The 240,655-nt window shown below is 39.7% G+C and overlaps 8 protein-coding genes across 17 annotated transcripts; 5 read left to right on the top strand and 3 right to left on the bottom strand.

The window, feature by feature from the left end:
• Nucleotides 1–350: 350 nt before the first annotated feature.
• On the top strand, nt 351–52,969 carry MCUB (mitochondrial calcium uniporter dominant negative subunit beta). 3 transcript variants are annotated; one of them, XM_054065640.1, is made up of 8 exons: nt 351–521; nt 40,950–41,025; nt 41,289–41,459; nt 48,672–48,776; nt 48,987–49,147; nt 49,970–50,173; nt 51,585–51,701; nt 52,674–52,969. In XM_054065640.1, exons 1-8 carry the CDS (start codon nt 456–458, stop codon nt 52,749–52,751), a joined length of 978 nt encoding a protein of 325 aa, XP_053921615.1. In that variant the 5' UTR covers nt 351–455; the 3' UTR covers nt 52,752–52,969. The 3 variants fall into 3 exon arrangements, with proteins under 3 accessions (XP_053921615.1, XP_053921617.1, XP_053921616.1); XM_054065642.1 differs by lacking the exon at nt 351–521 and adding an exon at nt 3,531–3,557 and having other exon boundaries at nt 52,674–52,959; XM_054065641.1 differs by lacking the exon at nt 351–521 and adding an exon at nt 33,568–33,612 and having other exon boundaries at nt 52,674–52,963.
• A 335-nt stretch (nt 52,970–53,304) lies between these two features.
• CASP6 (caspase 6) lies at nt 53,305–63,708 on the bottom strand. 2 transcript variants are annotated; one of them, XM_054065643.1, is made up of 8 exons: nt 63,599–63,708; nt 61,807–61,848; nt 61,015–61,057; nt 58,876–59,022; nt 58,360–58,436; nt 57,753–57,928; nt 55,488–55,644; nt 53,305–54,876 (listed from the first exon to the last, which is right to left on the bottom strand). In XM_054065643.1, the coding sequence occupies exons 1-8, from the start codon at nt 63,621–63,623 to the stop codon at nt 54,638–54,640; spliced, it is 906 nt and encodes a 301-aa protein (XP_053921618.1). In that variant the 5' UTR covers nt 63,624–63,708; the 3' UTR covers nt 53,305–54,637. The 2 variants fall into 2 exon arrangements, with proteins under 2 accessions (XP_053921618.1, XP_053921619.1); XM_054065644.1 differs by lacking the exon at nt 63,599–63,708 and having other exon boundaries at nt 58,876–58,997; nt 61,807–61,823.
• A 3,826-nt stretch (nt 63,709–67,534) lies between these two features.
• Nucleotides 67,535–72,589, bottom strand: PLA2G12A (phospholipase A2 group XIIA). The gene is made up of 4 exons (XM_054066346.1): nt 72,316–72,589; nt 71,410–71,486; nt 70,092–70,257; nt 67,535–69,051 (listed from the first exon to the last, which is right to left on the bottom strand). Exons 1-4 carry the CDS (start codon nt 72,521–72,523, stop codon nt 68,933–68,935), a joined length of 570 nt encoding a protein of 189 aa, XP_053922321.1. The 5' UTR covers nt 72,524–72,589; the 3' UTR covers nt 67,535–68,932.
• A 3,492-nt stretch (nt 72,590–76,081) lies between these two features.
• CFI (complement factor I) lies at nt 76,082–90,564 on the bottom strand. Its single transcript, XM_009564980.2, has 12 exons — nt 90,415–90,564; nt 88,507–88,825; nt 87,032–87,176; nt 85,522–85,700; nt 84,469–84,579; nt 82,846–82,962; nt 81,656–81,694; nt 81,056–81,159; nt 80,333–80,448; nt 79,308–79,582; nt 78,496–78,597; nt 76,082–76,553 (listed from the first exon to the last, which is right to left on the bottom strand). The coding sequence occupies exons 1-12, from the start codon at nt 90,472–90,474 to the stop codon at nt 76,336–76,338; spliced, it is 1,785 nt and encodes a 594-aa protein (XP_009563275.2). The 5' UTR covers nt 90,475–90,564; the 3' UTR covers nt 76,082–76,335.
• A 1,673-nt stretch (nt 90,565–92,237) lies between these two features.
• GAR1 (GAR1 ribonucleoprotein) lies at nt 92,238–97,356 on the top strand. Of its 4 annotated transcripts, none has more exons than XM_054065363.1 (7): nt 92,238–92,302; nt 92,967–93,160; nt 93,301–93,455; nt 94,846–94,905; nt 95,317–95,452; nt 96,411–96,518; nt 96,846–97,356. In XM_054065363.1, exons 2-7 carry the CDS (start codon nt 92,977–92,979, stop codon nt 96,857–96,859), a joined length of 657 nt encoding a protein of 218 aa, XP_053921338.1. In that variant the 5' UTR covers nt 92,238–92,302; nt 92,967–92,976; the 3' UTR covers nt 96,860–97,356. The 4 variants fall into 4 exon arrangements, with proteins under 4 accessions (XP_053921338.1, XP_053921339.1, XP_053921337.1 ...); XM_054065364.1 differs by having other exon boundaries at nt 92,297–92,321; XM_054065362.1 differs by lacking the exon at nt 92,238–92,302 and having other exon boundaries at nt 92,361–93,160.
• A 3,459-nt stretch (nt 97,357–100,815) lies between these two features.
• Nucleotides 100,816–116,958, top strand: RRH (retinal pigment epithelium-derived rhodopsin homolog). 2 transcript variants are annotated; one of them, XM_009564979.2, is made up of 7 exons: nt 100,816–103,517; nt 109,340–109,530; nt 110,600–110,699; nt 111,400–111,553; nt 111,917–112,085; nt 114,623–114,801; nt 115,720–115,857. In XM_009564979.2, the coding sequence occupies exons 1-7, from the start codon at nt 103,412–103,414 to the stop codon at nt 115,823–115,825; spliced, it is 1,005 nt and encodes a 334-aa protein (XP_009563274.1). In that variant the 5' UTR covers nt 100,816–103,411; the 3' UTR covers nt 115,826–115,857. The 2 variants fall into 2 exon arrangements, with proteins under 2 accessions (XP_009563274.1, XP_053921336.1); XM_054065361.1 differs by lacking the exon at nt 114,623–114,801 and adding an exon at nt 114,541–114,584 and having other exon boundaries at nt 101,010–103,517; nt 115,720–116,958.
• A 199-nt stretch (nt 116,959–117,157) lies between these two features.
• LRIT3 (leucine rich repeat, Ig-like and transmembrane domains 3) lies at nt 117,158–131,565 on the top strand. The gene is made up of 4 exons (XM_009565004.2): nt 117,158–117,421; nt 118,598–119,076; nt 127,008–127,313; nt 128,346–131,565. The coding sequence occupies exons 1-4, from the start codon at nt 117,306–117,308 to the stop codon at nt 129,407–129,409; spliced, it is 1,965 nt and encodes a 654-aa protein (XP_009563299.2). The 5' UTR covers nt 117,158–117,305; the 3' UTR covers nt 129,410–131,565.
• Nucleotides 131,566–148,186: 16,621 nt separating this feature from the next.
• EGF (epidermal growth factor) lies at nt 148,187–208,030 on the top strand. 3 transcript variants are annotated; one of them, XM_054066309.1, is made up of 24 exons: nt 148,187–148,806; nt 157,854–157,985; nt 161,308–161,507; nt 162,468–162,649; nt 165,592–165,822; nt 167,427–167,629; nt 171,829–171,954; nt 172,954–173,076; nt 175,628–175,750; nt 176,943–177,068; nt 178,058–178,194; nt 180,113–180,261; nt 181,877–181,981; nt 183,618–183,841; nt 187,425–187,592; nt 188,350–188,499; nt 188,929–189,063; nt 189,741–189,857; nt 190,874–191,005; nt 195,504–195,654; nt 197,852–198,016; nt 201,472–201,574; nt 205,011–205,113; nt 207,715–208,030. In XM_054066309.1, the coding sequence occupies exons 1-24, from the start codon at nt 148,680–148,682 to the stop codon at nt 207,936–207,938; spliced, it is 3,636 nt and encodes a 1,211-aa protein (XP_053922284.1). In that variant the 5' UTR covers nt 148,187–148,679; the 3' UTR covers nt 207,939–208,030. The 3 variants fall into 3 exon arrangements, with proteins under 3 accessions (XP_053922284.1, XP_053922285.1, XP_053922286.1); XM_054066310.1 differs by having other exon boundaries at nt 171,835–171,954; XM_054066311.1 differs by having other exon boundaries at nt 207,628–207,765.
• The last annotated feature ends 32,625 nt before the right edge of the window (nt 208,031–240,655 follow it).

Consider the following 240,655-nt stretch of genomic DNA (forward strand, 5'->3'; position numbering starts at 1 on the left):
CTCGCTGTCTAGGACTGCCTGAAAGGAGTTTGAAGAGAGGTGAGTGCTGGCCTCTCCTCCTAAGTGACAGGGGACAGGACAAGGGGGTATGGCCGCAAGTTGCACCAGGGGAGGTTCAGATTGGACACCAGGAAAAATTTCTTGACTGAAAGAGCTATCAAGCACTGGCACAGCTGCCCAGAGAGGCGATTGAATCCCCACCCCTGGAGTGGACGGGCAGATGAAGCGCTCAGGGATGAGGTTTAGTGGCAGACGGGAACGGTGGCACTCGATGATCTCAAAGCTCTTTTCCACCCAAGCGGCTCCACGAGGCTGCGCTGCTGCCCCGCCGGGCGGGACGGAGGGAGCTGCCAAGCCCTGCCCAGCCCCTCCCGGGGAGGAGAAGAGGAAAGCCGCCCCAAACCCCCGCGGCCGCCGGAGGAGCCGCCCCCGCCCGCAGGAGGAGGCGCGGGGCGATGCTGGGGCGGGCGGCGCGGGGCCGCTGGCTGCGGGGGGCGCTGCGGGATGGCTGCGCGCCGCAGGTAAGGGGGGCGGCGGGGCCACCCCCGGCGGGAGCGGGCGGCGGCGCGACACGGGCGGGGGGCGGCCCCGGCGCCGCGTTATCCCGGCTGGGGGGGGGGGGGCTGCAGGGGACCCGCGGGCATCGGGACCGGCGGCAGCTGCTGTTACAAAAATGTCTTTGACTTAAGCTAGAGTTAAGTTTCATCGAAGTCGTTGTGTTCTCTGAAAGTTGGGTAGAATGTCCCTCTGACAGCGTGTTTGCTTTCAGACAGTGGTTTCCGGCTACTGTCTATTCTCTGGAGATGATAACGTCCTGTGTTCAGTCTGATCTGCGCTGAACTGGTGTCTGTTCCCCTGCAATCCCCTCTGTCTGCAGCCTTTCCCCATCCCCAAGGCACGGTCAGGCAGAGCTGCAGCCAGCTCCGAATCAGCAGGGGTCTGACTGTTGTAAAGTTCATAATAACATTAAAATTAGACCTCGGAAAGTGACAGAATATGCATAAGATTTCTGGGAAAATTTATCCATATGCCTGTAAGTGCGACATACATAGACTCATAGGATAGTTTGGGTTGGAAGGGACCTTAAAGCTCATCCAGTTCCAACCCTCCTGCCATGGGCAGGGACACCTCCCACCAGCCCAGGCTGCCCAAGGCCCCATCCAACCTGGCCTTGAACACCTCCAGGGATGGGGCAGCTACAACCTCCCACCACTCTAATCATGAAGAAATTCTTCCTTATATCAAGCCTGAATCTGCCCCTCTCCAGTTTACACCCGTTCCCCCTTGTCCTATCACTACAAGCCTTTGTAAGCAGTCCCTCCCCAGCTTTCTTGTAGCCCCTTCAGGTACTGGAAGGTCACTGTAACATCTGTATATAAGATCGCTATATATCTATTATCTATATATCTAGTACATATTATGTATAAGATCTATATATCAGATAGCTATATATCTGTATATAAGACCTGTAACAGCTTTTGTCTCACTGCACACGATTGATGGAGATTACTCCTGGTGTTGCCCAGCCCTGATAAAGGATGCTTACTTTCCAAAGTGAGTCTTTAGAGAGTTTTATTTGCCGGCATTTTCGATGTCCTCATCCCACTGCCCCAGGGAGGGGGTCGGCAGTGGGAGGGTGGCCGGGGCAGCGGGACCAGACAGGCGCCTCCTCTTCCTTAGTCTTTTTTCAGGCGTTCTATGGCTTTTCCAACTCTGAACTGGTCAGATGGTGATAGGCTCATCACAGGCTGCGGTTGCGAAGTGCCAGAAATAACATGGGAGTGCAGAAAAAGAAGATCCTGCGGGTCTATCTTGTACTTAAGGGAATAATGAAGTGCATCTGCCTCTGAGCTGCTCTTGGCTTTAAGAAGTTCCAGAGATCCTATGTGTAGAAGGATGAAGGGAAGCAAGAAGGCACAATGACTTTAAAGATCTGCTGGGATGTAGGACAACTTGATTGCAGAGTCCTGAGTAACTGCTGGCAGAGGAGACAGTTTATTACTTTGCTACTGTTTTTAATAATAGAGATGCTGTATATGTTTGCAAGCATTGCTGAGGTGGAACACCACAGACCTCTATCCCTGTGTCCAGGGCCCATCCGTAGCGAGGAAGTCTCTGGGGCGTGTGGTGGCATCCACAGAAGGACACACAGGGCACTTGGGGGCCCCTTAGCAAGCAGCTGCCACAGCTGGAGCCTCAAAACCTCAAAACCTGTGCCGGCAGTTAGAGTTGAGGAGTTGCTCAGGATGAACTCTGTACTTTTTGCCAAGAATTTTTATGCAAACTGATCATAAGCCCTTTTACAAGAGTCCATGGTATTAATTTGCCCCACTGCTGTTAATGTGAATGGCCCTTTGCTTTGTCATCTGTGTACGTCATCACATTTAAGAAGGGAATTTAAGATAAATATTGACTCAGCCTCGTTAATCTTCTAAGGTTTAAACACAGTGCGCTGAAAGCATCTCACACCTCACTGAGAGCATTTACACTGCCATTCAGCACACCCTGATATTTCATATCCAGTTTGTCACCTCTAACTTCTCCAGGGTAATGCTTTGCAGACAAGTGTGGTGCTTTTCTGAGGCTCTAAAATGAGACTGAAAGCTGATAAAGCTTCAAGAAGAGACACCAAAAAGAAGAGGAGGAGGAGGAGAAGAAGGAAGAGGAGGAAAAGCTCTTGCTTTGGCAGTGCTGTCATTACAAGAAAAAGCAGAAAAATGATTGGCACTGTTACTTTGTGGAATACAACAGTGATGTGACTCAGGAATTAAATTCTTGCACCGAATAGTTTAAGGGAAGGAATATTGCAATGCTGAGGAACATTCTAATTAGTGAAAATATTTAATGCAAGATTTTGTTTATTTCTTAAGTAGAAATTTTTCGACTAAATTAATATAAAATATTTTTAATATACATAAACCATAGTTCTAGTTTATCTACAGAGTTGCTAGTGTGACAGGTAATGAAGTGTGTTTACTGGTTTCCCCCTTCCTGTTTTCATCTTTGTGTACCTTTCAATTTTTTGACTATGTGCCTGCAGAACAGTTCAGGCAGTTCAAATATTTATTCTCAAACATTAAATAAATGGCCTGTAGCTGTAATTTCAAGCTAGTGGAAATAAAAAACGTCCCAGTTGTTGTCGCGGTTGTTTAGCTCTATAGATTTCGATGTACATCTTGTCCAGTGGAAACCCTGTTGCGGTTATTTGATTTTTTTATCAGCAGTGGCTTTTTTAATTTAGGTTTTTTTCTTGTTCTTAGTGTTGCTGTTGTATGCTATAGTGTGCTAGCTCTGCTGCTTGCGGTTTGAATGAACAAATACTTTGCTTCTAGCTCTGGCAGGAAGGATTTTAGTCCTTTTGTGAGGCTGATGTTAGGCAGGGCTTGGTAGCTTGTTGCCTTTGTACTTGGTGTGATTTGGTGACATCGCAGGCCATGTTCTCCAGCTTGTTTGTTTGGAAAACTGGAGGTGATACTTCAGTGGCCGTGCAGGGCTGTAGTGTATGTCCTTAGTCATCACAAGCTGCAAGATCCATTCATGTATTGATGAGCAGATGTGTAAGTATGAGGCATATTTGCGTACAGTGTTTTAGACTAATGAATACACTGCTGTGGGGACAAACCATTTTGCTGTGGATAGTTAGCTGTAATGTCTCTGTAAAAGCTGGGATTGCTGTCCTGGAGAGCTCTACTCTTAATTGTTAGCTTTTCAGCTCTGCTTTTAGACAAAATCCACAACTCTTCTGACTGCTGTGGTTAGCTGCTTTGCCTTTGGAGCAGTGCTTATACAAATTTATCGTAATTTTGTAAAGTTGAGGGTTTTGTTTTGTGAAGTTTTTTGTATGTTTTGTTGGCCTTTTTTTAAGAAGTGGCTAGTACTTTCACAGGCAGTTTTTCAAACTAAGTGAAGCATGTTATACTGTGTTCTTTTGACAGGCTTTCTTATTACACAAAATTTTGTTCCCCAAAGGGTGCAGTTTGTTTTGCTAGTGTTGGATTTGTAATGGTGCAGTTATTTCACATGTGGTGAAACCTAAAAGTTGCCAGCTCTTTCGCTTCCTCTTCTCTTGCTCGTTTTAACTCCCACAGCACAGAGAAACGCCCTGCCTGTGCTGCTCTCCAGGAGGAAAAGCTCCCCTCACCATATTGCAATGGAGAACAGATGTGTTAAAACTGAAACAAATCTTAAGATTGCTGGGGTGTGTGCGTGTTCTGTATTTATAAACATTCTTAGCCAGGAAACATTGAAAGGGCTGGATTTAATATATTTGTTTTGAGATGATCCTAGTTAGTTTCTCTGTAGTGCTGAATCAGACTGATCTAAAATTGTGTTGCTTTTTATAGGCATTCATATACACGAGATTCCCGTGTTTCTTTGCATTCATGCAGCCTTGTTCTAGCTAAAACTGTTCCTATCTTGTATGAGGATGCTGGAGTGATGATGTTGTCTCCTGCAAAAGGCAAGGCTTGCTCTAAACACATATAAATGAAGGAACTTTGTTTTTTTCAAAATGGGAGTTTATTTAACATCATTAATTTAGTGTGCAAAGTTCTCTTAAAGTTTTGCCTCTAGAATACATTGATGAGAGGAAAGATTGTGTGTGAGCTGGCAAGATAAAATTGCAAAGGCTTCTGTGAAAAATGTTGAGAATTTGTTTTCTTCCTTGATTTGGATATTCCATATGCTTGTTGCTGAGGAGAATTTTCTTCCTACTTGCAAACTGCAGCCAGTAGGAGAGTCATTGGTTTTGTTTATCTGCTGAAAGCAGAACAGAGAGGAGTTTATTTTGGGTTGGGGTTTTTTTTGTCAGTTCCCAGTGTCATCCCTATCTGGCAAAAATGTTTCTTTTAATGCTTTCAGCTGATGTTGTTGTCTACCCATTTCCTCAGGACTGGCTTGAACTTTTTTTCCTGTCCTTCCTGTTGGTTTTTGTATTTATTTTCTTACTCCTGAATTACCGTAATGCTCTCAGCATTATACTGATCCAGTTTGTCCTCCAGTTTTATACAGTCATATAAGCGAGGATCTGTATGTGTCAAAATAACCACAGAATAATTTGACACATGGTTCTTTTTTTTTTACTATATGGATTTTTAATTTTGGCCCTTTCTGTTTTGTACATATTCTGCTCTTGGGATTCCTAAGATATTCTGTCACACCAGCAGCCCCAGGGCATCCTCGGCAGCTACAGAGAAGTGAATTATCATTGAGCATCTCGTGCAACTGAATATTCCACATAAATGTGGTTTAAGTCCCTGCTTTGTATTTTCAGCCTACTCAGGTCTTTTGGAAACTGTGATCTTACTGGAGCCAAGAACTGGGAGTAATTTGTGGCTGCTGGGCCTGTTTTCCTCTGCCTTGCCTTCCCTTTGAAAGCCTCTCAGAACAAAAGTTAGCTTGTTGATCCAAGTTTTGTTTTCTAAACAGAAACCTTGAGCTTATACTGTGTATGTCAACAAAAATATACCACCCGTTAAACTGTTTGTTTATGTAAGTACTGTTCACTCTTACAAATACTAATTTATATATGCTTTAAAAAGGTCGTTTAGAAGATCTCTGGCACAGGCTGTTGGAAATGTGCACATCTCAGCAAGTTTGTTTATTTGCCTTTGCTACTGTGTGTATGCCAGAGTAATAGAATGGCATTGGGAATTGCTGCTAGCCCTTTGCTCTTCTATTCTTATCTGGCACCTGTACCACAGCTATGTTTTAATCCGATAAATATACTTTTGGGGAGAGATGCGATATATAGCACAGAAATTCACCATCCGTTGTAGTTCTACACATACTCTCATATACTGCTTTTCTGCATCTTCTCTCTCTGGTATAGATTCTGTAGTAACTCAGTAGGTTGTGAGATAGTCCTGTATATGCATTCGAAATTACCTGGAATTTTCATTTCCTTGGAAGTGTAAGGAATTTCTAATAACCAGCTTCACTCAGTGTTTGAAACTGGCATCAACAGTGTGACTTTCCAAAACTGTTGGTGTTTTTTCCCAGCGGGGCAGATGACAGAAAAGTGACAAATTGGGATCTGTAGATCAAATCAGCTCTCTTTGCATAGAGTATTAGGATGCTTTTTGGCCTGTTCTGAGTAACTGTCATTAGATGCGTGTCTTTGTGTGAATATAGAAATTCCTAAGAAAGGAAATGAAAACCAGCTCCTGCAAAGCTGGAAAGAGTGCAGTCATGCTCTTCAGGATAACAGGCTTAAAGAAGTTGTAGCTTTTGTGTGCTAAGTAGAGGCTGTGTGGTACTGCAGAAGAGGTAAAGAAACCCTGAAACTGAAGCACTGGTCTAACATTACTATCTATGTGCTATTATACTATGTATAATATTTTGGCAAACTTTCCAAAGGGCTTTCTCATATGTCATATAGGAATAATAGGCTGTGCTTCCCAAGGCTTAGGAAGTAAATTACTCCAAATATATGCAACAGGCTTATTATAAAGGAAAATAAAAATTTATGTAACTCCCTGTTGATAACTGTGGCGACATTATTTATTTATTTTAGTTTAGAATGGGGATAGGACTAAGGCATACCGCAAAGTGGTAACTGTATTGTGTGCTCTATAGTTAATAAAGTAGATGGCAGAAAATGATGCTGTGATTTTATTTGAAGTGGATACTGTGGTCATACAAAGAGTGCTATAAGCTTGAGTGATTTTTCTTGTTGCTCATGGGGTGAGGAACATCTAAATCTGGCACTGTTCCTTCCTTCTAGTGCTCTGGGCAAGGCCCCACTCTTTTTTGCCTACGTGCAAAGAAACTAATGCTAAACTCCTAGAGAATATCTGAGAAAATTGCTTTACAAATGCCTTGGGTGTTCGGTTTGTTTACCGCAAATCACTAAACTGCTGAGTACTTAATGCTGTTTACAAACCTAGTGCACATTTTAGGAATGAGTCTCTTCTGATGATATGGCTTTTTTTTTCTTTTTTCAATAATGTTTTAAAGCTTGCAGGGCAAAAATGCAGACCCTATTCCAGAGCTTTTATTATCTTAATTTCTGAAGGGGTGGGATAAGAAGGAAAGGGTGTTACAAGGTTTTTTTTTTGTTTTGTAGATTTTGGGGTTTTTGGGCGGCAGGGGCTGGGGGTTTGGGGGTTTTTGTGTTGAGGACTTCACTTTCTGAGGTCCTCCTTACACAGCAAGGTTTTTGGTACCAGAAAGGAAGCAAACAGTACGCCTGTTCTGAACATGTAGTTAAGCATTGAATCTTGATTTCCTCCTTCACCTTGAGGGAAGCAAGCTAAAGGACTGTTCAGGGAATGTAACACCAGCACTTGCTCTGATTTGGTTTCTTTTCTCTTTTGCTCTTTCCAGAGAGACAAAATGGAGAGACAAGTTCTCTGTGTTGCTGCCTTGTCATCTGCCTTGCTGTCAAATATTGAGTAATAACTTGCTGATTAGGTTTGTGTGGGAAAGAGTTGGCATTTTATGAGGTCACTTCTGCCACTTTTATGACTCCTCACTCTGATATCCCAAGATAATCTGAGGACTTCAATGAACAATTAAATTAAGCTATTTGTTCTGTGAATTTACATGGGGAGGCGAGGAGGATGACAGTTTTCAGGCCTTTAAGTTATTTGCTGTGACTTTTTCCATCCCTATCTGACCCATGAGTCCTGGATCATCTTGAGATTGTGTTCAATGCATGTATTCTTATATAATGCTCCAAATATACTTTATGTTTGCCAGGCAGGCTGCTCTTTAATTCCTGTGATATGTGAAGAGTGGCTTGGTCTATGAAAGTACTGCTGTACACCCATTTGTAACTGATACAGCGTATGAGGAATCTGTGGCGTGATCGTGGCAAGGATAGATGGCTTACAGGGAATGCTTGACCCAAAATCTGTGATCCCCAAAAGGGAAGGTGCGTATCTAGACTCTGTAGGTCAGGTCAATCACTAGTGAAATAAATCCCTTGTGTTAGCGACTCTTTTAACTGTAACACAACAGCTGAAGAAGGATTCCCAAAAGGAGCATCAGGTGACTGCCTGCCTACTAAGGATGGTAACTTTGGTAGTCCATAAACCAGTTTTCCCTCATCCAAGGGGCACTGGCCAAGAGAAGGGGCCTCCTGCTCTGTCTGTGCCCAAGTGTCATGTGTCAGCAGCTGGTGCTTTGCACTTGTGTGAATGCGACTGACAAGCACAATCTCCCCTTGCTGGTGAGGAAACATTAACTGAAATGGAAAAGAGGTATTTACTGTACAAATGGGAAATTTATACCTTCTAAAAGGTGCATTTATCATGATAAGCACAGGCAGTGCGTCTTCAAAAGGACAGAAAAAATGAGTACATTATACATAGGCAAGATATAGTTTACTTTTTTACTTCAAATAAACAATTTTGAAGCAATTTTCTTCACATTTATTGTCTAGTCATTGGAACAAAATTATTTCAGTCTTCACACTGCAGTCAGATGGAGGGAAATAAATTGTCTTTTAAGAAATGTTTTGTTTATCTGCAAAGTGGACAGAGATTTCATCTTCTTCTTTGGTACTTAAAAGTATAGTAAGAGGCCATGAATTTGATTTAGAGATCACAAAAGCATCTTTAAATGTCTTGTGTGTTTGCCAGAGTGGAGGAAAAATGACATTGCTCTTCTTTCTGGCAAATCAAACGTAATATATAATGAGGACATCACTTTGGTCAGAGTGCCATGATGGGGGAAGAGATGAATGCTCTCCATTTACAGTGCAGTCACCTCTTTTACCTGAAGCACTTGTGCCATATTGTTCACAGAACAATGTTCCTGCAGTTTTGTTTGAGGTTTCTTTTTTTCTAGGGCCTGACCTGACCTTCTCTGTACCTTCTCATGCAAACTATTCATTATTTGATATTCTGTACTTGCTTTTTGAACCAGCCTCTCACTGTGACAGCAGAGCTTTGAACGTATTCCATGGTGCCATCTATGGAAGAATGACTTTTTTATATATAAAATATATCCCTCACCTTTAAATGTTTGTTGTAAACAGAAGTATAAAGGCGTCAATGCCCCTGAAACACAGCAGCATCTACACAACTAGGGACCTTTGTGGCCCCAGCTGCTCCAGGTCTGGCCTCTCAAGGCTGGAGTCCCTCCTGTGAAATGCAGCCACAACGGGGTTCCTGATCCAAGAAGCAAACCTAGCACAAACACAAGTTCGCACCTAGGGTGCCTCTGAGGGGTGTAGTGACAAGGGCAGAGGTGGGATTGGTGTAGCAGTGGGTACATTGCCAGGCTGGGTGCTGAAGTGATGGTTCAGCTGGGAGTAGGGCAGAGATTTTGGCTAGCCTAGGGTATGCAGTTGATTAAGTGTGTTGGCAAATAAAGTTTTAAGTTAATTGCAATAAATTAAGGTGAATTAAACTATCTCAATGTTTTTGAGGTGGTGGCAAACCCACTGCATAACCACAAAGTAGTTTGGCTTCCTTTTCTACATAATACTATCTCTCTCTGCCTTGCCCTAGACAAGGAAAGAAGTGTTTGCCAACAGTAAAATTAAAGCAATTACTGAAGTATAAGCCCAGTGGAAGAAATACATCTGTAATAACATAAATACTATGTGAGAAGTTGAATTTAATGGTCTTGATGTCCTGAGTGCTGTACCCGAAGATAGCAGTCCTGAATCATCTGACTGCTGGAAATCAAGGATCTTGATCAGTGTCTCAGGTAAATACTCCATGCTGTTAACTTAGTTAAAATAGATGAAACTTAAAGGCAGCTATCTTTCACAACTATATCATAAGAACTGTATATCTGATTTGTATATCTTACTTGTTTTAATTAGAACAGATACCTGTGAAATGCCCAAGTTAGGAGCTTATTTTAGCTTCTCAGTGGATCAGCGTCAATTTACTGACCCATCCTACCTCTCCATCCACCACCTGCAGTTTATCAGAATTTTAAAATTCAAGATAAAACTCCCAGTTAACAACTCACCAGCTTCTTAAAAGCCAGCAACAGCTTTTAAAATTTGCACTTAGTTCACAAATTGACAGAACCAAGGGAGATGAATTCCCCAACTCTGTAAATAATACTCTTTTTTTCACAGCACTAAATCCTTAACTAAAGACTGGAGGTCTCTTAAATTTGGAGAGAGGGGGAATGAAGACACAGTAATTAGTAATCTTCAACAATTTGTTTTCTTCTGCTGCAAGAGGCAAGAGCGTGGGTATGTCTCTTCTGCCTTCCACTGTTTTGATTTCAGTTCTGGGTGGCACAAACTATGTTTAAATAGGAAAACTGGATCAAGTCCTTAGAGTTCTTTTGTAAAGAGCTTTTGTGCTCAGTAACTGACTGCCATGAGTCAGCCCTACACTCTACTGTGTTAGATGGAACTTCGCCTTTAGTTTATGTGTTCCCTTTTAATTTTACATGCTGCTGGTGGTATTCTTATTGGCGCCTTCCCAAAGGCTGCTTTTAATTGAGTCCTGAACTATTCAGGCATCATGTTATTTGCATTTGTGGCACACTGCTTGACAGTTTGGCTGTTGGTTTGGACAAGTTTTTGAAGCTGTAGTATGTTCCTTGTAATATCTCAAAGAATAAGCCATGTTGTAGCTGCAGCACAAGGAGACTGTGAGGGTTCAGAATGGGGAGGTTCCTGGGGTTTTGCCCTTGGCTGACTTGGGAGATGACCTGCTGCAGGGTGAACAATTTAAACCAAGAGGTTTAAATAAAAATAATAATAATAAATAATAATAGAATAATAAAATAATAATAATAATAATAATAATAATAATAATAATAATAATAATATAATCTTGAGGCAAGATTCCTGTGAGAATGAGTTCCCAGGCATTGGCACCACAGCAGTATCTTTCATTTTGCAGTCAATTCTGACTGGTACAATTTCTCAGCTAGCTGCAATAGTTATCAATCAAAAGCTGTAAGGCAGGTAACACTGGTTTTTGCAGAGCTGGAGCTAGTCCTGATTTAAGTGCAGACACGGAAATTTTTGCACTGAGCTTTCTACCGCTTTTTTTTATGATTTTAATCTGTTTGTTGTGAGAGCATTTTCTAGTACTCCTTATTGTAGAAATTTTAAATAACGTTATTTATCTGCAGCCATATAGTTTGACATGCTGTAGGATATGAAACTATAGTCCAAAATTAGGTCTGTATGCTTTAGTTAGAAGCCAAAGATGTGTACTCAGTGTCTGTAGCCTTTCTAGTGTAATAAAATGAGGCATGCTGAGAAGACTGTAGGTTGAAGGTTGAAGTTTCAGGCTTGGTCTTGTAATGCCCTGTGACTGTAAGCATGCTGGAAATGTGACTGAGCTGGAGTAATTTAAAGAGACATCAAATAGCCCAAGCCCTAAAACTGAATTATAGCTCTTAAATTATGCATGCTTCTTGGAGGGCTGACCCCAAGCTGTTCTTGATGGCAGTGGAAGTATAAAGTGAGTATATTTTGCTATAGATCAGACCCTGATATGACTTTAATCTGGGCAGACCATCATAGTGGTTCTTCAGCATTTCATAATGCTGCACATACTGTAGCTTGTCTCCTTGTGAGTTAGTTACCTTTCCTTCTGCAATGGCTGCGTTGCTTTTCTCATAAACAGTTGGCTTTGGGGCCAGATAATGAAAACTGTGATCTCATTGGCATTCAAATATAAATACTATTTTGGGTTTTTTGGAAGTAAGATCTTATAACTGTGCTCTGCCACTAACAATTATAGCACATCTTGTCTTACTTGGCAGTGACTATGAGTAGTTAATAGTTTTCTTGACATATTATAAAAGCTTTTTTGCAAATTATGAATATTCATAACTGTAATGCAAGAAGTAGCTGCATAAAGTTACATAATAAGGTAGATGCTATCAGGAGTTATTCACAGGCTTAAACAAAAATGCTGATGTTGATTATTCAGGTGTTGATAATAATTTTGAATGTCATATAACATTCAGTACTCAAGCCCTCAGGTCCTGCTTTTGGCCTTTGTGGTGTCCTTAACAGTTTCTAGATTTTGGATGAGACTCTGTGATGGTGGGCTAAGCTGTTGTGTATTCCTATGATTTGAGCTTTAAGAAAAATACACAGCACCTCATGACAGCAGTCAGACCAGCGAGATCCACTAGAAGAAGCCAGCAGCAATGTGCTGGTTTACAGGTCAGTCCATGCTCCTGTGGCACAGGCTAATCTCATCTGTATGCATGCAAGAGAAGAATAATGTATTTCCATTACACGAATTTGAGATACTCTATATGCCCAAGCAATGCAAATTTCTGGGAGTGAAAAAATAGCCAGTAGCTATTCCTAGGCCTGCAGCTGGCTGGCCACCCATCTTCTCCACTGCCTTTTTATTTCATTTGTAGCCAAACTCAAAACTGGGATGGCAGGTGAGACATTGTATTCGAATCAAGTCCTTGGTTGTATCAGAAGGGCTCCCTTGCCTTGTTAGAAATGCACTGGCGTGTCATTTAAAATGAAAAGAAAAACCCAAACAGTTTATCTCTCCCAGTGGTGCTGACACCATACATAGCTCAGCCCAATGCAGTGGACTCTCGGTCTGTCTTTAGCTCCCGCTCAAGGTGTTAGGTCACTGTATGGTGCAGCCCAAAGCCCTGCAGAGAAGTGAGGGTCACACTGCCACCGTGCTGCTTTCTCAGCCAGTCCCGGGTCATGGTGTGGTTTTCAGCATTCTTGGGAGATCTGCTTCAGGGGGAAGCTGTAGTTGGAGGAACTTGTTTAGTTTTGTTCCCTGCTTTCATGCTTTGTCCCTGTCCTCCCGCATTGATGAAAGCAAAAAAAAATCTAATGTGTGAGTATAGGAAAGTAGAGCTGAACCCCAACAGCACGTATTTGGAAGGAGGGAAATGCTGAACAACAACGTTTATTGAAAGGCAAGGGTGAAAGAACAGAATTGATGGACTATGGTATTCACCCAAACTAGCAACGCTTAGCGCACAGTTTGTCTGTATTGTAACTAGTTTGTTGTAGCACACTCTGCCTGGTGCGCTCTGTGGTATTTGTATGCCCTCATCAATGCAGAACTATTCAGGCTACCCCTTTTCTTTTAAGTTATTGTTTGATACTGTTAATTAACTGTTATTGTTTGATACTGTTTGCATGTTCCTTCAGGGACCTCAGCTGCAACAGGTAAATATGGAGGATGGTAGTTTTTTAACTGAACTTCAATCATGTTATTCTGACAATGAAAACAATATAAAGATATGGAGAAAATTATCTACAGAAACTGATCAGTCTCTTTGTACTCGTTTAGCCACAAAACAATTGAGGAAAGAGATTTTCAGTACATTTATTGATCTGTATCAAACCTTACTCTTGGAACTGGCACACTGAAAAAAACATTGCAGCAAATTATGATGGTGTCAAAGAGACTGACACTGTGTTTTCCCTTGTACCTTTATTCCAGGATGGCACATTGCACACATGGCTATGAGTCTCTATTGCTTACTTGTTAATCAGATATCTTTTCTAATTTGCTAGACTTTTAATAAGCCTATACTGAGAAAATTCAGACACAATTTTGCACTCCAGGAAAGCTTTTCTTTGGACCTAAAGGTGTTTGTTATAAGCTACTGGCCCTTCTCTGCAGTGCAGATATAAGTTCCACAATGTGAGAAAGATTTACAAGAATTCGTTTACTGTTTATATGTGGGAAGCTCAGCTCAACTCCCACTGTCTTGCCTCTTTACAGTAAAGACTGTCTGAGAGCATGGCTGGTCCCATTTTCCCCATTTCAGTTAGGAGAATGATGAGTTGTTAGTCCTAGGTGTCTGCATTTCATATTGCAGATGGTCTTGGATGCAGATTTGGCTCTGTGGGCATGGTTATGCTTTTCACTGTGGCTCATTCTGAGTGGGCTGTTATATCCAGAGAACACTGTCCATATGGATACAGTAGCTGGGATCCTGGAAGCAGCATGTAGCTGCTCAGTGTGTTGGTGCACCTGGACCAGAAAGCCCTTCCTTATTGTGCACTGTTTATCTAGCATGCACCTTCTCACCAAGTCAGGAAGAGAGCAGTGGTACCTGAGCTTGTTTCAGGCTCTTACTTCAGGATTCAGCTTTTTGTCTGAGTGTCAAATTCACAAGGTACACAAAACAAAAAAAAATCCTTAACAGAAGTAGGTTATAAGGTACAGAAGCCTTTTTTTGCTCTGTATTTCTCCCGATGAATGTCCTCTGTGTCCACTTCAGTCACTTGACAGCAAGTAGTCCTTGAATACTTCATGTGTGTATGTTTTTTTTTTAATGTCATAATGTCTCGGAAACATTAAGCACTTATTTTCTAAAAAAAATATTATGGTTCTGTGTACTTGTCTTTCATTGGGATTTGAGCCTTTGAGGTGGATTTGAATACTTTTTTTTTTCAAGCTCTTTCATAGTCAAGAGAAGAATAAATTCTTTTATAAGAACAGATTCTTAGCCTGTAGACAAGCAATTATAGGAGATCTGAAAAAAAATAGCACAAAGATTTGGAGAGTGTGCATGTCTGTGAGTAGCTGGTGAATGTGTGTTGCTGTCTGGGATTGGACTGTTTTAATTAGGTTTTTTAACTTGGTCAGCAGTATTGACCTAAGTTAAAGATTGACTTGACTGACTGTGTAGGGTGTTGTTTCAGAAGGGAATGGCTTTCAACATCAAATTGATTTTCCAAATGAAGAAAGCATGATTCTTGCTTTGATAATTTTTCGGGTATTTTCTGTCGAAGTATTTTTTGGTCTCATTCGAAAACTAAAAATACTTTCAATTTTAGTGTTCAGCCTCTCCTACATGCTGAAAGAGTTGGCTAATCTGTACAGGCATGATTTAACACAAAGTAGCTTGGGCAAACCTTGTTTTGCTGGTGGAATTTACAAACTCTTCTCAAGTTAAGAAAAGTATACCTGTCAACACACTAGTTTTGCTGGTATAGGTCTATCTGCAGTAGGAATTCTGCTTTTTGACACCTCTTGTGAACAGGGATTTGTGCAGCCTAAGTCCTACCTTTAGTGAAAGCCAAGGACTGGTGTTAATCCTAGTTTAAGATCTTTGAATGAAAAAGAATCAGTGTAATTATTTACCTGTTCTCCCCCCTGAGATGTTTCTAACACTGAGAGGCTTTGTTGGTATTACTGTATTAAAAAAATCTTATTTGTAGACACTTTGACAAATGTGAGACAATATTATAAACACAGTTTGTGAGTTTAACTTATAGCAACTAGTAGTCAGCTATTTTCTGTTTACTTTGGAGGTTCTAAGCTTGCAATACTTAGAATAACAGGCTATCATAATATTAATATATTTACACATTTAATTTAGGGTAAGGTATTTAAAATAAGAAATATGAAAGAATATGAGGACTGATGCTCTGATAAACATACAGGGAAGTCTCAATATCTAGCTGTGTAATTTCCAGTAGATTTTGCTATTGATTGATCATTTTCTATATTGTGGCTGATAATAATGGGCAGAAAAGTTTTTTTTTTTATTATTAGATAATTCAGAGCCAGTAGTTGTACCTAAAGGACTCCTGTAATATATATCCTCTGTCTTGGTGTATCCTACAGTACCTAAAAGACTCCTGTAATATATATCCTCTGAGATGTTTCCTGATGGTAGCTATATCAATAAGCTCTTTCTAATGTTGACAATGCCTTAGCAAAGCTAATGTGATAACATTTAAGAAATATATAGCTCCATCTTTGAGCTCTTACTTACAGTGAGGCAAGAGTTAAATCCAGTGTTGAGTCAGCTGGACACTAATCATTTCTATCCAGTGATGCTGTGAATCAATGTGAGCAGCTTGTCAAAAATAACATGTCAAATTATCTTTTTTTTTGCTAAAGTAGAGGTTAAGCATGCTAATAGGTACTCGGTGGAAGCTGGAGGAACTGTCAGTCAAAGTCAAAGAAGTGAGATGCTGCCAGCCAGTTAGTTGATGATATCTTGCCTCTAAGTGAGGCAGCGACTCTCAATTCCGGTTCACGGTAGTACACTGTGGGAGTCAGGAGCTGAGGGCTGATGACTCTCAACACACTGGGATGCTGGCCCTGTGCCACCCTGCCAGCATGACCTTCAGCATTAGCTCTAGTGCATCTTTTTGCACGAGCACCATGAATCTCTTTGCAAAAAGATGGAGGCCAAAAGGGAAGCTGTTTTTTGTTGCCCGCTGCCAAATGCAACATAATCGTCTGTTTTGTCGCTACTAGTGCTGAAACTAACTCCTGCTAATAAATTGCCTGCAGAGCGAGTCCTCCATTCTTAGTGGAATACAGGAGTGACACAGCTCGTATAATAATGATATCCACTGCTTGCTATGATCTAAAAGTATATTTGGGAGTGCAGTCCTGGCATTACTTTTATAATGGTGCTGGTGACAGTTGAGCTGGAGTTGCAGAAATGATTGATATTCTAAATTCTCATTAAAAAAGCATTTCTTCTGGTGAAAATGGTCTAGCCTAGAGAGTTTTGCTGCAAATAAGAGATATGAATGAAAGCTGCTTTGCCCTGTCTTTGCAGAGGCACCTAAAAGACATGGAAAGAAATTGTAAGGTGTGGACAGCCGTGTCCAGAACTGCACTTCAGATTGGCCGTTTGGATTTGATGCCTTTGTAGCAGTGTCATCAATATGAATGTACTTGATTTTCTTAGCAAATAGATTTACAGATTGGGACCCTCTAACTCCAGCTCTTAGGATTTTTAGGCAGTGCCTGTGCTTTTTTTGTGTGCTGCTCCAGCAGTGATCCCCTTTCAGTTTTGAATGCTGATAGGAGGAGCAGAGCTTTGGAGGATTCAGTTGACTTTTTTTCCTAGGGAGATCCAAGTATACTGGATACTGTAAATATAATTTTAACAGGCTCAAAACATCAGGAAAGAGGAAAAGAAGAAGGAGAAATGATAGTAGTAACTCCATGTACTCCCTCCTACAGACTCTCCCGGGAAGGAGATGACTGGGAGCTGTAGTCCTTGCTGTGTAGAGCTGTGGACACTTGCTCTCTGTCTGGTACCTGCAGCTGCTGGGGCCTGGAATTGGCTGATTACTTTTTCCACATCCGCCCTTCCCTGCCCTGGTCTATACTCAGCTGGAGAACAGTTGATGCATAGCTGTGAAATGCCAACCTTCTGTCTCCTCCAAATAACTTTAGAGACTAAGGATCGTCCTTCCCCTCTGCTAATAGTGGAGAAAAGAGCAAGTTTGTCTAATTTGTAAAGCTAAAGCTCATAATGCAACAAGTGTAGAACTTGTGATTCCTCATCTGAACAGATCAGAGGAATGACTGAAGTTCATCTCAGATTAAACGTTTTATTATTCTATTAGTAGGATCACATCACAAAGGTGTAAGCTTATTCCTCTGCTAAATTGCTGAATATGATTCATTATCAGCTTCAGACCATAGGGGAAGATGAAAGCAAAATGCTGAAGTAAAATTAAGACAAATCAAGCTGAGAGTGTGTTGGCATGACTCTAGTAGTTAAATATTTACCAGAAGCAGACAGCTCTTAGAGTCTCACTATTCTTCAGCCATTGGCATAGTAAGGCAATAAACCACACAGAGATCATAGTTCTCTGTGGAAATGGCTGCAAAGTGTCCTATTTCTTGATCAAGGACAATTAATATCCAGATCCTCTCAAAAAAGAAACTAGAATAAATTGAGTATTTGTTGAGGGTCACTGGCAAACAAAGTTTCTGCTTGAGATGTTGAGTTAGTTTAGTGCAGTGTAAGGGAATATTTTGCCTCTGAGTTCACTTTCACAAGTATCAGGATGGGTTGCTGGCTGTAATAAGGTGACTATTAAAGTAAACATGAATTTAGTGGTTTGGTGGGGTCTGATTTTGCTGTTCACCAGCTGTGAGTTCAGTAGCCAATCTTATCTGTTTGGCCTGCTGTATTTAAAGGAAGGAGTTTTCAAGCCTGTGGTTCCGAAGTTAATTTGTGTTAGTGTTGTATCCAATGGGTGCAGCAATAACGCAAGGCCTCTCTCCTTATCATAAATCACTTTTGCAAGCATGGTCATGAGTTTGCCAGCTTGAGTTGCTCTTGTCCTCCTTAACAGCTCCCTCCTCCTTCTGGACTGAAATCCTTAATGTTCCTACAGAGGTCCAGGATCCATGTTAAGTGGAAGGGGAAGAGCAGTGGCTGTATGGCAATGCCTGCTGTGGCTTAACACAACTGCTAACATCACCTCGCAGCTGCTGCTACTGAATAGAGACTGTGCTTGTATGTGTGTACCTTGTGTTTCACACATGCAGAGTGCAAGATGAAGTTCTGAAGTGGCCAGTGATTTTTTCCCAGGCCTTGCTGTCTCACTGGCGCTGGAAAAATAGAGCCACATGATAAAAGAGATGGATAACTATAAATTCTTCTTCTGACCCAGGGAAATCCATGGCATAAATGTTGAGAGAGATTCTGAAAGGCATCTGAAGAACAAGAAAAGCGTGACAGACTTCAGGGGGAATCGACATAGTACTTATTTTTGTAACTTTTCCAGCTTGAAGTTGCTTGTTATTCTATTTTAGTAGGCTCTGTCTCTGTGCTAGAGAAAAATTGCTGAACAAAAGGAAAAGAGCAAATGTAATACCTTTGTCATGCTCCTCCCCAGCTCCTTGTGTTGAAACCCACTGAATTTTGGCACTCCTGAAGAAAGATTGTAATGATGAGGAAACCATGTGAATATGCTAGGGTGGTAGCAAGGATCAGTGTAATTTGGTGCTGCGTATGTGGGAGGAATCATTTCAGGGGACAAGAGAATAAAAGCACTGGTATAACAGTATCTGAAATATTATATTATGCTTCAGTGTTTCTATTACCATAAAGATATTGATCATTGAAGGGAATTCAGAAGCAGTGCAAATAGGTAGAAGCTGTAGATATTAATTTATGAGGAAAAATTTAAGAATTAAGTATGCATAACTTGCCTAAGCAGTGACTACAGGGGTTCATAAAGCTAACAAGCATGAGAGGTACAAGCATAGGAAGAAGAAATGAATTATGTGTTTACTTGGGCATAAGGCTGAAATAGAAAGTTTGAATATCCAACGTGTCACTTCCTGAGCGTGAAATGTTCTGAACAATTAAATACTATGCTTTGGGAAAGGATGGTGATTCATTGCTAGACATACACAGAACTATACTAGTCAGAAATCTAATAACTATGTAGTAAGAATAATCCTGTCCTTTTAGGGTGATTAGATGTATGTATTGAGTCTGGCTTCATCCTGTGACATCAGTCACGTTAGCTGTCAGCATTAGTTGAATCTAGCGTGAAGGACATGCCACACAACAAGAGTTAACCATGCTATCTTGGATCTTACAGGCAAATGCAGATTTATAGACTTGACAGACAAATCACTCTCTTGTCATCTTTGAACACCAGGTTGAGGGTAGGAGAGTGTCCACAGCCCATTTGGATCTCTCAAATTAACAGGACAACATACTCTGTAAATTAAACTTTATTTAATGAGCTCATTAAGAAAGGAAATTAACAAATACATCAAGCAAATCCAGTCCTCTTTGGGCAGACTAATCTAATGTGAATTCTCCTATTCATCCCTTAATTCATGAGGGTTCTAGTTCGAAGTTCCCTAACTTGTAACTTGTGCACTTGAGAGCAGAGCAGTTACCTTGCTGAGGGTGAGAGTGCTCATCTGTCCTCCTCCCACACAGAGCAGGCACCTGCTGTGTCACACTGCGAAGCAAGAAAGCCTCCACAGCCTGGTTGCTGCTGGATCTGCTTCAAAACGTTTTAGGGTAAACTGAGGAAGTTGTATCTACACCATATCCGTAGGTTAGTGGATTCTGAAAACAATGCCAGTCAAAGTGCAAAGATGATGGCTGCAGGAGAGAGCAAGCTGCAGGTGGCAACCGCCTTCCTGCCCATTGTGTCCCACTGATGCATTGCTTTTGCTTTGACCTAATGGCACTGCTGCAAAGATAGATCAGGGCTTGGGACAGGCAGCAGCTGTGTCAACAGGCACAGAGAGACTTTCTCAGACCAGCCGCTATCTGATGGTCAGGCTGAAGCTAAGCGGTAACAACTCCTCCTCCTTTGCCAAGGGCTCATTCTTAGACCTTTGCTGCTCTTCCTTTGAGATTCTCCTCTGAGAATGTACAAGTTTCATTATCTGCTACTTACAGTCACTGAAGTATGCAGGCATGACAGAAGTCTACCTGAAAGGGGCCAGTGTCTGCAGTATAGAGTTAGCCACTGTACAGCCACTGTTTGCTGCACCTGTTGCCTCCATTTGTTGCAGGTATTTTCTACGTTTAGCAAGATAGCTGAAGGCTATGAAATTGGATCTAAAACCAGGCTGCTGAATGTCTTTAATACAGGCAATCTTTGCAGTGATATTTGTGAGACAAAGCAGAATCGTATTGTGACATGGACATCAGGCTGCCATAGTTTGTGAAACCCACGTTAAATGCAGTTGTACTTTGCTCTTTCAAAGAGGAAACGTGATTGAAAGGGAATGAAAACATTCTTGCCCTGTTCTTATTCCCCCCTGGGCATTCCTAAGGGATCTGTCTACCCACAGTTAGGTGAGGGGGATATTGAACTAGATAGATGATTGTGTGGACCATGATGGTCATTTGGCCATTCACAGGGTCTGAGATCAGTCTTGGTTTCAGTGTGGTTCTTTATTCTTGACATCTGATCTGCTGTGCCCCCAAAATGCAGGCAACAGATGGGACAGCACCCCAGGAAACCCAATGTACTTTGATTAACTACATAGTTAAATAAAAAAAACCCCATGCACTTATTAAAAAAAAAAGTAGGATTTAGAAAGTATAAATTTAAAATTTAAAACCTGTAGGTGTATAGTTTACAATGTAATGTTTATCTTGGTAGGGGTTTTTCTGCTGAGTCCTAGAACGGAAAAGGACATGGTACTCCCATATGTGATGCAGAGACGATACTTGGATACACAGGTTTTGTTCTTTGCTCCACCATAAGCTTTGTGTGTTATCTTTGGCAACTCTCTTAAACGGTGCTGTTTTTTCAATTCAGAGAAAGAGGTAGTTATTTCCCTGCCTGCAGCAGTTGTCTGAGGATGAGAGACAGAGGCGCTCTATTACCATGTGAAGAAGAGATTTATAATCAAATTAGCTGTAAGTGCTCCAAAAGATAGGAACGTGTTTCCTGCCTCCAACCTTTCCCTCTCTTCCAAATAATTTTTATTCAAAGAAATCTTTTGGCAGTCTTTCTGCTTTGTTGGGCAGTGAATACTGACAGATGTTATGTTCTGGGACTAGGTGCTCTTTACTACTATCTGTGCCTGAACATCCAGTAGTTGAAAATAAAACACTGGAAGGATTAGGATGCTAAGTGTTCATACAGTTTTATATTTAGGATGTGCCAACTAGGATTACCACATACAATCAGGCTGTTGTAGTGGAGGGTTCCTTCAGAGAACATGAAGCAGGGAGCTGCGAAGACCTCTCTCAGGGCACCCCCTTCTCTTTTCTTGGTGGCTGTCAGTCAGCTCCTGTCATGGGCCGAAACTACAGGATCTATCAGAGCAGCTTCTTCTGTGGTGAGACAGGAGCATGACTTTCTGCGATAGGGGCTAAACAGCAAAGTGGACTGAAGCTAACAGTTTGGTGTAAAGAAGCAGCACTCCATGGAGACCTAGGTATCCTGCAGCCCTATACAAATTTTTGCTGTTGATGTCAGTTTAATTTTCAGAAAGCTCTTGTTCTTTGTTAATTTGAGCTGTTTTCTTATTGTTTAAATGCAGCTGTACCTTGAGTTGTCAAACTCCTGAAGCACACTGTTAATTTAGTCAGATAGTTAACAATTACTGTATTACCCAAATGAATTACACAGTGCAAAGTAGATGCAGATTTTGAGCACCTCAACTGTATTATTGACTACTCGAGCCTGGGTAAACCTTCACTCTCCAAGACAGTGGATATTGTCAGTAGTTTCAATCATCAGTGAAATATTCACGGATTTACAGTCAGCTAGAGAAGTGAAGCTGTCAAAACAACCTTCCTGGTAATGATAAAGTAATAGCTCTCAAAGAACTGGCAGGCAGCTTCTGGGCTGAAGTGTTTCACTTCAGAAATTTCAGTGCTATTTGCATTCTGTATAATTTCTGAGAAATGCAAAATAAAAATTCTTTCTCATTTCTGTTTTTTTAAGGATTTTGAAACACCCAAGCTTTTCATATGGCTGTTCATTTAATGAGTTTTGACTATTTTCCTTGCAAAGGAAGAAAGAAAGAGGAAATAGATGAATGACTTGCTGTAAAAAAGTACACAGTGGTGGATGAATTTATACAGCTTAGCTGCCTGACCACATTGTCTGCAAGCAAGACCGTGAAACATATTGTTTGAAAGTTTTCAAAGAGACTGTCATATTAATAGTAGTGTTGGTAAACTACCTACAAGTAGGAATGCAGCAGGTCTGCAGCAGATGAGCTATTTTCTATCTGCTTTCTTAAACATATGTCCACTTTTCAGATGAAGGAAATGGAAGGAAATCATGCTGTTGTGCTGATCTGCTCGGCTCGGTGTGGAAGGTCTTCCTTTCGCACTCTGAGTGTAATAGGAATGGAATGTGGAAATGGTCTCATCTGGGATGCAAGTGAGGGCGTGTTATGAATGCAAGTGCAGAATGAGAAAGAGGGCAACTTAGAGAAATATGCCAAAGCTGCAAGCAGAGTATCACCTTTCTGTGCTGGAGGGACGATGATATTGTGTCTTGCCTGCCACTATGCAGTGTCCCCCTCAAAAATAGCTGCTGACTGCTTTTCTTGTTTCATTGCAGTAGTTTTAATTTCCTTTGCATGCTCTTCCCATGCTATTCCTCTTTTCTGTAACTTCAAGGGAAAACCATAAAGATGAGAGAAGCAAGGGGCAGAGACACTAGGAAGAAAGCCCAGCTCCTGAGGAAGCAGGTGCGTCAGGTGAGAAAGCAACACGTGGTCAGCATTCCATGCAGCATGCAGATTTTGGTTGGCTTTGCTGCTCTGGGATATTGCTCAAGCTTCTGTATTTGTGTACATCCCAGCTCTCTAAATCCATGTCTGCAAATCTTCAGTTGGGTTGATCTGATATTTGTCTTGATGGTTTGGGAAACTAGTAGCTATTCAGCTGGTGACCTACCCAAGGTCACTAGGCAGGGCTGTTGTCATCGGGGACATCTTTTACATGGTATGTGCAGTTTGGTGGCAGAGGAAGATTTCAGGCAGGGAAGGATGAAGCAGAGCCTGGAGTACAAGCTCCGTGCCATGCTGTTCCCTGGCCTTCTTTCACTGTCTGCATGAGCTGTGTAGGCATCTCAGTCTCTTGTTAGGTTAGCTCCTGTTCCACATCTTTGCTGTTACACTCCTAATAACTGCTAAGCTGATCTATGCATCAGTACTTCAGATAAAAGTCAGTGCTTTCAATATATTTAGAATACAGCATGGTTATCACTGCAGCAAAATTCTTGTGAGAACAGCTGTCCTTTTAGCATTGTTTTCTCCATTAAGAGGACAACTGTCTTTCTACTTGATTTTGTTTGGTTCTTTGGTTTGTTTTGTTTTTAGTTTCTGATCTAGTTCAGGATATCCAGGTTCCTGTAGGTGAATTCTTCAAGATGAATTTAGGCTAAGACAGTCCTTCTCTAGTTTTTTTTTTTCCCTCCCTGTTTTTGTGTGCTCAGATTATAGAGTGAATCCACTTGAAACCTCTCCTCTCCCTACTCTATCCTTTCATTGTTTTTCCGCTCTTTCTCCCTCTCTGTTGGGTTTCAGTTGGCTAAGATTCCTGTTCTGGTTGATCAGCTGGTTGTAGTGATGAATCCGGGACAAGCCATTTTGCTGTGACCTGCACTTCATATCAACTTAAGATGATCATGAAATTGTCCTGGTGTTCCTGAATGCTCAGCCAAGGAAATATATTCATAAGCACCTCCAGGCTAGCTGAAGGAGTTGCAAGAGTGTTGAAGATTGAGAGCATTGTTGTCTCATTGACTCCTTTAAGCCTTGCCTTTCCTTCTGCCCTGCAGAGCTCCAGCAGAAAAGTTGTTTATCCTTACTATGGAGGGCCTGCCCACTCTGGATTGCTCTTAGTAGTCAAATGTTAAGTCTAGAAACACAGAAGCTAAATCCCTAATTTGCAGTTTATTTTTGTTGACATCTGAGGCACTCTTAGAGAAAACCTAGGCTGTATCTAGTACCTGTAAAACTGAGATGATAATAGCAAAATATAGGTGAGATCTTAGGGACGATTAAAATGCAAATTGAGAGTCAGAGGAAGGTATCATAAAAGGAATGGTGGCACTGGTGCAGGATGCAAGATTAAGGTATGTAAGGAGTTATGGAGAGAAAAGCAGCAAGTCTGTGGTGCTTCAGTTTGTTGTTTTGATGCCAATCACATCTGCCCCGCTGAGCTCCCCTCTGACAGAATTAAACAGTACAGAAAATTAAAACATCATTGGTGAAACAGTTTTACAGCTAATGTACTTTCATTCTGTACCTTTTGGCCTGCAACATGCTGTTAGAGCTTGAGCTGTCTTATAGTAACAGCAACCTCCTTCTTTCCTCTGTCTACTAAATTTTGTGGAATGTTTTGTTAAACCTACAAATGTTTTGGATTCATTCTTTGGAATATAAGGAAGATGGGTTTTCCTTATTTACACTAATATGGGAGAGGTTGTTGGTTATCACACTTTCTTTGAAATATCTGCTTTGTTTTGGGCTGAATAGCTCTGGAACACCAACATATGTGAGTATTGCCTTGTAGAAACTCTCTCTTCTTGTGTAAATTAGAGGTATGTGCAAAACTGATGCAGAGTTACAAATCCCATTAACAGCCTTTCTTTATTATAATCTAGTCTGTAGTGATGTGATTATAGGTTGCATAGTTAGATGGCTTGTAGACCTAATGAGCCTGTTTTTCTGCAGACGTGTGACAAATATTCCCCCAGTCATCCTTGTCCTTGCCCACAGGACTTGCATTTTTAGGCAGCAAGAGGGAAATGCCAGCAGGTGAGACTGGCTTGTAATGCAAGGGCTGTCTGTGTGCCTTCCTCTGGAAGTGGGTGAGCCATTGCCTTTTCCTCCCTGAGGGCATTAATTTGCATCTCTGTCTTCCATTTAGACTCCAGTTTTTCAATGCAACAAGTACATAACAACCTCGTGACCTCTACAGTCTCTCAAGATTGAGTTGAAATTCACTATAGGCTCAAGAGCTCTTTTGATAAGGAGTACAGGCAACTCTCTTACAGAAGCATTGCTTCCTTACAAAGCAGTGCTATGATCACATTGCATAGGTACCGTGCAATGAGTGGAAAAAGTGAATAATGTATCTTAAGAAATACTACTGGAGGGAGTTGACAGTCTGTGCTCTCAGGTGAGGATGGCGGGGGAGGGAGGAAGAGCAATGTCTCAGCATGTGTGCGTGCTTCAAATGCTCATTTCTGGCTAGGCACAGACAGTTCTGTGCTCTTAAAACCATGGGTTCGAGTTTATCTTCCAGTGTCTCTTTACATGAAAGTAAAATTGTGTTGTTGATTTTAGAGGAAAGTGTCATTAGCTGGAGGTTTTTTTGTTTGTTTTTAATCTCATAGGCAGTGAGGAGGATAATTTATCTTGTTCAGTGCAGCAGCATGCTGGAGAAACAGAATGGATGGCAAATGGAAATATTTGTATTTCTATGTTTGGATTATTTTTTCCTTTTGTCAACTTATTTATTAGTATTTTGACCACTTTGGTCAGGTGGATTTGGGTGAATGCTGGGATGCAAGATGGATCTCTTCCCACATGCAACTGTTCAGCATTCTGATAAGAGACTTCTTTTAATGAAAGCTTAATGAAAATATAGTTTCATATACAATTCATCAATGCCAAAGGAAAAGCTATATGGTTTGGGATGTTGTGGAAATGACACAGATGATAGGAAGGTGAGGGTCTTCTGTAGGTGTGACGACACTGGAAGACCACCTTGCAAACCTGGGGAGACTGCGTTGGAGGAGGGCTGCTTAACATCACTACCAAAACAGGTGTTTTGGTGATTAAAAACAAATCTCCAGACTCTTAAGTTCTAAGCTTGCTTACGAGTCCTCTCTTGATAGTACTCACTTTTATTCTCATGTAACAAACTCCCATTCAAAGCTATTGGACGTTCAGGAAGTCTTACTTGGGAGTCAGCTGCTCTTTCTGGCTGGTTAGGATAAACAGCCCTGTGTGGCCACCTGGCTGGCTCTGCCCTGGTTGCCTTGCTCTTAGCAGACCTGAGATAATACTTAAGGTTTTCTCCTTGCTGTGGGCTTCAGGATGCGATTCCAGATAAGGAGGATGGAATGCAAATTTTAATTTCTGCAAATGATGGGCACTGCTTTACAACAAAACAAAAATAGATCAAATTGGATCAACCCAAAATAATACTGCTGTTATTTTGTTACGAATTTTGAAATGAACTGGGGAGATCACTGACTACATCCACCTGATTTTCAGGCTTTTCCAATTTAGTTCAAGGGCACGAATGAGATATGTATGGAATAAGTAGTTGAAGGTCATGATGGTGCCCCCGCAGTCATTTTCCTATAGCTCAGGGCTTGGAACGCTTATCTTGGCTCTGGGAAGAATAGGAGTATGGGTCTCTACAGAGTGACCTACCATTTACATGTGCCAATTAAATGAAAGTCTGGCTAGTAAGTATTTCTTGATTTGTTTCTTTAATCTTCTAAGGTAATTCTTAGCTTATGATGTTACCTCACTTTCCTTCGGGGGAGGAAAAAAAAAAAAGAGCCTCTAAGTTCCTTAAAGAGAGTAAATGGTTTTCTTAGAAACTTCTGACTCTGTTTCACCTACATGTGAATGCTCTGCTCTTACTTGTTGGACATTAATTATGAAACGAAAGTGAGCAATTTTTTAAAATTATGATACTAGAGATTTTTACTGATTCCCTGGACATTGCCTGTGGCTGACAGCTTGGGAGTTCAAAACAGAAAGGAAAGGAATTCAGCTTGACAAAGGCTGGGCTCTGGCTGGTATGCAATTTTGTAAAGAAATAGGTAATCACAAATAATGTAACAGAGGTATGAGATGGCAGGTTAGCTTGACCATAAGGAGAAAAAATAGGCAGTTTCTTCTAATGCCAGGGAATACCTACACACTGATTATGCTTGTGCTGTATGAAACCTTTTGCTGTGTTTTATTTCATATTTAATTTATAATCTTGAAGCCAATTCTCCTTATAAAATGAAATTGAAAACTTGTCTTTCTCCTTTTTGTACAAGGAGTCTCTCTGGCACTGTAAAAGGTACAGTAATCCATTTTAACTGGTAAAGTTTGACAAACCAGAAGTGGGAACCAGTAAGACCTAACTGAGCTGCTAACATACCAATTAGCAATACCTACTAAAATGTACTTGTCTTTTAATTCATAAATACGATGTCAATAAAGTGAGAGGACAAAATGAACCCTGGATGCAATGATGCCACATTTTTGGAGTGGCTGTATAAGAGCTCTTACATGCTGCTATTTGAGTGTTATAAGCATCTAGGGCAAAATAAAACTACTGGTAAAATGTATAGATTTCCCAGACAATGTGGCTTACCAGTTGCTTGGCTGATTAATGAAGAGATCAGTGGTGGGGAGCTCTGTCTGATTCTTTTTATCCCTTATAACATGTAAAGGCTGGTAGAAATTGAATTAGGTGTCGTTATTTCTACTTTATATCCCTACTTCAAAATATGGGAAACTGAGATGCGGTAACACGTCTAGAGTTGTTCAGTAAGCTGGAGGGCATTGGAAACTTTATCTTAGGTATCTCGTGTTTGCCCAGTGGTGACATCAAAAACAGGGTGCTGCATCTGGAAACAAAGAGTGTAAATGACAGACTATCCTGTAAAGCAGTCATTCTGAAAGGGGCAGGGAGCTTGTGGTAGCTGGATTTGAATCTCATTTTGAGGCTGTAGTAAAAAGATATTTGGGCAGATGAGTATGGTGGGGGAACCGTGAGGTAAAAGCATTATTCTCCCATATAACTTCAGTGGGTCTGGAATTCTGAATTCTGGAAAACTGTAAAGTTTGAATTTCCTTAAAGAAGTTGCAAGAATTGTTTCCAGAGAGTAAAAATATTCTACAACAACAAAAAGAAAGACTTTTAGTCTAAGTAGCTTATAGAATCATATAATGTCCTGAGTTGGAAGAGACCCACAAGGATCATCGAGTCCAACTCCTGTCCCTGCATAGGATAACACCAACATTCACACCACGTGTCTGAGGGTGTTGTCCAAATGCTTCTTGAATATTGTCAGGCTTGGCACCATTACTACTTCCCTGGGGAGCCTGTTATTCACCTCTGTGTGAAGAACGGTTTCCTAATATCCAGTCTAAACCTCTCCTGGCTCATCTTCCTGTCATTCCCTTGGTGCCTATCGTTGGTCACCAGAGAGAAGAGATCAGTACCTGCTCCTCCTCCTCCCCTTGTGAGGAAGCAGTAAAATGCTATGAGGTCTCCCCTCAGTCTCCTCCGAGCTGAAAACACTTTAGCTGCTCCTCATACAATTTCCCTTCTGAACCCTTCACCAATTTTGTGGCCCTCCTCTGGACACTCTCCAATAGCTTGATATCCTTTTTATACTGTGGCACTCAAAACTGCATACAGTGCACAAGGCGAAGAGTGGAGCAGGACTATCACCTCCCTGGACTGTCTAGCAATGGAGTGCTTGATGTACCCCAGAGCACGGTTGGCCCTCTTGGCTGCCAGGGCACAGTGTTGGCTTGTGTTCAGCTTGCTGTCAACCAGAACCCCCAGATCCCTTTCTCCAGAGTTGCTTTCCAGCCTCTCACTCTCCAGTCTGTATGTCGTCTATGGGTACTTAGAGAGGAGAGACATTTCTGATGCTCGACAGCTGTTAATATAAGCAGGTTAAACTCTGCAGAGATTAACTCACTCAACACATTAAATAGAAACATAGTGCCTGGGGAATTTTTACTATGCTGGTTTATAATTGTCATCTCTGATTTACAGAGAATCTACAACATCCATATATTAAATCAAGGCAAAGATGTTTTCTGAAAAATGCGTTTCACCTTAGACTGAACTATAGCAATTGCTGTGCTGTATCATGCAGCACATCAGATGGGATCGATCTCACTGATCCATGCTCTGCTTAATATCTCTCAAAAACAAACTCAAAACCCAACAACAAAGCAAACCAAACAAGAAGCTCCAAAGGCTCTTACTCTTCTTGTTTCCATATGATGCAGTTACTAATATAAAGGTCTAATATACAGTGATATATGAAAATGCTCTCTATCAATTATTTACTGAGCTAAACAGAGCAAGAATTCAGGGAGTTTGTCTTCGACAGCCAGCACTAAGAAAACTTCTCCCTGGAATGTACTGTTTGCATGTCGAAGTGGATGTGCATTAACCTCTAGTGTTATAGGTTACAGTGAGTTATGGTTGGCTTCATGATCTGCTGAAAGTCTTACAGCTTTATTTCCACCGTAAACCTGAAGTTTAGAGAGTGAATAACCTAACACTTTATGCCTGTGGGTTTGGGGTGCTTAGTTGGAAGGCAGTTGTGAGTGAAGTTGAAGTCTGTGATAACTTTTAGGTGCCTGATGCCAGGCACCTAAGCCTGAAGCATGAAATACCTTGGGGTTGGTGCCCTATCTGAACACTTGGATGGGATTTACTGCCCTGTGAGTCAGAACCAGAATTACCAGCTGGTGTAACTTCCAGGTGACCTGCTTACATTGCCAGCAGGAAGAAAATTGCTGCACTGTAAAATGTCAGAGAATACTTTCAGGTTTATGGATGTTAAAATTGGTACTTTTAGTGCAATGAGAAAGTTTTGCTCCTGTAATAGATACCAGGAACAGTCTGTGCTGTCCCTGGCCGAGGGCAGATTGGACTGGGAAGAGCTTGCAATAGGACTGCAGGAAAATGACTGAAAAGTGCATCAGAGATGAAGAGGAAATACCTGCATATGCATTGAGCAGTTTATAAAGCCATTTTCCTACAAAGTAGTGATTTCTCAGAGTGGACTGCATGTAATTTCCATGTTTCTGAGAACATCTTTGTTATAACTGAATTGTTCCAAGAAAGAGGCACTGAATAATGTATCTTTAAATACAGTGCTCACAGTGCTCTTACTTTATCCGCATTCAGGCTTTGTGAGTGACTGCAGTCTCTGAACAGCAGTATTTGCAATGCTCCATTGTTCACTGTGGAGGTAAAGCTACTGATAACCTTTATGAAAGATAGCAGTCTTTCCACATTGCTAGAGATAAAGAGGCAGAAATTATTTTTTGGTTGATTTGGGATGCTTTTGGTCGTATGCACAAAGCAACATGTTAAAACTATTCTAAATACAAATTAATTGTTGTTAAAATGGTAATGTGTAAATATGCTTAATTGGAACCACTCACTCTTGCTCCTTCATGGCGTTACTCCTCTGTTTTGGTGTTTTGGTGGTACAGAGCAGGAAGCTTCCTGCTGAGAATAAGCAGATGTTAGATGTCAGTTTTTAGGAACCTCTCTGTAATCATATTTAATTTAAAATTAACACCTCTAATGTGCTGGTTTATGTACCCTAGTAGAGAGAATGTAGGTTGTTGGATCTTTGAGCACTTGTTAAGGGTTTCTGACTGTGAGTGGCTGGTAGCTGTGTAGTTAAATAATCTTAAATCATAGTGGATACTGACTTTGGTAGACAGACATACAGGACGAGTATGTATCTTGTTTCTATAGGAAACCACATTACCAAAGCAAAAGAAAAATCCAGATCATCCAGGACTCTGCACGATAGTCCTAACCTGAAGTGGGATGTTAATGATGGGGGTTTCCACCTCTTCTTCTGTTGCCACAGTTAATAAGGTTTTCAGTTGCTTGTGATAAACTGAGAAACTTCACCTGGAAAATATTAGGTTACTTGGAAACTCAAAAGTGATGATTAATGAGATATGTAATAAGGAACTGTCGTGTTAATCACTTTTACAAAGACAGAAATACAGTGAAGACACTTTAGATTCCTTCAGAGCATGGAGTTTTTTGCAGCTGCTGATATAAGTTGTACTCAACATCTTCCTTCGGATTAACATTCATAAAAGAGAGAAACAGGATCCATAATTTTTAAGCACTAACTGTAATTTTTAATTTAAATTTATATACTATGTTCACTTTACAATTTACAGCTTCCCAGTAAATAGTTTGGTTAGTGTACCAAAAATTTGGATTGCCCCTCTGTTTTCATGTTTTAAGGGTGACTTTCTTTGCTGTCATGAGGGAAAATTTGATGTTGGCTTCCCGCCCATCCCGAATTTTTTCATGCATAAATTACATATACATAATGCTTTACAAAGTAAGACAAACTTGTATTCTTTGATTAATAGTATCAAAACAATGGCAGAATATTCTTCTGGTAGTAAATCTCTTTGCATATGCACATTTACATAGCAGAGGGAGGGAATAACTTTAATTTCCTAGTTATCCTGTGTTAAAATTCCAAGATTAAGAGCTAAATGGTTTCCAGGTCCCTTGAATGTGAGAATTATATATATGCTCCACTGCTTGCTCTGAGTAGTAAAGCATTAATGATCAGTTTGTCAAACCTCTAATAGTTATAATAAATTGAAATTTGACTTTACATAAAATTCCTGTGCAAATTTGAGTGCACATTGTGAGTGGAGTGAAAACAGTGATCACAGACCATTCGATTTCTAGTTCAGTATTGTGGCTTGTTCTGGACTACAAGCTATAAACCCAGCAACCTGACACAGAGCAGTCTGCAGACTTATTTTCCTTATATTAGAGTTTTCTTCTTGTAGTGCTTTCCCTGAATGTTATGCTTCCATTCAATTAGGAGCACGTTAGAACAAAATGAAGCTTTTAACTGCAAACTTAACTTGATTAATTAACAAAGTGAGAGGATTTGTTGGAGATACCTTAGAGAAAACTTGCCCGCATAAAACAGACTTTTGTCTGTAGATTTTCCCTGAATTATACTGAGGCTAAACTAGACGCGGATGTAAGACTAAGTACCTGCTCTCTGTTACTGTCCTCTGTTGCCTTATATTTGATCATAGAATCATACAATGGTTTGGGTTGGAAGGCACCTTAAAGCTCATCCAATTCCAACCTCCCTGCCATGACACCTCCCACCAGATCAGGCTGTCCAAGGCCCCATCCAGCCTGGCCTTGGATGCCTCCAGGGATGGGGCATCCACAGCTTCCATGGGCAACCTGTGCCAGTGCCTCACTGCTCTCATTGTGAAACATTTCTTCCTAATGTCTGATCTAAATCTTTCCCCTTCAAATTTAAAGCCATCCTTCTTCGACCTATCACTCCATGACCTTGTAGAAAGTCCCTCCCCAGCTTTCTTGTAGGCCCCCTTCAGGTACTGGAAGGTCACTATAAGGTCTGCTCAGAGCCTTCTCTTCTGAACAATACCAACTCTGTCAGCCTGTCATAGCAGAGGTGCTCCAGTCCTCCGATCATCTTTGTGGCCCTCCTTTAGACCTGTTGCAACAGTTCCACATCCTTGTGTTGAGGATTCCAGAACTGGACACAATATTCCAAGTGAGGGTCTTACAAGAGTGGAGTAGAAGGGGAGAACCGCCTCCCTGGACCTGCTGGCTACGCTTCTTTTGCAGCCCAGGTTGGCCTTCTGGGCTGTGAGCACACAGTGCTGACTCATGTCAAGCTTCTCACCAGTCAGCACCCCCAAGTCCTTCTCCTCAGGGCTGCTTTCAATCACATTGTCCCCCCATCCTGTATTAAAACCACAAATTGCCTTGACCCTGGTGTAGGACCTAGCTCATGGCCTCATTGAACCTCATGAGGTTCACACAGGCCCACTTCTTCAGCTTGTCCAGGTCCCTCTGCATGACATCCTGTCCTTCTGGTGTGACAACTGTACCACTCAGCTTGGTGTCATCTGCGAACTTGCTGAGGGTGCACTCGATCTCACTGTCTACATCATCAGTGAAAATATTAAACAGCCCTGGTCCCTGTACTGACCCCTCAGGAACACCACTTGTCACGGATCTCCACCTGGACATCAAGCTGTTGACCACTACTCTTTGAATGTGACCATCCAACCAATTCCTTATCCGCTAAACAGTCCACCCATCAAATCCATGTCTCTCCAATTTAGAGAGAAGGATGTTGTGGGGGACCGTGTCAAAGGCTTTACAGAAGTCAAGATGGATCATACCCGTTGGTTTTTCTGTGTCCACTGAAGTGGTCACCCCATCATAGAAAGCCATTAAGTTCATGAGGACTGTCTTAAATCGCTTCCCTATCCTCCATATACTTTCACATAGCTTCTAGGAGGATCTTTTCCATGATCTTCCCATGATCTCTAGCATTTTCTGCCACTACAAATAGTAATTAATTCTTTAATTCAAGAGCCTGTTTGGTCAGTGTGGATGGGCAAATGGAGTGAATCCTCCATGTCTCGCTGGAGCCAAGCGCAGGATTCCTTGATTTGAGTTTTCATGTTGTGGGAGTGTTTGAGAGCAAATGAAAGGGGAAGGGCTCTGCCCACAATTCAGCTGGTGTCAAAGCCAGGCCCACATCACTCAGGTGGCTCTGGATATGCAGCTAACAGTCTGCATTGCCAAGAAGCGCTCTGCTTTGGGGATGATGGTGTTTGAGTAGCAGAAAATACTTCAAGAGGCAGCAAAATGTCACTACTGCTACACAACAACAGTGCAGTTAAGTTTTCAGTGAGGGTTGGGGGAAAAGTGGGGCAATGGAGCAGGGGAGGTGGTTGCTTTGATTTTTTGCAAGATGTGCGAGTTCCTTGTGATTTGTGATCTGACCATAGGGAGGTCTGAGGGGGGACGAGGTGGGAAATGGCTTCAGTGGGGAAGAGATGGAAATGATTTGTTGGAGAGATGGCTGAGTGGGGAGTGGAGCAGATGCTGTGGGGAAGAGCCAGCTTTCCCTGCCAGGCATGTTTCAGCAGCTGTGCAGTTCATTCCCTTTCCAAGGTCTGTTTGAGGGAGTGGATCTGCAGCATGTTACCTACTAAAAAACTAACTGAAAAGCCAGGTGAGAGACATCGCTGGATTTCAAATCACTGTTGATAATTCTGACTGACCTTTTTGTATGTATCTGTCAGATACTAATTCTAAGCCCTGAGTCAATCAGATTTCCCAAGCGCTCTTTTTATTAGCTAAGCTGTAAATGCCTTAAGGCATTTGAAATCTTCACAGCTGAGTAAAGCAAAGTATTGGAAAACAATACTCATAAAAATTAACCGAAATGCATCGCTGTAGATATATAAAAACTGGAGGGGGGGCTAAAGGTAGGAGTCTTGATATTGTAAATAGATGTGTCCATTCTAAATGAAAATGTTGACAAGCAGTTCTGTTTCCTGAGTTACATCATCTTTTTCCTGCATGCTACAACCTGCCCAGTGCTTTCAGTCTGTCCTCTGTAAGAAAAGGAAGAGTTGGCTGAAGCTTTGGTAAACTAAGTGCATTCATTTGACTTCGGATCCTTATCTGACTTCTGCTATCTCATTTCAGCTGAAATTTAAACAAGCTTTTTCTTGGCTGACAATTTGAAGAATCGGTGTTATTCCTAAAGATGCACTTGAGCAGGTTTTTTTGAGAGAGATATGAAAGCAGCTGTGTGCATTAAGATACATTCTTTCTGAAACCTTTGTAGGAAAAGATGCAGCAAGCCTATTTTCGTATCTAATAAGATATTCTATAAGCCTGTTTTTGAAAGCAAAGTCTAGTAATCCTTAAAGTAAAGTTTTGCAACATTTCCAAAGTCAGGATACCCGTCCAAGAAGGCACAGCACAAGAGAAAAGATTTGTTCTACGGGACAAGTTAAAAGTCCTGCCTGTGTTGACAAATTAATCTTCTGACCAAGACGAGTGTTGGGGAACGGATGGCACAGCATCATTGAATGTAGGCTTGCTTTTACTTTTGCTAAAGCACAAATACATTTTCATACTATAATCCTTCCCTCTCGAAGTCTTAACCTTTTTGATTTGCAAATTTCCTTTTAGGTGTTGCATCTCATTTTCTGTTCTGAAAATAAAGTAGGTTGGGGAAAACAGCAACTTTCAGACAACTAGACTTTAGTGAAACTGGGTAAAGATGTGAGATTTCCAATACTGTAAAACCTTAGACTTGGCTATTTTAGATCTGCTTCTCGTTATAGCAAGGGAAGAGGAAGGTTTGATAAAGCAATAAGACTTAATTCTTGGTGTTTCTCCTAACGATGCACTTGGCCTGCATAATTGTCTTGGGTTTTGGGCCTGTCCTTATGTTTGCTTGGAAGTCTGCTTCCTTTGAAAAGTGAGGATTATCTGTATCTTCCGAGTAGTGCCCAGAAGATGCTGCAGGCAGAAGTCAGCTGATGTTCGTATTTCTCATCTCCTCAGCATTTTCTGCAGTTGCTTCTTTGCAGTGAGGAGTCACTGTTACTGAAATTATGCTTTTGGATAGAGGAGGGCGAGGCTTTATTTCAACCTGCTTTAAATGTCAATGTTTTCAGCATCTGTTTTTATGGCTTCTAAAACTGATATGGATGCAAACCTAGGTGCTTCCCCAGGTACCCAGAGCTCTGCATCCTCGGCTGCCTGGTGGAGAGTCAGCTGACCTCAGTGACGTACAGTGTAAGAAGAGGAACTTTTCCCCCTGTGATCATCCATGACTTGCCAGGGGCTGCGTAACAGTTTCCTACCTGCACAAACCGAGTGGAGGGGAGAGTGTGCAGGGAGGGGGAGGAAGAGTTTCGGCACAGAGTGGCTGAGAGAATACAAAGGAATAGTGAGCAGAAGTCAAGTGGAGGGATGTGCATTTGCTCAGTAGAGGCTGGATGGAAGGTCTTCCTGGCAAAGCCCCCCTGTAGTGGTGGATTTGACCACCCTTCATAAAAGCTGTTATTGGTGGCTGGTCATCTCAATGCACTTCTCAGCACAGCTGTCACTTTTGTCGTTGGTAGTATTTGTCTAACTGCTTAAATAGTGCCAGCTGTTCCTGGAACCCATATAGGGGCAGGAAATGAAAGATCATCAGGTATGATAAATGCACAAAGAACAACGAGCATGTGAAACCGAAAAAAAAATATTTTTTTTCAGTGCTGTAAGACGAGTGAGTTTGGAAGGAAATCCAGATGAATGGTGTAAATGCTTTATTGTTCCTTCAACATCACTAGAACACGCATACTCATGTTGAAATTACTGATTGCAGCAAGAGACCTCTTGGTTATTTTTTTAAACTTTGATTTGTTCTGTTGAAGGGGTTAAAAGTACTGTTGATTTTTAATAAGCTGCAGGGGTTGCAATGTAAATGTTGCGGTGCTCTTCTTATAGTGCCTTGTGGAGCAGCTCAAAGAAGGTGTTCACTGCATGGTCCTTATTGAGATAGAAAAGTTGTGCCTGGGGAAATTAAAAAAAAAATCTGTCTTTTTTTTTTAATTTTTTTTTTTTTTTCTTTAGGAGAGAAAATATATCCTGAGTGCTCCTTGTGATTAATAATTTAGACCAAAGCAGGATTCCAATCAAAGTCCACAATTTATTAAGTAAAGGCAAGCAAACAGCGCTGGGTGCGCCGGGAGTCTATGCTCAACCAAGGCGCACACCCTACAATACAAGGCAGCTTCTTTTATAACTTAGCTTTAGTTACATAGTCATAATGGGCGTGTTTCCCCTACAAGTTCTCCACCCCTGGGTTGCGCAGGCGTAGTAGTTCATCTAGAAGCTTCTCCGGTGATCGAGAGATCTTCTATATAACAATCAAGCCCTTTACTACCCATGTGCAGTAGCAGTAATTTTGTTCAACACAAACAGTTTTAACAGAAAAACACAGCAGACCCCTTTTTTCCCAAAATAGGAACCATATACACACCATCCTGCTTTCCCCAAGTCTGCAGTTGTACAAGGACAAACAGAATGGCTAAAAATTACATGTCACCCTGTAATGTAATGTAATGTCCCAGCATTGCTCCGCGCTGACACGAATCAGGTGAAGACATCTCACACTCCTCAATGTCAGAAGTCTTCACTGTCTGAAACTGTTACTAGGTGTAGGGGTATCAAGGCAGAAGGAGTGATGTGTCTGTTGTGGGGATTTTTTTTCTTGTTTAATTTAAGCTGGACTTCCAAAAGATGTTGCTAAGTCTAAGCAATGTGCCTTGTTTGTATTGAGTCTGTTGTTGCATGATTATCTAAATTTTTATTGTAAGCAAAGAGAAATTACTGAAAATTTAATTAGAGGTATTTCTTTAGCTCAAGGGGGCACTTGGAAGATGATTGTGAGGGTTCCTGATGTCTTTATTTTCCTACTCATGTAGGAGTGCTTATAAAAACAGCACAGAGTTTTAAGAGCAGATGTCTCCAAACTGCCCTTGGTGACTCATTTTAAAAAGGAAATGCCTTATATGTAGTTATTGTAAACTTGGTCTGAATTCTGATTAATTTTTTGTAATCTTGATTGTTCAAGATCTGCAAAATTAGTAGACCCTGACGGCACCTGCTCTTTGTCCTTTTTCTTTAGTTTTAAACCTTTCTGAAATGTCTGTAGATAGTTTATTCTGAAATTGCAGGTTGTTACTCCATAATTAATTAATTTCTTAGTTTGTTTTCCTTGGAGAATCACGGGAGCTCACGTCATTCATATGCAGAGAAACTCTAGGTGTGTTTATTAGAGAGAGAAAAACACCTAAGTCAATATAAAAAATATAATATGTGCCTTCACTGAACAGTGGCTATCACATGCCTGCCCTTATTTTCCTCCTGCTCCAGGCAAGCAAATAGCATCTAGAGAGGTGACTTGTCCTCTCCTTCACAGGCACAATCAGCACATGGGGAGAATGATTCATCGAACGGGGATGTTGGCTCATACAGTGACACTTGGAAAGAGAGGCCCCAAACTTCATTTTTAGGCCCTGCAGCCACTAGCTCCCCCTTGCCCCCACCCATGGTTTTTCTCCTTTCTGTTCCCATCCCTGGTCTTTTTTCAGTAGCCATTTGAAGGAAGCTGCACCAGGTTTTGGATGAGGACTCCAGGAGATAACTCTCTCCTCTCCCACTGAGGGACTGAGGGAAAACCCATAACATTACTGTTGAAAAGTACACTGCAAGATATATTTTAATTAGAGTGTGTTTTGCTGCAGTGTAATTAAAATAAGTGTAAAAAGCTTCCGCTTAGTGGAGTAGTGTGTTTTGTTATTGTGCTTTTTTTAATTTCAGATTCTTATCATTGCCTTAGAGAGAAGGAAATGAAAACATGCTGGACCGTGGTGTTCATACTAACAGTCTGTGTTGGTGATTTTTTGTGAGGGCTGCTTATGAGTTTGGCTGGAGGCATTATCGACAACATCTAACACTAGAAGAATATAATACTTAAGTTATTTTATTGCATGGCATTTCAATAAGGGCACAGTTGGAGTTGAGCTGACACTGTGTTTTGGTTGTAATGAAAAGCTTTCCACTAATAAATGCAAATTAATGGCGACTTGAATATTGAAGGAGCGTTACATTATTTTTGCTGTTCCTCAAATCTTCTGAGATTTATACAAGCAAAGCGAAAGCATTTTTAAATATGTGATTGTTTGCTAGCTGTGATTTGATCCAGATATTTTACAACATTTTGGTATGGCAAGTCAAAATGAAGTAAATCAACTATGTGTCAAAGACAATAATTCTATGCTCTCAGAAAATCTAATAACATCTTTTTTTTTACAATTCCTTTTTCGAGGTCACTTTTTTTGTGAGAAAAATATTTTTACCTCTTGCCCTCTCCCTTTCCACCCACACTACAATTTTCCATGGATCAGAAGTTAGTGGTTCCTGATGAGGAATATTTGCATATGCAGTGCTGAGGAAGATCAGGGTTTTTCATGCCACTTTATATGCTGATGAGGTTACCAATACACATAACTGGTCGCACATAAATCTGGGCTTAAGTTTGTGGCAACAGTTGTTCAATGTGGTAAGAGAATTGCTTATTTGGGAGAGCTAACCCTGGAAAATGCAATGTAGGTAGGTTCAGTGGTTTGCCACTCTGAAAAGTGAAAAATACATTATTGCTCTTCCTGTGTCTCCCAGTTCCCATGTCTGACTGCTTAGTTTTCCAGCTCAGTTATGCTGCTACATTAGTCCCTAAAGCTGTGCTGTAAACCAGATGGTTGAAATTTCCCCTCTGACTTTAACAGTGGCAACTTGGCTGCTGTTAGAGACTGGAGTTACGCTAAGAGAAGAACTTCTTTAAACTGTATGTATATTTTCTGGTTTGCACCAAACAGCATTTTTTAACAGAATATATTGGATTATTTTTATCACAATTGTCACTCTGTACCTTAAATTCTCATGAGTCCATGCCTTGATCTGATCCAAGATATCTAGGTCACTGTGGCAGACAGCTGCTTCCAGGTGATTTGTGTGATCAAGCAAATACTAAGTCCGACACAAAAAACCCGAGACCGTGCCTATAACTCTTTTTATTTAACAAATTAAGAAAATCAGCTATGATCACCTTCGAAATAGTTCCCTTCTGAGTTGACACACAGCTGTATATGATGCTGCCAATGTTTAAAGCAATCCCACAGATCATTTTCTGAAAGGCTGTTGAGGATCTCTGTCGTTTTTGCTTTCACATCTTCTACCAAGAAAAAAGGGTTCCTTTGAACACCAAGTTGATCTTCGGGATCTCTTCACCACAAGGAAATAATGAAAAATTTCTATCATGGATTTCTTCAGTTTCATTTGAAACTTAATGTTAACTTGCTGTACACTCTTGCACACTGATATTTTCTGACCAAGGGTAAGAAGATGTCTATATTTGAGCACGCACCCACTCATTTAGCTGAGGGAGAAATGGTGTTTCACAGCTAAATGCTGTTCACGAGCCTTTGGACTGATTCCAGAACATAGTTGTGATTGCATTCGAAATGTTTTAGACAGATGTCCTGCTATGTGTATGTTTGATTTGCAGGAAGATGTAGAATAGCTTTCTTTAGCCTTTGTGTGGTTAGATGAATTAGCAAAGAGATATGTGTACTGGGATATAAAGGAGTTAGTAGTATGCTGTCCTTACAGTATCTCAAAGTCATGACTACTTTTGTGTCAGAGTAGTTGCATCTTCCACTGCATGGCTTGACTGCTTTAAGTATGTGGATCTAATTAGAACACTTTGTCTTCTCGGTTTTGACGTGGCTGTGTTGAAGCATCTTGATGTTTCTCAGCAATGTCCCTGAAAGGAACGGGCTGGAAGTGTGACCATGCAGGTTCAAAAACCTGCTCTAGGCACTGTCTGGGGGTATAGGGGGTACTCATTGCATCTGGGTGCACCTCCTTTGATGTGGTACCAGAGGCTGGTGGTGCAGTTAGTTGCAATTGCATCTCAGCTGGAATTGAAACATCTGATCAGATTGAAAAAAATAAAAAAAAATACCTTCCACACTTTGGCAAGCTGCATTGTTGTTATCTTTTAACACCGTGAATGTCAGTAGTTAACTTTTGGTATATCATACGTAATTACAGTGCAAAGGGGAGTGACCTCAGTCTGTTTATTTTATTTAAGATTACGAAGAGTTTTTATGATTCAGCAGTAAAAGACTTCACTGAAACTGTGCACTCTGTTTTAAGTTACACTGCAGACTTTGAACTGCTGCAGAATGCTTCTGCCATCAGGCACAACTGTGCAGGGATCTTTCAAGCGGCTGTTTTTGGGGTAGAGGAGACAACTTATTGTAAGAGTTGCATAAAGCGCTTCAGAAACCCTCCATTTTCCCCCCCTTTCTTTCGTTCCCCTTTCCCTTTTTCCTTGAGTTATTTATACCATGCTAGACAAAGAGCTACAGTATGGGCAATACCTTAATACCCTTGACAACGTTTATGCTTTCTCTGTAAGGGTGGTTCCATCTTTTAAATTGAAATTGGTAAGTGAAGGGTTTTTCCCCAGAAGGACACCTCTGTTGTAAGATCACACAGAAGCAGATTACTGTGACCGGGTGGGTTCTGCCTTAGAGCAGATAATTCTTGCAACCTAATCTTTCTAAAGCAATCTCCCTGTGTCTGTGCTGCAGGTGTGGCTGTGGAGGCATGCCGGAGCTTGGAGGTGCCAAGAAGGAGCACCCTACAGCACGCTGGTGCCATCTGACGGTAAGCTTGCCTGGCAGATTTCCCCCCTCCCAATCAATGCCGACAAGCTTTTTGTTTATTTTATGGAAGTAGGCTGAGATGATGTTAGTTGCATGTTTTATATATATATTTTTTTTTTTTTGAGAAATGGAAGTGCTATACTCATTAAAGAAATCTAGAATGTTTTATGTGATTTTCTTTATTCATCCTGTGTTTTAAAAACAACTTTTAAAATCAACTACAATATGTCTTTTTTCACTTAGTTTTCTTTTCCCTTCCCCCAGAAGTAACTATTAATTACAGACATGGTCTTCCTGTGATAACTCTGACGCTGCCCACAAGAAGTGAACGCTGTCGGTTCACTGTCAAACCAATGGTGACCACCGTAGGGGCATTCCTGCAGGACGTGCAGAGAGAAGATAGAGGAATTGAGAGAGCAGAAGTCTTTGCCACAGGTATCTTATATTTCTGTGATTCCTTAAAATGAATACACTCCTTTTCAAATGGACTGTGCTTCTGTCCTGAGGCACGAGTTCAGTCCTCCATCAGGTTTAGCATTGTTGCTGTTGGGGTAGTTCTTGAATGCTCTGAAGTGTATTTGTGTTTCAGATTTTATAGCTGAGTCCTCTTGGAAAAGTTGATTAAAAATGCAGAATTGGACATATTACTGTAACCTTCTGTACGTCCCAATAGTGTCCTCTATCTTTTTCAGGTAGCTTTTGTTTTTAATGATGTCTTTAAATAAGTTCCTCTGTTTTGATTTCCTTGATGTATCTTTCTTTCCTTCAAAATCATTCTTAAAGACAACCAGTTGGGCTTTTAAATGTGATGTCTGCCCGTTGTTCAGTGTTACCTGGAGCTGGAAGAATCCTTTTACCTCACTACAAACTTGAACTCACATGGAAAGCTTACTAACAGCCAAGCAAACAGATAACGTGTAATGGGCAGCTTTTTTGAGACTCTCAGGAGGTTTCGTTCATCAGCTGGAGTACAGTACTTCAGGGCCCTTGGGCTGAAAAGAAAAAGCTATTCTGATACATTAGCATTCACATGGTCTTTCCTCCTTGTATAATACTGTTTATCCCATTGTCCCAAGTCTTCAGGAAATTTTTTCAAGCTTTGCTCACTGTTTTCATGTGTTTTGTCTGTTTGGTCTGCCTGTTGATGAAAGCTAACATCCAGTTAGTTAAACTGGTTTGGTTTTGGGTTTTTTTTGTTCTGTTTCCAGGACACCTTGGTTTGTGTTTTGATAGTCCTCTGTAGCTTTACCACAGCAATTCTGAAAAATCTTGCAGCCGCTGTCTTGGTCCAAGAGAAGTACTCAGTCTCAAAAGTAGAACTGAAATGCGGCTTTCTTTTCTGAATCTGGCAGAATAGAATACTTCGATTTGGCTAACTAAGCACATCTGTTTCTTCCCTTCCCCTCTCACAGCCCTGAACTCATAGCATCATTTAGGTTGGAAAAGACCTTTAAGATCATTGAGTCCAACTGTTAAGCTAGCACTACCAAGCCTACGACTAAACCACATCCCCAAACACCATGTCTACGCATCTTTTGAATCCCTCCAGGACTTGTGAATCAACCATTTCTCTGGGCAGCCTGTTCCAATGCTTAACAACCCTTTTGATGAAGAAATTTTTCCTAATATCCAATCTAAACCTCCCCTGGCACAACTTGAGGCCATTTCCTCTTGTCTGTCACTTGTCGCTTGGGAGAAGAGACCAACACCACCTTGCTACAACCTCCTTTCAAGTAGTTGTACAGAGCAGCCAAAGTCTTCCCTCAGCCTCCTTTTCTCCAGGCTAAACAGTCCCAGTTCCCTCATCTGCTCCTCATAAGACTTGTGCTGCAAGCTTACTGAGGGTGCACTTTACTCCCTCATCCTCTATCCACTTGCAGCCAGTTTCTCCCAGGAGAATGCTGTGGGAAACTGTGTCAAAGGCTTTACTAAAGTCTAGGTAGACAATATCCATAGAGAGGAGAGGAGAGGGGAGGCGAGGCTCGGCTCGGTGAGGTGAGGTGAGGCAAGGCAAGGCTAAATCCCTGTGGAATTATTTCTTTTCAGTCAGGTAACACATAAAAGAAGAAAGGGTGGGGTTAAGGAAGGTTGGTACAAAGGTTCATAACTGTGTGCATTCGTGATATTCCCTTTCTTTGCAGGGACTTTTAAAGAAACTGAAAATAGATGCTCCTAGAAGATCAGGAATCCACAGGTCTAGGAGAAGCTAGTTTAGCTGCCTTTCAGAGCACATTTAGTAAAACAGGAAAATAGGCCACAAAGGAATGTATTTATATCCTTTAGAGCAATGGAGATGTGTGGATACCAGTGTGTGCACGAGTTTTGTGTACACAGGAAGTTTGAAGTGGTTGGTTTCGGTTTTTGTTTGTTTGGTTTTAGTACTATGTCTGCTAGGCAGATAAGGTAGAAAATTATCTTGAAAAAATATATTTTATATGCCACTATTTTGTCTTTAGAAGCCACTGTAACAAATGGTCATTGTCAACAGCTTACTTTTGCATTAACATGGAAGTTTTTTGTTAAAAAGGATTTCTTCCTGGGGGAAGGCAGGGCTAGCCACAAACAGGCTCCAGCAAACAGTTAACTTCTGAGTACTGCTATCTGTGGGGAGACATCCATGACAGAGGTATTTGTGATGCACTGCTGAATCCCGTTCTTCTGTGGTATGTCAGCAAGAACTAACTACTCATTCTGCTTCAGTGCAGATATCTGTTATTTGTGAAGCATAAGATAATTTCTGTAAGAAACCTACAAGTCTGCCATTTTTTTGCATGAAAGGGCAGCAGGTTCCAAAGTGGAAAGGAATTTGGGCTGTTTTCACCTCATTTGATCTGTTTGACACCACACCAGCCTCTCCCTCCTTTGAAAGAGAAACATTGTCAGCTTTGATTAAAACCATGACTGTGAAAGAGTTCTCTGCTCTGTATTTTTCCAGTGCTGGGGGTTGTAATGTTAGACAACAGCATAGATTTTTAATTTATGAGGAAACTGATACTGTAAACTGAAACTGTTGGTCAAGTACTGAGAGTTTAATTTAAACATCTATTATTAAAGAAAAATTATGAAGCCTTGATTTAGTGCAGACAATTCTTCTGTATCATTTAGCCATTAAACGAAACCCAACCTTAACTAAAAGCATTTGTGCTGTGCATGATGAATCACTTTCATTTTTTGTGGATTCGATTTTCGTCCTGCAAAACTGTCAACAAAAAATGGCCCTTGTGCTTAGATATTATTTGACTACTTGTGCTTAGGTATAGTAAGGAAAGTAGCCTTTTGCTGAAAGCCTGTGGGGTATTTTCTGAAATAAAACACCTCCCATCCCCCAGAAGTTTTTGCTTTTCAGTTAATGAAAGGTTGGACAGGTCAATAAATTGGTGTTGTATCACATCCAGAACAAAGAGCCTGCCTGGCACTTCTTTTGAAAAGCATTTTTTGCTTAAATGTCACTTTATAATGTCTCCTCAATAATTTATATGCAAATGAAATTTGATGTTCTATTCTGCTGTAAAAAAAAAAAAAAAGAGAGAGAGAGAAATGAGTGGAAAGGCATGTTAAAATTTCAGATTTTGGATTGAAAGTGACCAGTTTTGGTTTGCTACCCACACAGAGTGTCAGAGTGTTAGCTCGTGGTGTTCAGTAGTCTCAGCTCAGCAGATGGGGCCCAAGAAGAGAGTTCCAGTGAATAAATAATTGCAGGTGTGGGGTTATCTATGGTGCCTTCCTGTAACGGGCACGTGGCGGATAGATGGAGGATCTGGGGCAGTAGCAGTGTGACAAATATTTATGTACAAAAATCTTCGTATTTTGTAGCCTTATCATCTTGGGAGTAAAGCCGCTGGTTTCCACCTGCCCGTTGGCAGGGGAAAGCCAGGTCAAATAGCTACTGTGGAGCAGCTGCTTTGTGGCTTTTGAACCGCCCATACCACAGTGATGCGTCCAGCAGCAATGGTGTGTGGCTCAGGGGTTCTTGGACCATCTGAACCCTCTAGGGTACTGGTTTTAGTGGGTGGCTTGAGCCAGTGAGAGCTCCAGGGATCCATGATTACACGTTGCTGCAAATGTCTCTGCTTGCTCCTTTTTGGTGTCTTAATCTCCCTGTGGGACGTGATGTGTTCCTTTGCCTCGTAGCTGCAGTGAGGTGCAGTGGACAGTGAAACGAGGAGATATGAAAGCCATCAGGCAGAAAAACTAGTAATATACTGAAAAAAAAGAGATTATTTACAAACTTCATGCCCCTTTAAACAGGGAAACAAAAAGCAGACATGGGACATGGCATCACAGAGATATGGTGGGATGGAAGGATACAGGGTCTTTAGAAAGGACAGGTGGAGGAGACACAGAGGGGCTGTTGCCCTCTATGTCAATGGCCATCTGGAGTGCAAGGATCTTATGTGTCAGGATTAAAGCGAGGGCAAGGACAGGTGACATTACAGTGGGGGTCTGCTACACACCACCTGTCCAGGAAGAATGAGAAGCCCTCTCTAGACAGACAGGAGCAGTCTCATCTTTGCAAGCCCTTTTTCCCCATGAGGTCTTAGATGGCCCTGGTACCTGTTAGAAGGACAGCATACCAGGGCACAAGCAATCCAGGAGATTCCTGTAATGCATTGATGATAACTTCCTTCTCCAAGTGATAGAGGAGCCAACAATGAGAGGTGCTATGCTGGACCTTGTTCTCACCAGCAAGGAAAGGCTGGTGGGGAACGTGACGCTCAAAGGAAGCATTTGCTACAGTGACCACAAAATGGTGGAGCTCAAGACCTTTGGGCAGTGAGGAGCGTGCACAGCAAGCTGGGCTTGAGGTGAGCAAACTTTGGCCACTTCAGGGATTTGCTTGGTTGATCCTATGGGATAAAGCCCTGGAGGTAAGAGGGCCCCAAGAGAAGGCAAATCCAGAAGGCAAATCTGGAAGAACGAAGAACCACCCACAGTAGGAGATCAGGTTCAAAACCATCTAAGGAATCTGAAAGTGCACAAGTCCATAGGACCTGATGAGATGCATCCATGGGTTCTGATGGAGCTGGCAGATGAAGTTCCTAAGCTGCTATCCATGATGTTTGAGAAGTTGTGGCAGTCCAGTGAAGTTCACACTGACTGCAAAAGTGGAAATATAACCTCCGTTTTTAAAAAGGGAAAAAAGGAAGGCCCAGGGAACTAGAGGCCAGTTGAGTGGCCTCTGTGCCCAGCAAAATGATGGAGCAGATCCTCCTGGAAACTCTGGTAAGGCCCGTGGAAAATAAGGAGGTGATTGGTGACAGCCAACATGACTTTTCTAAGGGTAAATCGTGACTGAGAAATTTGGTGGTCTTCTATGACAGAGTTACAGCATTGGTGGGTAGGGGATCTAACATCATCTACCTGGACTTGTGCAAAGCATTTGACACTGTTCCACGCAACATCTTTGTGTCTAAATTGGAGAGACAGGGATTTGATGAATGGACCACCTGCTGGAGAAGGAATTGGCTGGATGGTCGCAGTCAAAGAGTTGTGGTCAATGGCTTGATGTCCAAGCAGAGACCAGTGACAAGCAGCATTCTTCAGGGGTTGGTATTGAGACCAGCGCTACTGAGCATCTTTGTCAACAACATGGACAGAGGGATTGAGTGCACCTTCAGCAAGTTTGCCAACACCACCAAGCTGTGTGGCATAGTCGGCATGCTGGAGGGAAGGGATGGCATCCAGACAGGCTGGGGCAGGCTTGAGAGGTGGGCCCATGTGAACCTCATGAAGTTCAACAAGGCCAAGTGCAAAGTTCTGCACCTGAGTGGGGGCGATCTCAAGCACAAATACATGCTGGGCAGAGGATGAGTTGAGAGCATCTCTGAGGAGAAGGACTTGGGGGTGCTGGCTGATGAGAAGCTAAACATGACCTAGCAATGTGTTCTTGCAGTCCAGAAAGCCAAACATGTCCTGGGCTGCATCCAAAGATGTGTGAGCAGCAGGTTGAAGGAGGTAATTCTCCCCCTCTATTCCACTCTCATGAGACCTCACCTGGAGTATTGCATTCAGCTCTGGTGCCCCCAACATAAGAAGGACAGAGTGTACTGTTGGAGTGAGTCCAGAGAAGGGCTACAAAGATGATCAGAGGGCTGGAGCCCCTCCCATATGAGGACAGGCTGAGAGAGTTCTTTCATCCTGGAGAAGAAAGGCTGCAGGAAGATGTTATAGAAGCCTTCTAGTACCTAAAAGGCACCTACAAGTTAGCTGGAAGGAGACTTTTTACAAGGGCGTGTAGTGATAGGGCAAGGGATAACAGTTTTAAGCTGAACAAGGGTAGAGTTAGATTAGATATTAGGTACAATTTTTTTCCTGTGAGAGTGGTGAGGCACTGGCACTGGTTGCCCAGAGAGGTAGTGGATGCCCCATCTCTTGAGGTGGTGAAGACCAGGTTGGATGAGGCTGTGAGCAACCTAGGTTGGATGAGGCTGGGAGATGTCCCTGCCGATGGCAGAGGTTTTGGAACTAGGTGATCTTTAAGGTCCCTTCCAACCCAAACCTGTCTATGATCCTATGACAAAACAGATCTTTTAAATTTCAGCAGAGGTTTTAGATTACATCTGCCTTTGTATATTGAATGTAAAATAAGAAGGGTTCAATTTCTTATTGGAATGCAGCTGGTTTTCATGTTCAAGAAAGCAGACATGTTGCCAGAGTGCTAATCTTGCAAGATCTGCTGTGTTGAGAATACTCTGGGAAAGACTGCAGTGAGTCTGTACCGTTGGATGAGAGTCTTTTCATATATTGAAGTTGTGGTCCATCTACTGGTGGCAAATCTTTTCTAAGTTCTAGACAGATACAAATACTGCCTTTTGGGTGAAAGAGCCTTTGGCAAAGAAAAATGGTATAGAGGGCATGAAAAGAAGGAACAAATATAAAATCAGGATAAAATCTTCAACAACCAGCTTTCCTGATTGAATGTCACAGTTGCCTCCTTGTCCCTGATTTTAAGTCATTGAAAGTAGATATGATTTTTTTTCCTCAGCCTGTTCACTATGTTGCTGATGGGATGGTATTAATGTAAATCTTTGCATGAAAAAGAGAAGTAGAAATAGGTTCTCCAGAGCTTTTTAAAGCTAATGCGTCTGTGGCTCCTCATCTGCCTTGTACTGGGCATTCTAGCTGTCAACTCCCAGTCACAAATGGTATTGAAACAATGATTTCAAGTATCAGTAATAAAAATCTGACCACTACTGACTTGAATTGCTCCTTTTGATCAGAAGAGGTTGTTTAAAGAAAGACATAAATCTTTAACTGAGATAAGGTCTTTGAAGCTCTTTTAATTTCCCAGAACCGTTTGTCCTGTGTGAATTTGTGGCAATTTGTTGCTGTCCATGCAAGATTTCTTTTTTCTTCTCCGCTCACCTTCTCAGTGGATCAGTTCTAGTCATAATCGTAACACAAGAAAATGCAAGTCTGCTCATAGTAGTGACGAGTCCAAATAAGATTGCTAGAGAAAGCACTCGGGCACACACTCTGCGTTGATGTGCTCCTTGCTGTTTAGTATCAGTTACCAGAGTTACTGTAAGCACCATTCCCTTCCAAACATTGTTAATAAAAAGCTCTAACACTTTTTCAGACGGATATCAGCTAATATTTAAGATTCTGTATGATAAATGATTTAGAACTTAAATCTTTCTTCTGCAGATGGTACCAAGGTCTCTGATGCAACCTTGATGGAGGTTTTATTGATGAATGACTTTAAACTCGTTATCAACAACATGACATACAGTGTGACACCCCCTGTAAAAGGTAAGAGCGATGCTTAATAACCTTGATTCTTTCATTTCATCTAGTGAAAGTCATAGGAAGTCTCAGAAAAATGGAACCTGTCTAGATAAAGGAATTTCTCTTCTTTTTTTTCATCATTGGATGGTCCTGTTTTGGGGGCTTGGAGGTGGGGAAAGAATGAAGAAGCGTGGGTTCTTGAAATGTTTTATATGACAATCATTTTCTTTTCAGATAAACTGAGTAGTGAGCATGCTACTGAAGTGGAAGATATCAAATCCTTGGTTCACAGACTGTTTGTGGCTCTACATTTAGAAGATCACCAGATCAGGAAAGAGAGAGAATTGCTACAGAAACTGGACCGTCTGAAAGAAGAGCTGCTGCCTCTTGAACAGGTTGGAAAGTGGGGTTACTTTTTTTTTTTTTTGAAATTCAAAAGCATTTCCTTTCATCAACAGTAAGTCTTGTGATAGAAAAAATATCAGTATGAGTGACTAGGGTGTGTCTGTCTTGTTTGTTACGCAAATGAGTTTCAATTCAAATATAATTCAAATTATTTTCAGTTCTTTTCACTCCTGTTATGCACATGCTCTGGGTAGAAATCGGTAGACAGCTGTCATGAACAAGCTTCAGCATTGCTGGTATTGGGATTGAAAGTCCACTTAGTCACCTGCTGATGTATGAGCTCTGAATAGCCATTACAGAAAAAGCAGAAGTGAGGTAGAAATAATCTGTGGCTTATGCTAGGGTTTTCTGTATCACCAAGGCAACAAGGCAGATCTTTCGGACTAGTGGTTGCCATAATCCAAGAGGGGAAGATATGAACGTTGCTCTAGGGCAGGCTAAGCTGACCCAGCATGGGGGGAGGAAGCCAGGAAGAGCCTGGACAAAACGGACAAACTTTTCCTTCAATTTAGACCTGCTTTGTGAGGACCACCCTCAACACTAACCAGAGCTGCCTTGAATGGTAAATGGAAATTCAGTAGACGTAAATACCTAGTAGTGGGAAAGGGAGATGATTTCTTGGGGCACTGCAGGCAGATCTGTTTGCCCTTGGATTTCAGTCCTTTTCTATCTCTGCAGGGTAAGTTGGTAAAAGGAGTTAGTAAAAGATCATGAAAAAGGATCTCACCCAGCAGGAGAAAACATGGTTGAGTAGATGCTCATCAGTTGCAGTCGTTTTCACTTGAACAGGTTTCTCTATTTCTTTTCCTTAGATGAGAGCCAGAATCATGGACAGTGCAGATGCGAAGACCTCCAGGCTTCTATGGGTTGGCTTAGCTCTGATGTCAACGCAAGGTGGAGCGTTGGCGTGGCTCACTTGGTGGGTCTATTCCTGGGACATCATGGAGCCGGTCACCTACTTCATCACTTATGGGAGTGCCATGGCTTTTTATGCCTACTTTGTTCTTACTAAACAGGTAAGTCCTTGTTTTGTAAATGTCTGCACTATTGTAAGGGAGGATAACTGACTCTGAAAAATCACAACATTTAGGTTCTGATAAAAATATAATTTGGTCAGTAGCCTTTGCATCAGACAGGGACTTGTTTGCCCGCTAAAGGGGCTGGATATGAACATTACATGATGCCACATCAAGCCAGGTACTGTTACACATGAACTTCAGACCAGCTGCTGTGCAGAACCATATCTGTAAGATCTCATAACCTAGGGAATGAAAAGCAAGGAAAAAAAGTCTCTCCTTTTATATTAAATTTTTGAAGATTACTTCAAATAATAAACAACAGCTCGCTCACTGCTGTAAAGGAAGAGCAGCTAGTAGTGCATTGCCAGTTTGTGAATGCTGCCTTACAGCAGACCAGGAAGCAAATCCCTGAACAGTAGCTTTTATTTACTGGAGTTTAGGTATAGAGTGCAGCGTGCCAAACTCTTTGGAAATCTGGCCATTGCATAATTGAAATATAGCTAATTTAGTGCCTGAAAAAAAACTTATTGCTTTGTTCTTTGTAATCTGACTGCTTTTCCTTGACTTTGAATGAATAGAAGTAAATCTAGGACATCTGAAATGGGCCAGGAAACAGGCATTGTTTAGAAGAAAAAGCTTTGCTGAGTAAAAGAAAAAAAAAAAGACCTTAACTGAACCACACAAGACAGACTTGTCCTGAAAATCCTGTAAGACTTTGTGGAATGTTTCTTTTTCCTGTTTTAGCTCGGCACTTTACTGCCAAAGTGGACATCCTGATGTCGAACTTTCTGTGATGCAAAACACTCTTTGTTAAGGAGATATGTGGAAGAGTAGCCAACACTTCCTTCCATAATACCAATGGATCTGTAGACGTCCTGAGACAGAAGGTTCCTTTAGCGGAAAGGGAAGACCTATCTTTTTTTATGAACAGCTGGCTCTGAATGCTAGATTTACTCCTTACTGATTTTTAAGAAGGGCTAAGGCATTCCTACTTTTTGCATATGAGTTTATAAAGAGATTACTACTTGGCTTTTTTGAACAGCTGCTGCTGCCATTGCTTGAGACTTTGAAATAAGTCTTTGAGAAATAGTAGCTGAACTTCCTCTGACTTCTTGGAAACAGTGGCCCTTGACTCCAGTGGCTCCAGTCATGGAGATCATACTATATCTTTATTATAATTGAAAATTCCTCTAAGTGCAATAAAAATTATTCCTAACATATATCTAAAAGGCCCTTATGAGGGCATAACTTCATATATAGCCTCTTAACAGAACATATGTGTGTGTTGAATTAGATAAAACTTCCTGAAACAGGCTGAATTTCTATTGAAAATTCATTTATACAGATAATCTTCTGTCTAACCAGTTTTATTACTAACCCAAATTATGTGCCCTGCTTTCATCACCAGGACTACATTTACCCTGATGCTAAAGACAGGCAGTTCCTCCACTACTTCTATCGGAAATCCAAAAAACATCATTTTAATGTGGAACGATATAACAAGCTCAAAGAAGACCTGGCTGAGGTATTTAAATACAGTTCTTAAATGACAAGGCAGCCTCTAGGTTAAGAATTGTCTAGTAAACTCTCACCTAACAGGAAACTGACCTCAGGGTTTTGCTACTTACTTTCAAAACAGTGTATTCTTATCAGCCAATTTAAGCTGTTCAAATAACCATACAGTGTTTGCCACTGACATATAAACTACTTCAGTAAGTCATCAGAAAGTGAGACTTTAAAAAATTTAATTTAAAACAAATAAGGCAATTTATCAGCCCTACCTATCTGGGTATTTTTTGTGTACTCTTAATACATGGCTTTTTTGGCCATGTTCATAGAATAGCCGCATTGCTTTTGGAGACATTTATGTTTACTGCACTGCTGTGGTAACACAATCTCCTCCCTTCCTTGGAAGGATACTGTCTTGCAGAGTTCAGCATTTGACATCTTAATCCTATTGCTTTGGTAAAAGGCTGAGATTTACAGAATATGGGTGACTGGACTGAAAAGGTGCTGTGTGCTTTAGCAGAAACTTTGTAGCTTTCATGAAAAAGCTGAGCAGATCTCTCACTCCTCTCTTCTTACTCCCCATTCCATCTCACCAGCCCAGTGCTCAGTGTCTTGTAAAAGAATATGGAAACTACCCAATTTTAGTTCAGGACTAGTGGTTCAAGGTATTGTTTTATGACCCACATTTGACGTAAGGCTAGAGTTTGATGCTTTCTCAGTAGCCTACTATTTTTATAACCATAATTTCAGGAAAATAATACTTTGGCGGTGGGTGGGTGAGTGGGTGGATGGGCAGGGCACATGCTTCTTCCTGGCTGAATGACCTGAGCGGGTCTGTAAATGTTCAGCGTCCCTTCATTCGATTAGCTCAGTTTCTTGTCTGAAAGACAAATGCCTTCTCAGAAAGGAAAGATACTGGATCTGTGAAAAGGAGGAGAAAACAGAGGGTTGCAAAAGAATGAACTCTCACTCTTTCTTGCACTGGCAGGCAGAAGAATCCCTGAGACGTCTGCGCCAACCTCTGCACCTGAGGCTTCCAATCCAGGAAATCAGTGCCAAGGACTAACTTTGGTTTTGTATATATTAGGATTGCCCTTTCAAAGCTGATATGAACATTTAGTTACTCTACAGAAACTGGGTATTTTTGACCACTATAGTTTTGAAAGTTGCAATAAATATCTATAAAAATTATCTGGTCACTTAACGGTTTGCTGTTTGTTTATTATTTTGTTTTGGTTTGTTTGTTTGGCTTTTTTTTAACCCTATAAAGAAGCTGCTGAAGCAAAGATCTTCAAGATATATGTAAGTCTCATTAGTGAAATGGAGGCATTCTGCCTGCCGGTAAAATGACAGGGATGTTTTATACAACAAGGGCTGTCTTTTTAGTACCATTTACACACAGTAAATGAATACAGCAGTAGCTCATAGAATAATTAACTTGAGTTATAAGGATTTTTTTTCATGAAATTATTGTTTCCTTTTCCTAAGCTCTGTGCATTGACTCTGGTGGTGTAACACCATACATAAGTGGAGGTTAGACTTGCATCACAAGTAAGCTTTTTTAATAAATATTCCTAGAAAAGTAAGATATATCAAACTCATTTACTGTAAAATTCATTTATTTTTCGCTGTTTTATTGAAAGAATTTATCAAAACATTCAAACATACATGATTTATACAGAGCTTAAAAAGTAGCCACAGTAGAATTTAACATAGTAAGATTTGGGCAGCCTGATCTAATGGGAGGTGTCCCTGCCCATGGCAGGGGGGTTGGAACTAGATCATCTTTAAGGCCCCTTCCAACCCAAACTATTCTATGATTCTATGAATTAACATCTATGACTTAGAATGGAGTATATGGAAAGGTTTAACTAAAGCAGAGCCAGTAAACCAATTATTTCATACTCAGAAAAGTGGATTAAGACACCTTTCTCAGCTTGACTTCTCCATTATCCCCCAGAGTTAAGCATGCGTACCAATAATGTAAAAAATAATAAAAAAGTCACTTCTAGTAAGTATCATTGAAATTGCTAATGCTGCAGTAGAAACAATCCTATGGTGAAACACAGGTGACAAATGCACTATCTCTCATATGTACACAATGACAGTGTATGGCTCATCTCTGCTGGGGCCAAGGGGCTGATCCAACACAAAGGCCTGAAGTATGAAGGTGTGCGTATGTTGTATTTTGCATAGCTACCTAAGATGTCCAGCAGTTGTAAGTCAGCCTAGAACCCTGAAATGATTTGTTTTAGCTTTAGAGATGTGTTACAAGGCGAGCTTACCCAAATCATGCTAAGCAAGCTGTATGTCATCTAATCTGCCAGCTTTTCTCCTGAGAATATAAAGCACCAGTGAGCTTAATTTGTGCCCAAAATGTAAATGATTTGCAAGCAAAAAGAAGCCCCTTTTCTATATTAATTCTACAAGTATACTTAAGGAATTAAGTTCCTTTTTAGTGTTGAGAGAAAATAAAAAGTCTAAAAAGCTCAATAAATTTATAAAAATTGGAAGCTGGATACCGCTGTGCATGGGTATGAAAAGATGACCCTATAAACACACACTCCTCGTAAACTATGCTCTTGGAGAAAATAAAACTAATCTAATGCAACATTTGAAATGTTTTGGAAATAGTAAAGTGTGCCATAGTTAGATGGAAATCAAGCAAAAACTTGTAAGAAAAAAGTAATCTAGAGTACTAATTTCAATAAAATCTGAGCACCACTTAATAGTTTTGCACCAGTCGACTTCCCAAATTCCCTGAGAGGAACAGACCTACGATACTAGTTTTAAAATTGCTTAAGGATTTTAGAAACTATTATCTATACAAACTATAACGTTTGATCCCAGTGTTTTTGGAAACAATCTTGTAGAATAATTATCTCCTGAACTCAGATGGTGAGCTTTTCACTTCTGAATATTAGTTAATGGTTGTCATTGCTAAGTAACAATCTACTTAGATTTTGGATGAAAATACAATTTTTTAGTTAACATTGAGGCAAAACAAGGAATCTGTTTTTTTCCTATAGCATTAATGTCTCTGCACATATCCACTTTGCGATGAGATACTTTCCTGTTAACGACAGTAAGAAGTTCAGTGAACTCCAAGGTAGAGCCGTGCTTCCTGAGTGCCTCACACAAATCTTGAATGTACCAGGAGCCATTTACAGTTTCACGATGAGAAAAGTAACCTATTGTAGAAAGGAAACAAAATAATATCCAAATACAAGTAGCGGTGCCACTTGAAAAATATTCATGACAGTGACTGCTTGCTAAGCCACATCTATAAGAGATTACTATTGAGTGTAAATCTTACTTTGCCAATTATCTAAGTTCACTGGAGATTGTATATGGGAGATCGCTTATAGTACAGAGCCAAGATAAGCTCGTGGTTCAGAGACACAGCTTACAGGATTGTATCTGCACTTTACAAGAGAGCAGATGGGAATGAAGACAAGATGCCCAGAAGACTGGAGAGGACAGCCATGTAGTGGAAGGAAATTTATAAGCTACCAGAATCCTACAATCTAGGAAAAGAGGGAAATGCTTTCTGTCAGCGGACAGCTCAGCGGCAAGATTATGATGAGAATGTTTCTGCTTCACAAATTAACTGCAACCTTATAGGTGTATTTTCACTTTTTTCCTTAACACATGACACTCTTTCCCAGGCAAGATGTCACTTACCAGACATGCAAGGCAGATGACCTGGAACTGTAGTCATTATTTTGACTTCAAAATGAAGAAGCATTAAGCTTGTTACGGTGAAATATCAGACATCATCATCTAAAATATTAGAACTTACCTTGTGCCACGGAGTAGCACATGATAAAGTCTGCACCAGCAGGCAAGGTATAGACACCAGCTGCATCCACTTCAGTCTCATTGACAATGGATTCATTACTACCATCTGTTGAATCCTGAACAATAACTGGATCATCATGTTTATCACCTCGACATGCCTGTTGGTGAGAAGTATTGTTATGCTTTCACCTCTGCCAAGCTCACCTATGTTAAGATGATACTCTGACACTAGCCAGAGGGGACTTCAGTTTGGTGTTCCACATTACCGTGAATGTGGATTCATAAAGACTCGTTACTTATCTATCGATTAAAATATTGGTGATAAAGTCCAGTGAAAGCTGAGATGATCACAGAATTGCTGAGACCGGAAGGCACCTCTTGGGATCACTTAGTCCAACCCGCCTGGCTCAAGCAGAGTTAGCTACAGCATGTTGTCTAGGACTATGTCCAGACAGCTTTTGAGTATCTTCATAGACAGAGGCTCCACAACGTGTCTGGGTGACCTCTTCCAGTGTTTGACCACTCTCACAGTAAAAAAAAAGTTTTCCTGTGTTGAGATGGAATTGATGTGTTTTAATTTGTGCCAGCTGCCTGGTGTCCTGTCACTGGGCACCACTCAAAAGAGTGTGGCTCCATCTTCATTATTCCCTCCTACAAGGTGTTTATAACATTGATAAGATTCCCAGCTCTCTCAGCCTCTCCTCACGTGAGAGATGCTTCAGTCCCCTAATTACCTTTGTGGCCGTTTGCAGGACTCATTCCAGTAAGGCTATACCTTTCTTGTACTAGGGAACCCAGAACTGGACACAGTACTTCAGATGCAGTCTCACCACCGCTGCCTAGAGAGGAAGAATCATCTCCCTCGGACCTGCTGGCAAAGCAGCGTTGAATAAATGCTCTGAAGCACAGCCCTCATTATATGCTGTTACACTTCTGCTCTTAGTTCAGTCTCAAACATGTTAGTTGTGAGAAGCCAGTAAGTAGCCCAGTATTGTCAATGCTGCAGAAAGGCTCAAAAGACACAAAGCAGGTAAGGTGCATTACTTAAGAACTATCACTAAAGAGAGAAACAGGAAAAATCTTTCATTTACAGAGATGAAGTTCCATCCTTGATGTTTCCTGATTTCCAAAAGTAAATGCTATGCCGATTGTGCTGTAAAAGAACTCAGTTGATTAACTAAACTAAATTAATTTCCCTTTCAATAAGTATACGTGTTTCCAAGTATTACTTAAAATTGAAATATGTAGATGTTTTTCCATCTTTGGCATCTGGTTAAAAAAATCAAAAATGAATGAGTCCTAATGAAAGATGAGTTAATAATGTGCTGATTCTTGCAGCAGCCTTGTGCCTATGGAAGCTTTCATTTGAAAACAAAGGTAATTCTTAGAATTAGTCTATAAGCTATTAGAATTACAGTCTGTTGAAGGCCGGGTTCTCATTTGAGTTTGCTAATTGTAATCTGGATAAAGCCCCATGTAACCTGATTGGACCCCATAACTGACTCAGCTTTGAACAGGAGGCTGGACTAGAGACCTCCTGAGGTCTCTTCCAATATGCATTACCCTGTGAACCAAGGAGTGACAGAGGAGGTTACATATGGGCTTTATTGGACCACTTAGCACAAGCAATATTTCTGAGACAATAAAACCTTAAATTGATTCTTAAAATTCTACAGAGATACTATGTATTGGTCATGGACAGAAAAGAAACAAAACAAAAAAATAAAGAAAAAGAGAAAAAACATTACCAGCACCAAATCCAAACATGGGGAAAAAAAAAACCCACAAAGAAACAAAACCCAAATTCTGTACAGATCAAGTAAAGGGACTTGCCTGGAAGGAAACAGTGAGGGTAAGGAGGTTTGATAAACTTCTTGATAACCAGCCTAGCCTAGTGCTGTGAGGTGTGAACAGCAGGAACTGAGCTGAGGCTGTACACAGGTTTCTCAAAAAAATGATACTGTCTTCTCTTCCATTAAATATACACTGAGAGTCAATCTGACATGGGCTTAATTTGGGTTGCTCTTCATAAAATTATTTCTTATTAAATACAGCTAGAATCATAATGTTTACATAAAGTTTTTTTTTAAAAAATAAAAGAATCCTTGTCTTAAATGCCTTTAAGGAACATTTTTCCCTACCTTTTTTTCCTAAAGATGCAAAAACTTTCCCTTGTGGAAAGACTGTATTAGGAAAATTGACTTCCATATTATAAGCCAACATAGGTCAATGTTAACTCCACTAAATTCAGCAACTGACGTCTTACCTGAATGATAAATATCTTCGGTTTTCCTACCAGGCTCTGACATTTGTCTCCTCTGAACATGTCTGTGATTGTCTCAATTTTGATTTGGGCATCGTATGCATAAACGTGATCACTCTCACCATGACTCAGGAACACACATACAAAGCAGTCAGCATTGCTGTGGTCATCCTTAGAAGCTGAAATTGGCAAGCGGTGGTCAGATAACTAAACAGTGATCTTCAGGTTTAGAAAACATTGTACATTTGTATCATATAATTTAATCCCCAATCAGTCCTTTTTCAAATTAACCCTGTTTTCAGATAGGGTAATGCGAAAGAGATTTGAAGGTTCAGTGATTCAATGTGGCTAAAGATAAAGGCCACTAGAAGTAAAAAGAAGGATGTTATTAACTTCTCCCAGCTGCAGGTACTTTCTTTCAGCTCTTAATGACTTCATCAGTCTCTTCCACAGAAGCTTCACTTACAGTGCAATAAAATGATCTGAAATGTAACCCTTAAACAACACTCTTGCGCACAAAACCTATTTTAATTTAGATGAACAGAGAATGGAAGAAAAGATATCTGGGAATTCTGCTACAAATAGACATAACCAATATATAGTCTCCTACCTTCATAAATTTTCTGCAGCACATCTTCTGCTTTCAGATCATCAAAATGTCTGACTTCAAATCCAAGGTCTGTCAAACTATTATTAAAACACATCAATATCAGTAAAAATCTTGCTCAAATTATATGTCAGTTGCTACCAACTCAGTTACTTTCCCCATGAGAGGATGAATATTCCTGTTTATGCGTTATTTATGAAAAAAAACTACTAAACTTGATTTTTAACTTGAGCTGGTGTCAAGTGCAGGTTTAATGCCTAAAGTTACTTTAAAGAGTTTGTTCTAAGAGAGGTGTGGACACACTGAAATCATAGGACTTATGCCAGCAGTTTCTGTGACTACAAGGACTGCACCTTGAAGCTTTCTTATTATGGCTTTCTTTGCCAAGGGGGCATAGATGCTGATGTCTGAAAATTCTTTTGTTCTATACATAAATGTAAGATTTAGAAAACTGATTATTTGACTATGATTTCTGAAGTTTAGCTTTTTAACTTGGAGAAGAGAAACCAAGTTTCTTACCTGCGCTTCAGATTGTTTCTGTCTGCAAGAGTCCCACGTCTGTCTGGCAGCCTCAAATGCCAAAAAAAGTGCTCGTGATTGAAGATTAATGCAACTCCTCTTCTTTGATGGTTCATTTTGTACTGCAATGCAGGATCAAGTGTTTGTCTGTAGCCAGAGACGGGAAAAACCTTTATAAATGAGTTAAAGGCTAATTGAATTCTCTTCCTGTATTCCTGCTAGCTGAGATTTTTTTAATTGACTAGAGACTTCAAGGATCCAATTTCAGGAGACAAGACCTCAAAATGTGAAATATTTTAGGAAAAGCCTAAATTGCTAGGTCTTTTTGAAAAGCTCAGGCCTGTTAAGCAATCCAGTAAAAACGTGTTGGGGTGTACTAGGCTCTATCAGGTAGGCTTTCTCTACAATGCATTTGCATTTTCTCTTGTCTGGAGGCTTTCTCATTAGTAACACAGTAAGGCACGTAACACTGCACTTTAGAGTTGGCTCCAATTCTCTCTGTTATATGTTTAACACAATTGGATAGTTCATATATACTTATTTGGAATTGTAGCTAAGATTTGCTTCAAATTCTTCTAACTAAACCAAGTGCTGCATCATAACCATCTAAACTGGTGATGAGGTTGTATACATACCGTGTCTTGCAAAAGGAGAAGAAATTTGTATTATTTACCCTAGTAAAATGAAACCTATGGCAATACAACTGTTCATCTAAGTTTTTAGCAACCAGCCAACAAAATCCTATAGCTGAAGGGCAGCATTGTGCTGAAGAACAGAATGAGTGATCAATCCAGCTCTTAAGTAGAGAACTTTGTCATGGCAACAAATGTATGGAGCACCTGTGTGTCTTGAGTACCATTCAGGAATTTTATTGTTTTATGATCAAAACACAACATAGAAGTCTGTGATAGCACACTACGGACTGTACACTTGGACCCGAAAAGATGTTTCCAAGCATTGGCATGGCTGTATTTTGAGAGACAAAGCAGGCAATCTTACTGCTTTTGTAGACAAAGGCATTGGTGCAGGGAATAGAAACTAAAATACTTTTGGCAATAGCCCTGGCAACAGACAATGCCAGTGCTATAGATGTACAGAATGACAGCCCACGTCATGCTGCCCTAAAACTGGCTGTTGTCAGAGCTGTCATTTTTGGCATGTAACTGTTTTTTTTCCTGCTAGGGAATATTCAGTTTGGGTGTAATTGGTGGAAGAAACTGCTTAGAATATTTGCCTGCAGATGTTACTTAAAGATTACAGTTTCATCAGCAAAATACTTTTGTTTCACAACAAAATGACTGAAGTTATCCATAAACTATTTCTGCTTCTCTACTTTATTATGAGCAGTCCCTTAACAAAACATCTTTTTGTAATGTCTACATAAGAATTCAAAGACGAGTTCTGAATGACTGTTCTAAGTCTGAGGGTTTCTACAGTGTTGGCTCGATAACCAACTAGAAAAGTTAAGTGGGGTGCTTTCTCACACTCTCACCAATTTTGAGTACTTAATATGATAAACCACAAAGACGATAAACTTTAATTATGTAATTATGTACCAGTATCAGAGTTTGTTTGGATTTTGGCAATTTATCTTCCTTAGGAATAGCCTAGATGTAGGGCTAGCAAGGATTTCGGACAGGTCCCTGGATTCCGTAAATGACCATTAAAAGATGGTTCCCTAATTAGTTCTTTCTCTGGTCAGTTGTATACACTGAGTGGGTGATGCAAAGGAAGTTATCAGACAGGTAGTTTACCTTTTTCAGAGCTAGATGATGTTATAATGTTGAGTAGGAAAAATTAATGGAATTAGGGTCCCATGGTGCTTTTACCTTCCTTCCAGAAGAACATATTCCTGTGCAATGCTCTGTCACTTAGTCTGCCCAATTGTTCCTTGGTTGTGATGGCATTTTTGCCACAGTCTGCATGTTGCTTATCATGAAAGGAGTCCACTCCTAAGAGTCCCTTCTGCATGCCTTCATGATAAGAAGGGTAGTTCTACATCTGGTATAGCTAAAACTAGAAACATGTTCTCTAAGTGGGAGGAGTTAAGTTGAATAATCCAGTCATATTCTTAGCAAAAAATCAGAAAACCCTGTACTGACCTCAATGGCCATTCCGTCATTGCCATCAGAACTTTACCTTATATCAAATGCATCTACTTCTGTGATGTTCTGATTTCCATCTGTTACAGAGATCAAGAAGCATTTTAGCCACTTATTCATTAAAAAGAAACATTTTGAACTTGTGCACCCAGCCTTAAAGTTTAGCTGATAAAGTGAACCAAAAGCTCAATCACACATCAGGTAGTAGGCATGCAGTCAAACAGCTTCATTAGCATTTGTCTGCTCCCACAGCTTTTGGAGGCTCTTCTTAAAGTTCTGAATCCAACAGTCTGAATTTCAGGTGGCCAAGATATGCATAGTTTATATTTGTCTGTATATCTATATCTATATAGACATATTCAGATATCATGACTTTATATAACTAACTATCTGGCTGTATTTATTTAAACAAGTCTCTAACTCAATAATTCTGATTTTACACAATCTAAAAATACACTGGTGTTTCTTTTATTTCAGTAATGCTGCCAATGCAAAGCTGAGCATTCTCTTTATAGCTGGATGCACTATAGGAGTCATAGCAGGTAGTGTAACAGTAAGTATAGCTAATGACAACTGAGAAGATGCAAGATTTATAACTTTTTTTTTAATAAGCTATATAGACATAAATATCAGCAGTAATAGAATGCACATAAAGGTAACACTGTGGGAATAAGAGAGAACATGCATGTCTTGGGAGCATGCAGAACTTCCAGGTGGTAAGGCAAAAATATTCATTCCTTTTGGTTAAACATCTCAATGGGCTATACAATCCAGCTCCTACCAGTGGAGACTTGCTACCACATGATGAAAACTATGTACTTTACTGTACCTGTGGTGTTTAATGTAGGTCTGCTATCCAACTGGACGTGGCCTGCCATTAGAAGAAAAGATGGGTCACATATACATATATTTTACAAACTTAACTGTATGTACAATACTACCTTTTCACTTCTGCTTTTCATATCTGATTAAAGCCTTTTGCAAAATGAACTAACACAGCTATGTATTGACAGAGGAGGCAAGTTCAAAAAGACACTACAATAAACTTGCAGAAATCTTGAATTGGCTTTAGAAGCTTTTGTGTTCAATACCATAGAGTACAGGAGGGGGTGGCTCAAAGTAGTGTAACTATTTACATGTAAACTTCTCACTAGCAAATACTGATCGTGGTTTCAGGTGTTGGCTGTTAAAATTATCACTAGTCACCTGAAGGCAGAAAAAAAAACCTATTTCAGTTTGCTTGAAACATAATGCATAGGTCAGACAGAAGTGCTGAAAAATGAGTGTGAATAGCACATAGCAACAGTACCTGTGCCTGTGGCTCTGTTGATAATATGAAGCCAGAGATCTTTAAGAGGGCATATGTATGTTTACATTTACACTACAATTTTGGTTGTGTACCTAAGAGCTGGCTGATGCTTTTGCCTCAGCTTAAGGGGGAGAGGGAGTAATCCACCCCTCAAAAAAACAACAGACCTTAAAAATGTTAAACTCATCAAACTTTTGGGAGGAAAATGGTGTCACATAGACACAGGAAGAACAGAATTCCTACGCCAAAGGAAACTCGGGAAAGATGGTTTTCGTGTTCTTTTAATCCTGTTTAGTCAGTCCCCAGTTTTTAGCCTTTCATTGGCACTGTCAAGTGGCAGCTTCATTCAAGTAAACACGACTTAAATTATGATGATTTATAATAAGCTTTCAGGTTGTCCTACACAGGCTTGCTCTAAAAACCAACTGCTCTCAGTGCCTGGAGAAGTCTCCAAGGGGATCTTATAGCAACCTTCCAGTACCTGAAGAGGGCCTACAAGAAAGCTGAGGAGGGACTTTTTAGAAAGGCTTGTATGGATAGGACATGGGGAAATGGGTATAAACTGGAGAGGGGAAGATTTAGACTAGATATAAGGAAGAATTTATTCACTATAAGAGTGGTGAGGCACTGGCACAGGTTGCCCAGGGAAGCTGTAGCTGCCCCATCCCTGGAGGTGTTCAAGGCCAGGTTGGATGGGGCCTTGGGCAGCCTGGGCTGGTGGGAGGTGTTCCTGCCTATGGCAGGGGGCGTGGAACTGGATGAGCTTTAAGGTCCCTTCCAACCCAAACCATTCTATGGTTTTATTTTTCTATGAAACACAAACGAGCACATACACACGCCCTTCCCCACATATGTAAGCCTAAGAGAGACACACACAGACAACACCACCACCACCACCCCCATCCGTGAGCCTCACAGCACCTTCGGGACCCAAATCCACCCAGTTTTACTGCTCCTCTATTCTCTTGTCCTCCTGTTACCCATCACTGCCCTTCTCGGGCACCCCAACCGCACTGTCCTCGGCTTTTCCCCCTCTTTTTTAACGATAATAGCCGTTTTCCTTCCGAAAAAGGAAGCCATCCCGTTCCCCCGCTCCCTTTCCCTCCCCGCAGCTGCCTGGACACGGCACACACGCTCCTTCCCCCTCTCCCCGCAGCGCGAATCCGCTTCCGCCTCCCTCCTTCCCCATTCCCCTCTCCTTTTCCTTCTCGGAAGGGGCGATCCTCACCGTGCCCACCCCCGTGCTGCAGCCCCTACCGCCGAACAACCCATCCCACCCGCACCCGCCGCCACCCACCGGCTCCCCCCTTACCCGCCCGCCGCTCCGAGCCCGACATGCCGGCGGGCAGAGGCTCCCGCTCCGCGCCTCGGCCTCCCCGGGGCTGTCCCGCCTCCTCGGCTCGGCCCCAGCATCCCCGCCCCGCAGCGCTTCTCCCGCCGCCTCTCCCGTCCCGTGGCTCACCGAGGCGGGTTCTGGAGGGGCTGCAGAACAAGTCTTACGAGGAGCGGCTGAGAGAGCTGGGGCTGTTTAGCCTGGAGGAGGCTGAGGGGAGACCTTATTGCTCTCTTCAACTACCTGAAAGGAGGTTGTGGAGAGGAGGGAGCTGGCCTCTTCTCCCAAGTGACAGGGGACAGGACAAGGGGGAATGGCCTCAAGCTGTGCCAGGAGAGGTTCAGGCAGGATATCAGGAAAAAAATTTTCACAGAAAGGGTCATCGGGCGCCGGCAGAGGCTGCCCAGGGAGGGGGTGGAGTCCCCATCCGTGGAGGTGGTTAAAAGACAGGTAGAGGTGCTCAAGGACATGGTTTAGTGGCAGACAGGAATGGTTGAACTCGCTGATTAAACCTGGTCTTTTCCAACCTGGTGATTCCATGATTCTATGAATGCCTATAAGAAAAATAGGGAAAAAACTTTTAGCACGGCCTGTAGCACTAGGATAAGGGGCAATGGTTTTAAACTAAAAGAAGAGAGGTTTAGACTACATATTAGGAAGACATTTTTTACAATGAAGGTGGTGAAACATTGGAGCAGGTTGCCCAGAGAGGTGGTAGATGCCCCATCCCTGGCAATATTCCAGGTTGGATTGGATGAGGCTCTGAGCAACCTGATCTAATTGAAGATGTCCCTGCTCACTGCAGGGTGGGTGGGATAGCTGTCCTTCATAGTCCCTTCCAACCCAAACCATTCTACATTCTATGAAAGCAGCATTTGTTAAGGTAGCCTGGCACACTCTTTAATACCTTGGTGCTCTCCTCACAGTTCTTAGATCATCAAAAAGAGCTGATGCAAGAATAGCGCAAAGTTGTGAAATTATGTGCATCCAAACCTCTCAAGAGTTTATCTATGGGTACCGGAATGGAAGTGCATTTTGAGGAACAGCAGTCTTACAGCCAAGGCCTTTAACTGGACTTCTCAAAGGTCTTTTACAAACAAGCAATTCTATGATTCTATGTTTCTAGCACAGGTTTGGAAAGTCTCAGTTCAGGAAGCACAGTGGCTTTGATACCAAAAATGCTGGCAAATAAAACTCTCTAAGACTCATTTTTGAGTTTTAGGAAGCAAGCATCCTTTATCAGGCCTGGGCAACACAAGGCAGTGATCTCCATCAATCATGTGCAGCGATACTACAGCTGGGACAGAATAGATTTCCCACTTAGAGGCATATGGTATAAACTCTCTCAGAAATCTTACGCACAATCTATTACTTTCCAAGGTCTAATTTTAATGTTATTATGAACTTCGCAACAGTAGAAACCCCTGCTGACTCGGAGCTGGCTGCAGCTCTGCCTGACTTTGCCTTGGAGATGGCGAAAGGCTGCAGACAGAGGGGATTGCAGGAGAGACACCAGTTCAGCACAGATCAGACTGAACACAGGACGTTATCATCTCCAAAGAATGGACAGGAAAACACTGAAAGAAAACTTGCGACCTCATCCAACCTGACGTTGAATATTGCCAGGGATGGGGCATCTACCACCTCTCTGAGCAACCTGCTCCAATGTTTCACCACCTTCATTGTAAAAAATTTCTTCTTAATATGTAGTCTAAACCTCGCCTCTTTTAGTTTAAAACCATTACCCCTTATCCTAGTGCTACAAGCCCTGCTAAAAAGTTTTTCCCCATTTTTCTTATAGGTCCCCTTTAAATATTAAGAGGCCACAATAAGGTCTCCTTGGAGTCTTCTCCAAGCTGAACAACTCCAACGCTTTCAGCTGTCTTCACAGGGTAGGTGTTCCAGGCCTTTGATCATTTTTATGGCCATCCTCTGGATCTGCTCCAACAAGTCCATGTGGTCTTCCCTGTGCTGAGGGCTCCAGAGCTGGACACAGTATTCCAGGTGTGATCTCACCAGAGCAGAGGGGCAGAATGCCCTCCCTCGACCTGCTGTCCACACTTCTTTTGATGCGTGGCACTTACGTTCACTGACTGACAGCAGTAAGTTTACTGACTGACAGTTTTTAAACCAAAGCAATGACAAAACAACCATCCTTCTGGATAAGAGCTTTGCAGATTTGTATCATGGATGCACCTGAATTTCCTATCTGGCCTATTTTTAGGTAAGCTGTAGGATAAACTCAGGTGTGAACACGCTCTGGGAGATTGTTGCTATAAGCACAAAAGGAGGTGGATTTCCACTGGGATTTTAGGTATTCTTACCCAGTCTACTTGGCCTGGTTTTACACAGGCTTCTTGCATGACTAAATCTTTTAGACAAGATGCCTCCCTTTAGGTTAAAGAAGCCATGGTATTTCTAATTACATGTTTGTTTTCCCCATGTTTGGACCTGTTTTCCTCAGACTGTCAGCAAGCAGCTAGATCAAGATTAAACTGTTTAAATTGTCTTTGTGTATTCTTTAGTTAGAACATGGTACTATTATAAAAGTTTACCGTCTTCCATTATGTAACACTTAGACTCTTATCCAGCAGATTCCTGTTTTGCAAACTGCAAATCCCAGATCTCTCAGTTCACACTAGAGCTGCCCTTAAATCCACTGACTGCAAAATTGTGTGTGAATCATCAGCTGTAGAACCGAAATCTAGGACTCTGTGACAGCATCCTGTTCTGCGGAGCTACAACTCATTATCAGCCATATTCTTCAGTCCAACAGTTAGCTTAGATCCTAGTGAGACAATCAAACATCTTTCCCACTTCGTTTTGCTGGAGGCTAAGAGCATACTTAAGACAGCCACTGGGTTCAGATGAGTCACCAGGTAATGTTTGACTATTCTGTATTTTCATCTTATTTTAATCTATGAAAGTTATTGTTATACATGCATGTACATGTTTTGAAATAGTTTCATGTTGTTGCAGTAGCTCCACCAGAAGTGGGTATTTATGTATCAGAACTGCAGTTCAAACAAAGGCATTTGATTGTGGACACATCATTGTTATTCCAGTCATCCAGAAGAGCAAAATAGCCTGAGGGAGTATTAAAACTTTAACCTGTAAAACCTAAATTCACTGCAATATTTAATGAGTATTACTGACTACATAAAAGCATGCAGTAATGAGTCAAATACCAAAAAGCTGCTATATAACACTAGTATTTTTTTTACATGTATAAAAAAAAAAATCTAAGTTGTTAAATGGTGCGATGGATCCTGGGGGTGATAACTAGCCTTCATTTTGATGCTGTGGCTTTCAAAATGTAATTCGTATAGTTTGCCGGTATCTGTAATCAAGGATTTCTGCCACAGGAAAAGCTTACGCAAAGCAAAGACTCCTTAAAAGAAATCAAATGCTTCCTCTTGTTTGCAAGCAGAACTATCAGCTTGTCACTTGTGCTACCTAGTGGCGTTAAAGAGCTTTGTACTGTTATATATGGTTTGAAGGAAACTCTGGAGGGCTTTCATCATACAATTGCAAGTAAATACAGCTCTTTCTAACAGTGAAAATTTTCTCTGCTCATTTAAGCATCTAGTTGAACCTTGTTTGTATGCAACTCTAACAGTCGTCTAGTTGAATTATAATGTTTTGGATTTGTTGTGGTACTTTTTTTATTTTAAACAAACAATACCACTACCATTCCCCTGCTTTGGTGCTAAAAGACGTCTAGGGTTCCAACCATGAAATTCCAGAGTAATTCGGAGGTGTTTCAATTCTATGACAGAAAATAAATTTCACCAAATTTAGAGTAACCATGAGTTCTTCAAACACAGTTCTGTAAAACTCTGCAGTAATACTTGTCCTGCAGTGCTACTTCAAATCCACAAATACGAAAATAAAGTACAAAGCATGCCCAAAGAACTTTAGCAGGAACTTTATTCTCTGAGGCACTTGCATTCAGTGTAATGTACAGTAAGCTCTAGTGAAAAACAAAACAAGAATACCACAAATAACTGGTAAAGGAAAAAACACATAAAAGTACTTCCAGAGGAGAAATCACATTATAGTTAGTCCACGAGTCTGGTAAATTTTAAATTTTAGGTTTCCACTCCCTGTTCACAGAAGCAACACTTAAAATTTAGTTTTATCCTCCTGTGGATTTCCAAAGCAGAACCAAGGCACCAAGAATACAAATCAAGATCTTTGACAGAGGAACCAATGCAAAAGTTAATTAAAATCTGACAATCAGAGATAAACAATGAAAGATCAGTACAGAGAACAAACCTCAAATAATTCAGACATCAGATGATATCAGCTAGAGAAGTCGGAGAATGAAGAGATGACAGAAGTACAGGTTCAAATACCTGCCAGCCTCACAGAGGGTATTTTAAATAAAAGGGTTCATTGGGCATACTAACCCCATCTGTGGAGCTTCCTTTTATTTTCATCAGAATGGACTAAATGAAAGCAAAGACAAATATTCTAACCAAGCTGTGGCACAAGACAAATACAAATCAACTTATTTGAACAATATATCCTTTCTATGCATACAATACACAACATAAAATGTTTTATTTGAAAAATAAACATTCAATCAATTTTTAAAATAATATAGCAACTACATTCCACCGTTTTGTCAAATCCAAAGTACATCCTTAGGTTGCAAACTTCATTTTAGTGGTCAAGCCTTGAATGGATCAACATATTTGATCTGAAGAGTGCTGCAGGTATGGTTGATAGAGAATCTGGTAAAAATATGTAGTGCAGATCTATACCTTTTTTCTTTTTTAAAAAAAAAAACATATCCACAAGACAGGATACATCATAGAGAACTGAAGGTAATTGCACCAAAAGCATGAAAGAACAGGCTATTTAAGATGCCATTTTAACACAGAGAGAACACTCTTTCCTGTTGGATCTACCTGGTGCATCAACTGCTAGTAAACCTGAAATTTGACCTATATTAAAAATCATCCGAGAATTCAATACAACTCTTCTGTGCCTCCAATTTCTCCATTATGGAGTTTCCTTCAAAACTTTAAAGTGGCACTAGTGTTTTACAATAGCATACCCTGAGAGGACATACACCAAAGGAAACCCATTTCAGTTTCCAAGCCTCTGGTGCAAAGGGGAAGAGAAGGAAGACTTGTTTATATTTTACATAAGGAAGAATATCATAGTGACTTTCAAACCAGTATATTCATGTCAATGTTTAACATACTGTTGTCCGAAAAGCATAAAGCTTTGAATCCAAACACTTGCTTCATTCTAGCTGAATCTTCGACTTTATGCTACACGATGAGATCTCAGTATCTTCTTTCAGAGATCTGTCTTATCTTCATACTGACACATACATGCAGCTCTCTGGCTATCCAGGTATGGTTTACATCCTAAATGTATAACTGCATCAAACAACAGCTGCACTGTTGATTCACAAGCTGCAAGCAAAGGGAAGTTCAGTTAAAAGTACTCTTTGAATGGAATATGAAACTAACAAAAATTACTCCGGCAGACTAAGAATAATTTTAAGAAAGAAGGAATCTTCCCTGGGAATAGCAAATAGACTGTCAAATTTAAGGCCGAGCCAGTGCAGAATCATTTAAGTTGCGAGTAAAGACTTTTCACGTGCCTACCAAAAGCAACAAGAAAATACATTGCATCAAGAATGTTCTCAGTGTTAGAAACATCACTTTGTCTTGGAAAGATGAAAGATGCCTTACTTTTTGCATCCTGATTTATTCAGCAGCTGGCAACTTTAACAGCAGCTCAACAGAATTGAGCAAATATTTACCACGCCAACACTAAACACTAACGTAAGGATTTCATTGCAGTTAAATGAATCTGAGAGGCTCAAACATAGGCTTGTTCTAAAAACTGTCTGCACTCAGTGGGACCATGTACTGTAAAAGTGACATTTTCTAAGTTAGAAAGTGTGGTTATGTCTTGTACTGATTAGATGCAGGCCAACAACCAGAAGGAGCATATGTCCTGTTACTGAAAAAAATAAAATCCATTCACTCAGGGATTAACTACTTTGGCTATAACAATGTATTATTCTAATATCCTACTTCATAAAAGGAAACATTACAGCATTTTCCTACAGTTCACAACCAGTCACACATGGTAGACATTTAGAACTCACTCAGCAGAACAATGAATATTCAGCTATGCTACAGTAAATACAAGAATTATACATGCATTTTGATCAAGCTGTATTCCCATACTTAGACCTTAAGTGAGAAGCATTATTTTTTCCCCTCAAGGTTAGTTTTAACCCTGATCATTTTTCTATGCTAAGTCATTGCTCTCCTGCAAAAGTGTGTTGCCTGCACCACAGAGGGACAGAACAAGGCATCTTTCAGCAACAGCGTAAGCTTATGAAAATGCAGCTTTACTGCACCACACAAAGACTGTTTGCCAAATAAGCTCGGTTAAAGTAAGGAAAAAAAAAAAAAAAGAAAGGCCTTTTCACACTTACCTTGAACACTCTCTGAGATTCCAAGTGTTTTCTGCACATCTCTGCAAATCTTGGAGAGACAGGACTGAAACTCCTCATCACAATCATTTTTTTCATTGCCACAAGTATCATAGCATCTGTCGTGGCGATTGCAGCACTTTGTCATCAAAGGGATACCAACGTCAAACTGTGAAACAAATCACCACCACACACTCCATTGGTATTCCAGTCAAGAAAGGTATAGCTGATGAGTACAATATGACAGTTAATAACTAATTACATTAGTTAAAACTACTGTAATCAATCCAGCTGTCATTCACTTCTCTCTGTATTTTCCTGTTCAACTGCAGTAAAAGCTGTGGTAGTTTGATTCCTGGCCAGCAGCCAAGCACCCACCAAACTGCTTGTTCATCCTGCGCCCCCCTCCATGTAATGGAGGACAGAATATAAAGAGCAACAGGAAGAAAACTTGTGGTTTGAAGCAAAACCAGTTTAACAGGTGGATGAAAGAGGAAAAACGCCCCAAAATAAGCAGTGCAAAAGCAATCATTCACCACATCCCCCCACAAGCAAATGCCCGGCCAGTGTCTGAGTAACAGTGACCTCAGAGGCCAAACACACCACTGTCACACTCCCTTCCCTTTCTCCCACTATGACAGTTATTATTGCTGAGCATGACTCTGTAAGAAGGAATATCCCCCTGGCCAACTCAGGTCACCTGCCCCAGCTCGGTCTCCTCCCAGTTTCTCACCCAACCCCAGCCTACAGTCTGGGGTGGCAGCTGGGCAGAGTGGCGAAAAAAAGAGAAAGTCCTAAAGCTGTGCCACCACTGCTCAGCAATAGCCAAGAGTTATATCCAAAAATCCCAAAAGTGCTTCCATGTAGCCTCCTATTAAGAAAGTTAAATCCATACCAGCCAGAGCCAGTCCATGGGCTAACCCCCATTTTCTCTCTAGCACTAAGGAAAATGGGTTAGCATTAGTAACGACAGCAAGAGTCAGAGCCAAATCTTCCGCTCTTACAGAGCTACACTTAGGGTCATTCAACGCTGTCAAGATCATGAGAACAAAACATGGTTAAAAAATTGGATGATCTTAATTACTGTGTTTTATCCCTATAAGATTTTACATCAAGGATGAAAGTGTTTATGCTATGTTGGATTATGATACTAACACTTCCATGTGTTATCACCAAAGCACGTGCTGGAGCTGGTAAAAGCAGGGACACTTGTACGTGGATGCTGTGTCATCCTTAGAATGGGCAAAGGGAAAAACTGCCCACATTGACAAAAGTTATTTATAAATGACACACCAAGAAGACCCAAGAAGAAAATACTGACCTGAACTCCAAACAGAGGGGATCCACAGCCATTTGGTGGTGAAGGTTTATACCCGTAGCGAGGAAAAGGCTTTGATCCTGGAAAAAGTAATTTGTCATGCCTCAAATAGATTTTTTGAATTTCCATATGGTCAAAATCACTACAGGCATTTGTTGTGCTTAAGGCACTATCCCTTCTATTTTTAACTTAAATGTATATTCAGGCACACGAATATCAACAATTCTTACTGAATCACAGCCCAGGCTAGTAAGCATTTTGTTAAAGAAGGGGGGAGAAGACACCTGAGCGAGTGTTAATGTTGGCTTCCCAAGTTAAGGACAAAAAGAGCTGGAGTTTATGAAATGGACGTGTCTGTTGGGTGTGCAGGTAGGGCTACAGCAAAGCACAGAGTACTTTAGAGCAAGGTCTTTAATACTTCTGTGCTTTATGTGCAGGCGACAGCAGCGTCTGATTTCTTTAGCTTAACCTTTGAAAGTGACTGGAACGAAACAGCTTTTTGTTACAATTGTAACATTACTAATATTTAAATTAGCGGAGTCTGCTGAAGTCCTGTCACCCTGAAGGTGCAGCCAGGCAGGGAGGGAATTCTTCTTCCCAAGGAAGGAAGGTTGTGGAGTTAATGTGGGAGATGACCCTTCACCTTGTTTCTGTATCGGAAACGACCTGAGGCCGCAATTTGAGGGAATGGAGAAGCCCAAACGCCTTCGTAAAGCCCATGTTGGGTCGGAGCTCGCTCGGCAGCAGCCCGAGCGCATCAGCCGAGGCAACGGGGAGGACCCAAACGACCCCCTCGTTCGCTGCGCCGGGCAAGCCCCCCCTTCCCGGGGCATGCCCCGAGGCTCCCGGTGCAGCTGCGCCCCGCCGTCCCGGGCAAGGGTCGCCGCCCGCCGCGCCGCCCAGCCTCACCGTCGCTGCACTTGTAGCGGCAGAGCCCGTCCTCGCCGCCCAGGAAGTCGAGGGCGGCATTGAGGTACGTGTCAATCTTGTGCACCCCATTGCGGATGGTCTTGAGCGTCATCCGCCAGTCCGGGGTGCGCGGAGCCTCCGGGCAGCGCGCCGGGCGCGGACCCAGCCGGGCGAAGCCCAACAGCAGCAGCAGCACCGCGGGGACCATCCCGAGCGGCGCCGCCGCGGGCACGCCCGACACACGCCCTAAGCCACGCCCCTCCAGCCCGACCCTCCGGCTTTGGCCACGTCCCTCCCTGGTTAGCCCCGCCCATCGCGCCTGGCACCGCCCCTTACTAGCCTGGTCACGCCCCTTCGTCACGTGACCACTCCCCCTCATCGCCTGGCCCTGGCCCTAACCCCAGCTCCCCACTGCCTGTCCCCGCCCACTCCCTACTTGGCCCCGCCTCTCCCCGCCCCATTCCCACCTGGCACCGCCCCTTCTCTCTTCGCCCCGCCCTTCCCTGCCCTGTCGAACAGAATCATAGAGTCATCCAGTGGTTTGGGCTGGAAGAGACCCTAAAGAACATCTAGTTCCAGGGACACCTCCCACTAAATCAGGCTGCCCAAGGCAGGGCTTTAGCTCTGTGGGGGCAAAGGGTTTTGCTCTGACAGACAGAACCTCAGCACACTCTACTAATCTAAATCTCGTTTAGGCTGGTGTGGGGCAGAGAGGGAACAATCGGAGTGACTCTGAGGGGGGGGGGGGGGGATGTCGGGCAAAGCTGTTCAACCCCGCCTGCAGGATGCATTGCCAAGTGCAGCGAGACGTTACAACATGGGCCGGTTCAAAGATGGGCCGCCAGTGGGACACAGTGTCCCTTGCTCCATGTGGGGACTTTTTCCAAACCTCCCTAGGTGCAGACTGGGAGAGCATTGGCTGCCAGAGTGCACTGCTTGGTGCCCTGGGAGGTACCTGTACTGGCCAACCGGAGGCACTGGATAATGTGAAACCCCAGGACTTTCATACTTGAAAAATCTTTATCTGATGACTGTGTTCAAAATGGGTGAAATTGGTGTTGCTAAAAGTGTAAGAGATAGCAACAACAATTCAGAGGAAAAAGAGAGAGGGTGATTTTCTAGCCAGCCATCCAGATGTTACACCAGAAGAATGGGATGTCATCCAGAGGGATCCGGACAAGCTCAAGAAGTGGGCCGGTGTGAATCCCACGAGGTTCAACAAGGCCAAGTGCAAGGTCCTACACCTGGGTCAGGGCAATCTGTGGTTTCAATACAGGATGGGGGATGATGTGATTGAGAGCAGCCCTGCAGAGAGGAACTTGGGGGTGCTGATTCAGGAGAAGCTTGACATGAGCTGGCAATATGTGCTTGCAGCCCAGAAAGCTGCAGCAAAAGAAGCATAGCCAGCAAGTCGAGGGAGGTGATTCTGCCCCTCCGTTCCACTCTTGTAAGATCCTACCTAGAGTATTGTGTCCAGTTGGAATCCTCAACATAAGAAGGATATGGAACTGTTGGAACAGGTCCAGAGGAGGGCCACAAAGGTGATTAGAGGGCTGGAACCCCTCTGCTATGAGGACAGGCTGAGAAAGTTGGGGTTCAACCTTGAGAAGACTCTGTGGAGAGCTTATAGTGGCCTTCTGGTACCAGAAAGGGCTACAAGAAAGCCTGGAAGGGACGTTTTACAAGGGCATGCACTGACAGGACAAGGAAGGATGGCTTTAGATTGGAGGGGGGGAAGATTTAGATTAGGCATTGGGAAGATATTCTTCATGTCGAGGGTGGTGAGACACAGCAACACTGTGTCTAAACCCACAAGCTGTGTTCCTTCTGTGCAGCCAGGGGAGAACTAGTATTAATACAGCAAGAAATACATGACCTTTTAGAAAGCAGGGTCATTTAGAAGGCAAAACCAATGCAGTAGGAAATGTGTACCTGAAGAGTTAAAGATTTAACCTATTTTTATGGTGAAATTAAATGTGAAGGAAGCTGATCCAGTGACCTTTACATGAGTCATTCAGTTTCAGGTGATATGTGCAAGACAGGGTTGTAAAAGAGAGCAGAATGAAAGTATATCTATTAAACATTAAAAGCCCTGTCTTGATTTGCTGAAAGGAAAACTCAGACCGAAGTTAACCCACTTGCTAACATAGTAACACTGGGCTTAGGAACAAAGGTAACTGTAAAAAAGAACAGGACATGGAAAGAAAACAGAGACTTCCCAATCAAGGGGCAAACCAGAAAGATACATACTAAATATTCTTTTTCTTTTCTGCATTAGCATTTAATAATATTTGTAGTTAATTGAAGAAATAAGTGGGGAAAAGTACAGAAGCTAATGAAGTCCAACAAAAGAGGGAGCTCTTCCTACACCTGTCCAGCTTTTCCCTATGATTACTTTGCAAAGACTCTGATTCAGCAAAACCAATTCCTTTGTAGGAATATAGTTTAGTGCTTTCCTAAATAACAAGCCTTGTCGGGGAGGGTTAAGAGAAGCAGTTGATACCCTTACTTTAGTTACTGTTGATTGACAGTGTCTTTACATGACACATTGATGCTGATGCAGGTTTTCTTACAAATCTGAAAGATGAAGAAAAGTCAATGAAAATGTAAAAATGATGCCTTAAGCAGACTATGGTAAAATATAGGAAAAAAAACCCACCACGACAACTGTCTTGTGTGAACATATGTCATTTATTCAACTGGAATATTAATTGAAAGCCATAAAGTAAAACAGTTTTTAAAAACATTTGTAAATTAGACAAATTGATGATCATGTGAGCAGAGCTTCCTCACAAGGACTGATGAAAGCAAAAGGATCTTCTGCTCAGTCATTCCAGTTATGTTGATGGCCCCATGTCTTTGTCCAGTTCTGGGTCAATTAGGGCAGTAGAAAAACTCCCTATGACTGCACATTGCACCATCAGGCCCTGGACATTCTTTCTTGGCATTACTGTTTCACACTTCTGTATATTGGTGTAGGAAGCTTGTGCTAATTTGAGAACCTGGGGAGGGGGGTGCATTTATGACCGAGAGTATGAATTTTTAACTTTAGATCTGTACCTTGGTTTTGTATAATTAAGTCTATATGTATAATACAGAAACTTTTTATTTTTATATATTTATATTGTTATATAAATTGTGTGTGTGTGTATAAAATATATATATACACACATGCATGCGGTAAAACCCTACTTGATGTTAAGAGTTTCTAAGACACCAGAAATATATATATACATACACAGACATCTTAAGATAGTAAAGATGCTTTTTATTTAAGTTGAAAAGTCATGTTTTAAAATTCCTTTGTTGTTTGTGACCAGCTGCAGTTAAAGTAATGAAACTTAGAGCTAAAAAAATTGCCCCAAGCTAGATGATCAGATGAGGTATATTGGCTAGGTAAAAATTGTCTGAGTTTGTAGCTGAAAAAATCTACCAGCAAACAGAGTTATTATTTGGGTAATTGTTGCATTACAACAGATCTCATGATCATAGATAGTCTGCAGTCTACTTTTGTAGTAAGCCTAAAATATTAACAACCAAGCAAAGCAGCATCCTGAGGGTTTCTAGTGACCTAGACCTTGAGATGGTGGAAGACCTTTAAAGTATTCTGGTTGCTGTCCTTTCTGTGAAGTTCATAAAATTGACTACACAGTCATTTTCCTACCACTGCTTTAAGTATGGGTGTCCATTTTAAATAAACAAACAATGACAATTGAAACACAATGTGAAATGGGGGAAAAAATAACAAAGTTACAACAAGAAAAAGAAATTTTAATTTCCCTGTTTTTATTGGAGAATTTTGCTGGACACTCACGTGACTGTAAAATTCTCTTCCTACAGGCTTCTGCAAAATTGTGGTGTTTGTAGAGTGTTAAGAATTTTAAAAATATATTCTTTAAAGATTTGTACTAATTGTCGCTAAGTTATATGGGTTCTGATTGTAAAAAAGGACTAGTGTTCATTTTTGCATGGGCGATGGGCCGTTTCACATGGTCAAGGAAGTATGTGATTTCCCAAGCTTCACACATTATATCGTGAAATGAGACTCCTTGTCACGTGGTGGCTAATCCAATCATAATAGCTGGCGATTTTTGTATACACACCAGGGTGACCAGCCTCCCCGCAGTTCTCACCCCAGCTCACAACACCCCACACATATGCCACATTTTCCGCATCAAAACAGACCAAGGGTCCTCCTGAATCACCTTTGCAACTGTCTATGGAGCCATCGTAAGTACCTGAAGCAAAAGAGGAAACAAAAAGCAAAAATAAGTTCATATACAAGCTAGCACATACAACAGAGCACAGGAGGTTTTCCAGGTCCATGTCATTTCTTGACAGATGTTTGCCTAATGTTCACCAATAAAGGGGATTCCTGACCTCTCTATTAATTCTCATTTCTTTTTAAGCACAGGGCCTTTCCTTACATTTGTGGCTGATCCAAATTCTCCTCCTTTGCTGTGATGTGTGACTGTTTAACCCTGTGGAATAGAGAATAATGCATCCATATTGCCTATTATGTCATTAGAAGTCACTAATGAAAAGTGAACAAAAGCACGAAGAAAAAGGTTAAAAGCTTTGTAGGCTGATTCCTATGGAAATGAAACCATCGTAATATGTGCGTGCCTACATGTCTGCCTTCAGTGTCCTCTCTAGCCAATAATTCATTGGCCAGTTTCACCTGTACAGAGCTGTACAGAGAGGCAGAAGCCTAAAAATAATTTTACCAGCTTTATGAAAATCACTAAGCAGGTACAAGAAGGGGAGGGTGTGGATGCTAGGATCAGGAGGAGAGCAACTGCCACTAAGTGCCCTCACTGCAAGGTCTCTGCCACAGTGTGGACCTTTTGCAACACCAGATAGCAGCCCCAAGGCACAAGTGTGCAAGATTCAGTGCTCTTTGTAAGTTGCAGTGCTTACGGAACTACATTGCAATTCAGAAAATACAGTGCTCAAGGAAAAATGAATTAACAGTGAAGGATGTGAGCTAGAATATGATTTATGCTTTGTCCTTCATACTCAGTAATAAATTCATTAATTTCTAATACCCTTACTACACTTTTCTGCTTGTCTGATTGACCTAGGAACTCATACTAAGTATGAGTCTCCAAGTTTTTTAAAAATGTAACCTCTTTCTTGAATCTCTGTGTTACTGAAAAAGAGTTCTATCAGCTTTTCAGAGTTAGAGTTCTAATCTGATAAAACAAGATTTTACTGCATTTACTCAGTTTAATATTTGCTTGTATAACCTATTCCCATGACTACTAGTCCTTAATTTCTAAGTTTCTATTTGCATCAGGAAGGGGAAGGTAAGCCCAGATACCACTTTTCTGATATCATTCCATGTGATACTTCCTTTGTTCTCTCTTGGTAAAGTATAATCACTTGAAATACACTGAAGGTCAAGGATATGAGTTATGGAACTTGCACAGTAGACAAACCCACCAACTTACAGATGTCATGCTGAATTTATCACAAATGTTTCGGGTTTTATATCTAGTTTTCATTTTTCTAGTTAACTAGTTTGTTCAAATATTGCCTTTGCTTATTGATTTAAAGAACAGTTGAAACCTATCTGCCCATTGACTACTGATTGCTCTTTACGTCGTGTGTTTGGTGATACCTTTCATTATACGAGAAATAAAAGATGTGTATTCAGAATTCTTATTTTATTACTACAAGAGACAACCAACCAGTTTCCTGGCCAGACTAATCTTAGGTTCCAAAGTTAAAAATATTTTTCCTGGGGTGTCGTATGGTGGTAGCAAATGTATAAGCAGATGAATAGGCATAGTCTAGACAACAGGACTTCTAATGGCCTCTAAGACAGGCATTTGCTTAAATATGTTGCTGAATCAGAATCAAATACAGTAAAGGTAGAAAGTTTAGTGGGCTGTAAAGGGTTTGTGTATTTAGAAAACATAACTCAAATTGCATGCTAAAATTTGCCCACATAATCATAGAAACTTAGCATACTGTAATCTTAATTCTGTTTATAAGTGAGTAGATATATAATGATGGATGCATCTAAGTTCCAATGTCTAGTAGTTTTCTAATGGTGATACTGTGGCAATCAGTTTATTGTCTTTCCCAAGTCTAAAAGATTCCCAGCCAGCACGTTTGTCCTTATTAACAGTAGATCTGATGGTACAGAATTATAGTAAGAAAATTGATGCTTGCCTGCACACGCCATTTGTTTAAAAAATCGTCCTGGATACAATTCAGAACAATTCTGAAATAAATTAACATTGCCCCACTTGAGGATATATTGTTTGGTATAACCTAGAAAAGAAAAAAATAAGCTTTTCTGAATTAAAAATGGTAAGTACTTACTAGACACTTAATATCATACACTGAAAGCTATATATTTGCTGATCAACAGAGCATAATCTTCAATATTGTAATCCTTAAACTGCTATTAAGACTTAGGCCATATGAAATGCAGTACATTGGTCATAAATGTAAAAACAAAAGCAGAGTGGCTTAATTGCAGTGTTAAATACACTGCTTCCATTTTGTGACATTTACATAATTTTCCTTTCCTTGTCTTCCTCAGTTTTTTTTTTTCCCCTATATTTTCCATATCAAGGTTTTCAGACACCGGTATATTGTTTTCTATGAAATGGAGATGCATCTCTGATCACCCTTTGTTACCTTTTTTTTCCAATTCAGTTCTGTCTTTTTGGGATGAGTAGATCACATATTGAAGATACAGGTGAACTATGTATTCACAGGGTTAAGGAGATTCTCTATTTCATTTTGTTCATTTGCTAGTAATTCCCAACTTTGCATTTGCTTTATGGACTGCTGCTGAGCATGGATGGGGGAAGCCTCACAACCAGTATGTGATAAATCCAACCCAGGCTGTAGTTACTGCGATACAAAACAAAATGCTTCTCAAATCTTTGAGACTGATTACATTTGGCTTATCTGTTTCTGTGCAAACAAGTGATACAAATAATACATTCTTGTAGTAAGCACTTATCAAATACCTTTCTCTAGTCCCCATCCAGAAACCTTGCATCTGTCACCAGTCTGGAACATATACTCTGACCAGGGAACACAGGCAGGCATGCTGTGTTTCAGGGAACATTTTCCATTCAGCACACTTTTCAGTTCCAGCAAAGCAATGTCATTTTCGTAAGTTGATGCATTATAATTTTCATGGATTATCAGTCGGTTTACTCTGAAAGTATCTGCCTCTTTGTCATACAGTATTGTATGCAACAGTCCAGTCCAGACACGGTACAGATGAACTCGATTTGCCCTGGGAAAACACAGTGAAATAAAATCTGTTTTGGTAATTAACACAAACACTGTACAGTTCAAATAGCTGTAGACTTTTGCACTTTATTAATAAAGTTTCTCTAGAATAAAAAATAATATTATATATGCATATTTCTTTCTGGATTTGATGTCCAGGTTTTTCTGAAGTGTGGCAAGTGCAAGGCAACTGGCACTTGTTGCTGAGTACTGCAAGTAATATAGAAATAAATATTAAAGGTCAGTCACTATGTTTAGTACTGTGACAAAGAGAAAGCAGGCATTTATGCCTTTCTGATTTCAAGAGAAAGAACAGTGAGCACAAGTGGATGAGATGCTGGAACTGGCAAATCTTCCATGTTTACTCTTGCTTGTTCTGGGCAATGTACAACCCCAAGGACATTCTCAGGGAAGAGATCCTGGAATCCATAAAGTAGAGATGGGGAAGAGAGGAGGTCCCTTGTGTCTACTTTACAGGCCAAGTGGTTACAGTGAACCTTTCCTGCCTGCCTGCTATCTGACAGAAGAATGCCGTGCGTCTTCAAACTCATTACATTTCATCTGTCTATTCGCTGCCAAAATATTTAACTATCCTTAAATCCTCCTCATTGTTAATATGGGTGAGTCAGTGTTTTAAATTGTTTTATTCAATACACAAATCAGAATTAGCAAACAGTTAGCTAAGAAGGTGAATAACATCCAAAGCAACCCTTCTACCTTGCAAAAAGAAAATTTCTCAGTTCATTGTTTTTACCTGACACAGTGTGCAGCAGTCAGAACCCAACAGCCACCAATATAAACCCCTCCACAGTGCACTGTAGCACCTTCATTGCCAGTTTCTTTAATTGCCACTTGCCAGGGGAATTCACCCTATTCAAACAACAAACACCCAAACAATATGAAAACATAATAACTGTACTATTTTTAGTGCATAAAGGGAAACACAGTTCTTGGTATTGCCTCATCTGATCATAAATTAAAAAATTGCTATCAAAAAATTATGAATGGGGCTCCATCTGATAGAAAGGATATATATTCTAAAATACAGTATTTTTGCTCAGACTTCTGACTTTGCGTGATGCCTCCTTCCCTCCAGCTTTCTGTCATTCAGCCCCTTGTAGCCATAGAAACAGATGGAGAGTATGGTCCAGTATAGATAACATTTCTGCCTGTATTCTGTTTCAAAGGTGCAAAGTTAAATACCATTTTATCAGAATTGTTATTTCTAGCTATAGTATTAAGTATTAATAATTTTCAATGTTTACTTGTACTGTAATGCTCGATTTTGCAACTTCATATTTTACTTTATAAATTGTGCTTCTCTTTACTGTCATTCAGTGCAATGTCACTACTGCTGCAAAACATGACATCAGTGTTGTAGCTGACTTTTTAACTTCCATACATTTTAACAGAAGGACAATAATACCTGTTTAAATTGATGCTGAATGAACTCATGTTTGGTAAGGAGATTTTTTACCTTTCTTGCAGTCTCTCCACCTATGATTCTTTTCCGTCGAGCTAATGTGTAATTTGTAAGACCACATTGTACTTGGGGAAGAAATGTCTTTATCAGTTTTCTTTCTTTAAGAAAAAGGAAAAAATTGTCTCAGAATTCAGGTATCCATTCTCTCTGTTTAGAGACAAGTTTATCTTTAGCTTGAAAATTTGAGTGCTGAGAACATGCCAGTAGCTGAAGTAGCAGGAAAGCAAAGGCCAAAATTTTGGCATCGTTTTTTGCTTTGAAAATTACTTGAGTCTTAGCACCACATTACTTCTCTTCATTTTTCACTGCTGCTTGCATTCAGCCAAATAATTTTAAAGCAATTCCCCTGGATTTGCTGAGACTTTACCTCCACAAGTTCCCAAAACATGCATGTGTGTGCCCTCAGCCCGGATAAATCATTATAGCATTATGGAAATTAGTGGAAAGTGACACAAATAGTAAGACCCAGTGTGTATATTCCTAAATCACAAAATTCAAATACTTGATTGTTCTGTATCTGGCCAGCTGGCTGGTAGCTAGAATGCTACTAATAAGAGGGTATGCTGTTGGCTTTGGAGGGTTTCTTACACTTACCTTCATCCATACTCTGGTTTTCAGCACCTTTGTCTTTGCCTGTAGTAGAATAACAAATACTAACACTGTTGGCAAACATTTGCTTTTATTCTATTACTAGAATACGTTTGTGTTTCTGTGACAAAATTGTGGCACATGTTTTAAATGCATAAGGGCACACCATTTCACACGTACAGCAATGTTCTTTCAGCCCAGTTCCTGCTGTTTCCATTCCTACTAGACACTCCGGCTGCCTCAGCCTACATATTACCTACATCCAGCAGATACTCATTCATAACTACACAACAACTACTCTGCCTTCCATGCCTAGAGAACCCTTCTGTAAAGAAACTCTGAGAAGTGGGCTTTTTTTTGGTTTTTTATCTCTAAGTGATATCCTGTTCTCCTCCAGCAGGGAACAACAGAAATTCCACCTCCTGCCTCATTAACCTTATGGAGCTTTCTAAAGGCCAAAGCAGTATTAGGTAACAGGTTGTTTTGTTGTTTATTCTTTTTCAATATAGATGAAGCTGTATGTACTATGTGCTTCTTTTCACAGGGTATGGAAGGGTATTCAACATGAAAGACAAATTAAATGCTTCCTGAATCTGGCTTGTCGGCTTTTATTCAAACAAAACACCCATTGAATTCAGTTCCTAAGTGGAGGTTGAGGACTGTTCTCAGCAATGTTTACCTTTAAAGTTCAGTTTACCTTTACCAATTATCATTTACCAATAGTGTTTACTTTCTGACTTTAGACTTTGTCTCTTATCAGAGCAAGAAAAAAAATTCTAATTTCAAAACAAAACAAAATCCTTTCAACAGTGAGGGGAACAGCACAGAAGAATTATTGTATTGACAAACCAGTTGAATTCTTCATCTTCGAGGAAAATATGCCTGCCCACCCTGTCTATGCTTTCTTCACAAATATGGGATGCCAGTTTGATAGATGGCCACATAAGTAAAAGACAATCTGCCATAAGCTTCCTGAGACATTATTTGTTTCTTCCTTCCTTTAGTTTTCTTGCTATTCTTTTCTACAAGGAAAGGGAATTAAATTACATAATATTTTAACATAAAGAAGACTAATTCTTGCATGCATTTTGTTTTTGCAAATCTGTTAAATGATTTAATAATATGCATTGTGTAGTATTTAAATGTAACTGAGCACAATAAAAAGAAAGAAACAAAAACATATTTCAGAAGGAAACCTGCACAGAGAACTTGAGCTTCATCCTCTCCCGTGAGGCAGTCGATTTCTTTGTTACAGACATTCTTATTTGGAATACAGATATTTGATCGACAGTGGAAACTGTTGCCTCTGCACTCTGTAACACAGGAGAATTACAAATGTAAATCACAGGATCATATAATTCAGCAACCTCAAATAGTTAGAGAGCTTTTCAAAATATAACACAATATAATATCCATGTTATGGGGGACTTGGCTGTTCATAAATAGATCACAAAAGCAGTGTAAAATTAAATGAATAATTTGCACTCCTCATTATGCAATCTCAAAGGTTAAGACCTAAAAAAATGTGGATCTCTGTTGCCAGTTCCATACTGTACTTCTAGACTTGGTATCACTTCTTACCAGTTTCATCCACAACACATACCCACAGTCAACCTCAGCCAAAAGATCTCCAGTTTTGCCAGCATTATTGATCATCTCAATTGAGGAATTTATGACACTTGGGTGAAATTTACTTCCCATAATCAAAGTTCAATCTGCCTTCTGGTTGAATCAGCTGAATGCCTAAATGCAGGCTTAGGAATCAAGAGTCGTATTTTGAAAAAAAAAAATGGATTTATTAACTTATTTCTTCTAAATTTCTTAATTATATGAAACGTTGCTATAAACCAGAGAACCCCCCTTCAATTCTTGTAATCACGTTCTATGTTATCAAAAGCAAAGCAGTGCTTGAATCTATGGCAGGGTTTTTTTAGATACTTTATAATCTTATGTCTCTAACAGAAAATATGGTAACTCTCTAAAAGTATTCAGATATCCCAATATGATCCAAACACCACCAAACTCAGTTGAAATACTTTGGATTCCAAGGCCCATAGAGCTGAGGCAGCATTATTTTGGTGCAGTGGAATCGGAATAAAAGTCCTCTACATCTATGAAGCCACAGGTATTTAGCATTTTTTTCTAAAATGCCTGTGACTGTTTCTGCAATTATCAGATTAAATTTACTAACAATTGTATAACTACAAAATTAAGGTTATTTATGAATAATGATGGGATTTGTAACTCATGTTACTGTTTGGCAGCTGAAACTCAACTTTTGAAAGTATTCTTCTAGGTCATACTAGATTCATTCCTTGTTTCTAATCAGAATTGTTAGGGCCGTAATTGCAGATGCTGTAAGAATGATTGCTCATGAACAAACAGTGTTACAGGAGCTGTTCACAGACATTCTATGGATAATCTTGCATTAGTAATAAATTTGAGATCTGACTCTGGTTTAAAGATAGCTCACTGGAAAAACAGTGTCTTTTTTTAATTACAATTGATTTTTCTTGACTAAAAATACATTTTCATTCTAACATGGTTAATTTTTTTTTAATCAATATTTAACAGCCTCCTAAATAATCTCATTGTATTTCATTGTTTTCCCAGGAAAGCTATATTCTCATAGATCTGCTTCAAAAAATTATATTATGCCGACTTTTTTTGCACTTGCATATACATAAACTATGGTTTGATTGCTTTAACGTAGTGACTTTTTGGAAAAGAGACTTTAGCTGTTACATCCCTCTAAAAATTCTCCAGAGGTGGTTTTCTGCTGAAATGATTTTGAAACTGCCAAGAAAGTAAATTATTACCTCTACAGCACAGCTCATCACTTAGGTCTCCACAGTCATTGATTCCATCACAGGTTTTCTTCAGAGGAATGCACTTCTCGTTGACACAATGAAATTCACCTTCTGAGCAAGCTGTGCAGCACAATGAAAATGAAGTTAGTGTGTCTGTAGGTTCACAACTCCCCACAGAAATATTCTGCTTGCGCATTTTATTCTGTCAGCAGTTTGGCCTATCAACAGTTGGCATTCTGGGACCTGGTAATGTAAATAGGAATCTTTTTAATTATTTTAATTGCCTTCTCACTAAGATTTGAATGTGACATCTTGTTTTTCTCCAACTTAGAGCAGCCTTGCAAAAAGGAACTTAATTTCTTCTGGAAAGACTAAATCAGAAGTGATCAGTTCAAACCCACTGTAAATGACTCAAGGGACTAAGATGATGTATGTTCTCTCTCTAGAAGGATGTCACCAAGAAAGATGACTCTTAGTTCTCCCAACCAGCAACTTCTCAGGCTGATGCTTATCAGTGCCAAAGAAAGCCCACTAAGAGAATAGAAGGCTGTTGGAAGCCTTATCTATGAGAAACTGAGGAGTCAGGAAACTTCCCAGAAGAGATGAGCAGTTCTGCTACAGTCAGTCTGGTCTAGTTACAGTGCTCCTAGTGTCATAATTGATCTCCCTCATCAACAAAGCAGCGAGTAGGCAGTTGCCACCCGTCTCCTCACCAGTTAATCTGGAAAAGACAAGACATGTAGGATACAATATACCTTGGTACCCTTAGAAGGGATTGGGGAAAGAACAGAAACATGGATGAAATATATTTACTTTTGGGAAATATCTGTAAAAATACATTAGGAGCAACAGTTATTTTCCAAACTCATAAACTCAAGACTGTCTTGACCCAAGACTGCCTCAATTGTCTTAAAGTCTGAAAGAGGATTATTTTTAAAAAATCAAAATGTTTCAGTGCAAATTTGCTGTGGCTGACAGTTCTGTAAACTAGGTCCTAATTATTTAAAATAAACTTAAAATGTAAGAACCCCAAACAGATACAAAACTAAGAAAACTACTAACCTCTGAGATTTTCATGGCACTGGAGGGTAACAAATCCCTCCTTACTATCTCTTGATTTTATCTCTATGTGACATTCAGCAAGACTTGTTTCTAGGCCCCTACAAGTTATTTGCAGACAGTGCAGTGAATTTAAGGCAGATTCTGTGATTCTGGAATTGGCCTGGTAATATTCAGCACCTCTGTGAAGATACAAATAATAATAATAATAATAATATATTATATAATTTCACAATGGATTGTTCACTGCTTTTATTTTTTTACAATTTATATGATTTTCCTCAGTGTTAAAGAATTTTGGTCATGGCTAAGAAAAACAGCAGACTTCCCGTGGAATTGTCTAGGGTAAGTGGGAGATGTTTACTTTGGAAGAAAAAGTAACATAAAGTGCTACTTTTTGCAGATTGCTGCACAGAACTGTCCCTAAATCCATATGTAACTCTGTGTCAGCCACTATGTATTATGATGGATAGAAAAGCCTCCTTATGTAGCAAAATTTGTTAGATCCTAACTCTGTGTGGACACAGGTGAGCCATAATTTGGAAACTATCCTACATGGCAAGTATTCTTGGTATCATCAAAAGACATTCCCATTGAGGAAGCTCAGGCCACTGCAAGGCTGGGCTCAATAAACTTTATCTCCCTTGTTTTTACCTGAGTGGCATCCCCCTAACAGTGTATGTGTCTCCTCCCTTAAATAAATACAGCTCAAGTAAATAAGTAACTCGGGACGTACTACTGGACACCAGGGCTGAATGCTCTGTTCCAGGACAAACCCTTCTCTGCTGCCTAAAGAGATACTGACCAAGACTAGGAAATATTTGCTTCTTACGTAGAGGGGGAAATTTAGGGCACTGCAATAGCATTTTTAGTCTCCAGATGGGGTCAGGGAGACAGACCTACCTGACTAAGTTAGATTAGTTGTATACGTGTAAAATTATTATGTACACGATACAGAGTTGACTTAGTAGCTGTCTGTGCAACTCAGGTCATTGGTGTGGTCGCACAAAAAAGAATAAGTTCTGCGTGGCTTCAGCTGTTTCTCGGGGACAAAGCAACCAATGGCAAAGGGGCAAGGGGTGAAGAATAAAAAATGTTCTGTTTACTGTTAGTCTGGCTGGTGCAAGTGGCAAAACAGAGCTGTACCCTTTTGTCAGCTAGTGTAGGAAATTCATCTCTGCCTACATGTTATTGCTCAGAGCTACTTGGGGATGGTCTATCTATGCACTTTCCCTCAACCAGATCTGAGAGAAAACCTCTGTCTTCGTCTTCAGCTTTAATTTAAAAGTAGAACAATTACAGTTTGTATAGTTGTAATTTGTAATAGAACACAGGAATCTGTGTTTCGGCTTTCACTCTCGGATATCAGTTTAAGAAGCTTTATTACAATATTGTAGCCAAAACATTGTTCATGAGTTTTCTCTTAACTGTTGGCAGACTGTGACTGACATGTAAGCAATGTGACTTCTTCAGATCCCTTGCAATTTTCCAGAGATAAATTACCCAAACTTACAATTCAAAGCCAAGGTGCTTGCAAGCCACGTTTGCTTCATTCATAGTCCACTCACTATCACATACAAAAAAGTCATTCTTTTGATTCACAGGTTTTACTCGAAGCAAACTTGAATCTCCATGGTCCACAGAAATTGCAAATGTTTCTAAAAAAAAAAAGGAGGGGGGGAGAAATAAAAAAAAAAAAAATCTGAAATAAAATCATATTATGTATGTGTATCTAGTGGAAAGACAGCACAGGAACAAAGCAGGACTAATTTTGTATTGGCAGCCAAAGTTCATATGGAAAGAACAGTAGATTGGGAATCAGAAGCTTTAAGTGTTATTCCTGAATTTTCTGAGGATTGGCTTTGTGGCTTTGAGCCTGCCTCTTTTTCGAAGTATACCAGTTTCAGGACAAATCAGGGTAATGGTTCCTACTGTGTAAGAGTACCTGGAGGTCTACTGAGGAAAGACTGCATCTCTCTATAGTGACTTTCTTTACAGTAATCAACCAATAACACTTCAAGTGACACGGCCAGATCCTGCTTCTATAACCCGTTTAGCAAAACTTCCACTGTTTACAGTGGAGCTAAGGTTCTCAAATTAATTTAGTGAAGCCATATCGAGACCACACCAGGAACATACAGAGGCTCTCCGGTCGTTTCCAGTGGAACAGGCAGAATTTACTTTTGCCACCCTGAGGGCGATGGGCTGAGCTGCTGCTCCTGTGGTGAAAGGGACTGATGGTCCTGGGACAGAGCCTGGGCAGGAGAGCTCTAGGCTCACCTTTCTGCTCCTGCTGTGGTGGAGATAGCTCTGGAGGCTGGGTGAGAACAGTAGCTGCTACTGCTAAGAGAAAGCTCACCTAATTAGCAGTAGCCATTTTTCCCTGCACTCAGATGGATGTTGAGCTGACAAAGCAGCTATGTGCAACCTGAAAAGCAGGTGAGAACAAACGGCTGCTCCTCAGTGCACACTGTCACTGCTTTGCAGGGCAGTAGCTTAGCTTTGATGAAATCCACAGCGTGAAGAAGATTGAGGCAAATATAGCTTACCTTATCCCTGAGCACCTTACCCCACACACACCTCAGCAGCTTGACGCCATTCCTCGGACTCTCGCTCCTGTGAGATTTGTCTCTCTCCAAAAGATGCCCTCTCTGCTAATGTTCTCAGGAGGCCCTCTACTGTTGTGCCTCCCACTGCAGCCAATACTGTGCTTGGAAAACTTTGGGCTTGTTCCTGTGTCTATTTTTTCCCTTTCTCCCTGATGGTATGAGCAACCTGCAAGCAGCAAGGTGACCTAGGCCTGTAAATCACTTTATTTTTATGAAAATTGACAGATATTGCCCATTTTCAATGATTTCTCATTTTCTGTTTCTTGTTATTTACAGTGCAAGGAAATTATCAGACTTTCTGAGCTATAAGTACTAAGTCACAAATCTCCTTAGTCACAAATCATTGACTAACACAATTTGGAAAAGGAAGTGTTAATACCGTCAGACTTGCATTTTCCCTTGTGCAGAAACTTTGCTTCAGGACGTTGACATTCATAGCTCTTTAGGTGACAGTAAGTGTGGAAGTACTTCCCGTTGGTAGAACAAACTGAAGAGCCGTTCTTTGGGCACTGGTAGGGAAGCTTACAAAGGCATTTTCCGTGCACACACCGTTCCCATGGGTGACAAAAAACTTTTTCACAGGATTTGTGTGTGTATTCATTGCTTAAGCATTCTCCTATGAGGTATGTGTCTTGCTCAGCTGGCTGGGCAGGCTCAGCCTGCTCAAACTGGTTTTTTACAGCATTAGGTATTGCATTCTGTAAGGCACAAAATAAAAAAAAAAAAAATAAAAGGAGTAAGACTAGGAATTGCACCAAAAGTTCTGCAGATCCCTTTACTGATCTCAACAAAGTGTTCATTCATAAGCCTTTTCTTATCTTATGAGCATAAATGTGCTAAATGTCATTTATAGTGTTTTTTTCCCTTGCCTTTGGCCACCTCATCCTTCTCAGTTCTTCTGGACATTTTTTCTTTTCAGGTCATTCACCTGCTGTGATCTTCACTCTTACTGGTCTCCCACAAACTTTACATTCTACTCTTCAAATATCAGCTGAAATGCACAGCAGATTATAAACATGTTTTTAAGCCAACAGTTTATAACACACCACAGCAATGGGATTGTCAGCAAATCAAAACATAAGGGGACTTAAACACCAGAAAAATAATAAAAATAGCAACTTGTTTTTTTCTGAGACTTTTTATTGGCTTGGTTGGCATTCGGTTTAAATATTATCTGTAAATATCTATGAACTACTCAGAAGCAAATAAATCTAAAATTAATGATTTGTTTCACCATGTGACTGCTGAATTAAGAAGTATCTTAAAAATATTTGAAAATTGTGCCCTCCCTTATCAGCTCTTTTCCTGTGTCTTGCACAGCAGTGGATTTGCAGTGTGGTTGCTGGTCATCACGGGGCTGCAAGTACAGATTCTGATGCTCCATTCAACTGCCTCCAGGTGAGTGCCTCTCTACCTGCATTCCTGCAGCTCTCTGGTGACCTCATTGCTGCCTGAGTGCTTATGTTCACTAAGAGCTACGAGTAGGAAGAATGTTGAAACATTAAAATTATATACGGATGGGCTTTGCATAAACATGAGAGAGAAAAGTTAGTTCTTAAATGTGATTTGTCAGCTTTGACTGTGTCCACTGAATCAATAGAGCTGAAGTTTAAAGTTCTCATAAAGAAATCCTGCCCACAGTAAAGTCAGTGGGGAAGCTGTTGGGGCAGAATTTAATACAACACAAACCCTTTTAATGGTTGTATATTCTTACTAATTCTCCCTGCTGCTCTCCAGTGAGTAGAATCCAAACTGTGAGCCAGATCCGGCTTGGCATAACTCCCATATTTTACTAGGTGTTTCTGCTGAATAGGAACAAAAGCTGCTGATTTTTATCTACAGGTTTCTTTAAAAGGCTCAGGGCATGCTGAATGCTCAGCCTAGAAGGGCTTTCTGGGGCACTACTGCCAGAAGAGATTGCATGGCAAGCTTGGCAGTACAATATACCATGTTGCCGTGGTTTTTTTTGTTTCTCAAAAAAGCAGGGCAGGGAAAATTGCAGCACCTTTCTGTGGTCAACCATGCTTTAAAATTTGATTTAGGATAGGACTATGATTAAAATCTTTTCCAGAAACTGATTAGCATCAATCTCAGATAGAATTAATACATCAAAGAGAAATAGCAAGTTTAAAATATTTGAGTTGGGCTAAAACAAATGCAATAAACACAAATACTATGAAAGGAAACTTAAAGAAATCAACTGGTTTTGCTTTTAAAATAATCAGCTGCTTTTAAAGCTGCTTTTTAAAAAACAAATTACTGCTACCACAACAAAATTAATACTTACCTCTGATCCACAAAAACAAAAGAGAGACAAGAAAACCAAGAAAACAGGGACCACTTGCATGATGAAAATTCCTCTTTGTAGACAAATTTGTCTGGCTGGTATTCTTTTGAATGTCAGTTGTTAGATTTGTGTTTAATTTTTAACCATTAGTAAAAGATTTTGAGGCGTGTTTAGAAATGAAGTGCAGGAACCTCAACTATTAACTGATAAATCTGATCTCTCCACAACGATACCACCTCAATTTAACTGGTTTTATTGTACATTCAAGACGAGGTAACAGACGTCAAGCCTTTAAAAAGAATAATGAGAAGGAAGCACTTTTTAAGGATAAACATTTCCTTTCTTTTGCCAGAGAAGACTGATCAAATCATCACAGTGGTTCTCCTGACTGTAGGTCAGATTCTTGTAAAAAATAATGTGGTTTTATATGACGTGTATATATATATATATAAAAAAGTATATATATATATGTCTTCATATATATGAAGAGAGGAGGAGAGAGAGGGAAATAAAGGGAAAGAGAGAAACTTCTACTGTGAGGGCAGTGAGGCACTGGCACAGGTTGCCCAGGGAAGCTGTAGCTGCCCCATCCCTGGAGGTGTTCAAGGCCAGGTTGGATGGGGCTTTGAGCAACCTGATCCAGTGGGAGGTGTCGCTGCCCATGGAAGGGGGTTTGGAACTGGATGGGCTTTAAGGTCCCTTCCTATCCAAACCATTGTATGATTCTGTGATTCTATATGCTTTACTATGTTAGAAGCTCATATTACACAATTTGTGTAGAGAGTTGTCAAGTAGTTGACAAACACTTGGAACATTCTTCTGGAAGTGGGTTTCCAGTAAAACTAAAAATTAGAGCCAGTAGACACGTCCTGAGCCCACCCAGAGTCCCCGTGCAGGCTGGGGGCAGCAGAGGGGCCCCACTTGGCTGGGGAGCAGGGCTAGCAGCACCTGTATGCTCAGAGTGATACAAGTAGTTACTATTACAAAAAGTGGAGTATCTTTGATGTAAGCTAGAGTTACGTTTTATCTAAGTAATGGTGTTCATAGAATCACAGAATTATAGAATGGTTTGAGTTCAAGAGACCTTAACAATCATCCAGTTCCAGCCCCCTTGCCATGGGCAGGGACATCTCCCACTGTATAAGGCTGCCCAAGGCCTCATCCAGCCTGGCCTTAAACACCTCCAGGGATGGAGCATCCACAGCTTCCCTGGGCAACCTCTGCCAGTGCCTCAGTATTCTCTGAAAGCCAGACAGAATACCCCTCTCACAGCAGTTTTCTTTCAGCGTTTCTCCAGGCAGTGTTCATTCTTTAGAGATTATAACATCCTGTGTCCAGTCTGATCTGTGCTGAACTGGTGTCTGTTCCCCTGCAATCCCCGCTGTTTGCAGCCTTTCCCCATCCCCAAGGCACGGTCAGGCAGAGCTGCAGCCAGCTCCGAATTAGTAACAGTTTTAACTGTCGTGAAGTTTCATAATAGCATTAAAATTAGACCTTGGGAAGTGACAGAATACGCATAAGATTTCTGGGAAAGTTTATCCAGGTGCCGGTAAGTGGGAAATATATCCTGTCCCAGCTCTTGTCTGGCTGCACACGATGGATGGTGATCACTGCTCGTGCTGCCCAGCCCTGATAAAGGGCGTTTGCTTTATAAAACTCCAAAACGAGTCTTAGTTGATTTGAATAATTTTCGGTACCACGAGCAGCCCCACGCCTCCACAGAACCAGCTCCGCTCAGCACACGTGGGCCCCCGAACGCGCTTCCGGTCCCTTTTGCGACAGTGCCGGGAGGCGGCGCCGTTTCCCTTACGGCAGGCTGTCTCGTTTTCCGGCGGTGGCGGCGCGCGCTGCTGACGCGGGAGGCGGCGGTGGCGGAGCGCACGTGGAGGTTGGGCTGGGGACCCTAGGTCACCCCGCATCCTCGCCCCCTTATCCCTCGCCCCCACACTCTTCGTTCCTCATTGTCATCCCTCGCCCGTCGCCTCTTGCCCCTCATCCTCCGCTTCTCGCTCCTCATCCCTCACCTGTCATCCCTTGTCCTTTATCCTCATCCCTCGCCCGTCATCTCTTGCCTGTCGCCCCTCATCCCTGGCCCCTCATCCGTGGGGCTTCGCAGCCCTGAGGGAGCAGGGGGCCGCGCTGGGCTGTGGGCCGGGGCTGGAGGGCAGGTGCTCTCTGCGGGGAACCTGTACTCGGGCTGCATGCTGTGCCCTGGGCCCTGCGAGGGGTGCACCCCCTGTGTCCTGCTCCTCCACGGGGCTGGAGGGTGGCACAGCCTTCTCCTGAGGCTGCAGGGTCACGTTCAGCCCTCAAGTGTGAGAGTGGAAAACGTACTATTGCTGTTAGTCACTTTTTGTAGGTAGACATTGCAGTGGATGAAGTTTCGGGTGTAAACTGGATATTTTTTTACATGCCTGCGTGATTGTAATGAAGCCCGAAACGGCTAAGCATTAAATTAACAAACAGGGCTGTCAGGAGACTTGAATTTGTAGAGCATATAAAATGTGAATTGCCTTTTATTCTTAAACACCTGATTTTTGTCCACTATTTAGGAGGTAGAGAATGTCTTTTCGTGGAAGAGGAGGTGGGGGAGGAAGAGGAGGTGGCTTCAATCGTGGAGGAGGTGGAGGTGACAGAGGCGGCTTTAATCGTGAAAGAGGTGGCTTTGGACGAGGAGGTGGACGAGGAGGACGAGGAGGCTTCAACAGAGGCGGATATGACCAGGGGCCTCCAGAAAGGGTAGTTTGTAAGTTACATGAAGAGATTCTATCTATATCTATATCTATATCTATATCTATATCTATATCTATATCTATATCTATATCTATATCTATCTAATTTAGAATGACTGCTCCAGACCAATAGCTTGTTTGCTTTTTATTTCAGTATTGGGAGAGTTTATGCATCCTTGTGAAGATGACATTGTTTGTAAATGTAAAACGGAAGAAAACAAGGTGCCTTATTTCAATGCCCCAGTGTACTTGGATAATAAGGAACAGATTGGCAAAGTGGATGAAATCTTCGGACAGCTGAGAGATTTTGTATCCTTCAAAAAAAAAGTCTGATATACCATATATATTTTTTAATGGCTGAATCATTGTTAAATGGAATTTCTTTAGTATTTTAAAATAGTTCAAGTCTTGGGTACCTGTTAGATGTGAACAGTCGCAAGTCTAGCTGCAACTCTTAGTGTCAGGAGGTGCTTCATTCACATTGAGCAACTGCTTTACAGCCTTTTCAGTATGAGTACCTTATGTCAGGCAAACGTTTTCAATCCATACAGTACTGGCAGATGTTTTTCTAGCTACCTGACCAAACTTCCTGCTGTAGGTTACTCATTTATAGCAGAGCTGGATCAAGGGTGCGAGATTTTTTTTGTGCATTAGGGGACCTTACTCATGCAGCAGCTTATTACTTAATTATAATGGTGAGTTTGTGCTAGGATGTCCTATTGCTTATTGTCTATCTTATTACTTAAACTGCCAGTTTAAGTAGGCTTGTGCTAGAACGTGCTCTTTCAAAAGCAGGCTTGTTGAGATGAGGCACTGGGTCCATTCTGTTGTCACTGCCAGATTGACAGAATCTGTGACAAAAGTGGGACAACTGGGGAAGTAACTCTGTAACATGGCAATAAGATTTAGCTTGTGTTGGTTGGCTGAGCATCCGTAACTAGCTGCATGCATTTCCTCTCCCACATGAAATGTGAAGTAAAATGTGCACATTTGAATCATTCTCACACTCTAAATGCAGATTTACTTTTTGTGTTAGTGTTGTTTGAATTTCAGAAACTTCTTTTCTTCCTACAATAACATGTTAAGGAAGTGTCTTACTGGATTTTGCGGCTCCTTGTTTCCCCATTTAATCTTGGGTTGTAATTAAGTAGAGTTGGCCAGCAGCTCTTTTTGATCTTAGGAACTGCGTACCAAACTCTTTGCATACTGGAAAGCCAGGGTGAAGGGTTGGTGCGAGACTGCAGATGAGACTGGACATGTGGTTGGTCCAGCAGTCCCTGCTGGCTTTTATCTTTCCATAGCCAGGCAGTTGTGCCACTCAGCAGCAGCAGCAGCACTAGCAGAGCCCCAGCAGCCTGTGAATTATTCCAGATAAGCCTTGAGGTCACCCTGGGGCTATAGAAATTTGTTTATTTACAGTTGTATTTTTAGGCATTCTCCACTGTTATGTTCTTCCTTATGCCTTAATACCTGGAAAAGAAAAAAATATTTTACCACTAAATACCCTATTTGTAACTGGAAAAAACCTTGAGAAAAATGTGAAACAGTTTCTCCTCATCTTTTAATTGTAATTTTTATTTCTGTAATGATATTTATAAAATACGAATTTAGAATATGTCTGAATGTGCCTTTCATATAATAATAAAAGCCACAATTTCTGATGTTTTATTCCTGCTATGTTCCTTAAAGAAACTAACAGTATTTTTCAGTGAAACTGTCTGAGAATATGAAAGCCTCTTCATTTAAAAAAATGCAAAAGGTTAGCCAAGCTTAATAACAGAATTCTACTGTATGTCATAAGTTGGATAAGTCTACTTTGTATCATCAGATAAAAAAAGTTTATTAAGTTTTTATTAACTTTAAAAGCTAGCTGTTCTTTTTAAGCAAGTATTAATTTCTGCTTCCTTTTCACTTATATATCTGCCATGTTCTTCCTTCTCCCTGCCTGGCAAAAAAAGAATGTAACAAATTAAACTCATGCAAATATAATCTATATTTTAGTAACTCTGTAGCACTATAATTTATTTCTTGCATGCTTTATTTGTCTATTTGCAGACGACGATATGACATGAAGGGTTAAGACCAAATTGTTGATATTTCTAGAGGGAGATAGTAATGTGCTCTTTTAGCCTTTGTGTTTTCAAAGCCTAATGGAACTCTGTTCATGCAGTTTTACATTGATCCAGCAAAGCTGCTACCCCTTCAGAGATTTTTGCCAAGGCCACCTGGAGAAAAAGGTGCTCCCAGAGGAGGTGGTAGAGGAGGACGTGGTGGAGGACGTGGAGGAGGAAGAGGTGGTGGTAGAGGTAAGATGCAGAATGTTGGGTTTTTTTGGTGGGGGTGGAGAGTTTGGGATTTTTTTGGTTTTTTTTGGCGTGTTTGTTTTGGGGTGTTCTTTGGTAAAGCTGCAATTCAGTACTTGAACATCAGTAGTTATATTGCAAAGAAAAATGTTATTTGTGTTTCTGTTCAACGACTCAATGGAAGAGACAGTGATGGTGGTTTAAACTAGATGATCTTGCAACCCAAACCATTCTATGATTCTATGATATCTTTCCAACGGCAATACCTAGGCTTCTGTGTCTAGCTAAATAGCAGCTCCAAAGCTTAGGGAGGTGAGTGTGCTGATTTATAACCAAGGCAGAAAGAGTCACTACTAAGAATACTTGTGGTAAAAGATTGTAGATAAAACACTCAAAACTGTCATTGAAAGCAGTATTTTTAGCATGCTCTAAAAATTCAGTTTGGCCAAAATATTTGAAATGCAGTGTTTAAGAGAGGGGTGAACGACCTGGTAGATCTCGACCTTCTTTTTGAACATCATCTGCAATGCACTTCTCAATTAAAGTTCATTTTTTCTTACATCGCAGTTTCTTGCCTGTTCTCCCTACTTTGCCCCTTTGCAGAGAGGCACATGTGTTTCAAAGGTTTTTTTGTTCTGTTTGTTTTAATGTTCTGTTGAGTTGTAATTGATCACTAAATTATTAATTAATATTTTTAATTCAGTTTTTGCTCTCATAAGAGAAGTTTATCATGTCTTTATTATTTTGGACATTGTAAATCAGATATGAAACAATACTTAAAATGCTGTGGAGGGTCCCTAGAAGAGACAAGGTGCTGATGATAGACCTAGTGTCCATCCAGCAATGGACAGCTTCTGTTTTTTCTGTTGTTGTTCTTTTCCTTTCAGAAGCTGTTAATGAAATAAGTTGTTATGCAAAAGAAAGGAAATAACTTTGAGGAGCATATATATTCTATGTTTAGGAGGATTTGGAGGAGGAAGAGGTGGAGGAAGAGGAGGATTCAGGGGAGGAAGAGGTGGCGGAGGAGGAGGATTCAGAGGAGGAAGAGGTGGTGGAGGAGGCTTTCGGGGTGAGTATGCATTTTTTACAGTTTAGTAATAAGAACGGCTCCTAATTTCTAAAGATTTAAAATATTAAACAATGTTTTATTTTTAATGTCCTATAGATGTTTATAGTTTTATGCAAACTGTTTCTATGCATCACTTTAGCTAGCTTAAACCAAAGCACAGTAGTCTGCATTTCTTGATGCTTGTGTAAGACTATGCTAATTTTTGCATTCAAAAGGAGTGTGAGAACAGATAATGATGAATTATTTTATTCTATCACCTAATTTATTTGCTTTAAATACATCTATGCTATGAATTGTTCATTGTATTTTTTTTCTCTCTTAAAATAGGAAGGGGATATTAAAAATGGAGCCGTGAATATCTCCCCACTGTCTTACCATATGATCTGTGGAAGTGAAGAATGAGGAAAAATTTTTGTAAAGGACCCTGAAAAAGTTCTTTTTATGAAGAACTTGAAGCTGTAAAATGACAATTATTTTTACACTTAGTGACTGTTGATCAACACAGTGAGGAAAGCGTAGCTCCAGATGAAGAACTGGACTGCTCAGAAAATACTTGAACTTTTTCAAATAAGCCAGGATTCAATGTTATTCTTAAACTGTTTCTGACAGGTGGCATAGTCTTTGCTTGACTTCATGTTGGAGTTTGGAGTAAACAATCAATTGAAATGTTTTTTGAGAAAACCCTATAGGATCTCCACCTGCACATTCATCAGCACGAACCCGTTGTCTATGTGTGACTGATCCCTGGTTCTCCTTTTTATATTGAGTCTTCCGGGTTGCTCTAAAGTGGGCATGCCTTTTAAACAACCTTTGTGAACCTTTTTTTGCAAACTAAACTTCAAAATTTTGTATTGATAGATTTTTTTGGTTTTGTATATAATAATATATAAAAAGGAAAGGAAGATAGCAAAGGATATCTTGTGTTTTTTTTCTGTATAAATCTCAATGAAAGCCAAAAGACATGTTCGTCTTTGAAGCTGCTATCTAATGAATAAGTAATCTTAATACTATTCTTAAATCAGCTACCTGTGTCTAATTACACTGATTTTAAAATTGCTAAGGGTTTTTAACTGTCCGTACCTCCCCCTTAGCCTATTTGTCTGAGGTTTTGATGTCTTGGCACCATACCTGTGTGGTGCTCTGAGTTTGCATAGAGTTAAGGTCATAGGGTTTCTCTGCACACAATGCTTTCAGTTAAGTATTGCTTAAAAAAGGCATGAGAAAACCTGCACTAATCTTTGATCTTTTTAATTGGATGCATTATGAAGATTGTTGAAAAGTTAGTAACTGTCTCTTGAGGATAGGGGAGAACAAGGTGCCTTTCTACTCTTTAACTTTGCAAAGAAAATAGAATAGAGAAGTAGAATGTTCCTGGATTTTGTAGAAAAAGAATGGTTTGGCTTGGAAGGGACAAGGAAGATCATTTAGTCTAACTCCCTTGTATTGAGCTGGAACGTTTCATCCAGAGTCAGGAGTCCATTCACAGACTGGACAATTACTAGTCATTTTAACACACGTGACTGAAAAATCTCTGGAACAAAGCTTGGAACCAGGTAGCAAAACAAATGTTCATGAATTTAAGTAAGTTTGTGTCACAGAGGCACCCACAAAACAGACAATGACTCACTGAAAATAATGAGAATTTACTTGGCACTCTGACGAGAATAAATCACAAGTTCAGGTGTCAGCAATTATTACTACATCACAGACTTAAGGATTCCCAAGTTTCACAAACAATGCTTTAGAAGGATGACCAAAATGTGCACACTCACTCACAAAAGGAAAACTCTCTCAAGGTTGCCCAGAATATAGAATCGCTCATCCACAAGGGTAAGGGCTCATTCAATGACTTATCCAGAAAAAATAATTGCTGAAAGAAGGACGAGAGCATTCAGTATCAGGAAGTTTACTTGGGTGGCATCCTGATCCAAGGGGATCAGTTCCTGGTCACGGCCTGCTGTGTGATGGAGAGCAACTCCAGCAGGACCCCATTTTATGGCTAGTTGATTGTAATCTGTGGTCATTCTGACTGGCTGGGGACCTGCTTCTTCCAGAGCTCTATGCCTGGTAACAGTTTTCTACCTCCGCAGTGGTGCCGTGGTCGGGGAATGGGGTTTCAACAACCAGAAAGCCCTGGTCTTAGCATTTTTGTCCAGCCTGGCATTTGTTGGGTCCTTGGTAGGCTGTGATCTTTATTGGGTCCCTGTCAAGGTGGTCGTACCTGCTACAGTCTGAGCAGTTGCTGCTTAGGATAGTAGATTAAAGTGTTCTTCATCTTAAAAAAAAGAAAAAACAAAATGCTGAAATTTCTGCCTTCTAGGTATGCTTTTGTGAGAAAAAAGTGAGTCTACTGTTCAACTGCAGCACAATCAGGAACTGAGTGATACTGATTATTTTCCTGGTATTGCTTCAACCTTAACTTTAACCAGGTCATTTAAATCTAGACCTCTGAAGATGTTTGGAGTTTTGTTGCTGTGTATTTGCTAGGCCTGAGTGACTAATGGCTCTGACTTGAGGCATCGTGGAATTGCCCTTTAGTATCTAGACAAAATACTATGCGAGTCAGTGCATCTCTGGCATGAGACATTGCAGCTGAACAATACCAACCTGCGCTGAAGCTGGAATTGTTATTAATTTCGTCATACTTGTAGTTACACCACCTACTATGCTGTAGTTTTTCACTGATGCTTTGGTAGCTAGTTGTGGAGAGCTGACTTGGATCTTCTTGCTCTGGCTTTGGAACACTAACATAGCAGTCTTCACTCTTATGCCCAAATTCATGGTCTGCTTTGCTATTCTTACTGCATGCTTTTGGGACATACTTATTCTCAGGATATCAGAAGACTGTTGCCATCACTTTTAAACCGCATGATGTGACAGCTGATGTTTCGGTTGCATGGTGCGCCATCTCATAACCTAGGACAAGAAGTGTATGCTTTGAGTCTCACCGCAGATGATGCAGTGAGTCAGCCTGCAGCTGCTGCAAGGTCAAAGCAGACTTCTACATCCCTTTGTGAAGGGGTTAAAAAGCAATGTCCGTGGCAGCTCTAGAAGGAAGGTTGGCCTCTTGATTATAGGGAACTGGACTGCAGTCCCAGCTGAGAAATGCATGAGGAGCGTTACGGCATGCTCCATGCATACAAACAATGCTGGATGGGGTTAACACAGCTATCCAGAGAAAATTTATAAGCTTAGAACTTTGTGGAGGTTGTGGGACATTCGGATGCTGATGGGAGAATGCCCCTAGTGTTTGTGTGTCCGAAATGAGCTGCCAAATGAGGAAGCAGTGTTCAAGTATGTGGTGATGCCTGCTTTTTAGTTCTTTTATTTCTTTTGTTCCCCCTTCACCATTTTGGGGGAGGGTTGCGTTTGGTTGTGGAAGGCACATCCAGTTCCTGTTCTGCCTTGTCTTCTGTGTGCCATAGCATGACCCTGCCCCCCTAATGCAAGTAGTAACTGTAATAGATGAAAATTCAGTGTCTTAAAAAAAGTAAGACGACATGTCTGCAGTGTAATGCTGCACTGAACTAAAATACAGCTTCTCTAATTTTATATGTCAGCATCCTTCCTGACTTGAACTTTTATTCAAATCCTATCTGTGTTTCTGTCACTGTGTTTCTGATCCTAGTAAGTGGAATGTTCAAGTTTAACATATATGCTTATAGATACCCTAGGCTCTTTCTGCAGAGAATAGGAAAGGTGGGTTCGCCAGCACCTTGACAGAAATGAGTGTGTTGGCAGAAATGGGAAGTTTCAAGGAGCTGTAGCATCTGAGGGAAAAATGTCATACAGAATAAGTCACACAGAATCTGACTTACAGTGATTTTGAAAATGACGGCTCAGATTGTTTAAAGATATTTAGAAGATCTTGAGCCTTTTGTCCTTGTCACACTAAAATTCTGGCTTTATATTTTTTCTATGTGGGATCTAAATCCTTGCTAAACACAAGGGGATTTATGGAAGTGTGTCGTAAAGCTTAAATTTTTACCCATTGAGAATGGCTTTAGCGTCCCTGCATCCCTCCTTGGAGGGGTGTGTTTTCAGTAGTCGCTGTGATAGGATGACTCAATATAGTTCATCGATTTGCTGTGTTACTTTGAGAGAGAAAGTTGATGAAGTGCAGAAGATAATTGCTATACTTTAATGCACGGCTGCAGCACTGGCTGTTGTAATACAAGGAAGGATTCTCTTTACCATTTGTCATGAAGTTAGGGACGTTTGCCTGAAGCAGTGCTGGAGAGTCACGTACATACTGGTGCAAAGTTATCTGCAGTTGTGCAAAGCATTGTCTTGGCAAGAAACAGGATGCATGTCTTTAAAGAAAAGTGTAGCTGCCGCGTGAAGAATGGCAATTGAAAAGCTTGGTAGAGTCATGTAGTTTTCAGGGAGTTTTCTTCAGTCAGCTGAAAAATCTCTTTAGAGTCAAACTTTTTCTAATCAACAGTTTACATCTAGTAAAAGCCTCTGTGAGGGAGGGAAGATAGTAACTTATTAATTTGTTTTCCTTTAGACTTGAACCATTTTATCAGTGTAAAGGAGAATAAAGGGAAGGCCTGCCTCACAGAGCCCTCTAGTGGTGATGTGCTTAATGAACATGGAAGGGTTTGGGCTTGATTTTTTTTATCTGCTTTACCACTGAAGATAAGAAAGAGGTTTTGTTTTTTTTTTGTTTTTTTTTTTAAATTTTTCATTTTTTTAATTCAAAATGTAAGCTTCTCTACTCTCATCACTTGTAAACGGAAATATACTTTACACATAATTGAAAACAACTTGCAAAACGCTGTAATGACTTTAGCATTGCCCCATATGTGCACAGATACCCACAAATCAAGGAATGCACTTAAATGGAAATTGCATTTTGTTGCTACTTATGTGGAACAAGTGGGAATGAAGGGCATTACCTGAGGTTATAAAGTGCTCCTCTGACACTAGTAATACTGTCTGCCGTTGAAGGATAAAAACAGCCTGAGGCTTCGGATTTTTTTTCTTATGCCAATATTAAAAAGCAACATGGTAAGCTGTGTTTTATTTTGCTTAGGAACTGTGATTCCAACTTTCTGAATTATTTGTATACTTCAATATTTAATTGCTTGCTTTATCTTTTTGGCTGTTTTGTGGACAGCATTGTTCTAGGAAAAAATACTGTAGGCTAATGGTGATTAATATCTGCCTTTCATTTTGACTTTTTTTTCTACACACCTGTTGTTGTAAAACTAACCAAATATAAGAGAAGAGGAAATGGAGACAATGTGATGATACACAGGATGGACAGCAGATATTAAAGATTTGCATTTTAACCAAGAAGTATGTATAAAATCTGTATAGTCTCATTAACTGCTAATTTAAATCTGGAATCCTATCAGAATAAAAATAGTAATGCTCTGCTTATCTGAGACATTCAGTACTGCGAGCTCTCCCTCCTGTGGAAGCTGCAAGATGTGAGATGTTTTTGAAAATCTTGCCAAAGTTTCAGGGGAGGAAAGGAAAGATATCAAATTATCACTATGCTTTTATCTTTCAAGGCAGTACTATCGGGCACTAATGAAGTGGCTTCATTGCCGAACAGATCATCTTTCCTTTCGGAACCCTCCCACTCTGTTCCTGCCTTAATCCTCTTCTGACAGGGAAAATAATGTGATAATACAAGTAACCTGAGAATTGTAAAAGTGAATGGAGGTCTGTGGCATTAAAGAAAATGCTTGCCGGTAGAACCATGACACATGATCTTATGTAGTAACGATGACTACAGGTTGTGACTGCACAGGTACCCTTGTTTCTGCTCTGAAGACACAGCTGAAGCCTGGGAGCCTGCTTGAGCTTCCTGTGAACCATATACAACTGAAGAACCACTAGCTGCTTATCCTTGTCACTTTTACACCCAGTATGAGTACAAAACTGGAAGCAAAAACCATATGGAGGGGAGCTACCTTCTTTTATTGCTTATACTAATGCTGCATATAAGCTCTTTGGGCAAGGATTTATTGCAGCCAATATTTATGCTGGATTTTGTAAAAGGTCTTTACTTTAGGATGTTGCTATCTCATCACTGAAGAGGAGAAAACATAAGTTTCTGCTGCTCAGAGCTTTGGAAAATGCATAATAATTTTCTGCCCAGTAGCATGCTTTGGAAAAATTGCCTGAGCAAGCTTATGTGTGTTTGTTTGGGACAGGGAGATTGTTCAGACTTGTAAGGCATATTCAACAACTGTTTTCTGTCAAGCAGGCTATTTTAGAAGTGTAAAAATTGAGATTTCTTTAAGTCATACTTCACTTCAGCACATACTGGACTGTATTCTGTATTCTTCTTGTGTCTTGTGTCTCTGTCAGCTCGAGAATTTAAATCAAACTAAGAATCTTGAAGGAGTAGGTCTTCAAAGATTTGAAGGGATGAACTTCTGAGTAAGCATATCCTCCTTTTGAAAGAAATTGACATTAGTGTCTTTATGTTGTGCAGTGTTTCTGTGTGTTCATTGTGGTGATGGGAATTAGTTCCAAGCCAGGCTGATGACCAACTGGCCTGAGCCAACTTTTGTTGAGGTTTGTGAAGCATTGCACAAGAGGTTTGAAGGGAAAAGTTTGGGGGCATGTGACAGTTAATCTCTTTAGCAGTAAGAATGAAGTTTAAGAATACTGTAGGAAATGTACTCAGTTCTGTGCCGCTCTTTGTTTTAATTAAAAATCTCCTGCATAGATTGGGAGTGTAAACTTCTTTAGTCCAATTAAATCATACTTGGAGGCTGTCAATGGTGGGGGAACTCTCTCCTACCCCTTTTTTTTCCACTTGTTCAGTGAGTCTGTTGAATAATGAAAGAATTTGCCTGACAGAGTTTTGTAGTGTTTCGTAGTCTTGATGAATTATTGCAGACAATAAACGACAGTCTCTTTTGTCCAAAATGCATTGGAATGATTCATCCAATTCCTCAGAAAGTGACAATGAAGCTCATTCAGCCTTTACACAGACCGAGCACAACATAGTTGCAGCTTACTTAATAACAGCAGGTATGGGCATTGGAAAATTATTTTATAACTTTTAAAAATAGAACTGTAGATCTGAATGCTCATTTTTTTTTCTAGTAACAGTGACGGTATTTAATTTTGTATTACACAAATGTTTGATGGCTTTTCTCCATAGTTTTTCTGACGAGTTAGCAGCCAGTGGGCTGACCGAAGTGTGCAGAAGCATCTGAAGTGTGCAGAAGCATCTAAGTTTTCTGCTCTATATTTGAAGGCAGTGTTGTATCTCGAAAAATATGTTTTGTTGATATGTAATTATAGAAGAGAGCAAGAATTAATTTCTGCCAGCTTGCAAAAGAGATAAAAATAGGGCATAGCTGTCACATCTTGCATTTTTCTGTGATGTACTTGAAGCTATCTTGAGATTTCTCTTGGGCCACATGTTTGGAGTAATATATGTGTAGTCTGAGCATGTGAGCGGGTGTCTGTTAGGGGGATGCAAGGGGAAGGGTTGGAATGTGACTAGAGGGAGGAAGCTGGTCATTAATCAGAGAAGAGCAGACTCCAGTTGCAGCTGTATTTTTCACCAATGACATATGTTAGAAAAAGCATGCTGGAAGGCTTGACATGGTGTTCATTCTTGTGACTGCAACGGCTTTTGGCTACACTTGAATGATTATGGAATTTTTTTTTTTACCCCTGAAAACATTCTCATCCACCACTGCTTCATTAATGTTTTTCTGAAGCAGTGTTATAGCAATGAAATATCAACTTGAGAAAAACCTGAAACCTGCTGTGTGTATAAATAGTCTTTTTATACCTATATTATGAAAAATTAAATCAGTTTAAGAATATTTTATTCATAGACTGTACCATTCATTCTCTATGTTATCATTAGCTTTTGAAATACTTTAAGATGTTAATGTACTTCAGGTTTATATGAAGTAGTATTGCTGACAGTTGCATTTTATTTAGCATATCTCTTTGAAGTGGTATCAGATTGCTGTTCCAGTAAAAGGGGTATTTTTGAATGCAAAGGCAGCAATTTCAGGGTTTTAGCAAATTGGTATAACAGCTACACAAGTCAGTAGAATTGTTAAGAAGCTGTAGAGATGGATAACACACTCTTTAGTACTACCACACTGTTTGCAGGTAACTGGATCTACTTGGTGCTGCAAACAAGTGTGATATTTGTTCTATTTCGATTAAAATTGATTACATTTTATTTAACAAGGTGGTCTTTTCAGATAGTTTGACCACCTGGTGTTAGAGATCAAAGGTATCATAGGTAACAAAGTGGGATTAGCCAGAATCTACCTAGTTCTTCTTTCTTAATCTTGCATGGATATAAAATGTCTTTACAAAATAAGTATTACTCGGTAGGATTTTTATTTTTTTTTCCTTTCTAACTATAATTAGGGCAGTCTAGTAAATCTTTCACCTGTAGCTTGGACTTTGTTTTTTTAATGAGGAATTGTTTTGACAGTAAGGTCTACAACATCTTTGAAAGTATGATTGATTGCTTAACAAATGCTATACAAAAGAAAATCTCACATCTGGAAAATTTAAGCTGTCTTCATAAGCAGATGTCTAAGAAGAAGAATGAAGTACAGGTACAGTGTTCATAATTATGCTGCTTTTTAAAAGGTTTTCATGCTTTACTCTTTTGCAAATAATTGCTTTGTTTTCTGAAAAAGAAGAAATTGCAGTCTACGGTAGTCAGTGCATTAATTTTAGTGATCACAACGGGCATACTCAGACTGCAGAAAAGCAGTACTGTCTCATGGATATCCTTCATCTTATAATGGCAAAATGCTCTGCTGTCACTTTAAAATGCTGGAAAAGGAAATTCTGTGTTATACACAGACTCAATCTTCATTGCTTTAATGCTGCTGCCCCTGCTTAGCTCTGTTAGGGCTTGTATTTGCGTTTGGTCTGCATTTAGTTTTTGCTGCTTCCCCGGGAAGAAGCAAAATAAGAAATTCTTCTGCTCTTGATCAGATCATGAGATTTTTATCTTCATCTTCACAAAACTACCAGGTTTCATTAAAAACATATGGTAATAGTTGTCTAACCCTAAGATGTTTCACAGGCCAGATGGCAGCATCCATGTGCCTTTTCTAAATCACATGGGTTCATCCCAGCTGACTATTGCAGCTTACTGAAAATCCTGGGCTTGGTCTGCAATCCCCACCGTCTAAGAAATCGTGGAATCATAGAATCACTTAGGTTGGAAAGGACCTTCAAGATCATTGAGTCCAATCATAAACCTAGCACTGCCAAGTACACCACTAATCCATGGCCCTAAATGCCACATCTACATGTCTTTTAAATACTTGCAGGAATGGTGACTCAAGCATAAGCCTTTCAGTGAAGAATTTTTTCCTAATATCTAGCCTAAATGTTCCGTGGCACAATCTGAGGGTCTTTCCTCTCATGCTGTTTTTTTTTTACTCGGGAGGAAAGACCAACACCACCTCACTACAACCTCCTTTCAGGTAATTGTAGGGACTGATAAGGTCTCCCCACAGCCTCCTTTTCACCAGACTAAAAACCCCAGTTCCCTCAGCTGCTCCTTATGAGACTTGTGGTCTAGACCCTTCACCAGCTTCGTTGCTGTTCTAATGGGCGCTGCTGAACTGCTGCCTGGAGAAACTTTGTTCTTCTATTTGACTCGATTCTCAGAAGCAGGGAAGAGAGCATTTCTTGAATCTACTTTTTTTTTCTTATTGTGTGCAAGATGGAATCTGTCTTCTTTCCCACATTTTGCTCTCCAGAACATTTTTGTTTTTTCTCTACAATTAATTTGTTTTTGTGGTACTTAAATTTTTAATGAATATAGGCTTAGAAATTTCAACTTTCTCTTCCCTAGTTTGGTTTGATGTCCCCCTGTGTCCATGTGTGTCCACCTTCCCAGCTTAATTTTAAGACTGGGCTCTGAAGCACTAAATTACTGAAGTGTGTCTAGCATGATGCATCCTTCACCCTGAGGGTACAAGTTTACCGTCCCATTGTATTTCTGATTTCATTCTTGGTAGCTGTAATATCTGTTAAAGCTGTTAGAGCTTATAAATTTATAATTACCTTTTGCTGCCTCTTTCCCCAGAGATGACAGAACTGGTACCGAGAGTGCTTTTCCTGTGGTGTTGATCTCCAGCTCCCTGTTTCTGTTAATTTTGAGAGGTCATGGCATCACAGCATCATTCCTGAAATGTATGAATACATGAATACAATAGCCACATAGATGCCATCAGCTATACACCTCCAACATAATCTTTAACGTAACTTTTAAGTACTAAGCAGGAGACTCACACCTGAAAGCAGACATGCTTGGTGGTTTGAAAAGGACAATGGAAAGAGACAGCCAAGGATTAATTATCATTTTGCCTCATTTGATTTTAAAATTACTGAATCTGTTAAGAGAGTTTCTGTAATGTAGGAGGTTGGTACTGATTAATAAAATGTTGCAATGAAACTCCTTATGTAAGTTTATGTATAATCAAAAAGTTACCAATTTATATAATTAAAATAGGGAAACTCCATTTAAAAGCTGAAGAATTGGTGTTGTCCTTTGTGTCCTTTATTCAAAGTTTCATCTTTGTTATATTTTTATGTATGTTATTATGATTGCATGGTTTTCCTTCTGCCCACTTTCTTATCTGTCATGGTATTATTATTAATGTAGCTCTTGCTGAATCATAGTGGTTCAGACGGTACTTCTGATCTGTTTTTAACTCTAGAAATGTCTGCCTCGGGTTGATGCACTGGGGTGTGTACTAGTGTTTATAATTCTATGGATCATGTTGCTGTGCGCTGCCAGTGATGGAGTCCATGGGACCTCTGTGATTTGAAGGGATTCCCATGCGATACCTGTTGAAGTCTTCAAAATTCAACCGTAGAGCTGAAGTGCTTGAAGTTGATTCTTGCCCTCAAGTTTTCTAATCCGTCTGATTCGAAATTATTCTTTGAACTGCAGTGTTTGTAGTCTGTAGTGTAGCATTGACAGTGTCGGAGGTGTAAGAACATTGTATAATTCTTAAAACCTTTATTACTTTTTCACAGAGGTGTGATTGCAAAAACTAAGTGGTGTGCATCAGGATTTTGGTGGAGCCAATAAAGCAGCAGAAATGCCACCAGTGAGGGTGATGGATTGCCAAGGGACTGGGGCAGGATGGGCAGTGACTGTGAAAGAAGATGGGTCTGCTTTTGGGTGTTCGTATTCAGTACAACAGCCATTCACTCAAGCTCCTTAAAGAATTATCCCTCAGATCTGTGGAAATGAAATGTACAATGTTTTCATTCATAGGTGAAACTTTCTAAATAAAATTTAAAAAAATAGAAAAAGTTCTAGGGGCCTTTTCGTGGATAATGTGTCGTTAGCTTTTACCAAAATAACACTCCACTATGCACTTATAATTTAAGGTGCCCAGGCTATAAGAATATTTGTAAGTTTAGGATTCGGTTCAGTGATACTGTAACAGCTGTGCTAGACTAGGGAATCTATGGACAACTTCAAAATTTCCATAATTATTTACAAGTTGCTTTTTTTTTAGTGGCTCCGTTTGCTTGAACATGCTGGAATTCTCCATTTTATTGATAAAGAACTGTGAGTCTTTCTCTGCTGAGATGTATGGGGGAGTTTTTAAACTTATTGAGTGCTTATTAATAGCTTGTACTAATAGTGGGTTAGTAAAATGCTGAAGGATGGGATTTTGCTCTGGATGTCTCTGCAACAGGCTACAGTCTGAAGATAATAAAACCACAACAAACAGCACCCTGTTTTGTGAGAGGGCCATATAACTTGCCTCACAGAGCCATGCAGTAGGAGTTGGCTATGAAGGAGGAAAAGGAGCATCTGGAGGTTTTAATACAGGTCATCAGCATCAGAAAAATCTTGCTGATGCACAACGCCCTGAAGAGTGTCCTGAACACCTTGGAGAACATTTTTAAGTCCAAAGCAAGTTCCAGAGGGACTGGATGTGAAGGGAAGAAGATGTACATTTTAGCTTTAGTACTGTATTTCATTATTAGAGCTCTGACTCCTGGCCATTTCTTATGTTGCTTAATAATAAACTTCAGACACAGTTTGAATCAAGCCGGACCAAAGAGGTTTAAAAGTACACAGGTTAGTGAGATAAGGGCAAGTTCAGTGCAGATCTGCACCTTCACCATGGCTGTGACACAGCCCTAGGACTTGCCAGGTGGAGGAAACAGCGCCACTGTGGCAGGCAGATCATCCAGACTACTTGTCAAGGCTTAAAAAATACAATTTGCAGCAATCTGAGCCAACTCTGACACTTGCAAAGAATTGAGACCTCACGAGCAGGGAAGGGAGTTAGTCTGCCTGGGATAGTGGTAGCCAAGCCAAAGCTTCTATATTCCTTTTGCCCAGGATTATTGTCTGAATGCACAGTGGAAACTTTCTGCTGAGAAAGGAAGCTGCCAGGCTGTGGCAGCGGCTTTCTGCTAGATCAGCTGAATCTTAGACCTTGCTTTTTTTTTTCCAATCACCAATTTGCATTCTTTTTTTTTTTTACCATGAAAAACAGCACTGTACTCAGTGGCTGGAGTGTTAGAATTGTAATCCTAGATGTTTTTGAATTTCTGCTATGCTTGCTGTCTTTGCATCAGAAATCCCAGGATCAGCAAAACACTCCACTGACCCTTACTGAATCCAAGTGTAAGTTATCTAACTGGAAAAGCTTTTTCCACCTTTTCAGGTACCTATCCTCTTGGCAAAATTGCGCTTGACTGAAGATAATACTTGTTTAGGACTCAGATATTAACAGAAGCTATGTTTTCTCCTGCATGTGTATTAGCAGCTGGTGTGCATCTTTTGTAAAGTTTCCCTTTTTCTGTTTCTACAGGAGTGATAAGCATTTTCAGTAACATTGTTGTATTAGGCATCTTTGTTAAGTACAAAGAGCTTCGGACAGCAACTAATGCAATTATTATCAACTTGGCTTTTACTGACATTGGTGTTAGTGGCATTGGTTATCCCATGTCTGCTGCCTCAGACCTGCACGGAAGCTGGAAATTTGGATATACTGGATGCCAGGTATTGCAATTCAGTCAGAGGGAAAATATCAATCGCTTAAAAGCAAAAGCAAACTGAGAAATAGGTAATAGCTCTATCTGATATTAGTCCTTTCAAGAGATAAGATGGAGATGCAAAATTTGACTCTAGACCTGAACCTAATGTTCTGTGATGTCAGCAATTTCTGGATATAGGGTTTTTTTTTTGTGTGAATTCCATTCCAAATTTATATTTATAATATTAGAAGATTAAAATGTAACCTTATATTTGTCAACTAGATATTTTAAAATAGCTTTAAGAAGGCTTAGGAAATTAAATCCCTAAATGAAAAAGGTTATAAGAGCACATGCACATTTGATCACTTATTAAAAGGCTTTTGAAGTGACTACTGTTTTGATGATGAGCTTGACAGATCTTAACGAGTTCGGCTTGGCAATACGCGTTATTTTAAATGGAACTATTAGGATATCCAAAATGAAGGCCTGCAAGGCTGTTGGTTTCCTTGAAAGATTTTGCCTCTTTTAATAGCTGTCTGTTTTTAAAAACAGACTGACTGAGAAATTATACTTCCATAGCAGAGGGATGGTACTCATTGATCACTGTGGGCCCAACAGAGAAAATCAGTGTACTGTATCGGTGATGTAAGTGTAGTTATACAGCACAAGAAATAGTGACAGTTCAGGACCTCACATTTGCTGAAGCCATAACTTTTTTTTTTGATTAATCCAATGCTCTTTATGTTTCCTTAACATATATTGAAAACATGAATTAAACCCCCTCAATCTCCAAAATATTTATCTCTGAGTCTCAAAATTTACTTATTCAGGTATAGTGGGTTTTTTTGCCTTTTAGACTACTGTCTTTGGGTTTCTTGATATGCACACAAGCAGATTGCTTTGGAAAGGTTTAATTTTAAAAGAGCTAACTCCAAATTCCCTGCACTGCGTTGCTTCAATACCTTACTTATGGAAGACAGCACTGGCTAAATGTAAACGTATCATAGTGCCTTCGATTCAGTTCTTGAATTTGTGCTTGTATCTTTGAAAGTTTTCTCAGAAAGTACTTTTTCATATGTTTGTTTTCATTTCAGATTTATGCTGCCTTAAATATCTTTTTTGGGATGGCGAGTATTGGTTTGCTCACTGTTGTTGCAGTTGACCGCTATCTGACAATCTGCAGGCCTGATATAGGTACTGTACGTTTGGTCAAAACCAATTTGCTGTTTGCCTTCTGTGAAAGAAGAATCTAATTGTATTGTTTCCTCATGAATGACTCCATAATTATAGTGCTGGGCATAATTGGAATTTAGGGCATGATCCTATGATACCTGGTTATCTGTTTGGCATGGATGTTAATGCTTGTGAAACTGAAAATTTCAGAATAAGTCTGTTATTCTGTTTATAAGTTGTTTTTTCACAACTGTTTCCGGTCTTTAGAGGGCCACAACCGTTTACAGAAGCAGATGTAAGGCTTTTAGCAGTGGGAGATTTTGACCATCATAAAGCTGGTGTGTGCCTCTAGTGTTGTGTTAACACTGTACTAGGTGTTTTCCTCTCTCTTTTACAGTTAATTCCTCCCTCTGCAATCATGAAAGATGTGCTTGAATCCACTGTTGCGTAACAAGCTTTTGGCGTGGGGTTAGGATCAGGTATTGCCTGTATGCTGTGAGTTGGAAGGGCTGATGGTATTTAAGTGGTGTTTAAGGCTGGAGAGCTTGAGATGTCAGTCAGCAGTATGAAACAGTTATACTACGGTGTTCAGGAGTGTAGGCCTTTGAAAGGATCATTATTAACCCGATATGGGCTTGCTGGAAGCCACTTGTTGTTCAAGTTCAATGCAACCAAGAAGCAAAGATGACAGTGGTTTGTGATTGTATGTGCTTGGCCACAGGAAGAAGAATGACTGCCCGTAGCTATGCCTCTCTAATCATTGCTGCTTGGACAAATGCAGTGTTTTGGGCTTCCATGCCTACTATAGGCTGGGCTAGCTACGCTCCGGATCCGACTGGAGCAACGTGCACAGTCAATTGGAGGAAAAATGATGTGTAAGATTCCCCTTCATCCTTCTTTTTAAATTTGCTATCTCACTAAGGCTAATATTATTTAATTCACAGCTATATGAGCATAACTACTTCTTTCTCAAGTGTGAAACCTAGTTTGTAAAAATAGTTTTAAAACAATGGAAATAATATAGAGCAAGTCCAGAAACAATACAGGAATTGAGCCATGCTTTAAAACTGCAAGACTTGCAGTTGCTAATAAAAAAAATTAAACCCAAAGAAAATTTTCCTAATCCCTTAAAAGCCTGTTTTATGATTTCATAATCAAATCAAAATATCAAATAATTTAGTAACATTTCCTTGATGGCTATTTGTAAGTTACTGTGTTTTGTTTTTCTGTCTTATCAGGTCCTTTGTTTCCTACACAATGAGTGTAATTGCTGTTAATTTTGTTGTACCCTTAACAGTCATGTTTTACTGTTATTACAATGTTTCCCGGACAATGAAACAATATGCCAGCAATAACTGCCTGGAGAGCATCAATGTGGATTGGTCTGACCAAGTAGATGTGACAAAGGTATGGCAAATGAGGACATGTTTTGTTTTAAACGTGTTCTTTTGTGTTAAATTCTTGGGGGCAAAGGAACAGTGCAGCCTTTTAAGCATTTCTGTTTCCAACAATCTCACTTCTAATTGCATAGTGAATTTTAACTGAAATTTAGCCTTGCTGAAAACACTTGTCATGACTTACAAGACTGGATTCTTTACTTTTAGCCTTACACTCTTTCCAGTTGAATAGCTACTTTGAAGGCTGGGAACAATGTGAATTTTTACTGCCTCTGCTCTCTGTCAATACAAGGAAATGTACCTCAGATATATCCTAGTAGGTCTTCTACTCCTTGTGCCTGCAGTCCTTAGGCTTTTTGTTAGGTTCATAGGTGCATCTAATCTGAAGTGGATTGATCAGTTCTGGATTGAACTCATGGCCTAGAAATGAAAGTGCACGTCCATGCTCCTGAGCTGTGTGACTCTGATCCCTTGTTCTTTTCAGTCTGTTGAGCTTATTGCTTTCTTACATAAACAGTAGGAAATGTGAGTTATGGCATGAAATTATATATCCTGCCTGTATGGTGGACGTTCTTTTAACATATAAAAGTCCTTGAGGATGCTTGAATCTCAGTAAGGCCTTTGGTTTTTTTGTGAAGATACGATTTTGGTTGGGCATGATAAAAAAAGTGGGAAGAAAAAAAAGTGCACAGGAGAGCGCATACTTATGCTTTTGAATTACTTATCAATGCAAACTTAATATTCCTTGGAAAACTTTCTCATTGCTAAATTTTTAAAAACGGAATTTTTGTCTAAAAATAATATTTTGAGCATTTTAATCTTCTGAACAGCTTTCAGAAGGATTGAAACTGAGGATTCAGTTACAAATTTACACTCAGTTGTGAAGAAAATGCCTTTTTCCTGTTTTGCAGTTGAAGACACATTTTTTAAATAAAGGAAAAAATATTGTAATCTTTGTAGTTAAGCGGTATCCTTCTTTAAAATTGGACTGCTTGCTTTTTCTCAAATTAGCATCTTCTAAACTTTCTCCACATCGGACAAACTTTAAAACAAAAGAGTTCTTTCTTTACATTATTATCAATAGGTATTACGTTTGTATTTAAATAGGAATAATCTGTAGAGTCACTGTTTGTTTATTAGTTATAGTTTACAATACAAAGTAGCTATTTATTTCTTGTTTCTCAATATATTCATCACTGAAAGACTGAATAAGAGTATAAGTAAACAACTCTAGGGGATTCTGTACATACAAAGAACCCTGAAGTTTTGTTTTGTCTTTTGATGATTTTTTTTTTCCTCATGATTGTTTTGTGATTAAATTCTAGTTCCCATTACTGATTCATGTCCCTAACAAAAGCCAGAAAATTCTGTCCTGGCTGATTCCTCTCCTGTTCTCCCACTATTACCAGTTTGTTCAGAATGCTCCACAGTTCAGTTCCAGCTGTGGAGCATTCTGGGGTGTGAACCCTACTGACAAGCAGGCAGAGAAGACAGATGACTGCTTAGATCTCTCCTCAGTGGGATGCTTGAGGATGCTTCATTAAATTAAGCAGATATTTCTTTTTTTCTTACGTATATAGACTTCCAGGGCACAGGGCACAAAGGTTCAGTCTATATACTTAAGGAAAAAAGAAGTATCTGCTTTGTTCAATGAAGCTTGATGCCATGTTTTATTTAACTGTACTGTAGTTAAGCCTTATGATTATTTTATTAGATTGGTTGTTTGGCTTAGATTTTTCCCTCTGTTCATACTTATTGTATGTAACATCATCCCAGAGTGACCTGGTTTTGCTGCATTCCTTCTAGTTGGGCTCTCTGGGATGGCAAAACCAGGTTACATTGAAAAGTCTTTTTCTTGCTGTGTGTCTCAAGACAGTTTTGAAAGGGAATCTGTCACTCTGATAGAGGATTCTGTCTTTGGGAAGTGATTTATGTTTTCTCTAGCAAGGTCAGAAAGCACATTTCAGGTTGTTTATAACTGAACAGAAAACAGAGAAAGTAGCTAGGAAGTGGTTAAACTAGATGATTTATGTAAAATTTGGTATCTTCTGTGGCTCAAAGGATGTTGATTACTTGTCATCCTCTGGTGGATATCAGAGTGAAGCTCTCCATAAATACATATATATATATATATATATATGATAATAAAGCTAATAACAAAGCTAAGGTAACTTGCAGTTTGAAGGAGGGGATTATTTACTGATATCTTGCAGTGCATTTCCAGCTCTGAGGTGGTGGTCATAATTTATGTGTGAAGTCCTCTCTGGCCATTTAGACATTTGATGGACAGATTTAACTTAATCAGTAGTGCTGACTGTGAAGACTGAACATAATGAAACAGTATGCCAAAATAAACGGCAGTGTAATGTGGTATTAAATCCCCAAAGTGAACTTTCATTGTAACCTGTCAAAATTTGTCAGGAGTGCTTGTTTATGCATTGTTATTTGGTTCTGTTTTCATACAGATGTATGCACTTTTGGGGTTAGGTTATGAAGCCTCCATCTTCAGGTAATTCTGGTTATGTGTCTGTTCCTCTTGTTTTACAGATGTCTGTTGTGATGATTATAATGTTCTTGGTGGCATGGTCACCGTATTCTATTGTGTGTTTATGGTCTTCCTTTGGAGACCCAAGGAAAATTTCTCCTGCAATGGCCATCATAGCACCTCTGTTTGCAAAATCTTCCACATTCTATAACCCCTGCATTTATGTAATTGCAAACAAAAAGTAAGTACTCCTAATTTACTACCAGTCTACTTTAGGATTTTTAGCATGTCTTTTAACTATAGAATGATCATCTGGAGCATACGGCAAACTGATTAGTGAAGAGATCAGAGCAAAAGCCACAGTTGATTTACAAAAAAATGACTTTTAGGACAGCAAGTCTAAAAAAAATTGTTTTGATCATCATCAGAACACACTGAATTGATAAAGATTTTTGAGAATACAGTAACGAAGCTTTTGTAATATGATTTTGAAACTTCCTTTGTGGTTTCTGAGAGTTTCATTATGGAATGTGGGTTCCATCAGCAGCAGGCTGGTTTTAATGACTGCACCCAAAATGTGTGTTGACCTAGTGACACGTAACTTTTGTGGATACCCTTGGTTGATTCGGAATGTGTCATATTTCAACTGATTAGGTTAGATTGACACTTGTTAAAGTAAATAAGCTAAGCCTATTCTTCTGTTTTGAGCAAGTATATCAAATGCTCTAACCGTGCCAATGTCTCTGACTGGGAACTGGGTTTTTCAGAGAGGTGTGTTTCCTTCCTCTACAACCAACCTAAAAGCAGAGTCTGTGATCTCTGTCTAGGTGACCCTATCTGATACTGCTGAGTCAATGAAAAACCATCTGTATTTTCCCCATTCTGTAAGTTCACCTTTGTTGTCTCTATACCCTGTCCTGGGATAAGTAACAGCTGCTATGACCCCTGTTACAGAGGAAACACTGGACTGAGTTATTCCTGTACATGCAAGTGAAAAAGACTCAAGTCCTTTTGAATTCAAAATACATCATTTTTTATTAAGTGAATTTTACTGGAATCGAAAACTGTTGTAATACTTCAGGCCAACTTACCCAGATTTTCTTTATACTTGACTTTCCAGCTAATGATCTTTCTGCTTTCCCTTTCTTGTCCTTTATAGGTTTCGGAGGGCAATCCTGGCCATGGTGCGTTGTCAGACAAGACAAGAAATAACTATAAACAATGCCTTGCCCATGAGTGTATCTCAAAGTGCATTGACGTCATAGAACTCATGTCATTTGCCCACAGAAGTTACTTGGAAAGGAATGAAATCTGGCTTGAAGTTAATTAATATTTTGGAAGATTCATATTTTGGAATAATAATCTGCCCAAGCCAGCCGGCTGTTTTCTGTTAATCACAGCAATCGTATAGATAGGTTAAAAAGAAAAAAAAAGAAAAAATCTGCTAAGATTTTTGCTTTGAGAGTGAGTTTTACCGGCCCCATATGTCCCAAACAGAAAAGGCTAGTGAAGTGTTCACTGTGACTATTATGGGGTTAGACAAGGTGACACAGGGACAGGGAGAGACTGAAGCAGGGAATGCTTAGGTTCAGTAACACAGATTTTGTACCTGTATGTTCTTTCATTAATTAATTTCACTCAACTTACCTTGAAAGTTTTCCGGACTTGAGATACTCTGGATTCTTCCTGTGTTAATATATTTCTATACAAAATGTCCATGTTGGAATAACTTGCAAAGATCTTTTTCTGTGAGTATGTTAAGATACAATATGTCTAGCCAGACCCTATAGAACCTGTTACAAACTTTTAGGATTTTGAAGGAGTTTCAAGATATGTAACGTATTTCTAAAGTTTTGGCACAAACAACCAAATAACTTTGAAGGAAAGACAGTATTTTTTAGTAGTAGTATGCTTCTAGTGATTGTGATTGCACAGCAAATCCTGAAAATGAGAAAAAAATGCACCCTAAATCTTGACTCTTGGCAGGTGTAAAAAACTGAGTAAATTTTTATGGCAATTTCTCATTATTCCTAAGTCAGTCTCGTGATTATATAGGTCTGTTGTGTAATTTTCAGAAGACTACTTGTGGTGTTGTGTGCAATGAATTTATTCAGAATGGAAGAGATGACTGCGTATAGATCTATTTAGGAATGGTAATATACGCACTCTTGATGATTCTCAGATTTTGAGAAGAAATATCTTCTATTACTATGTATGCATGCATCTAAAATTTGGCTTTGCAGCGTGTAACATTCTAAATATGTGTGGGGTTTTTTTTTTAGTAAAAACCTGTTTTATGTGATTTTTTTTTTAAAGCTGTGGAAACTAGATTTTCTATTAATTTGTATTTTTTAGTGTTAAAGAAAATGCCATGCAATATCCTTCTGCTGTACTAGATGTCATTCAGGAACCTTGGAATGCATTATGGAAAGTAACAAATGCATTGCCTCTTAGAAGAAGCAAAGAAGTATTTTTTATGTACTAACCCTAGAACCTACATATTAAAATAACCTTGGACATGCGATTTGGAATTTAGTGTTCTGCTGACAGAACAAAGAATGAGCTGGTATAACTGATCCCTTTCAGGATATATCTGAAGGTTAAGCAACTACAGATCTCAGCTAATCTGTTGTAATCTGCTGTTACTAAATGGATGTCTACATTCACATTCACGGTGCACTGCACATGAGTGCCTAGGAATAAAGTTTCCAATTTTTTTCATATCAGTTCTGCTGAGGGGAAGCCATGTATCTGTTTATTTACTTCTACATCCTTATGAGCTTTTTTGAAGAAATGAGTGCGTTTTGTCCTTCGCAATGCACTTGCGTTTACCACGGCAGAAGTGATGGCACTGGAACAAGGTATTTATTTTATTATTTCTTATACAAAGCAAATTATAAGGAAAATCATTGAAGAAATTGGAAATAACATTCTTGTACATTGCAAATTAGTTCTAGCATAACTGAAATAAAGACATATTTTACACTGGTGTTATATGCCTAGCAGCATTCCTGAATAGGAGCAGATGGTGATTATGGCTTTGTACTTAGCAAACAGCTACTCTAAATGTTCAGGTTTTGCAGAAGGCATTTTTTTTTCTACCCTGTGGTTTTCCTACTATTGTAACATCCTTTCTGTTTCTACAAACTGGCTGTCTACTATAAGATGAGTCTGATTTAAATAAATACAGTATTTTTGTCTTATTTTAATCTGCAGGAAAATCATAGTTTTTGATAATAAAGAGGTTAATTTGAAATTTGACAGTCTGGGTATTGCCATCTCAATTTTGGAAGGTACTCTTTGTCATTGCTACTTATTGTCACAATGTATCTAGTATAAAGCTGCAAAAGGAGAAAATAAAATGAATGAAGAATTTAGAGAAAAGGGGAGGAAATGAAAATTAGGCTTATTGAGGGGAAGGGAATTGGCACAGTAACGTGCAAACAAGGTACCACAAAAAAATAGAAAAACTGACTCTTGGGAATGCTGAGAAATCCCATTTCATTGGAATCAATAGGAGCAGAAAGCTCTTATCACCCCTGAAAAGCAGGTCACTTCTTCGTAGACACCAGAAACAGGGCTGGAAAGTTTCCTTTAAAGAAACATGCTAACATTTTCAAGTTTTGGTGTAGTCTGAAAGATAAATATATACAAATACTTGGAATCTCTATTGTGTGAAGAAAGTAGAAATTACTGATCCAATATTCTGAATTTTAGTAAAACAGATGTCATGCAGTTTCCACTTGGGATACATGCATGTATTATTTCCTATATGAGGGCTTCTGTTTTTCAGTTATCAGTAGAAACATGGACAGAAGATGGTGCTTACATGCTTTGGAATAAAGCAAATCTAGAGTTCACGTGAAAGTATCACTGCTACTTTCTATTTTTCTCTTTAGAAAATCCACATATATCTTTTCAATTTTTAAATGCAGGGGACTTTTCCTGTTTTAACATTCTTTATTCTGCTAGTAGCGTTGCAAAAAGTAATAGTATTTGCATTTAAATCTGAAATACAATTTTTTGTTTGATGCTAGGGCTGTGCTCTGTAACGATCCTGATATGTATGAGATTCCTGTGAATGTTCCTGTGGATACTGTAAAACTTCGTATAGAGAAAACCGTCATACGAAGAATCCCAACTGAAGCCTTTTACTACCTAGTAGATCTCAAATACCTGTGGGTGACTTATAACTGTGTAGCCAACATTGATATCAGCAGTTTCTATAACTTGAAACAACTGCATGAGCTACGTCTGGATGGTAATCTGCTCTCAACTTTCCCTTGGGAATCGCTGGCAGAGATGCCCAACCTACGGACTCTTGATTTACACAACAATAAAGTGACCAGCATTCCTGCTGATGCTGGCCGGTACCTGAAAAACCTCACCTACCTGGACATATCCAGCAATAAGCTAACGACCTTGCCATCAGATTTGATGGATATTTGGCCCCCCTTCTCAGGAGCTGCCCTGCCCAAGAACACAGACACTCTGGTGACCCAGCGAGTCATTTTGGGTATGTTGAACAACCTGTCTCATCCCTTATTAAAATGTACCTAAATGTTAAGCTGCAAGTGAAAGCAAGTAGGGGTCCAGCCTGGAATTCAGCAGAGAGGGTTTTATCCAGTTGTTCCTCTGGTTTGTTCTGTGATTATGTACTTATTTATTTTCAGTTGATGACATAAAACCACAGAGACTGCAATGCATGCATTGTCTCAAGGTTATAAAACTGAAGTAAAATCTACAAGATTCCAGTCTACAGCAATACTGGCCATATAGAGTATTCAGTACTCATACAAATGCAGGACTTCCAAGAATTGTGTTTCTGATAACATTTCCCTCATTTCGGTATGTGGTTGCAAGCAGGTCCATTTGCAACTGTGTTTTCCAGCAGCTCACGAGCCAAACAAATAGCTAGAGTGGATGCTTGTATGAAACCTGTCCTGAAACAGTGCTGCAGAAAGTGTTGGTGGCGCTTCCTCGCATTGCAGGTAACAGAATCACAGAATCACACAGGATCACAGAATGACCTGAGTTGGAAGGGATCTGCAAGGATTGAGTCCAGCTGCAATCCCCGCATAGGGAAAAACCCAGCTTCATGTCATGTGTCTGAGACCCTTTTCTGACACCATATGTCTGTAACCCTTTTCTCTTCTGCAATTTCAGAACATGGCTAAAACAGCCATGTGCTCTCTTCTGTTGCTGTTTAAGTAAATGTATTGATGGTTTTTCGCGTAGCGTAGCAAGCAGAAGGGAAGAAAATCAGCTCACTCTTCATAAACTAACTGCAGTAGTCTTATACCTACTGGTAAAGGTCTGCCCTGCATTGTACTGCCCAGTGTTTCCAATTTCTTGATCTAATCCCCCACTATTCAATGTTCATTTGTTCAGCTGCTTTGTTTCACAGCAGAAGCTGCAATTTGAAACTCTCATTCAGATGAGATTGTATATAAGTAATTTAATAGATGCAGGCAGGCTGAATGAATTCCTCACATGCATGGTAACTGTAGGTTTGCAGCATTAGTTGGATCTTTGTTTATTCAGGATAAAAAAAAAAGACAGAAAGACAAAGATGTGAAAGTAAGACTCGGCTCAGTACCCCTTTCGCTGTCCCCATGCTGAAGGCTATAGGAGGCAGTCAGCTCCTACTTTACTAATCTAATCCTCCTGATGATCTCATGTGGGAGTTCCAGAGGTTATTTGGTTTCCTTGCCTTACATAGACCTCACCACTTAAAAAAACATTCAAACAAACAAAAAACTCCCAAAAAGGAAACAAACAAAAACACAACACCAAAACACCCTAAAACCATGTATACTCTTCTCTCCTCCTCTTCGCGCGGGCAAACATCAGCAGGCTTTGTTGGTGCAGGCACTTGCCAACCTCCTCTAGATATGGAAATCCCTCTCATGCCAGCACTGAGTTCTCTAGAGACTGGTGATGTGACCTTCGGATTATTTTCATTTATGAACTACAACTGGGTTTGAACACAGGTAGCCAGAGGGAAACACACACCGGGTTCAAACAACACCTTGCTTTTCTTTTTTTTAACGTTAGATGCTGAGGGAGGCTCTATGTAGTTAGATTTGGATACATGAATGCAGGATGCCAGGTAGTACCTTCGTTGTGTTGTGTTGAGTAAATCTGCCTTGAGTAAGCTGCAAATAATTAGCTGAGTTTTCTTTCATTGACATAATAACTTTCTGATGAGTATATCCCAATGCAGACAGACGGTGCTTGCTATATAGGAAACCCTATAGGAAATAAAACCCCATCCCTTTCCTCTGGAGATTAGAAAGTGAAATAGTCTTTATGTCATGAGTTATTTTGATGAGCTTGCTTCGTCTCCAGTAAGTGTTAGTTTTATTATCTATATTATAAAGTTGTAGTTATGTCACTCACACTCACTGCCAGAAGCTCATCCTTGTGGCTGTTGATGGGCTGTTACAAAACAATTGTTTTTGAGGAGTAAATGGTTGATAGAACCTATCAGGCTAGAAAGACCTAGAAGTTTAGATGCCTCTATAAAGCTCCAACCAAAGGAATTGTTGGCTTATAACAACAGGAGCAGGACGTGCTCTCTAGCATTGCTTCCTCTCTGATACCCCTTCTGTCTCTACTGGGATTGATGGAGCCTGAGAGAGGAGAAATGTATCCCACACAAACTTTCCTACTCCTTTGAGGTGAAGGTAAGGATCATAGCGGTATGTGATCAGGAAATATTTTGAAAAGACCTTTTTCTTAGTAGTATGCAGATTCAGATGAACTGAACTGTTCAGGTTAAGCCCGTGCCGTTCTTAAAATTTGTGGCTGGACCATTCCAGAGCCTCCTCTGGTAACCTGTTCCAGTGCTTATCTATTGGGATAGCAAGAAAGTTTCTCTTAATATCTAACCTCAATCTCCCATACTGCAAACTAATCTGATTAACTCTTGTCCTACATGAGATGGAATACAGAAAAACTAATAGCCATCTCTTATAGTAACCTTTCGTACATGACCTTCCTTTCTTGCCACCTTAGCTAACTGCACCATTTCTTTCAACAGTTTCTTGTAGACTGTGAGGTGTTTTTAAATTTTCTGCTGTTGTTACTGGTTGCCTTTGGACTCCTTCAGTTTTTAAAAAAAATTTTTTTTCTTAAAATGTGATGCCCACAATTGCACGCAGTGCTTGCTTTGCTGTTCATGAGTGTCCTATGTTTTCCTGCTATTCCTTGTGGGAGCATTCAGCCTGACCTATATGCCTATATGGAATGGTATCTACAGCCAGAGCTTTGCCAGAAGCTGGAACCCAGAGCAAATAAATGCTGGTTTTGTCTGGTCAGAAAAACAGCAGTCAGATTGTACATAGTGTAAGCAATTATGGCTTGAGCTGACTTCTCTCCTAGTTCTGGCAAAAACAAGATTGTCACTTGTATTTAATTAACAAGATCAACATCAGCAAAGCACCAAACTCAAATGTTTGTGCATATGTATTTTTTTAACACCAGAAGGCAATTTTTATCTTCAATATCTTGACAGAGCATCAAGAAGTTTGCATGTTAGACAAAGTTCAGGTTCCCCATATTTACTTCAAGGACTCTTGGAAGAACCACGGACTGTGTTTGCCAGGTGACTGGCACTTTAGCATCTCCTTATTCTAATTCTTAATCTCTGTCCTTAGGGATTTGGTGTTCTTTATTACCTCCTGGAGTATGATGTTCCTCTGTGTGGATATTCTGCTAAATCAGAGAGGGTCAGGGAATGATTCCTGGATATCTGACCAAGTGGTTTGCTCTGGCTCTCAACCACACAGTTTAGGGCCAACTCTTTTTAAAGCCGACTGTTCCACACTTTGTAAGATTTAGCCCTTGTTTTTCTGTGGGTGATATGGGCTGCTGCTCTGACTCTAAAATATAGCTCTATGGGCAAGGGTGTTTTTTCTCCAGTTTTAACTGCCTTAAGTGATGTGACAATTGCTTTGCAACCCATAGAATTGTGCTTTTGTAATATGAAATAGCAAGGATAAGTTGTATGCCTGGTAGGCATGCAGGATAGTTTGGAGGTGCAAAACCTACTGTGCTCATGTCTGGGGGAAAGAACAGGATAGAGCGAGCTGTCCTGAATATGGTCTCCTCCAGAAGCCCTTAAGCCCTCAATCCAGAAGTCCGGTGCCCCTGGAGCTGTGTCTGACTTTGTCTTGGGGAATGCTCTTTTGAACAGTTCAAAATAAAACTATGGGGTGAGCTGACAATTAAGCAGCGGAAATGATTGAGGGACCAGTGTGTGAGTTCATCTAGCCCTCTCTTGGTTACCTCTGGAGCCTTAACTTAATACTTTGATCAAATCACAGCTAAGTTTCAGCATTTGCTGTTGTACAGAGATTGAAATTTCTGGCAGGAATTATGGCAGTAGAGTTTTTATGGGAAATTTAGATCTAGTGAGTCACTGAGAGGAACAGGGGAATACAGGATTTGATAGAGCGCAGTTAGATGAGATCTTGACTCTGTTGCATGTATAGGTGCCAGAAATTTGAAATGCTACAGATTCATCAGGCACCCAGCTCTTATGCTGGGCCGCTGAGTAGATGCTGTTTTTCCTGAGCTCCTCCCTAGCAATTACTGAGTCTAAGAAACACTGGGACACAGTATGGGCAGTGGCCTTTGCTGTTTAGAGCCATGGATAAAAATTTTGGAACTTCGGTTGGAAGAGAGCCTTGGAAGGATTGGTTTAAGCTGTGGTGAATATTTCCATTGGCCCAAAACTTGAATATTTCACATATCGACATTTTACAGCAACTTAAAACCAGTATATTATGCAAAGCGTGGTCTGAGACTGGTTACTGATTTATGAAGGAAATCCCGCTCTTAGCTATTTTGAATGCTAAAGTCCATATTGACACAGCATGGGGAAACCCTGCTTACTGAGAAGATTAAAAAATGTGCTTGCACCGACACATGTATATATATATTTGCCATTGTAGATACAAGCATACATATAAATGTGTGAGAGTAAATTTAAAACATGCTACTTCTGGAATAAATAGAGAATTTAGGAGCAATTTGTAATCCCTATTTAATGTTAAAATACACGGCATTGGTATATTGCCATGCATGGATATTTAATCTGCATTTGTTTTGCCTTGGTTAGTATTTCTTTTTCAGGTCAACCAGCTGCCTTGACATTTCTAGAAAAGAATTCAGGGTTTATAAAGACTTGTAGTTCCATCAGATACACATGCTATTGTTTTCTCTTCTTAGGAAAATATTGTGCTGAGGGGATTCCTTCTCATTCATGTATTAAAGTTCCCCATTTTTTATGATGTCTTCATTCCAACTTCCCCCCCCACTTTATTTTAACCTTTTCTTTATTCTTTCATGTGTTCTCACTTTTACCATCTTGTAAACACAAGATGTTAAATTTAAGAATGCTCTTCGTAGTTTGGAAACTAGACTTACATTCCTATTTCTGTTTTCTTCAACAGCTAACTGAAGTATAATCAAATTTAGTGTTTCATTCTTGCTTACACTTCCATAGTGCTTTCCTCTTTTTATTTTGGGGGTTCATATGACTTGATGACTTTCAATGGCTGTACAAGTCTACTAAAAATAATGTGAATACTGCCAGATATTGACAAGACTCAGATAAAGAAAAGTGATGAGCTGTGGAGGCAAGGAAGGAACTCCTGTAACTGTATTTATTATATATATGTCCTGCTTTTTTAGCCAGTTTCACTGGGAAGCATGGTGGATGGAGGAGATGAGGTGAATAAACGAAATAACTCTTTGCACTAAAGCACAGAAGTACAGGAGCTTCTGGGAGTACAGCTTTCTTCTGAAGCTGAAACCATGCCGTCAGAATCATCTGAGATGGTCAAATCTGTGTCCCAGGCTGGAGTAAACAGCCATCCGATCTAAGGTCCATCCACCTTTGCTTCACCATTCCCTCTATTTTGTCAGTTTCCGATACATACTGTAACAACGTAGGGTCTTCTTTGGGACACGGAGAGAATATGAAAGATGTGCTTATCTGTATTAGGAAATATTACTTCGCGCAAAGGATTATCAAGTATTGGAACAAGCGGCCCAGGGAAGTGGTTGCACCACCATCCCTGCAGGTATTTAAAAGACGGGTAGGAGTGGTGCTTAAGGACATTATTTAGTAGTGGACTTGACACTGTTATGTTTACAGTTGGACTCTGTGATCTTAAAGGTCTTTTCCAACCTAACCTAAATGATTCTAAGGTTCTATGATTTATGATTCTATTTGAAGGGCGTTTGAGCACTACTGGCAGTATTATAAACAGTAGTAAACCCCATTGTTTCCTAGAGTAAAGCTTGTAGGATGCAGAAAGGTCACAGAAGAAATATTTTCAGTAGTGTTCAATAGAAGGGACAATCTACATCCTGGCATATGGGATGGTAGCCCTACAGATGCTGCAGATCTGTCCTCATTAATGTTGTGGATCCAGAATTCCTGCTCTGCCACTTGCTTATGGGACAGCTGCCCCATGTTTCTGTGTTCTAGATAGCACAGAGGCTATGCTGAGAGTTCACGTGCCTTTGAGCAGCATTTATTACGGAGGAACTCCGGCAGTTGAGACTTTGATTCAGGGCGTCCTGTCTTTCCTCCTATATCTCAGAGGAATTTAATATTTAAATGCTCACATAGATTCTTTCTTAACACAGTGAGGAAAATTATCCCTTTATAAACAGTCAAGAATGAAAAAAGAGTTACAAGAATATCGTCTCTAAAACTAAAGCTTGCCTAATTTAGAAGATGAGCACAAATAGTTAAAAACATGTTTGATTGGGCAGAATTTTTATGAGCACAAACAGTTAATGTGCCCAGACACATAGGAAATACTTGCAGGTTATGTCTTTTGCTTGTGAATATATATTTGAAGTTCACAGGAAAAGAATTTATATTTTGGAGATTATTATTTTCTTTTTTTTTTTTTTTAAAGTAAAGTGGTTGCTGATACAGTTTTTCTTGATTTCTCCTTCTCCATTCCATCAGGCAATAAGTAGTGAATACATATAAAATCTCTAATGTCTGGAAGGAGTAAAATTGGATTGTGATGTCAAAGTCATGGAATCTCTTCAGGTCAAGTCTTGTTTTAAAGAGCGGGGATTAATTGGGGTTTACCACAGTTTTAACCAATCACTGCCCTTGTGCTTAAAATAACCTAATCTTGATCAGGTGATAAAAGGAAGCAGTAGTTAATTATTAATGTATTCTTTCATCTACGGTTTTCCTCCAGAATGAAGAGCAGAATTTTTCCATTAGCTGTTTTGATAATTCCTAAAAATAAACATTGAACAATATTAGGTGTTTCAGTTTTTTTCTTTTAATTTTGATTTAATTAATATGCCTTGTTACACTAAGTGGCACATTTAATAGTGAGGGGTTCTTGCATGCCATCCCTTATTTCGGACTGTAAGTTCTGTTTATTGTTAGTACTCAATACAAAAATAAAAAAAAAAGGTGTGCCCAAAAATATAAGTCAAATGAGAAAGTATTTGAACTCATGAGTGACACATAGTGTGGTGTTTTACCTGATGAAGCAGCTGTTGGTCTATGAAGCTCAGCATAAGGAAGTAATCAATACCCGCTGAGGATTTAGACTTGTATTCCCTAGGAATGGCTTCTCTCTTTCAGCATTACAAATTCACCGGGTGAGAAGCCTTTCATTCAAAATCTTTGGAATCAAGAAGCAAATGTTATGCCTACTAACAGAAGAGAAATAGCATTCTTGTTTAATCATAAAATATTGTAGTCTTGATAATTTATCAGGTTCCTTCCCATTTTCTACTCTTTTGCTATTCTTTTTGAATGTATTTCACAGGTTGTCCTAAATTGAAGCCAGATTATAGTATAGTTGGTATAGTTCAGAACTGGTATAGTTCAGAACCACATAAGAATTGTGTTGGCCTAAAACCTTTTCTCCTTAGCCTTTATCCTTTTTTTTCAAAGGGCAGAGTTATTGGTGTAGGCTTTAAACCCTTAAATCATCATGTTCCCTGCCAGCACTGAAAAAAGAGTCTGAGAAGATCAGCCTTCAAAGAGCCCAAAGAAACACCAAGAGCAGAAAAGAGTGACAGGAGCCCCGAGATAGTATCTTTACAGAAGGCTCTGGCATATGTCATCAGTTTTAAGACACCTTTTCAAAGCGTTTTTTCCTAGATAAATAACAAAGTATATTACTGTGCTCCTGCGAACTTCTGTGGAGAAAAAGTTTAGCTTAATAAACATTCATACTGTTCTCCCTCACCTCAACAAACACTCCCCCACCAATCCACCAAACCAAAAAGTCAACTTGAAAGAGACAATATTAACTGAGAATAGGTCCATGGTTCTCCTTGACTGTACTTGGTGGTGATAGTCGTGTCGTACTGTAATTACAATATCTATTTATTGCCTGACAGCATTGCTTTTTTTTCCTTTCTCATCTTCCCCTTCTGCTTCAGGTTTGCAGGACAACCCATGGTTTTGTGACTGTCGCATTTCAAAGCTAATTGAATTTTCCAAAATTGTGGACAACTCAGTTGTACTTCTTGATCCATTGGTTTCATGCAGTGGACCTGAGAGCCTAGCAGGAATCTTGTTCCAGAGAGCTGAGTTAGAACAGTGTCTTAAACCATCCGTGATGACGTCGGCAACAAAAATCACTTCCCCGCTGGGAAGCAACGTTCTGCTACGCTGTGATGCGACTGGCTACCCAACACCACAGCTTACTTGGACTAGGTCAGACAATATACCAGTGAACTATACAGGTATAGTTGCTCTTTTATAGGAAATGACAGAGCCTGAAATTGTTGGTTTCCTTGTGCTTTGAGATCTTATAACGTGTAACAATGGCTCAGGAACTGCACCAAGCTGGCCATTGTATCTGTGCAACAGCTGTTATGAAAATCTATGTCTAGGACGTGGTCTGAATAGGTCCAACAGACTGTTCGGATTCTGGGTATGGGCTGCAATAAGAGCAACGAGCATGGAGGGAGGAAATGGGTGAAGTGGGGGAAGGATAAAGGAAAATAGAGGTTGGGATAATTGGGCCCTGATTCAGAAGCTGAAAAGCAGAAAGGAGAATTCATTAATGGAATCCCTGTTTGGGTTCAAAATGTTCATGTTAAAAAATCTAGTGAGGCCATAACTGAGCTACTTAAAACTCAGCATTCTAAACATAGGATTTTCCAAAATAATGTTTTCTGTGTTATTTGCAAATGTTTATTATCTATTTGCAACACCCATCTTGACTGCTAAAGAGGCTGAGATTGTCAGGTATCATTCTAGCTGCTATGATAGATATTTATGCAGTAAATTAAATATAAAAAGTTTTTCTTGCTAATGCCAAGTAGTTAGCAGTAATCTTTAATAATGTCTGAAGAAAGTCATAGTCCAAAGTACTGAAATATCTGAAGACAAAGGTAATTTCCCAAAATGTTTTAACTGGTTATTGTGTTCAGTGTCTCTTGAAGACAGTGAGAATTGTATTTCCTAGTCACTTAGCAGCCCTAAGACATTTGTCTTCTCTTTATGAGGTTTTGTTTTACTTAGTTCCTCCAGACATTCAATTCCACTTTGACCCAAGCTGAGAACTTTTCTGCAATAATGTAACATGGAGTTCTATAGTTTGTGTGTGGAGTTTGGATTTTTTTTGTTGTTGTTTTTGGGGTTTTTTTGCAGAAGTTTAATACATTTTTGTGATTCCTTCTGACAGTAATAACTTAATGGAAGAAGTCTAATCATATTTACTTTCTCTTTAGCTCCCTTTATGATGTTTTACTCTTTGCATTTTCCTGTAGTAATTCAAGAAACACCTGGAGAGGGTGTCAGATGGTCCATAATAAGCTTGACAGGGATTTCATACAAGGATGCAGGAGAATACAGATGTAAAGCCAAGAATTTAGCAGGAATGTCAGAAGCTGCTGTTACCGTCACAGTGGTTGGTGTAGTTACTACAACTGTGTCACCACAGAAATATGGAAGGAAGCAAGAAGAAGAGAGGCAGAATACTACTCAGGAGGAATCCAAGCTTGAACCTGAGAGGACAACCACACCTCTTCCCACCACACCAACCACCACAACACTGGTTAGCACTGAAAGATCTACAAGCGTGAGATTTACCGACAAGAAGCAATCCAGGCTTGTGTTTGATGGAAAGAAAAATTCAAAGGCAGTGACAAATGGAAACAAAAAGCAGACTGGGGAGATAAGCAAGAAAGGTGAGGAGACTTCACTGAATACAGCAAGTGTGGCTGAACAAAATGTTACTGTAAGGAACCTAAGAGTGATTAGTGAAACTGATGAAAGAGTGACCTTAACTTGGAAAACAGTCAATGCCACAAGCAACTCTGCAGTGACTGTGTTATACTCAAAGTATGGTGAGAAAGATATGCTGCCTCTGAGCACTGATCCCAGCAAAAACAAAGTCACAATTGATGGTTTGCAACCTAGTACTCAATATATGGCATGTGTTTCACCCAAAGGAGTGCCACCTACAACAGACCAGTGCATTATTTTCTCCACTGATGGGTTAAATGATGAAAACAGCTCTCAGTTTTCTATTCTGGTATTGGCCAGCAGCGCAGCATGTGTAGTTGTTTTACCTTTGATATTTTTCTTATTCTACAAAGTTTTAAAACTTCATGTAAAACCAAGAACTGCAAAGGAAGCTGACCTTGCAAGAGAGACCTATGTGAAATTTGAAACATTGTCCCTGAAGCCTCGAACAGCGAATGCAGGAGAGCAGCTCTGGGCACGAAGGTACACGAATGAGTCGGAAAGACTTCTCCTTTGCTCTAGGTCAAGCATGGATTCTCAAATGACCTTCAAAAGCGAGGGCTCTAGGTCTGAGTATCTGTGTTGAATATGAGTGAGGGTGGACAAGATGGAACATGCAACAGGTAAACTTAATGCAAAATTATGATACTGCATCTGGAAGCAGGTTGGTGCCAGGTGGTGGCCAGGATATTTTATCTGATGTAATGCAGTCTGCTGGATAGGTAGGATGGTGGGTAGGAGGGAGAATAGGAGAAAAACATTGTCTGCTTACATTCTTTTTTAATGTTTGTGACTTTGGATGTAAAGGAATGATGCTCTTTAAAAGATAAGTACAGCATGAAATGGTTGCCAGGTTAAAGAACTTTTTTGTTTTCATTAAAACGTTATTCTGTTTTCTCTCATTTAACTGTATGGTGTGCTATTGCATGTATCAAATATTAATCACAACTTTCATAAAAACTGTGTGCTTAAAAATAATAGGAAAGCAGTTTAAACTACTGTTGAGATCAAAACTTTATTTGAAAATAAAAGTTTTCTTCTGACATCAGCTTGTGCTTTGAGATTACAGCTCTCTTAGTACAGTATCTCGAACTGGAAGTGTTGTCAGGCCAATCAAGAGCGAAGGTAGGTAGCCACAGCTAATGGCATCTTGAGAGGTACAATACACATCTTATCGTCATTTTGCAGATATTGTGGCAAAGGAGCTTCTTTAATATTCTGAAGCTCAAGTAAGATATCATTATGAGTAACTGTAAAAGATACTAGATGTTAATTAACATCATATGATATTATTACAAAGTCTCAGCCTTAGAATGTACTTGGATGCATATGCCTATATACCTCAATTTCAGAAACCTTTGTATGGAAAATTCTGTGATACTGTGTCATACAACACACAGTATTATACACCTATATATTACATAGGTACTGCAAAATATTATGTAGCCCACTATAGTAATATAATACATTTTGAGATACAGTGAGAGGAGATCTGTCCTCAGGTCATGTTGGATGTGTAATGAAGTTAAGTGAGTATAGTGAAAGTTAACTGTGAGCATGTTTTCCAATGTTTAATAAGTCAGATATTAATAGTAATGATGAATGCAGAATTGCCTATTAATTATAATAGCATATTGTCTATTCTGAAGCTGTTTTTTTATTGCTTGAAGTAAATAACAGAGCTTTTGTTGGTTTAGTTTCAGATGTTATGGTTAGGTTATAGTCTGTATAAGTTGAGAACCACAGTTCTGGTAACAGATGCAGATTTTTATACTGAAAATTGTTACTATTAATGATAGAATCATTATGAGATAGATTTTGCCACCTGTAATTGATTTGTATCATATCTTCTGAAATGTAATACTGAATTAATCAGCACTATGAACAGTTATGACTGTAATCTATACTTGCCTCATAAGAGAATTGGGAGAGGATCTAACCAAAGTTAATGTATCGCCTTTCATATATTTTGCACTTTGTTAGCTCAATTCATCTTGCGTTTCACCAAAAAATATTAGACCCCCTTTTATACACTTATGATGGGTGTGTGAAAATTGGGTTGTTAATGAAATAACTGAGCAATGTGAGATCAGTTCCAAATAAATCTCATTTTTACTTAAAGTTTCAGTGGGCCTCAGCACTTGTTAACCACAACCTTGGCTTCAATGTGCACTTACTAAACCAAACCTTAGACATCCATGAATCTATTTTAGTCCTTACCACTGCTTATAGTGGACTTTGTATTCCTAGCACTATCATCAGATTCTTATACTTTTCTCAGGTGCAGACTAAAACAGAAAACACTTTTGTGCGTACCATGACAACATCTGTAAGAGCAAAACCATTCAGACTTGGGCTACATCTAAGAGGCTGAACAAAGGATATTTTAAATTTTTGATGAAACAATCAAAATAGAAGTTGTTTTAATGTGAAAATAAAAGATTGTTTTTACACGTGACTGTGTGTTTGCCTGGCCCTTTCATCTTTGTTTATAGCTTTAGACAATATGTGATAAATGTAGCTGTGAGGACAAAAGTCTGAGAAAAAATTAGAGAAAATACAAAAAGAAGGCTGAGAACCAATGGAAGGGTTATAGCCTAAAGAACGCTGGGTCTGTGTGCCATAAAGTCTTTTGCTTGCAATTCTGCTGTGTACCTGGCAAAGGTGCTGGGTGTCGGCAGACAGATAAAAGGATGGATGGATGAATATAGTGACAGCTTATTGCAATGAGTGGAGATCTATACATGCCTGGTTTCAACAAAGTGGCAATAACTACATTATGGAGAAGATACTCTGACAAAAAAATACTTTTTTTTAAAATGCTACGAGCAATCTAATATTTTGGTACATCATTTTAAGAAGGAGCCAAAGGAGTTTGGTAGTGGTGGTTTTGGTTTTTTTTTATGGACTCAGAGAGGACCCAGTGAAATACTTCATGTCCAGAGAAGGCTAAAATGGAATGCGTTTTCTTCTTCTCTCTTAATACAATGGAAAGGAGCTTTACATAGGTGTGTATTGAGGGCAGGAATAGAGTATTCCAGTGTTGCCTCAGGCAGCGTTCAAGCAGTTCCTTCTTAGACCTCTGGTGCAGGCTGCTACAGGACTAGATGGAAAGTAAGAACAACACAAAATAACAATTACTTGTAGATTCAGTGCAACTATAATTTAAATTCAATGCATTGCTTGTTCAGTCAACTAAACAAGTGCTTTGTTGATATATTTTCAATCTTTTCATTCATTTAGAGGTACAGTTGTAGGAAACCTTTAGAGTCCTCAAACACCTGTTTCTGTAATACTTCAAAAAGTAAATTCCTAAACAAATCTCCAGATCATGTTCTTGCATAACTCTTTCTCACTTACTGTATCCAGTTCAATATTGTTTTGGAAAACAGGAACAAAACAATATATATAGTCTTCTTTGTAACATTTTCCAGAATCTAAAACAATTACACATTTGTTGAAGGAAAAGGAAATTAAGTCCAATATCCGTAAGTATCTTTTTTTGTAAGAATCTGATTTAATTAATGACGCTGGAGTTTAATGCTACGGACTGATCCGATTGACTTCTGTCATGTGTCTTGAATTTTATGCTGCCAAGATTTGGTCAAACATTTGAGCCTCCAAAAATAACTCATACCAACTATATTTTTGGTTTCATAGCCCGGTCCCTTGTATTAAAGATCATGTGGAAGTTAAATCACAGAGGGAGAAAGAGGATGATATGAAAGTATGGGAGGCAGCCATCTATAGAGCATGGCAAACTAAACTGGGAATAATGTTACTTTCCCTTTCAATCTTACTTTTCTGTTTTATTTGTTTTTAAATTTTATCCTTGCCCAACTTTGAGTAGAGTCATCTTCTATGATAGACTATCTCTGCACATTCTCAGGTCTTGCGGGCATGTGGTTTCTCACTGATTCATTTGAAAAATAAAAATACTTGGTATTTCTTGTTCTCTAGCGTAAAATGACATGATGGATTGAATTCCCTCCTGCTGATGCAGGAGTGTGAAAACAGGAATCATAACACTCCTGCTTGTTCTGGAACTCAAACTTCATAGCTGAGGTTCACTCATACCTTGCAGCTCTACTGTTTGCTGTCGTGTCTGCATTGCATCGATATCCACAAAACAGTTCCTAGAGACCTGTGCCAGTCATTCTGAGTTCAACCTAAAATCTAAGAGTAATATTTTTAGTAGAACATCACCCCATATTATTTCTCAACATTAGGAGTGAATCTCTTTGGTATAGTGAGAGACACATTTTTGTGCACAAAAGTGCCACTTATTTGTTCCTTAGTTCGCTTGAGCTTTGTTTCCTCATTGACAGAGGAACAGACATTCTCTTTGGATACGGTAATCAGTAGCAGAAACAATGCAAACCACGTTTTTCACAAGCCAGAAAAATAACGGTCGTTGTTCTGGTCAGGCATGATGATTGAATAGACATTATGTCTAATGACTATATGAACTATTTCTTTGAAACTGTAACAGGAACTTCATAAGAAGAGGTAAATAAAGTTCCTTGTTTATTGATAGAAAAAAGTGACATTTCCTTGTGTCTTTAACAATGACTTAACTCTAGAGATTGCCTGAATGTGAATTGTAACAGACAAAAGATCAGCCTGTCACAAGATGATTAAGTTTTCAGCTTATCACAACTAAAGATTTATGTAGAAATTAAGTCCGGGTTGAATGATATGAGAAAATAATAGTGATTCTTAGAGCTTATTGATCTTCATAGAGAAATGAGAGGAATGGTCATGAAAATTCTTGTAAGTGTTGATCAGCCCAAAATTACGCAAAAAAAAAAAAAGAATTATGGTTAAAAAAAATGGCTCTTTTTTTTAATTTTTTTTTTTTTTCCTAAATAAAAGACTGGAGACGCCCAGGATCAGCAGCCAGACATCTGGAAAGGCACTCAATACAAGCAGAGCACATAACTGATAGTTTGGGGTCTGGGACATGAAACAAGACTTTTTAACACAACTATTTATGTGCAAGTCTGCCTTGGAAAAGAACATTAAATTGACAATCTGATCAAATACAGATTCTAAACAAGCAAAAAAGCTGTGGTTAAGGGGAAGGCATGAGTAGCAAAGAAGTAATTCCTATAGGAAACAGAGAAGTAAGATTAGATAAAACATAAAAACACTCCTCTGAAGAGTACTCAGTTCTCTGAGTGGAAAGACCTCATTCACCAGTCTTTCGGCTTATAAAATTATGGGCAAGAACTGCAAGGAGGAAGAATAGTGAGAATTCACCAGTTCAAATAAGTGGATCCAGGAAAGGTCTTTAGTAGACTTAAGAGAAATCTGGTTTGGGGGGCCAAAGACCGTATTCTTGTACATGATTTGTTAATTGTATTTAATATTAATTCAGGAGTTGAGGTAGCTGCTTTGAAAGAAGAATTGTAGGAGGGGAAGCCCTACTTTCAGGCTAAAGGAAAGAAAAATATTTACTTCCTGAATCTGGTGGGGCTACATAGGCAAGGCGCTTTGTGATGGACAGTTTTGCCATCGAAGCAGTCTACCTAAACTGAAAAAAATGGGTCGGGCCAAATATTAAGTGGGAAAAGCTAGGACAGTATTAGCTATCAACTGCCAGCTAGAAAGGGAACTTAGTCAGCACTGCCTAAATGACTTTCAGTCTTAATGAGAAGAATACTGACACAGAAGAAAGAAATAAACTATGAATATATTGTATTTTTATATGATCTGTTATAGTCAAAACATATCCTTGCATATCTTTCTGATCCTTCACAGTTATAGGAAGTTCCAGGCAGAATGAATTGACAAAACTTCAACTATAGGAAACATATTACTGTACAAATAACTTGTGATTCATCAAAAGGGCAGTGGGACAGGCCTGGAGGAAGTTGAAGTCAAATGTCACCACCTAAAAATACATCTGAAATGATGAGGTTTCTTCCTCTAATGAATATTTGGATTAAATTCCACAAAAGGCCATGCTCTCTATGAACTGTGTGATGCCAGCCTTCCGTGGGCTGGGGATGAAACACAGGAGTAGGTTCTGAAAAGATGCTCTAAGTAACTTATTGACCACATCCTGGGAACTGGCACTTGATGATATTTCTAAGCCCACAGCCATTTCAGCAGATGCCAGCAGCTTAAGAATTCCGACTTACAGAGAGTCGAATTCTGTCACACATTGTTTCAGGCAGCTTTCAGGTGCCAAGAATAAGTACGCACAAACGGTGAGAGTGTCTGGCAAGAAGATGCTTCCACATCTTGATAATTTCAGCAACATAGCAGGTACGTTGTAAGCCACTCGCAGTACTGATAAAACAGTAATTGTCAGAATAGTGCCTCTTACTAATGTGTTTCAAATCTAGCTCGAAAAATATTATACCAGGACAGTCTCTAAGAATGACTGACTCTCTATTAAGTAGATCATAGATGACTGAGATTTTCAGCATAATAAAGGAGTCTGTGAAGATGCAGCTGAATGGCCTTCTTTCATCGCTATACAAACCTTGTGTGTATAAGTAGCCACTGATGTCCATAGACAAATGAAAACTATCTGTGTTCTTTTGAGTTGGCCCTCAATAGCCAGCAGGGACCTGTGTTGTGCTTGACATTTTGTGTAAGAAGGCAGAGTCTTTTGTTATGTGCAGCAGCTCCACCGTTGTCAAATGGTAGCAGTTTATAATAAACAGCCCTGCCAGTGGCCATATAGTTGCCAAAGGGCTTAACATACCTACTGCCTAGGTAATGAGGCTGCAGAAAGGTAAATTGACTGCCACTTACAGTGTGGCATACCATTTCCTTCTTTGATGTTGACTGACTACTTTTTCTATTTCTGTGGAAATGCTGCTTCTCAGTAACTCTGCAATTCAGTTGGTCGCAGAAAAGAAACTGCTTTCGATTCAGCACTCTACTCTCAAGTATTACTTCAAGGACTTACCACCTTGCCTGAACAACGATTGCCAAGAGCTTTGCTGTATCAAAAATACTTGATTTTTTCTTCTACACTTCTGAATAGTGACCACATTACTTCTGAGGATAGTTGAGTTTGTTAACCAGGAGAAATACTGACAATTCTGGAGGTAAATTTTCATCATAAATAGACCTATACTGAACACATAAAGCCAAGATGACAGTATTTTCCTGGATGTACATTTGTCTGAATTAAACAATATGCTTCATCTGATGGATACTGGTAAAAGCAGGGTGATGTAAAATAAGAATGCTGTCATTTATTCCTCGTGGGTGCCGCTGTAGCAAAAGATCTCAACAGCCATGCAGCAGTACAGTCAAACTATTCAGCCTTAAATAGTTGTAATGTTTTCCTCTCTTGAATTGTTCTGCACTTAATGGATTGTTCTTCTTCCTCTTACAACAAAAGGATTGGTAGTAGCTGAATACTTGATCCACAGAACATTATGACTTGAAGAACTGATTATTTCTGAAGATATAATTGCTTTGTTTTGTAGTGGTGAAAAAATGCTCGTTATTGGCAGTAGAGAAAGAGGAGTATTGATGTCATTTGCTAGTTAATGTCTGCTGCTAGAACCTCTCCTAGACCTAAGACTGAGAAAAGAAATGTGGGGGAGCAGTTGAGGTCTGGCAATTCAAAGAGTGTATGTCCAATTCCCCATCTGTATGGACCAGTATTTCAGCTATCAGGAGCAAGCATTCCTCTGCTCAAGAGAGAGGATGTAGAGGGCACGCACCCTGGGCCACCTTGTGGTTTTACCTGCATGGCCACAGAGAGGACAGGAGGAAGTGAGATGGAAAAACTGCCTTGACCCCAGAGGAACAAGTACATGAGTTGCAGGGAAAAGCAATCACAGAAAAGGATTCCTCCAGGAAAAATGCTACTCCAGTTTCCAGTGGACAGTTACTCCTACAGAATAGAAGGCTTGATCCTCTTGAATGGGCTTCTAAGTAATTTTTACAAGAAGTGAGTAATGAATATTACGACCAGAATTAGAGGGGCCCTGCCTCTGGCCAGGTGTATGTGAGGGACAACTGGGTTTATTGGACTGTGTTGATTGGATGACCTGGTATGTCAGACCCACAAGAGTATAAGGCTCTACTGAATGGACATCAGTGCACGATATATCCTAATGCCATCAAGCTATCATGGGGCAGAATCCATCTATATTTCTGGAGTGACAGGGAGGTCCCAGCACCTAACTGTATTGGAAGTTGAAGTGATTCTGATAGGGAATGGGTGGTAAAAGCTCCCCATTGTGGCTGACTGAGGCCTCATGCATCCTTGGCATAGACTACTTCAGGAAAATGTATTTCAAGGACCCAAAAGGGTACTGGTGGGATTTTGGTATAGCTGCCTTGGAGATGGAGAAAATAAGACAGTTGCGTACCTTGTCTCTTGGATGATCCTTCCATTATGGAGAGATGAAGGTCGAAGAACCATAGATGTCAGATGCTATCACAACTGGTCTACTGGCAGCAATATCCCACCGGCTGAGACTCTCTGATTCTCATCCACCAACTGGAGAGCCAACGAGTGATCAGCAAGACTCGCTCACCCTTTAATAGTCCCATATGACCAGTGGAGAAATCTAACGGACAGTGGAGACTAACAGTGTGACTAATCTTGCCATCACTGAGTGCTGCCATGCTGGACATGCTAAAACTTCGGTGTGAACTGGAGTAGAAGGCAGCAAAGCGTTGTCCCACAACTTGTATTGTTAACATGTTTTTGTCAATCTATTTGGCAGCACACTGCAGACCACAGTTCGCTTGCACATGAATGGGCATCCAGTACATCTGGAATCAACTGCTCCAGGAGTGGAAACACAGCCCAAACATTTTTCATGGAGTGATCCAAACTGCACTGAAAAAGGGTGAAACTCCAGAATACTTAGAATACATCAATCACGTTATCATATGGGGCAACACAGCAGAAGAAGTTTTTGAGAAAGAGAAGAAAACTGTTCAAACCCTTCTGAAAGTTAATTTTGCCATAGAACGAAGTAAGGTCAGGGGACCTACACAGGAGATCCATATTTTAGGAATAAAATGGCAAGATGGGCATTGCGAGATCCCCATGGATGTGATGGCCCTACACGATGAGTTGCAGAAGCATCTGCAGAACAAAGAGGATCAAGTCAGACTGAAGTGGCCAAAGCCATCCAACTGGCTTTAGGTATCGCTGAATGAGAAAAACGCCAGTGCTCTCTCTCTATACTGACTCACAGTTGGTGTCCTATGCCCTGTGGGTGTGGTCACAGCAGTGGAAGCAGAGCAAACTGGCAGTGCAGAGGCAAACCCAGCTGAGCTACCCCGTTGTGGTAAGGTATCACTGCCTGGCTAGAGAATCTGATAGTAAACATACATCACATAGATGCTCACATACCCAAGACTCTGGTCACTCGAGAACATCAAAACAACCCACAGGTGGATCAGGCTGCTAAGACTGAAAAGAATCAGGTGGATTTAGACTGGCAACATAAGAGAGAATTATTTATAGCTCAATGGGTCTATGACACCTCTGGTCACCAAGGAAGAGATGCAACATATATATGGTCTTGTGGTGGAGGGGTGGAATTTACCACGAACAATATTGCACAGATTATCCATGAATGTGAAACATGCTGCAATCAAGTAAGCCAAGTGGGTAAACCCTCTGTGGTAAGGGAATAATGGCTGAAATATAAATATGGGAAGGCCTGGCAGGTTGATTACATCGCATTGCCCCAAACCTGCCAAGGCAAGTGGTATGTGCATACGATTGTGGAAAGAACTGCCAAATGGCTGGAAACATGTCCTGTACCCCATGATACCACCTAGAATACTATCCTGGGCCTTGAAAAACAAGTCTTGTGGTGACATGGCACCCTAGAAAGAACCAACTTAGACAACGGTACTTCGTTCTGAAACAGTCTCATAGACACCTGGGCCAAAAAGCATGGCACTGAGTGAGTATATCACACCCCCTGTCACTCACCAGCCTCCAGTTAGTCACTCACCTCCTCTAGTTAGTTAGCACTAGGGCATCCACCAAACAAGCTGGCCCTGCCCAGTCAAAATTCACATGTACTGTAGAAGGGGATAAAGTCTCTGCAGTGCACATGAGGAATATGTTGGGGAAGACAGTCTGGATTAGTCCTGCCTCAGACAAAGGCTAATCCATCCACAGGACTGCTTTTGCTCAAGGACCTGGGTACACTTTGTGGATGATGCAGAAGGATGAGGAAGTCTGATGTGTACCTGAAGGGGATTTGATTTGGTTTGAGAGTAGCCAGTGAATTGTGTGTTAAATATCCTGCTAAATAGTCTGCTCTTTTATATCATCACAACTACTACTATAGTGCAGCAGTGATGGAACCAGAAGTGGCTTCAGCAACTGGTGCCCAGCAACTTCTCCACAATCAGCATCTTCATCCCATAGATAGTGGGTATGGACTATGCCAGATACATGAGCCATGAGCTCTAGATGCAAAGTGCAATGATCCAACACCACACACCATCTCTCCTGCCCTGAAAAAACTCTTGATGACTGGTGGAGCCCAAACCCGATTGGGATTTTTAGAGGGATTGTCATAGAGTATGGGAATGATATCTGTGTGTATATGTAGACAGCAAAGACAGGAAAAGCTGTGGCAATTAAGGAGAAAGTGTAGAGTCTGTGTATGATGGAGGTGCTACAGAATAAGGGGTGGATAGTGTCTTGGGTTTGGCTGGGATAGAGTTAATTTTCACAAGAAGCTTGGAGGGGACAAAGCTAGGGCAGCTGAACCAGATGGGCCCAAAGGACATTTGATAACATGATGTCATGCTTAGTATGTACAAAGTTGGTTGGGGGGGCAGGGTTAGTGACATGGTTGGCGGCACAGTTGGTGACACAGTTCACAGCTCAGATTTTGATGCAGTAATCATGGCTCAGGAGCATGGTTTGGGATTCTGGATTGAGAGCACATCAGGTACTGGTTTCTAAGCAATGAGCTATTTGCATTGTGTATCACTTGTTTTGTATATTCTTTGATTGTTATTGTTGTTGTTTTATTTCTGTCTCCTTTTGCTGCCTTGTTAACTGTCTTTATCCCAACCCACGAGTCGTACCTTTTTTTTCTTTCCAATTCTCCTCCGCATTTCAAGGGAGCATGCAGCCATGGGAGGAGAGAACAAGTGTTCACATGGGTTTTGCTGCTGGCTGAGTTTAACCCATGACAACTGGTTTAAAAAAATACTGAAGTAGCCCCATGAAAGCATATGATAGAGATATTATCTTAGCCAAGGACTTAATATCTTGATTTCTTTGGGAGAAAAAAGGTAAGTACTTATTTAGAGCTTATTTAGACACAAGAATCTGTCTATTCTATAAGATAGGCCTAGTCCAGTGTTTTTAATGCAGTCAATGGGAGTTTGATATTGACTTCAGTGAGCTCAGAATCAGCTTCCTCTTCATGCCTGTAAGCAAAGAGCTGTCACTCTCAGTGTTTAATCTTGGAATGTGAAGATGAGTCTGTGACCCAGCAACATTCAAGGACAGTCTCCACCCTGGGTCCACACGTTTTGCAGCAATGAGTGGCTATGAGCACTGAGAATGTATGCAGGAACGAGTATCTTTGATTTCTGTACCAACACACTTAAGGTAGGTCCTTCCATAAATCTCTGTAAGGGATATATAGTTGATATTAGAATTTTCCTGTGTGACGCATATATTTTAGTATTTAGGTTTCTTCTTATAACACCTTCTGCCTTTCCTGTCAGCCCGGTCCTAAATAAGGTAGTCAAATGCAAATGTACAAATGGAGAGGTTTCTTTAGCAACACATGCTAAAACCACATGCAAACTCTCAGAATAGCTTTTCTGCCTCCTCTCCCCTTCTAGAATCTTGTTTCATTTTGGAAAACTGGGTACCTATGGCTAATTTTCAAAGCACCGCCTAAGAGGTACATCAAACCCTCTCCCATGGGCATTGCTTGGAAGGATTTGATATTCCCTTTATAGTTTTGTCTTAACGCTCAGTTGACAATCCTACAATATTACAATAGGATTGTAATATTACACAGAATGGCCCTGAAGTACTCAAGTTTTTAACGAAGATGTTATAATATGTTGGGATGTATCTTATAGCTCGAGATTTTGGATTAACTAATAAATTAGTTACTGTGGTTTTAGTTTGGTAACTTGTGAAGTCATTTCAGAGTACAAAGCATTGTTTTTATGTAGTGTATAAGGCAGTGAGTCTCGGAAATGCTTGCTTATAACTTTAAGCTAGCCGCTGTATTCCTACCAAAGTTGTGAGTTAGTTCTCGTAAAGTCACAGAAGGCTTCTGTGTATTTAATTTCATATCTAATGAAACATGAATCTAATGAAATATGAATCTAATGAAACTAATAGGAATTTTATTATAATAAATTTAGTTTACACTTGGAGAAATAAAATTTCTACAATATAGTGTAATGATTTTTTATAGAAACAAAATACAAACATTAACACATCTCCTTTGAAGGAAGTGTATTTTTACTGTATTTTCCTGTATAAAAGTAAATTCATACTGCCTTGTGAGAATAACATATAATATTTAAAAGTTTTCAGTGCTTTTCAACACCATTTGGCAAGAAAATTGTTTTTTATTTCTGATACAATGAATATGCAAACCCAAATTAATTTTCTCTTTTTCCTTCTATTTTGTGGTCTACTTCTTTCTATGTGATCTTAGCAGTAATAAATTAACAGTTACTTCACCATTTTGAGTACTACCTTACATACAAGGATCTTAGTGCACTGTATAACAGCTATTAAACTAAGAAAACCTCCTTCAGGCAAAAGGGAATTATTGGTACTTTTTACGATAGAAAGGTGAAGAGTGAGGTGCACAGATTTGCATAGTGAGCCAAGATCACATAGGAAGCCCGTGACAGAGAAGTAGATGGAATGAATGAATATTTTAATACTCTGTGCATATGGTTATAGCAGCCACAGTATTTGTTTGTGCATTCACTGACATTTTAATTTACAAAGTCTAATTGTGCCTTATTTTCCTGTTGCTTTTCCTGATTTGTAAGCTGACAGCCTAATGTAAGGCAATGTCTGTGCCAGTCTACCCATACTGGCCACTATAAAGGAGGTAGCTATATCTTCCAGGAATATGTTCATTAACCATTCAGCTAGGCAGACACTGCTCGTTGATGTGCACCGCAGTAGACATTTTATAAGAATGTGTGTGACTGTCAATGACCACTTTGCTTGCTCTTTGTTTATTTGTTACACAATCACTTTCGCGTTCCTGTTACAAAATGATTTTCCCTGGTGCTTAATGCTTAACCCAGTGCTTAGTACTTGCTTGATAAGTCCCTGAGACCAAGTCTTTGTTAGGTTGTTTCATTTTTGTTCAAAACCACCATAGGAATAATACTATTTCTGACCCTTATAGGTAATCTCGGGGAATTCCTGTAGTGCAGTAATGTTTTACAGGGCTCCAGAGGCAAAGGGACTACTGAGAACTGCTCCTCCCTTTCCTGAAATACCCACCATCATTTGAGCCTGAACTGGATCCTCTGTATTCACACTCTCACCAGCAGTACAGGATCTGTCTGAAGCTTCAGAGTATGCAGAACCATTATCTGAAAGTGAAATATAATGTGGGCTATTGCTTGTATTTAGTATGCCTCCCTTTTTTTCTCACTGCTCTTTTCTCCTTGTCCCTGTCTAGATGGAGATTTGACAGCTGTGGCCTCAAGCAGAGTGTGTTTGGTAGCTGCAGGGTTTGAATGCCAAGTTCTGGGATATCATGCTCACAGCGGCATTTGGGTCTGCGTGAGGCTCTGGCATTGCACTGCTTGCAGTTGCGAGGCTCTCTCTGAGGTGGCATAGGGTCAAGCTGCCTCCTCCATGGCAGCACCCCTTGCTGATCTCTTGCTGCTTTCTGTACCAGCTACTTCTTGATATGGTGTAAGTAATCGATATACAGGACTTTTATAGCCACTGCGGCTAGAGTCTGGCAGCCATATACTGTTTTTCATTAGGTCTGTACTGCACCTGGAAAATTATCTCATATAGTAAATGTCATCACATCAAAATCTCGTTCTTCCAGTGCAAGTTTAATTTCAGGAGGCTCTGGGCAAATTCTTCAGGAGATTCTAAATGCTCAAACATTTATTAATTAGGACATATTTTCTTCTTGAGATCTCTTGATTCTGTTCTACAAATTGTAGGGAAATGAACATTTCCAGTATTTAGCAATATAATAATATATCAATAATATAATATATATTATTGATATTATATAATATCAATATATAATTATATAATATAATTATATAATATATTATAATAATATATTATTGATATATTATTATAATATGTAATATAAAAATTTGACTCCCTACTCATTACTTGATTCATTGATTAACTGATTAATTCCTCTGGCGCCAGCTGTATGGTCACGTATAGGAGAATGTTGAATTTCCATTAAGAGAATGTGGTTTGCAGTGTGCTCAGGAAGTCACCACCTCCTTCAGAGCATTTTGAGTCCAGTAGCAAACGGTAGCATCCTGAAGTCTGCTCACAGGACCTCGGTAGGCACTGACAACATCTTTGGTAATTCCAGTATTCCAAGTTCATCTCAGGTGCTTTTGCTGTGGAAAGTTGGCTATAATAATGCCCATTTCTACTTCTACTCCTATTTCTGGTCCATCTTCTTTGATTCTGCCTTTGTGGTGTGATACACAGATGTAAGCCTATGCAGGCATGCGTGTAAGCCTGTGCCAAACTGGTGTGATAGATGCACCAGGTGAAAGGGGTTTGATATGACAAAGTGAATTAGTTTGGTAAATGCAGTAATTCTGCTCCACATAGCCAATGAGGCAGCTGTAAAACAAAACCAGAAAGTGTTCCCTGGTGTTTATTTTCTGAAGAGCATCGTTGCCACAAGAAGAATGAACCATTCGGAAAGGTCTGTAATGTGGAGAAAAAATTTGACTGAATAATTTTAATTATTCATCTTCCCAGCTCAGAACTCATGAAATAAAATCCCTGATAGCTATCCCTGGGATGGAAACACAGCAAAAGACCATGGGGAGGATAGTGAAGTAATGCCACACCTGTTACTAAGTTCCTTTCTTAAGTGTTCTCGCTTAGCGAGCTGCATAGACCTTATTCATGGTAACAAATGACTTGCTTTATCTTCAGTTTTATCTCCACTTCGGAGAGCCAAATGACTGCTTCAACATGCTATTTTAACTACTACTTTATATCTGCTCACACAGGGGCCTAATGTAGTCATCTAACATTGATAAATGTCATAAGTCAGTAATGTGCTATGTGGCTTCCCCAGAATGTTTTGCTCTTGTTCTGACTGTCTGGATATAAGGCATCGCATATTTGACTTTGTTTCTGGATCATTCTGTGGATTCCAGTGCAGTCTAGCTGATGAAATAAGTATTCATTGTACAGCAACTGGTGAAAGGTGCCTGTTAAAATGTTAAACTTAAAACAGCTTAAAAGAGATAGTATGAATTATAATGAACAGTATTTTTTTTTACATAAATTATTTTGTCATTTTCTTTTCCCTAAGATCCGATTGAGTAGGAAAAATTTTAAGCCTAGCAGAAAAGACATGGGACTCAAACTGCCAAAAACTTCCAAAGGATGTTTGTTATAATTATGTTGTTGAAACAAATTGAGACAACAGGAAAGAGATTAGCTACAATAGCACTTGGTTTTCATGACTTAAAGTCCCAATTTTTAAATAATTTTACTAATAAATTAAATTACAACATCCTGTTCGCGAAATATGATCTCCAAATTGTTGAAGAGAACAATGAGTGACGTGCTTGAGGACAAAATCAGAATGGCTGTCATACTTCAGGAGGAGATTTCAGGCATTCCTGTCTTTTAGAGATTACCGGAATAGGCCATTCTCTCATGCTGTGCCTCCCCTGCTCTGTCTGACAGCCAATTTAACATTGCTTAATGTCCTTTTTGTCAGAATTTTACACCATGCGGACTGAACCTACTGAAACGATGTTAGCATTAGTGAATTAAGCACTGCAGTGTCAGAGAAGGTGTGGTGATTACAGTTGGCCGTCCCCACACTGAGCTTCAGTATGGATTACATGCTGCGCGGCTTAAAAAAAGTGGTGTGGATCTTTTCTGAAGGCTATCAGAAACCCTCAGTATCACCGTAAAAGTTGCTTGTGTCAATTAGCTCGGGCTCTGGTGGCGATACCTTTTCTGACAGAATGACACATACATAGGCATGTTGACCCAGGGGGTGGCAGATTCCCTGGGGCCACCAGGGAGGATTTGGAAGCTGGTCTGTGAGATCTGAGTGTTCCTCACTACTCTGTGCTATTTGTAGTAGAGATAGCCACTACACATTTCCTATGCCATTTCAATGAATTCTTGCATTTAATCATTAACCTCTGTTGGCAGCAACTGGGATTGGGATTACTATGAAATATAATTTTAACCAGATCAGTATATGCCTAAGGCCAGAATCAGCTTCCAGAGGCTGACAGGAAAAGAAGTCGAAGTGCTGACAAGCCAGTGTAACATGCACTAAGGAAAAATGAAAACCAATAGATGATATAAACAATGTGCTAATTAATACAATATAGATGTTGAAAGCCCTGGGAAACTGAGAGCTCTATTTTCTTCACGGTATAAAACCAGACAGAACATCCTGTCCTTGAACTAGATAACAGCAGCTCTTTGCCAAGGTGGGGGAAGAAGACCCTCTTCATCTGAATTGCAAGCTGGTCTTTACGAACTTTGGCAAAGAAAGCCTTCCAAATCTAGCCAAGATAGCAGGGAGTCCAAAAGAAAAAGAATAAAATATCTGTTTGTTGTTAGATCATCAGTCTCTCAAGTCAGCAGGTCAAATAAAGGTAAGTCAATCATTTGCATCTGACATACTGTGACAGGTAATTTTAAGATCATTTCGACCGATTCTGTGGTGAGCCCTACGGATGAGACTGCTGTGCTATTTTAGCCTAATTTGTCGTATGAATGCTAGACTGAAGTAAATTTCTCTATTTAATAGCTATGGGTGAGCACATTAGTTTGCTTGGTAGAAACACATTTGAACAACAACTTAAACGCTAAGTTACTTTAAGTGTGAAGGAATTATTGTGTGGTATCCTGAGTCATGTGGTGAAAAATGGAATGTTTAAAAGTTTAGGTGTGGTACAGCCTGATGGATTTCACACTTTATTGAGTGCTTTCTGTGTTGGTCTAAGTAGAGGTGATCAGTTCAATACACTTTGAAGTAACTTATTGTCCTTAAGCCTAGATCATATTGTATCATATTGTGGGGTTGGGGATTAGTTCTGAACTGAGTCATATTTAGGTTTTGAGGGTAAAAAAAAAGCAATCCTAATATCAAGAGATTTTTTCCCTTCTTGTTTTCAAACCTTTCCTATACCTCTAGGTCAGTAAAATTAATGACTCTATTAACCATTCTTTATCTGACTGCAATGAAGAGATCGCTTCTTTCAGAAATTATCATTGTGGTATTGATGCGTCAGACAGTTCTGTCTTCATTTTTACTTTAGAAAAAACAGAGAAATTCTGGGGCATTCTGGGACAGTGTTCTAAGTAAAGGCCACAAGAGAACATGGAGCAGGAAGGTGGGGGAAAAATTGAGGGAGATGTTCAGAAAAGGCAAAGTGTGTAAATGAGAGACTAGAATAATGTAAGACAAAAGTTGCTTCTACATTTTAATTGGAAAGAGAGAGCTTATTCATTTTGTCTCCTTCAGTGAGTTTGTCTGAGTTTGCCCTGGCAGAGTTCGGGGCTGTGCTGGGAGAGCCACTTTCACAGTCTAGCAACCTCTTTGCTGGTGGTTGCTCACAAAGAAGTGACACATTCCTTTTGAGCTGTTTAGGTTGTGTGATCCCAGCTTGAACACTGAAGAAAATTGTGTGAGGAATAATGGATGGCTGCAGAATTAGTAAAAGAAGCTCACGTGGAACATACCACAGTTCCTGGGCAGGATCCTGTAATCCTAGATGGGTTGGAATTATACTACACTTTCACATTGGCTACCCTTTTGTATTCCAGCTGACTATTTGGAGAAACAAATGGTGTTTGGCATGAGTCTGGCTCTGCATAATTTACATGACTGTTATTGTGTTTTATAGCATGCAGAATAAAGAATTGTTTCCGAACGGTCTACGTGGAAATGTGGCTGCCATTTGTTGGTCCAGATTTAATTAGTTGCATTAGCTGTAGCAGTGAAAATTAAACAAGCAAAATGTGCCTACAGACAGGCAGAAACATCAAGAAACAGTTGCTTTAAATGGACAGTGGCCCAATTCATAATCAGGTTTCATGCTTCTTACTTTCTGAAAGTGCGAGTCTAGACTCTTACCGACTCAGGCAAATATAGGGGAAAAATTCCCAGAGATGGAACTTCTGCAGCTGCAAGTTACCATCTGCTGCTGCTGCTGTATCCAGCTGTTGTATTAGTATTTATTCTAGCACAACACTGCAGAAATTTTAAAAAAGGGAGGGGAGGGGGAAGTGGCAGAACCACAATGCCTCCCAGGAGCTAACTCAACAAAGCCTGGTGCAGTCAACCATTTAATTACCTGCTTAAATCTTAGCACATTCAAAATTCAGCAAATCACTTGTGCTTGTGCTCTGGAACTTTGCTGGTCTGGGACAAAGGACTAAGAAAAAGGAGATTTTTTTCAGTACTGGAAAAATGATGAGCTTAATGCCCCTGAAATTTTTCTAGTTTATATACCTCAGAAAAACAGGAGTAAAAGAGTGCTGCATCACAACACTAGCATCTTACAGCACTGATGTGTGCTTATAAATGACTGCAACATGTGAGAGTGATGCGGACTCAGAACACGTTACCTCAAATCTCTGACAGCAGGTATTTTCCTGGAAGTGAAAAGGGACAAATTCAAACCTAAGAGAGATGGTTGCAACTTCTTTGAAATCAGAATTACACGTACTCCTAAATCTGAACTTGACCTTAAGCCAATTTGTATTTCCTGTTGAAATATATCAGAGAAACTAGAGATATTTTTTTCCACCTTTTGCATGGAATATTTTGATGACAAAGTTGTTTCTGGTGGTAAACCACATGACAATATTAAAATGAGTGCAACTAATCATGATTGAACAGGCACAGTGTAAACCTGCCTACAGTCTCTGAGGAATAAAACTTACTTGGCATGCCACAGGTACTTCTCAAGCAGGAGGGGCTGCTTTTCTGAATACACTCTATTTATTATGGGTGGCTGGATATCTGCATTCTGGCTCAGTTCCCTGTAGTAAGGAACTGACCACATTACTATTTGCAAACACAGAGTTCACTCAAGTGATACTAAAAAGAGAAGAGGTGGGGCAAGCAGAGCTTTAAAAAGAAAAGAGGAGCCCATCCAAGTCTGCATGCAAAAAGCGACAGAGTTTTGGAGAAGGACGGTACCTGAAGATCTGGCTTCCTGTACTCCACTGAGGGCTGTGGTGAACAGTTTTCCCAATTTGCTACTTTTAAAATTTAAACAGCAGCTTTGCTTATTGCAAGGAAATTTGCAGTGATCCTCGTGAGCGTTGCTTTTAAGCTGTGTTAAATTTGTGGCCAGAGTGTCAGGCATTTCATACTTGGCTTCCAAAACAGAAAAAAAAAAAGAAAAGAAACAAAAGAGAGAGAAGAAAACACCGGCATGTGGGGAAGAAATCTCCCAGGAATTTCTTCAAAGTTGTAGTCAGACACCGTAAAGGCTAAAGTGACAAGAAAAGCAAGGCAAAGATACAACTTGGTATTGTGATAAGATGTCTGAGTGCAAAGTGGGAGGTTGCAGAAACCTTTTGGGATTACACATGCTCATCTTGTTCTGGATATGACAGAATACAAGATAGTTTTTCTCTAGTGACGGTTCAAAAAAACCTCAAGATTATGTTTCTCTTCATTGTTGCTTTTTTGCCTGTGGTTTTTAAAACTGGTTTTGTCAGCCTCACAGCTCTGCAGCACTGGAACTGTCCTAATGGATACAGATTAAAGACTGAAAACTCTGTTTGTATGGGTAAGTTGCTGATCATTCATAGATTAAGAAAACGGCATTTGTATTTTCTTAATTGAGCTTTACAATTTTCAAAGTTTTTACAGATTGCTTGTGTGTTTTACTGGCAGAACTGATAAATCAGTTTCTCAACATCTTTTGCTTCTCATAATGAAAAGAATTAATTATTTTATTGTCAGAGATCAGTCACTTGTGTTGTCAGTTTAATTATCACAAAGCAGGATAAATATTTATATGAATATTAAGAGATCTGAACAATTCCGTAGTTACCAAAATTCCACGACATATCTTTAGTGTCTCCATGTTTTCAATGCATGTGTCTGCATATATCTGTGCTTACATATATATATGTGTAAAATTGGTGTATAGGTGTATTTTGATATTTCTATATGCCTTTAGAAACAGTACTTTAAATGTTATGTGTTAGCATATACTTTGATGTGAGCTAGTTGACCTTAAAATCTACTCTTTCTATATTTATTGGTGCATGTATATATGTATGCTTATATTTAATATTACATTAATTGCAGGTGTGTTTGGTACTGTAGTCTGAGTGAAATGTATGACACTAATATTAGTATGATCAACTCTAGTGATTTGAAACATGTAAAATGCAGGCTTCTGTTATTTACAAAGTGTAAGACCAGGAATGACAGAACCCTTCTCCCCATCCTGCTACATTAAAGTCCAATTTTTTTTAGAAAGCCAGAGCCAACAGAGTTGTGGACTTTGCAGGCAGGAGATGAGGAAATACTCTAAGTATTCAAGAAAATGCCTAATAGTTGGAGGCAGTGATTTTACCTTAGATTCCTTGGGCTTCAGAGGCTCTTGACTCAGTTCTTGATCTGATTCCAGTCATTTAATAACAGGTGCCTCCTCTGTGCTTTCAGCCAAGAAATAACATCTTGTAAGCAGAAAATAAAAGTATGCATGGTGTTGTATAGAGAGAGGAGAAGCTAGGCATTCTTTTGTGTACAAATGATAAGCCTGACTGAAAGTTTAACTGAGAACCAGACACACCTAGATTAATTCCACAGTGATGCTTGAATTAAAATGAGAAGCATATTTCTGATATGAATCTCCATACTGCCACCTCTTACCATGCTTGTCTTCATATTGTTGAGCACTCTCAAAGTGCACAAAATGGATTCCATTTAGGCCAGCCTAAACCAAAAAGATTTCCTGTAGAACATGCATCCTCTGTGCTGTTGATGACTACTTGGTCCATGGGACTAAGTTAGAACCTCAACTTGATATATATGCAATGTGTACATCAACCCTCAGCAAGTGTTTCCCTTTACACAGACTCTCCTATAGGTCCATGCTATTTGCTAATACATACATAGCTTCCACAAACTAATTAGGATGTACATTAGTTATGACTTCGACATTACCGAATTGCCCAGTTAAAAGCTCATGAAGCTCAGGTACATCAATGTGTGAAATTTGTCAACTGAAATTAAAAATGCTTCTCTGCAGCCCTTAAATGTCAGTATTTAGAATGCATTTTAACTCATTAAACAACAGCCAAGCAACTCTCTTTGTGTCAGCAGGAATCTACTGTTATACGTTACTATGACATACTCTGAGTAATTCCACACAGAATAAATGAAAAACGAGGTGTGCTGGAGTATCTTTTTAATTAAAGATCACTGGATTACAGGGGATTAAGTGAATGTGAAGTTTTGACATGAAATATAGGACTGAAGGATGCTTTAGAATGGATTTCTCCTTTTCTCTGTGTGCTGGACACATAAGTCATGTTCTGACTGGGAGACAGGATGTATGATATTCTAGTTCAATAATAATGTGAGATGGAGGGTGTGGTGGAAGCAAGTGGTAGTAAGCTGGAGGCAGGCTTTGAAGGTAATAGTAGGGATGAAAGTGGTGCGTGGGAGACATGACTCATACCGCTGAACTCTGAACAATGACAGCAAGTTGAACTGTGGCTCGGTGACCATTCTTGGTGAGCTGTAATAAATATACCAATTGTAAAATGTTCTACATTGTCTGTGACCATTGTGGCATCCTGCCAGCCATAAGGACCACCCTGAATTGAGGAGGTGTCTGCTCTCTGTTAGCGAACTGTTGTGAGTGATACTTACTGGAAAGTGTGTAGGCTCTTCTAGATTTGTTTTCCATACTGCCACTACAGAAGAAGGTCTAGGTTGAGCTCTTCTTGCATTGCTAAATAGCACTTACTTCTTAATTAGTTCCTTTTATTTGCAGAGATATTCAAAGATCAAAGACCTTCTCATCCTATGTAAGGAAAATGAAATCTAACCCTAAATATCTCACATAATTTTATACAGTTATTTTAAGAGACATTATTTGAATCCTGTCTTGGTATGCCAAGAGAGGAGAGGCCTTTCAGAGGGGCCATGTGTCCCGGAACAGCAAGGTTTTTAAGAGAGAAAGTATGGGAGAAGAGATCATGAGGTCAGAAAAAATTAGTCTGGTGAGTGAACATATCAATTTATTGACAAATTACGGAAGCATTTCTGCAATTTTTGAAATGCCATCTTGATTTAATAATTTATTTTAAGCTGATGCCAGGACTTGGGACTTAGTTTCCTTTAAATAACTCATCCTTCTTAGACCCCAGTGAAAACACAGAACATTCTGCCTTTAAAGAAACATGGTCCGGGCTACACGGAAGTTTTACCCCTACAAGGGAAAAATGTGTGCATTAGTTGGTCCTATGGGAGACCTTTGATTTCTAATATATTTGACCATGTAAACATACATGGTACATAAGGGAATGGACCTTATGCCTGTAGGAATCAGTTGCCTTTGTTTCCTGAAGTGCCACTTTAACAAACTATCATTTATTCTCTCATAGTGTATAGACACTTTCCCCACTTGAGACCAAAAAGTTTCCCACATGGCATTGTTTATCCGAAGAAGCCCCTAGAGTAGCCCCTTGCTTTTTCAGTTTTAGACTAGATAATGTGCCTGTTAGTCTTGAGCTACCCAAGGTAAATATGTTGTGTTCTGGATACTGAAGACTGGAGGTGTACTTTGGCTTCAGGGCTTACTTTAAATACTCACTCTGTAAGTTTTAAAAGTAAAGGAAGGTAGGTTTTTTTTTTTTTTTAAAAAAAAAAAACAAAACAAAACCAGTATTGCAAAAGAATTTTTGAAGAAGGCAAAACATGACCCACATTATTGAAGTTTTGCCTAAACATAGGTTTTTAAATTTTGCACATCTCTACTAAATTCTGACATTAACTGATCAGACCTTGTCAGTTCTTCAGGGCTAACGTGCTGCACATTCCTACTGAGCTACAGCTTGCAATTGAAGGTGACAACTGCAGCTATCTAGGTCAGATCTTTCAGTCAGATGCTTCTTTCTGTGCCTCAAGCTTTCCTCCTTTATACTTTACTGTTTGTCATTCTCCTGCCATGGATCATTGGCGAAGTGGAGTATTAAGTTGTTTCTCTTTGAATTCACATCTGTAAATTCACCTTAAATAGCTAAATCTTGACTTCATTTTGCTTCATTGTCTTCTGAAGACACACTGTTAGAAATTTTAATGTTATATTCTGAGAAATATGAAATGCCAAAAACTTACTAATTCACAACTATCCTTTCTCTGCAAGCATAGCATAAAGAACAGTAAGAGCCAACAAAATGGGGAACTGTGTTGTTTATCCCTGTCATGACATAAGGCTTAACCTGCTGAGACCCCACTGTATCCCTCAATTTCAGAAGAGCTGCAGTTGAGGCATGCTTGTTTCCACGTAGCTGTCATCAAGATAGCTCACTTCATATTATACTGCCTTGAGGAAACATGCTTGAAAATATTGTTGCCAAATAGTAGTCGAAAATTCTTGAACATGGATCTGAATACACAGACCAATCCATAAGATGATTCCCAATGTTTCTCTGGAAATTGGATCCAGGTGAATGTGAACAAGTCTTTAGCTGTAAAAACTTAGATGAAAATAGGAAGGATGTGAATATATTACAACAAATGACAGAAATGGTTTCACACATCACACAGAGTTTAATCCTGAAGAGGCCTACGGGGCAGAGTGCACAACTGATGGCTAAAATTCAGCATTTTTTTGTATAGTGGAAAACAGCATATATTAATTCTGTGTTCTGTTTTAAACAAAACTCGTTACTTTCTAGCATCTGAATTGAAACCTGATTTGAAAAGGAGCTATATGACAGTATCTGCTGATGCATTTCAAAGAGTGCCAAATGACAGCCTCATGAACTTCATCTTTGAAAGGCAAGCCAGTAACAGTATGTTGAAAATTGCATAGTTAGGGAAGTAGAGGTCCATTTTGTAGTTATTAGTTTACACATAGAATTTATTTTGAAAACAAAACCAAAATTTTTTTTTTCCATTTTAGGGCCCAAACCCTTGAGATGTGAGTCCAGAAAGACAGAAAACTAAATATATGGTCGTCCCTTGAGAACTTTTTTTGCCATTTCTCTTCAAGGTGTCTACAAGTGGTTTCTGAATTGTATTTCAATTCTAAATTTGATCCTACTTTATATTTCATTAAATCACATGATTGCTTTTCTTGTCATATCTGTGATATGACCACATCTGTGACTCTGAACTGCAAGAGTCCAGGATTTGGTAACCAACTTATTGTGTTTGCATTATATTACTTACCATAGTATTTGAGCACTTCACAGTCTCTATCCTCTCAACAACCATGAGTAATAAGGTTGTAGTTTAAACCTAATTTAATACTAGAGGGAGAAGGTAATGATCTTTGCATCACCTATTTTATTGTGACCTGCTGATAGATGGAACATCATTTTCCATTTCAGGCTATCTTCTGTTCTTTGAGCTGTATGCTTTTAACCAATTAGATAAAAAGGGTGGGCTGCTTTCTTTGAAACCCAGATGAAATTTCATGTTCAACCTTGTGTAAAGATTACAGTGGTGGCTGGATATAGTGGATTGAATTAATCGCCAGTACAACTCCACAGGAACCAAATTTGAGTGAGGTTATTTGAGTGCGTGTATCTGCACATCTATATTTTACGTCTATAACGTCTGTATTTGGGGCCAGTTCTGGCTTACTGTGGTTTCTCTGTATCCCTGCCAGGCATACTAATGCTTCACCTTCTGCAATCAGAGCATTTCTCAGGACTCTCAATAAAGTAGCATATTTGTATGCAAAGTCATTGAGAGCTGCCAACATCATGATGACATGATTCATCGTTTTTGCTGATTCTCAAGGCATTTTTTTGCATAAAGAAGCCTTTGAGAACTGAGCAGAGCCTCATTCTTCCTTTCAAGGCAGGCTGTCAGGGCACTGCAGACATCTTTTGTGTTCACTAAGCTGATTTCTTTCACAGGGTAAAGTTCCCACTGGGGGATGTGGTTGCCAGGACACATATAACAGCTACAGCAGGATGTAGCTCTGTGCTTTGCATTGACACTAAGAGTTCAGGTGCAGGCATTGGTAGTTATACCTGATGGATGGTTTTATGATTGAGCTCTCCTAAACACTAAGAAACAGACTTTTTGGTTTTTCTTTGTTTGCTTGTTTGTTTTTTTTTTTTTTTTGTTGTTTTTGTTTTTTAGGGTTTTTTGTACCCTAAAAAGAAGAGATCTTGTTAAACACAGGACCCTCTTCCATTGCTAGTGCCATAAAAGCCGAATGCTCACAGCACTATGTCATGTTTTACAATACTGCTGCATCTGTTGGCACTTCCCACTCACTGTTGGAAGGGGCACTTTCCAGTGGCTGAGCTGCCTGTCACTGCTGTGCCCATTGCCTTTTGTTGGGCATTTATTCTTTATTTTTCAGCTGGGGCAATTGCTTGCTTTTTGGTGTATGTGAGATTTGTTTTATTTTGTGAACTTTGGTGGTGATGAAAATGAGCAAATTGATATCCTTGAAATCTCCTCTTTGTAGCCTGATCAACCAGCATGCTCTTTCTTGGAGAGTCAGTTTGGTACATTCAGCTGGCCAATCCACTCTGTAAATAACAGGTCATTGTTCAGTTACCTTGTTATATAGGTCAGTAATCTGTGCTTGGTTAAAGCATGTCTTTCCAGTCTGATCTTGAGAATATTCAGTGATGTTTTCACATCTTCACAGTTTTTCTTGGTAGCAACTTCCCTTGGTAAATCACATTTTCTGTTAAAATGGGAATTTAATCTCTAAAATTTATTTCCCTGGCTTCAGTTCTCAGATATTAGTCCTTCTTAAATCTTTCCTGCAGCAGATTACAGTGTCTGTTGGAAAATCTGGTACTTTTAATTTGTGAAGGTATTTATATACTGTGATCAATCCTTCTCCCAAGCTTCTTTCTGATAATCTAAGCACACTGAGCTCTCTATGCGTCTCTCAGAAAGGCATTTTTCCTTACCCTTAAATCTAGCTTATTTTTGATCCTTGTTTTATACACTAGTCTCTCAGGATTATTTAATAACCTATATATGAGAAATACAAACAGTTCACCAATATAGTCTGACCACTGCCATACACAGAGGTGAATTTACTTCCCATACTGTCATTCATTTCTCCTGTGTTTATATCTGTTGTGATTTGAATTTTCATGACCAGTAGCATGCTGAGAGGTCAGGTATCTGTCCAGTATGAACACAAAATCTTTTCAGAGTAAGCAGTGATGCAGACACAATCTGCAGATCAGGTCTATCTTTCTCATTCTTATTTACTGTGCTTTTTATTACAGTTGAATAATAGTTACTTCATCAGTGTTCCACATTGCTTAGTCAAATGGCCCGTGTCTTTAGCAGTCTACATCTAGATAGTTGCCTTTATCACCTAGACTTGCGATTTCCTCGGAGAAATAACATCAGGTTTATTTAACAAGCCACTATTGTCACAAAAGTATATTCACTAACATGAGCTACATTACAGCCTTTATCAACAGTTTTGCACCTGCTTTTATACTGGTGAATAGATTGGATTAACTGTCCAGCTTAATCAGCCAGTTATTCCATCTGAAAACCAGAGCATCAGGGAGAGATACAAAAAGTGTTCATGCCTGCAGACTCCTTCACATCTCTGCTAACACCAACAACAGCTGTGAAAATGAGCTGGGGTCACCAAAGCCTTGTATGGGCTATTAAAGAGTCCATCGGTTTTAATGACGTCCAGGCAATGGCAGCCAGGAGTACTTGATTTTAAACTGGCAACCTGGCGCTCATGGTTTCTGTAGCCCATTAACAAACTTTTAAGCCAGTCAAACCTTTCTAGAGGGGATTTGGAGGAGTTAGTCCTTTAATGCTGTGGGGAATGGCATGTACATCCCTAGTACATGTGAGAAAATTTGCTCCTGAAAGCTGATTGTTTGAAGAAGATTGTGGGTTAGAATTAGAGTGCTTTATGGAATTAAGTTGCTGAAAATGCTCCTGCTTTACCTTCATAATCTGTTCAACAGAAATCATTCACATGTGCTCTGACTACATTTCATAACATCGTCAAATTATCTCTGCTGCACAGAATAAAACGTTGTGGGAAATCTCTGTAAACAGTATGGAAACATTCAGTAGTCTGTACAGACATGTTAGGTGGCTTTAAAGCACTGCCATTCTTTTTGAACAACTTTTGGCACCCGACACAGACTAAACCTCTGCTACATGTAGTTTTTTAAAGCAGTTAAAGGAGTCAGGCTCACAGACGTATGGGATATCAGAGATCTGGTTGCTTAGATCTCCCTAGGTGACCGAGAGAGAAAGTTGCTTTCAAAGTATTAGTGTGAGTTGGTTAAATTGCATTTCCTTGTAGTTATCATGAGGTGCCATTTCTGATCTTCTTTGAACTACGGAAGCCCTCATGTAATACCCATAGGTTTCCTGAAGCACTGTGGTCATTTGCGCTTGATTAGAATTATCATCTAAGATAATTATCCAAGGAGAATCTCTTCTTCCGTTGCCTTAAATTCTTGATCAGGAATACAAAAAAAATGTACTGAGCTATACTTGGAAAACTCAGTACATATACACAGTTTTGGTTGTGAGTCAGTGTCCTTTAGTGACTCAATAATGTGTCTCTCTGAAATAATTTCTGTTGATTCTTTTTTTCCTGCATGTGCAAATTCAGATGATAAAACCCAGCAAAGAAGTCACTGACATTAAATAGATGCTGGGCAGGAAAAAACCTGCTCTTTAGAGCTACCCTTACAACAATTATGTAAGAAACATACCAGGATATGATACTGCCAGATGTCAAGCACCCTGGGAAGTTACTATCAAATGCGTTTGTTTTCAGCAGGAATTGAAGTTATTCTAAATTTTCTGGGACAGTCATCCATGGTACTGCTGAAGGTGTTCATTTCTTTTCCCGTTAGTGTAAAATATGCTCCGCAGTAGTGACCTCTTTTTGAAAAAATAAAGTCCTTAATTTAGGACTTAATTGTTACTGCCTCAAGCCGTGATAAAACATCATAAATACATCAAATGTCTTTTAATTCCTAAAGGCTCTATCCTAATCTACCAGCTAAAACCCAAGTTTCTAATTAGCTTGCTTGTTGCCTTGGTTTGGGCTTCTTGCTGTCAGAATACAGTGGGATTATTAGTGTTTTACGTTTATTTTTGAGATTTGGCTCAAAACAAAATGAGTTCAATGTGTAACTCAGTGCTGTGGCAGTCTGTTTGCTGCTTTGCTGTTTTGCAAAGCTTGTTAATTTGTTGGCAAAATTGTTGCTGGAGAAAGAGGGCTAATGATAGAAGGACGCAGCTGCAGGCATCATTTGCATAGTAAATGATAATGCAAAACACAGAAATGGAGTATGAGACAAGGCTGTTCCCTGTGTTTGGGCAAAGATCAGAGTGCCCAGTCACTACAGAGGATGGTAATTTCCCTGGACAGTCTTCAAAAAAAATAAATAAAGATCACCATGCACGCGATAACAGAAAAAACAATAATACTGAAACCAGTGCATGTAGCAACACAACAATCCTCCACTCCATTTTTAACAATGGGTTATTAAATTTTGTGAGCAATTTATTATTAGATAACTATGTTCAGGGTATTCTTTCTCTTTGCTCTTTGCTTCTTTTTCTAGCTGAATTTTCCTGATCTATTAAAAAAACATGTTTCAGATATCGATGAATGCCTTGAAGGTGGTCTGGGTACCTGTGGCCAAACCTGCATCAATGTTCCAGGGTCGTATGTCTGCTCCTGTTTGCCTGGCTACACTTTAGACATTGACAAACGATCTTGCTATGTGAACGGTAAGGTTAATTTCTTTTTGATGACTAAAAAAAGAACTTTAGAAATTTAGTTAGCATTAGTTTTCAAAGTGAACCACATCCACTTGTTTCCTACTGGACAGTAACAAGGATACTCTAGTTTGCTGATGGAAAAACTGCCTCTTCTACGTGTGTGCAAGTGGTAAGGCCAAAAGTGAGTGTCACAGAAGAGTGATGGTTAAGAACAGAAAGTATGGTGGTAGGAAGATGAATGAGAGTGTGAAAACAAACAAAGAACACTAAATAATGAATTCTTGTTTGGTAGGCATACTCTTTTTGTCTGCTCAGAACTGTAAACTCCCTTATCTCATCCTTAATACTTCCAGGAAAACACGGCAGTACACAAAGTTTTGCTACCTTTGCCTCGTTCAGTGTGTTGGCATTGATGTTTTTCCAGTGTGTTTAGGTTCTAGGGACAGTGCAGTGGAATTGTAAGCAAGAAGCCCTTATTTTTGGCTCTGCCCATTGGTGGTTTCTTAAATAAACGTGAGTGCTTTTGTGTGTTCTTTCTCTTCCTTGCTCTGTAGTGAGTATATAAAATGATATTTGAGTGTGTAAGTTGCATTTAAATTTTAAAAGTTTTAGCGTTCCTAAGAGGAAAAGTTCCATAGTTATGACCTTTGAACAACCTTCATTTTGTCCTCAACTGATGCTACCCAGGGAAAAAAAAAATCCAATTGGATTTTATTGATTGGTTTAACCCTATACTGCCTCTACAGTATGAGGAGTTCACCTCTTGCCTCTCCATCTCTGTTCCTTGAATGTCTGGTTTTGGTCCCTGTCTGGGACGTGCTACAGCTCCCTTTTGATCCAGCTCAGGTTTTCTTTTTCTGACTAATGTTTACCTGAGACTATTGCTATTGCAGAGATGGAATGTGACAGGGAATATTTCTGACCCGAGAAGTAGGAGATGTTCTTGAGTCCCTGTGCATGTTGCCTTTAGGACCATGAACATAATCAGAAGTATTCTGTGCAGCTCTCAAATTGGCACCAACATGATTACTTCAGTCAGCTCCTAGAACATTTGTTATTGACAGAAACACATGACTATAGAACCAATAGAAAGTAGTCATGGTTCAGGGGCTACTGTGACAGACGAGGAACCTCTGTGCTTGGCATAAACCCTCCTACAGAGGGTACATCAAGTGAAATAACTAAATGTTTTAAAGACAGGAAGCTCTTTGAGGCTCATGTTGTTTACCTGTTCATTAAACCTGTGATAAATTAAGACCCAAATCTAACTGGTGCCTCTGCAATCAAGGTTAGATTTCTTTGTCCCTTGTTCCATTTACAGCGCTCATTCACAGGCACGTGATAGGAAATTCAGAGAGTGTAAAGGACAAACCCAAAGTATATAGATGCTCTTGGTCAACGAATTGGTAAAATTACACTTCACCATTCATTTTCCACTTAAATAAAGCAAGTCTTCATAGTTTAAATATTCTCCAATGGGGTTGCTCAGTGCAAATAGCAGCAGAAAAAGGGAGTTACTAAGATTCCAGAAGAAGCAGTTATAACAGTGTGATAGCTTGAAAATTTGACATACAGAACAGTCCGTTAGCATAGAAACAGTGCTGATCATCTTCCTTGTGAGCAGAATAATGCTACATTCTGGGTCAGAACTTTCTGCCTGACTTGCTCTTCACTTGGAGCAATCAAAGGTGGTCTCATTGCTCTGCTGTGAAAGGGGTTGAACCAAACAAGCTTGCAACCATGATGAAAGTGGAGCATCTGCCTAAAATTTGTAGAAATGACAGCTGTTGAATTTAAGGCCTCAAGTTTCATGCTAATAGTAAATATATTTAGTTAAAAGGCTGCAAACGTGGTCAATAAAACCAGTTTAATTTTCAAAAGTATATGTGGAAGAAAACTGATTATATTGTATCTTTGATGATCTATATCCCAGATGAATGGAGAGTTGCTTCTTCATTACTGGCAGATCAATTCAATAAGTGATTGAACAGGCTTGGAAACTGTCATTCTGTTGGAGCTATATCAATAATTGCATTTCAAAGAAATTTGGTTAGACCATTACTTGTTTGCCATGATATGTTTCTTCAGGCAACCATGTTATAAGTCCCCACCATTACCACTACAATGGGATTTCTTCTTCAAATGTTCTTTTAGTGGTAAACTAAAACTCAAGGTGTATGCCCCAAAATTTTTATTTTAATTGATTTTGAATTAGGGAAAAAAAAAACATTTCTTTTTAAAATGAAGGATAAATATTACTGGTTACATAAAACTCCTTTCCTCTGCTGCAGACTTAATAGACATCCATGGTATTCAAATTGTCTCAATGAAAACCATTGTGGTTTGGAAATGCAGTTAAAGGTTCCTTTGGGCAGTCTTAACCCTGCTCTATGGTGATACCCTAAAGATTACAAAAAGAATTTGGTAAAAGTGGGTTAGAATAATCTGCAGCCCCAACTACTATGTCCTACTAATTGTACTTCCATATTCATCACATGGTTTTAGACATGCATTAAGGCTATTTGGACCATCCTAGTGGCTCATCAAGTTCCACCCTAATTGGAGCTCTAGAGCTTGATACATAATTTTAGCCTGGAGAAGAGGAGGCTGAGGGGAGACCTTATTACTCTCTACAACTACCTAAAAGGAGGCTGTGGAGAGGAGGGAGCTGGCCTCTTCTCCCAAGTGACAGGGGACAGGACAAGGGGGAATGGCCTGAAGCTCTGTCAGGGGAGGTTCAGGTTGGATATCAGAAAAAAATTCTTCACAGAGAGTCATCGGGCACTGGAACAGGCTGCCCAGGGAGGTGGTCGAGTCGCCTTCCCTGGAGGTGTTTAAGGAACGGGTTGATGAAGTGCTTAGGGACATGGTTTAGGGAGTGTTAGGAATGGTTGGACTCGATGAAGTGGGTCCTTTCCAACCTGGTGATTCTGTGATTCTGTGATTCTGTGATAATTGGAAAGCCTTTCATTTTAACGTAGTTTATGTGAGATTACTGATACGCTCTTACCCTTCCTGCAGTATGATTACAGATTTTGTATTGCATACAGTGGTTCTGAATTCTGACTGGGCTGTAGGGTTTGGGATTAGTGGTAACTGCCACTGCAATCTCAGTTTCATGACTCAGATTTTTTCAGCCTTAAATGTGAAGGGATCATTACATTAATATCTTATTGGTTTTCCATGATATGCCTAGAAAGATGTCTTTAATATATGAAAGAGATGTTTGGATCCTGAACTTGCTTTTTGGCTAGTATTATATTGATGAGATTGCAGTAAAAGTGCAATGCTTTATCTTTTAATTGGTCTCTTTTTGTTTGCTCCACACCAGATCCTGCACCATTCCTACTTTTTGGCCATGGAAATGCTATCTTTAGAATTGACACTGGAGGGACTAATCATGAAAGATTGGTGGCTGATACTGGTCAGTCAACGCTTATGGATTTTCATTATGCAGAAGAGAAAGTGTATTGGGTAGACTCTGAAAGGCGACTACTTCAAAGAATTCACCTGAATGGCACAAATCGAGAGGTAAGTAATCAGTTCTCTGGAATTCTCCAAGTTAATAAGCATAAAACCCTGCATGGAAACCACCTGTTCTTTAGGTACAATTCTGCCATTTCTGTTCATTGATTAGCACTTCAGACTTATTCAATAGTTTTTGCTGTCATAATAGTCATAGTCTCGAGTCTATTTTACTGACAGTATATTTAGTATTTTCTGTGGATCTGAAGGGAAGTTAAAAATGAAAGAGAGGAAAATCAGGCAAACTAAAGCTTTGAGGACAAAAATGTCTCCTCTATCAGTTTAGAATTAATTCCTAGCATTGTGGAAGATTATATTCCAGATTACTGTAGCTCAAGATGGCACAAATAGTATGAGAAGAATGTGCTTGAATTCCTACTCATTTTTTTTAAGAGCTTTTATTGGTTTCTATGGTTGCATAAATGCTTCTTTTAGCACTTCATCCTTTTTTTTTCAGAAAAAGCTGTGCCATTCATTGCATCTGGCTAATTAAGGAGAGCAGACAGGCTGTTGTGACTTAAATTAAACACTGTGAGAGCCTTCTTTTGTTAGGGAGAGATTGCCAGTGTTCCTGTACTCATGTGGAGTCTTCACTTATGTATTTTATGCTGATTTTTAAAGATCAAGATCCAACAACAATGTGCTAGGAAGAATTCCATCTGTAAAAGTACGGGTCTGGGCGCTTCATAGTGTGTCAAGTGCAAGAAATTGCAGCTAAAAGGTTAGTCCAGTGTATTTCTTGTGGAGAACATTTTCCCCTTTCACAGCAGTCACTCAGTTCAGAAGAGATGTGTAAGTACAAAGATCAAATGAAAGTGATTAAGGAACACAGCATATCTATTGATCTGAGAGAAAATGAAGCAGGCAAAGGAATGAAATAGGAAGCTTCAGTCTGCCACTCTATTCCCTGTATTGAAGGTCAAATTTAGGATAATCATTGGGATGCTTTTTTTTGTTTGTTTACAGAGACTATGTTACATAGACAAAGGTATTTCAGGATTTGCTATTGACTGGATAAATCAAAACATTCTTTGGGCAAATAGGCAGAAAGCAACCATAGAAATGACAGACATGAATGGGAAAAAACGCCGAGTTCTTCTGAGAGATATTGGTCGTCCCACAAGGATTATCATTGATGCTGAGCAAAGGTAATTTTAACTAGGTTAGTAATTTCATTGAAATGGACTCAAAACATGCAAAGTACTGTGGTAATGGTTTATAGGCTGCTGGGCCAGTCTGTGCACGGTGTATTATCTGTAGTCCATCCGATAACTCCTTGAACTTTGACAGAAGAAGATAAAAGATCAATAGGCATGCAAGAAAAACAGAGAAGTGTAAGAGAAAAGACCACTGAAGTCTAATGCAGAATCTATGCTTGTTGGTCACCAGGGAAAATTTTGTTATTGAGGAGTGCTGAGGGAAAAGTAGCTTTGCTGGTCCTTTCTTAAAGACAGAAGGGTTTCAGGGCGGAAGAAAGCAGGTTTGGAGCAGCAAAGGGAATGATGTCTGCAAATGCTGGGAATCCCTTGTGCTCCAGACCTGGGAGACTTAGAGTATAACTTGGTATGTTTTCTGAAAAAAAGACTCTATGCTTTCCACTTTCCCTTTTGTCTTTGTCAGTTGTTCTGAACATTGGTTCTGAATCTACTGTTGCTACTGTGTGTCGCTAGTAACTTGGCCTTCATAAAGATGCTGCTTTCAGCTTCAGGCCATTTACAGTGAGAACCATGCTAACACAAGAGATTTGGCCTCCTCAGGAGTTATCAATATGAATTGTCACAGTGGTCTCTCCATGCTAATTTCTCTTTACACATAAACCTCTTCCACTGAAGCCATAAAAGCAAAAATAGACTTTGCGATGGTTCTGTTTTGTCTAGCAAAACCATGTTTTTGTTGCACCTTTTGATGTGCATTAAATTTGCTCAGAAGTGTGTGAAGCTATTTAAATATTAAGGCTTATGTGTCCTTTCGCAGTATATTTATACATAAACCAGGTTTATGACGCTGGTAACATTACCAGTATTCTTTGGAGTCTTGCCATTTGGGTAGGATTTAAAGGTCTGAATATCAACCTATGTATTTTTTCCTATTTACCAATTTCGAAAATATTCAAAAGTCCTGAAATCCATTCTCAAATGCCTTTGAAAGACATGTTATGAATGGCATTATATGGAAATATTTACTGAAGTTACCCAAAAGCTAGAAAGACTCAAGTGCGTATGGTCACCTAGGTATGATTCATCATGTCTAAGAGCTGTACTTATGAGCTTACAGGGAAGCCAGTAGCCAGTAATAAACTGCAAAGAAAGTAGGCTTCAAGAAGTCTAAAATGATTTTTATGCCCTATGGGAATTTGCTTGTATGAAAACTCCAAGTGCTTAATTTTTAATGTGAACTAAAACTCTCAATATGCTTATGCACACAACATAAACATGAACTGACACTAATGATATCCTCCTTCAAACGCATGCATCCTTAAGTAATGAAGGTCAATGTGATGCACTAATAATAAAGGTTTTCTCAAAAGACTTGTCTGGATATTAGCAGTGATAGGGTTATCTTAGTAGCAATAATAAAAATATTGCTGTAAAATTGATGTAACACTTTAAATGGTGTTTAGAAATGCCAAAAAAATAAGGATTAAGACTCGAGAAAAATCGGGGACAAATAGAGTAAAGGCCGGCAATTGCTCAATCCAGTTTCCAATCTTCATTCTTCTTCTATCTTCCGACTTATGCATATCATATCTTGTCCCCACACTTGCAAAAGTTGTTCATAGGGACTATAATCATCTCTAAAAAGTCAATCCTCACGTTTGTCCATTTCATAAATAAAAGATACTATAGAAATGCAAGAAGATACTAATAAAATGTTTAAAAATGGCAGTATAAAATCAGGCTGTCCTGGAGACAAGTTTTCACCTATATATTAATAACCTATGATAGCTGCAGACTATATAACAGTAAGGAAAATCTGTGAGACAGAGGGCAATTCTTCCTGCTGATTTAGTATAGTCCCTTGCCCATGATATCTAATCCATTTGGGGGCTTTTAACAAATGATTAGTATAAACATATTAAATCTAGCTTTATGCTACATTGTTTTGTACATAGAAATTCTGCAGTATTGTGAAGACAAGGTAAAATGATGGTGCTTCTTGGGATTTTTGTGCATAAGAAACTCAAGCAAAGGATATAAACACAAACATTAAAAAAGAAATTATACATGAGTAAGACATAAGTTGCTGTTTTGGAAGAACGGTTGTTAACCTTAGTCACATCAGTAAATCTGTGTTCTGATCCATGAATGACTTGACATCTAAGTAGCTTCAGCGCATAACTGTTTCTAGCATTGAAGCTGTATTTTAACTGTGCCTTAATTCAATAACAGCAGAGTCTGGCTGCTGTACTGACAAGAAGGTGGAAAGAAATGAGAATAATAATTGAAATGTTTCTTTTAAGTTAAACATTTCAGTGATGTGTTCAGCCACAGTATCTGGGGGTATATTCCTCCCCAGAGGCAGAGAGCAATGCGTATCTCCTCAAAGCCGTGCCTTTCCCCAAGTCTGTGGAAGTTCCCCATAGATTTGAGAGATTATTCCAGTGTCCTTCTCTGACTGCATGGCTGGACAAAGCAGAGAGACAGACAATAGTGCTTTGTGGTTAAGCTGGGCTGATTCCTGCTTGACCTACATGAAAGAACTTTCTAGTATGTCATTGCTTCCTGAACAGAGTCACAGAAACTCTAATAGAAACATATTTATTAAAATAAGAAAAAAACTGTAACAAAACATTAGTGATAACATTGCTTTGGTTAAGCAGACAATGCTTCGTTGTCAAACTTTTTTTCCATTCTTAACAGAGCTATGTTAGGGGGAGAAGTACACGGGAGTTTCCTGAAACAGATGGGTACCTATTGAGCATGTCCCTTGCTTTAGTATTAGTTTTGGTTCTGAAACCACCGTGGTAAGACTGAAAAATTCTGTATACAGGCACAACGAAAAAAAATGATTGTGTAGCAGTGATGTGATCTTGCAAATGTGAGGTTTGTTTGTTTTTTTTTCCCCCAAAACATGCCTCTCTTGCCTGCAGGCTATTATTTTGGTCTTCAGATGGCACAGTTTCCAGCGTAAACAGAGTGTCCCTCAGTGGAAGTGACATGAGAAACATTTTAAGAACCACAGAAAAAATAAAGGCCATCTCACTAGATCTGGTTGACGCAAGGCTCTACTGGATCCAACATGACCACGGGAAAGAGATTTCCCATATTGGATCATGCAACTATGATGGCGGAGCTGTCCGTTTACTCAAAAATTCTGTCCGGTGAGTTTTCCTGAGCTTGTCAGAAATAAAACACTCATTTCTCTGGGATGCCAATAATCTCTGTTCATCATTCTCCCTTCTATTTATTTTGTCAGTTTCTAACACAATAAGGAGTATACAGTGTAGTGTAAATGGCCGGTACCTGTAAATCTAAAATTATTGATAAGAAAATGGAAAAAAATCACTATTGTAAGAATAATACTGCCACTCGGTACTCTCCATCTTCCAAGATATTAGCAAATGATAACTACTTAATCCCTAGAAATCCTCTATTAATGTTTATTTGTGGCCTTTTTTCTGCAGACAGAGAAACCAAAAGCAAACAGATTAAATGATTTGGCCAAGGTCACAGTGGGTGAGCTCAGGTGTCTGAGCTGTGCTTGTGAGACTGAGCTAGATCAGGTCTTTCCTATCCTCCTCTAAGCCTGCTGTCTTCCATAGCTGCCGAGCAGAGAGGCTCAGATGGCCCCCTATGCTCAGGCTCTGCAGCAAGCATCAGCAGATGTGGTGGGAACTGTCCTGGGCGACAGGCTTGTTCCCGTCTGCTTCTTGGTGCAGTGTCTAAGCAGAGTTGAGGGGGCTGTTAGACCCATGAGCTTTTGGGTGCCTTTAATATCTGGCTGTCATGTTTTGCACTGGTGCAGCTGCTCCACGCTGGGCATGTTTTTGGTGAGGTATTCAGGAAAAGGTTGCCCTATATCACTGCAGTTTCTGTCAGTAAGGCTCAATCAGCATACGTGTAATATGAGCTGCCATCTGTAAAATGAGGAAAATACATGATTTCGCTGACCTGTTGATTTAAATATACGGCATAGCATTTGCATATCACAAACATAAAGCTGGTTTCTCCACACATTGCCAGCTGTCACATTTGATTTTTCCTTGTGCCTTTTCCCATTGTCTCTCAAGTTGGCTGGTGTTCAGTGGCACATCAGCACGTTTCCTTTGAGCATGGATGACGGGGATTCTCCTTTTTTCATCTGGAATATGTACTGGAAAATGGAGGCAAAAAAAAATAAATCTCTCTTTCAGTGCTTTTTGTGCTTTCCCTGAAATGTAAAACTGGGCTCTTTTGTGATTCCTGCTGGCTGCCATAACTGGCTAATGATGGAAAATAAATTCCTGCAGTAGTAGAAGCAGCAAGATGGATTTTAGGAATGCCACACTCCTACCCCTTCATCTCCACTCTGATTTCCTGGGACAGTCAGAAGTGTCAGAGCAGGCACCGGAAATTGGGAAATGGGAGGACTTACCAGGCATACATCCTTCAACAAAGCAAATGTCCATTTTAGTTGCAGGGATCACCAGAAGCAGGGTGATACTCAGGCTTCTTCTGTCCATTAAGTCAGTCCTGAACAACAGCTCTATAAACTATAAAAAATGTGGTTTGTCCATTTTGCATCTATTTCTTGCTAACCTCCAGGATTCTGGGTGCTGGACTGTTTTGGAATGCCTCTGGTACCTCAGCTGATTCTCGTATGTATATGAATACAGGGAAAGGTTATTTACAGTGAGCTTGACTGAACTAGATGCTCAGAAAATGTACAAGTGAGTAAATGTGTAGGAATCAGCTAACGTGCCAATTTATCTTCTCTTTGCTCTAGACATCAATTGCTTGGTATGTCTCTCTTTGCTGAGCATCTGTACTATTCAGAGTTGAAATCTGGTATGATATGGAGAGCCAACAAATATACTGGAAAAGTTGTAGTCACAATTAGCCTGAAGCCATCATTTTTTCCACCAGTGGAGATAAAAGTGGTGCATCCATTTAAGCAGCCAGGTGCAAAAACAGTTTCTCAGGATTTTGGTAAGTAAATTTTAATAATACTATTGCATGTGTTGAGAATACATGTCATACATTCTGGTTTTTTTACAGTAATAATTTTCTTCAGCAAAACTCCAGGCCTCAATGAAGACAAGGAGGAAGTTTCCTTTAAGTTCTACTGGGTGTGTATAACTCCAGCTGGAGTATCAGGCTGAAATTGTGCTGTGCATGAACTGCTCATTTCATTAATCTGAATACACATGCAGATAAATGTGATTTTCTCCTATTCCCTTTGTTTACACAAAGATTTTTTTCCATGTTCCAGCTAAATGCAGAAAGCATACACCTTTTTAATCCTCCACACAGATTATCTTCATCAAATGCCTGTTCCTTTGTGGAAGTTTTATTCTAATCTACATCAAAACACCTCTGATTATTATGGCACTGAAGGATTTTAAGTGTGTACTATGTCCTACAAGTGATGCTGTGGCTGTCTTGGCTTCACTATGAAAGAGCTGGATTAAGAGTCAGCCTGTTTTAGATGGATCCGAAGCCACAATAATTATGAAATAATTGGTCTTGGGTCTTTTTACTTGATATCAGTTGCACCCTACAGTATGAGATGGTCACATCACTGCCTTTCACTTTGGATTAGAAAATGAAGACAGTTGGCTATTGATAGCTCACCCTCTCTGGGGATTCCTGTTGAGGCAGTAGGAAGCTGGGAGGATGCCCAGAGGAAATAGTATCTTGTTCTATCATCTCTGGAAAGCATACTTAGAGTATTCTTGCTTTAATGGAATAGCTTTTGTCACCAGTTTTCCTTGGATATAAACAACTGAGTAAACAGCATAAAGGTATTTGTGTGTTGAGCAATGCTTGCGTAAGGGAAACTCCAAAAGGAAGGTGGCCATGAGTTTCCAGAGGTATAGGTGGTATAAAGACATGAGGAGAAGGTAGTGTTTGTTTGTATGAGCAAATACTGAACTGTAAATATCTCTCTTGAAACATTTCTAAATAACTGCTCTATAATACCCTTCATCTTTCTTCATGCCAACCAATGGTTGTGTACAGTACCATGCTGTATCTCCTTCCTGAAGCCTGGTCTGAGTGGGAACATAAAAATCTTCAAGGGAACTTTCCCCTTCAAATTCCTTTATGGCAGCTCAAAGAGCTGTTGAGATGCAGAAGAGAACCTGTTGCTAGAAATCAAGCTTATACTTGTAAACACGGAGCCTTGTTTCAGAGAAAATACCTGTTCTGTGCTTCCTTCAAGGAAAACAATCATGCTAGCAAATGGTACTTCATGATAGTAGTCTCCTGAAACTATCAGTGCTATTGGTTGTGTTACATACGTCCTTTCCTGAAGATTGTGTAGCATAATTTCATTGACTATGGACACTTAGCCTATATAGTTCTCTCAGAAAATTAACTCCACTTCTTCCTTCAGAATGTGCTGCTTTCTAGTGTTTCTGCTGAAAGAAGGTTTTCCCACCTTTACTGATAGGTAAACTAGCAGTGTTTTTAAATGTCTTGCAGTACATACCCCTGTATTTCCAACAAGTTTAGTAAAATTTTGTACTATGGTAAATTGCCTTTTCCAAATTCTAAATAACTTTTTCTAAAAATATTTAGGAAGTGATGGAGTAGAAAGAAGCTTAACAGGCTGAATCCAGATGGACCTTTAGGACTTTGAATGTACATTGCTTGGCTTATCCAGAGCAAGCAATGGGATGAAAGGAGGACTAATAAGGCTGGAATACAAATAAGATTTATAGCTGATCTTGCAACAGAGAAAACTGAAGATAAGAGCATGCCTAGACTAACTGGATGCTCTGTACAAGTTAAGAAAATGTGTGGCACAATGTAGTGTCAGCTGTGAATTATCAAACCTTCCTTAAAGCAGATAGCAAGTGAGTTCCTTCACCTGAAAAGGGAACTGACAAGTACAGCTCAACTAACATGATTTAGGTTTTTTAATGGGATTTGGTTTATTTACTTTAGTACTAAAATTCCTTATATTCCTTCTTCCTTTTCTTTTTCAAAAGAAAAAGCAGTATCTGCAAGATGGTCTCTTAATTTACCTCATTTTTTTCTGACAGCTATCCCTAGGTTTGATGACAGTATATGTATTTATTAATGCCTAGTAGAATGTTCTTCACACTTCTATTAATGGCTCATAAAATATCTTAATTACCTTAAAATATCTTAAAATCTCAAAAAAAACTGCCTCTGGAATCTTTAGAAGTGTCTTCTCTGACAGATTTATGATATTCATTACACTCAGGATATTTTTTTTAGGAATTATTAATATGTTGTGTTTATTTCCAGTGTAAGATACCAGCAACAGGCTATTATCAGAGAACATTCATTTCCCGATAAGAGAGGTGATGGAAGCAGGAAATCCTTCCCCCAGTAACTAGAAATTACAGTTCATGGTGACTGCCTTCTGGAGAAGATTACCTTAAAAACTTTGTGATTCCTAGTTTAGTCACCATTCACTTGAAGTTTTGAAATGTGATGATTTTTTTACATATTGATTTGGCAATATTGAATTCTAGTAATTATTCAGTTAAAAAAAATATCTTCTTGAGATTGCCCAGAGGGTAAAATTATTGCTTCTGTTATTTCTCCTGTAGTTTCCAAGTGTCTCAGGTTTTATTAGACCAATAATCGTACAAGAAAGGACAAAAAACCTGCACTAGTGATAAGCATAAGATGCAGCCTTGAATGTGGTCTTCTTTCTGTTTTGTATTGGTTTGAGATGGCATGCACTTCCACTTTCGTCATTCCAATGAGTTCTGTATTTGAAGATTAAACACTCCACTGTTGTATGGTCCTGATTCAGCGGGGACAAAAATTAAAGCTCCAGTTCAAAACTATTCCTACAAAAAGAGATGCTCAGCTAAAACTATGCAAAACTCGAGTCTCTCAAAAGCTAATATGCTTAATAACATAGATAGCATCCATTTACTCATCCATTCAGATTTTTTCATTTAGTGACATAGCATTTGTTAGAAGAGAATTAATCAGTTTGATGCAAATAAGTGCAATATTGATGTTATGAACCAAGCTAAAGTGTCTGAGAAATTATTTCAGTCTTTTATAGGTGTGATCTGTCATTCCACCAGATGGCCAGCATTTTCTTTGTTGTGACTAGCAGAAGACTAAATTTCAAACTCAAATGTTATGTCACTTTCCATTTTTTGAATTTAAAGGATTGATTGGAAATAGCACAATGACATTATTCACATACAGAGTTCTTCTCTCCCTGTATGAGCCAATGATTTCTTTAATGTTACACGGACAGCACAGGTCGAAGACAGTGTTGTGTGTGGGTGGCTGCATACCCACACTCAGTAGCAACAGTTCAGCTATTCTTAGCTTGGAAAAGGGACAAACAACCCCAGAAGAAGATTAGGAAGATTAAAGCAAAAATAATAGTTTGGGAGACAAAAATAAGACCATGAGTATTGCGTATCTGTGAAAGCACCATCTCTAAAAGACATCTGAGCACAAATACCAGGCTCTGCAAATCATTCTCATAAAAAAGATACTTGAATATCTGTTTGCATAGTGGGAGAAATAGGAAAGTTTCTTGGGATCTGTAGGGTACTCTTTTCTGCTTCCTTTGAAGAAACTTTGAACATATTTTGTGGGGTACCAGAAGCATTCGGAGTTCTAAATCTGAGTTCCAGATTTATAATGCTTATGTTTCTCATAGTCAGAAACCAAGATCTACTCCAGCATACAAAGATTCTCCAACCTGAGCTGATCTTTTCTGTCCAAATGAAATGCATGATCATTGTGATCTGTGCAGGTGTATTTTTTTGTTAAGCAATGTGAGACCTGAGCACTGCTTTGTGCTGGTCGTTTCCAATCTTCATATGTGCTCTCCATCTTTTCTCTCTCTTTTCGTATATGTCCTCTCTTTTTTTCTCTTTTTTTCTACTTCAGTCTCTCTCTAGACCTGCTTGTGCTGACATGGACATAGAAATGATCATTCACACAGATGTACTCTTACTCCTCCAAGTAACTTCATTTTTTAAGCGACTTTGTGGCCTGATTACACCAATGGAAAATCAAAGAAATTATTTTCTGTTCATAAGAAGTTCCTTGGGCTGAGCAAGTAGCTGTTGAGAAGATGACACATCACTGAGCATCTTTGCTGAAATTAGTTCCTCCTTGAAGGCTGGTATGATAAAAACTCCATTGCATTTATACTGTATTTGTTTTTCCAGAAACAGGAACTTGTGATTTGAACAAAGAAAAGTGCAGAAGAAGAATCTGCAGGCCAGACTCAAGGACTCATCACTGTAAATGTTCTAGTGGCTTTATTTTAAGTCGAAATAAACAGTTTTGTGAAGGTAATATGTGAATCTCCCATCAGCTTTATTCCATCAGATGAAAAAATTCTGTTCTTTTTCTTTAGTTATATCTTGAGTATGAAAAACCACTCCAAGATCTTAAAAATTCCAGATGTGCCAGCTCAGTTTTGTGTCCTTCCGGGTTCTGAAATAGTCTAAAGGGAGATATAAAAATGCCATAAATGTTACTCTTGTGAGAATATTTTGGTTTTAGCCTGACTAGTTAAAGAATATTCAGGTAAGTAGGCATAGATGCTTATTTGCTTTTTAAACAAAAATTAAGAGAGATAGATCACAGAAGGTGAAAAATCCTACGAGAGGACCATCATAAGTCATGCTTATGACACAAATTCTTAACATGCATTTAAATGTTTTCATATTAATTGTTTTAATAAAAGTCTATTATTATTATTATTATTATTATTATTATTATTATCAAACACTTCTAGAAGCATATTTTTCACTACAAGATCAGATCTGAAAAGAAATAAAGGCATAAAAATTACTAACTTGTAGGATTTACAGACCCACCTGAGTAGCAGCCATCAAATCTCAGGAAAGTCACCAGCATTGCTTGCTGAATTTGAACTTCTAAACTTCTTACGTGTTTTGAGAATTTTACTTAAGTCATATTGGAGCCAAATTTTTTAGATGAACTTTTGTCTAAAGAATGTCTATAATCTAAATTTTTTGAGTGTCCGTGGGAGTTAACTGGCTCTGGAATGTGTAGGTGAAGGCATACTTTTGGAAGCCCTCTGGGCACTTACGTTGAACGCATGCAGTCTGTGTAGGATTTGCTAGAAGGTTTTGAAAGCTTATTTGGTTAAGTACTGCAAACTTGCTTTTATAGAGTCCCAGTCTGGATGACTGTCTTGAACAATTTCTTAGGACTAACGTATTCTTGTAAAATCAATGAGAATGTTAGTTTCTTTCTTTAATGTAATTACCGCACACTGGCTGGTGATGTTATACTGACAGAGCAAGTGCTTCTTTTGGCAGATATCAATGAATGCGGCTTCTGGAATCATGGCTGTACTTTGGGCTGTGTGAATATCCCCGGATCCTACTACTGCACCTGCCCGAGAGGTTTTGTTCTGCTACCTGATAGGAAAACATGTCACGGTAAGTATGAGACATACATGAACGCCCCACTGTGATGTTGCAGAGAGCCCTCATTTAACACTGGAACCACTGAAAGTTTTGTGTGTTGCATTGCTTCCAATCCGTTTTTATAAGTAGGATCAGCATTAAACCGAATTCAGCTGTCATCTTTAAGGAAGTGTAAGTTACACATGGGAAATCAAACGTAAGCCTCTTCAGTGGCAAAAAAAAAAATAGATAGAGTCAAGTCTCGAGAGATGTCTTTGTTCAGATTAGGCTCTGTGGCACATTCCAGGTGGATAAGCAGTTATACGTTTTAAATGTGGTCTCTGAATTTGGCTGGCACTGTCTAGTCTGTGTAATGATTTGCACAGTCTCTAAATGAACACCTTACAGCACCATCTTTTTCCTCTTCGGATCAAGATTGATAGCATTGCTAATGTGCATGAAATTAATGAAGTTAAATGCATGCACATCTGTTTTGCAATGGATAAGATAAACAGAAGTACTCATAAAGTTTTTTATTCTGGGAGACTGCTGCACTCATGTGCAGCATTTTGTCATTTAAATTGTGTATAAGAATTTACACAGAGAGAACTTACCCACACAACATAAGTACATAAACCAGGAAGCTACCTTAAGGTGGATAAACCTGCATAAACTAAATGCAGAGAATGCAGAGAAGTGGAGGGGAAAAAAACAAAGATCTGTCTGTCAATAGTTTTCAAGGATCATATTTTAGTCATAGTAGGAGTCGGATGTGTAGGGTTTTGTTCTTCCTCTGTGTAGCGTTGTGTATATTCAGCCTACAACTGTATTAAGCTTTTCTAAATTTAAGTCTAAAACATTAAAGTGAAATGCATCCATATTTTGAGGCCTTGGGATATTTCCAGTAGCTTTTCTATTTCATAATTAGATGAAACTTAGGAATAAGCAAAGGGTCCTTTTACCTCACTTCCATGGAAATAAAACATTGGTTCAAGTAGAAGTGCCAGTGCACATCAATGAGTCCAGACTGGGTCATGGCAGGATCAGGACCCAGGGTATACTAAATATTGCTGCTTGAGGGTAACAAAGTCTAACAGACTCTAGCAGTCAGTCTATCTATTTTAGACCTCCCAGAGTCACTTTTCCCTCTCTGTTAAGAGGGAGCTGGGAGCAGGATTCAGTGAGCCAAACCTGGGGGTCCAGGTGTGAGAGCTGCACAAGGCAGCCAGATGTAACAGAAGACATATGGGAGTCCTGCTATTAGGAGGTGGGGTATCCTTTTGTGCACAGAAAAACACTCAGACACTGTGCAACTGAGTCCCAGTCTGGATGACTGTCTTGAACAATGTACCTATCATTTGAGTGGCTCAAATTAGTTAGAAAATAATGTTTTTCTAACACAGGCTAGAGATGTATGATGGACAGTTTAACTCCTTAACTACTGCAACACAAGGCAGATATGTCACCATCTACGCAACTTGAGAGAGAGAGAGGTACAAGGTGAGAAGTCCACATGCTGAGAAGACATTTTGGTGCTTTGTCCTCTGAGCTCTATACAAAGCTCTTTATCTGAAGCCATAAGCTCTAGTCATAAAGAAACAATACCTATTTCTTCACCCTTCTTACTGTGCTTAAGGGGTTAGAACAATCTACCCCAGAAGGCGGTTGCCCTGAAGGAACAATATTTGCAGCAGCTATGTACCGTTGAATCCAGTGTATGCAGCCAATTCAAAGAGGTAGCTGTAGGAAACCTGCATTAGTTCCAGTCTCCCAGTGTGTGTTGGCATGTGGCACTAGAATTGACATAAAGAGATGCAACATAGCAATATATAGGGCTGAAGGATGATATCCTGTGAAACTGCATTAAAGAAATACTCAAAAAATTGTTGGTACTCCAACAATTATAATGGAAAGTGAAGGAAAGCTACTGCTAATTCCTCAGATAGTTTTGTCCATACAGTTTTAAAAATTACCACTGAGGAATATAACTGTTTTTCTGGAAGACTGATCTCCTGTTTTCATTGATTATATCTCTATTACCCTTGTAGTAGTAGGAAAATAGGTTTTCCCCATTCTTTTTGTGTTTTAAACTTATTTTTTCAGTATAACTTCTTTGTAGTTTTCAAAACCTGACATATTTTTCATGAAATGTAAAAAAAAAAGCTTTAAAAAATTATGTCTATTTTGATAGAACTTCTTCATACAATTTTGGAAAATTTAAATCTGATCAATATAATGACTACAGGACCCAGCAATTTTGGCTTTCTCCTTTGGTATAAGGAGAAGGTGAGGAAAAAAAAAAACTTTGGAAAAAAACCAAACCAAAGCGCAGACCCTAGAAACACCACAGTCATGGTGCACACGCAGCATCCCACTTTTCCTTCCTTCCTTCCTTCCTTCCTTCCTTCCTTCCTTCCTTCCTTCCTTCCTTCCTTCCTTCCTTTGCTCCTTCCTTCTCTCCTTCCCTCCCTCTTTCCTTTCTTCGCTCCTTCCCTTTCCAAGAAAGCATTAACATCTCTTTTGGGTGGATTAGTAAATGTTTTTATCATAATTTAAATTTTATTTCCTCTTTGAATTACCGTAGAGCTGATTTCCTGTACGAGTAATGATACTGACTGCAGCCATGGTTGCCTTCAAACATCTAAAGGGCCTGTTTGCTTTTGTCCTGAAGGATCTATACTCAAAACAGACAGCAAAACATGCACGGGTAAGTAATACTTTTCCAGCTGCAGTGACTGCCAGACTCTGTCTGTTCCTGGCACTGAGAGCCAGAAGTGAATGATGGCATTTTACACTCCTTCTGCACAGCTGTAAATGATTGTGAAAGATAGGAGGCAATGGAATGTCAAGCTCTTTGAGCACTGAAATGAGCAACATTCATCTTCATTTTTTAACAGATGTTTCTTAGCAGCAAGGTCCAATGTTTGCAGGTGAAATTTTTTTGTTGTCAGCACAGGTCAAGACACCTCCTGGATGTTTGTTGCAGGAGACATCTAAAGTTTACATTTTAGGAGAAACCTGGAGACGACCTTATTGACATCATGAAGCCCAGGTTCAGAGTAACTCTTATTTATAGAGACTTAATCTAATACCCACGGATGGATTTTTTTGCTGTCAGAATATTTGAAGCTGTTACTCCCACTAATCTGTCGTTCCCCATTCCACCAAGCTCTCTCAGTTCAGGGAATCATAGCTTTTGAACTATATCTTTTTAGTCTTAGGGGTCAAGATAGTTCCATTAATGCCAGGCTTACACCTTGGAAAATCGCCTTCCACTTTAACATTCCTTACGTACTGTGGACTGTACTGTATACACAGATTCTGTCAGTGTTGCTGGTTTGCTAGGGACACTCCACAGAGTAAGTTCAGGTTGACACTGTGGATATAACCATTGTACAGTTCACAAAAGAAAGTATGTTTCCTTTTTGTATGAAATCCTGGTTTGTCGTATTAGAAAGGTATGTATTTTGTCAATTCACTGTCCTAGCCTAATTAACTTCTGGGGAATGAACGGCATTAATTTGCTGTTTCTTTGCATGGAGTGCAAAGTCTGACATAATTTTCTACTCCGTTGCAGATAGAATGAGATTTGCATCAGAGAAAGAGTTCTCTGAAATTATGAAAACATGGCAAACCACTTCATATATCCCACTCCCCATCCCCCTATCTTTTCTTGTGAATCTTCAGGAAAAACTTTCAAAGGAGTTACTAATAATTTGCTTTCACTTCACTATGCTTCTTTCAGCAGAAGGACTTTCAATAAATCTATTGGTCACCAAGATGCTTCGAACTATAGAAATCCTAAGCAGCATGAATTGTTCTCTTGCTTACATTTCTGATTTTGTTGGGGCGTTTTTGTTAGAATGGCAAATTTAAATTTTTCAAATGCTCTGTTTAAGGTTGTACATCTCCGGATAATGGTGGCTGTAGTCAGATATGTTCTTCTTTAAGCCCATCCTCTTGGGAGTGTGCTTGTTTCCCTGGATATAAGCTTCAGCGAGATGGAAAGCGCTGCACTGCTCTAGGTTGGTAACTTGGTATGCCTCCATATTTCTGCCAATAAAAGCGAATATACCTTGGAGTCTTTAAAAATGGATCACATAACTGGAATCTATTTTCACACTGGTTTTAGGCTATTTTGTGAAACTTGGGAATTATTAGTTGTTTGGAAAAAAAAAAATAACTTATTTTGAAATATACCAGAAAAAGCACCAGTAAATGGTTCAGTCTCCCTCATGGAAAATTCAATATATACCCAACTTCTGCATTTCACTCTGGGCACCTATACTGCAAAGATCTGTCTGCAGTATTCAGACTTTTGTGTGTTCATATAAACATGGGTGTAATTTCTGCCCAGTGTTCCAGAACTGGGATTGAGATGTGCACATTTGGAGAACAGGGCTGGGAACAGTCTGTTGAAGGACATTCCCTACAAGGATGTTTCTTCCCTTCTTGCTCCAGGAAGCCCAGGTATTTGATGGGATTTTTGGATTCTAGACCCTTCTGTTTCTTCTGAGAAAAAGGCAGAACTTGATGATCAGCAAAGTATAAGCAATTGCATGAGAGACAGGAGGAAAGAAAAGTCTGTGATTTGTTTCAGAAATAAGGGAAAAACTTTATTTTTCGGAGGACAGTATTTTTCTTGCTTTTACTGTGAAAGGCTTCTGATGTCCAACAGTCAAATGTTCTGTAATTAATGGTGATGCTGTGAAAGGCAGAGGGAAGATTGTCTCGAGGCTAAGTCATTCAATGTGTAATGCAGCGGGGCTAGTGGCTGCCTTTATCACAAATTTTGAGGCGGATCTTGGGCAAACCCAGATGCTGAAAAGCTGTATTCACCTTTATCTTTGATTTCTGAGGCAAGTGGAATGTAGGGCAAGGACCTTAATGTCTTTGTTTCTTCTGTTCCTCATTCGGTCTTCTGCTACTACTTACAATGTTGGGGAGGCAGTGATGCAGGCTAAAGATAACTTTGAACTTAGTGGAATTATCTAGTGTGAACTTTCATCAACAGGTCCTAAGCCATTTTTGTTGTTTGCAAATGGCCAAGATATCCGCCAGATCAGTTTTGATGGAACAGATTATGCAAGTTTACTTGACTGGCAGATGGGAATAGTCTTAGCGTTGGACTCTGACCCGGTGGAAAATAAGGTAAGGCATTAAAAATGAGAGGATTTTGAAGTGTTGCAAGGACAAATGGATTGGGCTTTCATGTGCTTTAACCTTTCTGCTGTCGGTGATCCAGATTACACCTTATGCTGCTTGTTGTTCTGTTGCCCATCTAGAAGCACAACTGATACAAGATGGCACACACAAGTTGAAGAATTTCATCCCTTATTTCCTGATAAAATGTGCTTTGTACATTGATGTGGCTAATTCACACAGAATTCAGATTTCTAAATTCACTTCAGGCGTGATTTCAGTCTCAAGGATCTTCTGTATGATTGACAGTTTTCTCCCTTTAGATTTCAGTACCGTCTTGTGGAAATACACAGTGTTTTTTTCTTTTATTGGGTAGCTGCAAAGGACAGTATGCTTATCTCTGTACAGCTGCATGCCACAATCCCTACTAAATGTAGGAATAATCTTAACAATAATTTCCCATGTTGTGACATGTACTGAACAAAATTGCTGAATCCTCACCGGGTTCATTGCTTTTATGAAAGGTATTCCTTATGTCACGAGATATTGCTGTTGGAAACAGGATTTTTCTCTACATAAAGAGCTGTTTGTCCATGTAGTCACATCCCAGAGCCCTACTCCTTACTTGCAGAGTTGGGAAGAATAGGAGTTCACCTGTGATTTGCTAAAACTTCTGCGGCAGATACTTATTTTCTCCCTTGGTAAGATTTATTTACACCGTAAAAGTGTTACAAAAAGATAGTGGATAGTACAGCAAAAGCTGATGAGGAGCTCAGTTAAGTTGCTGGAAACATCTCAAGGCCTGGATGGACACAGATAAACAAATGCCAGTGTTACCAGATCTGAGTTACAGAAGGATCATTTCAGGCTCTGCTGGAGCATTGCCACTTGCTCCTGAAACTGGGCCCTGCTGGGGATCTAGCAGTTGTCCTGTGCTGTGCCGAATGCAAACAGCTGCACTGGTGACGCTGGGCATGCACTCTTGTCCCACTCTGCAGGGGCCTCTGCACAATGGTGGGGTCGGCAGTGTGGAGGTTAGTGAAGTGGGACAGCCAGGCTGCAGCAGTCTGCTCCTGGTGGCACAGAACTGAGGCGCAAGTTAAATGAACTCAGCATCGCTCTGTGCACCCATGGCAATTGAATTAGCTGGTTTAATGCTAGAGGGCCGCCTTCCAGCTTTGTTTGGCCTCATGGTTAGCGTCAAAACAAACTCATTTGGTTTGTTGTTACCATTTGCAAAGAAAGCCTCGGAACTGCTTTGCATATGGTAATACCGAAGGAATCTGCTCCCTCTGATATCAAATACAAGACAAATTTATTTTCTCATCCTTGGAAAATACAAACCTAATTTCCCCACCACGGAGAATTTTTGTTTCATCTGAAAACTGAGAAGCCTTTTCTGGAAACATAAGAACCTTAGTGAATAGAGACCTGGTAAAAAAAAAATGAGGTAAGTGTAGGCTGAAAGAGGGGGAAAAAAATTAGAAGAAAATTATGTAACACCTTCCCCCGTCCCAGCTACTTGACACACACATGCTTACCCTCTTTTCCCCACTCCTCTCTTTTTAAAATGAGCAGCCAATGAAATGATAACTTGCTGCTTTTTGCCTGCTCCTACTTTTACTTCCTCAGCTGTGCTTCATGTGAGGTAGCTGCTCACTGAAACTAAACCACAGGATTCAGAGGGCTGTATATAGGGCAACCAGGATTTACAGCTAAGCACAAGCTGCCTGTTGAAGTCATCCTGGTTGAAGGATAAGTGCCTTTTTATTTGATCAGGGATCACAGGTTACCTATGCAGATTCCTGTGAATAAGCAGTTCAGGGAACTTTCAAGATGAAAGTTATTTCAGAAGCAGAACTATTAGAAAAGTGAAACAGAAAGTTAGATAGGAACTAATAACACTTCATCTGTTATTTCTTCACAGATTTACTTTGCACACACTGCCTTGAAGTGGATAGAACGAGCTAATCTGGATGGCTCAAATCGTGAAAAAGTTATTCATGAAGCTATAGATATACCCGAAGGCCTTGCTGTGGACTGGATTAACCGTAAATTGTATTGGACAGACAGAGGGTACATGTTTCATAGTGCATTTATGTTGAAGCATGCCATAAAATACTTAAAATAAATGACTGGTGATACAGAAATAGCTGAGATATCACTCTAAATTCAGTAACGCTTTGCATTCTGATTGAGTAGCTGTAATCTCAAGTATATACAGTTGTAGGAGTCTTTAAAACTGAAATGCTGGAAGTTCACTGTAAGGCTATTATTGTGTTCTTATCTTTGTCTTTCCAAGAAGCAAGGGTTTGGACACAGCTGCAAGGAATCCAAAGCATGTACTGCATGTATACATATATGTATGTGCACATGCATATGTGAGTGTATACATACACACATATACTCATTTCTCTACATACAATGCATGTGTGTACATGCATATAGCTTTATAACATTACATACATTTATATATATATATATATATATCATGTTACTGCACTGAGTACATTTTGGACAGAAGTCAGTAGTGTTGACAACTAGAATCCTTTTAAGATAATGCAGAACCTTTGTGAATTATCTCTGATAAGAGGAATAGCCACTGGCACACAATAAGACTTCACATTTAAAATGTTACCTACCCTTACATGCAGAGAGAAATAAAATTGACCTTTGTTAAAAAGGCAATGTCAGATCAGAACACATAATGAAGTCTTCTTGAAGAATAGTCACTATGTTTCAGCATGACTGGTATTCTTAGTCAATAAAAAGTGGTTTTGAATGTGAAGATCACCCTCCTTCTCCCTTTCAAATATGCTGCTAGTCCACTTGCTATTAAGTACAATCTTGTCTACACGATTGTCCTCCTGTATAAATATGCCAGTGTTTATTGTGAAATAGGAAAATGTGGTGCTTGTCTCCATAACACAAGAGTCAAGGGTGAAGCTGTGAATTGGTATCTGTCATTTTCTTCTCACACACTGCATTTACCTGTTTGTATTCCACATTTGCACGAATATATTTCTCCTTCCACCTCTGTGTGGCCTTTCTATACGGGTTCAGGTGCGCATGGAAGGTTGCAGGTAGAGGCTGAGATATATTTGGCAACGAAAAATTTGTAGCAATAAGTACAATTTCTGAAAAAAAAAATCGCATTAGGAGACTAGCAATGTAGTTTCTATATTTGTCTCCAACACAGATTTTAAGAGTAATCATAAGGACTTCAGCCTCATTCTTTCCTGTGAAATAGATATAATATGTAAATTGCTTAGTGATTTCTGGATGAAAAATCCTATATAAAATACTATTTAAACATAATTTGTCATACATTTCATAATGCCGTTCAGTTATGAGCTTTTTTTCTCCTGACTCCCTTTAAAGCGAACATTCACCTATTAGTGATAATATTTCCAACTCATTATTTCACCAAAAAAGGAGACATTCATGTCTCCTGCAGAGCAGCAGGTACTATACCATTGTGCCTTGGGCCAGATAACGAGGCTGTAACATGAATTACTTGTTGATAAAACAACTAGACATCCCACATCAGCATGATTATTACATGTCATTGTAAAGTTATTTATCACAGTTTTGTGCTAAACTAAAGCAATGCAAAAAGTTAATATGTTCTGCCTGGAAACGTAATTAAAAAGATAGCAGGGAGAATCTAATACTGTCATGTGTGTTGCAGGAAGGCTTGCATAGAAAGGAGCAATCTGAATGGAATGCAAAGAAAAATGATCATCTGGGAGGATATCTCCCAGCCCCGAGGGATTGCCGTTCACCCATTTGCTAAGTAAGGAGTGACAAACCCAGTTACTTGTGTAATACTTGGAGAGGATTTTTAGAAATGAATATGCCAGCCTTGCCTTTTTGGCAGTCAAAAACGGCATTAGGCTCATGTTAGGGTAGTCATTGCCTTGAAGAGCTGTGTGAATTGCAATGTTTCATCGCTGGGTTTCTTTTGTGAATTGGGACATGCTAATTTCTCATAGATTTAAAGAATACCAGAAGAATTGAAGGTACTGTATGCAGTTTAATCTAAAGAAAAGAACAAGCAGCTGAAGTCACCCTGACAGTTGTAAGCACCAGACTGCAAACTTTGCTATATCCATTAGTGTGAAGAAGATAAGTCACCTTTAGCCAAGGGTTCTTTCAAAGGATTTTTTGGCCATGTTTCAGCTTCTGAGGAAACTAAGCCAAATCTACTGTTGTGGAGGTGCATTGTTTTAAATGCACGTTACATCTTTTTATCTATTGCTGAGAAGATCAAAGGACTTTTGAATGTTTAAACTATTGATGAAATTCTGGCTATTTTAATCAATGGCAAGGCTCCATGGCTTTCAATCAATATGCCTGATGAATGAATCCAGATTGCACAGGGAGGTGTTTTCTTAGCTTCACTTGATACAAAAAAGACCTGAAAGAATCTTTCAGTAGAGGTTGAACATAATAGCGATATTTTGCAGGAAAATTTTTCAGAACAGGTAAATTCAGAGAGATTGTTTATTCAAATTATTGGTAGAGGTGAGAGCTACAAGGGGAAAGGAAGGAGGAAACATCACTAAAACCTTCCTTATTAGAAAGTTAATGGTTAAAGGAGGAACAGACATTGTAGCAATGTCCATAATTGTTAAGTCAATGTTAAAAAGAGGCCTGAGACACAATTACGACTATCGAGAATGTTGATCCTTGCATTGGTTAAGGCAAAACTGCTCATGTAACTAAAGCTAAATGAATCTGTGAGTTATCTCAGTAGACTTGACAAAGGCAGCTGATGCCCAGAAACACTGGTAGTCCAAACTTCAAAATTAATTTGTGGACTTGGATATCTCCATTTTACGTAGTCATCTGGCACTCCCGTTCTTTGAAAAGCAGTAAGCACTCAGCATGTAACACTCAGGACTCTAGTGGGAGACCTTGAGAATCATAACTTTGTTAAAAGGAGAAAAAAGTCAGGGTTTGATACTGGTTTATTTATAAAAAACAAAATAACCTGTGGGGTCTTGCTTGCTTTCCATGGTGGGTAATTTTGGTTCCACTTGTGCATTGTTACACCATTGTCTAGACAAAGGTCTGGCTAATGCATTGTCTTCTGTTGTCTGGGTTTGCTAAACTGCTACCATGAGTCACATGGAAAACACAAAAGCAGATGGAAAGGGCTGGCAGTTAGCATATGGGCGAGGAGTTGTTTTTGAAAGGTTTTGTGCCAACAGAGTGGGGATTCTGCATAAGTCCCAGTGTAATCACCTGGAGCCCTATAGCAAGTGTGGAAAGAACAGCAGCCAATATATTTTCCTGAAGGGTACACTTTTTCTCATGTGCCTCAGGCCTGTGTTGCTTTGATCTGATCTTTCTGCTTTGAAATACTCCACAGAGAGAAGGACAAACATTTACTTACTGACTTCCTGTATGCATTTTGTCTTCTAAAGGAGATTATTCTGGACTGACATGGGGGTCAATCCTCGGATTGACAGCTCTTCACTAGAAGGCATCGATCGCCAGGTTATAGTCAGCACTGGTCTGGTGTGGCCCAGTGGAATAGCTCTCGACTACTTAGCTGACAAGTTGTACTGGTGTGATGCTAAGCAGTCAGTGGTTGAGAGTGCAAACCTGGATGGCTCTGGTCGTCGAATTCTTGCACAGAATGATGTAGGTGAGGCTTTGGTGTTGATAATTGCCTACTGTTGCTTGTCAGTGTGCATGTATATCTGTGTATGTTATTGTGCACGTTAATTACTGGCCAGTGGTTGTGTTCTGTATCCCATGCAACTCTGTGTTATGTTAATGGCACAATTTTGTTCTCTCACCCAGGTGACTTTTATTTTTTCATTTTAGCAAAAGAACACCTTTCTGATACACTGTAACTTTACTAATCAGACACTTTGCATTGGACAGAGAACTTTTCTACCTTCACAGAAAAGCGAAGAGAAGGAAAAAGTCGAAAAAGGTTTGCTTTTCCCATGCATAGCAGCCTAGTGTAATTCAGGTTTTGCTGTATTTAGTACATCAGTGAGTCATATTGACATAAGCTGGAAGAGAACTAATCTTGGCCACTAAGGTCCTTGAGCAAAGAACCTGCATCAGAACAGTTCTGGAGAAGAGGAGGCTGAGGGGAGACCTTATTACTCTCTACAACTACCTGAAAGGAGGTTGTGGAGAGGAGGGAGCTGGCCTCTTCTCCCAAGTGACAGGGGACAGGACAAGAGGGAATGGCCTGAAGCTCCGTCAGGGGAGGTTCAGGTTGGATATCAGAAAAAAATTCTTCACAGTAAGAGTCATTGGGTACTGGAACAGGCTGCCCAGGGAGGTGGTCGAGTCGCCTTCCCTGGAGGTGTTTAAGGAACGGGTGGATGAAGTGCTGAGGGACATGGTTTAGGGAGTGTTAGGAATGGTTGGACTCGATGATCCAATGGGTCCTTTCCAACCTTCTGATTCTGTGATTCTGTAACAGTGCTGAACACTGCTATGATTCTGAATGCACGATAGACACTGAAGGGGAAAATGATTTATACAATAAATGCTGGTGGTTGTTATGGCTGAGATTTCTATTGTTTGACGTGTAACTATGTTGTTCTGGAGCAACAGAGCACTTATTTGAAGGTGAACAGAGTGAAGCAGTGTTCTGCAGTTCCTTGGACATCAAAAGCCCTGAGCATAGTGACTTGCCAGCATTCCTCCCTTTTCCCCTGTTGTGCATATTTTTCTGTATGCCCCACCTTGCAACTGCTCTGCAAAGGAAGAAGCCTGTTGAAAGTTTCACTTTCTTCCTCTACAAGGAGTGGGACAGCATCTTAAAGAGGGAAAACAGAGAAGGAGACCTAGGAGCACTAAAGAAACACAGAGCATGGGAAAGGCTTGGAGTAGTGATATGGCTGTTTGGAGCTGGGGGAAAAGGACATCAGCACCTTTATGGAAAGAAGTGAAAGAGATGAAATGCAGACCTATAGCAGTGTGAATTTAGAGAGGCAGAGAGATTTGAGATGCTAATATTTTGCTAATCCTGTTAGTGATACCAGAATTCAGCCTCTTTTCCTGATCAGCTGTACACTGGAGCATGCGAAGGTGGTGTCTCCTCCTAAGCATGTTCCTGTAACATGAATTTTTGTTGCAGCAGCTCCCTCTAGTGACCCTGTACTGAACATTGATTCAGAAGAGCTGCATGCAAAATAGATGACATTGTTTCTGCTCTTCTGCTAATCCTGTTTTCAACTGTAAGTAAAACAGCCTGTAAGCACCCACCCAAGGCAGTGAACAACACAACCGTTCTTTTTGTTTATGAAATGTGCTGGGTGTGCACTGTTGTGGAAGCAGTTCATGTGATTATTAACATTTCTCTTCCTGCTGTCTTAATTGATGATGCAACACTTCCACTTTTAATCCTTAATGTATTTATAAGTTAAGAGGTTAAGGAATTCCTGGTCAAAGCAAGGCATTTTTTTGTTGATAGTGCCAGCTACAGATCCTAAAATGGTGAATAAATATTTGCATGAGGATGGTATTGAGATCTTGGGCTAGTTGCTCAAATTCCATGGGAAATAAAAATAAGAAACATGTCCTGCAGTTAAGCGTGGTTCAGTGGAGGTAGTGAAATGCTAACAGAATAAAATATGATCTTCAGCTTAACAAGTAAAGACACTTAAATAATTTTTCTTATGTAATAGTGCTTTTTTCAGTTTATTTGTGATGTGTATTTAAGATATGCTGACACATACTTCTTCCTCAGGGTTCTGATTTATCTGTTGTTCTGTTTACTCTCCTTTGTTTGTTTGTTTGTTTTTCTTTTTTAATCTAATACACGTTGGGATCCCAATTTCATTAGTGAAATTTAACAACACCTTGTTGAGACCTCATCAAAAAACCAAAAACACAGATCATAAAATCACATGCCTACAAAACACTTCTCAGAGGGTCTGGGACTGCAGTGCTAAAAAGTGAAGTGCATATTCAGACTGTGAGTAAGGACCAGGGCAGAACAAACCTGCATCAGCCAGGCAGCATCCACTCTGAAACCAGGTGGACATTCATGGAAGAACAGTATGTGTTCCCACCTTCTATTGCAAAAAAATTGCCCAAAGGCTGTCTTGGAAGCAAGAGATTTCTAAATGTATAGAAAGAATGCATAATCCCATATGGACTAGTGACAATTATCTATCATGACAGAGGTATCAAAAATATTCAGAATAATTTTGCAAAGATTTCTATATCTATGAGTATGTCTGCCCTTGTATGTGAAAGTGTGCTTTGGATTCTGAATAGCTGAGCATCTTTCTGAAAGTCTGACTAGGGATCTGTGTCTTTCTAGAGCAGATAACGTTGTGCTGCTACGGAAAAATTGTTGTGCTCTGAATTTAGGGTGAAATTTCTTTCACTTGCTGTTAGCCATGTAAGTGTTAGGTGCCTGGTCTAAGCTGGTGTTTAGGTTCCTTTTGTAATCAGTGAAAAAAGAGTAAGCTACCCGGATGATCTATTGGATCCTGTGGTTTGTGTTAGCTGTTATGGTTAGTTAGCTGGTTAACAGACAGTGACTAACTAGTCATAGCCTACTGCTGCTAATGGGCTGAAGTGAGGAAAATGAAATCCTCTCTTCGGTTTTGCACTCTGATGAATTGGCTACTGCCTGTGCATGTTTATATGTATGTGTGAACTGCTGTATAGCACTCGTGTGTACTTTCGGAACTTGCAAAGATCCAGTAGGATCTTTGCAGTCCTTTGTGAGTCCTACTGTGAGGAACTGGCTGTTGTGTCTGCAGCTCTCAGGCTGTCCCATGCTGGTAAACTTACACAAGGTGACACATGCCATGTGCTCCTCTCCTCTGTTATATAAAAATTGCAAAAGGAGCTGTGTACCTCAGCAGGTCTGTGGTGTGCCGCTGACTGGCAGAGGAGGGGGGCATTTCAATTCTGAAAGGCTGATCCCAATACGGCTTCAATAAATGACGATGTCTGAGGTAGAAGCATCTTGTGAACTTGATCTGGTTGGAGGTCACCAACAGCATAGAGACTGTACTAAGCCAGACAAGTGTCATAGCCTCCTCTGCTAAGAGCAGAAGTAACATGTGCCTATGGTCCACCATTCATGGACACTTATCCCTCCCCATGACACACCAAAGGGGAGGAGTAGCTATGGATGTGCCACTGTATTAGAAGTAGACCTGTTTGTAGATAGTGCTTTTGCTTACATGATTTCTTGTGCGTGGTCTACAGATGTGGAAATGAGAAATTTATTTTCTTTGTAGGCCACCCTTTTGATGTAGCAGTGTTTGAGGATCACCTTTGGTTTTCTGACTGGACTAGGCCATCGCTAATGAGGGTGGACAAGAAGACCGGCCAAAGCAGGGTACGTCTTCGAGGCAGCATGCTGAGACCCTCATCAATGGTTGTAGTTCATCCTTTGGCGAAACCAGGTATACTGCAACAATAAAGCAGTCATTCCCTTCCAGCCTCCTCTTGTTCACTGATATCAGTAGAATAAACGTCCTTGGGGAGAGGATTATCATCTCAGAAACAGGCTCTTTAAAAGGCCTTGCATAGTCAGACTGGCATTTATTGAAAGAGTCGTCTGGGCATGTGTCCCAGGAATGCTAACAGATTTTGTATATTTATGATCATGCCCAAGAATAGATGCTGATCAATTGGGACGAGGCTACCATAGTCTTCTAATTCCTGTTTATCCTCATCTATTAGCACCCCTCAGAGACACAAATAGTAACAAATGACACGGAGAAAGATTTTGTAAGATTTATTGGTTTTAAATCAAGTAATTTGATTTTCTGTTGGGGTCAATCTCTCTGTAAGCAGAAAAAAGTAATTCAATAGACCGGGATAGAGAGAAGGTAATCACAGGTTCCCTATGCCCTTGAAATGTTCTTCCAGGGAGTGCCAGGGCTCTGAATGGTAAAGGAAAAAATAATTAAGGAAGTTTTTTTTTAAAAGTGACATATTAGATAGAGTATGCACATCTGCTTTCCTGCCAGAGGCTAGTTCATAACATCTATGCTTTACTATATGCATCTGTTTTTAATTTACAAAAAAATGTATTATCTAGTTTTTGTCAGTCCTTATTGTTTTTCCAACTGCTTCAACTCTGCACACCTAAAAGGTGGTGGTGACTGATGATGACTGAAGAAACATCTCGTTAAGTTGTCTGTTTTTCTTTACTAGGGGCAAATCCTTGCCTTTATGACAATGGAGGCTGTGCTCAGATCTGTGAAAACAATTTTGGAGTTGCCCATTGCGTGTGCCATCCAGGATTTGGGAAAACTCAGGGTGGAAAAACCTGTCGTGCTCTGGATGCTTCCAACACAACAGCAGGTACAATCCTCCAGTTCCAAACCCTTAAGGATCCTGACAGGTAGAACTGGAAAACATTCACCTTGGTATGCATAATGAATGATGGTTTCTCTGAAGGATGGAAACACTGAGGTGGTGTTGTGGGACAATAACATGTTGTCTGACCTTTGTCATTTTTCACTTGGCATATTAACAGTAAGAAAGACGTGTGTAGTGCTGACAAATATTGTGAGCAATGAGTCGCATTCCTTGTCCTTTTTATTTGAGAAAACCTACCAGTGAGTGGTTTTGGAATAATTTGAGGCCAGAAATAGGCTAGTCTGGGAGGATGCGATGTTTATTTTCTAAGGAAACCATAATGATTGTTGGAAAGTAGACATGATAGAAAATCAGAAAGTTAGTTCAGGAGATATAAATAGTCTGTGTCACTTTTTTTCTTGTGTTTTTTAGGAAGTGAGGTAGTGCAGGTCACAACATCAGAGACCTTGGTCCAGAGCACACAAAGCAGCGAGATATTCAAGGATATGGACAGTGGGGAAAAGCAGAAAATCAGTGTTTTGTTGATGGCTGAAATCATGGTATCAGGTAGAGTCTGATGATTATTTTCCTTCTATTTCATGTGAGGCTCTGAACAGGTTTATAGAACAAAAAGAAATCAAACAACTTAAAGGAAGAGCTTTCTATGAATCTGTTATTCAAGGTAGCATTCATGCTTTTAACCCTCTTACAAGGTCTGTGCGATTTATGTCAGGTAGAACTGCTTTTTTGTTTGCTTGCTTCCACGTTCCTTTGCTATGTCAACAATACTTGATAATACTATCCAGATCTAAAGAATGTGCATTTCTAATTTGGAACAACTTCTCCCTTTCTTCCTTAATTCTTAAGAAATTAAGAATTTCTTCACCATGAGAGTGGTGAGACACTGGCACAGGTTGCCCAGGGAAGCTGTGGCTGCCCCATCCCTGGAGGTGTTCAAGGCCAGGCTGGGTGGGGCCTTGGGCAGCCTGATCCAGTGGATGTGTCCCTGCCCATGGCAGGGGGTTGGAATTGGATGATCTTTAAGGTCCCTTCCAACCCAAACTATTCTGTGATTCTACGATTCTATTGTTCACCCTGGAGAGCTATGATTTGAAGTTTGACCCTTTGTTATGGTTCTCTTGTTAGTTTTTGTTTGGTTGTTGTTGATTTTTTTAAAATGTAGTACCTCTTTTGATCTCTCTTAAAGGCATTTTTCGTGGTTTTTGTTTCTGTTTATGCTATAGATCAAGATGACTGCACTGCATTAGAATGTGGTACCAATGCACAGTGTGTTTTGATGGAAGATGGTGCTATATGCCAGTGTTTGAAAGGATTTACCAGGAAGGGGAAATCATGCTATGGTAATAAAAGACATTAATACAACCTACTGCAAAACTGTAGAACGAGGGAGAGGAAGAAAATCTGTCTTACATTGGCAGCTCTCTGCTGCACTGAGCCCTCACAGAAAGGTCAATGATATTTCTTGTTTTGAAAGGGATGATGAACATGTGAGATGAAATGGCTGATTATCACATGCTTTTTTTCCCCTTAGTCACGATTGTTAATCTGGTTAATATTAACGAGGATAATAGGAATAGAAGTATAATAAATTTATTCGTAAAATTTGTAAAATTTGTAAAAATTATAAAATCTTAGTCCATAGACTTGATAGTTGATGTATAATTTGAAAGCATGTACTAAGGAGTCTCTTAAAAATTAGTAGTTCTGATGTAATGTTTATATAAAAGTACTGCTTTTGTTTCTTGCACTAGAAAGAGACTCTAACATCAGAGAACAGATTGCTCAGAGTGGTCTTTAAGTTTTTAGACTTGCATACCACATGAATGAAAGCACTTTATTCTCTCATAAAGGCTAAGGCAGGAATGCATTAGAAACAGAACAATTTGGTGGCTAAGCGTGAAGGCTTACAGGAGTCTATGTTGCTACGGAAAGGAAAACAGAAAATGGGATGTGAAAAAGTGTACTTTTTGTCTTTGCAGTACCTTTTTTTTTTTTTTTTTTTAAGCTTATGGGTTCTTTCTTGAAACAAAGTTTCTCTCCAAGTAGCGTTTAAGAATATAAGGCTAATTTTGAATATGACCATTCCCTCCAAGCAGGATTTTTTTTGAAGCAAGTGGTATTTGTAGAACTTCTATGTTTCTATTTGAAAGTATCTGCTTGACTGTCTTGGGCTCTTTGTAATATCCTCATCAAAGTTCAAGAAAAGAACACAAAGCCTTATTTTCCCATTTGCTTCAGGTGCACAGATGACAAGTGACAGCATAGTTCAGGAGAGATTAATGATGTAGACATTTCTTTTTATCGATTTACCTGATAGTTTCATCACCCATGTGTCCCTTCTTGTTTTGTCTCATAGATGTTGATGAGTGCTCTGGAAATATGGACCACTGTAATCGAAACGTGTCGAGCTGCATCAATACAGAAGGGGGCTATGTCTGTAAATGCCTGGAGGGCTACACTGGAGATGGAGTCCATTGCTATGGCATGGGTAAGTGAGAGGGCTGTGCCCTGTCTGGGGGGCCAGAGCAGGATGAATAAGTAAGAGAGACATCTTATGATTTGGGCTAGACTTGCATCAAGGTTTGAAGATGTCAAAATAGGTGTTCTGGTTCCTTTTGGAAAATCTCATAGGTACATGGATCCTAGCAATGGCTTTCCCAGGTATGTTCCATTTATCATTTCTTCCTTTTTGATTTTTTCCTTCCTGTTTGAAGTGTGGCAACTTCAGCAACTGATCAGCATGCAGAGCCTGTAGTTGTCAGAGAATACCTCCTCTCAGTGTTTGCACTTTTTAGCAGCTACAGTAAGAGAGAAAGAAAAAGAGCGAAGGGGAGGAGGGAAATGGGGGTGAAGCAGTAGAGCTTTATTGGAAATCATTGCCATGAATATAAACGAAAGCAGATATTGAGTGTGTCATAATACTCGTCAAATAATTCAAGGTCGGTTTAATAGGCGTGAGGTTCAAGGTGTTGACACTGACAACTGGAGTACATTTGCAGTCTTGTTAATAATCAGTGCCATTGATTTTCCCATACAGTTCTAATGTCAAGTCTTTAGTTCATTCTTTACATTTCTTAATTTTTTAACCCATTTTAGCAGTAAATATGAAGGAACAGGAAGCTTTCTCCCACAGTATTTGACTAGCACACTCTTTGTTCAGAGCTTTATGAGAGTCTTGGCTTCTCTTTTGTCCTTGCCTTTCTTCTTTCTCCTTTATAGCCTGATTCAAATCCCCTTGAATTCTTACATAGTTTTTGCTGGACTTTGGTTCTTCTACACAGATATGGGTGATTGAAAAATAACAATATCTTTATTATGGGAAGGATGAGGAAAGCACCAGACACAGGAGGTCATCCTGCCTACAGTAGTCAGAGGTCCAGAGCTCATGTCTTTGAGGATGTTTGGAAGTGCAGACAGAAGTGACGGGCTTCTCTTGTTGTCCCAGCACCACTTAGAAGGCATGTTGCCATGCAGCTCTGGGATCTCATTGTGATATAATTACTTAGCTAGAATGATTGTGATACCTACCACTGTTATTGAAAACTGTTATGTTTATGAACTCTTTAAGTCCAGAATATGGTAAGCTACGTTTTCACAGCATTTTATAAATAGTGTGATCTTGTTTTGATGTAAACAGAATGGAAACTATATTTGTGTTTGATCACTTGAAATGTACTATAAAAACCAGAAACTGGTAACTTAGTGATTTTGTATTTCAGTTTTAGATGCCTGTGTGCATGCACGGTGTCTAGAAATTTGTCAGTACATCCAGAGGAGGTACAAGATAAGTTCATGTTGTATTGTTGAAATCACATTTCCTGGAATATGCTGCAACGATTTTGGTCCTATGTTTTTGCTTATAAAAGTGCTTATGCTGTTTTGGGCCAGGATCCTTTTAATTTTGCTGGAGGAAAAAGTCCCAGTGGTTTATTTCACACAAATCGAGCCGGTAGATCTGTGATTTTGTTTCCCTAAAGTAGCACAATCTGCTGTTCGTACAATGAATCAGAGGTTCCCAAACTCTGGTATGTTCATGCATCTTTTCAAAGTTTCCACCTTTGGTGGGGCTTGCTCAGCCACTTAGCACCACGCAGGTGCCAGCCTAGCAGGAGCTGCCTCTGTGGGCTGTGCTAGAGAAGGTGTGGAGGCAGGGAGAGGATGTGTAGCAGGATGTGGGTGAGAGGTATAGATGAGCCTAATGCAGGCTCTGAACCTAGAACGTCTTGTTGTAATCAGGGATTCTCTTAATAATTCTTCTTCATTTCAGTATTTATATAAACTGGACAAACCTGTAAGTTTCTTGACCCTTTCTTTCTATCTAAACTTTTTGCATAGGTTGAACCAGGCAGGTGACACAGGGGTGGGCAACTCTCCGCTTCCAAACCCTTCTGCTGTCTTAATGCAAGAATGCCAGCTGACAGTACTCCAGTACTCCACCAGGGTGCCAGCTATGACTAACAAGGCTAGGAGAAAATACCTAGTAAAACAAAGTCTTCTCTTCAACTCTATCGTACTCATTGCATTTCATAGGGAAGCCTTTCGTTCCTGCTTTCTGTGGAGAGATTCTGCAGCAGCAAAATATGCTCTGAGAGGCTGGGGAGACTGTAACTACTTGGCACAGAAAGTACTCTGGTTTCTTTCCCGCATTTTCCATGAAGGTATATTTGCAGAGGGAAGATCTTCAGTGTTTTTCCCTACTGCTAGGATACTGCAGTGCTTCAACTGCTGCCCTTTTAAATGACGCTCTGAGGCATTTCATTCTTCTAACTGCAGATTGTTTGGGTGACAGATATTGATGAGTGCAAGACAGGGTCTCATACCTGTGGAGAGAACATAACGTGCACAAATACTGAAGGAAACTTCACTTGCTTATGTGCTGCTGGTGCTTCTGGAACTGTCATTGGTTGCAGTGAGTAAATGGAGTGGATGATCAAAATGGAAGTGACCCTTGACTAATAAGTGTTCTCTTGGATAAATTGTTATACCAGGAAATTAAGAAAACCCTGTATAGTGACACAGCGGGCAGCTTGTGGATCCATGTAGCATTGCTTTAGGAGTCTGTTTTGAGGTGGGCTAAGGAAACCAGTTATAAGTTTGTTTTGGAAAGATCTACTTTAAGGTTCAATGTTAATTTTTACTGTCAAAATGTAAAGACACACCTATCTATTGGCTTTTACAGTCAACAGCAGAAGTAGATGCTCCTTGGAGGTAATTGTTTCGTAGGTGACTTCAGTCAGCGTCATTTTTCAATCTCTGCAGGCTAGCACAAGAACTGCACATAATTTAAGATGCATTTAGTTCTTCAGAAAAAGCTACTCTTTCACAGAATCACAGAATCACAGAATCACAGAATCACTAGGTTCGAAAAGACCTCCAGGATCATTGAGTCCAACCATTCCTATGAACCACTAAATCATGTCCCTGAGCATCTCATCCACCCGTCTTTTAAATACCTCCAGGGATGGTGACTCCACCACCTCCCTGGGCAGCCTCTGCCAATGCCCAATGACCCTTTCTGTGAAAAATGACCCTTTCAGATTCAGTTGGTAATTTTTCAAAAAGGCTGTGAAAATTTCTAGAAAATCTCATCACTAATTTAATGAAGGGACCTGCTAAAGGTTTGAACTAATGACCATCTGGCTCTCATTTCAGTGTCTCAATTCAATGGCAGTATTGTCTGAAAATGTCGAGCTGAGTGGCTTATCATTTTTCCCTGTGTCAGGCCTCTCCACTGGGGTGAATTTTGCCCCATCTGGAGTGATGATTAGATGATGATGATGGGGGACATTGTGTGACTGTCACAGATCTGTACCTGCAAAAAAAAAAAGGAAATTATGTCTCATTAAAGAACATCTACGGGATCCCCACTCCCTTCTCAGTTACTTAAACATTCAATAGTTTCAGAGGAAATAATCACTCAGGAAATTACAATGTTATATGATGCATGACTTAGAAATAATGCCTTCTAGGTGCCTAAGCTGTAAGTCTTATCCCATGTCTTTGTGGGTGTTAACACATTGTTTTAGTTCTTTGCCTAATAAGCTCTCTTAGCAAGCTGAAATTTTCTTTGCAGAATGCAATCACATCTGGAGTTGACTGAAATTACTCATTCCTTTCCATTCAGGCTTTTTGCCGTGGCAGTTCTCCTGCAAATGAAATTTTAAAAAGCAAATGTCATTGAAGGTCATGTTGCAGTAGAACTGGTGTGAGTCATAAAACTGATCCAATAAATGTATGAGAGCTATTAGGCATATTTCTGCTAAGCCATGCTAGTAGGAATTCTTTGCCATGTAGGTGGTTCTGACCTTCCTTTAAAATGAGGTAGTTTGGATACCTGTGTAGGTAACTGTCTGATTCAGGGCAGGCTACAGTACCCTGGAATATCTGGGTCAGTAGAGGTCCCTGCTTCCCCACCAATTCTGTTATTTGTACCTGAGCTAGTTTGAAACATTAAAAAAAAGTGTTCTGCAGTCACACAAAGATGCAATCAACTGGATGGCAGCAGAGTAGAAATAATCTGCATAAGAATGACATGTTGCATATGAAAACTTCTCAGTTTGAGATCCAAGTGCTTGAAACCCAGTCACCCTTTGCCTGTAGATCTGACTCTGGTACTTTATACATGGCATAGATTTACCATACCTAAAGCTGCATAAGTTGCAAAGATCATTTAAGCATAGGTAAATAGACAGTCAGTGCAGTTTTTCTTCAGAGCTGTACTCATGTATCTAAATAGATAGAATGCAGTCAGCCTCTATAGTTCTTTCTTTGCAAATGTAGAAACAAGCTTATTTAGTATTTTGACCTAAAGTTCTGTGTGCCTAAATTTGACAAGCAGCATAGGTAAATACGTAAAACACAAATAATTGTTTTAAATTAAATTATTTATCTACTTTCCTGTCTTGAAGTTCTGGAACCCTTTTGTACCATCATGTTGCCAGTGCTGTCAAAAGATTGAGATGTCTTTGTGAAATCCTGTGTTTCAGAATCTACTGTATCCCCCACTGTTGTGAGCAATGAATACCCTACACAGCCTGTGCAAACTGATACTGTAGGATGCCCTCCTTCCTATGAGTCATACTGCCTCCATGGTGGAGTGTGCAATTATGTTTCTGATCTACAAGACTACGCCTGCAAGTAAGTACAGAAATTTGTATTGTCCGTGCTGATGACTGTTATCCTTAGCGCTCAGTTGAATGCAGATAGTAAAGTGTTTGTCCATAAATTACCTGTTCATCACTCATACTAGCAATTATCATTGGACTCCGCTCTTTTCTGTATATGATCACTGTAAGTTTCTGTAAGTGGTCACTCCATTCCTATCTATTTCAAATAATAGTAGGATTGGATTTGTTCCCTAAGCCCTTGATTCTTTGTTTTGGAAATGTGAGATAAATTGTTAAATATTTAAGGCTCATGGCTTTATGAAAGAGTTACTTGCTCTCTCTCATGTATGTAGCGTGCTGACTTGTACCTCCCTGTTGGCCTTACAGTTCATGTGTAGCCCTCGCTGGGATGGAAAAGGACACCTCTGTCTTCTCTTATTGGGACCACGGAGAAGTCTGGTGTCAAGCATCTTCCCTTACAGTTTGAAGAGTTTTGGTCTCTGGCAGGAAGGGTACAAAATGATGGTCCTCTTGAAAACAGGAAGAGGAACAATGAAATCCCAAAAGATCTCAAAGATCTCCTTCCTCCTGTTGATATTTTCCTGAAGCCTAATTCCTCATTTCCCAAATACAGTTACTGATAAAAGCAAGACAAATGTCATATTTCCAGAAGTCAGCTTTGGCCTGGTCAATGTGGCAGCTTAACCCATGGGATAATTATTTCTTCAAAACCATTAGTGACTGGAGACATCTCTGGTATTTGCTATGAATTTTTAGTATAAATTTTAGAGGCATTGAAAACTATCTTCTTTCACTTCATTGAGTTCCTCCTATTGAAACTGAAGAGTCTACAATTGCAGAATTTTCAAGTTGGATAACATATTTTCTCTTTTATTTGCTAGGTGATAGTGCATAATACGTATCTGAATGTATGTATGTATTCTTCAGTTCTGAAAGTGGAAGTAGGGTAAAATTTAAGGAAAAACCGTGCTTAGCTGTGTTCTTGAGGGCTAGAGATTGTGAGGGGATACTTGTGAATTCTCACATTGCTGAGTTCTCACTAGATGGCAGCATTCATTCATGTAGGCTGTAACATGTTAAATACCAAAACGAAGTCATGGAAAATTGTTAGCTAGCAAAAATCCAGAATTCACATGCCAAATGTGATTTTTATTTTCATTAGTAAAAGCTCTTACCACTAGAAAGTAGATCTGCTGGCTCGTTTGGAATTTATTGTGATCTTATATTAAATAATTAGCATTTTTCTGCCTTCCAACATATATGCATGCTAATTTGTGACAGAATGAAAGTGGTTATGCCTGATTTAATAATGGATGTTCGCATAACATCTTCAGGACATTAGGTAAAAGCTGTTGCAGGTCACTTCCTGATTCTTTTGTTTATTTGTTTAGTTCTTTTAACTTGCAAAAAAATAGACCGATAAGAATAGTGAGAAGCGTTTGAGCCTACATTGCTGTTTTTTGTGAATTGACTTGCCTTTTCAATTTTTATGTTTATTAATTCCTTTTAATGTCTCTCACAATGGGTGGTAAAACTAGGCCAAAATGCTTTTTGACGTATTTCTCACTTTCTAGTAATTTTGATTTGGGGTTTTCATGCACTGATAAGATATTTCTATGTTGGGTTTTACAGTGTTAAAAACAAACAAATAAACAAAAACTAGTTACCAAAGAAGCTTATACTACAAATAAATTACAAAGATATTCATAACCTGTACAAGGTTTTTTTAAAACCACTTTTAGTTGAATTTATTTTAAAGTAAGGATTCAGGTTAAACTTTTATTCCCTTAACCAAATCACTCTGAAAATATAAGTAATTCCTTTATTGCATATAACAAAGAAAAGGAAGCTTGCTGTTGCAAAGAGTTAAATTAAAAATCTTAGGGAAACACTAATCACACAGTAGGATTTAGGAGAAAATTGTTTTTTTTATTCTTTACCCACTGGAATCTGGAAATTATAATCTCTCTGTATAATTCTTTACCTTCAATAGCTTTGCAGCAAAAAAAAAATCTTTTTATGTTGAATTCTACAGGTTCTGACAGCTGTTCCTTTAAAGTCATTTTGTCTTCACCAGTACTAAATTCAAACAGATATTTCTGTAGCAGTTGCCAATGGTAAATCAATTCACAAGGTGACTGAAGTGATGATCTTGGATTTTTTTTTCTCTACCACCAGTTACGAATGTGCTCACTTCCTTTTGGCAGCTGTGTGACAGGTTACGTCGGGGAGCGGTGCCAGTTCAGCGACCTGGAATGGTGGGAGCAGCAGCATGCTGAGCGGGCAAAGATGCGGAATATCACCATTGCAGTGTGTGTAGCAGTGCTGGTCCTCCTTCTCCTGCTGGGGTCCCTGGCTGCCCACTGCCACAGGTAGTGCTTCCAACCACACTCGGTGAACGTGTGGCACAGGGATCAAGGTGCTACTGACTTTCATAGAGGGCTCATGGTGAAAAACATGAACTGTTCCTCAGCTGATGGAAATGACCATATCATCCTTGCTACTCATTTATTTTCAGTAATTGGATCTATGAGTAATTCAGTAAGTTCTGGCATAAGCCTTGCCTGCGGTATTCCCGTATTAGAGAGTGACATGTGTGTGTGTAGGAATAGATCTTACTAGGTTTGAATCGGAGACATGACTTGCATTGGTGGGAAAGATCAGAAACACGATATTTAGGTCTTTCTAGAGCTTTAAGAGCTCTAGATGTCTGAAACTGTCGTGGCAGAGTTTGACCCTTCTCTGCTAGCTATCCCATTAGTTCGATTTTGCTTCCCTGTCAGAGTAGAATGGCACCTGAAAGGTTTTTTGCCATTGAGAAAAGCAGCACATTGACCTTCCATCAGCAAACTTCCACAGTGATGCCTCCAGCAATGAAAATGAAAGCAATGTTCCTGTCAGTAGAAAGAGTAAGATCAGGGATGTGAGCCTAAGGCACAGGTATGTTCCATGGCTATAACAAATTGTACAGGTTTGGGATTCTTCTCATGGCAAAAACAGTCCCTACAGTAACTGTTTAAGAACTCAGTCTGATGTGAAATTAAATGTCATCATTGTTCCTTGGACTGGATAGTATTCAGCATTTAATAAGTTAGAGGCTTTTGGCAATGACCTTGGCAGACAACTGTTCTCAGAAGATCTTGTTTAAATGCATATTTAAATGCATATTTAAAAGTAAACAAACAAAAAACCAAACCGCTGCCAAATCAAGAGTCTCCTGCTGCATGCTGACCTGCCCTCTATGTGAGGGCATTTTGTTTGCGGTTTAGGTTAATTTTAAAATCAGACTCTTCTAGGCATAAAAAGTTGAGCCACAAAAGAAGCTAACTATGGAAGTTAATATTTTTTATTCTTATTTAATAGTTTCTAGCATATTTAGTCCATAAAACTAGAGAAGCTGACAGGTCTCTTATTTTCTGTTAGCTAATGGTAGAGGTTTGTAATTAAAGTTAAACACAGCCTGTTTTTTTCCTCATGATCTGGGATTCAGAAACTAATCTGTTGAATGATACAAACAGAACAGACGAATTGTGAAATTCTTGTATTTCCCACATACATCATGAAAAGCAGCCAGAATATGGCTGGTTTTAAAGTGTGAAGATACTTATTCCGTTCACTTCCTCTCCCTCTTGTAATTTCTCCCTGATTTGCCTTTCCTTCTTCCCAAATGCATTTGATCAATATAACTACCTCAACAACAAGTTTTCAATTACATGCTTGACTGAATTTGAACTGCAGCTATTACTAACCTAACTAGATCAAAATGAAACCAGTGATCTAAAATCCCTATTTAACTGGAGTCCGGAAACCAGTATTTGGGTTGAAATTGCTATACTGCTTTTTCACATAGTCGACTGTATTTTGAAATGCACCAATTAAGTCTGTAATAGTCCTGTTCCTTCCTCTGTGATGGAGAATGCCTATCTCCATTTAAATGGAGGAAATTATTTTGGAGATCTACACATGTCAGTTTGAAAAGTCTGTGAACTGAAGGCCAAGAATACCAAAGAATTCTATTGGTTTGTTCAGTGACTGTAGTCTGCTGAACACCAGTATGTTATCCTTAATGTTAAGTTTATGCAGTCTGACTGTATACTGTGTCAAGTTTCCCATCTTTCTTGGAAAGAAAGGATATACCTCTTTTTCAATAACAACATCAACAACTATGAAAATCAGAACCACAGATTTAACACCCATAATACTTCCACCTCAATGGGTCAAGACCATGCATAAATTAACAGTAGGACTGGGATTAGGATTGAGAAATTCTTGGCCTCTTGCCTGTGCTCAGAAACTAGATTTCCCTGCCTTGCCTACTTGTGCTCTGTCGTACATGAAGACACGTGTGCCCACCAAATCCATCTGACATCTGTTACTCTGCATACTATAAAGTAAGAAGTAGAATTAGTGATCCTCTCGAGCAGGGCGTCCTGTCGAGGACCAAGCCTGTATGTGATCTCTGTGCAGGATTTTATAACTCTTGAGTAATGGGATCAAGTTCTGTCAGCACTAGGATCTGCAATACAGAACAGGCACATCCAAGTGACAAAACATGGACATCAGCCTTGTCACAGTGTCAGGAAAAGTCAAACTGGAATAATTTACCTTATTTCTCAGTGTTCTGCACTGTGGATATACCTTCAGATCTGACACCTATTTGATTTTTTATTAGCAAAATTAATCTCAGTCTTTGTATTAGCAACACTAGTCCCAGTTTTATGATCCACTGGAGACAATTATTTGTTATAGAGAATCTGGGGAGAAAATCCATAGGAGAGCTAGGTTCTAATATAATATATGTTCTAATATACATTGTATTTTCATGAGGGAAGCATCATATGATAATTAGGGCAGATGCACCTTGCCAAGTACTATATGAATGTGGTATAGACATAAAAGGAAAATTCCTACTTTCCTTAGTATATCTATTAAATATCGAGTAAAAGGATATTAGCATTTGAGACTTCTGGAATTTGAAAAACATAATGTTAATTCTGTTAGCTGATGTCTAGGAGAAATAAAAACATGCATAAAGTCAGTAAAGATGTACTGATTTGGATCTCAAGCAGTGTAAATGAGCTAATTTTCCTATGACTGTGTTTTCTGTGTTGGGGCTTATATTGGCTTTTCACACTGCCTCATAAGTGATTGCTGCTTAACTACAAAAATAACTTCTGAATTCATGGAACTGACCACTCAGGGCTGAGTATTTGTATCCTTTTCCAACTCCAGGTTTTACTCTTGGCTTTTTTTTCCCCTTAGCTAATTTTGTTGGTCATGCTTTTTTCTTGAAATGCCTTTGTTCCAAGCTTTTTGAGGCTTTCAGTTTGTTTATTTCATAGTAATTTCTGAAACTGTTGTTTTTCATAAATGATACAGATGAATCCAGAAGTGACTTCCATAGCTGTAATTATTAATGGTGTACAAAAATACAGTCAGATTTTTATTTATTGAGATTCACCCACAATGGTTTTCATTGTAGTGGCTGAAATGTACATTTTTGTAAGAGGTATCTTAAATAGCGCAATATAAGAAAATGGAAGGAGGTAGTTAAAATTATGAGGCCCATTGTTTTTTTCAAATGAATGACCCTTTATACATGGCACGTTAGAACAAACATTTGTTCACTTCTTACCAACTTCGATTTATGACAAGCTATTTGTTTTAAACACTGTGTGGTAATTGACAGCAATACATCCTTTCAAACCAAGAAAGGAAAAAAAAAATATGTCCCTTCTGTAAATACCTGTAGAATAATGTGTGAAAGGAAGCAGTATCTGTTCCTCCCAAACCAAAACAATCTATTACAGCTTTTGCTCTGTTGCAGAAGTCAAAACTTTTATAAGAAGAATCTCTATGCAGAAGCAATAAGAGATGCCAGCAGCCACACTGACAATGAGAACGTGACACCTACTAGCAACAAGTCTCGGGTAACTATATTAATGTGGAGTGGGGAGGGAAGCAGGAAGGATCAAAGAGTGCTAAGGATCCACTTGAGATTATCCATCAAATTATTCACATCTTAAATACATTAAATAACTGTTAGAGTCATCAAGTGCTTTGCTGTGAACCCTAGTTCATCTTACCTCATTGTTATCCCTCAAAGTTCACAGCTGGCTGGATGTATTGCAACTATTAGCCAGTATTATTGTTAGCTTTGAACACAACAGTTGGAGAATTGTGTTCTAAATTGAGGAAATGTCAATGTTATGACATGGCATATCACAGAGTTATTTTCACAGAAAAGTATGCCCTCCGTAAAAAAAGGCTTCTTGGGAGTGGAGTATTGTGTGTGCTACATGAGATGTTGAACTTTATTTTGTGTGTTGATGAAATTACACGTCTTTGTAATAGAGGCTGCTGTCTGGTAAAGAAAAACAATCAGGATGTTATCAGGCACTTTGGGAAGGCATGTAAAATACACATTTTGCACTGGTGTAGGTAGAAATTCCATCACGATGTGGTTGTAATGGCTTGGTTCTGTTCATGTCTTTGAAGCTGCATCAGAGAATCTGGCCCTGTATGATCTGATTTAAGGACTTGATTATCACTGCCATTAAAATGACACTACCTTGCAAAGTGACAGTAATTGAAACTTGAATTTGGCAAAAGTGACATAATTGGCATCTGTGCCTAATTCTTTGCCCAGTGTGAAATTCCTTTCTCAGAATGGCATGATTCAGCCTGAGAGCTTGTCTGCACATGCGTATCATTCAGCAGTAAATAAGCTGCTGTTATGCAGGTATCTCGATACTTGTCCGGGTAGCATCATACACTCTTCAAAACAAGCACAGTGATGCCAGAGGAAAAAACTGATGGAAGAGTTTATGCTTGTACAGAGTTGGTGATAAACTCTAGTGAAACGCATGTCTTTTCACTGGGGTAACTGCACACGTTTTTCTTATATAGATATTACTGCAAGGTTTTAAAACCTTAAACACCCGACTGTAGCTGAAAAGGTCCAAGAACATGTGTGTAGTAGTCATAGCCAGTAAAGAATTTGAATTTAAATTGCTTGAAGTTTGACTCTGCTCCAAATCTTTGAGTCCACAAAGAGATGACCTTGGTCTACTTAGGTGTGTGTTTCAGGGCATGAGTATATGTAGTATTCATATTCATAGTGCAAATCTAAGGATTTATAATTAACCCAAAGAAGGCCTGGCAAATGGTTTAGATTGAGCGTCTGGCGGAATTTGAATGGGTAGCCATTGAAACAGACTATCAAGCATCTGCAGGGAGTACTGAATTAACTTAACCCTGGTTACAACATCTTGTTCCTTAGCTGGTCAACTGCACACTTCTGTGGACCTTTTATTACCACTACTTTGTTCCTCCATGTACTGGACGCCAAAGGTGCTGAAACACAGTGATGTCATCGTTTGTTCACAGCAGAGACAAAAAGCATAGCTTGCAAAATATCTGAGCCAGAGAAAATCAGGAACATTTGTTGCATCTGAGAACAGCTCATTACCTGGGAGTGATGCTCTAGGAGGCTGGCAACTCATCAGCTCTGTCTCCACCTGCTGTTGTCCCCACAGTTAATGCAAAGGTCAATGAAGTTTTTGCTGAAAGTATGATTAATTAGACAGCTAAGCAATGTACTGAATCAGCAAAACCAAATCCAATGTACCTATCTATTACACACTCACGTTAAATTTCATCACATGTTCTTGCACAAGGAGACATCAGTTACACTAATAATTTATTGCAAAAGGCTTGCTGGAGGCTGGAGGAGGAAATCATTGACACTTTGCTAATTTTGCTGCTTACACAGTAATGAATTCTTGTGGATTCTTGCATGTGATTTTCTCTGTGCCGATGCAGCCATTGAGTGTCAAGTTCACTGGGGCTTCATTCATCCATCAACTCAGGTTAGAAACTGTAGAGTTGCCAAAAAGTGGCAAGAAGTTGTCCATTTCTAGTATTCACTTAAAGTGGATTATTGGGGAGTTTTATGTGAAAATGAGATTGTACTACGTTGGGGACAGAAAACTCTATGGTTCCTCAACACTTAAAGTACTGGAATATATTTTTGAGGCCTATTTATTTACACAGCATTAGTAAATCTGAAGAAGGGCTTAGTATGGAAACTGGAAGATATGTGCATACTAGCTGTTAAAGAGTTCATGAAATTCACTCCCATTGTAGACCACAATGCTTCTACTCATTTGTGAGGCTGGGGAGAGGGAGTGCAAAGAATTTCTTGATCTTGCCCACCTAGGTTAATGCAGAGAATAACAAGCTTTTACACTATTACACACATCAATTGCTAGTTATCATCATACTGAAACTATATCTATAAATCGTCTGAGTGTAATTCAGTTTTCCCTTGACTGCCAAATGAGGCTACATTTAGCTGAAGGTATGCCTGAATATTTTTTTGTATGATTAAAAGTTTCATAAGCCAGGCTGGGTTTGTCCCAGGTATATGTAAGCCTTGGTTAACCTCTGCACATGCCTGGATTTTGATGTTGTTCCAAGACTTTTAATGCAGTAAGTGTTCTGCTTTGCACAGTCAAAGGCAGTTTGCAGAACTATGTATCTGAATCTCTTCCGGGGTCTGTCATACTTGGACTAGCAGCTGTAAGCCTATGGATTTTATGTAAATGAACTGATGCCTAAATAGTCACACCTGCTACATTTGTGATCTATCCACATAAATCCACCAATTATCCACTTGAACCGCCGAATCTGTCTGTTCTTCTGTTGGAACGTCTTATTTAGAGACATTTTCTCTTCCTCTCTGTCTCTGATCTTTAAACTTCTCCCTTTTCCTGCATTCCCCTCTTCCCTCTATACTATTTCAGCACAGTGCTTCACATTGCTTTCCTCCATTCCTGTTTTTTTCTGTTTTCCCCTTGCTCTTTTCATCATGTTCCCCTAGAAGATCCTGCCTTCTGCTTCCAAGGTGCCACTTCCACTGTCACTGTGGGAGGATGGAATTGCACACTCCAGGTAGTGCTGAGAGTTGGAAAGGGAGATTCATTTCCTTCCTTGTGTCTGATAGGGTTTCCGGCTGTCTGGTTGTGGATATTCCTCATACTTTAAAAGCGGCCCTCGGTACTGTGGAGGGGGTTGATTTTCATGTACTTTTGTTTCTGTACCTGTAAAGGCTGATTTGCAAGGCAAGAGAATTTACTAGACCAGGACCACACTCTTTCTAGAGAAAGACCAGGGCTGTCATCAATTCAAATATTTAATTATCTGCAGGGGAAGGGTAGTCCCAGAAGTCAGGATGACCTTTTTTCCCTCTGCTGTGACTGGAGTGTGTGGCCCATCTAATTTACCTCTTGGGTTTCAGAAAACTGGTTCATTTTATATTCATTTGGGCCTTGTATATTTTGTTCATATTGTATGTATTTGCAGTTCGTGATTGTTAAGGAGTATAACAGTTCTCTGGAGACTAAAGTGGTTGATCTGATTGAGTGTGAGACAACAGATCCTCATCCTGCCTGTCCTTCAGAATATGGTGAGTAGGATTTCCTTCCTTATTAGATCTCTCCTCACCTTTGTACCAGCAGAAGCAGCAGCTCATAGAGGAAACAGAGAAATCAAAACTATAATTCTGGCCCATTTACAGCTGCTGTGAACAGCAGAAACCATGTTTGTACTGCTGTGAGACCATTCAGTCCTTTACTTTGCAGATTATTCATGAGAATTACACCACAACAGTGCTTTCACACATAAAAAGCCAGACGCTTCTCATGATAATAATATCATATTTTTGCATTTATATAGAACTTCACAGATTTGCTTCATAGCAAGTGAGTTATGTCCATCATATCAATGGGGAATGTATATCCATAGGAAGATATACCTTGACAGTCCTTATTCATTCAGCCAGGATAACTGACATGACATGAAGAGTCCAGATCTCCTCAAAAATCCTTTGAACCTCAGCAGCAAATGCAGTTCTGCTTTTTGTGTTAGACAAGGTGTTTGCCTGCTTGGGGAACATTTGATGCTTAGACAAAGATGAAATGAATGAAGGATGTGTGCCTTTCATCTCTGATGCACAGGCAGCAGGGAACACAGAGGCACATTGGGCTTCCATGACCCACAGGTTACTAGATGGAACAGTCTGAGTTTGAGGAAATGCTGCCTTATAGATAGCAACTGAATCTCCTAACTGTTCAGGTGACGAGAATGATGGAGAGAGATTCATACCCTTAACCATTTTTCTTATTTACCATATATAGCTTCTAACTAGAGAATTTACTAGAGAACCCGGTTTGCATTATTCATTCAGAAATATGCAAAGACAGATATTTGAGGGTACTTCAACGGGCAAGCATCTTGCAAGATTTTCAAAACTGCCCATCCTATCCTTAGATATACATTGCAAAGTCACCTTATTCATCAGTAGAAAATATGTCTCACATTTACATGGTTGAACTAATATTCATAGAATCTCTAGGTTGGAAAAGACTTTGGAGATCATCAAGTCCAACCGTACCTGTCTACTACTAAATCACATCCCTAAGCACTTAATCTACCTGTCTTTTAAATACCTCCAGGGATGGTGACTCGATCACTTCCATAGGCAGCCTGTTCCAGTGCTTGATAACCCTTTCAGTGAAGTTTTTCCTGCTATCCAATCTGAACCTGCCCTGTCACAGCTTGAGACCATTCCCTCTCATCCTGTCACCTATCACCCACCTCTCCACAACCTCTTTTCAGACAGTTGTAGACAGTGATAAAGCCATAAGGTCTCCCCTCAGCCTCCTCTTCTCAAGACTAAACAACCCTAGTTCCCTCAGCCGCTTCTCATCAGACTTGCTCTCCAGCCTCTTCACCAGCTTCATTGCTCTTCTCTGGACATGCTCTAGGACCTCGATGTCTTTGTTTTAGTGAGGGGCCCAAAACTGACCACAGTATTCGAGGTGCAGCCTCACCAGTACAGGGGAACAATCACTTCCCTGGTGCTGCTGGCCACACTATTTCTGATCCAAGCCAAGATGCCATCGGCCTTCTTGGCCACCTGGGCACACTGCTGGCTCATGTTCAGTCAGCTGTCAGCCAACACCCCCAGGTCCTTCTCTGCCAGGCAGCTTTCTAACTACTCTTCCTTGCACCTGGAGTGTTGCACAGGGTTGTTGTGCCCCAAGTGCAGGACTCTGCACTTGACCTTGTTGAACCTCACCCCACTGGCCTCAGCCCTTCTATCCAGCCTGATCAGACCCCTCTGTAGAGCCTCCCTACCCTCCAGCAGATCAACATTTCCTCCCAGCTTGGTGTCATCTGCAAGCCTAGTAAGGGTACATTCAATCCCCTCTTCCAGAACACTGATAAAGGTATTGAAAAGAACTGGACCCAGTACCGAGCCTGGGGAACACCACTGGTGACCAGCCTCCAACTGGATTTAACTCCATTCACCACCACTCTTTGGGCCCAGCCATCCAACCAGGTTTTTACCCAGCAGAGGGTGCGCCTGTGCAGGCAACAGGAAGCCAGTTTCTCAAGTAGAATACTATGAGAAACGGTGTCAAAGACTTTACTGTGAACATATGTAGAACTGTATCATCCAGTGAAGGAAGCCTGATGTTTCCCATTAAGAGGCTTTGTTTTCATTTATAGTTTTATCAGATGCAGCTATTGGAACAGAAATATCTTATGTCGGATGCCTGATTTTTTCCTAGTTGAAAACTTTAGCAGAAGTCATTCAACCATTTTAGATAACAAGACTGTAAATACTCTGATGTCTTTTCTAATATATTAAAGAAAGTTCTTATACCATGCCAGTGAATAACTCTAAGATATTTTGATTAAAGCAGGGGCTTTAATTTTGCCAGGCAGGTGGTCTGCCTGTTATGAGCACGCATTTTCCTGTTCTTGTATATTAAAACAGAAAACCGTGAAATTTGCCTAGAACAAGTAATTTCTTAAGATCTGAAGCAAGTTATTGACTTTGCCTCTTTTTTGTTATATTGACATTAATTGTTTTTGTAATTTTCTCAACTCAATTCTGTGCTTCCATTTCTAGCTTTCCTCTCTCAAAGCTGCCATTAGCTTTCTTTTAGCTTAGAAGCTTCTTAAATGGCTTTCAGTAATACATATCCATTTTCTCCAGTGGAAGAACAGCCTATAACATATGACAAAGCAGCAGAGACTTTGGCAGAAGAGGAGAAAGAACAAGGCTGTCAACAAGAGGTTCCTGTTTGTGAGAAATTGCATCAGCCCCTGGCAGCAGTTAAGAGCCCTCCCCAGACTCCCTGGAACATCCACCCCAACCCCTTGCAGGAACCGGAGCCCTGCAGACTCACCCCAGCCAGCCTGCTGATGCAACCAGACTAGAAGCAGCCTGGGTTTGAACAGGAAAAAGAGGAAGGATGAAGTCAGTAGAGAATGGGAACTCAGAAAACACTGAAGCAACTTTCTTTTTTTTTTTTGTTAAAATTTGCTTTAGAAAAAAACCCACAAATCGAAACAGAACAGAGATGCCCTTGCCACTCCTTCCCTGTTATGTCTGCTTGGAAGAACTACTGTAAGGACTGTATGAATACTCCATAAGTATCACTTTAAGGGTCACTGCTGCTAACTTCATTTACTGCCTGCTGAAAGGACACTGAGGAGAAAACAGTCTAGTAAGTGGTTTGTCAGAGAGAAGTATTTTCTAATGGAGTTTGTTGCAAGTAGCAGCTATTACACACATGGAGTCCAGAAAACTGCCTAGAAAATAGGCCACAAACACAACTGAAGAGAAACTGGAATGGAAAATAATACAGGAAAATTAATTAAAAATTAATCATTTTATTAACGTATCATTCATGTACACTTTAAGGCTTTCTCCAGTGCTGCTGTCAGACCAGTCTAACTTCTTGGACTTCACCAGAGATATTTTTGTATCTGCCTCTGTAATTGCACATCAGATGAGGTCTTGCATTTCTCAGGTTTGGTGGGCTGGACAATAGTTTGTGAGCACATGGGCCTGAGTCTGCTTTCAGCCCTGTGAAGAAGCGTGCGCTGGAGCGGTCCTTGCGCCTCAGAAGCGTGGCTGGCAGCAATGCCACTGTATAGGACTTAGTGTGGGGGAAGAACTCCAACCAGTTGTTGCTCCAAAGGGACACGAGGAGTGGGACAAACAAAAAAACACTTCAGTTTGGACTGACCTCCATGTAACTGATTTGTGCTGCCTGATAAATCCCATGGAATCAATTGGAAAACAACATGATTTCCAACAGCTACAGTTCCTTTCCAGTTATTTACTAACTTGCTTATAAAGCTCTGATGTATACAGAGTTGTAACTTAGTTGTTTATCATCTCAAGTGATTTTTACCTCTTTTCTTGACTCCCTAATCTGTTTTTGGAAGGTTTGAAGGTATCTGGAAAACAGCTATAGTACTAATAAAATTTTGTTTGTAGGAGAGCTCTCAGTCCTCTGTCTTGGAAGCCTGCTGCTTACAAGTATTGGACACCTTCTTTACAGTGCCCACCACTAGTGGTTCTTGTAATTCACTAGCTGGGTAATAGTAGCAAATACTGTCAATTTGTGTGCTTCCTATCTTGTTTTGGGTTTTTTTAGAATCCTGCCAGAAAGGTATGGGATGTTGTAATTTGGTTGCCAGGTTTGTAGGCCATTGATGGGAAAGACTATTGAAGGGCTCTTACCTCTTGTCCAAGAGAGTTAAACACTTGAGTAACTTTGCAGAGTCAGTTCTGATTTATGTTATTACATTAAGAACATTGAGCCCAAGGTGTCTGAATTACAATAAATATAATGCTCTATTGTGTAGAGAGTTGTCACTCATTTGTTTATTTTCTAAAGTAACTTTTGCTGGTGGTTTTGAATTGTTGAGTCTTTTTTTCTAATCACATCAGCACTGAATTGGGAATAAACTTGTAAAACAGGCATTTCCAGAGGTTACTCAGAACCAGCAGCAACGAAGACGCATTCTCTTGTGTGAGTGACAACAAGAGTGCTTCCATGGAAGGAGAAGTGGTTGAGGATAGTCAGCATGCAGAACTGTACTCAAGAGATGGCAAACACTGAGTTGAAGCGTTAGTATTTAGTAATTTTATTTAAGTTCAGTATACTTTAATTTCATTAGCATTGTTAAAATCTTCTAGTTTGGGTTCCCTGGTGTTTCACCATTATCTCGTGTATTTTGATGAGAAGAGAGTCCAGCTACAGAGGTCTTCATTCAGTAAAGCATTTTATTTCCAGAAGAGCTAGACAGTAAAATGACCCCTGCACTTTGATTCTCTAGTGAAATAAGTTTGTGTGTTTAAAAGCAGTGTTGTGTTGAATGGCAGTTAACATTTTGTTGCATATTTTTCCACTCAAAGGAAATAAAAATTCGTAACTTTGAATCTTGTCTAAACAAAGCTGTTTCAGACTCCTTACAAATTAGTTTTGTATTCCACTCCATGTTTTGTTTACTTTGCTTTCCTTCAGACTAAAGATCTAATTTTAATTTTGATAGTATTCTTTGCAGAATAAGATAGGAAAATGGTGCTGATATGTCTTTGTAATTAGGGGTTTTTTTTAATTTTAAATTTTTCCTAAACTCAGCTCTGGATTTCAAGTAATACTTAGTGTAAAACCTTGAGATGATATTTCAACACAAATATAATATATTTGGTTTATTTGTATGTTTATAAAGCTATTGATTTATAAAATAAAATAGAAAAAGATTCCTGGTGTGCCTCTTATTTTAAAAGAAGATAATGCTAAATTCTGTTTTCAGTTAACCCATGCCATGTTTGTTGATAACTCCATTGATTTTGTACAGCTGCAGTGTGTAATGTGTTGGAGCAGCATGTGCAGATATCAAGGGGTATCCTTTCACCACTCAGAAGATCTATACTAATGAGGATTATCTTCTGCACCTCACAGGTAGATCACAAATTGAATACGGTAAGTTTTTATTTATTATTTTAGTTATACACCCCCATAATCCAGTAGAAGTTATAGACTCCTTTTTTGGGGGGCACATTTATATGGCTCTGTTATGAATGCTGCTACTCTTTTGACTAGAAATAGTATCCATGGCTTCACGATATGTTCTGCTTTAGTGCAGATCAGTTGAAGTCAAATGGTTGAATTTCAGTCGATTCTCAGATTTTTTGGCTAACTTTCTTTCAGATATGGAAACACTCCTAAAATTTTAAAAACTATGAGACTTTCTGGGTAAGTAGCTAAGTCAGTATTGACCTCAAATTCTACTAGTACACTCAGATTTAAAAAAATGAAATTAATATATGCTATGTTGTGCTGTAAAAGAGGAATTCAGACACATGGAGTGAAAAAAACTTGTCAAGTCCAAAGTGAGGAAACTGTTGGGCAGTTCTAAAGAGGGAGAAAATGAGTTTGTTTTGTTTAGTGAATTATGGTTTTATTTAAATTGACATTTCAATTTTTAAAGCCATATTTTCATTTTAAAGTAAGTGAGGAATAATTCATGCTCGTTCATAATAAGCATAGGCAATGCAATAGTTCGTAGTCATAGGAATGCATGACACATCTAACTTTAAGTCCCTTTTGCAGCCTTGTAGATTTGCAGAAGTCTGTCTGTTCAGGCAAAATTTTTCCATCCTGGTAATCTCTTTAAGGATGAAAATATTTCTAAAAAACTTCTAGGAAATAAGCAAAAATAATATTTGGAATAGGATCAGGGTGAGCCTCTGCTTTGTTCACATATATTGTGGTTTTATCTTACTGAGGGTAATTTTATCTCATGTTATTTAAGAGTGATGCCTACACTGTTCAGTTAGTCTTCAGGACACACTTGGTGCTCCCTGATAACTTGCTACTTTTATCTTTGTGGATGTGAAAAGGAAAGATGTTATTGGCATTAGAAGCATCCCCCAGAGCTCTAGGAATGCACCCCAAACGCAATCTGCAAGGGTGATAGCCCAAGTTGGCTCACATTCCTCTGGTCTTTTTTTATTGCTGTTTAATGCCCATTTTGATGTGGACCAGGAACAGCCAACTCTGTAAATGCCATTCATCATGGGATTAACTTTCAGGCACTCCTGAGTACTGAGGTGGACTAGATTCAGGACAACGAAAAACCTTAGTCTCTTCTAACCAGCCTTAGGTGCTCTCACTATTCTGCAATTTCAAGTCCTTGGAACTTGACTTTTGAAGTAACTGCTGCAATAATTATCTATAAGGATGCAGAAGCCCTTTTGTTTAAGGATCCTGGCTACTGTCACATCTGCCCCCTCAAGTGTAGGTGTTACAACCAAAATGTCTTCTCCCTGCCTGCTTTCTTTTTGGAGGGGAGGGTTCTGATTCTTTAATTCTATTAGATACAAGCTGAAGCTAAACCAAATCCTAGAAGGAATTTCTGCTTTTCATAAATCAAGACCCTGTTGTCTGACAGCTGACTTTTTTCCAGGTAAGAAGTTAGGGTATGTCTCTGAGATTGATTTTAGGAACATCTGAGTCCTAGACCCTTGTTTTCCCTTACACTCATTGCTGCATAGCACTATTACATTTCCAGGCATCCAGCTTTTATACCACATGCCTTGCAGGAACTTCAGTTCACAGATAGTCTCGTCCATTTTACCCCTGGCCCCATGAGTCTGACCCTCACCATATACTCATTATGGGCTGTGTGATCCTGTCTGCCAGCCAGTTTTCAGCCCATGTAGCTATATTGCCCTTACCCACATGGCCTTTATCCAAACCAATTTAGAATGATTTCAAAAGTAAGTCAAAATACAATGTAGGTCAGTTTCTCACTTCTATGTGAGTTACTGGAAAGAGGGCAGCTAGAGTCCTGGTGCATTAATAATTCCCCAAGGTATTAATATGATGCAAACAATAAAAAGAATATGTAGTAATTTACAAAAGAATTATCTACTTACGCCTATATAAAAAAAAGTTTTATTAAAACAAAAACAACTGGCTTAATATCACCGTAGTTGCATGACCCAGCAATTTTTGTGCAGCTCTTGGCATTCTATTGATTGGAACCAGTAAGTTTTATATGCTGTATTCAGCCTACAGAACAGTGTGCACATTCTAATGGACATTGTCATTGTTAATATCGATTGTACAAAACAATACATTTGAGTGTTCTTTAATAAATGGAGACAATATACAGCTGATATTTCATTATTCTTGACAGTAGTTACTCATTATGTGAGTGTAGTAAAAGTGTGCTATAAATGAATTTATCCTTTTTTCAGTCAAGAAAGAGATAGATATGATTTTAAAGGTCATTTTGCTGTTTAATTCTTGTTTGCAAAAGAAAATTGGGCTCAGTTCTGTGCAGCCTTTGTGCAGTGTGTAAGCCTGTAAAAAGTAAGAGTTAAGAAGAAGAAAAATGTATTTTAATCACTCATGAAAGGGAACCATTTTAAAAAGAAATCAATAAACTAAATACAGCCAGATGCTGAACATCTCACTGGAGACCAAAATCACTAATAACTATAGGAGATTCAAGGATCCCTACAGTATTTGTATGAAATAATAATAGAGTTCAAACTTATTTCCGTTGACCTTAGTGTTGCTCATTAAAGGTTTTAGTACAGACTTGGATACAGTAGTATTCCAGTGAGGCATTTGGAATTAAAATAGAGATAAAAGGAAAAAGGTTAATCCAGGTCAAGGGAACAGCCCAAAACTGGGATTGCGTAAGATTATAGTATCTTTCCTCATTTCTCCAATGGTCAATGGCAATTACTCTTAAGTAACACTCCCCTGCAAAATCTCCTAAATGAGAGCCTAAACATGGTATTAACTGTCCATCTTTTGGCTTTGTCTGTATCTTTAATCACTCTACAATGATTTCTGACCTCTAAGAGAATTTTGTTTGCCTAAACCCAGTAACGTGCTAAGCACCACCTTCAGGATACTGAGATATTTAACACGGCACCCGCTATTGCTTATTATGTTATAAACATGATAGTTCTTTTCTCCTTTCTCATATCTAATAATGTGTATCAGCTGCAGGTAGTGCATACATCAAAATACCTTATGAGCCCCCTTTCATAATAGTAAGTGAACCATAACCCCAGAGCTGAGCACTACCAAATGCTGAGGTGTTTGGATCTGGAAATGATGTACCTTGTGGCTGGATGTAATAGTAAACCAATCCTGAGTGGTTCCCCACCCTTCATCTGCATCCCTTCTAACATTCCCTGAAAATACAAATTCAGAGCTTTGTGGCTGAGGGTGCAGCTAAGTTATAGAGTGGTACTGAGAAATCAGGAATACATATTTCTGTTCCTCACTCCACTGCTCAGGGAGTGGCATCAGGCAAATAACTCAGTGGGTCCTTTCAAGCTTCCTCCCCACTTGAACTAAAAAAAAGAAACAGAAAGGAGGAGAGTGAGAGGACACAAGAATTCTTACCTATATTGTGATAGCTCTCAGTGTGGCATGTTTCTTGATCTCTGAAAGATATTGCCACAGAAGGGCTTATCTTATAAACAAAGTTAACATTAAAATCATTGGACTTGGAATCAATCTGATCGAGACTTGCATTTCTTGCTGATCCAGAGACAGATTAAGACCTATTTAAAGAGGATGCAGTTTTAGCATAGTTGTTAATGTTTATTCTTTCACATCAGATCTAAATCTAATGCTATTTACACACTATTGTATGCAAAGAGTACGTACTGCACACCCTAACTCACTTAATATTTTATTTTTGAGTGATATTAACTGATTTTTTTTTTGGTAAAACTTAGCCCTTTCTCTCGAGGCGGTTTACCATTGAATCCAACTTAAACTGTTAAATTCCTCTAACCTTTTGTGTAGAGGTGAATTCTCCTGTTTGTATGAGTAATGATAAGCAGATCCAGATCTAAGATTTTAGAAATGCTTTACAGAACAAAAGTACAGAAGCTCTGCATCAGGAGGCTTCAATAAGAAAAACACAGGTATGTTTGCCTCTGTATGTTTTAGGATGAAGGAAACTTTAGAAACATTTGAACGTATCAATGCGAGGTCTTCTGATCTACAATAACACAAGACATGCAGTGTGAAGTCTGGTTCAAGTGTCTCTCCAATTAAAGAATTCAACCAAACCCATAGTGTGTAAGCTGGGGTATATGAATGCCCTGTATACCACCCAGCTTGCTATGAGCAAAGGAGGGAAGGTGGGTGGGTTCTTTAAACAGTTAGACCTACCAAGATATACGTTTTGAAGTCTAAGGAAAGAATGTGTGCTAGAGTGCACTAATACTGGCAAACAACAGAAGAGAAACAATACGGCCAAAAGTTAGCAGATCTTCTCTTGGAATGTAAAGCGGGGGGGAGGAAAGAAGCCAAGAATAAAAGGGTTAGGTATTATTCTTTCCACATGTGTTTATAGAAAAGGGATGGATTTCACATTTCACCTTTTTCCAGTTTAATGTGTATTTTTTCTTCTGGTTTGGTTTTGATACTTTTTTCACAATCCATTGTTCTGTTACAGGTCATTCAGTCTTATGTTTAGATGGCTTTGTATCCTATATAGAATCCCTCTGCTTCCCATCTGCAAAATCGAAGGGTCATATTTAGTACACAACCAAGCATTTACATTTATCCTGCATGCTGTTCATAGACAAGAAACATTCACAGTCTGCTTCTTCAAAAACACAGAAGCCTAACAAGTGCCCAGAAGGACAGGAAACACCTTAAATGACAGTGGCTGGCAGATTACAGATCTCCTCATCACAAAAACAAGAATTAAATAGGCAGTTTAATTGTTCTGCAAATGGTCTAGAAGAGGGAGAGGAAATGGTGAAACGGCGTTAAGGGCAATGGTTCATCAGAACAGTGCTTCCTGAAGACAAATCAAGATCATCTTTCATATGACATAAATTCATGTAAGCTCTTCCTTCAATTATTTCCATGTGTGAAACTGCAAATTCTAGTATGATGTTTTGCAATGCTTTATGCTCTTTTGTATGCATGTTTGTGCTTTTCTGTCTTTACATTAGCATGTAGTGAGTCAACTTAAAGATTTAATGGAACAGATTATACTATTGTACTAATGGACAGTGGATATATCTGAGAAATATAATGAAGCTGAATGTATTTTTCAGAGGAACTAAGCTCTTTCCCAGGGTAGAGAGTCTTATTATTTCCCTAGCCTGTGGATGGATGCAATCTGTGCTACCTCTGTGAATTCAGTAGCTCTGGGCAGGGCGGTGGTCGGCACACTCTGCAACCTTTCTTCACACCGGTTGTGCTTTATACGCAGGCCTACCGTCACACTCAAGCTAACAGAGAATGTAGATCAAAAATCCATATTCTTTTGTATGTTACCTATCTGAACTGTATCTACTTGCTATATACTGTCTATCTTACTCCATCAAAACACAGAGATTTATGTAGGAAGACCGTTTATCTTCATGAACACCATAGCTAAGAAGTAATACGATTTGACACTTTCTCAAATAGGAACTTTAGATATTCCCAGAAAAGCATAACTTAATTTTACCCTATCATGTGAAAGGGACACAGCTGGGAGTTGCTTCAGTATTTCAGATGTTATATGAAAGCAACTATCTACTGTTAGCCTGAGCTGTAGGGTACATTTTTCTTTAAAACTCTAAGAGATAAATATAATTGTGAGTGTACATTTTCACGGCTGCTGGAAAGAGAAGTGATAGTAAGTTTGCAGTAGCATCTCCTTCTTGCTAACATATATAATCAGTATTGCATAACCTGAGATGCTGGGTAAATATAAACACGTCTTCCAGTCACAGCTTCAGTCCTGCAGGTTATGAGTCTTTCCGCATTTTCTTTTTTCTTTAGGACTTTCTGAAAAGTTTTTTCTTGCAGAACTTTGTAGAGTGCAAGAGTTTGGGTAAGCTTCAGAGAAGAGACATGTGAATGTATATAATCATAGCTGAAACAAACCGGTCAAGGTTTCCTTTAAATATCTGGTGAATGCCACTGGAGTCCCTGGTTTTGTAGAATTCAAATTGCTTTTGGATTTTAAGGGTGTTTGCATTCATTAAACTTTCTTCCTATACTTTGAAACTCCATTTATTTTCTTGGGGAGGGTTTTGGTGTCTAATTTTTAATCAAACTTCTAGCTGAGGGCATGCCTCAACTGTAGAAAAAAAGCCTAAAAAAAAAATTGAAATGAAGGAGTGAATTCTAGATATATTGTAGAACACTCGCAAACCCTCACAACTGAAAATCCATTTATTTACTAGCAAATTGAAATATATTAAATGTCATGTTCAAAACTGTCTGTTCAACAGTAATTTGATCATGTTTTTCACGTGCATTACATTGATTTGTTTTCTTTGCTTCTATGGATTTTTGCTTCACTTATGAACAAAACTATTTAGATAAGACTTACACTAAAAAATTATTTTGCTGCTCAATCCTGATTGTATTTCACCAGCAAAATCCCTATTGTAGTTTCAGAGAAAGGAAGCATTAAATTCATTTGAACAGAATCTTAAAAAGTATTAAACCATTTTCAGATAGAGCTTGTATTTGAAAGTTGAGTTCAAACGTGCCTGCTTCACTGCACCAACACCATTATGTAAACTATCAGCGATGATGTCCTGTGTTGCCTTTTTGTCCTGCTTTACTATCGGTCCACCAGGAAGCTTCAAAAAATGGAATTGCCCCTGATACATCACTTAACTCCAAACCTGTGTGCCTATTGTACTTAGCTTTCAGTAAGGCAATGAGACTTTTGTAGAATCTGTTCATATCTGAGTTGCAGAAATAAACACAATGAGTTTAAGAAAGGAAGGAGCTCCAGCTTGAACTGTGAATTTCCTGACTTCTGATTAAAACCAGATGCTTTGTACTGTTATAGCATAGAATTTTATGGGTGAATACAGCAATATTTTATTTCATAAATGTGTGCTTTACAACAAATCTAATGGGAATTGTAAAGTAGTACTTGACAATATCAATGTTTAAGTGTCCCATTGTAGCATATTAAAACAAAAGCAATTCTTTGCTCATGACACAGCTGAAGTGCAAATCCATACGGTGATACCCTTTGTAAAAGGTGTCAGGTGGAAGAGAGAAACGCAGGATCTCAGGACAATATTTCAAGGCCAAATGCTGTCTCTTATGGGATATCTTTACAGATCAATTTCTTGGGGCTATGAAAGATAAATGTAAACATTCTTGCAAAAGTGTGCCAGCGTTTATGGTTTTGCATTATGTATCACTTCTGTCCATTGATGGCAGAAAGAAACACCATAGTGTGTTATACAGGCTTTTCTCTATTACATGTTAAATGTTGCATCAGTGTGTCAATGGTATTTTGAAGAAAATCTTGCCTAGCTGAATGTTTTCTTTCCTAGATAGAATTAATTGCACATCCACATCCTTCTCCTATGGAAAAAAAAAAACATGAAAAGCACTTTTTCTCCTCCATTCCTCTACGCCTCTGGCATCTCCCTGCTCTGGGTAGGTATCCAGCCATGCAACCAGAAAAGCAAAAACACTGAGAGATGTACTCCCGGTCAATAAGAAGCGGACCCGACCTGGCAGCTGTCAGTCCAGTTGTCATTCCCCTGCCTAACCTGTTCCTGTGCCAGACCCAATGGCTCATGTAGGAAATAAGGAGGTTTTGGTGGTGTCAAGGCTCTTCGGTGATTTACCCTATATTGCATTTTATGGCAGAGGAAGCTGTTACTCCTGCATTAAGGCAAAGGTTAGACCAACTGTAAAATCAGGGATCAGAGTGCCATGAGGTGTGGCTTGTGACTAAAATGGCTCTACTGGCAATAATTCCTCATATGAATGCAAACACACAAATTAAACTGCTTTTAATCAGAGATAGCAGTGAGGCGTGGTGCAGACCTGCCTTTTTCTGCCTGTCTTTCTTATTTGCTCTTTGGCAGGAGCCATTTCCTTTGCTTTCTTTGATGATTCCCCTAACCCAGCATGAACATGAGCACATGAAGTCAGATTTCAAACTCATAAGCAGGGTAACATGTAAACAGCAGATTTAAGAGACAAAGTGTTTACCTTATACTCTTTACCTCAAAATATTGGAGGAAGAGTATATGAGATATCAAATTTGGGTTTGAATTTTATGAGAGAAGGCTTTGTCCCTAAAATGTACAGACTTAAAGACTCCACTATCGTGCGTATGCTGGTGCAGGTGGCCGCTGTGCTGGTATACCTATAAAGTCAACCGTGAGCACAGACCATTGGTCTGAATCTTCCTAGCTAGCCTGAAGTCTTTGAATCATTAAGCTGTACTCGTGGGATGCTGGTGAAGTGTGTGAGAAGTGAAGAAGCAGAAAACATGACAAGGAGATAAGGTGTACATTTCTATCTGTAGTTTTTGAGTTTATCTCTATGAAGTCATGTAGTGGAATTTTACTGGGGTAGCAGCTAACAAGCTAGATGAGAGTATAAAAGCTCTGTACTTTCACTCAATAAACGATTTCATTTGCACCTCAAATGGAGTCCTTGCCCATTAATTGCCACCGAAGAGGGCTGACACAAAGCATCAAACATCATTTTTCTTTAGGAATCAGAGTCAGGACAAAATATCATCATGAAGTGTCTTCCCCATTTCAGAGTTACATCTGTCAAAATACTGCAGTTATTTGGCATTCATTGGACATTATGTTTCTGTTCCACTTTACAGCTGATATGGCCGAGGTGGGACGTGCTGGAGTGGGCTGCTGCCTTCAACCCATGTCATGATTTCTGTACCAGGGAGTCTATAGGGACTATAGGGAATCCAAATGAAGGTATTATATGGATGAAAGTCTGGATTATCCTGAGCAAGGTCCATCACTGTAACCTTTGATCTGTAGGGAGGTAAAAAATGTCCTCTTATAGTAGATCTATTTGGTGTTTGTGAAGACATATGGAGTGAGAATACTGGAAACCACATGCCCACATCTACCTGAATGTTGGGGATTACTTTCCTGATGGGTGAGGAAGAAGTTGTCTCAAAACTCATTCAAATGTTTCCTTTGTTTCAGTAAGTCTTGGAAGAGAGACAAATTGTAGCAAATATGTAATTTTGACATGCAAAACAGTCCAAAAGAGCCTGAAGTGAAACCACAAATTCCCTTCAGCTCAGCACAGAGATTAAGCATGGCTCCCTTGCAAACTATTTGCTCTCACATGCTGAAATTGTAAAGGCTGGTCTCTCTCCTGGCGATCGCAAACTGAGAAACGTAGAAAGCTGCCGTTATTTCATTATCCTCTCCTTCCCCACTGAGGGTTCCTTTCCTTCACCTTCCACAATTTGAACAGGAGAGCAGCATTTTTCCTTGCTGTGGATTTATTTAAAGCAGATGTTGATGTGATGGAATCAGTGACAGACTTTCTGCTCACAATTGTGACACAGCAACTTTGTGACTACTTCACTTCTGTTCTTGAGTACACTGGCATCACCCTTGAGGACATGCTGGGGAAAAATAAGCCAAACCATTCCATAAACGGGGTGTTAGGTTAAACATCCTGCTAGAACTGATTAAAAACTCTTGCATTAAGGTACAAGCTGCTTGTCAGAAAGGTTGGAAATAGTGTGAGGAGGAATTTGCAAAACAAGGCAGTACTTCTGTGAGCTCTGTGCAGGCCTCTGGAGGGAGGGACAAAGGGAGTCATGTCTCCTCTTTTATTACCTGATGAACATCAGTCCCTCTGGTCAGACTGTTAGGCGCCTTCTGGAGCTTAACCTCAGATTAACATCTGCTTCATTTCAGTGTCTGTCTGATAGTGATATCAACAAACATCATCATCTTACAGTAAAAACTGATAATTAAATCTGAGCCTGCTGACTCGCTATCTATTGCTCCCATGGGAATAACTGCAGATAGTGAAGATTTAATAGATTAAAAAATATATATAAATATATATTATATGTTTCACTGGATAATGAATATGAAGCATTTGTAAGCATGATCAGTGATTAACCACATAAAACGTGTATCCATAGAACATAGGAAGGGCAGACTGAATTTCCTTGTGTTGGTTTAGACGTGGTGTAGATGCCTAAATCCTGTTGACCAGATTTGGACATATTACCCCAGGACGGTACCTGCAGGTCTAACCTTTGCCTCCCTTCTGCTTTGTGAAAGTATGTGGCAACTGAAAAGCTGTACTGGAGGAAAAAAATTGGTGAGCATGATGTCACGTTGCATATACATTTGCAACTAAGAGCTCTTGCAGTCTAGTAGGCAAATTTACTCTCGGGCTTCAGTTGGACTGACCCACTTTTGAGCTACAAAAATAATTTTTTTTGTGACTTTACATTAGTTTGCCCCATGAAGTCTAATAAGCAGCCTCTTGGCCTGATGGGGCTAGCCCTCCCTCCAGTGACAAGAAGTGAGAATTATCCTGAAGGAAAGAGTGAGGCGCAAAATGCTTTGAAGGAGGTGAGGGCTGGTAAGTAATACTTTCCAGTATTCTAGAATTACATGTGAGACCCTGTTATGATCTGAGCATGGTTCTGTGGGGACACAGAACAGGCAGGAACAGTTCTTGCAAGGGCCCTCCGCACAGTAGCAACCGAGCACCCTGCTGAAACCAGTGCACAGCCCCCAGCAGAGTCATGAGCAGTGCTCCTGTCAGTCTCCTTTCATCACTCAACCTGTACTGTCAATGCCATGCTCAACCATAGAGGACCAGGAGCCAGAGAGAGCTCAGTCCCCAGCCTCGCAAAGGTTTGTGTGGGTGTTCAACTCTTGTGCTGACAGTGTTTTCTTGTGTGGTACTGCAGGCAGGATCAGAGCCTTGAGCTGAGGGTTTTTGTTTTGTTTATCAAGACGACAGAATGGGAGAAAGAGAGAGGAAGACAAAAACTGAGCATTTAATTTGGCTTTCCTAAGCAGCTACCCTACAAGTTTGTACATTCAGAAAAAGACAGAGTGAGGAAATAAAAAGGCAAAGAGTGAATTAGAACAAGAGTGCAACAACGTAGCTGTGCCACAAGCAAGAGAAAATGAGAATTATTTTCCAAATTTTATATAAAATTCTATCCTGTCAATCCAGGAAAAAAGATACAGCAGGGCTGTTAAACTGGTTGCATGAGCTCTAATTAGATTTTTTTTAATAAGTAAAAGCATAAAATCCTGTTAAAATACTCCAGTTGTGTGCACATTTATCTTCTTCAAACTACATGTTCAAGAGGAGTTTGTGTAATTCACCTAATGTCATTACTTCTGTAGGTGGATCAAGGGGCATAATGTGATCCTTCCGTGGTGTGAGCAGTATGTTACTGAACTTAGAGGGTTTGGACTCACTTCTAAAATCATGGGGAGGGGGGGCATTTGATGTGCTGTTAGCAAGTGGTGTACAGTAGCACACAGGAAATGTACTTTTGGATTCGGGATCTGCTCTGCAGCCCCAGTCGTGGAGCTTCAGTCACAACCATAACTGATCCAGGAAGTTTTCAGGGTTTAATCTGAAGGTCTGGATCTAGTGCTGCTTGAGTAGTTTAGGAATGAGGATATTTAAAACACTTTTCTAGACATTCCTAGATTGTGCTACAGTTAAAGTTTATTTAGATTCAATTTAAAAGCCCAAATACTGGCAATATCCGCCCTGAAATCCCACAGTTCTGCACTGACACTGTCATAAGATTAAAGCAGAGGTAGGTGAAGCACCACAGTGATCTAATGTGACAACCCAGAAAACAGGCATATGAGGACCCATATTTAAGGAATCTTTAGAGATAAGAGATAAGCTAAGTTTGCTAATCTCCATCATTAAAACCTGCGAGTTTAACATGGATTAATATGTATTAAGTCGTGAAATCCTGATTCTGTTAAAATCAAAAGCAATTTGGTCCTTGATCTTGGTGGGCTAGCATTTCAGTTGTTTAAACAATTTCTATTTTTAAAAAAGAATTATCTGTAGCTCTACGTGTGTGTGAGTTCAGTGTAGGGAGCCAAACAAAAATCAGTAACTTGTACCAAGATTTTATGTAATGCTTCAAAATGAAGCCCAGTTGACAGTGAAATGAGAGACTGAAGAAAGGTAGCAGAATACATTTGTTAAAGTTTTCATTGACAGGACAAATCATCTTTGTTGAGATCTAAGCTAAAAGCTCTTGCTCTACTTTTCCCCATGTACATGATCCCTCTGGTTCAGCCATGCACATTAACCCATTTAACTTCCCAAATGTGTCTGTTGAGATAAGGGAGAAACCCTCACTCTTGCCCTCTTCCCAGAGGAGAGGAGAGGACACTTGAAGGCTCTCCTCTCCTCTGGGGAGGCTGGTGGGCTCCATAAGAGTATTTAGCAAGGTCTGCAAGGTGCTGTCTAGCTTTGCCCCCACACAAGTCTGCTGTGCTGCTTTACCACCTGGGGAGGGACGCTTCTGATAAGTGACTGTGTGGGAAACTTGCTAGAAAAGGTGGTCTTCAGCATGACTGACTATCACAGGCTCTTCCCCTGGCTGGTGGCCAGGTGGGCTTGAGGCAGCTCACCAGCATATGCAAGATTATACCATTCATCTTTTTCCTGGCACGGAATCCTGAGCTGTGCAGGCAGGCATGGAGCCGATTGGTGCAATGGAGCAGGAGACTCCCAGGCAGCTGAGATTAACTGGATAATTCATGCACGTTGTTTTGAACATATAATGAGCTATAAAATGACAATTAATATTTAAATGAGTCTAACAGTCCTTTTTAATTTACTGGTGCTGTTTTGTTTAGTGTGTTTTTGTAAAGGGCTGCTGGCAAAAGTGACTATTGTTAACATTCAGAAAGGAAAATTTCAGGTTACTTGTCCAGTGCTGTCTTGGAAAAATTATGACTGATAACTTGCTAAATTAATAAGCTTGCTAAATTAATATTATGTCTGATAATTTGCTAACTTAATAAAGTGAGACCAAAATTAATGGAGTGGGTCTTATATTAATGGAGCAGAGGCAGCTCATAGCCTTTGCTGTCTTAGCTCTTGAAATTTCTGGAAGCATATAGATTCCCTAGAAACCTTTCTTTTCTTACATTTCTTAAAGGAGTGGTAGTTCAGTGTCTGAGATTATTGGCCTGTATTTATATTTATGGAGCTAACACTTCCATCTGAACTCTTAAGGGCTTTACTGATATTAAGGAATCATAGCTAGAGAGAAACACTATTTGTACTTATGAACAGGTCACCTGAGGCACTGAGAGAGTGAGTTATTGTATGAACTAATGCATTAAGCCTGTTGCATATTCCCAAACAGAAACCAGGAAACTGCTGTGTTGAGGTCTCACCTGGCACACATCCCCCTCTCCCTGGAGCCTCCCATGGCATGTCAGTCTCTTCTGGTGAGGAAGAGGCCCCTTGGAGGACATAGGCAGCCAGCAAAGGTTACAAGAAGGGGGCTGTAGCTTGCACCTCGACTCAGGGACTAGCATAGTTCTTCCCCTGGCACTCTTGCAAGATTTGTTTCTCCTACAGCACTAGTAGAAAGACATTAACATCCAGCCCACACAATATGCTCTTCTTTGTGGCTGCATTGACTAAAGCTGAGTGGCTTCTAAAATGTGCCACTCAGCACATAGGATATAACATCTGTGGTTCAAGAGCACTCTCATGAATTGTATTGGCATCAACCCTCCTCTGTCCTTCTTTCATTGTCTTCAGCACTCTAACACCTAAAGTAAAAATGGCAAACTCTTTCAAAGTTCTTGCTGCTTCTGCTGATTTCACACTGCATTTTCACTGCTTTCAGTGGTTTCTGGTCGGGCTGGAGCTTCCTCAAACAGACGAATGTGGTAGAAAAAAAGTAATTCATGGTACCGGGATTTGTATATAAACAAGCGCTTCATAGCTCCTGAGATACATGAGCGGCATATCTGCCAGAGAGCATGAGCATAGTCATAGAGTTGTTCTGCAGCAACTTGCTCAACCTGATTGTGGCCATCCGGGACTTTGTTTATAAGCTCAAGGGTTTGTCTGATAAGGAAGGCATGGCAGGACCACAACCTGCAGGTGACTGGTTAGCAAAGGAATGGCACAGGCTCTCTTCCAACAGGTTGTTTTCTGTGAACTCAGGTAATGAGCAGAGAAATTATTTGTCAACCACTGTTATTGAGAAAGTGTCTATTTCTTTTCTAAATCCTGTCCTTGGTACCTAGATTATTGCTTTAAGTTTTTTTGGGTTATTTTGCACAGCTTGGCATCAGAAATTCTCTTCTGAGGCAGCAGCCAGATGGATCCCTGTAAGGGGGCTGGAGCTCCTCACCGATGAGGAAAGGATGAGAGAGTTGGGCTTATTTAGCCTACAGCAGAGAAGGCTCTGGAGAGACCTAATAACAGCCTTCTATGTTCTTAAAGGCATCCTCGGGAAAGCTAGGGAGGGACTCTTTATCAGGACGTGTAGTGATAGGACAAGAGGTAACAGTTTTGAGCAGAAAGAGGAGAGATTTAGCTTAGATATTAGGAAGACATTTTTTCCTGTGAGAGTGGTGAGGCACTGACATGTGTTGCCCACAGTTGTGGATGCCCCATCCCTGGAAGTGTTCAAGGCCAGGCTGGATGAGGCTTTAAGCAACACAATCCAGTGGGAGGTGTCCCTGCCCATGGCAGGGGGGGTTGGAACTGGATGGTCTTTAAGATCCCTTCCTACCCAAACCATTCTATGATTCCATGTTACTTAAAAAAGTATGAAGCATTTCTCCCAAAGCTCATATCAAACCTTTGGAGAAGTGTGGGAAAGTTTAGCATTTTTATGTATATTTGAGAAAATGTATAGTAACAACCTCGGATACGTTTGGGAATTCATGCAGAATCTTTTCCTTTCTGGGAAAGGAGGTATCTACAGCAACTTTTTTCGTGTGTGTTATATCTCTCCAACTATCTGTTGGGAAGAAATCTGATGAAATGTGGACGAGAGTAAAAGGAACTAGAGCTATTGTTTTAATGTGCCAGGTATGAAGGGGAAGGAATAAAGACAAATTTCTATCTTGAAATGTTTAACTGACAAAAAAATGCAAGATTTTTGAGTCTTGGTTTGAAAATAAGTTATTTCTCTTATAGGAAAATTTGAAAATTCATATTCAAAACATTCAAAAAGTGTTTGACCACAGCCAGTTCTTAATGTTATAGGCTAATAGTAAAAAGAGTATGTAAACATTTATAAGGTTTTAAAACCTTATAAGGAGATTTGGGAAGATATCATGACCCTCTATAAACCACAAAAGGCATCATGGTAACTGATGTAAATGCAGGGCTCTGAGTGGTGGCCAAAGGCTTTTTTTGGGAAGCAGGACCACACTGAGCTGGATCATCTGTCCATGGACAGCCAGGAGTTAACTGTATCTCTGATAAAACTAGTTTAGTTTGCCAAGGGGTTCAGTTTTTCTCAAGATTTCAGTGTGTGTATCTTGCAGAGAGGCCAGAAAATTGGTCTCTAAACTCTGCTGGAGGCACAGTCTTGCAGTTTTCATTTGTAAGAGAATTGTGTGCTGGAGTTTGGTTTGGGGCATTTATCTCCAGTGCTAACATCTTTCATTTTATTGACTAAACTTTTTAGGTTAAGGTTTTACATAGATTAAATTAGGATATAACCATCATTGTTTAGCCTTCAATTCAAAAGTAAGTACATTTAAAGAAAAGAAGCTATAGCATTTAAATAAAGGAGATATATGAGGGTTTACCCAGAGGGGCTGTCACTTCAGAGAGTGAAGGCCAGTTCTGTAGCATGCTAACATGAAGAGCTGTTTCCTTTGTGTGTTGCTTCTGTTCACTACTTGATATAACTAGGAATCCAGGAGCTGTTTATCCTGAGTGAGTAGAATAAAAGTTATATTGAAGAATAATGCTGATAGGTATTCAGGATCTAGTACATGTATGTACAGAGAAAGAGTGACTTTAATCTGAATTCAGCACATAACAGTAAACACAGACCTGGTTATTTACCATGTTCTAAAAAAACTATACTGAGAAGTAACATCTATAGTAAGTAATAACATACATGCCTGGATGAATGGGTTAATCTTTTCACCTGGATTTATGAATCTGTTAACAGACCTTTATGTTCTCCCTGAAGGAGGCTGGCATAGAAACTGTAATTTAATCATAAAGATTTTAACCTTAGCACTATCAATGAAAAGCCTTGTTGCTGGCTGAGGGTGTATAATCATATGCTTGAAAGTGGATATTGCAAAAATATGTTTGCCATGAATGAACGTTTGAGTGAATTTTGGCAGCTAGTTTTATGTCTGGTTTTGTCTGTTCCCTGGTAAAAAACTTCATTGGCAAAATATCTGAGAAGAATTAAATTCAAACTCTAACAAAAAGTATTCAGTGAAACAAAAATGTATATAATCTACACTATCATTTTTATTCTCTCAGTCAAGGGTTGGAACCAGTCACAAGTGTTACCAATAAAGGCTGAGCAAGTCTCAGACAGAAATATTAAGTATGTGTTTAAAAGCTGATTTGATAGGTAATTATACACGTAATTATGAAATAACTGGTAAATTAAACAGTTTCAGAGATGTTTGCAGGAAGGTTTTTAGAATTAAAACTACAGAATAAAATATTTCTTTCAGCAGTGGAAGAACAAGAAATACATGTAAGGAAATTCCAACTGATCTCAAACATTCTGCACATGAAAAGATATTTTTAAATCATAGGATGCGTTATTTGTTGGAAATGAGTTCTTCCAGCTCCAGTTGTGGATGAAATACAGAATTTAAATCAATGAAAATATACAAAAATTAGAGAACCATAATGGTAAGGATTAAAAGTCAAGTGAGTGAAAGTTAAGAGGTGAAAAAGAACTACATGGCTGAAAAGATATAACTACCTGGGATGAGATCCCTTTCACACAGCCTTAATCCAAACAAGAAATTTCTTGGAGGTAATGAAAGACCCAGATTGGTAGAATGCATAGAGAGAAGGTGAGGACAAAAGGGTAAAGTTAGCTGCACTGTTTCAGACTTCAGTGGATGCTTTGGAGGTCAAAGAGTTGAGCTGTGAAAGCTTTGGTCATAGCCCTTTCTGCCTGCTTTTTCTTTTCTCTCCCGTTTCAAGGTATTTAAAGAAAGAACTTGGGAAATGGTATGTTAGTTGACACCACTGACCAAGATTTTTGAGTTTTTTTCCATTAGTGAGCTTTAAAGTACACTTCGTGGTGGGTTTTGCTTATCTGTCTGATTTCCATCTGGGCTCCGAGATTGGCAGCTACAACAGCAAAGCGGAAGACATTGCCTCCTATTCTGTCTTAGAGAGGTGGGATGTTCGCTTTTGGAGCAGAAGGCCTGGTAAGAGTGCTCTGTATTCACCTCTTTCGGGATACCACTGTACCTGAGCCCTCACAACCTGAGTATTTATTGTGAAGGTCTGATAAAGCAGGATAGTACTATTATTCTTATTTTACAGGTAGGAGAGTCAGGAAGATAAACAATAAGTAATTTTTGCCCACAGTCACGGAAGTGTGTTTAAGTACAGAAAGATGATTCTCATCTCGCAATTTGCCCATGTGGCATATATGCTCCAGAAAACTAGTCATTTAAAGGCTCACATTAATATACTTACCCACAATGTGTTTGCCAAAGGAAAGGGACATTATTTATTTTCATTGCTTTCCAGGTGTGATCGTTCATGGTAATTTGGACAGTTGTATGGAGTGTTCCTCCTCTAACCCCATGATGTTCTTGTGGGAAACCGTGCCACCTCTTCTACAATGATCAGTCTCTCTCTTCTCTCACATCTTGATGCCCCTCTGCCATTTTTACCTGTGCTGAGAATGTTGGTTAAATTTCTTCCTCTACTAACAACTCCATATGCAAAGTTTTAGATCTAAGCCTTTCCTTGAGTACCTTGCCTCATATTTTTTTCATTTAAGTCCTCACAAAATTATGGGGTTCCTTTTTTCCTCAGTCATATGTTGCACCTGCTTTTAACTCTCTCCCTTCAATTGTTTGTGGACTTTCCAGTTCTTCCATTTGCACATTGGGGATGCGTTCTCGTTTTGTCTTTGTGGGATGCTGTCACACAGCCTCATCAAGCTACGTATGGGAGAGATTTAGTGCAAACTAACAATAGTCCCCACATTTATTTGAGTTGCTGTCGTGTTTATTCTCTATCAAGTCAGAGTGAGTGGCTACATCAATGGCTCTCATTTACAAGCTTGTGTTAAATGTCATTTTCAGTATGTGTTATAAAACATTGTGTGGGAAAGATAATGCATTTTGTTAATTCTGAAACACAAAACTCCCCTTACTAGCCTTTAGAACCTCTCATAGGTTGTATAAATGACTTTGCAATGGCTAGGCTAAATGCTAAACTCATAAATTTGTACCATTGTTAACTGCTTAAGCACAGGTGCCTGATAGGAACGTTCACACTGACAGTGTAGCATAACGTGGTTTACTACAAAGTAAGTGGGCAACAGCATCGAGTTTTGTCCAGCAAGCACCAATGGTTCTTTCACTTCTTGCATGTTGAAAGCTACCTCTGCTGTAGACAGCAGCTCATTGAAAAGTGCTCTATTAACTGATGTCCTAATGCATTGATGAGTTAGGAGTCATCCCTGGGTGCAGCTTAGGTGCTGGATGGGGCCCTCCAGCAGAGAGAAAGGGCAAGTGGGAAACTTTCCTATAAGTCAAGATCCAACTGGAAGAAGACAACCTGTTATGATGGAGTTCTTCTAAAGAATCAAGATAGCCATGGGAACCTATCAAATGTAACTGGGGGGGTATTTTGGCTTCAGAGGCTCATGAGTGAAGGGGACACCCACAGCACTGAGTTAAACCAGAGTGAGAAGGCTATAGTGCTACAAATTGATTTCTCAGTATCTCTCTGAACAGAGTAAATGATGCTTTAACCTCATGTTTAGGAAAATAAGCAGCTTTACTTTTACTCTTGGACTTCCCTGATGCTGAGTGATTTCAAGGTGGCAAAGCAGCATGCTCAATTCACTGGGACACATTGGTTTTACTCTCCAGCTTTCTGACATATCACCCAGTTTAGATGTTCCTCAGTATCTGGAGGATCATCTCCATGAAGATGAAAGGACTGGTAAGTCAAGATGTCTCTTCAGGAATGGTGCCTCCTTTTCTGGATCAGAATCTCCTTGGCATGCAGTAGGACATCAGGAAACAGCCTAAAACTTGAGACACCTCCAAGATCTGGAGCAAAGGCCTTTGGCTCTCCTCATGTAGAACAGATAAGGTATGTGTTCATCAATGCAAGCTGCATTTTAGAAAACTTAGCCACTTCTTTGACTTGTATTGCATCAGTCAGGAAAAGAGTTCCCTACAGAAGGGGCAGCTGATGGAGAATTGCTTCACTCACTCATCCATTTTTGTGGGAGTGGGGATGATCTGGTAGTTTTGTGTATTGCTTCCATGTCAGGCTGGTCGGTAGAGGAGGCATTTACACAGAGGATATTTTTTTGTGTGCACTTCCTGACACCAAGTGTAAGTGTTCCTGCAGCAGAAAAGGGCAATCTGACCAGAATTCACTAACAGTGCTTAGTATATAAACACGGTGATGGTTTTATTGGATTAAATTTGTGATACAGGAGACATTTGGCATTTCTTAATTGCGCCTGAGCCAGTCATCTCAAGGTGACTGATAAAAAAATGTTCCACTGCTGTCACTCCACCTACCCAATCATAGAATTTTTCAGTAACCCCTATAAAATATGCTCATGCTGAAACGTAGCTGCAGAGATAACAATCTTGGAAGAAGTAATGAGCTAAAATCTCAAAAGGTTTCAGAATTAAATTTATGCAGCACCTAGAATCGATCCTCTGTAACATAGAATAAGCTTTATTTATTGTTCTGAAATGCATTGTTTGATTTTTAAGTTAGTTGCCTGCACATGGAAAACTGAAACTCCATTAAATGAAAACAAGTATTTTTTTGCAAGCAGGGCCTCGGTGGCTAAAAAAGTTTATGACACTGTTTTTGACTGCTAAACACCACTCTTTAACTGCAGCCCCACTGCAGTTAATTGCCTTCTTCAGATTCATTTACACATCCCCAAATGGTGTGCTAGATCTGCAAATAGCCACAGACATAGTTTACAGCAGCTCCTGGCTCCTCCTCTAATCAGCCAGCCTCTGTGCAGAGTCGTGGGCAAGCTGTTCCTTGGCCATGACTGATCTTTAGAAATTCACCCACTGATAAATACAAAAAAAAGTTGGATATTTTATTTCATGCAGAGGCAAATCTGAGTTATGACCACAACTGAATTGATATATTTTCATGATTGAAGGTTTGGTAGAGATCATTTTAGATGCAGAATGAGAAATGACAATTCAGCTAAGGTGGCTTCTAGTGTGGAGCGATGCTGAGTATTGAAATCCAGATGTGACACCTGCCAGCTTTGTGTGTCCCTGTGTGATGTGTGTTTTAATATGCTGCTGCCTGCAAGCCATTCATCTTCTAAGATTTCTATGTGCTGCTGCATATAGAGTGGTAAGCATTCTGGGCAAACTCAACATCTTAATTGTCTTAGTTTTTTGTACTTTGTTTTTTCTTGCTATAACAGCAGCCTCTTCGTTTGAACTGGTTTGCCTATTACTGCACAACTGCCTCCTGTAATAGGATATTGTCAAATAATATACAACAAGATGAAAGTATGACTCAGCAGAAAAATGTCAATCAAAACGTATTTCAGTAACATGGTGTGAAGGAGGAGAAAGATGTGGGACACCCTTAAAGTCTTACCAAATGCATTGTAGGAAGGCCATGGCTGTTGCAATGGAAGAGTTGATATGAGGGTGAAATTTCCATGTGATCAGAACCTTCCCCTTCAACTGACTTTCAAAGTGGTCATTTTTTCCTGAACATTTCTGTGCATTGTATTTATTATGAGTTTGGTAAAAAAATTCATCAGGAAGTCCATGTACAAATAGAAAAACCCAGGGTACTATCTGAGATTTTGGAGCCAGGACTCTAGAAGGCAGAGGGATTTATACAACAAAATGCAGGTGAAATAGGTTAAGCTTGTGAGCTGCTTCCACAATGGAGAAAGGATATGACGTCCAAACTGAGATGAAATTCACTTGGAAAAAAATATTTGAACAATTCAAATTTTTTAGCACCCCTTTCTCCCTTTTAAGCATTTGGCTCCCTGTAGCAGAGTGGAATCCATGATTGTATGAATTATAGCACAGCCACAAGGTGTAAAAGTGAGTACAGCATAGCTTTTTTTCATATAATACATATCTGATACTCCTTCTCTCAGCTACCCTATTCTGACTCAGTTTTGGCTTTTTTTTTTTTCCTAGTCAGGCATGGCAAACAGCAAGTTGCAAAACTCCAAAATTTCAAGTGCAAGTAAGCAAATAAACAAGCTTTACTTACTAAACACATTGTTTTACTACAGCAAGTTTTCACTGATGCACAAAGACCATGCACTGTAATTTAATATTGGAACCTAGTCTTCCACTGTAGTCCTGTGCTAAGTCATGGTAGCAGTTTAATCCTTTGTGCCCGTGCTGGGCCTCAGTAGGAAGATATAAGCTGCCTCAAATAAAACAAAAGATACCTTTAAATAAAACACCCCCCCCAAAATTTACACCAAACCTTCTACCTAGCACAGAATACATTAATGCTTGCTGTCTAAAATCCATATAGGTTCTGTCACCATCACAAACCCAGAGTGACTACTGGAGAAATAACAGTTGATTTTTAGAAAGTTACTGTTTTTCTGCTATGATTTGCTATTGATTTCACATATGACATATAGTTTGGTTATGCTTTTAATACCATTTTGCCTAGTAGGTGCTTAAGGGTTTCTTTTAATTTTCTGCAAGTTAAGTACACTTTCTTGATCATATCTGATCCTCTGGAATAAAAACTGTCTTTTCAGAACTTTTGTAGCTTTATTACCAAGCATATGACTTGGTAATGATGAGTTTTATGTTTCTTAACAAATGCTTTGTATAGCTCCATCCTGGAAAAAAAATGCCAGGAAAACTCATTGAGGCAGCAATAAAAATCATAGAAGCAGCACAGGGCTGAAAGGCAATTCAATATATTGCCTGGTTCTTTCTGCTCCAGGATAAGGTAAATTACCTTTATAATAATATTGTATTCCTATGTCATATTATATCTTCCTAATATGTTCTTCAATACTTCTAGGAATGGCAACATCACACCATAACCTTGCCTTACGATCCACTGCAGAACTTCTCTTACCACTACCCTATGTCTAACCTTGAAAGAGTGTGTGTTATAAATCCTTCACTCATTCCATGGATACTTTGAAATACAACAGATGAGTCTGAAAAGGTCAAACCACCTGCCTGTTTCAGAAGAAAACTTTCTAAATGATGTTTCTCAAAATGGTAGTTTTGTAAAACAAGTGTCACTGAAGGTATTGGGGTTTTCTGTTATAAGTATAATCGAGACTATGATCAAAAAACATGATTTCATTTTAGCAAATAACAACATGAATGAATGGTGAAAAATGTCCCCAAAAGAAAAGCCTTTATACATCCTGTAAAATGGAAAACAACATTACAAATTTCTTATATGTGCATGTGAGTGTTTGAAAGTAGAGTTACTTTCCTATTAATCTTCAGCAAAGGACGTTCTCTAAGGCTTGCAAGACTCCATGAGTGATAGTTCACACAGTTTTGAAATGAGACGTCCCACCATGTTCAATCATTTCAACTGAAAGTCACTGTAATATTTTAAAAACTATCACCATCTCTGCAAAATTTCCACCTATGCCCAGAATGTCTTTATAAAGAATTAAGGTAAACAAAGGAGATCGCTAGGAAACAAATTCAAATCTCATCTGTTACATAAATAGTGAACGATTGAATTTCTCTCTGTAACTTAGGAATAGCAGCAAACCAGTGATCCTTGTTTGTTCTCTATCATACTGAATAGTTGCTGTCTTTGGATAAATGGGAGTAACTTTTGCCAAGATTTTCTGTAAGCGGTTTTTGTGGTTTGATACTCTAAGGGAAACTATACTGCAGTGAATTCACAGAAGACCTCAGCCTACATTATGGCTTGGAACACTGACAGGAGGAAAAACCTGTTCAAAGCACACCTGCTATACAACTATCAGAACTAACCTATCATCAAAATTGGACATAAAACCAGATAGCCTACTTCTGGGAAGTGGGCAGCTAACTTAGGACTTGGCTGTCTCATGGAAAAGACCAACTGGCCCTGCAATTTAGCTGAGGCTTGCAAATGCTAATTTAACAAAGAGATTTTACTATGCAAGCATGCAGGAAACATTTCAGCACTTCAGGGTTTTTTGAGCAGAGCGTAGCCAGAGCCAGAATGACTCTAATAACTAAAACTCCACAAGTCTGGCACTGAGAACAAAAAAAAATAAAGAAGAATGAACTTCAGCTGCCAGATATTCAAAGCCTGGCTGATCTGGTGCAGTCCTGCTGTGAATCATTGCTGCAGTTGTATTGCCTGGCTGGATTAAAATTGAGGAGAAGCCCATGTTATCGCTGTCCCAGATTACCCACTGAACTCCTACCCTACATCACTGTGTTGCTATACTCCATATGCTAGGAGTATTAGAAGGTTAGTAGATAGGCTGAGGAGTTAGATCCAATCCTTTTCCTCACTCTTTTTCTCTGAATTAAAAATAGAAGTATTAGCAATGCTGTTTCATTCCTTCAGAAGTGTTTTGGGGCTTGTCCAGCCCAGAGAAGAGAAGGCTTTGAGGAGACCGAATAGCAACCTTCTGGTACCTGAAGAGGCTACAAGAAAGCTGGGGAGGGACTGTTTACAAAAGCTTGCAGTGATAGGACTAGGGGCAAGGGGTGTAAACTGGAGAGGGGCAGATTTAGACTAGACATAAGGAGGAATTTTTTTTCACAATGAGAGTGGTGAGGCAGTGGCACAGGTTGCCCAGGGAAGCTGTGGATGCCCCATCCCTGGAGTAGTTCAAGGCCACGTTGGATGGGGCTTTGGGAAGCCTGGTGTGGTGGGAGGTGTCCCTGCCCATGGCAGGGGGGTTGGAATTAGATGATCTTTAAGGTCCCTTCCAACTCAAACCATTCTATGATTCTATCATTGTAAGCTATTTTTTGGATCAATAAATATTTTTTTAATATAGCTGCTGAAATTCTGTGTGGCAGTCAAGCTAATAAGGAAGATATATTTGCTGCTGTATATTTGCTGTCAGTTTTCCAGAAAATAAGTAATAGCATCATGAAAAAGAAAGAGTGATTTCTATTCCCAGACAAGAGTCTGCCTTCTTGAAACCTCTGAGCGTCCACTTGACTTTGAGTGTGTGGGTTTATTCTTTCTTTGATCACTGCATTAAAGATGGAGAAATGATTGATTCACTCTACTTTGTTCTGACCTTAACAATTCCACAAGCTGTGCGATACAAACAAAGACTCCTCAGAAAGGAGAAAAAAAAGGAAAATGGAAGGAAAGAAAATTCTGAAAGGTCTCCTGGCACTGTGAATCAAAGCAAAGACATTGGGTTATTATAGCACTTCTAGCAACAAAGCGCAGACCTGCAGAAACCAAGTGTTAAATGTCTCAGGAGGTTGGTCTCTTGACTGATACATTGCCATATATTTTGAGCTTTCCTAACAGGAACACATGCCACTCATGCTACTCTGCAAAAACGTTACCTGTCTTGTACTGCTCTTTTCTGTGGAGGGAAAGACAAAAGATTGATCCCTTAATTTGAAAGGATAGTACTTGTTCCTGCTGAAATTCCTTACATCATTGCATTGCTGCTCACCTCTGCCAACAGCACAATGTATGGGCTCTTCCTAAACTGGCAGAAACAAATACCTTTTTTCCTTCCTTCCTTCCTTCCTTCCTTCCTTCCTTCCTTCCTTCCTTCCTTCCTTCCTTCCTTCCTTCCTTCCTTCCTTCCTTCCTTCCTTCCTTCCCCCTTAATCACTTACAATCGTACATTAATTCTTGTGTTTCCTTACCACATTTTATGTTAGAATAGTAATTTATTTCCTTGGTGACTTTAACTCCTGAATTGAATTCTAACTACTTGTCCTGTGATAGGAGTTTGTCCTTCTACACTAAAACTAAAAGAAAAAAAAATAACATCCACAGACAGTGCAGATATTATAGCAACCTGCTTTCTTCCTTTCTTAGACAGAATGAAAATGCTTATGAATTCATTAGCCTAGAATAGACAGGTGCTGGACAAAAGGAGTGTCAAACAGCACAATTCTACAGCATTTGAGTCAATTTTCCCTCTGCTTGCTCTTCACACCACTGTTTTCCATACTTATTCCAGACTTGTGCATCTTTCTTGACTCTGGATAGGCAGGGTTACCTGCTTCGGTTAGAGAATTAGCCTAACTTCTGTCTTTTTAATTTCCTAAGGGCTGCTCTGTCCCCTTGGGTTGCTGACTATATGAGTAGCTCCCTCAAGGACAAATTTTCACAAGACCTTAGTAACAGCAGTATGTAAATATGTAAGCTTGAAAAAGGTTTAAAGAGGAGAACTGACACCGGAGCATTTAAACCCTAGTGAATGGGAAGAAACTTGTGCAGGAAACCTTTTGCCTCAATGTAATTTCCCGGATCTTCTCAAGGGGGTGCCGTCGCCTTTGCCATTTTACATTGGGCGAGTAGTTTCCCAGACTTGCTGGCTGGCCTGTATTATTTGTGCAGCATGTGGAAAAAAACCAGTCATTCTTGCCTTCTTTATTTTGGCTTAGGAGCTGGTGCTAGCTATAGGGATCAAGTCTGTAGCTTTCAAGCTATTAGCTAGTTGCACTGCCTTGCTAAACTACAAGAGTATGCGAGAGCCTCCTGCTGTGTTATACAGTCCCCCAAATTGCATAAACACCACATTTAATGTAGAGAAATTCCTAGAGCAAGTCGATATTTGATTGTATTTCATAGTTGCTGAGGAATAACCCAAAAGCACAAGCGATGTTTGGGACATGAAATGTTGTTTCATGCAACAGATGAGAGAACAGAACCACTAGGTTGATCCATCTGCTGTGTATGAGTATTGTCCTTTTGGTCTGCTTGCCTGGGGCAATGGGCAGGAGGAGTGAGAAGAGAGTTAGGATGAAAGGGACAACAGGTGGGAGCGAGGATGTGTGCCTGAAATGCACAGTCTTAGCAGGAGTCATAGAAGGACCTGACACTGACACAGGGTCAGCTGAGGACATTTCCACCATGCTGTCAGCTCTAAGCCGACACAAGTTTCCCTGGCTTGCAGTTTTCCTTCTGGTGATCTGAATGCTGCCAAAGAACTCGTAAAGCCATGATAATCTCTGGAGAATGGTTTTGTCTATCCCCTTTCATACAATCAGCCAATACTCATGTCCATGTCCTACTGCTCTTATCCTTACTGGAAAGGATGCTGGTAGGGGTAACTAGGGACACTTTCCACCACCAGAGTCCTGCTGGATGATCCAGCCTCTCAGAGGCACCTTCCAGGAGAAATTCCCAGTACTCCAGCTTGGCTGCTCCTCCTGCCAAAGGCAACAGAGAGCTGCTGGCTGTGAACAAGCAGGAGGAGAGCAGAAACAAGACAACAAGCTCTTGGGCAGGGCAATCCCACAGATGTGGGAAATTCCGCAGTCAGACCCCACTGTTCTTGATTCATATCAGATTCTATCATAAAAGGGTGTCACTCATCAATCAGAGAATGCCCCCGGCTACCAGTTGGAGAGAGAGTAAGCAAAGCAGGATTTCTTTACAGCTTCTTCATGCACAGTCCTTCCCTTTCATATGCAAAATACATTTATGGGAGCAGAAATGTGAACTATGGTCATTTACACAGGAAAACCTGATTCACTGCTTCGTTGAGTGAGCTGCTGGGTTGCAAACTCTCTCTGCTCCATGAAGTAACGAATTTTAACAATCCAGCAGGAAGCAGCTATTTAATGCCTGTAATAAAATGGAACTGAAAAGTGCTTAAGGAAGTCACAGAACAAGAACATTGAGTCAGCACTTATTTGATTCCCTTTCTCTGGATTTGTTCTGTTTAGTGCCTCTCAGTTTGTCCTGCTGCATAAGGATTTAGAGAGGAAAATCAGTTTAGTTCACCTTTTTCGAAGCAGAATTTCTGAGAAATCTGTTGAGGAAAAAGTCTGCAGGCAGGAGGAGAAACATTAATTATTTCCTTTTTTTTTTAATTGGAAGGCTGTACATTTTCATTCAGGAGACAGATGTTTTACTAGCTAGTGAAATAGGCTGATTAGCAAATTCAAGAGTTTTGCTTTCACTCCTGCAAAACAGAAACAGGGCAGCTGTCACTTTCCAAACCCACACTGCTTTTAGCAGGGTGTCTGCACTCAGGTTTGTGTTCCATGGGGCATCCAAATTACTGTTGAGATTCCTTTTGCATTTTGCAGTATTCCATGACTTGACGAATCACATTGCTATGAAAGAGCAGGGCTGTGGCCCAGCTTCATTCTGCAATTGGCCGGGCTGGCGCTGGGCACACCGTGCAGGCTGGCTCCAAGGCTGCAAGTGCCCGTGTTGGTATGAAGGTGGATGCTGTGACCTGCACCCTCCTGCCTTTCATCTGAATGTGGACACCTTCAGGTCCCCAAAGCAATTCCCTCCATTACTGCTTTCCTAACCTTTATTTCCAGGGATTACAGGAAAGTAAGGAAGCCTATGGACTTTTACTCACACAAGTATATATGTTTTTCATTTTTGATTTCCAGATCAAGATAAAGTAAGTATTCCTTCTCTCAAAAAATATCTGATGTCCTCCTCTTAAGGGCTACATATCTGGATGATTAAAGAAAGCTGCAAAGACATTCTTTCTTCTGATAGCACACGTGTTAGCATGTATATTTGTTATTCACTCATTTGCAGTCACTTCCCATCTGATCTCAGGTCTCTTTTCTGGAGAACAGGAATATCTGGGAATTGGAGTTTTTTTCCCACTTATTAGACTGCCTGAGAGGGTTGCCAAACACATATTTCTTCCCTGGGAACCTACACAGCTTTTAGGAGTCAGGTACTCCCACAGTCATTTTCTTTCCCAGCTTTTGCACATTACCTAACTGCAAGTTTTGCTGATGGATCACAGAGTGCCATGCTGTGTCACAGAAGCATGTTTCAAATCACATCTCATCCACGCCCTCCACTGTGCAAATTTGTTATAACAGTGTTCCTGATGGAAACTTGTTTCTTTTTTTCCTTCAAATTCTGTCCAGAAAACACTCAAATAGGCTTACATGTGAAGGAAGAAAAAGAATTAGATTATGTAAGAGAAAACTCTCCTTCCTCCCTGTCATATCCTCACTGAATGTCTCTGTGTTTTCTTCCATCAGTACTAACTCTCTACATGAATATCCCTTTACATCCTTGAAAGCTGGTATGCAAACACATGACAACCCTTTTCCAGAGCCCAAGGAAGTACTGCTTCCTCTCTGCTGCAACTGAGCATCATGAGACGGAGTATGAAATGACAATCAGGGCAGGCAAATTGAAGCCCTTTTTCTACCTACATCAAAGGCTTGTGCACTGGCTTGCTTGGTCTCCTCTTCCAGGCTGGCTTGCTACAGCTATTAATTTCCTCTGTAGCAGCAACCCCGACCCTCCTGGCTCCTCCAAAATAACTACCTTGGGAGTTTGGCTGAAGCGCTTGCTTCCTTTCCTCCAAAGCTGTGATAGGAAAACAAACCCTAGGCACACAGTGATTTTAGGATCAGTGCCCTCCGCCTTTAGCCAAGAGTTTAGTAAGGAAATGTACTTCTAGGAAGAAAATGTACTGGCTGCCAAAATGGAGAGCTGCTTTTCCAGCCTGCAGCGGTCCTCACTGCCACAAGCTTCCCCGGCTGCTGCTGCTCCTCTTTGCTCAGGGACTCAATGACACAAGATTTGCTTGTGGGCAACGGACAGTCTCCGGGCATGCATTGCGCTGGTGGGCAGCAGGCAAGGCTGGTCAAGTGACAAGGCACAGATTCCTGTTGAGTTGTGCTGCTGGCAGCAGAAAGGAGCCTGGCAGCAAGTCTTTGTCTTCACACTCTGTGGTGAAAAGGAAGCCGGTGCTGGGAAGGGCATAGTATTTCTTAGTTGGAAAGCATCTCAGAAAAGGAGTCTTGGAGGCCAATTTCTTCTACACAATTTTTGTTTAAAGTAAATGCCTTTGTTAACAGGTCTGTCACCCCACTTGCTTGCTTCTCACCCAGTCATGCTCTCTTTTGGCAATGGAATCCTAGCAGCTGCCTGATGACTTCCTACACAGGAAAAAATCTCAGCCCAAGAAGTAATAGAGACTGGTTTTCCTTCAATCTTAAAGAAAAATATATTTTTTCAAAAAATAGTGCCAGAGAAATGGGAAGAGGAGTTAGCACAAGAACAAAACTCAGCTTCCCCTAAAGTTCAACCCCAGGAAGTTGAAAACCTAGTAGATTAAGATCCAAACTTGCATTGAAAGCTGTGAAATGTTTTTTCCTGAAATGGCAGATTCCAGAAAGTTTTAAGGGGAAAAATTGCTTTTACAGTTTCCAGATCCAGCCATCAGAAGGAAGTTAAATACCCCCTCATCCCCCAAAATATCTCTGGAGAGAATGAACTTGTGAAGAGGGACAGTCACTGGTCAGCCGGGTACAATCCAGATGTAAGTTTGCAGGTGATTTCAGAGCCAATTGTCCCTTTTGATCAGCACATGAACATCCAAATTGCAACATATTCAGTGCCTTTGCCTTCCAAGTTCCATTTTTCGAAGGACTCAAGTAATAAAGGCAGGTCAGCAAAAAGCTTGCACGCGGACTGTGCATCGAACGTAATTTTCCAGTACATAGCAGAGAGTGTTAATATGAGTACAGACTGTAACGAACCAGGAGCATTTCTTTGAGACGTTTCTTATGCTGTCTTCTAGGCAACCTCCAAATGGAGAGCTGTCAGATTAAGTAAGGACAGACACGTTCAAGTGAAACATGAGCTAAGTAACGAGTCACAATAACTTTGTTAGAAGAGGGCTCGTGCTTAGAGAGTAGGTCACACAAACCTGGTAATTATGTTCTACCCTTTAATTATGACATCAAGTTTTTCATTTTGTGTCTTTGGAAAAAAGTTTAAGAATGCAATAGTTACTACAAAGATTAAAATTCATATATAAATCCTGCTGGTGAAATATCTTTTTTAAGAGAAAGATTGGCTCACATTATACCATTTCTATGACCAATGAAGGTATTAGCTTTAGTTAAAATACAAAATATTTTCTTCTGGGTCTTTCTATACACTGGCTTTGGAAGTTTCCCAGTTAATAGT

Source organism: Cuculus canorus, chromosome 4 (genome assembly GCF_017976375.1).
Source record: "Cuculus canorus isolate bCucCan1 chromosome 4, bCucCan1.pri, whole genome shotgun sequence".
In the NCBI taxonomy this organism is placed as follows: domain Eukaryota; kingdom Metazoa; phylum Chordata; class Aves; order Cuculiformes; family Cuculidae; genus Cuculus; species Cuculus canorus.

Excerpts from the sequence above, each read along its gene's own strand:
- MCUB (XM_054065640.1), top strand. The coding sequence starts at position 456 with ATGCTGGGGCGGGCGGCGCGGGGCCGCTGGCTGCGGGGGGCGCTGCGG. Across the intron at positions 48,777-48,986 it reads TGTGACACCCCCTGTAAAAG|ATAAACTGAGTAGTGAGCAT; the intron begins GTAAGAGCGATG and ends TTTTCTTTTCAG. Across the intron at positions 49,148-49,969 it reads AGCTGCTGCCTCTTGAACAG|ATGAGAGCCAGAATCATGGA; the intron begins GTTGGAAAGTGG and ends TCTTTTCCTTAG.
- CASP6 (XM_054065643.1), bottom strand. The coding sequence starts at position 63,623 with ATGTCGGGCTCGGAGCGGCGGGCGG. Across the intron at positions 57,929-58,359 it reads GCTGCAGAAAATTTATGAAG|CTTCTAAGGATGACCACAGC; the intron begins GTAGGAGACTAT and ends TGCCAATTTCAG. Across the intron at positions 55,645-57,752 it reads CGAAGATATTTATCATTCAG|GCATGTCGAGGTGATAAACA; the intron begins GTAAGACGTCAG and ends TCTCACCAACAG.
- PLA2G12A (XM_054066346.1), bottom strand. The coding sequence starts at position 72,523 with ATGGTCCCCGCGGTGCTGCTGCTGCTGTTGGGCTTCGCCCGGCTGGGT. Across the intron at positions 71,487-72,315 it reads CCGCTACAAGTGCAGCGACG|GATCAAAGCCTTTTCCTCGC; the intron begins GTGAGGCTGGGC and ends TACTTTTTCCAG. Across the intron at positions 70,258-71,409 it reads CCCCTCTGTTTGGAGTTCAG|TTTGACGTTGGTATCCCTTT; the intron begins GTCAGTATTTTC and ends TTTGTTTCACAG.
- CFI (XM_009564980.2), bottom strand. The coding sequence starts at position 90,474 with ATGCAAGTGGTCCCTGTTTTCTTGGTTTTCTTGTCTCTCTTTTGTTTT. Across the intron at positions 82,963-84,468 it reads TGATGAGCTGTGCTGTAGAG|AGTGCAGAGGCAACAGTTTC; the intron begins GTAATAATTTAC and ends CCTGTGTTACAG. Across the intron at positions 78,598-79,307 it reads TGGATGGGGACTAGAGAAAG|GTTATACCAAACAATATATC; the intron begins GTATTTGATAAG and ends TTTCTTTTCTAG.
- GAR1 (XM_054065363.1), top strand. The coding sequence starts at position 92,977 with ATGTCTTTTCGTGGAAGAGGAGGTGGGGGAGGAAGAGGAGGTGGCTTC. Across the intron at positions 93,161-93,300 it reads GCCTCCAGAAAGGGTAGTTT|TATTGGGAGAGTTTATGCAT; the intron begins GTAAGTTACATG and ends TTTTTATTTCAG. Across the intron at positions 95,453-96,410 it reads AGGAAGAGGTGGTGGTAGAG|GAGGATTTGGAGGAGGAAGA; the intron begins GTAAGATGCAGA and ends TTCTATGTTTAG.
- RRH (XM_009564979.2), top strand. The coding sequence starts at position 103,412 with ATGCATTGGAATGATTCATCCAATTCCTCAGAAAGTGACAATGAAGCT. Across the intron at positions 112,086-114,622 it reads ACCAAGTAGATGTGACAAAG|ATGTCTGTTGTGATGATTAT; the intron begins GTATGGCAAATG and ends CTTGTTTTACAG. Across the intron at positions 114,802-115,719 it reads TATGTAATTGCAAACAAAAA|GTTTCGGAGGGCAATCCTGG; the intron begins GTAAGTACTCCT and ends TGTCCTTTATAG.
- LRIT3 (XM_009565004.2), top strand. The coding sequence starts at position 117,306 with ATGTATCTGTTTATTTACTTCTACATCCTTATGAGCTTTTTTGAAGAA. Across the intron at positions 119,077-127,007 it reads GACCCAGCGAGTCATTTTGG|GTTTGCAGGACAACCCATGG; the intron begins GTATGTTGAACA and ends CTTCTGCTTCAG. Across the intron at positions 127,314-128,345 it reads TATACCAGTGAACTATACAG|TAATTCAAGAAACACCTGGA; the intron begins GTATAGTTGCTC and ends ATTTTCCTGTAG.
- EGF (XM_054066309.1), top strand. The coding sequence starts at position 148,680 with ATGTTTCTCTTCATTGTTGCTTTTTTGCCTGTGGTTTTTAAAACTGGT. Across the intron at positions 157,986-161,307 it reads ACGATCTTGCTATGTGAACG|ATCCTGCACCATTCCTACTT; the intron begins GTAAGGTTAATT and ends GCTCCACACCAG. Across the intron at positions 171,955-172,953 it reads AAATAAACAGTTTTGTGAAG|ATATCAATGAATGCGGCTTC; the intron begins GTAATATGTGAA and ends TTCTTTTGGCAG.